Source organism: Dermochelys coriacea, chromosome 5 (genome assembly GCF_009764565.3).
Source record: "Dermochelys coriacea isolate rDerCor1 chromosome 5, rDerCor1.pri.v4, whole genome shotgun sequence".
Lineage (NCBI taxonomy): Eukaryota > Metazoa > Chordata > Testudines > Dermochelyidae > Dermochelys > Dermochelys coriacea.
In genome coordinates this window covers 102,775,575-103,063,932 of record NC_050072.1, presented here as the reverse complement: position 1 = coordinate 103,063,932, position 288,358 = coordinate 102,775,575, and the positions used below count along the sequence as shown (strand labels likewise).

The 288,358-nt window shown below is 41.8% G+C and overlaps 3 protein-coding genes and 4 long non-coding RNA genes across 13 annotated transcripts; 3 read left to right on the top strand and 4 right to left on the bottom strand.

Moving 5' to 3' along the window:
• The first annotated feature begins 1,050 nt into the window (after positions 1 to 1,050).
• On the top strand, positions 1,051 to 42,491 carry PUM3 (pumilio RNA binding family member 3). Of its 3 annotated transcripts, XM_038401808.2 has the most exons (18): positions 1,051 to 1,275; positions 2,829 to 2,920; positions 5,359 to 5,541; positions 9,795 to 9,930; positions 10,516 to 10,591; positions 11,579 to 11,672; positions 11,946 to 12,012; positions 13,559 to 13,733; positions 15,138 to 15,241; positions 15,918 to 15,996; positions 17,693 to 17,791; positions 19,381 to 19,434; positions 26,020 to 26,100; positions 30,591 to 30,733; positions 31,946 to 32,168; positions 34,070 to 34,157; positions 36,601 to 36,691; positions 42,226 to 42,491. In XM_038401808.2, exons 2-18 carry the CDS (start codon positions 2,839 to 2,841, stop codon positions 42,353 to 42,355), a joined length of 1,905 nt encoding a protein of 634 aa, XP_038257736.1. In that variant the 5' UTR covers positions 1,051 to 1,275; positions 2,829 to 2,838; the 3' UTR covers positions 42,356 to 42,491. The 3 variants fall into 3 exon arrangements, with proteins under 3 accessions (XP_038257736.1, XP_038257733.1, XP_043370230.1); XM_038401805.2 differs by lacking the exon at positions 26,020 to 26,100; XM_043514295.1 differs by lacking the exons at positions 15,138 to 15,241; positions 15,918 to 15,996 and having other exon boundaries at positions 1,120 to 1,275.
• Positions 5,811 to 7,510, top strand: LOC122460154. Its single transcript, XR_006281259.1, has 2 exons — positions 5,811 to 6,420; positions 6,623 to 7,510. It is a non-coding gene; the product is annotated as an uncharacterized LOC122460154 (long non-coding RNA).
• Positions 42,492 to 54,505: 12,014 nt separating the features above from the next.
• On the bottom strand, positions 54,506 to 94,858 carry KCNV2 (potassium voltage-gated channel modifier subfamily V member 2). The gene is made up of 4 exons (XM_038403684.2): positions 94,803 to 94,858; positions 89,603 to 89,680; positions 60,586 to 62,361; positions 54,506 to 55,863 (listed from the first exon to the last, which is right to left on the bottom strand). The coding sequence occupies exons 3-4, from the start codon at positions 62,137 to 62,139 to the stop codon at positions 55,579 to 55,581; spliced, it is 1,839 nt and encodes a 612-aa protein (XP_038259612.2). The 5' UTR covers positions 62,140 to 62,361; positions 89,603 to 89,680; positions 94,803 to 94,858; the 3' UTR covers positions 54,506 to 55,578.
• Positions 94,859 to 111,268: 16,410 nt separating this feature from the next.
• LOC119856256 lies at positions 111,269 to 122,455 on the bottom strand. Its single transcript, XR_005293225.2, has 3 exons — positions 122,376 to 122,455; positions 119,663 to 119,804; positions 111,269 to 111,789 (listed from the first exon to the last, which is right to left on the bottom strand). It is a non-coding gene; the product is annotated as an uncharacterized LOC119856256 (long non-coding RNA).
• A 15,961-nt stretch (positions 122,456 to 138,416) lies between these two features.
• On the bottom strand, positions 138,417 to 160,186 carry VLDLR (very low density lipoprotein receptor). Of its 2 annotated transcripts, XM_038401493.2 has the most exons (19): positions 159,926 to 160,186; positions 153,078 to 153,197; positions 150,711 to 150,833; positions 149,507 to 149,629; positions 147,911 to 148,282; positions 147,620 to 147,742; positions 147,397 to 147,519; positions 146,769 to 146,888; positions 146,563 to 146,688; positions 145,778 to 145,949; positions 145,085 to 145,309; positions 144,703 to 144,821; positions 143,896 to 144,035; positions 143,380 to 143,521; positions 142,858 to 143,004; positions 141,289 to 141,378; positions 140,621 to 140,698; positions 139,937 to 140,109; positions 138,417 to 139,042 (listed from the first exon to the last, which is right to left on the bottom strand). In XM_038401493.2, exons 1-19 carry the CDS (start codon positions 160,002 to 160,004, stop codon positions 139,007 to 139,009), a joined length of 2,631 nt encoding a protein of 876 aa, XP_038257421.1. In that variant the 5' UTR covers positions 160,005 to 160,186; the 3' UTR covers positions 138,417 to 139,006. The 2 variants fall into 2 exon arrangements, with proteins under 2 accessions (XP_038257421.1, XP_038257422.1); XM_038401494.2 differs by lacking the exon at positions 141,289 to 141,378.
• A 150-nt stretch (positions 160,187 to 160,336) lies between these two features.
• On the top strand, positions 160,337 to 269,716 carry LOC119855473. Of its 4 annotated transcripts, XR_006281694.1 has the most exons (9): positions 160,337 to 160,476; positions 163,553 to 164,050; positions 185,860 to 186,114; positions 187,376 to 188,050; positions 190,074 to 190,155; positions 222,547 to 222,588; positions 237,401 to 237,457; positions 265,611 to 265,757; positions 269,344 to 269,716. It is a non-coding gene; the product is annotated as an uncharacterized LOC119855473 (long non-coding RNA). The 4 variants fall into 4 exon arrangements; XR_006281695.1 differs by lacking the exon at positions 222,547 to 222,588 and having other exon boundaries at positions 269,358 to 269,716; XR_006281697.1 differs by lacking the exons at positions 222,547 to 222,588; positions 237,401 to 237,457; positions 265,611 to 265,757; positions 269,344 to 269,716 and adding an exon at positions 221,605 to 221,629.
• On the bottom strand, positions 254,181 to 260,046 carry LOC122460414. Its single transcript, XR_006281699.1, has 2 exons — positions 259,983 to 260,046; positions 254,181 to 254,364 (listed from the first exon to the last, which is right to left on the bottom strand). It is a non-coding gene; the product is annotated as an uncharacterized LOC122460414 (long non-coding RNA).
• Positions 269,717 to 288,358: the final 18,642 nt, after the last annotated feature.

Sequence of the window (288,358 nt, the reverse complement as noted above, 5' to 3'; positions counted from 1 at the left end):
AGCTTATGCTCAAATAAATTTGTTAGTCTCTAAGGTGCCACAAGTTCTCCCTTTCTTTTAGCACTATCATGGGAGGAGCTGCACCAGACCTGAGCACTTTCAAACAGTGATCTTTTACAGGGGATTTATTTTTAAAAGAGAAACCTAGACAAAAAGAACCTAAAGTCAAATGTGAGGAAATTAAACTCCTTAGATTTTGCGTGTAGGCCAGCACTGCTCATCACAGGCCCACTGCAGCATGGCACACCTTGCAACACGAAAATACTCTAAAAGAAAAGGAGGACTTGTGGCACCTTAGAGACTAACCCATTTATTAGAGCATAAGCTTTCCTGAGCTACAGCTCACTTCATCGGATGCATTTGGTGGAAAAAACAGATCCGATGAAGTGAGCTGTAGCTCACGAAAGCTTATGCTCTAATAAATGGGTTAGTCTCTCAGGTGCCACAAGTCCTCCTTTTCTTTTTGCGGGTACAGACTAACACGGCTGCGACTCTGAAACCGGAAAATACTCTGCGGTTTAATGGCAATGTTCAAAGGGTGCTTCGAACCATCCAGGGCAAAGAGACCCAGCCTCAGGTCAGCTCCCAGTCAGGCCCAAAGCGACACGTGGGATGGAAGCGAGGATGCAGGGAGTGGAACCAGACGGGCAATAACCACGGGCACAAAACCAAGCCAGAGACTAAAAAGAAAAGGAGGACTTGTGGCACCTTAGAGACTAACAAATTTATTAGAGCATAAGCTTTCGTGAGCTACAGCTCAATGCATCCGATGAAGTGAGCTGTAGCTCACGAAAGCTTATGCTCTAATAAATTTGTTAGTCTCTAAGGTGCCACAAGTACTCCTTTTCTTTTTGCGAATACAGACTAACACGGCTGCTACTCTGAAGCCAGAGACTGTGTCTTTGCGCAGGTGGGAAGCTGGGAGACAGGCTCCGCGCACGCCACGTAGCTGGGTTGTTTTACTACTTTATCCCAGGGGGTGCCGGCAGCAGCCCCGCCCCCAGCGTGTCCTCAAGAGGCGGGTTTCTGAGCGGGGAGCCAAGAGCCGTTGAGAACATGCCCCTGCCCGGCCGGGACCTCACAGCCCGCGGGGGCGGGGCCGCGCCCCGCTGACGCCCTCGCCGCTGCTTTACGGCAGCCTGCTCCGACGCTGTCGCGCTGCTTCCGCTTGGCCAGCCAATGGGGAACGCTCCGGCGACGCCCGCCCATCCCCAAGCGCGGCAGCCGGAAGGCCGGGGCGCGTGCGGAGTTGGCCGGGGCAGCGCACGTGTCTGGGTGAGTGGGGGCTGGAGGTCGAGGGGGGCTCGGCGGCAGCTGCTGGGGGGGAGCCGCCCGTTGCGGGGGTGCGGGTGGCTGGCCCCGGCCCCGGCCCCGGCGACTTCCCGGCCCGGCCCGGCCCCGCCCCACCGCGCTAGTGGGATCTTGGGGTCGCCCGTGGGGCTCCCTCGGTGCCCGCCTGGCGGGGGCGGGTGAGGGGACAGGGCCCGCTGAGAAACTCCTCCACGCGCTGCGCCCGGCCCGGGCCCGCAGAGGCGAGCTGGGGGAGGGTGAACTGGGGCGGGCAGGTACAACCCAGACCTCGCGCTCTGCCTGCGGGCTCGCAAAGCCCTGAGGCGCTGGAGTCTGTCACCCCCGCAGCGCCGTTCGTGCCTGGCTTCTTCAGGGCCGCCCCCAACGTATGGGGCACGGCCTCCTGCCCCTGTCCAGCAGGGCTCTGCCTTCTCCTTCTCCACACCCCTCCTCGGTGCTTTGTGCAGCAGCCTCCAACAGGATTAGTTCGGACAGAGTCAGTGGTTGGATTCGATGGGGGAGGGGGGCTGTATTATTTTTGAGCTTATAATAAGTATGTATTACTATTCTAAGTGTATCCTACTTCTTTTTTAGGCTCCAGTCCTGTAAACACTTGTGTGCTTAACCTTACTTGCATGCTTAAAGTTAAGTGCACACATTAATGATTGCAGGATAGAGAGGCTTTATTTATGTATCCTTGTCCTATTCTCACTTCCTTAGTTGCATTTATCCTAACTTGTTAGCCTTAACTTAATTCTGAACTCTTCAGGGCAGAGATCTTCAGGTGCCTGCTGTACTCTGGGGTACAGTACAAATAATAAACATTTAGTAAACAATGTTTCATATGTTTCAGAGTAGCAGCCGTGTTAGTCTGTATTCGCAAAAAGGAAAGGAGTACTTGTGGCACCTTAGAGACTAACACATTTATTTGAGCATAAGCTTTCGTGAACTACAGCTCACTTCATCGGATGCATTTCATATACGATTTGCTTTTACTTCTGCCCCCATCCTGCATCTAATAGCAGGTTCTGGATCTTTAGGAGTGAAAATAGATAATGTTTTCCTAAAAAATGGAAGAACAGAACTTCCCAGTGATAAAACATAGCATTCATTTAGTGTTCAGCCTGATGTTATACAAAAATATTCTAAAATTCTCATTTAGCGATAGCATTTTATTATTTCTGTTAAAAAATGGAGAATTTTTGGCAGGAGGGAGAAAGGCATTGAATATGAACATTATGGGATGCTTAGTTAAGCAGTTGTAATCTTAGTTAACCTGGTTTGGTAATCAGATGCTCAAATGATTACAAGAGAAATTGGAAACTAAATTTATAATGAGAAAAGTACAAGTTAGAGATAGAAAATTATGAATTATTGCCACAGTCTTTTAGTACTTGTTTTCTTTTGTCAGTTCTATCATATAGCTTATGACAAAGGATTTTTTTTTTTAAGTTAGAGAAGTCATAATGCTCTTGGACTAAAACAGACTCATCCATTCATGGTCTCCAACAAGTTGTGCCTCTCTTTCTATATTTCAGTGTCACTGCGATGGAAGCCAAAGGTAAAAAGAGATTTACGGGGAAAAATGGAAAAGCACCACAAAGAAAACATAAATTTAAAAAAGACAATGGTAAGACTGCAAAGACTAATATTTCATAAAACTGTTCTTACTGAAGGGTGGAGAATGCAACAGGTACAACAAATTCAAATTCATTTGAATAAGTGGGTTAATCTTATGAACAATACCTTAACTATAATATTGAAAATGAGCTGAGATGGCGCAAGTGGGTTAAATGTGAAAACCCTTCAGCTTTGAAAATCTGATCTCAAATACTATATTGGGTTAAAATTGAAAATGTTCTCATTTTAGTTCAGGTTTTTCCAACTTGCCAACCATGCTGAAGAATGTGGTCACTTTGCATTCTCTGCTTAAGAGAAAATCTCACAACCGGAATAAGAAAATTGCTATAAGATAGGATTGAGCTACTTTAGGGAACTGTAGCTCAAGCTAGTGCTTGTCTCTTCACTTTCACATTTGTGCATTGCCTATTTGTATTAAATGCGAGGGGGAAAATATTCAGTATTATCACCAGATGGCAGATTAATTATATAAAGCTGTTTTTACTGTGAAAATAACATGAATAATTTAATATTAGCAAGAACAGAGTCCTTTATTAGGTTCAGGAAGCATAAATCTGACACCCCCGCGACCGACAAAAGTTTTAGTGATGAAAAGCGCTGGAGTCGACAGCTCTTTGTTGGCTAGCGCTGTTTGTTGGGGGGTGGTTTTATTTTCCTGGCAGGAGAGCTCTCTCTTGCCAGAAAAGAGTGGCTACGCAGGAGACCTTACAGCGGCATAGGTACGCAGTGTAGGCATAGCCTCGGTGTAAAGAAAGAAAAAAGGAGCAAAACAACCTAATTGTGCAACTGAGAGGATGAGTTGTATATAAGATCGCTGTGCTTTCTTGCAGTGTTCTAAGTGCCTACTTGATGGCAATTTGTGCTGTCACTTACCTGAATACCACAGGTATTTTAAGTGTTTTCTAAAGGCTTTTAATAAACAGGAAAGAGGAGAAATTGCTCTGTTAAAATGTTTACATGTTATATTCCTGTATTTTGCTGTCCTTGATGTCAAACTGGCCCTTTAGAATAGGGGTGGGCAAAGTTTTAGGCCCAAGGGCCACATCTGGGTGCGGAAATTGCTTACAGGGCCATGAATGTAGGGCTGGGGCAGGGGGTTGGGGTGAGAGAGGGAGTGCGGTGTGCAGGAAGGGGCTCAGGGCGAGGGGTGCAGGGTGTACAAGGGGGCTCAGGGAACGGGGTTGGGGTGCAGGAGGGGGTGCACAGTGAGGGAAGGGGCTCAGGGCAGTGGTGCAGGGAGGAGGGGTGCAGATGTGGGAGTGGGCTAGGGTACAGGCAGGGAGTTGGGGTGCAGGAGGGGTGTGGGCTGGGGGCTCAGGGCAGGGAGTTGAAGTACAGGGTGCAGCAGGAGGCGCAGGGCATTGGGATGCAGCAGGGGTGCGAGATGCAGTGGGGGCTCAGAGCAGGAGGTTGGGGAGCAGGAAGGGTGTGGAGTGCAGCAGGGAGTTGGGGTGCGGCAGGAGGGGTGCAGGCTCCGGCCCAGCGCCGCTTACCTGGAGCAGCTCTGGGGTGTCAGCAGCGCGCACCGGGGCCAGGGCAGGCTCCCTGCCTGTCCTGGCCCCAGTCCCGTGCCCTCCAGGAAGCAGCCAGCACCAGCACCACGTCCCTCGGGGAGCGGGGACAGAGAGCTCTGTGTGCTGCACTTGCCTGTGGGTACCTCCCCCAAAAATCCCATTTGGCCGCAGTTCCCAGCCAATGGGAGCTTCGGAGGAGGTACCCACAGGCAAGTGCAGCGCACGGAGCTCTCTGCTCCCACTCCCCCAGGGACGTGGTGCTGGCCGCTTCCAGCAGGCAGGCCATACTTTGCCCACCCCTGGTTTAGAAGGTGTGCTGATTTACCACAATTTGCTTTGCAACCATCACACAAAACATTTAGCCATTTTATGCTATTTATGCCTGGCTGCTTTCATTGGTGGAAGTTTTCTAAGCATCCAAGAGTGAGCAATTACCATGTCTTGTATCTAGAGCCACCAGATACAAGCCAGAGAGAAACTAATGTGCATCCATTCACATTATACCAATTAGACTACTTGTGTTCTTCAAATAGCGTTTGTAGGACTGGGGCCTTAGATTTCGGTGGCAGTGAAACTCTTACTACAAATAAGGCAGCCTTTGTTCCTTTAGAATTATCCTCTGTTCACCTTTGGTATTACATTACATCTATATTGAGGATTTAGGGTAAAACTAAGAGAGGGATCATTAGGCTATGATGAAAAGACTAGATGGGAGGAATATAAAATTTTGTTATAGATTAGTAAGAATGCTTGGGGCTTTTCAGAATCTGAATCTTTTTTATTCTGTATCAGCATGCATGGATTTTGGTGTATTATGTATAATCTAATTGTTACAAAATAATTATTAAAACTTTTTTAATAATGAATGAAACTTGAAAATAATATCCGTTCTAATTCTTTTTGTTGTGCATAGATTCTGGTCCACCAAAGAAGTTTTATAGTAAAAGAGGTGAAGAAGGAAAGCCTAAATTCAGATCCAAAAAGTCTGAGAAAGGAAACAAAAAACTTGGTAAAACTAGTGTGAAACAATTCAAGAGTAAGCAGCAACCAGAAAAGTTCAGTAGGAAGAGAAAACTCCAGGAGGATAATGAGGGTGGTGAGTATATTGTGTTTTTTGTTTTGGTTTCGTTTTTTTACTTTGAAGTGATATATCGTTTGTAAAGTTTCAGAGTAGCAGCCGTGTTAGTCTGTATTCGCAAAAAGATAAGGAGTACTTGTGGCACCTTAGAGACTAACAAATTTATTTGAGCATAAGCTTTCGTGAGCTACAGCTCACTTCATCCGATGAAGTGAGCTGTAGCTCACGAAAGCTTATGCTCAAATAAATTTGTTAGTCTCTAAGGTGCCACAAGTACTCCTTATCATTTGTAAAGTATACTTACTTACTTACAATAAAATGGAAGCTTATTTTCTTTCAACAGTATATATTTTAAAATATGTTAATAGATTTAAGTGGGATCAGGGCTATGCTATAATTGCCTTGAATTGTGTGAGATTGTATAATAAACTTTTTAACTGTAAGAGTTGACTATTCTCTGTTGTAATCACCATAGACATAAGTAACTAGGTCATGCCTGTGCACCTGTTATACTGAGAATCCCATAATAGAAATTTGAGATAGCCATGATCATAAATATATGTGGAACCAAGCTGCTTGCACTGGAAAAATAGAGGGAGAAGAGGATTGTCTTACTGCTCTTTTCAATACCCTCCTATATTATCACCAACTTCCATGGTATTTCTAATACTAATAAAACTCTAACTATAAAAAAAAAATGCTTCTCTGTAGCACTCTATTGGACTTCCAGTGGAAAATGTTGTTTCAGCCAATTTAAACTGATTACTATACAAGTAACATGACCCACAGTGTGTGGCAGTGAAAATTCCAGTTTAACATAGGCAGTCCACCAGTAAACTAAACCTATTGGCTAATTTCTTGGTATGGTGGCATAAACTGATGCATAATAGTTTGTAGGTTTCAGAGTAGCAGCCGTGTTAGTCTGTATTCGCAAAAAGAAAAGGAGTACTTGTGGCACCTTAGAGACTAACAAATTTATTAGAGCATAAGCTTTCGTGAGCTACAGCATCCGATGAAGTGAGCTGTAGCTCACGAAAGCTTATGCTCTAATAAATTTGTTAGTCTCTAAGGTGCCACAAGTACTCATAATAGTTTGTAGTGATAAAGAGAACTTCAAGTATCACATGACTAAATTAAAGCTGTGACTATTTCTATTACCTGCCTTTCAACCTTACTGATCATTTTTACACAGCTCTAATAAAGGCAGTATAAATAGTGGGGCCATTTGGAGATGGTCTCCTTTTGAGGAAAGATCTCCCCCTTCCCCCAACCCCAGTACAAGAGTACCAGCTGCTGACTAACCACTGGTGTTGGTACCAAAATGTAAAAATCATGAGTTTTTGTCTTTTATCATGCTTCTAACAATGGTAGCCAAAACTGGAAGAACAAAGGTTTTTCTTCTCCGTTTATACTGTTGGTCTATAGGCCTGTAGCATTTATTCACCAGTTAAATCTGTGTTATATACTGGATGTTTCTCCATTTTTGTAAATTGATTTTTCTGTGTATGTGTATATACAGATACTTTTTAGTAAATATTTAGTTCTGTCACTATTTTAATAGTTTTATAACTCTCTGGTTCTGGTGTCTCTTAATGAGAGCTGTCATTTGATTGCTGCTTCCCAGCAGACGTACAGTTCTGCATGTAAAGGGCTGTCACAAATTAAGTGTGGCTTAATAATTGAGAGAAACTGGAAGCTCATACGATAACATTAAAGTTCTATTTTGTACGTTTTTTCACTGTTTTAACTTTGATTTAGTTTGGGGAATACTCGTATTTTTTTGAAAACTTTACAGAAATAGAGGTAGGGGACGAATGAAATCAGAGTTGTGTTGTTTTTTTTAATGGATTTTTTTCTTAAAACAACTGTAAGCCTCCAGTCTTGCTCTGGAGTCATTCAAATTTCAAGCAAAACTTCAGTTGTTACTATGTCAAGAGACTGACCGGTTTTCTATTAACTTTTCTCTTATTTGCTCACTTCATTTTTTTTTAAAAAATGAAGATTTATTCTGAGACATAAACTGATTCTAAAATACCTTCCATAAATTATAATCCTTTAAAAAAGGGAAGACTTGGTATATTGGAGAAAAATAAAGTGTGTAGTGCTAAACTGTTAAACAATTTATTCTTGAGAGAGAGCTTTTAATTCATCCATTCTGTTGGGCTTCAATTGAACAGTGCTAGTTAGCATGCCTTGCCCTCTGACTCTTCACTTTGGGGAATCTGTATTGTATATAGTGATTAATTTTGCTACGAGATGATTAAAGCTAAAAGCAAACATTAGTCATTTTTCTGTACCTTGAAGTTCATTTATGACATCTCGTATGAAGAATCCTTTTAAAGTAGTAGTAATCTTGCTGTGCAGCAGTTTTTAGCCACTGTATAGTAAAAGCTCCTAATGAATCCCACTGACTGAAAGGATTAAGCATGCAAGAAGGCTTTACATATAAAGTCACAGTGGGTAATTGTTAGAGCTGGGATACTTAAATCTATAAATGAACTCCTCTGAGAATCTTTTTTGTTCCCCTCCAGTGCTTTACGTACTTGAAAATCTCTTGAACAGATTCCAGTAAAAGACATTAGCATGTTAATAGGAACAAATTTTAAGAGACAAAAACTGTGTATAAGAACAGTTGTAATTTATTAGAGGGCAGTAGCTCAGAAACTGATTGTGGCCTTTAGTTTCACATTTTTCCTCTTTTTAGTGTTTTATTTTTTATCTACGTTTCCTCATAAAAGGAGGGTGCCAATGGTATTGATCAGAGGCAGATGTAGTGTTTGCAGTTGGGAATGTATTCTTTTCTAGCACAACACTTTTTTGAATTCTGACAGTTTTAATCTCAAGAATGTGAAAGGCAAGAACCACACCAAGTTTAATTTTTGTGGGCATATAGTCCTTATTATCTAAGATATCAAAAAAAATGGTGATTTAAGTTATATTTGTAAAAAAAAAAAAAAAATTCAACTCTCCCACTTTTTGGGGGGTGGGAGTGAGGAGAGAAGGGGGATATGTTGAGCCATATTCTGATGTAAAGTTACTCGAGGGGCTGTAGGTGTATTCTGGGTCAGAATTCATCCTATTAAGACTTTAATTTACTTCTATCCTTTGTCAAAGCTTTCAGAATAATCTGGCAGTTGTCTTGCTCTTCCAATATCTGATATCTCCCAGGCAGAACCTGCCAGTCCTAGCAAGTCACCAAGGATGCAGTTCATGAAGGGAGCTACAACTGAGCATTACAGTGCCAAACTATTAGACTACCTGCCTCTTTGCGGAATTCACAACCCAAAATTAGGTAGCCAGATTCCTTATACAATGCATGGGGAAAGTTAGGTGCGTAAAAAGAGGGATTCACAAAAGTCAGCATGCTGATGGTGGAGTCTCCTAAGCTAGCCAATAGGAAATGCAGAGGACAGGGTATGGTCTAAGCCCTGCTCCTCAAAAGGAGTTAGGCGCTTAAATCCAGGCCAGAGGATGGCACCTCCCTCCACTCATGATTCACAGCAGTGAACTCTCACCTGGAGTAGGCACTTCAGCCAGCGCTCAAGAAGATCCCAATAACCTAGCGGCTAGAACGCTTGCCCAAGATGTGGGAGACCATCTCCACTTGCCAACTGGCTGAGTTGGAGTAGGGACTTAAACCCAGGTCTCCCACCTCCCAGGTGAGTTCCCTAATAAATGAGCTTTGGGGTATTCTGTAGTGGATCTGTCTCAACCTGTCCTACTGGAGACATTCCACTTTGTATGAATGCTTTGATATTCAGGGAGCTGCGGACTATACCTGGGAAGTGGGAGACAAGGTACCAGTCCCTGCTCTAATGAATACTGACCACCATCACTACATCCTTCATTTTGTGTAGAACCCAGTCAGATAGATGTGCTTTAAAGCAGCCTGTAAGCACGTTTATTGGATCAGTACCTGTAGGTGAAGGTTGTGAATCCCCTCCCACCAGGGATTAGGCATGATTTTATCAGTGAAACCATAGGCTTCTACAGCAGCTGAGCAGGGGTTTTGTGAATGCCACTGGCACCTAAATATTGGTCTTACTTTACTGCACTCTTTAACTGTCTATCCGAATCCCCTTGAGAATCCCATCCCAAGTGTTTAGTATGTATTAACCCTTTCAGATTAGCTAGCTAGGCAGTCGGGGTGGATCCTCAGATCATTTTAGTTGTCATAGCTCTGTTGACTTCATTAGACACCAGTTGAGGATCTGCCTCCCAATCTGTCGACTATTACTTTGTTATAAACAATGTTTTGTTTTTATCATCAGGGTCCGTACCTAAGAAGCCTAAATGGAATGATTTAAAAAAGAAAAAGAAGGAATTAAAGCAGAGCAGACAACTTAATGACAAAACAAATTATGACGTAATCATAAAATCAAAACAGATATGGGAAAGTGTGAGAAGGTAATAATGGCTCTATTATGTTTTCTTTCATACAATTCTTTTTAATTAGTACTCATGCAGTGGTGAAGCATTGCTCATTCTTGTCTTGGTTCCTTCATGAATAGGTATGCTTGTATTTCTCCCACTTAAATTCCATGAATAGATTATAACTTAATTAGCTTGAATTAGAATTCTCTGGAGGTCTCAAGTTACATTTTGATGACTGACGGTAGAAATAGTCTTGAGCACCTGTGTTGATCTTGGTAAAAATGTATAATAATCATAAGTGGGCATAAATTCAAGGGGAGATCATTTAGATTAAGATAATTTGAGGCCTGATCCTGTAAAATGTTCAGGACCTTAATCTCACTGGCTGAGGCTCTTTGAAATGTTATGATCTTCCCTTATCCTTAGGGAATGAAATATACTTATGCTTCTGGCCAGAACTTTCATAAATGGGTACCTAAATGTTGACTTGTGGGAGCTCATTTAAAAAAAAAAAATTGGCCACCTTGCTTTCTAGCTCATGATTTCCAGTTATTTTTGTATTTCCAAAAAGCTGCTTTCTCATCTAAGAGTCTCCTACTTGTCTGTTTTTGTTTGTAGGAAAAACTGTGACAAAGAGAAGCGAGAGAAGCTAATAAATGAACTACATAAACTGCTTCAGGGGAAAATTAAAACTGTAAGAAAAATACAGTAACAAACGTAATTAAAAATCAAAGCGGACAAGTTGATAAACCCCTTTTTATGAATAGTGAATAAGTGTGTTGCACTAAATGACCTTGTGAATCATACAGTACAACCTTGTTTATCCAGAAGCTCCAGGGGACATTGAAAATATCCAGATAGAACAAGGTTTCAGTGATTGAAGAAATTGTGCTCCCAGTCTTTTAGGATAATAGTGCCAGGAAAACTTTGCTGATCAGCTGGCTTTAAAGGGGACTTGTTAGCCCACCAGCATTCTAATCTGTAAAATTCCCATTGGATGGAAGTGAACTTTAGTTAACTTGCAGTTTCAGTAAGAGTTGTACTTGTAGTGCATTTTTTGCGATTGATTCTTTTAAAAAACCTACACAAAGTTAATGCCCTGGTGCATATTTCTACCATTACATTTTCAATACTAACAGTCTCATTATTTTTACTTCACTCTTTGGGTATGTATGTTTGCTGTGTAGTGTAGTGAAGCATAGTCAACTGTTGGGTTTTAAAGTGAATTGAAATTGTGGCTGCTTGGTGCTGCCTGCTGTGTTAGATTGAGCATCCTGATCATATTGTCGTGTGCTAGGGTGAGATTGCATGACTGCTGTCCCTGAGGGAGTCTCAAGAAAATGGGATGTGCATCTCATGGGGCTATTTCAGTCAATGAAATATTCAATATTTTTGGTACATATTTACAAATGATCACAAAACATTCCATTGCCTGCAGTAGCCAGTATTGACTGTAATCTATGTTTGGTAAAGAAATACTGAAGCAATGAAAACCGTTAAAACTACACTTACTTTAAAACTTGTTTCTTTATCATGTATTTTATTTATATAGCATCTGTTTCCCAGAGTATCCCTATGTGCTGCATAAAACTATACTCTTAACAGAGTAAATGTGTTTAAAATAAACTTTTTCCACGTAATGTCATGCAAAAAGCTGGGATAGTAAAAATGTTTGTTACAGATGGCATTTGCACATGACTCAACTCGAGTTATCCAGTGTTTCATTCGGTATGGGAATGACAAACAAAGGCAAGAAACATTTGAAGAATTAAAAGGTATTTTTCCTTTTTTATATTGTATTTGCTTTGGAAGTTGGCACTGTTTTGTATAATCTAGCTCTCCTTAATGCACTGCTTTCCTCCCAAAACTCTATTGGTACACACGTTTGAGTTATTTTTTTCTCTTAGGTGTCACTTTCTGATAAATTAATTCCTGCTTGGGTGCGAGAGGTCACTGAGCAATGGCTTTTAGTTTACTTTTGTAGGAAAGTAAACAAACATGCAATTTCAAGGGGTGATAAATACTGCTCTTTTTCTTTTCCTCCCCAGATAGCCTACTAGAATTGAGCAAATCCAAATATTCCAGAAATATTGTAAAGAAGTTTCTTATGTATGGGTGGGTATGAAGAAGTAAACCAGTTCTTATTTTTTTTTCTTGCATATATTGTTAATTTTGGAATGTGAATGTACTTCTTTATTATTACTCTCTCTGTATTGTGAATAATGGCTTTGGCTCAGGCTGTCTCCTCCATGTGAGATTATCTTGGTAGTGTATTTGGGAATGAGGAATGCGAACTACCTGCTGTCCATAATACAGTCCCCTTGTCACAGGATAGGCTCTCTTCTCAGAAATTCTGGATAGCAAATAAAAAAAAAAAAAAAAAAGACTACAACTGAAAAAGGGTGGGGGGAAAACGCACTCAAAGCCTTCCCTTGTTTTGTGTATAATAAAGTCCTACAAAGATATGCCCTTCCCTTTGTCAAGGTTACAGTAGTGCAGAAAAATGTCTCCCCCTCCCCCTCCCGAGTTTATCCGAAATAAAATAAACGTGCACCCCTACTGTGGAACAAGGAGCTTTCTGTATGTCCTTGTCTTGTTCTGGTGGACAGATTGTCACTGATCATTTTCTTCTTCTATTCCCTTCAGCTAGGTTTATGGAGTTTAGCTGTGGTCTGGTCTAGACTTAAAGCTTAAGTTGACATAGCTACGGGGCCGATGGATGTGAAAAAATCCAGGCCCTGAGCCATGTAGCTCTGCTGACCTAACTTCTGGTGTAGATGCAGCTAGGTTGATGAAAGAATGCTTCCATTGCTTTATCTATCATCATTTGGGCAGGTTTCCTACAGTGACAGAAAACCACTTTCTGTCTCTGTAATCTGCATTTGCACACAAGGTTATGCTGACTAACTATGACACCTGTAGTGTAGGCATGGCCCATGTGCTCCACACCCTTCACTCTCTGCTTCTACACTATTGCAGAGCTGACGGAGAAACGCAAGGTTGGATGAAGAAAAGGAGTACTTGTGGCACCTTAGAGACTAACAAATTTATTAGAGCATAAGCTTTCGTGAAGCTTTCATTAATGCATCCGATGAAGTGAGCTGTAGCTCACGAAAGCTTATGCTCTAATAAATTTGTTAGTCTCTAAGGTGCCACAAGTACTCCTTTTCTTTTTGCGAATACAGACTAACACGGCTGCTACTATGAAACCTGTCATTAAGGTTGGATGAGAATCCCCTAGATGGATCCAAGACACAGCCACCTATAAGCACCAGATGAGTTGGATGATTAGCACACCCTGTCAACATATCTATTCTGTGCACACACTTCCAAGCAAAGACTTTAAGTTGCAGTTAATGGCGTTTGAAGAAGTATTAACTGATGGTGGGCTCCCTTCATGTCTGTGGATGCTAATGAGAAGCTCAGGGGACTCAATGGCAGAGCTACTGTTAGCACCACAGACATGAGCTTTTTGTTCAGTTTCTAATTGTATTTTCATAGTAGGTGTTTGGTTAAGGTCCCAGGTGTAGATGCCTGTCTTTGTTGTATTACTGTGCTACTACTTAATCACTCAGCTTTATTTTTGGAAATGTATATATTTAATAACATCCCTTTTTCCTAATCTCCTGTCTCTTGGTGTCCATCTTTACACATGGTACAGAACAAAACCACAAGTTGCAGAAATAATTAAAAGCTTTAAAGGTGAGGTAAAAAAAATGCTCCGCCATTCTGAAGCATCTGCCGTGGTAGAGTATGCATACAATGATAAAGCCATCCTGGAGCAAAGGAACATGCTAGCAGAAGAACTCTATGGGAACACGTTCCAAGTTTATAAGGTAACATTTGGTTCTTCCTCCACTTCTAGTCTATGATATTTTATTCATGGTGTTGCTGTGTCATTCCCTTATCTTCTGTCCTTAAGTTAATTTGTGTCCTGAAATATGGCCCCCCCCAACTTGTTTTTTCATGTTTCAGATTCATCTTTAACATCACATTTCCATTATTTATTAGTGGGTTTTTGCTTTCATTTAACTTAGACTGGGGTTTTTCAAAGAAGCATAAGTAAATAGGGCACCCAAATCCCTCAGGCTCCTTTGAAAATCTCATCCCTCATTGACTTAACTGTCTTCCCCATCATCCTATTCGGCACCGAATCTATTATATAAGTGACAAAAAAGTAACCTTTTAATTGTTCAATGTGAAGTCTGTAGATTAACCTGGAGTGGAAAAAGTCAACCATAAACTAGCCAAGCACTTAGAAAATAACATTTGAGAGGTTCTTAGTTTGAAATTCAGTATTTTTGCCCTTATGTTTTCAAATTGCAGTAATTACTCTCTTTATCCTAATGTGGAAACAAAAGTAACAAATGTACATGTTGGAGAAGGAGCACTGGATGAAGTGTCACGGGATAAAAAGGTTTATTGGGAATTCTAATGTTTCCAGACTTAAGGGTGTGGGAGTCAATTCTCTGTACAGATACCAGATTTAACAATTGACCTGGAAAATCATTTCACTTTCTTCTGAAGCCAAGAATCCTAATATTGCAAGACCTGAGTTCTTCAAAGCTTTGGTTTCATAATGATTTATAGCATATTCCTTAAAGACTTAGAACTCTTTTTTTTTTTTTTTCCCCCTTCCTTTTAATGAGATGCTGGTCAGTAGAATATTCTGTTTTATCAGCTGGCTCTGCTAAAAGCAGCTTCTCTTGGAATAGTTACCAGTGTGAATTGATGGGCTATCAATTCTCTCATATTTGATGGACCAGCATAGTCTTGGATAGGAAAATTCCAGGAGGTTTCCTCTTTTTGTTCTGTTGGATAGTAATTTATAATCCAACTGATGTGTTGCCATGCCTAGCACTGATGCTTTGAAATCTTACAGGGAGAGAGGCACATCAATATATGTACTTAGCATGTTGCCTTTGGCTGATACTCTTATTTCCCCATGTAATGCCTGACAATGTTATGAATATCTGGGAGTATATGTTGTTAGTGTAGATCAGTTTGTTTTGCTTTTGTTTAGTTTTTAAATTATAACTGTTTTTGACATCTTTAAAATGGTATAACTTAATTTTGTTTAAACCCACACAAAACTAAATTAAGATATGAAGGTTGTTGCATAACTGTGAGGTGTTTTTCCTTCTCAAATTGTGAATGGATGATGAAGAAAACTTTTTTTCTTTAGAACCTGAAAAGTCGCAGTAGTAATTTAAACCTGGTGTGGGGTGTTTTCGTTTCAGTCCCCAGTTCACCCTACACTTGATAAAGTATTAGAGGCTCATCCTGAAAAGCAAGAGGCCATTATGGATGAAATGAAACAGATTCTTACCCCAGTGGCACAAAAGTAAGGATACAAATGTCTTGTCTTCAGAAAATTATGTCAATCAGAGCAAATTGTGTGGGGAGGGGGGGATATTGTGGTCATGCTGCAAAAAAATACTGTTTTCTTTCCTGTTCAGCCACATTTACTACTGCTACCATATTGACTGACTGTAATTCCACCCACTAGGAATTCTAAATCAGTGTATGACATATTTCTCACGTACTAGGCTATCAAAAGACAATTCATGCAGTTCTCATTAAAAATTCTAAATTCCAGGTATATTTTATACTACAGCCTTTTTTAAAAAAGAAACAACCTACAGAATTAAGTAGCGTGGTATTTCTTTATAAAGAAGAATCAGGCAGACTGACCCAATGGTCTCTTGAAAAAACATTCCTCAAGGTGTGCAAAAGTGCAGTTCTTGATTGACTCCTCCACACTTCAAAAGAATTTTTTGTTGTTGCCTCTAAGAATACTTTGTCTATGACACTTAGCTAATGCCTCATTAGGGCTGCTGGTTGTAATTTCTCTTCCTCGCTATGACTGACTTCCTGAACTGAAAGAGCATCCTAATATTTTCTGCATCATAAGACAGATAACTGCTAGCTACAGTTAGACCAGAGGAAATGAAATTGTGCATTTTGAAAGGGTGTGTGACTTTCTTGTCTTTTTCCCCCCCGCTCCTCTTGATACACAGGGAGGCTGTGATAAAGCACTCACTGGTACATAAAGTATTTTTGGACTTTTTCATCCATGCTCTCCCAAAACAAAGATCTGTAAGTATTTCTAAAGTGACTTAAGTATAAATGTTTTAATTTCTTGCAGTAATTTTTATTACATAACTAGAGTTTTGTTAAATGCCCCAGATAGTGAACTAGGTGGGATATTCAGCACACAAATATTTTTGCTGGGTTTTTTATGTGTTGTGTTTAGGTTTCCTGAAGTAGCAATTCACTAACTCCTTCCTTCTGAAACACTGGCCTGACTCTTGAAGATTCTGTGCTTTGGCATTGAAACAAATACTAAAAAGTTATTAAACATTAAATTTATGGTGATAAGCCTCTTTATCTTGTTTTAGGTGAGAACCTTAAACAAGGATCTTATTGATAGGATATCCTTATTTTTATTTTGCTACAAGTTATCTTTAAAACAAACATTCAAATAATTTATTTGAGTAATAATTACAAAAATATACTATTTAGGAATTTTTATAACAAGAAATACTCTTGTCCTTCGTTATTATGCATATACTTAGTTAAGTTGAAGTCCCTTAATGTACATGAGCGTTGTCATCTTGATTGGAAGTTTCTCTCTACCTATGAAGATGCTAGGAGATGGAGATATATGTCAGTAATGCATAGTAATTTGATGTTTGCAGCTGGTGGTGGTCCCAGGATATTATAGAGACAAGGTAGGGGAGGTAATATCTTTTAATGGACCAACTTCTGTGGGTGAAAGAAACAAGCTTTTTCTACCTGAAGAAGAGCTCAGTGTAGCTCAAAAGCTTGTCTCTTTCACCCGCAGAAGTTGGTCCATTAAAAGATATAACCTTGGCCACTATATGTCTCTAGTAAATTCATGGTTACTATGCATTCTCACAATAAAACAATATTTTGACCCATTGTGTACAACAAATATTTTTAATGAGATTTCACAATAAATTTTGCAATAACTAAAAAAACAGTTCCCATAATAACTGAAATGAATGTCTTTTTGAAAGTGTGCAGTGATTCTTTAATAGTTGGTCCAAAGGTAACTTACTTGCAGTGGTGGTTCTCTAAAAATAACAATAGGTCTTGATTCTACATTCTGGAGTCTACGGCAAAGACTTCATTGGTGCAGGAGCTGGGCCATGCTATGTAAATGGCTGCTTGCCCACCTGCCCATCCTTCCTTTGAAATTTTTCACATCCTATGCCAAGATGTTTAGACTCTTGACTTAAGAACCTACAGAGGTTCTAACAAATTAACTCCTTTCCAGTCACTATGCTTGTGATTACAGTTTTTTGAGAGGGGAAGTCTAAGCATATGTCTACGCTGCATCGACACAGCTATGGGGCTTCAGCAATGCCACTGTCGTGCAGATGCTTCCTCTGTTGATGGACATAGTTTTTCCATTGATGTAGGTAAGCCATCTCCAAGAAATAGTAACTAGGTTGATGGAAGAATTCTTCTGTCGGCCTACTTTCATCTATGGTGGGGTTAAGTCAAATGAACTATGTTGCACAGGGCTCAAAATTTTTCACAGCCTTGAGCGATGTAGCTAGGTCGACTTTACGTTTACATGTAGACTATGTCAAAGAAATTTCTACGTCTTTAGGATCCCTTTGATGCCAAATGCATAGGCCAGCGCAACACAAGAGTGTGGCTCCAGGCACAATGATAGTCTTCACAGGGTTACAGGCAAAATATGTATCTTTTCTCTAAGACTCTTTTCAAAAAACAAATCCCCTAATTATTTTTTCTTCCTCAGGAAATGATTGAAGCAATCAGAGAAGCAGTAATCTACTTGGCACATACACATGATGGAGCCCGTGTAGCTATGCATACTTTATGGCATGGTACACCCAAGGTACAGAATGCACTTTAGCCTACACGCCCCTATGTCATAGGTTATTAATTAGCTTTGCTGTCGTTGGAAACTTTGATTTTGTTTGTGTCCTAGACTGTTGTTTGTTGCTTTTTCCAGTAATCTTTGCACTAATGCAATTACCCTGTGTAGATTACTTTGTCAGAGCATGCATGAAAATGGGCCAAACATGTCCCTGTCCTATTAGAAAATGTAATCTCTGTATTTGAGGGTGGAAATAGCCACACACAATTTTTTTACAATGGACAAACTCCTTTTTAAAAAAAAAAAAAAAAAAAAAAAAAATTATGGAGGCCACCAGATAGTGCTTCTAACTTTTTAACTGTGTTACAGTTCCCTCAGTATCTATCCCTTAGATTTCCTGTAGCTGGAGGAAATTTGGAGGTGGGGAAAGAATGGTAAAGAAGCTCATAATGTAGAACATGTTTAAATTCAGAAGGTAAAAACTTTGAAAGCTTAAAATTATAAATAAATTGAAAGGCTTCTCTGTTTGCCAAGACTGGTGTTTAGGGTTTCTCCTTCAAGAGTTGTTGATATGTCAAGCTATGTAAGGGATAGTATTTACCCACTCTGCTTTAGGTGTTAGGGGTGTCAGGAGTGCTTTCAGAAATTGCATAGAACCTTCCACATAAGGGTATATCTACACAGCAGCGGGGAGTATGCTTTTCAGCACAGGTAAATGGACATATACTAGCTCTGTTTGAGTTAGTGCACTAAAAAGGCCAATGTAGCCGCAGCAGCATCTCAGGCTAACCATCCAAGTATGTACTGTGTGGTTGAGTGGGCTTGTACTTGGACAGCTAGCCTGTACCATAGAAGCTACGCTGCTATTTTAGTGCACTATCTGTGCTGGAAAGCATGCTCCCAGCAGCTGTGTAGACATACCTTAAGTGAAAAGAAATACATATATTTTTTTTAAATGAACTTGTAATTTAAGTCTACCTACCTTGATAGGGTATGGCCCTTAAGTAGAATGGTAAAAAGGGACAGAGCAGTGGCTGAAGGGCCAAAAATGAATGCTGGAGAGGAAGTCTTTTGGAAGAGATGCTCCTAGTGAAGCCCCTTTAGAAAAGAGCCCCTGCTGATGCATAGTTTAGGAGCCTTGCTGAGCAGATGTCTGCCCTAGAGGAGGAGTTGAGGTATGTGGGATAAGAGTTCCCTCTGGTTTTCTGTAGGAGTTGTGCCACAGTGAACTGACTATCTAGGAATGGGGGGATTGACAGACTGACCGTCTCCTGTACACAGCTGGAAATCAGCAGCTAGGGGATGTCCATTAGGCAAGCAGCCTTTACCGTTATGTAATTTGATAACAGCTGCTTTTTCTTAGTTCTCTCCCCAGCCAGCCCAATCTTGCAGAAAACCCCAGGGTTTCTCTACTGTGCTGAGTCTTGCCATAGAATTTGGGTCTAACATTTCACAGTCTCAGTTGCAAAAGTAATGCTTATAATAGTAATTTTTTCTTTTTAAGAAACGAGCTGAAATTAAACTTGTATAAAGAAGCTGCAAATAGCAACTTAGTTATTAAATTGTTGACAAAGGCTTACTAATGTTTCTCCCTCTTCTTTGGATAGGACAGAAAAATCATTATGAAAACCATGAAGACATATGTTGAAAAAATAGCTACTGTGAGTGTTTATAAACCTTATGTTGAAGTAGTCACTGAAGCATTTTCATAACTGTCACATCATTCCCAATTTACAAAATATCAATTTGAATTTACTCTGAAGTTAGAACAAACTCTGAAACTGCAGTCTTGATAATAAACGTAGACTTAAAATACTGATCCTTAACTGTATCAAATGTTAATATACATTTTTGTGGAAAGAGCCTTGCAAGAATAAAAAGCACACTAGCTGGGGTTGTATTTTGTGCTAGTAAAATATCTTACTAGTACCCAGTATTCTGTAATTCCTGCATCTTGTGCAGATGCTGTACATCTATTATCTTTCTAATTTTTTTCAAAATATTTTTCTCTTACTTGTTACTGTGTGAAATACTCGGAGAAACAGAATGGGAAGCTCACATTGATACTGATTTTACACATCATACTATCACAAAGTAAAGAAATGGGTGGAAAGATCATTTTTCTCAGTCTTTTTATGTTCTAGTAATTGTAGGTGACACTCAACAGTGAAAGATTAAAAAAAACTTCAAACAGGATGCCTATTTGATTAATCGGGCACATTGATGGAATTGGACTGTAACGTCTCAGGAAACAGATCTAGGTATTGTGGATAAATCATTGAAGATTTCTGTTTCCACAGTAGCATTCTAAAGGGCAAATAAGATAAACTGTATTAAGAAGGAAGTAGGGAAAAATAACAAAGCCACAGTGGTAAAACCTCATATTGCAGGGAATCTTGGTTGCCTCTTCTTTAAGGAATAGAATAATTATGCATTTAGTCCAGTATCCTGTCTTCCGGTAGTGGCCACTGCCAGATGCTTCAGAGGGAACAAGCAAAACAGAGTAATTATCACATGATCCATCCCTTCCCTCCAGTCTCATCTCGCAGTCAGAATTTAGGGACACCCAGAGCATGGGGTTGAATCCCTTGCCATCTTGGCTCGTAGCCATAGTTGGACCTGTCATCCATGAACTTATCTGATTCTTTATTGAACCCATTTATAGTTTTGGCCTTCGCAATATCCCGTGGCAGCAAGTTCCACAGGTTGACTCTGCATTTGTGAAGTACTTCCTTTTTGTTTCTTTTAAACCAGCTGTTGCTTAATTTCGTTGGATGACCCCTAGTTCTTGTGTTATGTGAAGGGGTAATTAACACTTCCTTATTTACTTTCTCCATACCATTCATGATTTTTAGACTTTTATCATATTCCCCCATTAGTCATCACTTTTCCAAGCTGAACAATTTGTTGCCCTTCTCTGTACTTTTTCCATTTCTAATGTATCTTTTTTGAGATGAGGTGACCAGAACTACACTCAGTATTCCAGGTGTGGGTGTACCATGGATTTATATAGTGGCATTATATTTACTGTCTTAGCTATCCCTTTTCTAATGGTTGCTAACGTCAGGTTTTTTTTGACTGCTGCTGCACATTGAACAGAGATTTTTTTCAGAGAACTATCCACAATGACTCCAAGATCTTTCTTGAGTGGCAACTGCTAATTTAGACCCCACCATTTTGTATGTATAGTTGGGATTGTTTTCCAATGTGCATCACTGCATTTATCAACATTGAATTTCATCTGCCATTTTGCTGCCCAGTCATCCAGTTTTGTGAAGTTTTAGTTAAGTTCAAAGCAGAAGAGTAACAATCTTGAGTAATTTAATACCATCTGCAAATGTTATCACCTTGCTGTTTACCCCTTTTCCCAGATCATTTTTTGAACATTAAAGAGCACTAGTCCTAGTACAGATCCCTGGGTTACACAAAAAGAAAAGGAGTACTTGTGGCACCTTAGAGACTAACAAACTTATTTGAGCATAAGCTTTCATGAGCTACAGCTCACTTCATTGGATGCATCTGGGTTATACAGTTGTTTCTCTCTCCATATTGAAAATTGACCATTTATTCCTGCCTTTTGTTTCCTATCTTTTAACCAATTACTGATCCAAGAGAGGACCCTCCCTCTTTTCCCATGATGGCTTATTTTGCTTAAGAGCCTTTGGTGAGGGGACCTTGTCAAAAGTCCAAGTATACTATGTCCACTGGATCACACTTACACACACATTTGTTGACCCCCTCAAATAAATCGATTAGATTGTTGGCGCATGATTTCCCTTTACAAAAGCTGTGTTGACTCTTCCCCTATCATGTTCATCTGTGTCTAATAATTCTATTCTTCAGTATAGTTTCTACCAATTTACTTGGTACTGAGGGTAGGCTTATTGACCTATAATTGCCGGGATTGCCTCTGGATCCTTTTTTAAAAATTGGTATCACATTAGCTATCCTCCGTAATCCGGTACGGAAGCTGATTTAAGTGTTAGGTTACATACACAGTTAATAGTTCCGTAATTTCATTATGAGTTCCTTCAGAACTCTTGTGTGAATACCATCTGGTCCTGGTGGCATATTACTGTTTAATTTATCAGTTTGTTACAAAATCTCCTTTAATGATACCTCAATCTGGGACAGTTCCTCAGATTTGTCACCTAAAAAGAATGGCCACATCAGGTTTCCGAAATTGTACGGAGGGCCGGTTAGGGGAGGCTGTGCCTCCCCAAACAGCCAGCTGTGGCCTGGCCCCTGCCCCCTATTGACTCCCTACTCCCCCCCCCCACTTCTTGCCCCCGACAGCCTCCCCGGGACTCAATCCCAGTCGTCTCCAATCCACCCCTCCCTGTCCCCTGACTGCCACCGGCCCCCCATCCAACCCCTCCTCTCATTCCTGACTGCCCCCCCAGGACCCCTGACCCATCCAACCATCCCTTCTCCCTGACCGCCCCCAGAACCCATGCCCCTGACTGCCTCCTGCTGCCCCATCCAACCCCTCCCTTCTTCCTGACTGAACCCCTGCCCCCATTCAACCCCCCTGTTCCCAGCCTTCTGACCACCCCGACCCCTATCCACAGCCCTGCCCCCTGACCACCACCCTAAATTCCCCTGCCCTCTATTCCCCTCCCCTTCCCCCCAACCCTCCTCCCAAAATGCAAGGCATGCCACCACGCAGCACAGAGCACCGGGTCAGGCTGCGGCTCTGCAGCTGTGCTGCCTGGCAAGAGCTCGCAGCCCCGCTGCCTAGAGCATTGTGCACAGGCTGTGGGGGGGGGGGGGGAACAGCAGGGGAGGGGGCAGGAGCTCAGGGCCTGGGCAGGAGGGTCCCACGGGCTAGATATCGCCCGTAGTTTTCCCACCTCTGATGTAGCTTCTTCACAATGTCTTTGTCTTTAGTGCTCCTTTAGCACCTTGATTGTCCAGTGGCTCCACTGTTTGTTCGGCAGGCTTTCTACTTCTGATGTGCTTAAAACGTTTTTTGCTGTTTAGTTTTTCTGACTTTTGCTATTTGCTCTTCAGTGTCTTTTTTGGCCTGTCTAATTATACTGGACTTGCCAGAGTTTATGCTCCTTTTTATTTTCCTTAGTATTTTCCTTCCAATTTTTAAAGGATGCCTTTTTGCCTCTAACTGCTTCTTTTATTTTGTTGTTTAGCCATGGTGGTGCGGTTTTCGTCCTCTTACTGTGTTTTTTAATTTGTGGTATACATTAATTTGAACCTTTTATGATGTGTTTTAAAAAGTTCCAGGTAGCTTGCATGCATTTCTCTCTTATGACTGTTCCTTTTAATTTCCATTTAATTAGCCTCTTCCTTTTTTTGTAGTTCTCCTTGAAGTTAAATGCTATTGTAGTGGGTTTCTTTGATATTTTCCCACCTTCAAGGATATTAAATTTAATTACATTCTGGTTGCTTTTATCGAGTGGTTCGGCTGTATTCACCCCTTGGACCAGATCTTGTGCTCCTCTTAGAGCTAAATTGAGAATTGCCTCTCTTCTTGTGGGCTCCAGTACTAGCTGCTCCAAGAAGCAGTCATTAATGGTGTCTAGAAATTTTATCTTTGCATCCCATCGTGAGGTGACATGTACCCAGTCAATATGGGGATAGTTGAAATCCCCCATTATTACTGGGTTTTCTGTTTTTGTAGCCTCTCTGATCTCCCTGAGCATTTGACAATCACCGTCACCATCCTAGACAGGTGCTCAGTAGTATGTTTCTACAGCTATGCTTTTATTATTCAAGCATGGTATTTCTATCTGTAGAAATTGTGGTATAGTTTGATTCATTTAAGATTTTTTCTGTATTTGACTGTTTTCTTTCACATATAGTGCCGCTCCCTGCACCAGCATGAACTACTCTCATTCTTATATATTTTATACCTTGGTATTACTGTGTATTATCATCATTCCACTAAGTTTCTGTGATGGCTATTATAGCAATATCCTCCTTTAATACCAGGCACTCAAGTTCACTCATCTTACTATTTAGAATTCTAGCATTTGTGTAGAAGCACTTTATAAAATTTGTCAATATTTAGTTGTCTGCCTTCACATGATGCAACTGAGAAGGACTCTTTTTTTTTTTTTTTTTTTTTTCATTTGACTGTTTCTCTTTTTTTCCTACTTGTGCTTTATCAACTTCTATCCTCTCCTGTTTACTAGAATATAGTGTGTCTCCATTAATAGATCCTCCCCTAAGGGATGTCTTTGTCCAAACCATGTGCTCATCTGCACCTGTTGGCTTTCCCCCAAGCCCTTAATTTAAAAACGCCTCTACAACCTTTTTAATTTTACATGTCAGCAATCTGGTTCTATTTTGGTTTAAGTGGAGCCCATCCTTCATGTATAGCCTCCTTCTTTCCCAAAAGGTTCCCTAATAAATTTAAAACCATTCACCCTACACTGTCTCATCCATGCATTGAGACCCTGCAGTTCTGCATGTCGAACTGGAAGCATTGCAGAGACTGCTACCATGGAGATCCTGGACTTTAATCTGTTACCTAGCAGCCTAAATTTGGCCTTCAGGACCTCTCTCCTACATTTCCCTATATCATTGGTACCTACATGTACCATGGCACTCGCTCCTCCCTGGCACCACATAAGTCTGTCCAGATGTCTCAAGAGATCTGTAACTTTTGCATCCAGCAGGCAGTTCACCATGCAGGTCTCCCAGTCATCACAAACCCAACTATCTATATTTCCAACAATCGAATCCCCCAGAAGTGGGGTTTCCTGCCCAAGAGGGATATCTTTGTGAGAGGATACCATGACATCATCTGGAAAGAGGGAGGATTCCAACTATAGTACCATTTCCTTCTGCTCCAGTTTGATATTCTCCTCTGTAAAATTTCCTTTTTGATAGCACAGAGACTATCAGATTGGGGTGGGACCACTCTACTGTGTCCCGGAAAGTCTCATCTAAATGCCTGTCTGTCGCCTTCATATCCTCCAGTTCAGCCACTCTGGCATCAAGAGTCCATACTTTTGTCTCTGAGAGCCATCAGCTTGGTTTTTTGGGTTTGGGGTTTGGGGTGGGGGGGGTGTTGGCCTAAGTTTAGAGAATGTTAGGTGTATCTGGCTCTCACACTTCCTCGCAAAACTCCCAGGTTTGCTGCTCCTGTTCACTAGCTCTGCTGGTCACATAGGAACTGGCTTTTTAAACCCCTGTTCTCCCCAAGTAGCCCTGCCTGCTAGTTAACAGATCCTAAAGGATTAGGGATCAAAGTCTCATTAAAATACTCTCAGCCTTGTCTACCAGACCACTAGGCTCAGCACATGGTCCCCCAAACAGACCACAATATAAGCTTCATTCAAGCAGGCACACAGCAAGCAAACAAATAGATAGCAAACTTACCCAAAGGGTCATGTAGTCACACCTGCTTCACCTGGAGAACTCCTTCATAGAACTCCTCTGTTTGCTTCTCACTTTTCACTTCTCCTGACACATGCTTCAGAGCAAAAGCTAGCTGCCATCTGGAATCATGAAGAAATCTTTCCTTCTCCATCTGCCTTCTTCCACAGTATCATGTTCAGTTTGGAGAATTATTGGAATAATAACTTTTATTTGAAGCATCCAGCTTTGGCCACTAATGGACATGACTTGTTGGTCTGTTTCAGTATAGAAGCTCTTGTTTTGTTAGATGAAAGTCTATGGTATATACATATATGAATCACTTTGAGAGAGGCAACAGGTAGCTAATAGTTAAGAACTGTGTCAAGACCTCCTGGTTGTGCTCTTAAGGAAGCTGGTGGAAAGTATCTCATTAACATATAGGGGAGCTGGGTCTTGCTCTTATCCTGTAGATTTGGATTTCACTGAGATTTGCTCTCCAGAAATCTGTTGAGAGATGTTGACTGTAAGGTAAATCTGGAGAAATGAAATTTTACTTTTTATTTTGTAAAGCAAATCTTCGGCCTCAAATGAATGAATATTCATAGAATCCAGTTGACAATTATTGAGAGTGCAGCATGCTGCACAGCTGTCTAGACAGGGAAATTCATCAGTGTATAGAGACAGCTCTGATTTTTATCACTTTTGTTTTAAACAAGATGCTTTTATTATAAATGTTGCCTCCAGAAAATAATTTTATGTTGTAGGACTACTTCAGCCAGTCATTAGAGGAAATCATTCATGAGATCTTAGTGTAGTTTTTCACAATTTGGACAAGTTTTCATCACAGCTAACATTTAGGAAATGATATGTATGTAGGGCAGCATTGCATGTCTCTAAACCTTCTTGATGCCCTGCCCTTACAGGGTGAATTCTCTCATTTGGTCTTGCTGGCAGCATTTGATTGCATTGATGATACCAAGCTCATGAAACAACTAATCATATCTGTAAGTAGTTGAATTTTCCTAACATATTCTATTAAATGTTACCAGTGCAATTAACAAAAGATGTCATTCATACTTGGGATACTAATATATGACTTCTAGCCAGGTTTTCAAACTGTTTGTCTTCAGTTTTCTCTATCTTTATTTCAATGCATACAGCAACTATTATGATTTTTCTTAGCATGAGGAGACCTTGGTGAAGGACTACACTTTTGAATGTTTATGTAATTTATAACCCCTTTACTACAGTCTTCAAACTAGATCTAAAATCTGCTGGAATCTACTTTGTACTTCTGCTGACTTAGCTAGGGACTAGTTGTACTAGAAATTTAAAGTATATTGAACTTCATTTAATTTATTGACTTTACAAAATTCTGGACTTTCTCTTAACTGAGATTCTTCAAAATAGACTGCAAGTAATAGATGACTTTGAGAGCTCTCGCTAGTTCAACTAAGTTTCTTCATTGCTAGAAGACTTGTAGAACAGCTATTTCATTTGACCCATCTAAGGATTACACCCAGAGCACTATGTAGTTTCTTACTGCACAACATTCTATTGTAATGAAGATTTGTCTTTGGTAGAAATGTAGTGCAAATTGAAAAATAATGTTAAGTTCTGGGATTTCTCAAAGTGACAGAGATTTGTATTAAACTGCTAAGAGAAGTTAAAGAAACCTGGCCCAATACCTGGGAAAAGATGTAGTTTATTTTGAACAAGAAAATTCAAAGATTTTTGGTTCAGGTGAACAAAACATTAATCTGAGATAATGCCCGAGAGCTTGAAGTATCGACATAGTAGGTCAAACTAGCTGACAGAGTAAGAAAAGAAAGAAATAGGAACATCAGATTATCAGTTAGGACTAAAAGTCGGCTCTTCTGATTTAAAAATGAAGACCAACGGTTATTAGAGAGTAGGTAATGAGATTTGACATATAAAAGTCAAAGTTAAAATTGGCTAAAGAATATTAGTTTCAGGGCAAGTGCACCTGTATTCCTGCTCCATGGCCCACCAAGGGCAACCAACTTTATGCTTTCAGCTCCCAGTTATCACCTCTCTTGGGTGGTGATGCGTGTTGTACTCCTCCTGACCGGAGGCTGCACAGCTCCCTGCCTTACATTATGATATCCCCAGCTAGCCAGATTGTCTAAAAAGGCCAGCGCCTGTGGTTTGCTTTCTCTCTGAGGGTTCTGAACAGTGTATTGCCCACAAGTATAGGTTACCACACAGCTTCTTCTAAGCAAGTACATCTATACCTAGGGTAGAAGCATTACAGAGAAAACGTATTAAAACAATAAACGAACCTACACGCATGTGAAAAAGCTTACCAGAACTTACCCCAAACTCCAGCCTTGGCCTCTGGTAGGTTTCAGTTCTTCAAAACCCACAACTGGCTTTTTCCCGTTTTGAATACAAGTTCATCTCTCTCAGCTCCAGAACAGAGGCTGGCAGATCAGCTGTTTCTTTACTGATCTTGGCCTTCAGTAATAGATAATCAGCTGACAATGATCCTCTCGTCAGTGCATAGCTTCAAAGGCTGGGTTTTTGCATAACTCAAACTGGGAATTTTGCTTTAACTTCTCCCTAAGAATTCCACAGGAAATCAACTTAAAACTTATTGTCCCCAAAGTCCGTACTTTCTCTTGCAAATTTTCAGAATAGTCTTTTGAGCTTCCAGGTATCTCATTTGTCATATCTACCCCCTAGAGCAGGGGTTCTCAATCTTTTTCTCAGAGTCCCCCATCTTCCCTCTCCCCCCCGCCCCCCAACATGCTATGAAAACTCCATGGCCCACCTGTGTCATCATAACTGTTTTTCTACATATAAAAGCTAGAGCTGGTGTTGGGGTAGCAAGCAGGGCAATTGCTGGAGGCCCCACAAAGCTAAGTTGCTCAGACTTCAGCTTCAGCCCTGGGTGGCGGGGCTTCATCTTTCTTCCCTGGGTCCCAGTGCATCTAATGCTGGCCCTGCTTGGCAGACCTGAAACCAGGCCCCTGGTTCAGAACTGCTGCCTAGAGAAGTTGCATATGATCCTAGCCCACAATGATGCATCATACAATAAGGCCTTCCAGGAATATTTCAGGAAATTGCCTTATCTGTCACAAATGTGTCTCAGCTTTCTAGAGATGCAGATGAAGTAGATCTCATATAGAAATGAATCTAACAAGCCTCTACAGTGAAAAGAACGTAAAAAAACAAAACAAAACGCCCACTCCTTGGGATGCTAAGAAAATAACTCTTTATTACTGGGAGGTCACAATGCTATGGTGTTTGACAGAACTTGTCTCTGCTTTTGTAGTGTTACAAAATTTGAATCCCTACGTGGCTTGCTGGCTGGCTGTTAGGGAACTAAGGGAAGGTTACTTTTTCTAAAGGGCAAAAGGAAAACCTTTATTCCCATCAACTCTTTTGGCTACACCAAGCCCTAATCCTAGATCCAAAAAACATCTCTGCTTCTTTCGGCCCTCATGGTTGGAACTGTAAATTGGGCTAGCCACATGTCTGGACTTAAGCTCTCATTCATGGTGGTAATAGACGCAAAGTCTGTATCTAGTCTCTTAAAGACTGCAATATGGAAGATGTTGGCAATGAGACATTACACGACTGTGTTTCTTAAATTTTTCTCGGATTTTTCTATAGTCCTACAACTAAAAGCCATAAAATTCTCTAATGCAGAATTTATTAAAAATAACTAGGGTTACGATTTTGTTTCAGTGAACAAAGAAATAGTTATGGTCTCGAACTTATGTAATGTATGTTGATTTCTGACTCAATATGAATATATTGTCTTTATTATGTTAAGTTAATATGACCATCAAGATACCTTTGTTGTTAAATTAACCATTTCAGATGACAGCTACGTTGAGTTTTCAAGTACTCTGTTTGTCTTTGTTGGCTGGTTGATTCTGATGTACAGTGTAAGTGACATTCATGCAATAATGTTAAAGCCTCAGTCCTAACCCCTAGTGAGAAGAGATTGCACGTTTTATTGCACAGAGAATACACTCTGGCCAAGGCCTGAAGTGTGAAGACTACAGAAATGAGAAGCGCAATAACTAATCTAGAAGCCAGTGCCAGATTAATACTTTGGCTATCCTAGAGCAGTGTGTGTAAAAGTGCACATTTTTCCACTAAACAAAATTTTACCTGATTTTGTGCATTTTCTTCATATTTTTAGGTGATAACAGCCTTGCAGTCTTCTGCCCAGCCTTTCCCCCCCCCGCCCCCGCACAGAACATAATCTTTATTAGCATGTATTTTGGGAGACACAAAGGGTGAAGAGGTACTGGTTCAATTGTTCACTTCATCTTTTACCAGCTGTTAAAGGATTTCCTTGCTGGAAACCAGGGATTTTAAGGGATTTTGAAAAGCAGAAGGGTTACTTACAAACAGTATGGACGTAAAATATATTGAAATTGCCCAGAGCTCCGTAACACCATCGCTTTTGTTTCAGAAAATATAACTGAAATGTGCATTAATATTTACCATAAGTCTGCTATAACAGTTTTTGAAAACTCTTTGGCTAACTTACAGGGTATTAATTCTCCTGCAATGTCCTGCAATTGGAAGGCAAAATCATATTGCCAACTTAAAACAAAATGTGTACACGCAAAGCAGGAAGAACAGAACATGAGCACACAGAAAATGTACTGAGGGTAAAAGATACTTCTTTGTGAATATATAGGCACTCTTCAGTAAACAAAACAAAAAATCCTGGCATATCAATGAGTTTTTTCGACACACCTCTATGGACACATGTGCGTTGTGCACCAGCATTCTTGTTTACGTAATGATTTTTCCTAACCAGTCATTAATCCCTAGGAAATGCCCGCTGTATTTGTTACTAATGCTTCAGTAAACTACAAGTGATAATGGTTATTCTCCCAGCAGAAATGTGGCTTACTTTGTTACTTACAATTAATTATTGCTGCTAGATGTTCTCTGCCTAGCTGAATTCAGGATAACTTCTTTGTCTTCTTCCCCATCCTCAACTGTCCTTTGCGTGCTGGCTGCTGCACAGATGTACAATTGGTTGATGATCACACCTAATGACTCATGTGGTGTTGGCTATACCTGGGTGCTGTGATGATGTGTTCCCTTCCACCTTTTGTCTGTTGGAATTGTAACTTCTTTGGGGAGAAGTCTGTCTCTTACTACGTGTTTGTACAGCACCTTACACGATGGGGCCCTGATTTCAGGATGTCTGAACACTATGATAATGCAAATAATAATTTATACTTCTATTTTATCTTCCATCCAAGGATATCGGAGCATTTTACAAACAAAAATTGAATATCCAAACTTGATCTCATTCAGCACTATACATTGACAAACTCCACCTAGACGTTATACACTGCTTAGGGTTTTGAATTGTATCATGTAACTATGAATTATGACCTCTTTCCCCAGCTTTCAGTCTGAAAGTACTCGGCCCAGGCTTGTTGCTGAAAAGTATTCTTCCAGCAGTGTGTTTGATGTTTGTGTATATTTACAGGAGATAAGTGGTTCTTTGCCCAATATTGTAAACAACAAATATGGAAGGAAGGTCCTGTTGTACTTGCTAAGTCCAAGGGATCCTGCACATTTCTTACCAGAGATCGTCAAAATTCTGCAACAGGGAGATGGAAATGCTTACAGGTAACTAAAAAATGCATAACTGGCAGGCTGAAACAATCCACACACATTTTCCCAACTCCAGCTTTTTGAACAGGACTCTTAGTCATTGTTTTTGGTTTTTTTGGTTTAAAGACCATGACAGTTTCTTTATGAAGATCAGTTACCACAATTGGTTTCCAAATAATGTAATTAATTTTACTGAGTTAATATTTTGCAGTTTCTATAATGTTTTATTTCTTCTCACTCTACAAACCCACATACAAATCAAACCACCAAAAGCAAATAAATTTGTCGGCTATCTGACAGAAATTGTAATAGTTGTGATGTGATTTCTGCATAGATATATACCTAATATATGCGCATAGTGACTGTATTTGGGTTGCAGTACTATTTCAGCTGTACAAAGGAGAGGACAGATTTTTACCCTTTGCTAAACTAGTTGAAGTCTCAGAACAGATTTAAACTTTTTTTTTTTTTTTTTGACATCCATCATTGGTGTTCTAAGTTGTACAAGAGTAAACTTGAAATCTAGCAGTAAAAATGGAAGATTTTAGTTCTAATTCAGACCCTCCCCCCCACGGTCTAATTTAGATAATTTTTTAAAAATCTGAACTGAGTTTCTCTTAAATAATTAACGCATTGGTCACTTATCTGTATTTCTCCTTTGTGCATCAGCAGCCCTTCTTTATGTGTTGCCTTACTTGAGACCATAATAAACAAGTCTGGCAGGCCCAAAATACACTGTGGGATTTTGAAGGATATTTATTTTGCCATTCTGCTAGTTTAACTGATGCTGATATTTATTAAATACTGAAGAGATGGCAATTTCACAAGGCTCTGTGAACAGTTTTCGTTACACAGTCTCTGTCAGAGCTTTGAGATGATGACAATGGCAGGACAAATAAGAATTAAAATGAAAGGGTGGAATTGATTTGTATGGCACATTGGCAATCACCTCGAAGTTAAAGACTACTGTGTTACCTGATGGGACACTTTTCTCATTCTGGCTATTTTTAAAATCTCTGATGGTTATCCAAAGATTATATTAAACTTGATTTGCTGTGGAATACAGAAAAGGGACTGTTTTTTTTTTTTTTTTTTAATTTGACCTTCTAATGAGGACATCTGTCTAAATAGCAAAAGTGGATCGAATTTATTTTTACTTGATCTTTTATACAAAACAAGTTTTCTGCAATAATCAGTCCACCATATTGTGTATTACTATTTCACCAGTAAAAAAGATTCAGATGTCCGCCGTTGTGAACTTTTAGAAGTCATTTCCCCGGCCTTGTTAGCTTATCTGCAAGAACATGCCCAAGAAATGGTGATGGATAAAGCTACGTGCATCTTGGTGGCTGATGTTTTAGGATCTGCTCTTGGTGATGTCCAGCCTGCCATGAATGCAATTGCTAGTTTGGCAGTAGAGGAGCTGGTTCCAGGTGGCAAAGATGGGCAGGTAGGTAACTCATCTAACACAGGGCAAGCAGTAGAGCTATTGCTGTGAATTTGTTTCCATTGTATCATTTAAATAAGATTTACTAGTTACCTAACACATGCTTTACCGGGTACACTCTGAAACATTCCCTGTTAATGTGCATCTGCACTTTCTGTTGCATTTTCTGGCCATGTCTTGTGTATTTATGTATTGTAACTGCATTTGAAATAATGGTGGCTTAGCTAACCATTTCATTTTCCTCTCTGAATTGGGTACTTAGTTCTTCGTAGTCTTGAATCTGCCAGACTAGTGTGTAAAAAGTCTTTCTCTGACAGTGGATTTACATTTTTTGTGAGTGGCAGAGGAAGGTGGCAGAAATGTATATTATACAGAATCTCTCAAGAATTGTAGCAGTAGCAGTTAAATGAGACTATAAAGAATTTCTGCTCACAATGAAGATATTATCTTTGTGAGGGAGTTCAGTGGGTGTGAGTTACTAAATAAGCACACCCCTGCACACAGGGAAGGGGCACCAAGATCCAACTTCTTAACTTTCTGACAAGGAAAGAAGGTTGGATTCCTATAGCAGTTTGTTGTAATATTGCTAACTTCATCAGTAAGCTAAAGTCAGACTGTGCCTTCAGACATGCATGTGTGGCTTTGGGACTGTGGGACTGCAGGAAGAGCTGGGAATCTAGAAGTATCCCAAGATTACAAGCTTTATTGATTAAATCCCTCAGTCACAATGCACAACTCTCTCAATAGACCCTTTCATCGCAATGCAAATAGCATCCTCACCATACTGTGTGATTGGGCAAGCATTTACAGTCCTCATTCCCTCTGTCTTGTTTGAATGAACTTTCAGTCAAATTGCTATTGCCCAATTCCCCAAGTTGGCCTGGTTTTTGGGAAAGCAACTGCATTGTCCAGTTTTGAGACGTAAAGCTGCATGTTGTCCATGTATTTATGGTACCACAGCGAAAACCACCCCTCTATCTTCCCCAGTGTTTTTGTGCTCACATTGAATGGCTCAGCACAGGGAGCTGGATTAGGTGACCTCTTGATGTCTCTTCCAGCTGAATGTGTCTGATTCTGTGAATATGAGCTGTGAGATACTAGATCGCTTCCAAGATTCTGTTGGAGATGGAGACGGCAAGTTGGTTTAATGATTAGGGATGGAAGTCAAATATAGTTCTTTATAAAATAAGAGCTGTTTTAAACTTCCTGTGTGTTCCTAGCTGAACTAAAACCAACTTATAAAAGTTCAGGACCACCAGTGTTCCTTGCCCTATGATGTCCAGACTGCCATCAAAGCACCTCACTGACTTACCTCTTCTAGTTGTGATTTCTCTAACAGCCCATATCTCTGATCTCCTTCTATTTGCACGTGACCCCCACTTCCACCATTTTATGACCAATCTGTTCTAGACTTCCACGGTGGACCTCTCATCTATTCCAACAAGTTCTGGATTTCCATATAAGCCATTCTTCAGTGCATGTCAGCTGGTGAAAATTTGGAAGAGCCACAGACTTGCATAGAGGCAGCTAGACCAGGAAACTACACTTATGTGTTAATGGGAAGCTGAAGGTGTGTTTGCAGGCCAGGGGAAAGGGTTGGCTAGTGAGGAGCAAAGGATGTAGTCTGTGCACTGACAGTCTGGAATGGGGAATAGGTTGCACTTCTATAAGTTAATGTTTGAATAAGCATCCAAACACTTGCATTTTCATCTGTTTTGATATTTGCTCATCACTAATGATGATGAAATGGCACAATATGATGTGTTGGGGACGGGCGAAGAGCAAGTTGGAATGTTTTTTTTATAAAATCATCTGACAGTGTACCTTTTGTTTCAAGCATAAGTGCACCAATACATGTGTGTGAGACTCCTGAGTCTAACAGTTAATCATTGGTTTGTTTAAAGCTTCACATCGCAGAGCATCCAGCAGGCCATCTGGTTCTGAAATGGTTAATAGGGCAAGATGAAAAAATGAGAGATAATGGAAGAGAAGGTAGGCTGAGAAATTCATCTTTAATAGACCATATGTCAGCTTTCAGCATAATTAAACTCATTGTGTAGGTTCAAACAAAAGATTGTTGTGTAAATTTTTAGATGTAAGAGGCAATAAATGGTTTAAACGTACTTAAAGTATTTTGTCTCTGTGCAGTTGTGAGATGCTGTATGAGTGAAAAGAAAAGGAGTACTTGTGGCACCTTAGAGACTACAAATTTATTCAAATGCATCCGATGAAGTGAGCTGTAGCTCACGAAAGCTTATGCTCAAATAAATTTGTTAGTCTCTAAGGTGCCACAAGTACTTCTTTTCTTTTTGCGAATACAGACTAACACAGCTGCTACTCTGAAACCTGTCATTATGCAAGGAATTGTATGAGTGAAGTGATGGAAGCTAAGTTCACTTTTTCCATCAGAGAAGGTTGACCTGTTTTTTTTTTTTTTTTAGAAACAGAAGATCCCAGATGTGCTTTGCTGGTATCAAGAGTGTATTCTATTCCTTTGCCATTTTACTTAATAAATGTTGGCATGTTAAAGCTATCTGGCATTTTAAAACGTAGACAAGATTGAAGATGGCATCTTTCTAATTAGAAAATGTGATGTTTTATTCCACTTTATGAATACTGTGATCACCAGCTAAGCAGACCTGTAATTACTAGAGTGTATTTGTTACTGCTGCTGGGTTACCGCTTGCATTATAAAATTTCACCTCAAATATAGCACGTCTCTGCTATTTTATGGCACAGATGTTGTCATCCGGAACGTAATCTTTAAAAAAAAAAAAAAAAAAAAAAAAATTCAGCTTTTTGTTATGGAGCAACAAAATCTAGCACCCTGTGGATTTTTTCAATCTGGCCTAAGATGTCTTCCTACCATCCTAGTAAAATAATCTTTTTATGCAAAACTTGTACGTTTGTTTTTTTACTGAGAGCTTTTACTAAGCACCATTAGGTATCTCGTATGCAACTTTGGAAAACAGATTATGTAGTGTGTATATTTTTTTTTTTTTTTTTTATTAGAGCTGGTTGAAATATTTTTGAGATGTTACTTCATGGAACAGATGGAAATGTTTTGGTTTTGACTACATTTTCCTACGGAAGGATTGAGAGAGAGGAAAAAATGTGCACAGAAGCTCTCAGGTTTCCAATCTGGAAACCAATGCAGAACTAAAACATTTCAAAAGTTGCTGTGAAACAATTGTCCAGGAGATAGCTCTAATTTTTTTTTTTTGCAATGTTTAATTGTCTTTAATTTGCGACAGTTTCCATGCAATTGTGTTGAACCCCTGTTACACTTTTCTTTCAAAGGCAGTACATAGAAATCCCTATTAGTATGGTTTCACAGGTTTTACCAGATGCCTGCTTCTAATGCTGATATAAAAGCTGAGATAGGAGTTCAGATGATTATGCAGTGGACATTACTAGGCTTTTTTTTTTTTTTTTTTTGGTCTCGCTATAGTTCTGATATCTGCTGTTCTCTGTCAGAGTTTGGGTTGGCACAGTTTTAATTCCTTATTAGTATTGAATTAGAACTTTTGTCAGTTCCATCATTCAAATGTTAAAGGGGGGAATTTTTTCTGAATATCTTTTATCTACCAGCCTAATTTAGATGATTGGTAGTTGATCAGTCCATAATGTGCAGTTCTACGCTGTAAAGTGACTTTAAAATGGAATTCGGTGTTTAGTTTCTCAATTTCAAGATCAAATTTGATGATAATTTTACAAATTAAATATTTTTCTAAAGGCCACTCGTGCAAACTCAGCCTGGGATCTGAAAGTCACACTGTGTTCTTCCCTTCTCACACATCACCAGTAGCAATGATTCTGCAAGACCAGTTGTGCCCTCAGGGACACATGTGTAAACTCTGTTGCTCCAGTGGGATTGAACAGAGGCAACTGAAGGCCCGTAATTGGAATAAATTTAAATAATTCTGTTGGCAATGCATGAGAAGAGATAAAACCTTCTTACTCTTAGCCATGCTGACAGCAGGGATAACAGGTGCAAAACTTGATGATCTTGTTTTGGTCATGAAAGTAAGTGACGATGATTGAATGCACCCAGGAAGCAGATCTTTTCAGTAGCAAGGCATCCTTTACTAAGTTCCTTTTCAGTTTAGAAACATGCTTTTTAAACATGAATAGCTTTTGGTATTCTGTTAAACAATTAAATAGTAGAAAGAAACAAATGTGTGTCTGTCTTTATACCAGTGAGTTTTCATACAATTCAGTGTTGCTATTGTCTAATTAATTCTAAGCAATGCTTAGAATTAGTCTCACGTTTGCAAAGGTATTGACTGTATTGAATAGTGAATTATTTTGACAGTAAGCAAGAGCTTCTAAATATAGAGTGGATTAAAATGTTTGATTAAATCACTGTTACAGAGGACTTTTGAGTAGGCCATGTTGAGTAATTTCGCCTTGCTCTTTTTTTCCCATCTAATAGGATGTTTTGCAAGAACATTGGTGGAATGTGTCAGCATTAAGAATATGAAGTCCTGGGCAGAAGTAAATCGAGGTGCCATGGTTCTTTGTTGGTATGTAGGACGGGGGTTTCTAATTGGGTCCCATTGTTTTAACTCTTATACAGAGAATGCCATTCAAGTTTTCAGCCAAAATAAGTCAGTTTTCACACACTTATGTACTTGCTTTTAATTGTGGTGTTTACAAGCATGCTGTAGAGCAGTGGTGGGCAACCTGCATCCCGCGGGCTGCACGTGGCCCATCAGGGTAATCCACTGGCAGGCCACGAGACAGTGTTTTACATTGACTGTCCGCAGGCGTGGCCGCAGTTCGCTGTTCCCAACCAATGGGAGCTGCGGGAAGCAGCGGCCAGCATGTCTTTGCTGACGATCAATGTAAATGCTGTCTCGTGGCCCACCAATAACCCTGACAGACCGCCTGCAGGTTGCCCACCACTGCTGTCGAGAATAACACTTGACACATGCAAGCACAGACCAGACTTATTAGTTCCCTGAGCTCAAGCTTTGGTACTGCTATGAAATAGCTCTATGCTGGAAAAGCCTTCTAGAGATTGAAAAATTTATTTATTTCTAACACTGTGCCACCAGTGACCCTACCATGTGTATGAAAATCATAGAATCATAGAATATCAGGGTTGGAAGGGACCCCAGAAGGTCATCTAGTCCAACCCCCTGCTCAAAGCAGGACCAAGTCCCAGTTAAATCCTGAAACAATATGCCAGTATACACTAAATATGTTTTGTTCTTGGATGTGCCTGTATTCAAAGGTAGCAAACAGATATTCGGGCACCTTCTGTAAAATGTCTGTTGTACAGGCTGTCTCTCAAGGCCTTTCCTATGGTATTGGAGTTATATTTGTGGTGGTCTTCCTGGGCTGGAGGCGTGGTGGTTCTTAGAGTAAGCCATGCAAAAGTGTATTATGTGCCAACCTGTTCTCTGTAATGAAGTCATGAGCCACAAAGCCCACTGTCTTCCTCACCTCCCCAGGATTAGACCATCACACCAAGCATCCTACTTTGCTTATTAATACCTTTGTTGGCATTTAGTAAATAGGTGTCAGTTTCACTTTATAGAAATAGAAACTTTCGGTGTCACATCGGAGAAATCTGGAAATGGGTGGCTTAGTAAACCCTAAACATCTAACCTGTGAGGTTTCAAAACTCTCAGTTGAGCAGAGATAACAAAATTACTTAATTAGCTTTTCATAAGTATCTGACAGAACTGAGTCAAACACACCTAGCAACTTGTAAGTAGACAAAATATCCTTTGTAAATTTATATTAAAAAAAAAAAAAATCATTTAGTTGAATCTCTCTTTGCTTTCCAACTGTAATTCCTATTGCTGTAGGGTAAGGATAGTCTGATGCTCAGACTGCTTCTGTAAATAATTAGAAAACATTTAAGTAATGAAAATGTGATTATTGTGATCCAAGTTCAGTTTTAATTCTCAAAAAGAAAAGGAGTACTTGTGGCACCTTACTCTAAGGTGCCACAAGTACTCCTTTTCTTTTTGCGAATACAGACTAACACAGCTGCTACTCAGAATTAAAACTGGTTTCAGTTTTGCAAACTTCAGTAGGATTGCTGTTGATGGGAATTGGTCGTGAAACATACTATTTGCATAAAACTAATTTAGTAAACTCTGCGTTGTGATAGAATTGTTTGACCTTACAAAGAGTTTTCACATCATTTTTCCTTAGCTTTTATAAACAGACCCCTAATGTTTGATGAGCACATTTAATTCCTTTAAATTCTCTAATCCTGCACACAGATATTCAGTAGGATTTGTGTAGATCTGATTCGTACATTGACAGTATGTTGTTACTTAACATTTGTCCTTAACTTAAGGCTTTGAGATTTGTTTAAAAGATTAAATCATCCCTGGTGCCATTGGCAGTTTTCTTTTATATTTGTATTCTTTATTGAATTATTTTCATCCTACATATTAGAGCATTCAAGAAATTGTCTATCTTCACCCTTCACGTTTTAATGATTAAGGCTAAGATTTTCTCATGGATATTTTTAGTAAAAGTCACGGACAGGTCATGGGCAATAAAGAAAAATTCATGGAAGCCCATGACCTGTCCCTGACTTTTTTTTACTAAAAATATCCCTGATAAAATGGGAAGGGGCTAGGCGGCTGGGATCTACCAGTGGGGGCTCAGAGCTCCAGGGTGCCCCTTCCCTGCGGCAGCCAGGGAGCTGTGGGGGTGCCCTTGCCCAGCTGTGGAGCTGCAGGGCTGCCCCGGCTGCCCATGGCAGCTCGGAGGTTGGGGGCTCGCTTTCTCAAGCGACAGGGGTACCTCACAGCTCCCTGCCGCTGCGGGAGGAAGTGGGACCCTGCAGCTCCCAGCCTCCAGGGCTGAAGTCACGGAGGTCTTTGGAAGTCATGGATTCCGTGACTTCTGCAACAAAATTGTAGCCTTATTGATGATTCAGATATCACTGTATGGTGGTCACATTGACTTTTTAATTTAAAAAAATATATCTGTACGTTTTACAGGTGCTGTGTCTCAAATCATATGACTGTACCATATTTTGTGTTCCATCAGAATATACATAATTCACTTTGGTTTAATAATTTGTAGACTTCCAGATTTCCTTCTCTGAATTCTCCCAGAAAATTACCAAGCCTTGTCACTAATATTAAGAGAAACTGGATAAATCACAGGATTTGTAATGGATATGGGACCTTTTAATTGCTATGTCACAAGTTCAGGTCATTAGTGACTGAAACATTGATTGGTGCCCTAACAGTTTGTAGATTCAGTTAATTTCCTAGTAGACAAGCATCCACTCCTCAAATCTCACAACAGTTATTGCTAACTGTGACACACTTGGTAGTAATCTCAGTGGAGAGATCAAGGACAATGTGAATGGAGACCTTACCTACCCCTGGAACTGGTAATTTGGGTCATGATTGAGGGAGGTTGTTTGGAAAGCGTGGATTACTGATGCTCTGTGGCTTCAGAGAGGAATTCGTTTTCCAAGATTGTCAATCCAACATCTTTCACCAATACTAAAATCTAACCCTTCCCCAAAGGAGAGAGAGACACACATACCCACTGGTTTATAAGTATGTAGTTTCCTCTTGTACTAGAGTTTCCATGCTTTAATCACACATTCATCTTTGTAGATAGGAATTCTTTCAAGGGCTTCACATTTATTTATTTATTTGTTACTTAATAACTTTCAGGTTCTTATCAGCTTTTCATGCATTATTTTTTTTGTTATTGTAAGATGCTCAGAGCAACTTGACAAGCTGCTTTTTTCCTTCATTTTGTGTGGCACTCATTTAACTTTCGTAATGTGTAATAATTAATCTTATCCATGCTTAATTGCATGCTTTTAGTCTAAAGATGCTGCCTAAATTATTCAGCAGTGTTGAGCTCAAAAAGTACTTTAATCAGATACGGGTAATGACTACAATATTTTTTTACATAAAATATTTAAAATGTTATTGAAATACCAAAAACCAAAACAAAGATGTACATACAAAAGGTGCCCCTGATATTTCTGTCAGTTTCTTCTTTTGCCAGTAAGGAGCCCAAATGGCTGTAGGATTTTACCTGTCTTTTGCTTGTTCCTGTTTTAAAAATGTCCTTTCTGCCTGCAGAAGTTGATTTTTTTGTTCATTTTTTGTTGGTTTATAGAAACATCTATTCACGTGCCTATCTAAATCTCTGCTTTACCAATCCAATTCTCTTGAAGGTCTTGTCTTTGGTATTTATAGAAGCTTAAATTGCTGTCCTATTTTGTGTCGCAAATGTGCAGTCTGTTAATCACCATAGCATGTGCTGAACACTTCTGATATTTTTGTCACCCTTGATGAACTGGATTTTATAATGGAGAATCAAAGGTCTCCTGGTTCTGATCGCAGATTGATGTAAATGAGGCGTAGTTCTATTGACGTCTAAGTGGAGTTACACGAGTATTCAGCTAATGTAAGATCAGAATCCAGTTCACTTGTGCACATAGCACAGTGCAATTTCCTATCGGCAACTTGCTCAGAATTAAAATTATATGGAACCACTATATGGATGATGCTGTTCTCTTTAAGTTCTTATACTTCAGCCATCGCCATGGTATTTGAATGCCTGATAACCTGAACATAAGGATTACATCCGGTATTGAGAGACCATGAAAAAATGTATATCAACAAATTATGTCAAGAAATAACAGTCATAACTTTTAGAATTCCTGTATATTGTATAGACAAAATACATAAGGCTTTTTATGCAAGTAAGAGGTCTTATGAGTCAGAGGACAACATATATTTTGCCCCTTTAGAATACATAATTGCAAATATTCAGCAATTATTCTCTTTAAACAATGAGATTTGAAATTCCTGTTCAGTTTGTTAATTCAAAAAGCTTGCAAACTGCTATACAAAACTCAGCTCATGTGAACAGTCGATAAATAAAACTTTTCATCAGAAATTTATAAGAAGCAGTCCAGAGTGGATTACACTGCAATATGCTCTGTTCCAAATGGTAAACCATACCAGTTTCTCCTTGCTATTCACCTTATAGAATGTTAATTTTTTACATACTTGGCATGCTTTTTTCAGTATCCTGCTTCTTGTGCTCCTTACTCGTTTGTGTTGCTTGTGGATAGGCTATATGAATATGACCTTTATCTGTGTTGGGTTTTTTTTTTAAAGAAACAAAGTTCCCCCTTAGATTGTAAGAGAACTTCTAGATATAACTAAAAGCTTAACAGAAATTCCCAGTATGACTTATAAGTCCATAGTCAAAAAATTACATCTCAGAATAAAGTAGCTGAAAATAGAACTGCTCTTTATTGGATGTGGCATGGCTTCCTGGCTCTTGTACCATCAGCCTCGGTGGGATTTTAGGTCATAGGGAGGAGACTGATCTGTATATAAACAAGCTATATTAATGCCTCTTTTCACATTCCATGCAGCGTGGTCTATTTATCCTTGTTAAGAACCTAACAAATTAACAAGAGGTTATAGTTGGCTAATCGCAAATTCATGGTAAAAACTGTGGAAGTTGGAGATGTTAAAGATCTGTTGTCATTCAGTCCATCACCTAGCCAATGGATATTTATTCCTCATAGTGTAAAGTCCTAAGCAACAGGGCATCCTACTGCTGCTTACCTAGGTGAAAATGTTGTGTGTAGACTCATCTCACTGCTGGGAAGCTTTTTTTCCTGATGATCATCCTAATTTTTTTTCTTAATTTCATCCCATTCCTATTAGTTACACATCCTTATCACTGCTGAAGTAATACTACTTTTAAGCGAGGAAACTGGCTTTCCAGGGGAACAGAACTTTACATGGTTTATTTGTATTGTATGGTCCTGAAGTATAGAAAGCCCAGAGTGTCAAGTAGACTTCTAGATCCATTATAGAGCTATGCCGTCATTTGTAGTATACTGCCTGGTGGAATTGCTTCCATATTTTTTTGTCTCTCTCTGTGTGTGTGAGAGAGAGAGAGAAAATCAGTACCTGGCCTGAAGCAGGTCTCTTTTTAAATAGTTAATTTTATTTATACTGTCTGACATTATTTTCGTTTGACTTAAAAGTTGACCTTTTGAAATATGTTTTCTCCCCCTTTCTTGTAGCCTTCTCCGAAGCACAGATCAAGAAGTGGCAAATAAAGTCAAAGGAGGACTAAAAAGCCTCATTCCGAAATTGAAATGCAATAAAAATGTAAAAGGAATAGAGGCTCTGCTAGAGATGTTAACTTCCTAATTTAAATCGGGTTCAGAAAGAACAGTTTCCTATCATTGTAACCAAATACAAGTCAGTGGAGGTTTTGCACAGTGTTTGATTGTTTTTGTAATATCCTTTGTAAAAGTGTATTTGTAAATTAAACTTTTTAAAATGATTTGGCTGTTCTGCTCATAAATCCAGTTGTCTCTAGTTTCAGAACCTGAATGACACTGAATCCATCATCAGGGGATTTTAAGCTCTTGCAGACTAACAACTGCTTATCAAGGCATCTGAACGTCTAGCTCAAAATTTAAATCTCTGCTTGTTTTTCCCATTATCTTGTATAAAACCTATTTATACTGCTAATAATTATATATACTTCTTTTAAAAGTGATCACCTAATTACAGTATAAACTGAAACACATCTTCTGGAGATATTCTTATTTATTGAACAAATCCATCTGTTCTTAATAATGATCGTCTCCATCTGACTGGCCTTGTTTTAAAAAAAACAAACCAAAACAAAATCCCTCCCTGTCCTGTTGAACAGAGATGGATGTGACATGCACAGTTTGAGAGCTCCTGATAGTAGCTTGCAAAAATTGCTTTGGCTTTTCAAATAGATCTGAAAGGGGTCAGTAGTTATTTGTAATGGGTTATGCAGATTTCTTACAGGCAAAATGCTTTTTCTTCACTCCTCCACTAAGCATAGACTTTTTTAGCTTAACATTTGAGGTGTTCAGCAATTGGAATTTTATGTTTGTCTCCTCCTTCTAGTGGAAACAAAAGTGAATGTAATGTACTTACAGTTACTGTTGGCTGATACATTTTAACTAGCCTTGAGAAAATAGAATGGTACGGTGCTGCCAACCACAACATGCATTTAATCTCTTGGCACAGCAGAATGTAGAAATATGACATAAAACACAGCATAATGACATCTGGCACAGGATTAATTCACTTCCTTATAAGATATATCCTTGGCTAGTATTTGAGCAATTGCTCTTGTGAGCAGTCCCAGTGAAGTCATTGAGAGAAAGGCATGCGGGATCCAAGCCCTAGTATTTGAGCCCATCCCTGCTCTTAGTAACTTAATGGAATTTTACTTTCCTGAGAGCAGCACTGGGCCCATAGTTAGTGCAATACTGTTGAGGTTTTAATCTCCCCAAAATCGGGAAACTCAGGGTTAAGATTTGCATTGTGACAGTATTTTTACCTCCTGTACTTGTGCAGTATTGCAGCTTTTAATTACATGAACATATAACTCAGGAAATGTAACATAGTATCTGCAAGTATTTATATTAAAAGTATGAGTTAATAGTGCAAGTTCAGAAATTATCACTTGAAGGATGAAACCTTGAAATGGCTTTAAACTTTTGGCAATCTTAAAGGGATGTATATTAAAAATTTTCTATATTTAGAACGGCAAATATTTAACCATTGTTTTCTGGTAAAATATAACTTCCTTTGGTTTAAGATAATGAATAATATAACTTTGACTGTAAATTGCATAGCTGTTACTGAATTAAAATGCATGACAAATTAGGTTTTTCTAAAAGATTTATATCTAGACCAGGGGTGGGCAAACTACAACCGATTGTGCAGACATTTTAAGCCAGCCCTCGAGCTCCCACTGGGGAGTGGGGTCTAGGGCTTGCCCTGCTCCAGTGTTCCACCCAGGAAGCAGGGTCAGGGGCCGCTCCACGTTGCTCTCGGAAACAGCTGCATGGCCCCGCAGCGGCCCCTATCTGTAGGGGAAGCCACGGGGCTCCGTTCTGCATGCTTCCCCTGCCCCAAGCGCTGCCCCCACAGTTCCAATTGGCCAGGAACTGCAGCCAATGGGATCTGCAGGGGCAGTGCCTGCGGACAGGGCAGCATGCAGAGCTGCCTGGCCACGGTTCTGCGTAGGAGCTGGGGTGGGGACATGGCCGCTGCTTGAGATAAGCGCCACCCGGAGCTTGCACCCCTGAGCCTCTCCCCGGGTCCCAACCTCCTGCCCCAGCCCTGATCTCCCTCCCACACTCTGAACCCCTCAATCCCAGCCCAGAGCACCCTCCTGCACCCCAAACTCCTCATCCCCAGTCCCACCCTCGAGCCCGCACCCTCAACAGAGCCCTCATCCCTTCCCACACCCCAGCCCCAATTTTGTGAACATTCATGGCCCACCATACAATTTCTATTTCCAGATGTGGCCCTCGAGCCAAAATGTTTGCCCACCCCTGATCTAGACAAAGATTATTTTGCTGGTAAAAGAATTACTTGTACCTTATTAAAATGGAAAACTTCTGAACTGCCCGGCAATTGATAGTCTGCTTGGTGGCTGCCGCACACAGAATTTAGGGGAGCTGATGCGGCTGCCAGTCCACCCTGGTTCCAAGGACCCACCAGCTACCTCCAACGGGCTGCCAAACAACGTTGTAAGGGAGCAGTGCGCAACTTTAAATGAGCATGTTCTCTAATTGGTCAGCAACGTAACAACGAAATGTTAATCGGGATGACGTTAAGGGAGGAGTTACTGTATAAAGAACTCTGTTGTGAATATGTAAACAAAAAACCCAAAAGTCCTAACCAATAAATAGATTAATAGAATATTAGGTTAATTAAACCTGGAAGTGCACACTTGCATGTCATAATTAGAGCAAATAGATTCCATCATTATCTCAGTTCGTATCTACTGATGTGGCCATACTGTGCTGACTATACTTCTTTCTGATCCCACTTAATCTTATAAATAGTAGTAAACACTTAAAGGTTAATCCCAATTAGACCTAGTTGGCAGTGACATCAAATGTTCATACACGTATCCATTCCAGGATCAGCTATTGACGGACTGTTGCAACTCATCAGTTTCTCTAACTGGATTTTCTCTTGTGACAGTGAAACAATTTTAATTAGCGTCAGATAATGAATTTAAACTGTAGTGAAGTGTTTCCAAAATTACTGCCCTAAATAACGAACCTGACAGAAACATGTAGCAGCATTTGTGACTGAGTGAGTAATGATAGCAATGATGGAATAATAGATTGATCATTAGCTACTTTCCTCAACTGCCTCACAATCAAAGAAAAATGTTGCATATATGAATATTTCTCTGTCCAGAGAACTTACAGGCGTTAGAGAAAATAAGATACCACTAAAGATAACCAGTGGTAGACTGAATTGCAAAGTTGTTTATGAATATTTGCTTACATTATCCTGGTTGGTCTTTACTTTCTTCAATTCCACATATTAGTACCTCTGACTGAACTTCCCCCTCTCTTTCTCTCCTCCTGCCTCAAAATTATCCTAATGCCTCTAGAACTGATTGCTGTTATTTGATTATATACTTCTCATTTCTTGTTTCTCTGTCTAGAGACACTTTCACTCAATTCTTTCTCCTGAATTCCTATTAGGTTATTCCTCCTTTTGTATCCCATGCAAATATGACCATTTGGTTTGAAGTTCGTTTTTGTTTTCAGGTGTTTGGTTTTTATTAGAACATCTACTGGCAGCTACCAAGGGAAGTTGGAGTGCAAGCTCTTTGGAGCAAGGACTGTCTCTTACCATGTGTTTGCAGCAGCTAACATAAAGGGGCCTCTGGGTACTGCAATCAAATGTTATGGTTATGTTAAAATTTCTACTGTTTTCACATAAGAAATGGGTCAAACTTCTGTTAGTGTCACACAACATCTCTGAAAACTGATTGTCTGAGATGGGAAGGAAGATTTTTCACATCTGTTATGAAAGGGACTTTTTTTGAGGGTTAAGGAACTATTCATATGGAATATGTAAATCATAAATTACTTATAAAGAAAAAGGATTTGACACTGGGGGGCAGAGGAGGGGGGAGAATTTTTCCTGATCCCTGGTGAAACTAATTTAACAGACACCATGTCGTTCATTTCCTCGTCTGCTGTGGGACCTCCTTTGTGTGGGGAGAGGGAGATTGATAGACATGGTGATTAAAAGACCTTGATAGTATTTCCTCCTTCCCTCTCTGAAATATTGTACCTGGTAAGCCACTCGTTACATATGTTAGATAATGTAACTTGCAATAATGCCAGTATTCAGCATGTACTGTTAACTATTGTTTTTCTAATAGAGAAGAAAACGGCTTGTTACTCACAAGATTATTTCAGGTATTTAGGTTTCAGAGTAGCAGCCGTGTTAGTCTGTATTCGCAAAAAGAAAAGGAGTACTTGTGGCACCTTAGAGACTAACAAATTTATTAGAGCATAAGCTTTCGTGAGCTCGAGCTCACTTCATCGGATGCATTTGGTTGGAATTTAGAACTCTTATTTGTGTTAAAACACCTAGCCAGAGGAAAAATGGTTCTCCTTCTAGGTCAGTGATACTTACCCCTCACTGGTTCAAGAGCCGAATTACTGGTCAACGTTACCCGAAAGAGTAGTGTCAATTCATTGTTTCATTTACTATAGTGCTATACATTCCAATTTAAACAGTATGATGGGGAAAATATTTAGTTTTATATTAGGGTTGGCGATAATCGCAGTTAATTCACGCGATTAACTCACCCAAATTTTAACATGGTGTTTTTCTCAGTATAGGCAAGGTCCATGCAGCTTGAGCGGTATCTTAAAATGTAGTCCCTAATATGAAATAGGCTGAGAGTGTAAACAGATAAAACCATAAATTGTACCCAAAATGTGCAGAGGGGCCTAGCGCAGTGTTTTTCAAACTTCGGGTTGTGACCCAGTACTGGGTCGCCGCATGTCAGGTACTGGGTTGCTCCCAGTCAGCACCGCCAAGCGGGATGTTAAAAGTCTTGTCGGCGGTGCTGCCCAGCTGAGGCAGGCTAGGACCTACCTGTTTCAACACCACACTGCACCCCGGAAGCGGCCAGCAGCGGGTCCGGCTTCTAGGCAGGGGGGCCACGGGGATCCGCACGCTGCCCCTGCCCCGAGCACCTGGCCAATGAGAACTGGGAGGGGAGGGGGGTTGTGTCTGCGGGCGAGAGCCGAACTTGCTGCTGGCTCCTTCCGGGGCCGCAGCACGGTCCGTGGTGCCAGGACAGATGGGCAGCCTGTCTCTGACACCTGGCTGCACCACTGACTGGGAGCTGCTGGAGATATGTCCACACCCCTGCCCCAGCCCTGAGCCCTTCCAAACCCAGAACCCTTCCTGCACCCCAAACCTGTCATCCCCAGTCAAGAGCTCCCTCCCACATCCCGAACCCCTCATTCCTGGCCCCACCCTAGCCCTGAGCCCCTCCCATGCTCCGAGCCCCTCCCACACTCCAAACCCCTCATCCCCAGCTCCGTTGGGCATCAACGATTTTCTTCAGCTGGGTCCACAGAAAAAAAAAGTTTGAAAATCACTGGCCTAGGGGATGGTTCTAGTTTAGAGGGCCATATTTTTAGGGTGATTGTCAGCATTGTTATTGACACAGTATTGGTGGGCTTTGTGAATGAGGTGAACTTGAAGGAGGGGTTTGAATGAGGAGGGGAGTTGGCACCTGGTGCTTTGGGTCGGGGATGTCATTTCAGGCCTAGAAAGCAGCATGAAAGACAGCACAGAAGCAAGGGAGTGATGTGGTAGAATGTGTTGGTGTAGCAAAGGGGACAAGAGAGCCGAGATGTAGCCGGGGCAGAACTCTGGAGGGGAGGATGAGAAGACTGAACTTGATGCAGAAGACAAGAGGTAGCCATTGAAAGTGTTCAGAGAGGTGTAATTTGTTTGAGCAAAGCACTGTATTTTGCATCCTGGGCGCTTGGGAGACTAGATAAGAGATTTACATTAAATCAACGCTGTCATAAAGGATTTTGTATTGCTTCCAGTGCATGGAGAGTTACTAATTCACATAGCCCCCCCTTGCAGCAAAATAAGAATTTACCCAGAAAGCCAGCTCATTTTGGCCTTCTGTTTCACCATTCCATTACAGCTCCTGAGCTTGCCATTTGGCTCCAGCCATATCTTGTTTTAAAACAGAGAAACACATGTTTGTGATTTCAAGAATGTGCATTGTTCGCTGCCTGTTAATCCCATCAGCAAAAAGATGAAAATTAGTGAAGCTGGTCTAAAGCTTAGTACGTTCAACCTACCATTAAAATAACTTTAGCTTGTGCCATCAGCTTCACTGGCCAGCTGTGGTGATGGTTTTTGTTTTTCTTTCTCTTGTTAATTGGGTTTTGGCACTTTATTTTATCTACACTTCCTTTTAAACTTGGAACATGTGGGCCCTGGCCTTAAAGGAGAAAAAATGGCAGTGAAATTGTAAAAACATTCATTGTCCTTTTTGAAACATGCAGGCTGAATATTAAACAAATCCCTGAAATTCCCTGGACCAGTGCCTGGAATCAGCTCTGTTTTGTGCAGTGACTTTTTGGGAAGTTTTTAGGCTTTGACATTGTCTTATGCAAGTAAAAAGAATGGGGAAATTCATCTCTGTCCACAGGCTCAGGCCCCCAGCTGCAGGGCCTGGTGGGCTCCATCCTCTGACCCATCCACCCCATCACCCTGGCCCCCGCTGCCTACCTCCTCATTCAAGACTTAGGGCTTGTCTACACTACTGCGCAGGATCGATCTAAGATACACAACTTCAGCTATGTGAATAACATAGCTGAAGTCAATGTACTTAGATTTACTTAATGCGGTGTCTTCACTGCGGTAAGTTGACAGCAGACGCTTTCCCGTCGACTCCGCTTACGCTCCTCGTTCTGGTGTAGTACCGGAGGCAACAGGAGAGTGCTCAGCGGCCAATTTATCATGTCTATACTAGATGTGATAAATCAACCCCTGCTGGATCGATCACTGCCCGCTGATCCAGTGCGTAGTGTAGACAAGCCCTTAATTTTTCCCTCAGCTTGCCAGGGTTTAGTAAGTCTGCTGTGAAAGGTGATATCTGTATGTTTGTTAATATCATGTTTCACTGCCTCCCAGCTAGCTAACAAGTCTGCTGCTGTGAAAAGTGATATTAACAAACATAAAAATATCATTTTTTACAGAAGCAGACTTACTAGCTAGCAAGGCTAAAACAAAAATGCAACCAGAAAAGCAAAAGAAACAATAAGACAAGAACATGCAAAGCACCGTATCTACGTTTCTATTCTGTTTAGGTCTAGTAAAGAACAGAGACAACAGTACATTTTTTTTTTATTATTGAGTTTGCAAAAAAAAAAAAAAAAACCTACATAGATAAATTATGATTTGGACATGTATATGTTCATATTTATATGTTTTTTTCCTAAAGTTAATTAAATATTTTAGGAAAAATTGTCATAGTGGCCACCCGCAAGAGTTGGTAGCCACACTCTGAGGCCACCAAAAATTTTGTTGTGAGAACTCCTGTCTTAAAGCATCTCCCAACCCAGATCATAGAGTTTTCTGTATGGACAGTAGTGGGGTAGAACCCAGGTAAAATCTGGTGTTAACTGTGCAGTGCTCTTAGTTCTGGTTTTAACCTGCTTCCAGCACATGCTGTTGCCTTAAAGCAGTGGTGGGCACCTGTGGCCTGTCAGGGTAATCCAACAGTTTGTTTACATTGACTGTCCGCAGCTCCCAGTGGCCACGGGTCAATTAGCAAAAGACATATTCCAGCCAGTTTCACCTACCAAAACCAATGAAGGCAATCGGGTTACACAAGGAGGAGAAAACTTACTATGCAGAATCTTTATTACTGGTAACAATGGGTGGGAAGGACCGAACAGAACTTGACTTTCAGATCACAGCCTGGGTTTGCATAGGCAGCAGTTAAGGGAGGGAAAAATTCTTCTGCTTATAAACTGAGCAAACTAGATATGGAATTTACTGAGACAGTAAATTTGGAACCTCACGCTGCCATTCTTCCAAAATCACTTTATGGAGTGGAATTGAACATCAACTGTCAGTAGCTTTATAATGAGGTGTTTGGTAATGCCCTGTCTAAAGTCACCTGGATTATTTTTAGGTTACTCAGACTATTTTTATTAAATTACTTTAAATTATGTGCTCCAAAATGCATTAAAAAACCAACAACCTTGTGCCTTCGACCTTTCATTTACCAATCCAAGCTAAAGTCCTAAATGACTGTTGTATATTGTCCAATTTCTCTACTGTTTGAATAAGGAAGTTAATAAAAGTTATGTAAATAACATAAGCATGGCAGAAATATATTTTAGGTTACATAAAAATAGGACAAACTCAGTAACCAAAACAGCTAAAGATATTTTTAAAGCTATCTGAAATGAGCAAAAGAGGTTTCCATTATCTTGGGTTTTTATAAAGTCCCTTCATTTTTTAAAAATTTGAACTTTTTTAGATAACTCTCTTTATGATTCTTAAACCTAAAACTGCCTAGTTTAAGATAAAAAATTACTACTTGCTGTGGAGGCACGGGACTACTACCAGATCCCCATTAAATTATTCTTCAGTTGTCCCTTCAACAGCTATATTTCTACATCAGAAAAATAAACTTAGATGCTTAATTGCACTACAGAGTGATGATCTTTTCAGACAAGCATCTGTGCAAAAGCTCTTTCCAATGCAGCTTGCTTTTAATCCTTAATGTTGGGGGCTGAACCGTTGGAGGTCTGTCTTTCCTTTTAATCCTGTAGGGCTAAAATAAGGTGGGGGAAACAATAATTAATTGTTCTAATGGATGAGACCAGTCCCTCTTGAACACTCGCTGCTCCCTTAAATACTGGAGTCAAGATCTTCGCTAAGCCTGCATTGAAACACATGGAAATAATGTATTTTTAGTCTCCCTCAAGGGCTCATTAGTATCTGTAATCGCTTACAATGCAACAAACTCAAACATGGCATATTAACAGGACAGAATTTTAATTTTTTAGTGCCATGAAAAAAGCCACCATCTTAACTATCCCAAATTCTCTGTTACACAAAACAAGGACTTCTAGCTAAGGTCTTGCGCTCTGCCTCTCCTCCTATTTCCACTTATGTCTACTACATGCATGGAACATTCCTTCCATTATCCAACTACTGTTGTCCTCATGGTGTCCAAACACCCAAGGCTGCACTGGATGGTTTTAAGATCCTTGACATATAGTACGTGACGTTCATTTTAGTAAGCTTAGTGCACTAAGTACACACATGGAAGCCTTTGTGAGTGGAAGAGGAAGTAAGAATAATGAAGACTTTTGAAATGAATGCACCTAGGGCTAGAGTTACACAAGGATTTAAGTGCCTGCCTAAGTAGCTTGGGAGTGGAGCCCTGCATGGATACGCAAATGTATATCCACATCCGATCCGCAAAAATTATCTGCAGATATCTGCACATGTGGATTTCCACAGCTCTGCAGGGCTCTGTACCAGGGGGCCGCACTGAGGCTCCGACGCATCCCCCCCTTCCCTGCAGCTTGGTCGGGTAGCTGTGGGGAGCCATAGTGGCCCCTCTACCTGCCTTGGGCAGAGGCCCTAGCAGCCTCCGACCCATGTCCCTGCTCCTCCACCCCAGGCACGTGAAGGATCCATGCCCGCGGTTCGCCACAGCTGCCTGCCTGACGCTAACCGCCAGAGCCCTGGGCGGCTGCAAAATGTGAACCCGCATCTGCGGGAACAGTTCACGGAGATAAAGTGGCTGGCCGTGGGGCTGCAGGGCTCGAGCTGTGGGGCCTGAGCCAGTGCGTGAGTTCAGCGCTCACCTATTGAATTGGCCCCATGGCTGAGCTTACACAAAATGGCGAGGGGGGGGGGACATGGGGAGGAGGAGACCCTCCCTCATAGCTTTGAGCCTAGTGCCTAGTCTCCCTGTGCCTCCAACCCCCTACCAGCTCTGCGATGGGCCTTCCCTGTGCCTCCAGGTCCCCACTGCTCAGCTCCCAGGGACCCCCTCCATGTGCCCTCAGGGCCCAGGCCCCCCACAGTCCCCAGGGGATCCCTCCCTGTGCCCCCCAGTCCTGGGTTCCCCCCATCTCTAAGGGCACCTCACCCTGTGCCTCTCCATCCCAGCCCCCTCCCCCCACCGCGTCCAGTAGTCCTCTGCATGTGTCCCCAGGTCCCAGCTCCCGGGGGTCCCTCCCTGTGCCTCCAGGTCTGAGCTGCACCCAGCGCATTTGGGGGGGGAAGATCCCTCCGTGTGCCCCCAGCCCTGGTCGATGTCTATCCAGGTCCTAGGGAGCTTCTCCCTGTGCCTCCAGGTCCCTGCTCCTCCCCAGCTCCCAGTCCCTCAAGGGCCCGGGGGGGCCCTCCCTGTCACCTTAGCTCTCCATGGTCATCTAGCTCCTAGGGGGTTCTTTCCCTGTGCCCCCAGGTCCCAGTCCCTCAAGTTCCTGGGGCGCGGGGGGCTCCCTGTCTCCTTAGAACCCCTGCAATTCCACTTAGCTCCTGGGGGGGTCCCTCCCTGTGCCTTCAAGTCCCAGCCCCCCAGCTCTCAAGAGGCCACCTTCCCTCTGCCCCCGAGGCAGGGCTGCCTTGGGGGGGAGGGCAGGGGGCCAACTGGGGCAATTTGCCCCAGGCCCTGTAGACAGGGCAGGGGCAATTTCAGCAGCAATTTGGTGATGTCTTTCAGTCCCGCTCTTCCTCGTCGGTGGCACTTTGGCAGCAGCGTCAGTCTTTTGTGGCAATTCGAAGGCATGGTCCTCCTGTCCTCTTTTTTCTTCATTGGCACGAGTTGGGTTTTTCTTCTTCGCCCCTTGGGGCGGCAAAACTAACTTTTTTTTATGGAACCGGCCCCCGAAATTGCTTTGGCCCAGGACCCCTGAATCCGCTGGGTGGCACTGCCTCTAGGTCCCATTGTTCCCAGTTCTCAGGGTGTCCCCAAGGTCTTTGCTGTTCCCACAGGCTGGTCTCTGACCCCCCCCCACTCCCCAGCTCCCCATTCTCCCTAGCTCTCAGGGGCTCCGCCTTTTTCTTGCTTATCCCAAAGGGACGTGGTAGTGCCAGGGGTTGGAGATATTTTTAGGCACAAATCTTCCTTCAGCAGCATCCACCTGAGCTACCTCCAGTGCACTGGAACGTTTGCATTTGAACCGCCTCCATCCTCCAATAACCTACCGTCCTTGGGGCTGGGAAGGAGCACTTGAAGGGGGATGCTCAGTATTGGGGTGTAGGGAGAGATCTACCCTTTTGGAGCCTCTCCGCATGTCGCTCTCCCCCTCACATCTCCACACCAGTGAGCCTCTGTACTCCTCTGGTTCCCCACCCCCCACCCCACTTTTCTGGGGCTCTCAGTTCACCATGCTCCTCTGTCACTATTGCCCTCTGGTTGCTGGGCTACCCCTTGGACTGTTGTATAGAGCCCAGGCAAGCAGTAGGGGCTGGGGCAATGGGGAGGTGGGTGGTAGTGGGTGCTAGGGGGCGCCAAAATACAAGTTCACCTAGGGTGCTATTTTCCCTACCGCCAGCCCTGGTACTCTGAATACGGTTTTTGAAGTGAGAGTTGACAGGCGGGATTAATTCTCTCTGCTTAACACCACGTTTAATGTTCATGGCTATGGCAGAGTTAATACCGTTCCCTTTTCTGTCTCAGCTGTCTGAGAGACTGCCTCACATCGAGGTCTCCAGTGGGACTTCAAGACCTGAACTTGGCAATTTACAGTCAGCAGTACAATGCAAACAACAAGCAAGAGCCAAGCCATTTAAAATGCACATCCCATCATCTTATTTTGCTATGAAATGACATCAATCCTCATTACTTCCTCTAAAGAGCTGACCTCTTTCCCCATTTTAAGCCATATATGAAGGCACACAAATAACATTTCTAATGTTCAGATCATTGCCCTCGTTCCTAACCCCATGCTATGATTCGTCTTATGTGAAAAGAATTTTCCTAGTGAACTAAACTAATGAACCCGTATGTCCGCTTGATTTTGGCTGTAGCTAATTTAGAGTCAGATTCTGCTATTCTTACTGATAGGGCGTTAGACCTTGTTATGCAAATAAGCCCATTGATTTCAAATGATGTTCTCATGGAATACAATACTACTGAAGGTGACTGGGTGTGTGTGTGTGTATGAGAGAGAGAGAATTAGCTCCTCAGTATGTACATGATTCTATCAAGTGGATCAATGTATACTCATATCCTCATTTATTATGATTTTTATCAATATTGAAACAAATTCAAATGCTTCTTTTCTTATAAATATAGTTTCAAAACTACTGGAAGATCTATTGCTAAGATCCTGGGGAAGAAAATACGCTATTAGCTAACCATGTCCTTTCCCTTTTGATGGGCAGGGAGGGTGTCCTTAGCCTTTGTTTGCCAGAAGCTGGAAATGGGTGACAGGGGATGGCTCACTTGCTGATTACCTGTTCTGTTCATTCCCGCTGAAGCACCTGGCATTGGCTACTGTCAGAAGCCAGGATACTGGGCCAGATGGACCTTTGGTCTGACCCAGTATGGCCGCTCTTATGTTTTCAGAACTGTATTTTAACTTAGATCTGAACCACACCTAACCCATATAGTTCTTAACACACTAATAGACGATATTAACATTAAACACGGTTGCTCATTTAAAGTACATTTAGTTTACATCTGTATTCTTAAACAGATTTTTTTGCATTAAAATGGGCTTGGAAATCTATTACAAACATTTACCCAAACTTACTAACCAGTTCTTTGCCATTAGGGCGGATATTAATGGAAAAAACAAAAAAGAATAAAATCAACATTTTTCTCACTCCTAAAGTTACTCGCTCTGGGCCAAGAAGCAAGTACAATTCTGCAAGGCTGCATTAAAAATAATATTGTCAAATCGAACCATGAACTATGTGGTATAGGACAAATAAGGTCCAAAAACCTAAGAAAGACGTTTATATGTGAAAGCAACCGATGTAGCTATAGCGGGTACGTACTGTCTGTGTCCGCACCATGTTTAAAAACCTAATACATAACCTATTTCTGCACTGCAAAGCAATATATTTTTCCCCCTTCTACATCTGTTTAATTTTTGAGGTAAGAGTCATCCTGCCTATTGCTGAATAACAGCCACTGCATGGGAACAGACTCAGTTTCTTTTGGTTTGGCCATGGTGGGTCATTATTGTAGGATGTATATCGGGCGTGGCATTACAGCCCTGAGTCAGCTGTACAACTCAGAGTCTCTGGATGGATAATTCATCGAGCGCCATCGATACTGGCATCGCACATATAAACCAGGCGCATTGCTGCTGTAATAATGAGCACCAGCAAAAAGACGCTGAGAAGAAACTGTAGTAAAATAGATCTGTAATTTTTTAAAAAGACTAAAGTTTGAGATTTGCCTTCAGTATTTTCTTATTCCTTTTAGAGCTGTTGCTTTATCTTTATTTGACTTGGGCGATCCGTTGTAATAGTGTTTCCTCTGCTTTCCCCTTCTGCTCCTCTGTCCTTTTATCTTTCCTGAAGTATTAGTTGTATCTAGGCCTTGGTAAATAATGGGTTGCGCCTTCTCCACAACACTCAGACATTTTCTTCCTGGCTCGTCGTGTAAAGTCAATCTTGCCTCTTTCCTTCCTTACAGCTGTATACTCATAGGCCTTCAGTTTGCAGTAATAGTCTGAGAATTTATTGTAGAGGATGGAGATGGGCATCCCATTCAGAATTATTCCAAAAGCAATGCAGAGGAAAGCAAACAGGCACCCGAGGTGAGTTTCTGGACACATGTCACCATAGCCCACTGTAGAGATGCTGACCTATAGGCAAATCAATAGTAATCTGTTAGCTAAACAGAGGAGCGCACACACACCTTTCTTTAATCTAGCCAGCTGGGGAAAACAGATTTTTCAGTACAGTTAAGATATTTTGAACACTGGTATACTAAAAGCCTGAATTATTACACACTGACTCTACATTGTTCCCCCCGCCCCCCCCCCAGGCTACCATCCCAAAGTGTAAAAACTAGCCTTAAATAATTAACCCCACTGTTATAATTAGGAAGACCTCTGGATTCCGCTGTGTGCTGCAGACAGCATCCCTGAGCCAACACACACAGATCTACGTAGATGGTAGTGTGCGTTAGGCCCAGGGGCATGGACACAGATTTATGACCAGATCCATCCAGTGACCCTACCACTCTGTGCAACTAGCTGCAGTAGAGGCTGAGTTGAAGCTGCATGACAGCCTTGTGCCATTACCCTGTTTTTAAGGAATGGACTGGTCTTCATCCCCCACCCCAGCCCACATTCACTTCAGCCCAATAACTTGGGCTTTGAGGGTGAAGTATGTGTGAAGTGAATTTTACCTTTATCTGTCTGGTGCATAAAATGATGAATGTGGTGAAGGGCGGGGCACAGACTTGGTGTGTCCTCTAGCAGTGAAATACATTTTAAAACACTTGCCTCTTGGAAGAACGGTTCATCAGCTCATTTTAATATGGATTTTTTTTAAATAAGGAGACAAAGGAAGTGTGTAAATAACAAAGAGCTTTTTCAGCTGCTTAAAAGTTTGTTTTGTTTGAATGTATGTCAGTAAGTGAGTGATTATTCTTCCTGCTCAAATTCTGCCATGTTACAGACACAGAGGGGATGGTGACTGAGTGCATAGGATTGCCCTGAGTCTTTTAACTGAAGTTTGAGTATTGGGAAACCTTTTGACACCAGATCTCAGTGACAACCGTAACTGTTTCAGTGAAATCATTTTTAAAGTTCAGGAAATAATTCTTTAGGCATCACCATATTACATGAAAGTGTGAATCTTGCCATCTCTTTATCCATAGCTCTTCTGAGACTTTAATGAATGCCCTTCTTCATCCAAAATGCATCCGATGAAATGAGCTGTAGCTCACAAAAGCTTATGCTCAAATAAATTTGTTAGTCTCTAAGGTGCCACAAGTACTCCTTTTCTTTTTGCTTCTTCATCCACTAGCATCTTTTTTCCTTTTCTGCCATACACTGATGGGGAAGGTATTATACTGGCTTTTACATTGACATGAAATACTTCAACAGTTAGAACTGCCCCAATAACATTTGGTCTAGCATAGATCCCAAGAGGGAATTACCAGTCTATGTCTACTATATACATTTTGATAGGTTTCAGAGTAGCAGCCGTGTTAGTCTGTATTCGCAAAAAGAAAAGGAGTACTTGTGGCACCTTAGAGACTAACAAATGCTGAAGTGACAAATGCCAATGAAGTGAGCTGTAGCTCACGAAAGCTTATGCTCTAATAAATTTGTTAGTCTCTAAGGTGCCACAAGTACTCCTTATCTTTATACATTTTGATGTTTGTAAACGTCGTTTTCATTTAGTTCATAATCCTGTGTCTGTGTATAATAATAATAAGAAACATGCTAGCAGAAATGGCTAAAACACAGGAAGGTGTAGTCCCAGCCCAGTGCTCTTGTGATTATAGCATTGAATTAATTTTTGAACATTATGGCAGGCAGTGTGCCAGCCTCTCACCTTTTAGACAAAAAGAAAAGGAGTACTTGTGGCACCTTAGAGACTAACAAATTTATTTGAGCATAAGCTTTCATCAGAATGCATCCAATGAAGTGAGCTGTAGCTCACGGAATCATTTTTAAAGTTCAGGAAATAATTCCTTAGGCATCACCATATTACATGAAAGTGTGAATCTTGCCATCTCTTTATCCATAGCTCTTCTGAGACTTTAATGAATGCCCTTCTTCATCCAAAATGCATCCGCTGAAGTGAGCTGTAGCTCACGGAAGCTTATGCTCAAATAAATTTGTTAGTCTCTAAGGTGCCACAAGTACTCCTTTTCTTTTTGCGAATACAGACTAACACGGCTGCTACTCTGAAACCTTTTAGACAGAATGTTATTTCAGATGAATGAAACAGTAGATTACATGGGGCTGCACCTGTAGCATAAAAGGCATTAGGCATTTGGTTAAATGCACTTAAGTCACCGGCATTGAATGATCATAAAGGCTCAATATCTTCAAATACTTAGTTGAAAGCAAGATACATATCTACCATAGCCCCTACAAGATTATTATCCTGTGCTAAGGGTTTAGTCCTCTTACATTCACCCTTGTGTTACACATGAGAATTTTGAGGATATAATCATTTGTGTGTGTGAGTGACAAAGCTATCCACTATTTAACTTATCTGAATCTCTTAATTTTTTCCTATAATGCATGGGGGTAAAAGAGAGCCATGCCGCGTAATTACTATTTGCACATTAAAGACAGTCCTGCAAACCCTTGCTCTCATGTGCAAACCTTTTTTTACAGAATCCCATTAAGTTTAACAGGAATACTTGGATGAATAAAGACTATTCGCATCAATAAGCGTTTGCAGGATTGGGCTGTATGTATTTTTACTGCTTCCAGGCTCTATGAATGATTGGATGTATCCAGAAAAGTGGCACCCATTGGTCTTGGTCTACTGTCCTAATATTCCACTGGAGTGTTCAGCATGAAATTTATAACCTCTGGGTGTACTATGTCTGTTGATTAAATGGGAAGCTGCAAAGGCAAAATGTTGCATTCCAGTAACTTTTCCAATATGTGTTGGGCACCCCAGTAGTCAGGCTCAGGGGCACTCAGCACATGAAGTTAAAAAATAATGGGGCTAGATTTTTCTGCTGGTAGCTGGAGTGATGCAAAAGGACTGGAAAGGAGCTCGGTCTCCCAAGCTAGAGCTTCCACAGCTGGCAGAGAGCCAGAAAAGAAGTGCATGGCTGTAGCCCACAGTCTGGGGTGTCTGTCAGGAATGTGGCCAGCAGACTTGCGATTTGGCTATTCTCAGCTGACCCGTGGCTCCTTAGATGCCAGAGTCAGCTGCTGTAAAAAGGAGCAGCCCTAAGGATGCATCTGAAGAAGTTTACCCACAAAAGCTTATGCCCAAATAAATCAGTCTTTAAGGTGCCACTGGACTCCTTGTTGTTTTTGGGGCTAAGACTGGCCCTAGAATCAGGGAACTGCAAGCAGAGACTTTGCACCCCTTCTCCCCACAAATGCCCCTCCCAGACGATACTGGGCTGCAACTGAGATTTGAGCCCTTTGTTCTTTCAGCACTAGCCATATTACCATGCATGTCTAGTCACTCTAGTCTGACAATCTAGCATGCACCATGCTGCCCTGCCACAGCTATCACAGAATAACAATAGACCTATGGCCTTCCCGCTCTTTCATTCTGCAGACCACTTCACAAAGGAACAATCTCTTCCTCCCCAACCCCCAAACTATGAGTCCCTGCATGTTTAATGCTGTGGCTGAGAAGAAAGGTTCTGTGGGCCACTGCTAATGCATAGGCTCTCCTAGCTTGGCTTTTAAGGGTACTCAGTCAGCACCTCGGAGTAAAGTCAGTAGTGGGCCAGCCTTCAGCCCTGCCATGATAGTAGGGCAGCATGGGGAAAATCTGTACAAATGGGCCCTGGCTCAGCCTAAGAGAGTGTGTCCCACATTTTGGGAAATGCTGTGCAACAGACTGAAGTCCTCTATTTAGTCACAAGTACAGCACAGGCAATGGCTGTGAAAGGTTCTCTGTGCAGATTTGCCCCGTGCCTCAAACCTCATCCACAAGTGTAAACGCTAAAGATGAAAAGGTCCCTCAGGTTCCATGTCAGATCAGTCTCTGGTCTCTCAGCTAAGACCACCAGCAACCATGCCACTGGTGATTTTGCAATATGAACTTCTGCCCACTAGGAACTAGCCTGAGACCACCTACTCATTCCTCCTAAACAGCCATGAAATGTCATGTCACCAACTTCCTGTCACTACTGATCTATACTAGATTGAAACTAGTGACCTAGATGCAAAAGGCTCTGTATTCCATTACCAATCCCTTGAGCCATTCAGACCCCACCTGATCTATTTTTGTCTTTCACTATTGTATAAATTACAACCAAATGCCATTTTGAGTGTATTGTAGAGATGCCACCTACCGTTGGACAACTGCCCATTACAAAATATTTTACAGGGCCAGGCATCTGCAGCTACTTCAACTTCCATAAAGTTGGAGGATTTAAATGTTGAGAGATGTAATCAGAACAACCTTTTGTTACGCTGGGCCAGTGCAGCCTTTTACAAACTCCCCCCAAAAAGGGGGGAAAAAACCCTGTACAATACATTTATCACAAACTACTAGCAGTATACTTCTCTGCAATGCTGACACTAGAAAGAAATGAGAAATGCTACACTTCCCCCACCCACATACAAATCCTCCCCCTTTTCTTTAATGAGCAGCAGTGGAAGCAGATGTGTGTGGCATAGTCACAAATAGCCACTGACTTCCAGCTCTGCTTCACTGATTATAGCCTGCTGCAGTAACCAATGCAAGCTTGCAGCAGAGGTGAGCGTGTGTGTGAGAGCTCATGTCCTGTAAAAGCAAAGCTCAGAACTCGGAACAGATGTTCGCAAATCTGGGATGGCCCTGCTGTTCTCAAGCCCGGCAGCAACTCTAGCAGGGGAGGGAGCGATGGTTACCCGGCAAAGTGCAATGCATTTACTTACAGCAGCCCACCACCACGCATGGGGGATGCTGGTGAAGCTGGTGCTGGAGACGTCGTGCTCCACAGAGTAGACCATGGCGGAGAAGGCGAAGATGCCCATGGCAATGAAGAGCAAGAGGCAGCCCACCTGTTGGTAGCACTGGCGCAGGGTAAAGCCGAAGGCGCGCAGGCCTGTGGAGTGGCGGGCCAGCTTGAGGATGCGGAAGATACGCATCAGGCGCATGATGCGTAGCACTTGCCCTACTTTGCTCACCCGTCCCACCTTCTCAATGTCATGCTTGTGCTGAGAGCCCTGGCCCCGGGGCTGGTCGTCATCGGCAAAGCACTCCAGCAGCAGCTGGAAGTAAAGGGGGAGGATGGCGATGAGATCCACAGCATTGAGGGGGCTGCTCGCAAAGCGGCGCAGGTCTGGGGTGGAGACCAGCCGCAGCAGATACTCTAGGGTGAAGAAGGCGATGCACAGCGTCTCGACGTGTTCCAGCATAGGGCGACTCTCTCCGCTTTTCCTGTCCACCTGCTGCATCTCCTCCACAGTGTTGAGAGCCAGTGCCACCACCGAGATGAGCACAAAAAGGCTGGAGGCCACCCCCATAGCCTTGGCGCTGACAGAGGAGAAGGGCTTCTCCATTAGGTTCCAGAGGCGCCAACGCTGGGGGCCATAGTAGCGCATGTGGTGGAAGAGCTGCTCGTTCTCCTGGGACTCTGCCTGGGCACGCAGGTCCCGCTGCACCTTCAGCTGCTCGCTCAGCTCATCACGCCGCTCCTCGAAGCAGATGCGGCAGCAGCGCGGTGTATATTTGAGCCGCACCCCCCAGTAGCTCAGCTCCTCCAGGAAGCTGAGTGGGCACTGCTCGTCACGCACCTGCAGCACCCCAGAGGCGTAGAAGTTGTAGACCAGCTGGAAGACAGCGGGGTCCCGATCAAAGAAGTACTCATCCCCCTGAACCGCATAGTCATCGCACAGACCCAGCTGGCGATGGCGATCAGTGGACATGGCCAAGCGGCCCAGACGGGTCTTAGGGTAGATGGCCACCGCCTGATAGGTGAGGCGGTAACTTTTGCCACCTACATTTATGTTCAGCATGGAAGAAGCAGACGCTGCTGTTCTGGAGGGGAAGGCAGGGGGGCTGGGAAATGGTGACGAGAACTTGCTTCTCTCCTGAGAGGGATTTTGCAGCTGCCTTTCATCTTCCTCCTCTTCTTCCTCCTCCTCCTCCTCCTCCACATAATAGTGGTAGTTCCCCTCAGTTCCCACAGGCAGCACAGACTGAGAGGCCCATGGAGTAGTAGCAAAAACCCCACTCTTCATCTGTGAGCTCATTCTTTCTTTCTCCTCTCCTGCATTGGTTTCTGGGGGAACAATATTTGTTGCAGTTCCTTCCCTTCCTTTACAGTCTGAGAATGGGAACGGTCTCCTTTGGTTAAACTTCAACATGATGCTTCTCTCTCCTCTTCCTCTCCTTCCTTTGCCTCCACTTGACTGAGGGAGTAACACCAGTCCCCACTGCCACCACCACTGAGACAAACAATGCTTCTTTCTTTCCCTCTGGAGCATCAAACACAGCTGCAGTTTCACATTTCTCTCCCATCCAGCCACCACCTCCAGTTGTTGTTAAAGCTCAGGCTGGGACACAGACACATGGGGACTGCTGTTGACCGCTTTAATCTTGCTGACAAGGAAGATCCGAGTGCTTAGAGAAGGGGATTTAAAGGCTATTATCCTGTTTCAGCCCCGGCTCCCTCAGTCTGTGACGTGAATGATTATGGATCCATAAATCTGTGGATAATCGGGAGAAAAAGACAGAGTTTTATTGCTAATAAAAAAAGGGCATTTCCCAACCCCCAGTTTGTCTGTGCTCAGGATTCTCTGAACCTGAAAAAAGGTGGTGAGGGGGAAATAGGGAACAGTATCGATGCCTTTCACCAGACACAGCTGCAGATTGTTTGAATGTTCCATAATAGTAATAAAAATAATTCATCATTAATACGTTGACCTTCTTTAGTGATTGTCGCCCATAGCTCTTAAAGCTCTTTGCAAAAGGTGGGTGAGTATATTTATTCCCATTTTCCCTTGGCAAAATGAAAATGCGGTTGAGAATCAACATACCACCTATTCGGTGAAGGGCTGAGAAAACTCACTGTACATACAGTCCCTCTAAGGACTGCTCCAACAAAACCAGAGAAGCTCAGATTTGGCACTCCTGATATTTCTAAGAGAAATTAAAAAGCAGAAAAAAGATTCCCCTCTCCACCAATTCTGCCCCTCTTTCCCAACTTTCAAGCCTTTTTTATACAGCATAGAGAAGCAAAAGAGGTACAAGGTCATTTATGTTTCCTGTACCAGTCACGTTTAAGTGTAAAATTAGGCTGGGTACCATTCAGAACAAAACTCTCCTCTTCATTATTCTGGATCCATTGAAATAGATCATAGAACAGATCCTTGGCTCTGATCCAGCAATTTCACATAGTTCCAGCAATGCTAACCAGCCTTAATGCCACATTACTTGGCCAAGTGAGGACTGCTTTGGGGAATCCTCAGGCGGTATAGAGCTGCTGTAATGCAGGGGGTTAAGGGTGTGTCCCTATACTCTAAATCCCTGGATGCCAGAATGGCCTCTCAAGGCCTGTTAACTATAAATAGTTACAAGAGAAATAAAGATAACACGCTTCCAAATATAAAACTTAACAAACTAGCCTTGGTTCAAGGTGAAGTCCCTTACCACATGTTCCCAGTAATGCTGCTGACCAAATTCTCAGGATCTGCTCCCAAAGTCCAAAGGCTGTTTCTTTTATCTTCTTGGGTGAAGAAAGGCATGATGGATAGGGAGAGAGAACTTGCATTGTTTTTGCTGCTTGTTTTTATAGTTCAGTCCCCCTCAGAAATGCATTTTCCTGAGGGGTACCCCTAGATAAATTTCATTCCTGCTGGGAGAACAGAGACAAGATGTGGTGAGGTGAAAGAGGGTTCATGCTGTTGCTTGCTAAGATGCAGAACTGTTTGTTCCTGCAGCTTTTCTTTGCCAAAGAATGGGCACTAGACAAAGGTGAAAGTAAGCAGGTCCAGTCTGGTCCGGCATACCGGCAAGAGCCAGTACACCATGCCAGACTGGACCTGCTTCCCCAACCTAGTGCTTTAAAGCGCCAGAGCTCAGGGCCCTTTAAAGCACTACCCGAGTCCTGCTGCCAGAGCCCCTGGGATAGCGGCAGCAGGGCTCCGGCAGTGATTTAAAGGGCCAGGGGCTCCAGCCACCGCAGGGAGCCCCAGGCCCTTTAAAGCGCCCTCCGAGCCCCGCTGCCGGAGCCCCAGGTAAGCGGCGGCAGGGCTCCGGCGGTGATTTAAAGGGCTTGGAGCTCCACTGCGGTAGCGGCAGCTGGAGCCCGGGGCCCTTTAAATTGCTCCTGAGCCCCAGGCCTCCCAGCTGCCTCTGCAGCTGGTAGCTCCGGGGGTGATTTAAAGGCCTAGGAGCTCCCAGCCACAGCTGGAGCCCTGGGGCCTTTAAATCTTGATGTAAAGGGCCCAGGTATTTAAAGGCTCCGCCTCTTCCGGTCGAGGCCACGACCCACTGCTCAGGACTCTGGAGTACCGGTAAGTCCTTTAAGTTATTTTCACCCATGGCACTAGATAGGTGATGGCTCATCAGCTTTGCTGACACCTGGCTAAAGGCGTCAGCTTGTCCTTTATCTTTGAGAAACAAGTTTATCCACTCCCCAGACTTGTGTGGTAAATATACTTCAGTCGTGATTTCAGCTTATGTTTATAACTTTACTTATAATGTTGCTACATACATCTCACCACAATATTATTGACCAGCAAGGAATTAGTTTTCAAATGATAATTTACCAGCCACATTTTGTACACAGATTATTACAATAGGGTGCAGAGTGTGTGAATACAGGAGCTTTCAGTCACACCAGTGATTTCCACCAGTTCAGCGATTTCACTTTTTTTAAAATTTGGCAGCAGACATGTACTGCTTAATATTATTTTTTGTATTTAATTTAAATGATTAATATGTTATGTTAAGGCCTAAACTCATTATACATTGTCAACGTCAAAGTTCATTTTAAATAGCTTTTTTTAAATCATGTATTTAATTTAAACAACAAAATCTGGGCTTTTTTAAATTAAAAAATAATTGATTTTTATCCATGCTCCGTGGCTGGCAGGGATCTCTCTGGTAGGACCTTGGACCTTTGGAACTCATTTCACCCCAACGTTTGTCTTCAGAGGTGTCCTTTTCTTCCTGGCTGGTGAGGAGATGGATGTCAGGAAAGGGGAGCAATGACAGTGGACTTTGAGGATTGTGTGCAGGGTCAGTTAATTACAGTTATATTGAAGTTGGTGCTGTGTATTTGGTTGGTGAGGGGGACCAGACAGGTCTATTTATTTTAATATATTTTAAAGAAATTCTCAAGGAGGACCAGAACTTCGTATCTCTTTCTTTTCTCTTTATCCTCCTGTACCTGCAGGTGCATAGGCATCCAGCAGTTTCCGACATTTATTTTGGTCTTGTACTTGTCTGTTCAGGCTTCCAAGTGTCATGTTGATGGATTTAGCTTCTTTCTGTATTGACCTTCGTAATGTTTCTCTAGGTCACCCTCTTTTTTGACTTTCCAGCTGGTGTCCATGTTGTCAGTTGACATACAAGTAATGTTGGTGATATCCTTAAAGCATGTCGTAAATATGTCCATTGTCTTCTTCTTGCCATGTTTGATACTTTAATATGATGTACTTACTTAGAATTTCTAATGTTATAATAAACTCTTTCCAATGGACTCTGAAAATCTTTCACAGGCATTTACTGTGGGGATGAGTTGACCTTCTTATCAATTGCTGTTGTGGATTTCCAAGACCCTGCTCCACAGAGGACAGACTTGATGTTAGTGTTAAAAATGTATATTTTTGTGTCAGTGCTAATCATGCTACTTTTTAAAATCTTTTCAAGAGGATGGTCCCTAAAGATATTGCAGGGATTCAGAGCTTTGGATGGGTGCTCTTTTATTACACTCTGTATAAAGCTAAATATATTAATAAATACACTTATTCTGGTTTTACAGTGCTGTAAACTCCACTGACTTAAATGGGAGCATTCAGAGCTACTGAAAAATTAGGTTGGTTTTATGTAGGTGTCAACATAAAAGACACATACAGATTTCAGTACCTAATTCTAGGCATGCAAAGTTAGACAATGTTGGCATAATTAATTATTACTATTTGTTTAAAGTAGTGCTCAGTGTGCTAAAATAAAATACTGTGCAAAAAATTAAGTAAAGCGTGATCCCTGTTCTGACAGACTCACAACCTAGAAAGACAGACTGAAAAGTAAGGGAAAAGGACTTATAAAAGTTCATTATCTTAAATTAAATCTTCTCTTGTTCAAAGTTTCTAAATATTAACTTGCATCATTAGTATCTTACAGCTCTGAGATAAAATGCTCTAGAGAATTCTGGGAAGAGGCAATGGTTCCTGCTGTTTCATTAGCAATAAGGGACATAAGAGGCAGGCAGAACTGTAGGAAAGAGATCTTTACTGAGCGTGCATATAGGCTAATGTTACCTGCTGAGCGGTTGCATGGTCAGAACTTGCGTTCTTCAGCCACAGGTAATGCACTAAATCATGTGCCTCCCGAAACCTGACCGTCTTTCTCCACTTCCACTCATCGTAGCACACCTGTGATGTTATTAAGGTTGCCCTCTGTTCAGGTGTTTCCAAGATCATCCCCTTTTGGAGGTAGCTGTCATGGGAACTCTGTACAGGTGCTCAGTACACACTGCTAGCTGTCCAGTTTAATGAGATCAGGATCATCTCAGATATCCTGTTTTTTGTACCTCATAGGTGACACCCTAGATGTTATCCCATGGGAGCTTTACAGCTCTGGTGTCATTCATGGATGACCTGAGACAGTAAAAGCTAGAAGGAAGAAAACCTGAGAAGTACTGGAGAAAAATTCTGTGTGACAGGCAGATTCAGGAACAGAATTCCTCTGAACCTGTGCCACTGCTATGATGGAAGCAAAGGGAACCTACTTCTCATCTGCCACAGAGACAGCAAAGTCTTGCCCCTCACAACTCTTTCTGCTGAAAGTCATTTTGGGGAAATATGGTCACTCTGTGTAAACCGAGTGTGCCTCTAGGCCTTTTGAGTCTCCTGCAGCAGCCAATCAAGCTCAGGACAAGAAACACAATGTCCTCTTTGAAATAATTTGAAACCATTCTTACAAGAAGCAGTGATGGCAGTAGCAATGATCCTTGCCCTAGGCTTTTATAAGAGCTCCATATAAAAATAGTATGGGCCAGATCCTCAACTGGCGTTAATGAAGCTACACCGATTTACACCAGCTGAGGATCTGGCTCTATGGGTCTAGGTGTTTGTCTAAGTATGTCTATCTACAGAAGCTGCTTATCTGTCACACAAAGGAATTCGGTTGGTTAACTGGAATCAAGTTCCTTCTTTTGGTGCACACTGTATGTTTCCAAGGGTCTCATCAAGGGTCATTCACTTTTATGGTACTGCAGCTCTAGAAAGAAAGTCTGCATTGAATATCAAAGATGTTATTTTGTATTGTACATTTAAGCAATAGTTTTGAACTTTCTTTAACATTCTTTGTAGATTTTGGGACTGATAAGAAAGACTGTTTGAAGATAGATTGCAAACTTTTGGAATCTGTGTCCATATATATGATCACATCCCAGAAGTGCATGCAATTCAGGGCATGCAAAAACAATGACCAGGCATTCCTTCTCTATTCAAGCATATAGTTTTGTGTTGTTGGAGATGGTCCCCTATAGGCAAATGCTACAGGCCGACCATTTTATAATACCACTGCTTCCAATCTGCATCATGTGCATTGCACTGAATGATTACAGTTTCCTTTACATCACAATATCAGGACTGGATTGTTAGTTACTAATTTTTAGATTTGTATGAAAGCATTTTGCTGTTGGATTCTTCCTAGCTGCTAAAAGAGAGAGTAAGACATCTATTAACAGGAACTATCAACACCTTCTTTGTAGAAGTAAATCCACCTACCACTTTAAAACATGCAGTACTCCATCACTTGACACCAGCAACCTTGCAAATTAATGCCCAGTTTCCAGGTTTATTTTTTCTAAGCCAACTGAGAAACTAGCTAAAAATATTCTACAATGCCACCTTTCTGCTGCCAAAATCCTGCATCCTTCCTAATCAGGCTTCACGCCAGGGCACAATACAGAGACAGTACTTGTTGCCCTGATGAATGACCTCCTTTCATCCACAGAGAAAGAAAGCACATACATACTTACCCTTAGACCAAATGCATCCGATGAAGTGAGCTGTAGCTCACGAAAGCTTATGCTCTAATAAATTTGTTAGTCTCTAAGGTGCCACCGGTACTCCTTTTCTTTTTGCGAATACAGACTAACACGGCTGCTACTCTGAAACCTATACTTACCCTGACATTCTTCTCTGTGACACTCAGTGTGTTGATCACCAAACTCCCCTGTTCCAGCTCTAACAGTCTGTAGGGGTGAATGGAAATGAAATGGCTCAGGTCTTTCCTCTCAGACTGAACCCAAAGAGTTATTATGGGCATCTGCTCCTCCATCTCCAGGACCCTTACAAATGAGCTCCTGGAAGGCTCTGTAGTGTACTCTCCATCTTCTTATTCAATATCTCTATTAATCTGTTAAGGGAGGGGGAAAGACAAGACAGGCTGACAGGCAGATTCAAAGATGATGACACCAGCTCTATGCCTCCTTTACCATAATCATAAACAGCACCACCACACAGCTTTCTACTGGCCTAACTGTGATTAGGATCCGGGCAGACAGCAGCTGGCTGAAACTGAACCCAGACTATAGTGAGGCTGATTGGGAAAGGGAGGGGAAAACACATGCTTAAAATGTTTTCATTCTCCATCACAAGACCATTCATTAAAGATATCTGTCCTCAGATTGTTAACACAATCCATGGTTTGGGGGCTCTGGGAGCCTCTTAGACTCCATACTGCAGTTGGATACCCAAATAGATATGATAGCAAAAAATGCCCATTCCGATCTGTGATTGGCCAGAAGACTGTGCCCAATACTATCAGACACAGATCTGGCCACAGTCACAAATATTTGTAATTCGCAGGCTTGACTATTTATATCTAGGAATTAAACCCTCTGTCTTGGAAAAGCTCCAGCTTGTACAAAACACAGTAGTCTGAAGGCTAACAGAAAATCATTACCCTAGGCTGCCACTTAGCTGTAGCTCCCCATTCAAGATCTCTGTCTTGATTTGCAAAGCTGTCAGAGGGCTCAGATCTAGCTACCTGAGAGATCTATTCACCAGGTAGCTACTTTCCACTGGAACAATACATCTGTTGACTATTAGAGGGTGACTTGAGGGATATAGACTCTTTTCAGGGGCTGGACCAAGACCATGGAAATGCCTACTAGAAAGAGGAAGAATTACCACTCACCTCTCCTCTTCCAGGACTAAATGTATAACACACCTCCTTGTCTCAGCTTTTCTCATGAGCTTTACTCTTACATACACCAGTGCACACACCTTTTTATCTACAATTGGAAAAAAATACACACCCTTAAACTTGCTTCCTGTTGACTGGGGAGGTTGAGAGAGATGCTGTTGTTGTGATTCTTACACTTGAGAGTTGCTCAGGTATTAAGGTGATGAGCACCAAGCCTCTGTAGATAGGACAGACAGTGGGCTTGCCGTCTCTGAGGAAATAAACTAACAAGTAAAACAAATTTGCCTTTCTTGTTAGCCACTTTAGTCAATACTTTGTGCATGTGTCCACCATCAGCTTTTATTACAAGCCGACAGTTCCTAGTGGTAAAAAGAAAGTAAAAGGAATGGGGAAAAAAGAAAAAGATAAAAGCCTGATGTGTTATGTTCACAAATCACAAAATTGGCATCCTTTGGTCTGTGAGAGATGGTAGGAATTGCAGCCTATGATGTAGATGGTTTGCAACGTCTCATGTGACAGAATAGTCCAATCCGAGATTTTCATGATATTTGGCAGTTACTGAAAATGTATGTATCTTGGTTGGGAGCTGCTTGCTTCCCACAGACTCTTTTCTTGGTTTCCTATTTTTGCCAGGTGCAAGGTTCCCATCTGCCTTCCAACTTTTGGTCTAGCCCCATACACCTCATTAGGTGGACAGACCATGGTGGGTCAGTACCTAACTGTCTGGGGGCTGCCCATCTTTGTGGCAAGCTGTGGCTGACTAATGGAACGCAGTGATTCCTCCCACCATCGACACTTTGTGCCCTCCTCTATGCCAATCAAGTGAGAGCTTATAACCTGTAACTGCCACCTTCCGTGTTGTATCCATGTTGCCAGCAAGGATGGAGTGTCCTCACCATGTGATGTGGCTGCAATAGCCTGGGCAGTTGATAAGGAGGCACTGCTTTGCCCATGTGTCAGAATCTCCCTCTTGATTTCACTGGTTTGGACCAAAGGAAGGACGGGAGTTGATACATTTGGAACCAGCTATGCTGCAGGCGTTGCTAGTGCAGAGGAGAGCTTCCATCTGCCTGCCTTTCAGGGTTCCACTCCTAGATTGGTTATCAGCCACAGATGAAGGGCCCAATCTGTCCTCTCTGGATGTCATTGGCAAAAACACTGAGTGAGTTTTCTCAACCGCTTTTTGATGGGATTTCCTCCATCAAGGTTTCCACTACCCCCCTCAGGCACTTATCAGCCCAAAGCTGTTGGCGCTTCCTGAGGTTTCTGGATTAATTAACTGCCACCCAGCACTCGTTTTATTGCTTATTGTTTATATAAACCCAGTACAGGTTTTATTGCTTATGGTCATAGCAGTAGCAGGTTTTCAATTATGTACAGTAATTATGTGTGTGCAGATTTTTTTTTATGGGCTGGAGGAAGAAGAAAGTAGGCTTATGTAACCAGGCAGTAGCCAGCATCCCTTGAGAAAATGTTGACTGATCAATCAGATGACACATTTATAACAAAAAGAAAAGGAGTACTTGTGGCACCTTAGAGACTAACAAATTTATTAGAGCATAAGCTTTCGTGAGCTACAGCTCACTTCATCGGATGCATTTGGTGGAAAAAACAGAGGGGAGATTTATATACACACACAGAGAACATGAAACAATGGGTTTATCATACACACTGTAAGGAGAGTGATCACTTAAGATAAGCCATCACCAGCAACAGGGGGGGAAAGGAGGAAAACCTTTCATGGTGACAAGCAAGGTAGGCTAATTCCAGCAGTTAACAAGAATATCTGAGGAACAGTTGGGGGTGGGGTGGGGGGGAGAAATACCATGGGGAAATAATTTTACTTTGTGTAATGACTCATCCATTCCCAGTCTCTATTCAAGCCTAAGTTAATTGTATCCAGTTTGCAAATTAATTCCAATTCAGCGGTCTCTCGTTGGAGTCTGTTTTTGAAGCTTGTTTTGTTGAAGGATAGCCACTCTTAGGTCTCATAGTAGCATCCGTGTTAGTCTGTATTCGCAAAAAGAAAAGGAGTACTTGTGGCACCTTAGAGACTAACAAATTTATTAGAGCATAAGCTTTCGTGAAGTGAGCTGTAGCTCACGAAAGCTTATGCTCTAATAAATTTGTTAGTCTCTAAGGTGCCACAAGTACTCCTACTCTTAGGTCTGTAATCGAGTGACCAGAGAGATTGAAGTGTTCTCCAACTGGTTTTTGAATGTTATAATTCTTGATGTCTGATTTGTGTCCATTCATTCTTTTACGTAGAGACTGTCCAGTTTGGCCAATGTACATGGCAGAGGGGCATTGCTGGCACATGATGGCATATATCACATTGGTAGATGCGCAGGTGAACGAGCCTCTGATAGTGTGGTTGATGTGATTAGGCCCTATGATGGTATCCCCTGAATAGATATGTGGACAGAGTTGGCAACGGGCTTTGTTGCAAGGATAGGTTCCTGGGTTAGTGGTTCTGTTGTGTGGTTTGTGGTTGCTGGTGAGTATTTGCTTCAGATTGGGGGGCTGTCTGTAAGCAAGGACTAGCGGCACTGCGATGGGTACCCGCATGGCCCCACAGTATGCCAACATTTTTATGGCTGACTTAGAACAACGCTTCCTCAGCTCTCGTCTCCTAATGCCCCTACTCTACTTGCGCTACATTGATGACATCTTCATCATCTGGACCCATGGAAAAGAAGCTCTTGAGGAATTCCACCATGATTTCAACAATTTCCATCCTACCATCAACCTCAGTCTGGACCAGTCCACAGAAGACATCCACTTCCTGGACACTACGGTGCTAATAAGCGATCGTCACATAAACACCACCCTATATCGGAAACCTACTGACCGCCATTCCTACCTACATGCCTCTAGCTTTCATGCAGATCATACCACTCGATCCATTGTCTACAGCCAAGCTCTGCGATATAACCGCATTTGCTCCAACTCCTCAGACAGAGACAAACACCTACAAGATCTCTATCATGCATTCCTACAACTACAATACCCACCTGCTGACGTGAAGAAACAGATTGACAGAGCCAGAAGAGTACCCAGAAGTCACCTACTACAGGACAGGCCCAACAAAGAAAATAACAGAACGCCACTAGCCATCAACTTCAGCCCCCAACTAAAACCTCTCCAACGCATCATCAAGGATCTACAACCTATCCTGAAGGATGACCCATCACTCTCACAGATCTTGGGAGACAGGCCAGTCCTTGCTTACAGACAGCCCCCCAATCTGAAGCAAATACTCACCAGCAACCACAAACCACACAACAGAACCACTAACCCAGGAACCTATCCTTGCAACAAAGCCCGTTGCCAACTCTGTCCACATATCTATTCAGGGGATACCATCATAGGGCCTAATCACATCAGCCACACTATCAGAGGCTCGTTCACCTGCGCATCTACCAATGTGATCTATGCCATCATGTGCCAGTAATGCCCCTCTGCCATGTACATTGGCCAAACTGGACAGTCTCTACGTAAAAGAATGAATGGACACAAATCAGACATCAAGAATTATAACATTCAAAAACCAGTTGGAGAACGCTTCAATCTCTCTGGTCACTCGATTACAGACCTAAGAGTGGCTATTCTTCAACAAAAAAGCTTCAAAACCAGACTGCAACGAGAGACTGCTGAATTGGAATTAATTTGCGAACTGGATACAATTAACTTAGGCTTGAATAGAGACTGGGAATGGATGAGTCATTATACAAAGTAAAACTATTTCCCCATGTTATTTCTCCCCCCCACCCCACCGTTCCTCTGATATTCTTGTTAACTGCTGGAATTAGCCTACCTTGCTTGTCACCATGAAAGGTTTTCCTCCTTTCCCCCCCCACCGCCCCCCCCCGCTGCTGGTGATGGCTTATCTTATGTGATCACTCTCCTTACAGTGTGTATGATAAACCCATTGTTTCATGTTCTCTGTGTGTGTATATAAATCTCCCCTCTGTTTTTTCCACCAAATGCATCCGATGAAGTGAGCTCTAATAAATTTGTTAGTCTCTAAGGTGCCACAAGTACTCCTTTTCTTTTTGCGAATACAGACTAACACGGCTGCTACTCTGAAACCTGACATTTATAACAGACTTCCTGAAAATAGCATTAAAATGGACAAAGGCCATGGGAAGACAAAGCTGAGCAAGCAAGCCATGAAGTGCACCTATTCCTCCTTGAAAAGTGACTATATAAAAGTGGCATTTTCTTACTGAGCAGATCTGCTCTGTGTGTGTATTCAGAGCCAGATCTGCTTACTTGGTTGAATGAAACTATGATTTTACTACTTTTTACTGCCCCTGACCCTGCACAACCAGCACAGTTCTGTGAAAATGAATTGGAAGGAATTGTTCATAGATGTCAAGGCCAGGAAGGACTGCTAAGATAATCAAGTGTGATGTCCTACCCAACACTGACCATAGAATTACACCCTGGCCCTGCAATCCCTGCATTGCTGTCAATTAATTGTGATTCAACTAAAGTTAACTCAACTTCCATTAACATGAGCCTTTGTTCAACCCTACAGGCTTCAAATTATGTGCTCAGTTACACTTGCAGAGTGACACTGAAGGGCAAAAAGAAAAGGAGTACTTGTGGCACCTTAGAGACTAACAAATTTATTAGAGCATAAGGTTTCGTGAGCTACAGCTCATAGGTGTAATGGAGAGCAGCATTTGGTCTGCAGGATCTTTGTTTTCTGGTGATGCACACACCAGAAAGAACCCAGCTTGATTCTCAGATCCCAGGGTGACTCTGCTAGGTTGGCAGTTAAAAAAAAACATTTATACTTGTAAACTGAACAAGGCACAAAGCCATTTTCACAAAATCACTGTTCAGCATAGAATCACACTTTTAAGACTGAATGTGATAAGTAATTAAAATAATTAAATCTGTCAAGGATGTAAGTTCCAAGAAAAGGGTATAATTATCAGAATAGCTAGGGCCCCAAGTTTTCCCTCAGGTATGGATGCATTTCCTATTGACTTCAATTAGATTTTTACTAGTATATGTGAGGGCAAGAAATGGGCCTTTAAGCTTAATTTTCAGTCACTACATAAACAATCTCTCAGGCTTAGTGAGTGGAGAATTCTTTGAAAACTCACCCTAGGTAATGCTGATGAACATGATACAGTGAAACAAAACATACAAAGATTCGGTGTAAGTTCTTTCATTCAGTCTCAGTACGGGGTAATGGGCTTGGAGAGCTTTTGGGAAAAACATGGGAGTTTTACCATTGACTTCAATAGGTCTGGATTTCACCATTAGGCTCCAGTGAGAATTTGGACAACAGAAATTCTACATGAGCTGTAACACTCACAAGGCAGACCAGGGAGCAGGACTTAGACAGAGGGTTGTGTGTGGGGAGGGACCCTCGCAAGGAGGAGCATCATTAGCATTCTGCTCATGCTTGCTCTTTGCTTCTCCTCCTCCACACACCAATCCATTATAAGGAGTGATTGTCCAAAAAAAAAAAAAAAAAGTCCTCAACTAGTGCCATGCCAAGACTTAGATCTACTCAGTGCTGAGAACCTCCCCTGTGTCCAGCTATGTAAGGCATGAAAACAAGCCACAGTGGCAAGGGGATGTTTGAAGCTTTGGGTTGGGGAAGGATCAGTCTCCTGTAGCTCCCTGCTGTCCTCAGCTGAAGACTTTCTCTGCTCCCAGGTCTTTATGCTGCTGCTGACTGGGGTTTCCTCTGTGGCAGCTTCCTCCTCTTCCATGCATGCTCCAGCTGCTGCTGCCTCCAAATAGAGACTGTCACAAGTGCCTACTCCTGACTCCTTCACACTACACCCACCTGGAGATTTTCTCTGGGGCTTCTTGTCTCTTCCTGTCCCTGGGAACTTCCTCCTAAGTCCCACCCCTCCCCAGGTGCTTTATGTTTTCCTCACATGGGGGCTTCATTGTTGTCTGCTGCTTCCTTTTTCTGCTCCAGCACACAATCCCGTCCCGCCAACCCATCCTTGCCCTTATCCATTTCTTTCTCCCTCACTGCTCAGCCAGCTGGCTCTGAGGTGCCTCTTCCCTGCCTCCAGTCAACCTGTCCTGATTTATAGAAAAGTTTCACATATTTTAATAAAATAAAATCACACTATACAATTTTAATCAGAAGTGGACCCCAGATGCACTTAAAAGAGCCCAGTGAGGGACATACGCAGTCAGTCATTCCCTCTGTGATATCATCCGAAAACCATTTGTAGGTAAGACATTACCTTCAAAATAGAAAGTGTGAGCTGGTCATTGGAAAAGTGAGTAATGTGAAGTATATTACAAGCAGTTGGCTATTTATTCTGAATTAGGCGTGGTTCACACAAAGGATACGATGCTGCCGAGAGAGCAGAGAACTCTGACCAAAACAGGATGCTTGAAAATATTAGAAAGATATCAGAATATCATTGTGCAGAAAGCATCAAAGTTCAACAGAATAAAACAATTCTTTGGCAAACAAAGGGGTTATGAATAACTGGAGATGGGAAGAGATCAAACCTATGGGGAGTCGGAGCATAAGGATCATTGATACATATGCCGTTGAATGTTGATCCAAACAGCATCCTGTCTGAGGGCTACATTCTGGCTATGGCAAAGCCATGGTGACCCCCCCACTAAGGGTATGTCTACACAGCAGCAGGGAGCATGCTTCCCTGTGCAGGTAGACAGTCACATGTTAGCTCTGCTTCATCTAGTACAGTAACAATAGCTGTGTGGCTGGGTTACCAGGAACAGTTACTTGAGCTAACTGCCCAAGTATAAACCCGCCCGGACCCTCAGGTATGTACTTGGGTGGCTGCCTGTGTTACCCCAGCTACACCAATATTTTTAGCAAGTGAAAATCAGCAGAGCTAGCGTGTGTGTGTCTACCCATGCAGGGAAGCACACTCCCAGTGTAGACATCCCCTAAGAGGTGCAGAGGTGGCTGTGGGAAAGGCCCTCAAATTCTGACTCATTCCCCCGAAAGAACTGGGCTGCATAAACATGGAGGGTGTATAGGTACTTTTATGGAAGTCCAGAAAGGGAAAGAAACTATCAATACCATAGTGGCTACAAAAATAACCATAGTAGCTTTACATATACTTGGGTGAGGATGGCTGCTTCTGTACAGAGAGATAATCAGATAGTAACGTCATAATAGCCACTCCATAAACTGGGATTATCTACCCTAAACAGGGTCTTCTTCTGGCCATCCTTGTACAGGAGCTGCCACAATAAAGGTAATATGCATACCCTTGCTGTCCTTCCTCTAGTATCCCAGCAAGACACTCTCTGCACTACACAGGGGTCGCCATGGAATAGCTATGCAAACCAATCAGGCAGGCAGGGTTGCATCCCACTAGCAATGTAATGCACACACACAGTAGTAGGAGAGACATATCAAAGTCTGACACTGGCAAAGACCAGATAGGCTGGCTGCAATTGCTCATGAATACCAAAACAATACAGGCCAAAAAGTATTCATGTAGCCAGAAAAGAACAACATGAATTCATGTCCCTGCAAACCACACACATCTGGACCCCAGTGAGACAGCAGTAGAGAGAGTAAGACATGCATGATAATGCAAACCAGTAGAATAAGTCAAAATGGGATGAACAATACTACAGAAAGGGCCATGTCAACTCCTGGCATAGTTCCAATGATTTCAGTGGGTTTACACAGGGACAAATCTGATCCACAATGACTACTAAGATGCTCACATGCCATGTATTCATGAGTATCAGTTATGCAGACAACCAATGTGAGCAGAAAACCAACATGGAACTATATAGTACATATTGAACATATGCCAGAACAAACAGAGCACATGTATGTGATAATGCAGCAGTAAGCAGCTGTGACAGTCTGTTCTCTGATGTTCATCCCTTTTACAAGACCATGCTAAATTTTGCACAAAGTATGCCTTAAGAGGTATCATTTGAAAACTCATAACTTACTGATCACGATTTTCCTGGTAGAATATGTGAGGCAACATGGTGTGCTGGAGCCTTGGTATCTGGCCACCTCACTGCTATAAACCCAATCTGAAAGAATCTCATGAATCCATTCACCACATTTCTCATACTGCTACTCTCTGTTTGCCTGCCAACAGCCTCGCATAATCACATCTGACAGAAGGAACTGCTTTTCCTGATCATGGCCACTTGGGTAGTGGCTGTAATTCTGAGGACAGGTGCCATAAATCCCAGGCACATTGTTGAGCCATATTGTCAGGATCCAGCCCCCACCCCCACCTCTGCACAGAAAACACCACAGATGGGACAGTGCATGTGATCAGCAGGCTGTGGACTCATTGTGATGAAATAATGGTGTCATGTTGGACAAGATGGTAGAACCACAAGGTCCTCACCTACCTGATTTGGGTTGAATAGACACTCCATGGGCTCAGAATGCCTGTTCTCATTGTGTTCATCATGATTTATTCCATCCTGCCTTAGCCTGAGACTAGAGGCACCAATACTCAATATAAGAGGCAGTCATCATGGAAGTTGGATAGTAACAGGAAAAAGGTAAAGAGTGTGGTCTGCAGCAGAACCCTCTAGGAGTGGATAAAGCCTCAACCGGGTTCTAGATCTACTAACATTGGGGAACCTGCTGACAGACTTTTCCTCCAAGTCTTGCCTCCCTTGACAGACACTTCCATCCTAGTCATGCCCCTAGATAAGCCTTTCCTCTCAGCTGGTAGGGATGGACTCTTTTTCTTCCCAGTCCTGAGTCCGGCACTTCACCTAGCAATTAGTTGGCATCACTCACCCCTGTGTTCTGCCCCATGGTCTGCTGCTTTGCTGTTGAATTTTCTTGTGTCCAGAACCCTTGTAACTGCAAGACATACATCCCAGGGATCCTGCCTCGGTCCCACTGGGAGCAGAACCTAGTTTCCTTATTATGAAGGATGTCAGGGATATGTTTGCTTTCACCTCAGCCCATTTGTGGACCCCTTTGACTCCACTTCAGAGATGGAGCACTCTGGTGCTGCCGACTTATGTGGGTTTTCTAGGCTCACATGGGGGGTTTGTACAGCTGGTTCTTTTCATGCATGTGGATTATTCATTTGCACAAACACCACCACTTTGTGCCATTCTACGGGCTCACATATCAGATGCAATATAACTGCTTCTATGCCACTTGTTTCCGGAGTTTGTAATTGACTACTTATTCTGCACATAGTGCTCTTGTCTTATGCTGCCTTGAATCTCTCACTCCATGTGCTCTACCTTGCATATGCGTATGTGCAGTGGCAACCAAGGTTTGCCCCTTCAGGTATAACCAATGATCTGAGCCTATTTCAACTGTGGCTTGTCTGTATATAGAATGAAATATACTCTATATACAGCACCCTAAAGGGCTTATCGCTCAGATTCATTATGAGAATTTAATATGCTGTCAGTGTGAGGTTCACGCCGTTCAGTTTTAGCATACAAATTGAAATATTTGGCTGCAAAATTATTTGCACTTCTTTACACAAAAAAAGCTGTTTAAAAATAAACAAGCTACTCAGGGGACTTTTCAGAGAAAATGAATGGTATTAAAGAATTTGTGCTGCGGAAGACGAGATTTCACTCTTGATGAAGACACTTCAGTCAGTAATAAGCTCTGATTTTAAATTGCAGGGAGGATTTTGAGAGCAAATAGAATGGCACACCAAAGCACTTTAGGTGACAGAGCTGTGTACCAAAGCATACATCAGTCTATATGGGCAGAGAAGGGTTTTGCAACCTGGACTCCTGTCATAGTTTGTATGTGTGGTTCTCTGTCTCCCTCACATTCTCAGAATTGTTATCCATACCATAACCATGTACCATTTGTCAGTCACTTTAATAGCCTGAACTCTCATCATGCATTTCATGAGTTTATAGGTGAGTGGTTTTAAAAGGTTATTTGCATTGTCCGATAGTCTCCCACACCCTCTGAGCACTATGTACTGCTTGTTTGATTTACAGTCTCGACCATTGCTTCTTGGCTGAAAGTTCAATTTCTAATTCTGTACTCCTCTGCATTCTCAAGGTATTGTAATTATCCAAGAGTTCAACTTCTGTTCCCTCTACTGCTCTCAGAAATTGTTTCCTTACATTGTTCAGAGAGTGAGAGACAGAAAAGACCTTTTGCCTGTGCTGTCTCTGAAGGAAAGGAGAAGTATTAATATACCCTTTGTTAAACTTCCATTTTCTGTGTCATTTGGAAAAGGCTGCAGCACCCTCAGGATAGTCAGCAGGAAAGAAAGGCAGACCAAGCTGCAGCTGAGTGATCTACAGAAGGTCACTGGAATAGGAGGGAAAGTCAACTGCCTGTTTAACCTCATTACCACCATCATAAAATACCATTTAGAAAAATCATACTGAAAATGATTCTTTTTAGAAAATACAGTAGGCACCACTTTTTGGAAACAGGCCCCGAAGCCTGATTTATTAACACTGAATGCTAATTTTTGATGAAGACTTAATCACAGGTTAATTGCATGATGCTTTATATCATACCAGAGTTGCCAGGTTATCTCAAACCTCCACATGGCCAGATAGTTATACTCAGATTTACTTGGCAGACAGTATTTACCAAGTATTCTGTAGGAACATGCTGCCGGTACTTCAGAGAGCAATTATGGGCTAGATCACTGATTTTCAGGCAGAAGCTCTGAGGGGAAGGAAAACTTTTTGAATGTCCCCTACAGGAGTTTCCTCTGAGTTCTTCCACCATTGAGGTGGAGTTTGCCCCACTTCCTCTGCTCCCTAGGCAGGAAGAAAAGGAGTACCCGTGGCACCTTAGAGACTAACAAATTTATTAGAGCATAAGCTTTCGTGAGCTACAGCTCACTTCAGCTCTATTGTAGCCATACTGCCAGGACTTCCCCCACGGGGATATGCAGGGGGATTGATCCCCCCCTCAGCTGTGGTGTTTATGCTCTACAAAAGTAGGTGGGCTAGATCCTCAGAGGGTGCAAATTGTCAGACTCATTTGCTTCAAAAAAGCCAAGACAATTTATACCTGGGTAGGATCTGGCCTGGTGCCTTAAAGGCAAGTATTCCTTCTTTTCACCTGACCGAGGAACTTCATCAACTTAAACACAGTGTTAAATATCAGGAGCCAGGCAAATAGCATCAGGGAGGATAAGAATTAACATGGAGTTTTCATCCTTCATTATGCATTTCCTTGCCTTGGACTTCTTTTAAATATTTTATTCAAATATGTTGAAATCAGAATAAAATCAAGAAAGCATACTAGCTGTCTGCAAAACGAGGGTCAGGTGAGAATTCTTAGTAGAATACAAAGCTGCTAGATACAATATTGGCACATGATATGTTGCTTCCTGGACACTGGGATAAAGGATTTCAAAATCAGGGTTCCAGATACCCTAAACATGCTGGAAACCTGCCACTTCTTGTAGTTCTAGGGGGAATAAATGGTATCAGAGAAAGATGATTTAATATACATCAGTATAATCAAGAATTACTTCAGGAGCCTGGGAGAGAAGTAAAGAAAGGCAGGCCCAGATGATCTTTTCAGAGAACCCTCTGGTGCCAAGTACAGAGTGAAGAGAAGAGAAAACTGACACTAAAGAGCAACTGATAGATGTTTAGATGGTGCAAAGATGAGGGTTATGGATTCACACATCACTGGAATGCATTTTGTGATGGGACGTGATTGCTAGGACTAGACAGTCTCCACTTAAGCAGATGGGGTGCTATTCTTCAGGGTTCAAAACTGGTAGGACATATTAGGTGGTCTTAAAACTAAGTAGGAAGGGAGGAGGGGGAAATCTTTTGTTCAACTCAAATGATCTGGCATGTACTGCCCACACAGAAAATGAAAGAGAATGGAGTTGTTCTGAAACAGCAAGTGAAGAATAAGAACAGCAGTAAGGTACCAACATGTGCAAGTTATTCACAAATATAAGAGGGATCTGGGGGAAAACAAGCCAGGCATACTAACAGTGTTAATAAATGATAAGGACTACTGTATAATCAATTAGGCATAACTGAAACAGTGAAATTATTCTCCTAACTAGAATGTCACCATGCAATCTGCATCAGGAGATAGAAAGGGAAGAAAAAGTATAATTATTATTTATTTGTAGAATTCATGGTATATTCAGCACTTTACAGAACATATTTATAAACATCCCCTGCCTTGAAAACCTTACCAGTCTGTGACACATGGCCAGAAAGGGTTAAGCAGCTTGCAGGCTAATTGACTCAGATTCAACTTTTAGACATGTCAGAAAAGTATGTAAATGGTAATTAGGGCTATTCCATGTTAGATAGGCTAGAACTTTGAAATGCAAACCTGTACTGTTAGAAAATTAGAGGTGATACATAGGCCACGTCTACACTACGCACCTTTTAGTGACACAGCTGTGCCGTAACAGCCACGCTGCTAAAAGTTGTGCAGTGTAGCCATTCTTTATTGGCAGGAGAGAGCTCTCCCACTGACAAAGCACTGTTCACACTGGTGGTTTTCAATCGGTAAAACTTTTGTCATTTGGGGGTGTGGAGGGGTGTTTTTTTCACACCCCTGAACAACAAAAATTTTACTGGGTATGTCTACATTACGAAATTAGGTCGATTTTATAGAAGTAGACTTTTAGAAACCAATTTTATACAGTTGATTGCGTATGTCCACACTAAGCACATTAAGTTGGCGGAGTGCGTCTTCACTTCCTTGGCTAGCATTGACTTACGGAGCGGTGCATTGTGGGTAGCTATCCCACAGTTCCTGCAGTCTCCGCTGCCCATTGGAATACCGGGTTAAGCTCCCAATGCCTGATGAGGCAAAAACATTGTCGTGGGTGGTTTTGAATACATGTTGTCAGGCCCCCCTTCCTCTCTCCCTGAAAGCAACGGCAGACAAGCATTTCACACCCTTTTTCCTGGGTTATCCTTGCAGACGCCATACCACGGCAAGCATGGAGCCCGCTCAGCTCACCATCACCCTACATCTCCTGGGTGCTGCTGGCAGACGCGGTACTGCATTGCTACACAGCAGCAGCTCCTTGCCTTCGTGGCAGATAGTGCAGTAGGATCGATAGCCGTTGTACGTCTCCTGGGTACTTCTGGCAGATCTCTGTGAGGTTGATCAGGGGCACCTGGACAGACATGGCTATTCTCCTCTTAGAGCACCGAATGGGAACCAGAGACTCCAGGTCATTGTTTTCTTTAAGTTTCGTTTCATGGAGATTCAGTTGCAAAAGGCAACTTTATAATCCCAAAAATAGAGAGCAAAGCCACAAAAGAAATCTTCAATGATCTACTTCCTTCCTGATAGAGACCAGGTTACGAAAAATAGGGAAACTTGGAACCAGTGACTGTGAACTCCTTGTATTCAGTATAGTCAGAAATATGTTTACGAAATTCAGGAGTATTAGGTTACAGGAAAGCAGACTTTGAAGAATTAAAGAACTGTTGAATATGGAGCAATGGGAAGACATATTGAAATCCATCTGTGTCAAAGGAGGTTGCGGGATACTATAAAATAATATAATTAGGCTCCAGCCCAAAATATATTATCTATGTTTGAGACAGGTAGATATGACAAACAGATGGGCGAAGCACAAGGTGACAATGAAATAATTGTGATCACTCAGATAAGCAGCAGTCAGAGCTCACCAGCTGCCTAAACATTGAGTGTTTTGTAGATAACACAGCAGAAGTGGGTTTTAAGGAGAAGGGAACAATTCAAGAAACAAACAATGATATACTATAACAATCTGATCCCAATTTCTACTATCCCATTCCCAGAAATAGAGAATTCATCTCTGGTATCCTCTGAATGTTCTTTATGACCAAAATCTGGGAAACTTTTAAACATATATAGGCTCATTCAACCTATCCTTCTGAGTTTTATCTACTTCATTAGACCACCTTGCATTTGACAGTTGAAGACTAATGATTAAGAGTTCTTATGTTTTTAACCTTACATTTTATTAATTATTGGGACACTGATCATATACATGTGTCTGTGCACGTGAATGTGTATGTATATGCCAATGGATGTGTAACAGTTGGTTGAAAAACCAAAATACAATAAAAGGCCACTATTGAACAGCTCTCAATTAACATCTGAGCTCACATGCTTCCCAGTGCAGGGGCCAGAGTCCGTACATGATTTTCATTGTAAGACTTGTTTTCAAACTGGCAGAATTTTCCTTTCCTTACTAATGCTGGGTTGTTGTTTTTTTTTTTTTTTTTTTTTTTTTAAACTTTCTCCATTCTTTCAACTTGCACCATGAAAATAGATCAGTCATTTGACTTTTGTCCCTAGTTAGTATAATTTTCAGATTGCCCAGCTGTAGCAAAATTCTGCAATGTCTATGTTGCAAAGTGTGTTACAGGGCTAGCTGCACCTCTGTCCCCTTTCTGGTCCCTCTGAGTGCACTCCTTCAGGTGTCAGGTCCTGTGCTTTTACCTCTCCCAGCATGGAATTTCACAATGCTCTTACTCTTAGCCCTAGTCTACACTAGGAGTTGAGGTCGAATTTAGCAGCATTAAATCAATTTAACCCTGCACCCATGCACATGACGAAGCCCTTTTTTCCCCCCAACTTAAAGGGCTTTAAAAATCGATTTCCTTACTCCACCCCTGACAAGGGGATTAGCCTGAAATCAGCCTTGCCAGGTCAAATTTGGGATACTGTGGACACAATTAAATGGTATTGGCCTCCAGGAGCTATCCCAGAGTGCTCCACTGTGACTGCTCTGGACAGCACTCTCAGATGCACTGGCCAGGTAGACAGGAAAAGGCCTGCGAACTTTTGAATTTCAATTTCCTGTTTGGCCAGCATGGCAAGCTGCAGGTGAATGCAGAGCTCATCAGCAGAGGTGACCATGATGGAGTCCCAGAATCACAAAAGAGCTCCAGCATGGACCGAATGGGAGGTACGGGATCTGATCGCTGTACAGAGAGAGGAATCCGTGCTATTAGAACTCTGTTCCAGTTTTCGAAATGCCAAAACATTTGTCAAAAATCTCCCAGGGCATGAAGGACAGAGGCCCTAACAGGGACCTGAAGCAGTGCCGCGTGAAACTTAAGGAGCTGAGGCAAGTCTACCAGAAAACCAGAGAGGCAAATGGCCGCTCCGGGTCAGAGCTCCAAACATGCCACTTCTACGATGAGCTGCATGCCATTTTAGGGGGTTCAGCCACCACTATCCCAAACGTGTTGTTTGACTCCTTCAATGGAGATGGAGGCAACACGGATGCAGGTTTTGGGGATGAGGAAGATGATGATTCATAGATACTAAGGTCAGAAGGGACCATTCTGATCTAGTCCGACCTTCTGCACAACGCAGGCCACAGAATCTCACCCACCCACTCCTACGAAAAACCTCACCTATGTCTGAGCTATTGAAGTCCTCAAATCATGGTTTAAAGACTTCAAGGAGCAGAGAATCCTCCCTCAAGTGACCCGTGCCCCATGCTACAGAGGAAGGTGAAAAACCTCCAGGGTCTCTTCCAATCTGCCCTGGAGGAAAATTCCTTCCTGATCCCAAATATGGTGATCAGCTAAACCCTGAGCATATGGGCAAGATTTACCAGCCAGATACTACAAAAAATTCTTTCCTGGGTAACTTAGATCCTATCCATCTAATACCCTATCTCAGGGGATTGGGCCTATTTACCCTGAATATTTAAAGATCAATTAATTACCAAAATCACATTATCCGATCATACCATCTCCTCCATAAACTTATCAAGTTTAATCTTAAAGCCAGATAGATCTTTTGCCCCCACTGCTTCCCTTGGAAGGCTATTCCAAAACTTCACTCCTCTGATGGTTAGAAACCTTCGTCTAATTTCAAGTCTAAATTTCCTGGTGGCCAGTTTATACCCATTTGTTCTTGTGTCCACATTGGTGCTGAGCTTAAATAATTCCTCTCCCTCTCCTGTATTTATCCCTCTGATATAGTTATAGAGAGCAATCATATCTCCCCTCAACCTTCTTTTAGTTAGGCTAAACAAGCCAAGCTCCTTAAGTCTCCCTTCATAAGACAAGTTTTCCATTCCTTGGATCATCCTAGTAGCCCTTCTCTGTACCTGCTCCAGTTTGAATTCATCCTTTTTAAACACACAGTATTCTAGGTGAGGTCTCACCAGTGCCTTGTATAATGGTACTAAAACCTCCTTATCTCAACTAGAAATACCTCTCCTGATGCATCCCAAAACCGCATTAGCTTTTTTCACAGCCATATCACATTGGCAGCTCATAGTCATCCTATGATCAACCAATACTCCAAGGTCCTTCTCCTCTTCCGTTACTTCTAATTGATGCGTCCCCAACTTATAACTAAAATTCTTGTTATTAATCCCTAAATGCATAACCTTACATTTCTCACTATTAAATTTCATCCTATTACTATTACTCCAGTTTACAAGGTCATCCAGATCCTCCTGTATAATATCCCGATCCTTCTCTGAATTGGCAATACCTCCCAGCTTTGTATCATCTGCAAACTTTATTAGCACACTCCCACTTTTTGTGCCGAGGTCAGTAATAAAAACATTAAATAAGATTGGTCCCAAAACCGATCCCTGAGGAACTCCACTGGTAACCTCCCTCCAGCCTGACAGTTCGCCTTTCAGTAGGACCCGTTGTAGTCTCCCCTTTAACAATTCCTTATCCACGTTTTGATATTCATATTGATCCCCATCTTTTCCAATTTAACTAATAATTCCCCATGTGGCACGGTATCAAAGGCCTTACTGAAATCTAGGTAAATTAGATCCACTGCGTTTCCTTTATCTAAAAAAAGATGTTACTTTCTCAAAGAAGGAGATCAGGTTGGTTTGGCATGATATACCTTTTGTAAAACCATGTTGTATTTTGTCCCATTTACCATTGACTTCAATGTCCTTAACTAATTTCTCCTTCACATTTTTTTCCAGGACCTTGCATACTACAGATGTCAAACTAACTGGCCTGTAGTTACCCGGATCACTTTTTTTCCCTCCTTTCTTAAAAATAGGAACTATTTTAGCAATTCTCCAATCATTCGGTACAACTCCTGAGTTTACAGATTCATTAAAAATTCTTGCTAATGGGCTTGCAATTTCATGTGCCAATTCCTTTAATATTCTTGGATGAAGATTATGATGATGAGGTTGTAGATAGCTCACAGCAAGCAAGCGGAGAAACCGGTTTTCCTGACAGCCAGGAACTGTTTCTCACCCTGGACCTGGAGCCAGTAGCCCCCCAAATCCACCCAAGGCTGCCTCCTGGACCTGCCAGGCAGAGAAGGGACCTCTGGAGAGAGAGTGTACCTTTTAAAATTGTATACATGGTTTAAAAGCAAGCATGTTTAATTATTAATTTGCCCTGGCATTCGTGGCTCTCCTGGATATATTCCCAAAGCCTTAGCAAAAGGTTTCTGGGGAAGGCAGCCTTATTCCGTCCATCATGGTAGGACACTTTACCACTCCAGGCCAGTAGCACGTACTCGGGAATCATTGTAGAACAAAGCATTGCAGTGTATGTTTGCTGGCATTCAAACAACATCCATTCTTTATCTCTGTGTTATCCTCAGGAGAGTGATGTCATTCATGGGCACCTGGTTGAAATAGGGTGCTTTTCTTAAGGGGACATTCAGAGGTGCCCATTCCTGCTGGGCTGTTTGCCTGTGGCTGAACAGAAACGTTCCACGCTGTTAGCCATGGAGCAGGGCTAGCCATGCGGTGTGGGGAGGCAAAATGCGACTTTGGAACAAAAGCACATGTGCTATGTATGTAATGTTAACTGCAAGGTTTACTGTGAAAGAGTGTACCCATTGTTCTATAAAATGTGTCTTTTTAAATACCACTGTCCCTTTTTTTTTCCTCCACGAGCTGCATGTGTTTCAAGGATCACAGCATCTTCTCCTTCCCAGAGGCTAGTGAAGATTAGAAGGTGAAAAAAACAAAACAAAAACGCACTTGCGATGAAATGTTCTGAGCTCATGCTGTCCTCCCGCACTGACAGAGCACAGACGAATGTGTGGAGGCAGGCAATGTTAGAGTGCAGGAAAGCACAAAATGACTGGGAGGAGAGGTGGTGGGCTGAAGAGAGGTCTGAAGCTGAAAGGCAGCAGCGTGATGAGAGGAGGCAGGATTCAATGCTGAGGCTGCTGGGGGGGTTTCATCAAGGAGAAACCAAACAGAACTTTCACACTGTAGCCTGGCCAGTCATGAAACTGGTTTTCAAAGCTTCTCTGATGTGCACCGCGCCCTCCTGTGCTCTAACCGCCCTGGTGTCTGGCTGTGCATAACCAGCAGCCAGGCGATTTGCCTCAACCTCCCACACCACCATAAACATCTCCCTCTTACTCTCACAGATATTGTGGAGCGCACAGCAAGCAGTAATAACTGGGAATATTGGTTTCGCTGAGGTCTAACTGAGTCAGTAAATTGTGCCAGCGTGCTTTTAAATGTCCAAATGCACATTCTATCACCATTCTGCACTTGCTCAGCTTATAGTTGAACAGCTTCTGACTACTGTCCAGGCTACCTGTGCATGGCTTCATGAGCCATGGCATTAAGGGGTAGGCTTGGTCCCGAAGGATAACTATAGGCATTTCAACATCCTCAATGGTTATTTTCTGGTCTGGGAATAAAGTCTCTTCCTGCAGCTTTTGAAAAAGACCAGAGTTCCTGAAGATATACCTTTCCCAGCCATCCCACGTTGATGTTGGTGAAACTTCCTTTGTGATCCACCAGTGCTTGCAGCACTATTGAAAAGTACCCCTTGCGGTTTATGTACCCGTCGGCTTGGTGCTCCGCTGCCAAGATAGGGATATGGGTTCCGTCTATGGCCCCACCACAGTTAGGGAATCCCATTGCAGCAAAGCCATCCACTATGACCTGCACATTTCCCAGGGTCACTACCCTTGATATCAGCAGATCTTTGATTGCATTGGCTACGTGCATCACAGCAGCCCCCACAGTAGATTTGCCCACTCCAAATTGATTCCCGACTGACCGGTAGCTGTCTGGCGTTGCAAGCTTCCACAGGACTATTGCTACTCGCTTCTCAACTGTGAGGGCTGCTCTCATCTTGTATTCATGCGCTTCAGGGCAGGGGAAAGCAAATCACAAAGTTCCATGAAAGTGCCCTTACGCATGCGAAAGTTTCGCAGCCACTGGGAATCGTTCCAGACATGCAACACTATGTGGTCCCACCAGTCTCTGCTTGTTTCCTGGGCCCAAAAATCGGTGTTCCACCGCATGAACCTGCCCCATTAGCACCATGATGCCCACATTGCCAGGGCCATGCTTTGAGAGATGTCTGTGTCCATGTCCTCACTCTCGTCAGCGCGCTGACGTCGCCTACTCGCCTGGTTTTGCTTTGCCAGATTCTGGTGCTGCATATACTGCTGGATAATGCGCGTGGTGTTTAATGTGCTCCTAATTGCCAAAGTGTTCCGAGCGGGCTTCATGCTTGCCGTGGTATGGCATCTGCACAGAAAAAAGGTGTGGAATGATTGTCTGCTGTTGCTCTGACGGAGGGAGGGCGACTGATGACATGGCTTACAGGGTTGACTTACAGGGAATTAAAAAACAAAGGAGGTGGCTTTACATCAAGAAGAAACAAAAAAATTGTCACACAGAATGGCCCCCTCAAGGATTGAACTCAAAACTCTGGGATTAGCAAGCCAATGCTCAACCCACTAAGCTATCCCTCTGGTATTACTGGCAGGGCTGAATCTCCATTAAAGTTTTCAAGGTGCCCCTGACAGACCTCACCAAAACGATTGTCGCCCATTGATTTCATGGAGGGAGAGGGGAGCAAATGAATACAAAACAAATCTGGTCTATTTCTTGTTTTGATCCACTTCATCTATCTTTTACATCTTTGGCTGGCAGCAGATGGTGCAGTAGGACTGCTAGCCATCCTCATCTGCTGCCTGCTCACCATAAGATGGTACAATAGGACTGCCTGCAGGACAAAAGAGACTGACCTGGTTGAGTCACTCCTAATTTAGTACCTGCGCCCATGTCTGCCCAGGCGCTCCTGACTGACCTTACCGAGGAGTCCAGGAGCATCTCGGACATGATGACGATGGTTTTCAGGCCTATTGCACCGTCTGCTGTCACAAGGCAATAGGTTGGTGCTGCTGTGTAGCAATGCAGTACTGCATCTGCCAGCACCCAGGAGACAAACGGTGACAGTGAGCTGAGCGGACTCTATGCTTGCCATGGTATGGTTCTGCACAGGTAATTCAGGAAAAAAGGTGTGAAATGATTGTCTGCCGTTGCTTTCACGGAGGGAGGGCCTGACGACATGTACCCAGAACCACTCGTGATGATGTTTTTTGCCCCATCAGGCATTGGGATCTCAACCCAGAATTCCAATGGGCGGCAGAGACTGCAGGAACTGTGGGATAGCTACCCACAGTGCAACACTCCAGAAGTCGACGCTAGCCTCGGTACTGTGCAAGCACTCCGCTGAGTTTATGCACTTAATGCACACACAATCGACTATATAAAAACGATTTCTAAAAAACTGACTTCTATAAATTCAACCTAATTTCATAGTGTAGACATACCTTTAGACTGTGCCCTGGGCTACAGTACCCTGTGCATCAGTTGTACTTACCCTGCAGGTCTGAGTGCAGGCTTCTGTGGCTTTTCCCTTAGGGAGCCTGCGGCCAGTGGTATCCTATGATCAGACAGCCTACTTAAAAAAAAATAAAAACCAGCTTTATATTTTATCAGCAGGAACAAAGTAATCCGAAAAAAAAAAATCTTTAAAGAACAAACCATCCACACACATCCGTCTTGCCTAAAGCCTTACCATCCTTTGATGGTGCCCTGGGCAGGACTTGCTTCTCCAGACATCCCTAACAGTTTCCTGAATCTCCTTCTGGTTCTCCCTGAAAGGCTCTCTTGAGGATGTTCCAATTTAAATGTGGCTATCGTTCTTTGTTCTTCTGAGGTTTTTGGCCTTTTCTGTTCCTGGTCTAAACCAGTTTTGTAGATTGATATTTTTTTCTGTCTCCAGCCAAAGCTAATAGTTCTGGCATTGTCTCTTAATAACCCTTACGTGTTTGCTGAGAGGTGACTTATCTTGAACCATTTTTTTTCCTGCCTGTTTTTCTAGACAAAAAGAAAAGGAGTACTTGTGGCACCTTAGAGACTAACAAATTTATTAGAGCATAAGCTTTCGTGAGCTACAGCTCACTTCATCAGATGCATTTGGTGGAAAAAGCAGAGGAGAGATTTATATATACACACACACACACACACACACACACACACACACAGAGAACATGAAACAATGGGTTTATCATACACACTGTAAGGAGAGGTTTCAGAGTAGCAGCCGTGTTAGTCTGTATTCGCAAAAAGAAAAGGAGTACTTGTGGCACCTGAGAGACTAACAAATTTATTAGAGCATAAGCTTTCGTGAGCTACAGCTCACTTCATCGGATGCAAAAACTGGATACAATTAACTTAGGCTTGAATAGAGACTGGGAATGGATGAGTCATTACACAAAGTAAAACTATTTCCCCATGGTATTTCTCCCTCCCACCCCACCCCCCACCGTTCCTCTGATATTCTTGTTAACTGCTGGAATTAGCCTACCTTGCTTGTCACCATGAAAGGTTTTCCTCCTTTCCCCCCCCTGCTGCTGGTGATGGCTTATCTTAAGTGATCACTCTCCTTACAGTGTGTATGATAAACCCATTGTTTCATGTTCTCTCTGTGTGTGTGTATATAAATCTCTCCTCTGCTTTTTCCACCAAATGCATCCGATGAAGTGAGCTGTAGCTCACGAAAGCTTATGCTCTAATAAATTTGTTAGTCTCTAAGGTGCCACAAGTACTCCTTTTCTTTTTGCAAATACAGACTAACATGGCTGCTACTCTGAAATTTTTCTAGACAGGCTCATATTGCACTAAACCAATATGTTCATATAGTAAACACATCAATAACAGGCCAACAAAAATATTCAGAAATTGTCACAGAACAGCTCCAATTCCATCACACCAACACTACAGACAAATATTTATTTCAAATAAATCATAATTATTGGAATTTAATTAAAAGAAATGATTCTATTGACCTTAGATTTTTTTTTAAAAACTATGCTTTTGTAAAAGCTAAGTTTTGATCTTAAATTGCTCTGACAATGTCAGTTTAACTTAGGAAATTTATTTACTTCCATTTCCTTTTTTCACAGCTATCTTTTCAGAAAGTGCAGTAAGAGCAAATAAATATCCATCCCATGAAGGCATGAATACTTACAGACTAATCTCGAGAGATGTGATAGTCTATTGGTAACTGCAGAAGCTTAAAATGTATACTGTTTACTTGACTGCAGTTTAATTTATAAAGGCATAATTGAAGATACATATTCTTTTCCAACACGTCTCCCTCATTGCAACAACAGTACTTAATACTTTCCAGGCTTGATTCTCCTCCCATTTAAACTAGTGTAAATCATTATGCTATTATATGTTATAAAAATAGCATGGACTTCAGTGGAAGTACAACAGTTTACATCAGTTGAGACTGTGGACCAATATATTTACATTCCTTATTTAAATCAGAATTGAGGCATGATATGTCCATATTATATATGTATAATAGTTTGCATAACAGATAAGAAATAATTACAAACCAGATTCCTTTTATTTTTTCCTCAGGCAAAATCCCATGGGAGTTTTGCCCAAGTGAAAATAGAGTAAAGACCCTCAGGATTTGATTCTTCGTGTATCATTATTATGGGCCAAATCCGGCTCATTTAAGTCAGAGGTAGCCCAGTTGAAGCCATTGGGACTACTGTATTTGGATGGGCAATGCAAGCATGATCTGGTCCTGGAGGTGAAAGATGGCCCTATATATGTAGACAATACATAAAGAGAGGTTTTTGTTGGGACAAGATACCAGGGTGACTGGGTACAGAAAAAGACAGATGGGTTAACTTGATAGTGGCTTTCTATGGCATTAAGTGTCAGTTCAGCTAAGGGTTCCCCTTTCTCCCTACACTCTAGTGAGCTCCAGCACAGCATGTCCATCTAGCTGGCAAGACACTGGAATTTTTATTTTTAATCAATTGTACCTGGCCTGCTACCAACAAGCCATGCCTGAGGGCTTTCTGAGGATTCTCAATGGAGAGTCTGTAATGTCATAGCCCATATATGTTTTATGGGGAAAAGGGCTCCTAATGAGATCCACAGAAAGGGGAATCTTCCTCTAAGCAATTTGGAAGCATGTAAGGGTTTGGGATTTGCTGACGGAAACTCAGCACTGTGCAGGATGGAAATGTTACACTTGTCAGTTTTCATAAGTAACACCCTGAAGGGAAGTTCCAGCTATCAGGCCTGCTCGCAGGATAGTTTACGCCCTATCTAATGAACTGAAAAAAATGGATTTGTTTCTGTATTTTAATTTGCAGTGTTGGCTGTAAAGTTAAATTATATTAATGGATTACTATGTTTCTAAGAGCTGAAGTACTTTAGGTAATTAATCACTCTGGAGTTATACGCTGTGCATAGTGTGATGAGTGTAATATTTAATATGTTGATGAGACCAGACAGTCTCACTTCTTGCCTGAATGAATATTGTGAGATGTTTAAGGAGAGAGACCTTACAATTTCCCTGTCTGTGAGCAATGTGTTAAGTAGTGAGTATAAGTAAGGCTACATTTGAGTTAGCTGTGTATTAGAATTACTAGTGAAATACTGGAAATTTCATAGCTCAAAAAGTACAAGGCATAATATTGTCTCAAATGCACAACCAATTGACTACACCTGCACTTCATTCTTCAAAATGTTCAAGAGCTCAAATAACCAAAATTTATCATCTAAAGATAAAAGCAGTACTATATGAAAAGGAGACTGGTATGGCCCCCACTTTGTCTTACACAGTCGGTGTGCTTCGAAGATACACATTTCAGCCATTAGCATTCATGGTATGATTTTACAAATTAAAAAGCCTCTTTACACTTCACTAAAATCCAACCCACCAGTTTGTACCAGTTCCTTAACTTGTTGTTTTGTTCTGTACCTTGTCCTATGTGCACAATTTACCACAGTTATGGCACCTCTCACCAACTGCATCAATTGCTCCCAAGATGCACAAAAACATGTATATGGTTAAATATAACATCTGCATATATGTAGAACTTAAGCCACTCAACAGTCCAGAAAATGAATCACAGTGTCTTGCAAAGTCAGAGTGCCATGTCAATTACTACAGGTACTATAGAATCAACATCCAAGATGAAATATTCTCAAAGGAGCATTCTGTCATGAGACACTATATGGTTCTGTCTCCCTCTTGCAGTACGTAACCTAACTACATAACAACTCATTCACCAAAGTACTGAAGAGATGTTGCTGGAATGGCAAGAGAAGAACTGCTGGAGAAACTGGAAAACAAAAGACAGTCCTGGACCCTTTGCAAAATGGTCCCTGTCACACTATCTAGAGTGGCTCACGACTGAGTACCTGCTCCAGGGCAGACTGTCAGAAAACAGGGCAGACACACTTTCCTTGTTTTCTCTTTCACTAAGGTCTGTCTTCCCCTTTTCTATCTTGCCTTCTCCTAAGGGGGCAATGCCTTTTTATATGGCCCTCCCCAAGGCACCAAAAGCTAACTCTTTGCCTTTTCTTGGCCATGGGCCTCCCATTGTCCTTCTCTTGCTCAGCCCCTTCCTCTGGACTAGCCTTGACACCATAACTCATGCATTGGCATTCTCTCTGCAGATACCCCTGTTGCCTATGGGCCCAACATACTCATCCTTTCCCGTTCTCTTCACAGGTTGGACTCTTGGGCTCTCTTCTTCCCATTCTCTGGGAGAGGCTTCTGTCCCCCATTGTGGTTGGGGCAATCTCACAAGTGTAACACAGTCCTACTCCGGCCGACAGCCACCTGGCCCTGGTACCTTGCAGGCCCTCTTGTTCTCTGCTGCTTCTAGTGGCCTCTTCCTGTGGGAGCTTGAATATATACAGCTGCTGCTCAGTTAGCTGTGCCAAATAGGTCTGTAGATACTCCTGTGACTCCCCCTGTCTGTGATGGAGTTTGAGTGCCTGCAGCAGCAGGGCCTGGAGCCACCCTTGCTGCTTGTCAGCCTCTTTCCACAGGGGCACCAATTCTGGAGTCCAGCCTGGGAAGGTTTATGAGCCCTCAGCAAAACATGCTTCCCCATATTGCAGCTCCATTGTCGCTTTCCCTGCCTTTTGCAGTTTTTTCCACAGTCCCTCTAAGTCTTGCTACCTCCTGTTGTATTGGGGCACTCATCTCCACAGTCTTTCACTGTCCCCTTGTGTCAGGGGTGATCGTATGCCTGCGTTCTCCACCACAATGTCACGGGGTGTGTCACTCACTGCTGGTCCGGCGTCTCCTTCTGGTTATGCTGGGGATTAGCTTGAGGCCAACACCCTTCCATCCATGGTTTCCACACCATTGCCCTGTCCCTGTTGTCTGCCTGCAGCCCCTCTCTCAGCCTCAGGAACTGCAGCATCCTCTTCATGACTCAACCCTCTGGCTGCATCACCATCTGTGTTCCCCCCTTCCAGGGGTTAGTGTCTCAGTCCAATAATCATGCCACTTTCCCAGTGGCGAGTGGGGGAGGACCTGGGCCCACACACTACTCTGGGGCCAGGCCCAGCCCAGGAACCCTGTGGATAGCAGCCTCCTGCTGTGCATCTAGTTCCTCTTACTGCTGCTATGATCTCCTGGGCCACTTCCCTATGTCCCCAGCACCTTCTTTGCCGTTGCCTCAGGGCACAATCGCTGCAGCCCAATAGGAGCTCTCTCTTGCTCCCCCTCCCTGCCAGCAACTGACCTGTCCATGGTGCTAGCTTTCTTTCAGCCTGCCAAGGACACAGTCCTCAGCCCTTGGGCTCCTAGCAGCAACTGGCCTTAGCTCTTCCCTGCAGGTCCTTTTATGTAAGCCTTCTGGGCCCTGACTGGATGGTTGTTGCAGCCTCTCTCCTATTGACTGCACCTCATGCAATCTCTCTGGGCTGCTCAGAGGACTCACCTTCACTGCCCCCTGCTGAGGTTAATCCTTTCTGCACTTGTGTGGGACAAACACCACATCACAGGGCAATTAACCAGCCTTTGTATTGCAATGATTCTTGATGGCTCATCTGATTTTGATAGTCCTTCTGGATGAGTGGTGGGAAAGTGGGAAGGAGAGAGGAAGGAATGATTCTCGTGCCTGAGTTCACAAGTTCAGGGCAAATATTTTCAAAGTTAAAAGCAAAACTTACATATTTCCTTATAGCATGGAATACAGACATTACACATGTGATTAATGCATTCAGCAACTTACAAACATTTCAAAGCGTCTAAACACTAAATACATTCTTATAAGACTAATACCTGTTTTGAACAAAACTAACATATAGGGGACCTGGTCTGGTCTCCAGCTATGAGGGTGTCAGTTCTTAGCTAATGCCTGCAGCCTGGGCAAGAGCTGGCATCTGGCCTGCCAGCATCACAGTACCCCCTGTATTTCAGGTTTTAAAAATACTATTTTATTTAACTAAGACATGTACCATAAAGTTAATCACTGAAGGTACAGTAAGCATTCATCTGTAGATACTTCAAAAATAACAGCGCATGCTTTTCACTGAGATTATTCATAGAGATTATTCATCATCCATTCATAGAAATTCAGTCTTCCTTAGAGAGCACCACAAGGCCTATGAACCACGTAAAGTTCCACTTAAAGCCTCAGAGTAGGGTTTAAATGGAGTTTGACTGGTTCCTAGGACTTGTGCTGGCTCTCTGCTCAGGGGATGAATTCCACACAGAAAGTAAGGGGGTTCGTAATCCAAATTAATGAGTGAATTTGTATAGAGAAAATTGTTTGCTAGGAAGAGATCAGATTTTCAAAAGTGTTTAGGCACTTAAAGCCGCAGATAGGCATCTAGTAGGATTTTGAAAAGCACCTAAGGAGGTTAGGCATCTAAGAGCCATTGATTTCAATGGGTGTTAGGCACCTAACTTGCTAATGCACTTTTGAAAGTTCCTTAGGTGCCTCCTTAGGCATCTTTGGGTGTCTAGATACCTTTGAAAATCTGGCTTACAGTGCTTAATAGAGAAGTGTGACAACAAGCTCCCTGGCCTGAAAAGTACCTAGAGCTCTGGATAGGCACTGAGAAAAGAAAAGGAAAGAAAAGCTTGCAACATCAAGTGACAATGAACAGACAAAGGATAGTGGATGGGGCACAAGAGGGACCAAAGTGAGAGAATGGTAGAGTTAGCACAAGACTTGTTAGCTGTGCTGTGATAGTTGCTCAGATTTGTTCAGTGTTGTGCTAACACTTCTCTGGCCTAAGGACAAGAGTTGGCTGGCTTTTAGGAAGAAGTGTGTTTTAAGAAGGGATTGGAAAGTGGAAAGGAGGGAGCGTGTTATACCACGTGAAGGAAAGAGTTCTAAGCATGCTGGAGCTCATGAGATGAAATGAAGTGTGGAGATGTGTTCCAAAGAAGTACATGAAGTGTGCGTGTGGGCTAATCCAAATAAAAACTAGTTTTAAGTTCAATTTTAGTTTGTTCATAGGAGGAAAATATCCAAGGAAAGAACTAGCAATTAACATACTGTAGTGATCAGGCTTGCATTTTTACAAGCCATTTATATTACTGTTCTTACTACTTAATTACTTCCCACATTCAAACAAATGTGAAGGAAAGAAAGTAGGTAAAAGTACGTGATCTGTGGGTTTGAGTATTTAATTTTTGTCATTTACTCATCAAACATTTGCCATTCTTGCCATTATTTAATTTTTTTAAAAGGCATCAGCCTCAGCTGCAAGATACGGATCTCAATCTGGATTTTAACCTCCTCAATGTTAAGGGACATTCAGATTCATGGCTTTGTTTCAGCTAATTATAAAAGTGGGATATGAGTGTGACCTTTGGATCCACACATCAAAACTGTGGTTTGGCTGTAAAGAGGGCATCATGGGCTCCATATTTGTTGTCACTCAGTGATTACCAGAGCAAAATTGCTCAGTAAAAAGGTGTTTTCTAAACTGCCAGCCTTGCAAACTCATCCTCGAATCTGAAAGCCAAGCTGCTTTTCATAGAATCATAGAACTGGAAGGAAGGTCATCTAGTCCAGTCCCCTGCAATACTAGTTTCCCCCATCTTGCATATCATCACCAGTTTCTCCCCCTCTTGCACATCATCACCTGTAATAAAGGTTCTGCAGGTGAAATTATGCCCTCAGTAACACCCAAGATACCTTTTTGGTTTAGGATTATGCCTAAAGGGGCAAATCCAGCCTCAGAATTAGGCTTAAACAATCATGGGTAATGCATGGGAGGGCAGGAGTGGGGGAGTTCGATTCTTTAAACATTCTCACCTGGAAAAATATTGAAGTTTTGAGTATGTTATCCTATTACAAGTACAGAGACGCAAGATGTGTATTATATCACAGGAAGACATGATCAGAATTGCACTGGATTTGCTGTATCTGATATGATTGGGAGTCAGTGGTGCCAACAGTATCACTCTGTGCAAAGGTTCAGATTGCTAATGTGAACATCAGTCTAATTTTGGTTATTTTCATGCAGAGAGGCTTCAGAAAATAAGAAGGAAAACAATATTTTCTCAGCAGTCATCCCATTGTCTAACTGCAGTTATCTGGATGACACCCTGCAAAGTTAGTAATTCTTCAGAAAAATGTTTCCAAATCATTTGCAGAACTGAGAAGGGAGGTGGGTCTGTTCTGGGCACTGTCAAGACAAATAATGAAGGTAATAAAAAAGATGGGAAAGCATGATTATTCCAACAGATTGTAACAGGTCAGCCTGGATAACCCCGCTGACCTCTTTGCCTCAAGTACCTTAGGCTCTATGAAACAAAATCATACTTATATTTAATTAGTGCTATAGAAGGCTTTCAGATATGCAGGTATCTCAGTTCTCCTGGGGATGCAGTGAAGGTTCAAAAAGTGAGATTGCTAAACTCAGTTCAGTTCCTGTATCAAACTTTAAACCTAGAGCTTCAGAGATGAAAGACCACTGCACACCTGGACACCTTTTTCTTTACAAAATGGCTAAACTACTGCAGACAGTGCAAACCTGTTATCTGTAAGTCCTGTGGTGTGGTAAGCATACAATGTACAATGGAATTAGAATCACTGATCTAATTAATGTTATTCAAACTCCACTATACCCACCTAGCCAGATTCCCCAGCTGGAGTAGATCAGCATAGCTGATTAACTCTAATGGAGTTGCACTGGTTTACACCAACTGAGGTTATGATCCAGTCAGTTTAGACCCCCACACAGCTACAGAAACTCATACAAACTATGTAAATCGATTGCTTCACCCTCAGTGAATCACGACTGCTTCCAGGTGGCTGAGATCATGTAATCAGCTATTTAAGAGTGGACAGTAACTCTATACAAATGTGGAGGGTAGGACATGAAAAAGAACACAATATCCCTTTGGCACTGCACAAAGCCTTTTTTTCTTTCCTTAACTTGCAGATATTCTGCAAGAAAGAACCTGCAATGGGAGAAAAACAGCATGTTGCCAACACCACTGCTAGCTCTTCCTCTGTCTGTACCCATGGGCCGCCCCGCCAGCCAGACCAGCATCCTGATCCTGGAGGCTTCTATTCAGGCCCTGGTCTTGAATGAGAAATGGCCTACATGCTCCCATTGACGAAAGTCAGGTGGAGGAAACCACCCTGCGTGAGAAGTGTCTGTTGTTGGAGTGCTTCAGGAAGCAGGTGAGAGAGCTGAAAGAGGAGATGGCTCATCTGCGTAGCATCTGGCAGCACAAGGACTTCATAACAGAATGAATATCAAAACATCTGGGATGCACAGGATGCTAGCCAACTTCAGATAACAACCGTGGCATCAGAGGAGGAACCAACTGCTTTATGGGGAAGAAACTGGCTGTTGGCCACCTAGGTGCTCCACCTCTCACCCAGACCCCCTGTTCTTTGCAGTCAAGAACTGATATGCTGTACTGGCAATTGGAGGTGAAGAGCAGATCCCAATGGCTCAGAAGGAGGAGCCACCTGTCCCCAAGGCTGGGAGGATCACAACCACCACAGCCAAGAGGAGAAGGCGTAGGGTGCTGGTGGTTGGGGTCTCCCTTGTTAGGGGGATGGAGGAACTCATCTGCTGACCTGACATAGTGTCCCAGAGGTACAGTGCCTGACTGCAGCCTCCATCTGAGATGTTACAGAAAGGTTGACAAGGCTCATCCATCCTCTGACCACTACACCCTGTTGCTCATCCATGTGGGCACTAATGATGGGTGGGCACAAATTGTGGGCACATATGACCCTCAGCAGATCATCAGTGACTACAGGGCTCTGGGAGAAAGGCTGAAGGAGTTGGGGGTTGCAGGATGTGTTCTCGTACATCCTCCTACTTGAAGGTATCAGTCAGTGACATGTACATCTTGGCGATGATGGGTGATGCACAGATGGTGATGATGGGAGGACTTCAGCTTCTCTGACCATGGGATGCTGTTCCAGGAAGGAGGACTCCTGTGAAGAGATGGGGTCTACTTGACCAAGAAGGAGAAGAGCACCTTTGTGTACCGACTTACTAGCCTAGTGAGCAGGGCTTTTACTACCTACAAAGGGGGCACGTGACAAATGTCCACAGGTAAGCATAAAAAAGGTGACTTTAACAGACAACTAAATGTTGGGTGGGGACATGGAAAATTGTAATAGGGTCATAGGAGCAATAAGAGGGAAATTAGTGGGGGGAATTGGCTCAGCATCTTAGATGTCTACACACAAATGCAAGGAGTATGGGTCATAAACAACAAGCACTGGTAGTATTAGCATCAAAGGTAAATTATGACTTAATGGGTATTAAAGAGACTTGGTGGTATAAATATTATGACTGAAATATTGGTATAGAGGGGTATAGCTTGTTCAGGAAGGACATGCAAGGAAAAAAAGGGAGGAGGTGTTGCATTATACGTCAAGAATATATACACTTGTCTGGAGGTCCAGAAGGAGGTGAGAGGCAGACCATAGAAAGTCTCTGGGTAAAGATAAAAGAGGGGAGGAGGGAAATAGCAGTAATGTCATAGTGAGGGTCTACTACAGACAGACAAACCAGGGAGAGGAGGTGGATGAGGCATTTCTAGAACAAATAACAGAAATATCTAAAACACAAAACTTGGTAGTAATGTGGGACTTTAACTATCCAGTCATCTGTTGGATGTTCTTGGAATGTGTTGGATACAACACTTTGTTTCAGAAAACAGAGGAGGTAACCAGGGGGACAGCCATTTTAGATTTGATTCTGATGAACAGGGAGGAGTTGGTTGCAAAATCTGAAGGTGGAAGGCAATTTGAGTGAAAGTGATCATGAAATGATAGATTTCCTGATTCTAAGGAAAGGAAGCAGAATATGGAAAATGGCCTTTAAAAAAGCAGCCTTTAACAAACTAAGAGAACTGATAGGCAGTTGCATGCTGGCTATGTATGCAAAGAATGCACTGCATATCCTGTGTGCCATACCAGCTATGCACACCATATTTGAACGGTCATGCCACATAGAGGATGCCATTTTGGACCACTTAAGGCATGCCTTACTAAAACTGTCACGGCACTCTACTGCTGATAGGTAAGGTCCCATGGGAAGAAAATCTGAAGGATAAAGGAGTTCAGGAAAGCTGGCATTTTCTCAAGGAGACAATATGGAAGGCACAACTGAAAACTATCCCACTGAGAAGGAAAGTTAGGACAAATAGTTAGAGGCCAATATGGCTCCATCAGGAGCTCTTTAATGATCTGAAAATTAAAAAGGAATCCTACAAAAAGTGGAAACATGGATGAATTGTTAAGGAGGAGTACAAATGAATAGCACATGCATGCAGGAACAAAATCAGAAAGGTTAAGGCACAAAATGAATTAACTTAGCAAGGGACATAAAATGCAATAAGAAGACATTCTTCAAATACATTAGAAGCAAGCAAAAGATGAAGGAAAATATAGGTCCTTTACTTTGCAGGAAAGGAGAGCAAATAACTCATGACATGAAGAAGGCTCAGGTGTTTAATGCCTATTTTGCTTCAGTCTTCCTTAAAAGAGTTAATTGTGACTGAATGCTTAACATAATTAATATTAACAAGGAGGAAGGAACACAAGCCAAAATAGGGAAAGAACAGGTTAAAGAATAGTTAGATAAGTTAGATGTATTCAAGTCAGCAGGGCCTGATGGAAATTCAGGATACTTAAGGAACTAGCTGAAGCAATCTTGGAAACATTATTGATTATCTTCAAGAACTCACGGAGGACGGGTGAGGTCCCAGAGAACTGGAGAAGAGCAAACATAGTACTTGTCTTTAAAAAGGGGGAAAAGAGGACCTGGGGAGTTATAAATTAGTCAACATAACTTCATTACTTGGAAAGATACTGGAATAAATTATTAAATAATAAATCTGCAAGTACCGAGAGGACAATAGGATGATAAGGAATAGCCTAGCATGGATTTGTCAAGAACAAATCATGCCAGACCAACCTAATTTCCTTCTTTGACAGGGTTATTGGTCTAGTAGATAGGGCGGAAGTAGTAGACATGATATATCTTGATTTCAGTAAGGCTTTTGACACAATCCCAGACAACAGTCTCATAAGCAAATGAGAAATATGGCCTAGATCAGGGGTCGGCAACCTATGGCATGTGTGCCAAACACGGCACGCAAGCCAATTTTTAATGGCACGCTGCTGTCTGTTGGACCTGGGCAGACAGCAGTGTGCCACTAAAAATCCTGCCCGGCCCAGCCCCCTCTTTTCTGCACCCCGCCCACCGCTCTCTCCTTGCAGGGCAGGCAAGCTTCCCCCTTCCCCCAGCATGCTGGGTTCCTGCCCCTCCTTCTCTCCCTCCCTGCAGCCGATCAGCTGACGGCCCTTGCTATGAGCGGGAGAGGTAAAAACGGAGCTGCAGGGTGCTCTCTGCTCCGGGGACCTTGGGGAAGGGGGTGGAATCAGGGTATATCCCCTCCAGCCCCCTGCTGTTTGCCGCTCAGGGCAGGGGTCTGGGAGCACCCCCACAACCCCAGCTCACACCCCCAGCCCTCTGCCCTGACCTCTGCACCCCCTCCCACACACCCAGCCCTCTGCCCTGACCCCTGCATCCCCCACACACCCCCAGCCCTCTGCCCTGACCCCTGAACCCTCCTCACACCACCCAGCCGCCTGCCCTGACTCCTGCACCCCACACACATACCCAGCCCCCCCACACCCCATACCCTGACTCTTGCCTCCCCCCACATCCCCACTCCCACCCTCAGCACCAAATGGGAGCTCCTGCACACACACACACACATTCCCACCTGCACCCCTCACACCAAATGGGAGCTGTCCAGGTAAGTGCTCCACACCCAAACCTCCTGCCCCAACCCTGAGCCTCCTCCCTCATTCTAGCTCCTGGACAGACCCTGCACCCCAACCCCCAGCCTGCTCCTTCACCCCCAGCCCTGTTCTCAGCACACTCCCACCCTCATCTCAGTGCAGAAAGAGGAAGATAATGGCTAGAACCAGGGAGAGGTAGGTACCTACTCTGTGTGGACAGGGCCGAGACCCCAGACCGGTAGCGGGCTGAGCGGGTCCGGCAGCCAGGACCCTGGCTCGCAGGAGCCGGCAGACAGAACCCCAGGCCGGCAGCAGGCTGAGCCGCTCAGCCCACTGCCAGTCTGGGGTCCCGACCACCGGCCCCGCTCAGCCCACTGCTGGTCTGGAGTTCTGGCTGCTCGCCCCTTGCCAGCCACAGGCCCCACTCAGCCCGCTGCCAGCCTAGGTGAATGGAACCCCAGGCCGGCAGTGGGCTGAGCGGGCCGGCGGCATAAGATCAGCATTTTAATTTAATTTTAAATGAAGCTTCTTAAACATTTTGAAAACCTTGTTTACATATGACAATAGTTTAGTTATAAAGTATATAGACTTATAGAGAGAGACCTTCTAAAAAACGTTAAAATGTATTATTGGCATGCAAAACCTTAAATTAAAGTGAATAAATGAAGACTCGGCACACCACTTCTAAAAGGTTGCCGACCCTTGGTCTAGATTAAATTATTATAAGATGGGTGCACAATTGATTGAAAAAACATACTCAAAGGGTAGTTATCAATGTTTTGCTGTCAAACTGCGAGGACATATCTAGTGGGGTTCCACAGGGTCAATTCTGGGGCTGGTAGTATTCAATATTTTCATTAATGACTTGGATAATGGAGTGAAGAGTATGCTTATAAAATGTGTTGATGACACTAAAATGAGAGGGGTTGCAAGAAGGACAGTATTAGAATTCAAAATGACCTTGACAGATCGGAGAACTGGTCTGAAATCAACAAGCTGAAATTCAGTATTGACAAGTGCAAAGTGTTACACATAAAAAGGAAAAATCAAATGCACAACTTCAAAATGGGGAATAAATGGCTAGGTGGTAGTAGTGTTGAAAAGAACTGGAGGTTAGAGTGGATCACAAATTTAATATGAATCAACAATGTGATGCAGTTGCAAAAAAGACTAGTATTATTCTGTGGTTTATTAACCAGAAAGTCGTATAACATGTGGGAGATAATTGTCCCGCTCTACTCGGCACTGGTGAAGCCTCAGCTGGAGTACTGTGTCTGATTCTGGGTGTCACACTTTAGGAAAGATATGGATAAATTGGAGAAAGACCAGAGAAGAGGAACAAAAATGATAAAAGATTTAGAAAATCTGACCTATGAGGAAAGGTTTAAAAAACAGGGCATGTTTAATCTTGAGAAAAGGAGACTGAGGGGGGGACTTAATAACAGTCTTCAAATACATTGAGGACTGCAATAAAGAGAACTGTACTTGAATGTTCTCCATGTCCACTGAAGGTAAAACAAAAAGTAATGGGCTTAATCTACAGCAAGGGACATTTAGATTAGATATTAGGAAAAACTTTCTAACCATAAGGATAGTTAAATTGTGGAATAGGCTTCCAAGGGAAGTTGTAGAATCCCCATCACTGGAGGTTTTTAAGAACAGGTTGGATAAACACCAGGCAGGGATAGTCTATGTTTACTTGATCCTGCCTCAATGCAGAAGGCTGGACTGGATTACCTCTTGAGGTCTCTTCCAGCCCTGCATTTCTATGATTTTATGTACATATTGTGATTCAACCCCTATTTTGGAAAAAAATACACAGAATACTTTAATAGCTCTCTCTCTCTCACACACACACACACACACATATATATATCCACAGATTATCTGAAAACTGGCATTTCCAAAGCATTGCATCTCATGTCACCATGCTGAAGCATTGATCCAGTACTGACTGTCACCTACTGAATCAATAATAGAACTTCCATAGTATCTAGCTATTCCTTTCAAGTCTCCAATATAAGTATTAACCCTGCCCATTGCTGCACAGCTTGTGAAATTTCATGGCATCTCAGCTCAAGGTACCATGGCTCTATTAAATGAATAACAGTAAAAAATTTACCCTTTACAAAAGATATTGCACTAATGAAAAACAGAATATTTAAAACTTACACTGAATGAGTCATGCATGGTTTAATGGCACTTTAGTTCTGCAGAACTAAACACTGTTTTCTTACCTAGATTCATAATACAGTGATACTTATTCTCTGCAGAAGGGGAACAAGGTGGTTAAGCAAATGTGATCTAAATGGCAACACAAATCACCTATTCATAGGGTTAGAATCCAGCTGAACAAGTCAGCAATGCCATGCCATGTATGAGAGAGGTTTAAGATAGGAAATAATATTTGACTTTGGGACAGGCCACTTTTGGATAGCATTAACTTTGGCCTGTAGGGGGTTGATAGTTCCTTGACCCACCCGGTGTCCAAGGTAAGTCACTCTGTTTAGATCTATTTGACACTTTTTAGCCTTAACAGTTAGTCCAGCCTCCCTTATCCGCTTGAAGACTTTTAGCCCAGCTTCTCCTCCACGAGCCAGAATCCAAAGGAAACAGATTCCTCTCTCCTCCTGATACCTCATAGTGGGATGTATGTTTGGGGAGTATATTAGGGAGCACAAGCTTTATTCCCTATATAGTTCCAGACTCTACACTTGCATGTCCATGCACAAATGTATCCCCCCACCCCACAACGCAAGCACACACCCTTGTTTGGCTGGCTACTGACCTGCTTGAAAACATGAACTCCTTTCAGATACAATTATTTTCTTAAGCACATTCTTCTACCTGTACTGCATCCCATCACACAAGATAATGCAATGTCACTGAACCACATGACATCCATACCCAAGATGTCACAAAACCACCAGAATGGTACTCCCATTCCTAATTTTAAAGGGACAGCATCATATACTGTATATGGACTTTGCAACATGTGTCTCTGAACTTTCTGGGAATGAACAGACTTTTCATGGTGTACAGCTTTGTATTCATTGTTATAAGTTTATAAAATATACAATAACACAGTTTTGAATATATAACTCTACATGAAAATCAAGTAGATTTTTTGACCACTACAGTGATTAGCTATTGACATTAATAGTTATACAAGTATATTGTATCCAGCAGAGCATCTTATAAAATAAAGAAATACCAGGGCAGTATAAATATTTGTTTATTTTCCTTGGCAGCCACAGACTATGGCCTTTAAACAGATTGATGGTTAACTGTAGAACTGTAAGACTAGGTTGCAGGATTATCTGAGGATAAACAATGTTCACACCTGTCATTGTATTTGTCTCATGCTGAATTACAGGTACTATTATAATCTTCTGGAGGTTGGTCATGTGGGCTACCTCTGGGAAAGTATGGTTGTGGTGTTCAGTGATCACTCAGTGGCTAAGGCGCTTGCAAGAGATCTCTTTATTTTATGTCCGGTTCCAACTGGCTCAGCATAACAATGACTTCACAGTGCCTTGTTCAGACTCTCTGTCGTTCCATTAAAGGCACAGCCCATCACACCGTAATATGCATGTCTGTGAATTTTGCAAGCCTATTTAGCATTTTAGCTCATTTCCATCTATATTTTCACGCTTTCTGGAGTAAAGTTATGAATATTAAAATCTTAAAAGACTTTGCAGCTGATGCTCACATAAAACAATATTTGAAGGACTGCAAAAGCATTATAATTATTACTCATTCTGGATCAGGGCCCACAGGGATAGGTACTGTACAGAGTTTTCTTAAAATTAATATTTCTCGAACCAGAGATGAATCAATAAATTTGGGGGCAACTTCCACTTGTGGATCTCTGTAGGATTATAACCTATAGGAAATGGAATAGTTAAGAGGATTTCAGTAGCTTCTGCCAGGTGATGACCAAAAGTCATTACTATTTGCTGGCTGTTTGATGATCTATGTGAAATTAGTTGGTGCCTCAGTCTGTTTTCTAGAGAACTGGTCTCTATATTTAAAAAGGCACTAGTTGGCACTGTCAGTAGAGTTGACAAAGGCTGAGTGGTCATGGAGACCAAACAACCATATTGCTAACGGGATGAAGCGTAAGGGCGTGTGGGTATATAAAGGACTTCTGTTTTTAGGGTTACCAGGTCAACAACTTTCACCTGAACTAAATCCACTTAAAAAAAAAAGTTGAATACAATCTCCCTAAATTATAAGTATAGCCTATAGACAGTGTCTGATAATGTGTTGCTTAATTAAAGGTTGGATTCCCTGAAAGCAACTCTTATATCAGTCAAGCTAAAAATGAGAGAATATGAAGAAGGGGTTGCCTGAGAGAGAAAAGTGTTTCCCGACAGGAGATGACAATGGAGGGACATTATGTGCTCATTACAGAGATCATTAATAACAATAAAAGTCTGCAAAATAACTTGGAACTTATAGACAAAACTGAATTTAAAAATCAGAGGGTAAATCAGAGGTTCAGTATTCCTAATAATTTCACCAGGCACAATCATTTTCATAAAGAAATAAATATTTTAAAAATTTCCCGGGGCCCAGCCCCCAGTAATTTATCACATTTGCTACATTTTTTCTCCAATAGATTACCTGCAAGGCAGGACAATGGATGGCCACATGGCCACCAGCATATCACTTGCATATGCATTGCTTGCAATATCCCTTTGTTCTAATCAAAAGACAAAGCAGAGATGTTAAATCATGCACTCTGCACTCTCACAGTCACTCCAGGGGGCCAAATCCTGCCTGATTTGCCTTAGCAGTGGTGTGTGAAACAGTCTTAAAACTGGCTTAGCCGGCTCCAGGAGGATTTCCTCTGAAAGGGTGTCTCTGGGTGCTGTGGAGACACCATAGTCGCTCTTAAACCTTCCCATCCCCCTCAGCTGTTGGCATGGGGAATGGCTAAGAGGATGGTGATGGTCGCAGGGGCATCCCGGTGAACCCCAGGCTAGTCCTAACACGCTAGCAGCATGTGCAAAGTCTGCTCTAATTCATGCCCAGTGTAGAGTTGCCCTACAGCTGCAAAATGCAAAAGGCACCTTTGTATCATCCACCCCCTCAGCTGTGCTGAGATCTGCTCATTTGTAGCTGAGGATATAGCCCAGTGTTTCATCTCAGACTTTGGAGTAGATTAATAGTATTTATTTTGGCCCTCATCACCCTGTAATATCTGGGCATTGCTCATATACTAATCCTTCAAGGGAGCTGAGGCCATTCAGTATGCAGAGACATTTGCTCTTGGAACAGTCCAGAATTCTGGGGCTCCTTCCCTGCTGGCACCCAAAGTTATGTTTTTTTGCCTCCATTACTTTCCTGGCCACCTTAAAAAAAAGCTTTGGTGGATGTTACAAGTTCATCTGAAATTCCTCCAGCTGTGTTAAGTTAGTCATGGGGATGCGTGTTTTGCTCCTTATTAAAAAGTCACACTGCCAAAGCTAACTCTAATACAGCCAGCATCTCCATTCCCCCTTGTTTGCATGTCTTTATAAGAATGTTTGTGTGATGATTTGTTAATTGCTTCTCTGATCATTTTACACAGCCAGCAGTATTGATAATTTGGAAATAATTACACTGGAAGAATGAATTTATTTGAGCATAAGCTTTCGTGAGCTACAGCTCACTTCATCGGATGCATTTGGTGGAAAATACAGAGGGGAGATTTATATACACACACAGAGAACATGAAACAATGGGTTTTATCATACACACTGTAAGGAGAGTGCATTGCCTCACTTCATCGGATGCATTTGGTGGAAAATACAGAGGGGAGATTTATATACACACACAGAGAACATGAAACAATGGGTTTTATCATACACACTGTAAGGAGAGTGTGCATTGCCTGCAATGCACTCTCCTTACAGTGTGTATGATAAAACCCATTGTTTTATGTTCTCTGTGTATGTATATAAATCTCCCCTCTGTATTTTCCACCAAATGTATCCGATGAAGTGAGCTGTAGCTCAGGAAAGCTTATGTTCAAATAAATTTGTTAGTCTCTAAGGTGCCACAAGTACTCCTTTTCTTTTTGCGAATACAGACTAACATGGCTGCTACTCTGAAAACTGGAAGAATGGATCGCTTGTGGGACCAGTAATGTGTATGAGACTTTCACTTCAACATTACCAATGAAAATCTGTCCCAGCCTGAGATGAAAAGAAAGGGTTACTATTGGTGGAGGAAGAATCCTGGACCTGGAGAAGTTGGGCTGCAGTCATGTGAGGAAGTTCTCATACAAGTCTAAGCGTTCCCTCTAATCCTTTCCTGTTGCTGGCTCTGTCTATTCTGCCTATGTGCCTGTTAGTGTAGTGCAGGAAATGGACATGCAGTGAGGAAATGGGGTGGAGGTGGGGGAATTCTGGTAAATAGCTATCTACATTCTATACTGGGAGAAATGAAAGCTGTTCCATTACAGATAGGATGAGGGGACCTGCAGGAGGCCCTTGCAGAGCTGAGAGAAGTATGTGGTGTTGTGTTGGGAAGCTGGCATGTGGCGGGGAACAAGGAGCACTTGGCCGGCAGGAAGCTCCCAAGGAAGGTCAGAATTCAAAGAATAAATAAAATTTTCCTTCAAAATTGAATCTCATCACTGAAGGTGTAACAGGTGCAGGGAGTTTATCAAACCCTTGGAGGAACAGAGTGAAGTACATGTCTGAGAGTAAAGCAGAGCCTGGCGAAGGGCTTGTCCATGTGCAGAATTGTGTTGGTTTAAGTAAAGGTGTGCTTAGCCATTACTACTATGCTCTTTTCAGAGTAGCAGCCGTGTTAGTCTGTATTCGCAAAAAGAAAAGGAGTACTTGTGGCACCTTAGAGACTAACAAATTTATTTGCGCATAAGCTTTCGTGAGCTTTTCGAGCTCACTTCATCGGATGCATTTGGTGGAAAAACTTTACTATGCTCTTCTCACTCATTTTGATGTATTAGGGCAGGATTTTGCCTGGAGTTGCTAGTCTTACAATTAGCTTAATGGAATACAACATAATCTTAGTTATCAATCGTAACAAGACTAGAAATGAATCTTTAAAGCAAGTAAAACCAGAGACAAGTTACGTAACCCTGTCTCAGTGAGTATGATCAAAACACAATTGCAAGATAATTGTGCCATTGCAGAACTAGCAAGTACATAAAATCTACAAATGTGGGAGACAATATTCATACTCTGGGTAGATAAAACAATCACTTACCACCTTGAAAGCATAGTCTATAATTAAAATACAATAGAAAATATAGATTCTAAAGCCAGAAGGGACCATTGTGATCATCTAGTCTGACTTCCTGTATAACACAGGTCCTAAAACTTCCTGAAATAATTCCTAGGGCAGATCTTTTAGAAAAACGTCCAATCTTGATTTAAAAATTGTCACTGATGAAGAATCCACCATGACCCTCGGTAAATTGTTCCATTGGTTAATTTATCTCACAGTTAAAAATGTACACCTTATTTCTAGTTGGAATTTATCTAGCTTCAGCTTCCAGCCATTGGATCATGTTATACATTTGACTGCTTGAAGAGCCCATTATTAAATATGTGTTCCCCATGTAGATACTTATAAACTAGTCAAATCACCAGTTAACCTTCTCTTTCTTAAGCTAAACAGATTGAGCTTCTTGAGTCTATCACCATAAGGTGTGTTTTCTAATCCTTTCATCATTCTCATAGCTCCTCTCTGAACCCTCTCCAATTTATCAATAGCCTTCTTAAATTGTGAACACCAGAAGTGGACCCAGCATTCCAGCAGTTGTTGCACCAGTGCCAAATACAGAGGTAAAATAACCTCCCTATTGCTTCTCAACATTCTCCTTTGTATGCATCCCCTAGAACCGAATTAGCCCTTTTGGCCACAGCATCACATTGGGATCTCATGTTCAGCTGATTATCCACCATAACCCCGAAATCTTTTTCAGAGTCACTGCTTCCCAGGACAGATTCCCTCATCATGTAAGTATGGCTTACATTTTTTGTTCCTAGATGCATACATTTACATTTAGCCATATTAAAGCACATATTGTTTGTTTGCATCTAGCTTACCAAGTGAACTAGATTGCTCTGTATCAGTGACCTGGTATTATTTACCACTCCCCCAATTATTGTATCATCTGCAAACTTTATCAGTGATGATTTTAGGTTTACTTCCAGGTCAATAATAAAAATTTTAAATAGTGTACTGATCTCTGTGGGACCGACTAGAAACACACCCATTTGATGATGATTCCCGGATTACAATTACATTTCAAGACCTATCAGTTAACCAGCTTTTAATCCATTTAATGTGTGCCATGTTCATTTTATGTCTTTCTATTTTTTAATCGAAATGTAATGCAGTACCAAGTCAAATGCCTTACAGAAGTCTAAGTATATTACATCAACACTTTTTCCTTTGTCAACCAAACGTAAAATCTCATCAAAAAAGTTAGTTTGATGGGATCTATTTTACAAAAACCCATATTGATTTGCATTAATTATATTACCCTCCTTTAAATGTTTATTAATTGAGTCCACTATCAGCTGCTTCATTATGTTGCCTGGGATTGATGTCAGACTGACAGGCCTGTAATTATCCTGGGCCATCCAATTTACCCTTTTAAACAATGGCAGAACATTAGCTTTCATCTAGTCTTCTAGAATTCCCCAGTGTTCCAAAATTTATTGAAAACCAATTTTAATGGTCCAGCAAGCTTATCAGCCAGGTCTTTTAAAACTCTTGGATGCAAGTTATCTGGGCCTGCTGGTTTAAAAATGACTAACTTTACTAGCTGCTGTTTAACATCCTCCTGAGATATTAGTGAGATCCTTTTGGTATTGAAACCAGATGTGAGGGATTCATACTGAAGCATAAAAACCAAAAGAAATGTTTATTTCAGTCAGAGAGATAACACACTATTTATTTGAGTACATCCAAATTATATTAATAGGGCAAAATATTCCTTAGAAGGTACAGAGTCCATGGGGTAAAAAATGCTTGTTGAAACACAGTCTGGCAAGAACACCCCTCCAAAGAAAGTTTAAGCCAAAAACCTAATAGTCTGGCATGATAGCTAGTTGCTCAGTGCAGTCAGCATATCTAATTATTATGGATGAGTTTGAGCATTTAAAAATTAGACACAACCTTGAGCTTGTGGTTGTGGCACCAAGAGGCACTGTGACTCAGAAATACACCTCTAAGTCACAATTTCTACACTTACAGTATTTCTCCTTGCTCCTGGCATGGTAGAAACTTGTTGCAGGGTACACTGCTGGTGGCCAGTGAATAGAAGATTGAGCCAAGGCTCTACCTATTCCCTGCCTCCTCCCTTCTCCCCTGTTCCATATAGGGAGTAAACAGGCACGTGACACCTGCCTTCTTCTGCCTTCCCAGAGCCAAGATCTTGGTAACCCACACAATGGCATAAGGCAAATACTTAGCTTCTTGTGCAGGCATGTAGTTCAAGTCACAATATAGTCTGAAAAGCAAACAGAATACCATCATTAGGGAAAAATAAGTATCCCTGTGGTGGTTTCAGTGCTATTTGCAAGATTATAATCACAAAGACATTCAGTTGCACAATACAATCATGATATGAAATCTTAAATTGAAAGTTCAAGATAAGTTTTATGGTTTAATTCCATGTGAAGATAAACCAAAATAAAATTAGCATCCTCCATTCCAACAATCTCTTCCTCTTCTGGAATCTCCCTATACTTAAAAATGACAACTCAGCCCAATTAAACCCAAGCCTCATTGCTTACAAGAGAGAAAAGCATTCAAATTAAGAGTACAAATTTTCTGAAAATATCGTTCTGTACCTAACCAAGACTTCATTGAGACCAAGAAAATGTGATGAAGTCTGGTATCTGTAACCTGGCTTATCCCTGATAGGTGACAATTTTTTATTTCTAGTAGACCATAGGTGCCGGGGCTGGAGCACCCAACAGGGAAAAAATGGTGGGTGCTGAGCATCCACCAGCAGCCCCCCTATTAGCTTTCCCCCACCTCCCCAGTGCCTCCCGCCTGCCAGCATGCCCTGCAGATCAGCGCCTCTCCCTTCCACCCAGCGCCTCGTTTCATGGCATGCAGGAGGCTGGGAGGGAGGAGTGAGGACACAGTGTTCTCGGGGGGAAGGGGTGGAACTGGGCAGGAAGAAGTGGGGTGGGAAGAGGCAGGGCATGGGTGGGGCCTTGGAGAAGGGGTGGAGTGGGGGCAGGGCCTGGGGCAGAGCCGGGGGTCGAGCACCCCCTGGCACTTTGGAAAGTCGGAGCCTGTGTAGTAGACAGTAATTCACAGATCACGAGACTGTCAGTGGCATTGGTGTTGTAAAAGTTTTCAGATTTGGCAGGCTCCACATAAAAAACAATGTGGTGCCAGTCATTATCACAGGATCTAATCCAAGCAGCCAGTGAAGCAAATAATATCTTCCTGTATCACTCATTCAAAAATATTAATCGGTCTCAGATGTTTCGTAGACTGTATACCAATATTTTCCAGCTCATCAATTCTTGAGATACTTTTCAATTTCTCATTCATTACAAGAATCCCTATGTGTTCCAGGGTTGGACTAGAGTTCTCCAAACCTGCTATACATCTGTTCCATCAAAACAATTGAAATATTGCTGTCTGTCTTTCAAAACCATAAAAGGACAACATAGGAACAGCCATGGATTATACCCATGGTCCATCTAGTCCAGTATTTTACCTCTGTCGGTGGCCAGCAACAGATGATGATGAGGAAGGTGCATGAAACCCAACAGAAGGATAAGAGATAATCTGTCCCCCATGAAAGTCTCATCCAAACTCCTAATAGTTAGCACTTGTTGGGTGAGATTTTATATCCTTTCCAAAACTTTATTTAGCATCAACTATTATAACTTTGGGGAACCTTGTTGTTCATATAAATGTCCAATCCTTTCTTGAATCCTGCTAAGTTTTTGGCCTCAGTGACATTCCACGGTAATGAGTTCCACAGTTTAACTAAAATTATATGAAAATATATTATTGTTGTGTTTCTTTCCATCTAGTAAATAGAAGCGCTTGGTAGCACGTGTTAGACTCTAACTAAGGTTGCAAAATAGCTTCCATTACAGCCCCTCCCCTTACATTATTCTGAAAATATTTCAAAATGTTCCCTTTTTTGAGTTGAGATTTTCCGGTTTTGGTGGCTGTCAGAAGGTGACTATTTCTAAACAATTTGAGCAAAACCTCTTCTGCCATATCTGAGTTTAGCAAGGGTGAAATAAATACTGTAAGTAAATTCTATTTTAAAAGGACTAATAAGCTGACATTTGAAACTTGCCTGGGTCATTGGGTAATATCTGAAAAATGAACCATGTGCAGTAGAATATTTCCACCAAGTGTGCACCAGAGCCAGAGTTTGTCAACTTGGCTCCCACAGTTAACTTCTAAATAAAAGTGACTTTCAGAAATGTAGTGCACCCACAAATTCAGTTGAAGTCAATGGACGTGGCATGTGGTTACCACTTTTGAAAATCAGGCCACCTGAACTTCAGTGTCTAAATATGGAGCTTAACTGTAGGCAGCCAAATTTGAAACTGTTGGCCGTAAGCACAGATATACTGAGCATTTGTGCATAGTTGGTCAGGTGCACACTTGTTTCAGAGAATTTACCAGCTCTGTGGGCCAAACCAGTGAACTTGAAAATGTGCAAGGTGGACATTTGTGGAGAAAGGAACTTAGAAGCACTGCATGTAAGTCTGTAAGGTGCACAAGTGGAATAGGCAAAGATCAAAGAATTTAGGAGTTTGGTAGCAAAGGTCATGGAGCTTGTAAACTGTGCAAGGCGATTACTTCTAGATTGTCTTTTCTCTGCCTTTCTGTTTCTTCTAAGGGACAACAAGGACGTTAATGCTGTGTAAAGGTGCAATATAAAGTTTCCAAGATCAAGAAAAACACAAGTATGGTTATTCTAGTAACATTAACTCTAGTAACATTAACATCAGTCACATTGCATTTATTTTTGATTCCCCGTTTCCTTGTTAAATGTAAATATTTGTTATTACTATATATTATGACATATACAGGATGTACAAAGGAGAGGCATTAACATTTTGGAAGTAGCATTAACGTTTGTGATGAGGAGAGATTAATAAGACTGGGACTTTTCAGTTCGGAAAAGAGATGACCAAGAGGGGATATGATAGAGGTCAATAAAATTGTGGTGTGGAGAAAGGGACTAAGGAAGAGTTGTTTACTCCTTCACATAATACAAGAACCAGGGATCACCCAATGAAATTAATAGGCAGCAGGTTTAAAACAAACAAAAGGAAGTGCTTCTTCACAGAACTGACAGTCAACCTGTGGAACTCCTTGCCAGGGGATGTTGTGAAGGCCAAAACTACATCAGGGTTCAAAAAATAACTAGATAATTTAATGGAAGATAGATCCATCAATGGCTATTAGCCAAGATGATCAGGGATGTAACCCCATGCTCTGGGTATCCCTAGCTGCTGATTGCTAGAAACAGAGTGGACAAGAGAGGGTGCCTGTTCTGTTCATTCCTTCTGACGCACCTGGCATTGGCCATTGTCAGAAGACAGAATTCTGGGCTAGACGGACCACTGGTCTGAATCAGTATGACTGATTCATCATGGAAGTAGTTTTTGGACTTTCCTTTTTCTGTGAATAGCACTGTCCTCTTTTGGATGAATGCCAAGGGTTACTTTATTGTGTGTTATTTTGTTGCCCTCTAGTGGCTGAAAACAAGGAACAGTATTTTGTTCTTCAAAGTGTATGTGTGTCATCATTTCAAACTCTAGTGGCTGCAGCCTGCAGAAGATAAAAGCCTTAATACTACTTTGCAAGTGTGACAGCTTCTAGGTTACTGCTAGTAGTTTGTTATTATTTTTCTCCACTAGTTGTTTATAATACCATTTAGCCAGATAAAAAATAAGGTGGTTTTTTACCATTATGCTTTTTTATTTCACAAAATTTGAGGGTCTGTGTGTGTGTGTGTGTGTATTTGTGTATGTGTATGCGTATTCTGTGGAGCTGAAATGAAGATGGCAGGTTTGGTTTGTTTCCTACTTTTTTCAGCCAACATCCTCCACGTCAGCTATTCCAGAAGGAGCATATGAACACAAAAAGTTTCTTTTAGTGGGGCCAGTTTATTTTTAAAAAAATGTGATAAAGGTGGATAATTTTAGGCAGATATTTAAAAACTTGAAGATATACCCTGTCATACTAATAATTCAAAGTAAGGTTCAATTTTGCAATGGCACCATTTGACTGTTCTGAATCCTTAATAATAGGCTTTTATTATCAGAAACTCAAGCATGGGATTCCCTATGCAGCAGAATGTCAATGAAACACAGTATGCTAATAATAGATTGCAAAACCCATTAAACCAGACTGCCCCTTTTTTTCTTAAAGGGAGATGGAAATTTCCCTCCTATCTGAGACATATTCAGTCTCACAGAGCATGACTTTAAAGCTTCAATAGTCTCCTATACTCATTCAATTGTTACAAAACCTATCAAATCAAGCAGATTAAATTGTTACACAGTAAGTACATACTCCAGACCTCTACTGTATCATAAAAAGTTCCCTGTTGTACAAAGTTGTATTGTATCCCACAAAGAACATTCAACCCAATACCTCATAATTAAACAAAATGGCAAACTTTTTTTTGAGAATTTAACTGACACATTTTAATAATTATATGGTGGTGTTGCAGTGGTGTTGGTCCCAGGATGTTTTAGAGAAAAGATGGATGAGGTAATATCTTTTATTGGACCAACTTCTGTTGATGAGAGAGACAAGCTTTCAAGCTTACACAAAGATATTACCTCACCTACCTTGTCTCTCACATTTTTAATAATTCACTTAATTAGCAAGGGCATGACTCAAACAATTCTGTGTGTCCTGGAGATTCAATGTATGTAAAATGTGTCCTGTTGGACTTAATTTATTATTATACAGTGATTGTTACTGTTGTTGTTAAGCGGTCATATTGAGATAGCCCCTAGAAGCTTCAACAAAGTTGTGTCCCCATTGTTCCAGGCACCATACAAACATAGAAGAAATGACAGTCCCTGCCCCAAAGAGATATATGTTTGACTTAGTCTCATATATGTTGTAACAAACACATATGCCCCATTGTGATGGAATGCACCTCTGTATTTACACCCTACATACTACTGTAATAATCTTTCTACAGAATATGCCTTGTGAGGCATCATTTGAAAATGAATAACTCATAGGTCAATAGAATCATGGTGAAATGCATGTAATAAAATTTGTTAGTCTCTAAGGTGCCACAAGTACTCCTTTTCTTTTTGTAATAACACTGTATGTAAATTTATGAAATCTCCCATAAAGGAGCATGATGTTAAAGGAACATGCTCAAACTCACGTAGCCCCACTTAGGTAGAACTGGTCAAGCAAGCTGTCTTAAACAAAGGAAAGTGTGTTTACCTCATTTTGCATATAAGCTGTAAAAGAGTCCTCAGACAGTGAGAGGGAGGGAAGAAAGAAGACAAAGACAATCTGCATTTCAGCAAACACAGGTGAAAAGCAACAGCATACCACCTTGTTCCTCTCAGATTACATGTATCCTTGCTCTCAGCTGGGAAGAACTTTATCTAGGAGTCACTCTCAGGAAAACACATTTCAAAGGGTGACTGAACTATAAAAATAAGGGGCAAAAACACCCCAAGTTATCGCTCCCTGACCATCTCTTTTTTTCCATCTAAGATGACAAAAGAAACAGCCTATGGACTTTGGGTGCAGATCCTGGCCTGAAATTTGGTCAGCAATGATATTGGGAACCTGTGATAAGAACTTCACTTTAAACCAAGTCTAGTTTGTTACGTTTAGAACTAGGAAGCATTTTATCTTAATTTTTCTTGTAACCATTTCTGATTTTAATACCTTAATACTTGTACTCGCTTAAAATCTCTCTCTTTGTAGTTAAATACACTTTTGTTGTTCTTTAATCAAAATTAATCCAGTGTTGTGAACTATGTAGGAACTACATTTAAGGTGGCAAGCTGTTATATATTGTTCCCTTACAAGGACAATGGATCTAAAAATATCCGACCTGTCCAGAAAAGGGCTGGACAGTACAGAACACACATTTGGGGGTGGGGAGATTCAGGACTGGGGGCATGTTGGAGTCACCCTGAAAGTAATAATCAAGGCTGGTGGGAGCCAGGGTGTAGGCATCAGAGTTGCTGAACCAGAACTGTGGCCATACATGGATACTCAGGGTGTGACCTGGATGCTGGCAGGATGTGGGAGCTACAACAGCAAAGCACTGTAAGGCACCCAGTGTTCCAGGGCAAGGGTGACACAGCCCCTCACTGTCTGGATTGCAACCTGGAATGTCATACCCATAGGTACAGTTTCTGACTATTTTTCTCTCATAATCAAGTAAAATGTGTGACCGTCTACCCACTTATTTGTGCAAGGCAAGTATTTTTTTGAGGATGAGTGAGGGAAGTAGTTTTTTTGTTATCTTGGCCATATGTGGTGAGTAGGTTTTGTCTCTGGGCTGAGACATTTTCCTAACAATTTTGCAAGACTTTTGTCAAAAATACATCTGTCTATCCATGAATTTTGAAGCTGATCTTTCTCTGCGGTGGTGGCAGTGCTGGAAATATGGATTCTGATCTTTAAACATCACAATTAAGTACCTAGCTCAGTCATGAAGCCATGGGGAATGGGAATTTCCCTATATTCCATTACTTTAAAAAATGATACCATGTGGCTAGCTGTTTTTGTTTTTTGTCTCTCTACATTGACTCCAGTCAGGAGTGAGTTCAGGTTAGTTCTCTTCTCAAAAGTGGGACAGGAGCTTGAAATGGGGACAGATTAGGTTGCTACTAGGTGTTGGGAGAGATAAGACATGAGACTCCTGCCTTTTTATCATGGCAAACGTGTGCATTTTAGGGTTTTGAATTGTGACCTTACTTATACTTAGGGCCCTACCAAATTCTCGGTCCATTTTGGCCAATTTCACGGTCATAGGATTTTAAAAATTGTAATTTTCATGATTTCAGCTATTTAAATAAAATTTCACAGTGTTGTAAGTGAAGGGAGCCTGATCCAAAAAGGAGTTGGGCTGGGGTCAAGGTTATTGTGGGGGGGTGGGATGCAGTATTGCTACCCTTACTTCTGCATTGCTGCTGGTGTTGCTTTCAGAGCTGGGCAGCTGGAGAGCAGTGGCTGCTGGCTAGGAGTCCCACTCTGAAGGCAGAACTGCCATCAGTAGCAGTGTAGAAGTAAGGAGGGCATGGTATGGTTTGCCACCCTTACTTCTGTGTTGCTGCTGGCAGGGTGCTGCCTTCAGAGCTGGGCACCTGGCCAACAGTCGCTGCTCTCTGTCTGCCCAGCTCTGAAGGCAGCGCAGAAGTGAGGGTGACAATACCACAACCCTCCTAAAATAACCTTGCAACCCCCTGCAACTCTCTCGGGTCAGGACCTCCCGTTGGAGAAATGCTGATCTCCCCTGTGAAATCTGTATAGTATAGAGTAAAAGCACACAAAAGACCAGATTTCACGGTGGGAGACCAGATTTCACAGTCTGTAACACGTTTTTCATGGCCGTGAATTTGGTAGGCTACATAAAAATCAAAGCAACACACACATACTTGTGTAATTTGGTATCTACATTTTAAAATGTGCCTTCTAAGATTACTGAAACTTGAATATTTTGAAATTAATAATTAAATGTTTTTCAGGCAGACCATGTGCTGTAACCTCCCCACCCCCTTTAGATGTTTCCTAGGTAGGTCTGATAAAAAATTATCCATTGAAACTTTTTTCAACAAAAAACTCTTTTTTTTATCATATGAAATTTTTCATAGGAAAATTTTGCTTACTTCAAAATTTTCCAGGTTTTCCAAGAAAAACTCAAACCTAACATTTTTCATTTAAAAAACCCTAAAATTTTTCAATGTTTCAAAAACCAAAAATGTATGTTTTCAGTAATTTTTTGTTTGTTCAAAACAAAGACACAAAATTTGTACTAAAAATCAAAAAATATTTCAGTTTTTGAACAGCAACAAATATTCAGATTGCTCCTTTTTAAAAAATGAAAAATGCATGTTTTTTCAAGAAAATGTGCAGGAAATTTTTTTATATTGCTTCCCTCTCCCCCCCCCCCGCCCCCAAATATACCTTGAAAATACCATTTTTGACCACCCCTACAGGAGTGCTCCCTCACTCTGTTCTGTCTAGGCACAATTCTGCAAAGACTGTATACACGAGAAAACTAGAAATGTGCCTCTTTATTTCTCTCAATTATTGGAGGCTATGTATGCAGTAATTTTCAATATTAGTTTTTCAAAAAATATTTCCCCTTGAAATAATTATTTACTTACTAGATTGGAATATGGATGGCTTTGGAGCAATTGTGACGTATATCAGGCGCACTCAGGCCTTTATACACCATGCTAGGATACACTTCCCCCTTTTTGGACCTGATTCCATCTTGCCTTGTGCACCATTTATTGTCACTTACTCCTGTACAAAGCAAATGCAAAAGGTGAATTCTGGTTTGGTAGTGTTTTACCCACATTTTCCACTCTCTTTATTAAATGACTGCTCAAAATGAAAAACAGTGGAGAATCAGGCCCCCAAGTCTGTATTTTGGCTGCATAAGTAAGTCTCCAAATTTAAAGGTTTCAGAGTAGCAGCCGTGTTAGTCTGTATTCGCAAAAAGAAAAGGAGTACTTGTGGCACCTTAGAGATTAACAAATTTATTAGAGCATAAGCTTTCGTGAGCTACGCATCTGATGAAGTGAGCTGTAGCTCACGAAAGCTTATGCTCTAATAAATTTGTTAGTCTCTAAGGTGCCACAAGTACTCCTTTTCTTTTTTCCAAATTTAAAACCAACCAAACAAAACCCACTGAGTTATCTGGATTCCTGGGGAATGAGAATGCGCAGCCCCAGTACAGAGAGAAAGAACACAGTGGCTTTGATCCTTGGGTCTAGCCAGGCTGTGCTTGGCATGTGACCCAACTGTGGGAAAAGGGTCAAAGCAAACATGACCTTTGTGCTCCACTGATTCCTGGGGGCCAGTTAATCCTCCAGCATAAATCAGAGCAGCTCTATCTAAACTGGTGATGCCCCAAAGGGCCATTATGTTGTCCAGGGATTGCCAAAGTGCAGCCGTGCTTTGGCCAAATGCTATCCCTAGCCACATAATCCTCTACACATGCCTCCAATTCTGTGGGACTTCTCAGCTGCCCTGTGAGAGCAGATTTATATCTCTTTTGCACAACTGGAGCGGAGCAAAGGGGATAGATATAAGCCATGACCTGGTTCATTGTCTGCAAGGGGGCAGCTAATTGTAAACCTTCCATTTCCAGAATATGATTTAACCAGAAATATTATCAAAACAACTAGAAAGTCCATGGTTGTTTACTAGTTTCAGCAATTTTTGGCTATTTTAAGCAATTCATGCTTGACCTAACCTCTGATAGGAGGTTGCCTTCTGTTTCATAAATCATTAATTATCCCAGAATGTTCACTGTTGTTAATGATCGAAGAGGCTTGTTGAGAAGTGAAGTGGCATTCGGGAAATTAAATATGAAAGAATCATGAAGACAATGCAAACACAAGAGCAAACAAATTTAAAAGGAAACCATTCCATTGTGCTTGTCTTAAAGATTAACAAATTAGTGCCCAAACCCTGCTTCACCTTAGTGGAACTCTAATTGTCTGAGTAACTTAATGCTAGATTTGGCCTGTGATTGGCAAAGTGACAGTTACAGCTTTCTTGAATCAGGAAGCCAGGCATGTACAGTATTCAATAGTGCAGCATTAGCCAGGGTCTAGCAAATTGCAGCTGGTTTTTAAATACTGTACCATCAAACAGTTTTCTGACAGCAGATTTTACTCCACTTGCCACTTTTAATATAGCAACAAATGGTCAGGTGGGTACAGTACATCCAGCTTCAGTGCCAATGCCCTTTGTTAATAAGAAAAATGGTTCAGTAATGCAAACCATAATCATTTGATTTCACTAGCTGGTGAATGAGCTGATTAGCCCATCACACATTTCCTTTTTCCATCATCCCCTACACTTTTGCAAAATTCCTCCTCTCTGTTGCCAGACTTGGAATCTCCATCTCTATTCCTTAAGGACAAGAGGTTTTTGCAAGGTGATCAGTTAGAGTCATGACCCCAGGAATACTATGTGCATCTTTATATTTTGGAAGGATTGTTAATGTTTTCCAAGGGCTGTATAGTTTTGCTGTTTTAAATTTTCCTCTCTCAGATAGCCCCGCAGAATAGAATATGAATACCCAGAGCAGCTTTACTGTTTTATGCCATTCTTGGCTGGCTGCTTTGGGAACTGCTCTGAAGCTGTAAGAGGTCAATGTATAATAAATCAAGTGGGTATGTATGAGTGACTTTCAGACAACACAAGGAAAGTCTGTGTTATTTTTGAGCCTCCTACTTATCCTGAACAAATTTAACAACTCATTCCTTGGAACTATTGACAATGGCTCTGATTCAGCAAAGCACCCAAGTCAATGAGACTTAAGCGTGTGCTAAAGTAGTTTACTGAATAGCAGTGGACTTAAACACATACTTAAGAACTTTGGTCCTGAAGTTTTATTTGCAAGGTTAGAAGCCTAAAGTCAGCAGCCAGAATCAAGAGACTTCCCCATTTTAATTAATGACTGGCCACTCTACACAGGTGCTACACGTTGAAAATGATGATTAAAAACTAATTTAAAAAGCATAATCCTATGCTTTTTATGGCACTTTAAATATACAGAGAATACTAATATTCACTCATTGGGAAAAGATTTCGTTTGAGTTTAAAAGTAGAAGGCAGATTAAAAATTACATACTCAAAAATATTTCTTTCAGACACACACCCAGTAACGTATTCCATACAAGAAGATTTTGTTTTTCTGTAATCAAAAGTTTCTCTTAAAAATAAGCTGCTATAGTATGAGGTAATAAAGCAGTAGACTGTAGCTATTTGTAAGCTATAAAGTATTGAGGTAGAACCACAGAAGTATAATTATGTTTAAGGAAATATATGCAACTTTTTGTACAGATGTTTTTAGTTTACCAGAGAGCATTGTGCACCAGAAGTCCTCATTCACCAGAATTCTTGTAAATTTCGTCTCAAAGTGATGAAATGCCATTTCTGAGGAGCCAAGAGGAAAAAAAAGTAATTTTAGAAGTTATAATGTAACTACAAAGTACAGAGTTTTGGTTTTTGCCATACAGCTTTCCAGAAAGCACATATTTTAAACATGTATGATTAATAGAGAAGAAAACATCCAGATGGTGCACATCAAATACACTACTGCTGGGGAGGAGCAGAGCTAAATGCTAAAAGAACTCATTTAACCCTTTCCTGTGAGACCATTCAATGAGAGCCACAAGTCATTTGTTAATATTATATATATAGTACTGCACAGTGTGTACACAAGCACATGCATATGCACACTCACTATACTATACTGTACTATATAAGGAGAACATATCCTTATATATCCACATATATCTATACAGTTATCTATATATCTAAGGATCATATATTCCAGCTGAAGATCTCAAAGTGCTTTACAAACTCTAATTAATGCTTACAATGCTCAATTATCTTCAATTTACAGATGTGGAAACTGAGGCATGGCAAAGTTAAGTGATTTGCCTAAGATTACAAGATAAGATGGGAGTTCTGTGGCAGAATCAGGAGTAGAACACAAATCACAGGACTCACCCTCCTTTAACCATCAGAGCATCTATTGCTCCTTCCCATTTTTGAGTCTAGAAACCCAAAATAATCTTAAATGACAGGTTTAAACTGAGAAAATCCAGACTGCCACTCCATCCTTAATATTTTTTCCTCCAAAAGTATTGCAGCTCATAAAATAACACTCAGTACTCTATGTTACAATGCAAAAGCTTGGTGAGAAATGAGTTAACAATTCTGTGGCAGCCTCTCCTCAGATTTTAATAGATTTTATGGAAACCAGATTTATTCTGCATTACAAGTTTCACTGTTCACATTTTAAAGCTGTAAATAATGTACAGGACCTCCCCTTCCCCTCTAGCTCCAGGTCACTTTGTGTCAACTGAGATGGAAGGATGCGGAACGGCTGGCACTGTACTGCACACATGAAGAGGGTGGGAGCCCAGGCCTTGTTCTCAAGGGCCTGCCTCTCTGGAATTCTCTCTCTCTCAGTACACACCAAAGCACATCACTGGCAGGCAGCATGGAAATCTTCCAGAAGCTGATTTCCTTTTCTTAGTTATCATGTTGTTTTCATAGTCTGTGTTGCATACTTTTGTGTGGCTACTTCAGCAGTTGAATGTCAGGGTTTTCCATGCCTTACTCGTGCTCTAGCTTTTCCAGACAGTGGCTTTGGGTCACTGCTGATGAAGGTTGAATTTGTATGTGAGATCTATGGTGGACATGAAAAGCATATCTACCTTACTTAAAAGTGTCACAAGTCTAAAGACCCCTGTGGTATTGAATCAATTGACTCAGGCTCGTGCTACAGGAGTAAACATAGATAGCAGTGTATTTGTTCCTGCTCGGGCTGGAGCCCACGCTTTGAAACCTGTCGAGCAGAATTGTTCTCAAAGCCCAGGCTCCAGCCTGAGCCCAAACATCTATCCTGATATTTTTAGCCCCATAGCATGAGCCCCATGAACCCAGGTCAGCTGACTTGGGCTCTGAGACTCACCACACATTTTATTTTTGCAGTGTGGACGTACCCTCAGAATTCATGGAGGGAGTTAGAGGTAAAAAGCAAGTCACTGGGAAGTCCTGGATACCGAGTCCCAGCACGGGGGTATAATAACCCAGACCTTCTCAACGAGTGAATTTCTCTCCTCTTCCAAAAAAAAAAAAAAAAAAGCATTGAATAGTCTCTATCTGCTCCCCTCTTCTGAACCCCACATCACCATCTCATCCCAGAAGCAGACAGAACTAGCCCCCTCAAAACTTCAGACCTGCCTAGGACCTGTCCTTTCTCCCCAAGAAGCAAATGGAACTGACCACCAGCCATCATCTTCTGAATTTGCCAACAACAGAGACAGCCAGGTCCTTCTCTAAATCAAGCTTTGGAATGGCTAAAAAAATCAATGTAAGACCCAATAGCTGCAAAAATTGGAGGGAATGATGGTATCTGTGTCTCCCAGAGACAATGACAGAGTCAATTTGTATCCTTATATAATTACCAATCTTTTAAATCATCCAGGTGCCACAAAATACTTTGGGCCTCATTCTCATTTTCATAAAGGTCAGTTTACACCACACTGGCAGTATAAAGGGCCTTAAAGTGGGTAAGGCCCCATACAATGTTGAAGTGGTATAAAACAGACTTAGTGTAAATAAGAATTAGGACATCTATTTTTGATTGAATATGACTGTGATTTGTAAAAAAGATACAAAAGAAGAGAAAAAAGATCTATTGCTTTAAGTCCAAACTGATTTATACAAACTATGATGAATTCAACTCTTTATAGACCAGTTAACGTGATTATAAAATTCTCAGTGACCTGGACTGTCTGCCTGACTTCCTTCCATTCTGGAATAATGATTTAAATGCACATTCCTTTTCTAAGCTGTCCCTACTGTACCCGCATAATGAAAAATGCAGCATATTGCAATAGCAAACAGTAGAAACATTCTATGTGGAAATCACAAAATGTTAAATGAAAAAACTATATTAATGTAACATCAGTGTTACACAGTTGAAACAAAGAGAAAGACTAGACATGCCATAGCTAAAGGGCTAGAGGCACAAAGAAACGTAGATGTGGTGAGGCCGAGCATCATTGCATCTACCTTTTCAGTGCCTAGAAAATCTCTGGGATTCACAAAGTCTGAACTGGGTGCCGAGGCTCCCTATGCAATGAGTGGGGAGAGAGAGGGGCCTTAGAATGGGATTCACAAAAGCCAGTATGCAAGGAGGATCCTCATCAATACTGGCTGAATGGGAGGTGCCCAGGCAAGGGACGGGTGCTAAGTTCTGTCGCTCTGTCAGAGACAGGTGCCTAAGTCCGGGTTGCACGGAGGTGCTCCGCTCCTTTTAGGTTTCTTAACGGCAAAGCTTCTCATGGCATTAGGCACTCACACTGTTTTTTTGGGGTGGAAAAACACCAGAGGATGGGGTATTTAGCTGGGATGTGGGAGACCCCCTGATTTGAATCCCCCTATGCCAGAGGAGGAGAAGAGATTTGAACAGAGCTCTGCCACTTCTCAGGTGAGTTCCCTAGTCATTGGGCTACAGGATAGTCTGATGTGGGGCTCCCTCAGTCTGTTCAAGCTGATGTGCTGTGGATGTATAACCAAAAAATGCACTGGAACAGGGTCCTGGGTCTCCCAGCTCCGAGGAGAGTGCTCTAACCATCAGGCTATAGAATCATTCTCATGCTTGCTTTCTCTCTCTCTCTCTCTCGGTCCCAATGTAGAAGCTGTTCCACTGTGGATAAACAATGAAAGAATCATTGAGCCAGAAAGAGAGCAAGAGCATGAGAATGATGTTGTCTGGTAGTTAGCACACTCAGCTGAGGGATGGTAGATGACTGTTCAAATCCCTTCTCCCCCTCACGCAAAGGGGGGATTTGACATAGGTGTCTCCCACATCCCAGATGAGGGCTGTAATCACTGGGCTAAAAGTTATGAAAGTTCTCATCCTACTTCTCCCCTCTGAGCCCCGCTTCAGCCATTTTGTGTAAGCTCATATATAGAGGCTTGATCCAGGAGGTGAGCTCTGAGCACTCTTATCAGATCAGGCCCTGCAGGCGAGCAAGAGGGAGGAATGCCTAACTTTCTCCCCCCGCCCTGGTTCGGTTCATGCACTAAGGCACCCAGACACCTAGTGTAGGGCTGTAGTGTGCATGCCTAAAGGTAGAAATTTAGGAGCCTAAGGAATTTCTACTGCAAAAATGTAGGTGTGAAGTGAGATTAGGAGACAACAAGATTTAGCAACAGCTGAATGGGAGCTTTGTGAATAAGTCCTTTTGTCAATCTAGCCCAAAGTTCCTATTGATTGATGTTGTGTGTATGAAGTATTTTTCTCTTCTTGTTAAATTTGGAATTTATGTATGCTAATTTCTGGTTTAAAATCTTTAGTACAAAGTGCCCAGGATAGGCTCAATATGTCCAAGCTCATGATGAGGAGTTAGTAGCCTCAACTTTAAAATATACTGATCAATAAAATGAAAATAATTGTGTTATCTTAAAATTGTGTATTAAAGATTTTGCTGTTGATGCTGCTGCTGCTGTCTGTCTGCAAACAGTTTTTTTTTTTTTTGCTAAGCTGTATTGCTCACATTTTGACAATGGAAAAAAATGGAAACTAGCCAGTCCAACACCACAAAACAGAGCATTCTCTCAGCTTGGGGGAACATCAGATTGAGAAGAAGGAGGCATTGCACTGTGGCAATCCCTAGCTGTTGGAAAGGCCCCTTGGGGACTATGGCAGCTGGTACAAATTAACTGTAGTCCTGAAACTGCTCCCAAGTATCAAGATCTGGGAGCTGCCCAGAGTGGCTTTGAGACACCTTTTGTCCCAATCCACTGAGCATTTCCACTGATCCCAATGTTTTTTACACAAAGGCTCAAAGTCTGTATAACATTGAATAGGACAGCAAAAATTGCAAAAGTGACTCTAAAGTCTAAAGAGTCTGCCGTTTCTTTTTCTGGTTGTGTGCAAACATGGTGGGTGGATAAACAGAAATCTGAGACTGGCAGTGTTTGTTAGGTTAGCTAACTGCAGCTGAAGAATCAGACAATGAAGAGCAGAATAAATTAAACATGGTTTATGCTCATATTCTAGCTACAGTAGCTCCCAGAAGCCCCTATCTGGACTAAGGTCTCACAGTACTGGGTGCTGTACAAACATACTGGTATAGGTTCTTAAATAAAATAATATTAAGATAAGCTCCGTTTGAACCTAAAGTGCTTAACAATTTCCTTTTAAAGATTCTGGCAAGTCAATAAGAGGCCTCCATTTGGTATCATACAACTGTACATGCCTATAGCTTGCAGATTAGCCAGTGATAGTCAAAACTGGTACATAAATGTTAGTCTTTGTCAGTAGGTGGCTATTTTCACTTGGCATCTGAGGCAGTGAGAGCCGTGTATTTTGGGTACTGTTCTTTCTCTTTGAAGTGGAAGCAGTATATCAAATATTTTAAAAAGCAGTTCTCATGACACCATTATGGGCTATGTATAAATAAACAGCTAAAAAGCTGTTCCTTCTCAATGCTCATTTAACATAAATTACACAAGCGCTGGAGGCTGGTGAAAAGAAAAAGGGGTTAGGAATTACTAACTATACCCCTATGGCTGATTATTCCATAAATGTCAACTATGCACTTCCTTTGAAGCATCCAGTACTAGCGGCCCATTATCCTATTGTCAGACAAGATATTGGCTATCTTATGTTCATAGTTTTGCCAGTGTCACGTGGTGACAGGAATGTCGCATTAAGAATGCACCACATCCTATGCCTTGGGGGTCAGTTTGTCAGAACATGTCTTATTTACTCCATCTGTTCTTTAGCATAAGAAAATTGTGGTTTCTTTGACACTTGTTTAATTAAGAACAATCAGCCTCTTAGGAGAACATTCTGGGAACAAAGGTGCTCCAGGATCACAGTAAATCAGCATAATCTTAATGCCTAGACAGAAAGATTACCCAGTCTCCAGTTTTGAGAAAGAGGCCTGGTGAATCTCCATCTCTTCGTTAAAGGAGAGGAGGAAAAGTCAGACTTTTTTTTACCTTTTCTAGGAATAGGAAAACTCCTAGAGAGAATGTCTGATTCCTCTGAGGTCTGAGCTACAGTGAACCTTCTTTAGGCTACAAGCTTCAGTTTAACCTGGAGACTGCAGCAGCCTTAGGGCTTGCTACACTTGCGAGTTACAGCGCAATAATGGAGACCTGGGTGCACTAGCTCACTACCCGTCCACACTGGCAAGGCATATAGAGCGCTCTGTAGGCATGTAGAGCTCCGTGGCTACAGCGCTAATGGTACTCCACCTTGGCGAGTGGAATAATGTTTGGTGCATCCCCACTGGAGCGCCGCGGCGCCAGTGTGGACAAGGTGTTGCACTACTGCTCTCTGATTGACCTCTGCAAACGTCCCATAATCCCCTTAAGTCAAGTGGCCACTCTTGTCATTGTTTTGAACTCACTGTAGGAATGCAGATATGCCCTTTCTAAGCTCCATTTCTGACAGCTGGCTGCTTATCTGCTCCGGGACAAAGGAACCATTACTGAGGAATGCTGCTTGCTTTGAGTGAGTGAGAGAGAGGCCGGGGGGGCGGGGGAAAGAGGGAGGTCTGCTACTGAACTTACAAGACAGCATGCTGACATGCTCTCAGCCCCCCAAAAACCCACTCTCTCTCCCTCCACATACACACAACACCCTCCCTGTCACACTCCACTTCATCCCCCGCATTTGAAAAGCAGGTTGCAACCACTTGTGTGCTGGGATAGCTATCACAATGCACTGCTCTTTGTGGCGTTGCAAGAGCTGCTAATGTGGCCACGCCAGTGCACTTCCAGCTGAGAGTGTAAACACTCGGCAGCATTTTCCCCTGCTGCGGTCTCCGAAGGCTGGTTTATCTCCCAGTGCTCTACAATTGCAAGTGTAGCTATGCCCTTAGACAAGAATATACATCTAAATATAAAGGTTCTAACCATTTCAGCTGAGCTAAGATCTTCTATTATCCACCTGACCCGCATATTCCTCTGCAGGGAGTGAGGTCTCCAGTGAATATACTCCTGTCGGTTGTGCATGTGCTGCAAAGATTTGAACAAGTTACTGCCTATGGTGCAACACCAGGCCATGTTACAGAACTGGGTTTATTTCCCTAAGGGCCCGACAACAGTGACTCTGCGAAGCACACTGGTGAGCAATTCTCTGAAGTGAGTAGCAGTTGTAACTGCTCACCAATGTGAGTAAAGAGGGCAAGAGTGGAGACGACACCAGGAGGCAGTATTGGAGACTTCTAAAGTGCTGCTGCAAACAGTGCACCTACAGCACCTTTCTAAACAAAGAGAGCTCTTTACCAGCTAAGCAATGTGCTTTCTGGATTAATGAGAGAGGCATGAAAAACTGGAATGTCATCTGTAGACTTGAACTGCAAGAAATAAGTACAACACTAATTGTCACTCACGGGAATGCGAGGGAGCTGCCACAGGCTAAACTGAACCAGTGACAGCCAGGAAAACAACTGAGAAGTGGGGAATAAAACAACAACGTGGGAAAGCATGCTTTGGGCTTGGCTTCCCCGCCCCGGATTGAGTGCCAGAACGGAGGCTAAACCAGTCCTGAAAAATTGCCATGAAAATTTGCCAGCCCAGTAAGAGAGTCAGGTCATCCATTCCAATAATATTTTACACACCCATGAAAAAAGGCAGTCGTTGCATTCAGTGAGTAGAGCAGACTTTTGCAAAGCTGGATCAAACCCTTGTGGACCCAATTTTGAAGCTCAGGTGACTGAATATGATGATCAAATCTCACCTTGAATGCTTAAATCAGCCCTTTGGAACTTGCGGGGGGAACTTAAGTTGCTACGTGCCAGTGAGTGTGCATAGATATGGGCCTTTTACTTAGGCTGAGGTTTTCAATCCTGCTGGAGGGATATGGATGCCGTTCCCATTAAAATTAATGGGAATCAGCTGTCCAAATCCCCTAAATGGCTTTGAAAATCTCATCCACAGCATGTAAATGATGGCTACTAAATCACAAGATAACTTTCTGTATTAGAAAAGAAACTTATTGAGGACATACAAGAACTCACCTGTCTTAATAACATATAAGCATGAAAACAGAGTAATGAGCAACAAATTTACACTGTCTGTTCATGTTCATACAATTTGCAGTGATAGTTCGTGTATTCAAGGGATTGGAACCTGGCCTGCCTGCACTCTGCCTTTGATTGTTACAATGTTCTCAACATAACCGTACATTTTATAGGGCAGTTTCAACAATAAATACTGTACACTGGAAAAAATGCTGTTCTGAATTTTAAACGAATCCTTTCTCAAGATCCCTTTCAACTGTGGAAGTGTTAAAACTCATAAGATTAAACCTACCCACTGACAGTACAGTAAAACATTTCCATTCCCACACCCCTGAAGGGTAAGCCCAACAAACCATGCCCAGGGTAAAAAAACCCTAAGGTAGATACATTTTATTAAACCTTGTGAGCAATTTTCCATGAAGACTCTTCTACTGAGGCCTTGATTTTGACAACCATTTGCCTTGCGCTATTGCTATACTTCCATAACATACATGCGACATTGATAAATACCATTGAGCTTAATTCAGACTTTTGGATTTAGGGTAACCTGGGTTCTGTGGGCCTTACTCCCCACCCCTTATAACCATACATTTTACACCCACTATGCACTGATATAAATGACAACAAAAGATACAAGGCAATGAAGAATCAGGCCTACTAGAAAATATGCTTTCTTAGCTACATCTGGGGTAAGTCTAAAGAAAACTATTAACCTCCATTGTTTGTCTTCATTGTGATAAAATTATCTTTAAACAATGATCCTTATTCCTAACTGTGATAAACAGATGTTTTGGGGTTTGGGATGGGACCTCATGATTCACAGCACATCAGATGGAATGGTGTAACTGTCTGGTGCTATCATACTGCAAACACATTTCTGTCTGTCCCTCTGGGGATCGGGCCGGGGGAGGGGTAGAAGGCCAGATTGGTACTATCACACTGCAAACACATTTCTGACAGCTACCCCAACTCCCATCGCCCATCCCCAACCCCAGGTTCAGAAATAGCTGAAGTCCTCAGGATACATGGGAGGAATGGGGGAAAAGGCAATAAGTGTTATGTGCTTAAAGCATGATTTGTTTTCAATGCAGCAGAGCTGTACAACACAAAAAATGAGTAGACAAATGTCTTTATGACTTAGCGCACATGCAGAAAATCAAAACATGATTCCAGTAACAATACAGGCAAAGACAGCACCTGCCACTACCCTGTGATTAAATGGGCCGTCCGTCACCCCTTGCTCTCCCACAACCCGAAACCTTGACCAGTTTCAACCTGAGGGATTGGCACTCCATAAACAGCCTTCCAGTGCAGTTAGCACCCCTGACAATGACTGGTGAAAGAAAAGAATGGCTGCATCCTCTCCCCATCCTCAAAAGCAAATGCTGATATGGTCTTTCAGAGATTGATAGCTCCCAATAGCAGAGGTTTGTAAACAAGCGTGAATAGTGAAGACAAAAGCATTGCACAATGACCACATTACAACTCGGCTGCCATCCTCCACAGCACAAACCCAACTCTTAGGTGATAACCCAGTGAAGGCACAATATGTGCAATGTCTCACGAATAAATGGCTAATGACCTTCAGCTGCCGGGAAGCAAAACCCTCACACAGCTATATAGCCCCAGAAGTATGTGCCAATGTTCCCTCATGTGCTTTTCATGTGCCCATTTGCCCACTGAGAACCAGGACAGTGTGCACTTGGATGGAATCCAGCTGCCTATACAGAGTTTGTAAGACAGACTTTCGTGTTCCCACATGGGACAGAAACATTCCCCTTTACCCTCACAAACATTATGGAGTGTGCAGCAAGTGCTGATTATACAATCGCATTTGCCACATTGGGTGCATAAGCAGCACAGATGACATTTCAACCTACCAAATGCACATCCCACGACCAATCTGCAGTACTGAAATTGTAACTGAATTCCCTTTTTCCAGGGCCATTGATGTCAGGGTATGGTTTCATGAGTCAAGTTATTAACAGGTAAGCAAGGTACCCCAAAATAACAGTTGGCCCAAACATACCATAAAGCACAATATCATTTCTGGGAAATAAAGTCCCTTCTTCCCCCTTCAAGTACAATTTAGATCTTCTCAACATCCCGAACCTTTCTATTGTTTATATTCATGTATCTGTCTCTGTGGTCCACCAAGCCTTGAACAATGAACAAATAAGTAGCCTTTTTGGATCACACACTCGCTTGTCCCTTGTGATAAGCAAAGTATTGGGATATGGGTGCCACAGATGGCCTCTGCACAGTTCAGAAACCTCATCCTCTCAAATCCAGCTGTTATTTCTGGACCTTTTCTTATATCAACCACTGATGGGCAGTGTTAATTGCCATACAAACCTGCACAACCACAAGCCTGGTGGTGCACTTTCCGATCCAAAAGTGGTTTGCAGTGGATGTATAGTAGTTTGGTGAGGCCAGCTTCCACAGAGCAATAGCCAACGCTTCAATAGTTCCCTGGCCTCCCTAAATTGAGTGTTCTGGTGCTGGAGGTTTGGTGAAAGCTCCTCACCCAGCTCCATGAATGTCTGTTTCTTCATTTGGAGGTTGTGAAGCCACTGTTAGTAATTCCAGATTTTCAAAATGATGTGATTCCACCACACCGTGCTAGTTCTCTTGCATCAGAAGCAATGATCCACCCAAGGTCATACAGTGGCAATACTGTCATACCTGTGCCATGTGAGCAGAATGAATTTTCAGTGACCCTCAAGATCATCCATTTTTGACATGTCAGAAAATTCTGCTGAAATTCCATCCAGAATCTTGCCAATCCACTACTCCCATACATAACCATTTGTCCCGCAATAAGGAGAAGGAGAAAAACCAGATCATCATTCCATTGCTCCATGTCTTCCATCCAGTTTGGCAGGCGAGAAAGGTGATCAGGAACGGCCATTAGCAATGTGCGATGGTGCGGGACGGTACCAACATCACACAGCAAAGCAGTTCCCAGAATCTCTCTTTGTGATGCCCGGAACCCTGGGATACTGCCCCTGAAATGGTAGCGCTAATGTTGTATAACAACAGGGCAGTGTGAACGCAGGTAAACACGCATACACAGCACTATACCCACATTCCAGGACAACATAATGTGGATGCAGGGCACAGTTATGGGGAGCATGCAAGAGGCCCAATAACCATGTGTACATGTCTGTGTGGACACAGCTTCAGGCAAACACCTGATACAGAAAATTTGAGCATAAACTCAGTTTAGTAAAGTTATAAGCAACTGAAAACATCCTTATAACGGGAAGTGCCAGTGAACCTAAATTTTAGGTAGAACTGCCCCACGTCCAATAATTTAGTCTTCTCTCCCTTCCCCACTAATTTCCCTTGTTTTGCTCTTTCCCAGCTCCACTCCTACTGGAGTAACTAATGATTTAGGCTGCATTGTGTTTCAAAGGGGCATTAGATGGAAGAGAATGGAGTTCTATTATAAACACAAATAAATGTGAGTTATTCTACAAATGTACGGAGGGATCTGAGAAAAAGAAAGGAAATTAGTTAAAAAAATCCTTTTACACGTTTTACACTTTTTTTTTATTTATTTTCTATTTCAGGTCATTTTGGCAGGTTTTTTTGCTTTGGCTTAATCAAGAGAAAAGTAGGAAGCAGCATGTTTGTTGCTGGCAAGCAGCTTGAATACTCTTAGACTGGGGAATTGGAGCAGAGGGATAGAAACCAGGATGGAGAGATTTGCATATTTATAGTATGCTGATAAAATAACCAATGGTTATGCAAATATCTGCATTCTCATTGGCTTACAGTTGTTAGCCAGCATGCAGGGATTTACATACAGTACAGTCAGGAGCAGTGATTATGCAAATAATCATTCAGAACCAGAAAGCTCAGAATGTAAAGGGGGGGAAAAAAATTGTTACATATCACTAATTCTACAGTATCCATGCCCTGAGTGGCTGAAACCAATCCACTTCAGTATAACAAGCCAAAATGAAATCAAAAGGAAGGGAAAGCAAATATTATTCAAGGAGGTGGTTACTAGATGGGGAGTAACTTCCTGTTGCTCAGGAAGCATATGCTGGTAGTAGGGAAAAGAGAAGTCATGAGTTCTGACAACCAGAATGATGCTAAATTCCAGTATTGCAAAATAATTCTTGTGAAAGGGAATTCTCAACAAAGCTGTCTCAACAAAGGGACAACATACTTTGTGTTTTCTGCAATCCTTTCATGATCGTTCTATCACTGCTGCTAGCAATAGCATGGAATCGACTTGCTGCCAGTATTTTTAATCAGTGTATCTAAGGCTGCACAGATGAGGTCAGGATGAGACCGTTGACATTGACATTCTTGCTGTTAGTAGTAGCAGAGCTTCTCTGTGGTAGATTTTCAGGAGGTGGCTTGATGCAGACACAGCTTTGAAGCATAGGATTCCAGATGAATGACTAATTTTTCAACCTAGTTATTTACTTCCCAGCCCTCTGAGTACCTAATTTTCATAATGACTACTGTTTTATCAGCTGTATAGAAGGTAGATTTGTCTGTTTTGACTAACTGGCATGGGATTGCAAGGGGTTTATATGAGCATGTTGTTTCTGCAAACAATCCTGGCCAACGGGCTCCCTGCATGTATCATTTAAGCTGTTTACCAACTAAAAACCTGTTCAAGTGCAAGGTGAAATACTGCCAAATTGACACGAAAACAGAAATACCAAAAAAGCAAAGACTAGAAGGCTGTTGGCCTGCACAAAGGAAGCTGTTCAAAAGGAAGCAATACTTGGTTTTGTGTGAAAAATAACGTCATGCTGGTTTTTATAGTAGAGGAAGCCTGGCTATATTCAGGTCTTTTCCAAAACAATGTAAAGAGGAGACATTGCAGCTGGATGGAAAGTGCAGCAAGAACCAAAATGGAGTTAAATAGTCCTTTACAGAGCCACTTAGTCTAGTTTCTTGCCATCTGAATAGAGATGTTTAGTAAGACAAGAGTTTCCTATTGATTAAGGCCAAGCTCATGTTTCTGCTTATGTGGATCTACAACTTCAATGTTAAATATCCATAATCTGGGCTAATCCATAAATCCATTTGTTAGCACTAGGGAGTTCTGTAGCTGCTGCTATGACATTTAGAGGTAACTTAGGCTTATCCAGACTGGAGTAATTTTTCCATTCTAATATTGTCCATGCCATTTTTCCCCTGAGATCAGAACTTTCTATTTAAGCAGGTTAGTCAAGGGATTAGATATTTAACTCATTCTCATGATGGGCCCAGGCTTCCCGTGAAATAGGTTTTGGGCTTTCTTTAAACATTCCCCCCCACCCACAAACCCAAGTGGACAAGGAACCGTGCTCATTTACAAGTTTTATTTTTCCTTTGTTACTTCATCCTTGTGTAGTAGAGGACTGTATTTGTTTGCTATTATCCAGTGGGGTAGTCTTACTTGGAGTCTGTAAATGACAAGAACTGCCTCGTCCCAGCTCTTTCCTGTTGAGGTCTGCATTCTTTAAGTATTTAAACTGAATTAGCTGATATAGTATTCTTATTCTGAATCAAGAGCTAGGGTTGAGTGTCTTAAGATGAAGTAGTTGTCTGGAAAGGTTAGTGAGGAGGAAAGTAGGCCTTTCACTTGGCATAGTGAGATTTGAAGCAATGTGGTTGATTTGCAGTAAACTTGGGTGAATTATTTGTGACTAAGGTCAAGTCTACACTACATACTTGGGGTGTGAAAAATCTACCCCCAAGCAATACAATCTAGCAACCTTAACCCCTATGCAGCACTAGGTCAGTGGGAGAGCTTCTTCCACTGACATAACCCCACCTCCATGAGAGAGGGTAGCTAAGCTGATGGGCAAGTGCTCTTGTGGTAGCTTAGAGCCTATATAGCAGCTGGGCTACTGCAAGTTTGTAGTATAGAGCTGCCCTCAGAACAGTCATTCACCTTTGTTAACCTAACACTAGGCCAGTTTCTGGCATTCCAAAGTGAAGAAAGACATCCCTGCATGGGACTAGTGTTGAGCTGTGCAGGGTGACTGGCCTGCTGCTATAATGGCAGAGGTGGGTAGTGTGGGATAAGATGGCAGCAGGACTAAAGTAGTTTTGTGCTTTAAAAGAAAAGCCTTCAGATTCAATTACCATGCAGATTTGTGCACAGCAAGTTAATAGAACATAATGCTCCATTTCAGAGCTAGTTACGAATTCTATTTTAAATTTTGCTATGAGCATTAAGTGAAACTAGAGTTTTGTAGACCAAGAAAAAAGGTTTTTGCATAAAGACCCTCTGGAAAAAAAGTTGTATGGTCTCATTGGATGGAGCCATTTTAGTTTAAGACTGTTACAGGAAGTCTTTATTCAGCTCTATACCACATCTGAGTTAGATCAGACACAACAAGGTATGGCAGTAAGGTGCAAATCAGCTAGATGCCTCCTTTCTCGGTAGTCTGCTCTTCTAGAGATTTTAAGGTTGCTGGCCCTAGTTCCATGCTGCAGTTATATATGCACGCTGGTGCTAGACTCCCCTTATCAGCAAGGTTTCCAAGCTTTGTTGTCCAGCTATCTTTGCATGGAAGCCAGTTTTAAGGGATGCTATTCAGTGCCTTTTGGAGGAGTTCAGGCTACTTAAGCAGAATTTCAGGTTGACTTTCAACAATTGCACATTACAGATTTGCCCATATTTCCAGCTGCTCTTATGAGAAATAAGCATGATCTACCCACAAACAGCTAAAAATGATCTAACTGCCACCTGTCACTTTAGACTAAGTTTGTACCACAATCTCTTTTGCTACAGAAAAAAAAAAAAAAAAAAGGGAAGTACTGCATTTGAATGGCTTTGTCCTGAATCAGAAGTTGTAACAGGGCAAATTATGCAGAATTAATGGCTTTGCCTACAAAAAAAAAAAAAATTGTTCAGCAGTTTGAGCTTTTGTATCTATATGCAGTAAAGCTTCCACCTATCCTTACCCAAGCAAATGTGACTTGGCACAAGTCCCACAGGGTCTTGAGTTGTAGGGAAAAAGCCATGGAGTGCAATATGAAACACATGAATGCAGGGGTGAGCAACATGTGGCCTGCCAGGCTCCTTGGCTGCCCCCTTATAAATTGCTGGGACACTAGAAGTCCTGGGGCAAAGCGGGATGCTCAGTCAGGCTGCCTGCCATGGCTCTATCCTGCTCCTGGCATATATAGAGTGAGTGGAAGACGAGAAGGAAAGCAGGTCTCAGTATGCTACCCCCAGCACCATCCTTGCAGCTCCCATTGACTGGAAACTGGCCAATAGGAGCTGTGGGGATGGTGCCTGCAGACATTGGCAGTGCACAGAGACCCACTGCCCCCCCTCCCACCAAGGGGGGGTGCAGATATATGCCAATGCCAGCAGCTGGCTCCTTCTGGGAGTGGCATGAGGCCACAGCAGGCAGCCTCCCTGAGCAGCCCACTGTGCTACCATCTGCCTGTGGTAAATGCCTCCTGGCCAGAGCCTACACCCCATACTTCCTCCTGCACCCCAACCCCCTGCTCCAGGTCAGAACCCCTCCTGCACCTAAACTCCCTCCCAGAGCCTCTACCCCCTCCATTAATATATGGCAAGGATGGACAGCCTGTGATGACTTACCAAATTCATGGAGTAGCCCCCTGTGAAAATTGCCTACCCCTGCACTAACTGCTATAAGCCAAGTTTGCTGCATGCCAAGAACTTAGATAGCATAGAGTTATGGTGCCATCAGCAATGCTAAAAAAAAGAAATGAAAGCCCTCAATGTGATGGATTTAAGGTAACTAGATTTGACTTCCCCAGAAGTCAGTTCTACAGTTAGCAACTCCATCTTAACTGTACCCTTTTGATCTATTGCTTACATTGCAGCATTAGTAGAGTGCATAAATTGCAGAGATCTGGCAGGTGCCTTAGCTGTTTGGGATACTGCCAAAACAGATAATTTTCCAGTATATTTTTAGACTAACTTTTCCAATTTGAGTTTTAGGGTAGAAAGATTTCTTCTTGCTTTAGGCCAGAAGTGGGCAAACTATGGCCTGCAGGACTGTCCTGCCTAGCCCTTGAGCCCCCTGCTGTCCACCTGCCCCCACAGCCACACCAGCTCTGGCAGGGCTGTGAGCTCCTGCTGCTCTGAGCTGCATGATAAGGGGGCAGGAGGTCCTAAGTAGGAGGGCTGTTAGAGGTTATGGGGGGCAGTGGCCAGGCTGGTTGGGGAGGCACAGCCTTCCCTACAGTTCTGCACTCTGATATGGCCCTTGGGCCCAAAAAAGGCCCCACACACTAAGCTCACAAGAAAGGGGCCAAGATCTAAGTGACTTACCTAGCTGAGACCAAAGATACTGCTTTAAATTCCAGTGTGTATAATAAGGTTCACTGAATATGATGAGTCACTGTGTTTTAATTTTAGCGTTTAAACTTTACAGTAGTTTTTGATAAACAGCATTCATCCTCTGTACAGCCCTAAGGTGGCACAGGCAGGAAAGATTCACAATTCACATACAAAATTGCTTATGTTTACAAATTTTTGGCAATTTATCTGCATAACCCGTTTTCTCCTATTGCCATTGACCCAACCATTGAAAAAAGTTTACAATAGTTTACATCTGAAATATTTCAAAGTGCTTAATAGTGATTGTTCAGGAATATTTACAAGTGGCCTATACAAATATGTACAGGTGGTACACTACAGCACAAGTTGTTCCTGGAATATGGCTTTCTATGGAAAGTGCTTTAAATAGTTGGTCAGTGGTAGTACTGACAAATTCAAGAGTTACAGATAAACAGTAACCATCAAAAGCAGATTTGTGGACAGATATTTACAGAGTTCTGGTAATTTGTATAAGATATTTACACAAGCTTGCTCCACACATTCAGAAGGTTTCTTCATTCTTCCATCTTGGAAGACACTTCAGCTACTTGCCTGTTACCGTCCAAGAGTGTAGAACACAAGTAGATTGCCAACTAGGCTATTCAAGCTAGATCGTCATCTGTGCTTACAACAGAGATCTGTATGGAAGGAGCAAATGTGTGTTAAAAGCAAATCTTGGGTTGCAAGAAAAGTCTTGTCAGTCATACTGTGCAAAACAGTCTGCTCACATTTGTGAGATCTGTCCTGTCTAGAGACTTGCCTTTTTCCAAAGACAAACCTAAAATTAAATCTTACACAATTTGTATCTTTGCAAGCTAGAGCTACAATACATTAACATAAAACATTGCTTTAAGTCTGACATCTAAAGCATGTTGCACTTTAGTTATAGATAGCTTTAAGTCTAGTGTTGAGTGTATTTTTGGTAGCTGAAGCGATGAATCCAGGCTTGCAGCTCTGCTTGTTGCTAGAACCACTAGACATGCTAGAATCACCTACCCTCCCAAAATATGGAGGGCACTGGCCTCACTTCACCTGCCAATTAATACTGATAAGAGGGACATTGTAGAGGGACCCCTGCTTATAGTAACTAACTTGTTGGTAAGCCATTCAAATGTATGGCAAACATCCCTGCTGCAGTCTTGGATTTTTCAAGGCTCATTTGATAGCAAGCCCAATGCCTTACAGCTCTATGTACCAAGTATCTCCCAGGAATTCTACATGCTGCCTGGCCATGCTGGCAATCCTGGTCTCAACTGCCTAAAAAGTGGCATATCATAACTGCTGTGGCATTAGCCAAATCATTGGCCTGAAAAGGCAAAAAAACTATGGGGTCTTCCTTTGGTCTCCTACTGAAGTATAGGAAGAAGACTGTCAGGTCTCAAGTAGAGATCATGCCTTCCAACTGTGTTATAGAAGGTTGGTCAAGTTTGTCAGGAGTGAACCAAGTCAATCTTTTGGCAACTTGAGACTACAAAGAGCATGATCTCCAGCTGCTATTCTGACACATTTAGAAACCACATATCTGTACTTACTGCAGGGTAAGTGTGTCCTACTGAACTGCTGTGTCTCCCAATATCAATAGTGAGGTCTTCTTCAGTGGTTTTCAAGTAGACAGGATTGTCAAAATTCATGCTTTTCATATTCTTGTGTTGCCAGTTACGCCACATGAAGTAGCCACCTGCTGCTGCTGCCAGTGCCAGTAATACTGCAATAAAGGAGACAAATTAGTTGTCTGACATTCAGCTAGAATGATTTCTAGTGAGCTAAGCCAAACAAGTCCTGTGGTAGTAAAGTTTTAGTTCTGTCTATGGGTGCAAGCCACTGCCAGCCAGAAGCTAGTTTTCCTCAACTGAATTTTTAGAACAGGCTTGTGTTGCTATATTTGTTCTAGTTGCATCCCCACCCTACAATAAGACACGTGACCATGCAATGATGACTGTTTTAGGACTGGTGGAATAGGATAGCAGCAGATTAAGTGATAATGCTCAAGACTTTAATGACTAGAGCTTTACAAGTGCATGTTTCCCTTTTGTATGGGATGTCAGGAACAGCGAGTAATTTTAGATGGGCTTAGTGCCTAGTTTTGAAACTCCTAAAACTGACAGTGCCCCTAGCATTGACAGAATGTTATGTCCCCCCGGTCAATCCCTTGGAATGACCTTGAGTTGTCCTGAGCTACTCAAAGTCTCAAAAGGACTGCACCCAAGTATACTTACCCAGAGGAAGAATAGCCCAGGCAGCTGAAGTTCCTTTGGAAGAACTGACTTCTGATACTGCACTGCTGAAATTATGTCCTAGAAAAGGAATAAATACAATCTCATGTATTATTTACTTACTGTTAGGTTGGCAGACTTTAGTCCAAGGCTAGCAGCTTCCTCAGACCATAGCTAACAGTCACCTCTTCTATACTCCTTATTTTAAGTGAGTGAGAAGTAAAGAATGCATTCTAGAGCAATACTACTCAAAGTGGTGGTCTGTGGACTGGTGCTGGTCTGTGAGCCATCAGCTGCCAGTCTGTGCCCACATTGGAAAAAGATTGTTAGTCCCCCACATCAGATAGCTTGAGAAGCACTGTTCTAGAGCATGTAGCCCACTAAGTACTCTTCCACTTTCTGCAGCTGCATAGTTTACATTTCCTAGGAAAAATGTCTCACTGGTAACTTGCATGTCCAACATGAGATGCTGGGCTATCACAAGAGGACACATGCTAGAACTAGCTTTCACAGTCTCACTTGCCATTTCTGAGGGTGAAGGCTGAACAACATGTTTCCTGATTGCATGCACAGGTTTAGCATGTTTGTGCTAGTTGTCCGAGACCAGTTTGTGTACCTGCTCGGTCATTATTTGTAATGCATGATTGAAAGTGAGTTATTGGGACCAATACCTCCAGGAACTGGTCCAACAGTTGGTGGTTTTTCTGTTGTGCTGGTATCTTTTGTCTCAATGTAAGCCACAGTAGTTCCAGTACCTGAAACTGGTTATAAATCAAGAACCCAGTTAATCCTGAAGTTCTGAAATAGCTTGCTATTAAGTAGTGGTTGTGAGTGCTTAGCAGATGGTAGAATGGTCATGCAGTTTTTAGATTTTACTAGACAAGATCTTTACTGAGGATTTGATAGGTTTACTCTGCTAGGAAGTTGGTCTCAGCTGCTAGGTTTTTTTGGCACTCCAATCTGATGCTTTGCAAAGTATGATTGGACAATTTTAGAAGCCAATAGCTTGCAGCAGAAGTTTAATACTCCTAGATTTTTAGGATCCATCAATTTTTACAGATAAGAAAGCTTTGAAACAAGTCAACCAGATTTCTGGTGTTGCACTAAGTAGTGCAACAAGTTAAAGTTTTGTTGGGGCCTGCTGGTAGTTATCCAAAGCTGTAAAATGTAAGCTAGGTAGCCACTGTGTATGACAGGCCATTTAGAGGTTTTGCTCACTCCTCAGGTGATTACTGCTGAAAATCAAGAGTCACATACAGGGATGAGTTTTTGGAGTGCTGAACATCATGAACTCTAGTAGACTGTCACACTAAGTAGCCATGTATACAGTGTGCTTGAAATAGTTCAAGTTCCTCTGGCCATTTAAGGAGTGCCTACAGGAATTGTATTACTGTACAAGAGCTTTGCCTGCCATGTAACTGCAGTCTGAGGGCCACTCAATGAGTTACACTAACTGGGCAGGAGATTGTTAACTCCTAACAGAGTAGGAACCTATTCAACTTTATCACTTACCTGCTGTTGTCTGAAGCATAAATGAATCCTCCAGTTAAAAATGCTTGGACCTCCCCCCAAAGTCTATATCCATTAACATTTGATTAGAGGAGTTAGGCTAGTAGTTCTCAACCAGAAATACATGTACTCCCTGGAAGGCCTCTGCATACCCCCAGGGGTATATCAACTCATCTGGATAGTTGCCTAGTTTTATAGCCTACATAAAGCGTGCTAGTGAAGTCAATACAAACTACAATTTTATACAGACAAGAAAAAAAGCAAGCAATTTAGTAATAGTGTGCAGTGATGTGTGTTTTTAGTTCTGATTTTGTAAGCAAGTAGTTTAAGTGAGGTGAGATATGCAGTAAGAAGACTCTTGAAGGGGGAATCTTCCAGTAGACTGGAAGTGTGGAGAATCAGAGTTAGCTGGAACTTTTTAGAGCCTTCCACACCTTGCCTATCTAGTAGCTCAGTCAGCTCCCCCCACTCTGATGGAATGCACAAGGTCTTATAGTATATGGTGATGAATATGCAAAAGCCAGGCACAAAGTTGCTATCAATACAATCATTGCAACAGCTTGCATTTTGTTAGAATGCCACAGTTTAAGTCTCCACAAATGCTAATCATGTAGCAACAGTGGAGCCTTAAGTCCACTGTCAGGGGAGAGCATTACTGTATGAGTCTTGATTGCACAAGAGTCCCTTATTAGGTCCCCCTCTACAGTAACTTTTCAGTGTTGTCACTATACCTTTACACCTTAGGCCATCGTCTTGTAGGTTGTATCCAGTAGGACATGTGCAGGCATACTTTGGAGAGTGTTCATTTATCTGGGGAGCAGGCAGGCACAGATACTCACAGCCACCGTTCTTCATGGTCTCATCACACCAGTTCTTGCCTGTTGACACAAGTCAATTTTAAAGCAGACCAGTGCTTTTGTCTTGCAGACAACTGTTTAGTTTTGTTATATGGTAGAGGATATACTGACTGTCCATACGTGACAGGACAGTTTCTAGGCCATGGAAATCAAACCATGCAGCAGCACACAATCTACAGCTTTACTCTTTACAGGGGACTTTGGTACAGAAGTAGCAGCCCTGGACAGCCCACCTGCACTATCACCTCTACTGTAGTGCTAGTTCTGTTTAGTGTGCTTTTTGGCCAAATCAGATTGGAGCTCTTCCACCTCACTCCCCTAGAGGGAGATTTAATAGCAGCAAGGCAGAGGTTCATAGTATGAACCTCTAACATTGCCACAGTTTACATCTGTTACCTGATGGTTGAACAAGCTCGTGATACACAATGATATCCTGAGCATCGTTGAGGTTGTTCACTAGTGTAGCCAATTCAGATCCTGTAAATTTATTGGCACCATAGACTGCTTCATTCTCTCCATCAATCCAGTAGACACGGTCCTAGGAGATAAAGTTATTGCATCCTATTATGATTGGGACCAGTTTGGTTTGTCCATTACCAGGGATGGTTTAGTTGTCCCTGGTAAATCTGATTTAGTGAGTGCAAGTACTCTGATCCTAATCTAGCAGAACTGCATTGGTACTTCACTCACATAAGTGCTGAGGCAACATGAAATTGTAAGGCTAGTTAAGTTTAAGTGTGGAATATATTCAGTTTTGAATTTGCAGCTCTCTGCCTCAGTAGAGAAGCTACAGTAATCCCATTGCAGCTGCTTTTCTGCAGTCTTCCATTTATTAGACTCTTGCTGTACCCTGCCACTCCAAAGGGAGCCTACAGTCAGTTCCCTACTGGATGCTTGGAGACTTATTCTCACCTCAAATATTGTTAGAGCAAGAGGATGAGCAAGAAATTCGTGAGATTTTAACACAATCCTACGATCCTGGCCATTTAGATCCACACTGGACAGCATATGTAGCTTTGAATCAAGCCAGTAAAGGCGGCTTTTTATAAGATCTAGAAGGAAAGAAGTTGCATTTTAGTACATTGAATCTGATCACAAGCATGTGTTACCTGGAAAACCTCACCATTCATATTGCCGGGGGGTGGATACCTAACTTCAGTTTAGTAAGTGCTGACAAAATGCCATCTAGAGTGCATGTGCACTAGGCTTCCACTAGTAGGTTTCCTTGCATGAAGAAAAAAAAAAAGGTACTATTTACATATTAGAAGGCAGCTGCATCACCACAGTACCACCTGGATTGATGTTCCCTGGGTGGAGATTGTAGCCCTATGATTAGAACAAGTGTTTAAATCAATGGTACTCCATGTATTGGGGCTACCTCGTGAATGGGTAGCATTTTATTGACAGCATCTGCTATGGATCAAGCTACAAGCAAGCTGTCATTAATAGGGAGGACATTTGAAAAGACTGCCAATGCTCTGACCAAAGCTGGTCATTTTAGACCTGGAAGTGTGAATGGATAGTGCCTAGAAGCCATGGCTGTGTCCTAGTGTGTTCAATGCCTTCTCATTGTTACCATGTTAATGTGAACTTCCACAAGTTTTCCAGGGAATTTTGACTTGCAAACTGAGATTCCTTCTTAAAGAGCTAGTGACTTCAGTATTTCTGAAAGGCATTTTGGGCTCACAGTGAAGTTAATTTTGTAAGAACATGAAATACCTAGTGCAATTCCATTAGGCCACTGGATCTCTGTTGTCACCAGCTGCTGTCTACTAAGTCCATTCATTCCTGCCTTTTCTATTTTGGCTGGTTCACCCCAGTCAGACCAATACATATAGCTGTAAAGAGACAAGTCATGAGGCATCTGCAGTTTAGCTATACTATTTAACTTATGTATTATAGCTACAGGAAGGCCTGGAATTAATCTATATACTATGGCTTGATAGAAGACTGAGCACACTGGAGTATGCATGGCTCAGCTAGTCACCTTCAAATGGTGACCAGCTTTCAGCTTACTGTTTTGTAGTTTGCTTACCAATCTAGGTTAGTATATAGTACCAAGAGGACTTGGCATTAGTTGGTAGTACAATGTAATGCTCACCCAGAGAGAGGATCCACAGCTATGGAGGCTGGCTCTCTTAGGTCTGTATTAAACAGGATCTTTCTTTTGGCACCATCAAGGCTAGCCACTGAGATACTCTTTAAAGCTGAATCAGTCCAGTAGATGTTCTTATAGACCCAGTCAACAGCAATTGCTGCAGGACTGTGTACATTGCTTATGATTTTTAAGTGTTTGCCCACCTTGTCACGACTATCAATTGAGGCACTGGAAGAGAAAAAGGATAAAATTTAGTGTTTCAACCACTGCACACTAGACGATATGCATCAGTTAAGCTAATAGCTGTTGAGGTATATTTACAGATCTTGTGTTCAAGATTTGAAGTAGCTAGCCTCAAAATTGAAAGATGTTTTTAAAGTAGACCCAAGTTGTTTGCTGCCCTTTGTTCAACAAAAAAGGTCAGAACAGTTGGCCTCAGACTGTGCTCATACTTTGGTTGCAACTCCAACTTCCATAGAAGTACATGCAGAGCTTTGAGTAAGAGTATCCCACTGCATAGATGTTTGACTTCAAGGCTATGGTTACTGAAATTAGGAATTCTAGAGAGAGTCAAGCTGAAGACAAGGCAGACAAGCATTCTCCTAAGTCAGAAAGTGACTGGCTAAAGACTTCTCCTGAAGTTGTTGCTCTTAAAGTTTTTAGGACAAACACTTAGGATGAAGCAGGTAGGTTTACCTGAAAATTGCTTTTTGGCTGAAGTCAGCCCAAAAGAGTTTATGCTCAGCAATGTCAGCATCTAAAGCAATAGTGTTTCTTAGCTGCTCTACTAGTTGGAGGTATTCTTTCCTTTCCAGGCCAATCTTCCTGATGTCCCGACGATTAGTGAAAATCAGACATGGTTCTTTTCCTGAAAGGATTTAGAAGTTACTTGCAGTTCTAGTTGACACAAAGAAGTCACTTAGTATACTAGTGTCATCCCAGAAGTTTAGAAGCTTTGAGTACAGTGTTAGAACAAGAGTTTAACAGCCACCACATGCAGAGATATTAGTAGCTCTTACAAGCTTCAGCCTCCATTGGCTCCCCTATGCTTTTACACTAGCAGCACCAAGTCCTTAGAGGGACCTCTCTCCTGTAAATTTATAGCTCAACATGAAAGACTGCCAACTGTTTTTTCTTTGCCCCCAGTGTCCTCAATATTCAAGATTGCTTTTTAATCCTTCAGTACTGTGCTCAATTAAATGTCTGAAAGACAGAGAATGATGGTACAAGTGACTTGTTGCAGTGAGGTCTTCAGCCTCTGTGCTCTTAATAGTAGAGGTGGATTTAGCAAATCCCTGAACACAATTTGTTAGGCAAGAGTTTAATTGGCTCCCCATAGCAAATACACTAAAGGGCCATGTACTGTAGACCACCAGCCAGGTGCAGTAACTCTGGTGTACCTCTGTCAGCCTCTTCAGAGGAAACTTATATTTCTAATGCTTTTGGGCTCTTGATAAATTGAGTATGCTAGTTGTACTTACCTACTGCCTTGCACACTCCAGTAGCTAGATCCATTTGATAGCCACGGCTACACTCACATTTGTAGCCTCCTTTTAAGTTAATACAGATTTGACTGCAGATCCCAGGATTCTGGCATTCATCAATATCTAAGACAGACTGTAAAGTTAGTCTTGAAACACCACCACAACTACCTCATTTAGGGGTCAAGATGGTAGCAGATACTTGCCTCCACATGTTTTCCTGTTTATCAGTTCAAACCCAGCTGGGCAGTCACATTCATACCCAATAACTAGGTCTCTGCAGATATGAGAGCATCCACCATTGTTCACCAGGCATTCATTCAAGTCTGGAATAGAGTTAGAGGAGACCCAAAAACAGTTGTGGCAACTTAATTGAAATCTCAGGCCATCCATGCCTGTCTAAAGTTAGATTATACCAGATATTCAAGTATGGCCAAGTCCCTTTGCAGACACTTGTTAAGAGTCTTGTGGGCATGTTGGTGCTCATGCAGAACTAGCTACACGTCAACAAGTACATCAAGTGAGCCAACTGCAGATTTCAGCTCAGAGAAGCTCAGTGCTATTTGGAGCTACAGTTTCTGTACTATGTTTTACAGTTATCTGCAGTCTGGTTCATGACTAAGCATAAAGCAGCACACTAGTCAATTCAGTTATGTTAGAAGATGCAGGCAAGTCACTGTTCAGTTCTAAATAGAAGTAAGATCTTTTAGTCTAACTAGAGTCTCCCAACCATGGAGAGTTACTTACTAAAGGCACTTGCACTCAGATTCTTGCAGACAAGACTCAGTTAATCTCAAGCCTGTGAGTGACATTCCAAGTAGATGGCTCACTTACTGCATTCCTTGAGGGGTTCGTCACTCCAGTCCTGGCAGTCCCGCTGCTGATTACACACTTTGCTGATGTCTATGCATTCCCCACTTCGGCACTTGAATTTGCCAGATCCAGAGCACTGATCGACTGTCAAGATAATGGGAGGGAAAGGGCCATTAGATTTAAAAAAAAACCTAGAAAGCCCTGTTATAACAAGAGTTTCGTCATCATTTAGTTCTGTATTTACCATTTTTACAGTTGACTTCATCAGTTCCATCTAGACAGTCTCTTACACCATTGCATTGCCTGCTACCGTGGATACAATTCCCATCTTCACATTTGAACTGGTCTGGTCTACAAGTCCGGGAAGCTGAAGAAAGAAGTGCTGCAGAGTTAGAATCCTGAAGGTCTTGGAGACTAAGTTATAGAAGTAATCAAAGCCTTAACATTTTTTGGGAGAGCCAGTGACTGAACTAGTGAAGAGGTAATGAGTTGGAATTGGAATCCTTTTAACAGGGACCGTACAACAGTTACTTACGGCAGTTTGTTTCATCACTTCCATCCTTGCAGTCTGAGTCTCCATCACACCGCCACTTCTTGTGAATACATTCTCCTGAGCCACATTGTACTTCACTAGGAGAACACTTCACAGGATGTGTAGGCTGGCGGCCACATTGCTCTAGAGATTCATCTGACTGGTCTGAACAATCTGCATCATCATCACATACCCAGCTAATGGGGATACAGCTAGAACTTTTACATTGAAATTCATGTGCTCCACAAGTAGGTGGTGTGCAGTCCAGTTCATCACTACCATCACTGCAGTCATCTTGGCCATTACAGACAAAGTTTTTGGAGATGCATTGCCTGCTGGAGCAAGTGAACTCTGCTGGGCTACAAGTTACATTGCCTGGTAATAGAGAGGGAGTTCAATTAGTGTCAGGATTTTAGAACTATGTCTGCACCATCTACAGCAGGGTCTTAACTTCATTGACCGAACTCAAATTATTCTACAAAGGGGTAGTGGTGAAGGTCACTTAAGTATACACTTCAGAAATTCTAGTCAGCCACTGCAGTCATTAAGACTATTAGTCTTCTGTTAGGTTTGTGTCCCATATTTAGGTATTCTATTAATCTACCTGTATAAGCCTTTAAGATTTAGACACTATGCCCAGCTTCAGAGTAGACACTTACAGTATCAAGTCAGAACTTTCGTTTTTAGAATGTGAGCCTCTGGCACTTGCAGATCCTCTGTGCATTTTGTTGGGTTGAAGAGGCATTCAGTGATGCCAGCATGACATGTGACTGGAGGGCAGTGGGGAAGAGAGCAGGAGGAAGTTCTGCTCAGCACACTTCCTTTGAAAGTGCAGTCTAAGGGAAAGCTAGATTTTAGTATTATCTTTGGTAACATCTATGTTAAGAAAATAAGCTGCTGTCTAAATCTAGGAATAGAGCCCTTTTAGTACATGTTTAGGTGGGGAATTTGTTAGTGTAGCCACTAAAGCCATCTGCTAAGAGGCTTTATAGAACAGCAGCTTTATGAAGTCCAAATGACAGGGGACTGCCACATGAGTATTACAGTACTGAGTGGCTCACCACTAAGCAAATGACATTTAGTTTTGCTCTCCAACTAACTGTATAATAGTTAGGATAGCCCAAGAAGTTTTTTGCTTTGAGTCTTGAGAACTCTTGAAGCAATCATTGCTAATTCATTCCATTGCTTGGAGTGTATGCATTTGGAGAGAGAATAGGTTATGACTTAGCCACTGCAGAGAGCGCCTGGTAGTTACTCAAACTATAATTCAGATTTGACGTTAGGAGGTGGTGTTATTTAGAGGCACTTATTTTAAGCCTTTTAAATTAGTCTGATATTAGACCCATAGTAGCACTTACAAGTGTAGTACTGACCATATAAACAGAACAAGTTTTAAAAATCACTTATAGCTAGTTCAACTGAACAGGACTGAGAAGAGAAGAGTTTGATTGTATGATGTGATTATTATCAGAAACTTTCCAGAAGTTCTAGTTCTAAGAGCACCAGTTGGCTATTCTACACAGCTAGTTCATCTTCAGGCCAAGTACATTTGGGAAAAAAAAAAAAGCTACACAGGCTACCATTTGTTTCTTCCCTTACCACAATTCTCTTCATCTTCACCACTGTCACAGTCATTTTCACCATCACATTTCCAGGACAGAGGGATACACTGAGTTGATCGAGGACCACAGCTGATTTCATTTACCCGGCATGTTCTCATGTCTATTGAGAAGTGGATTGGGGAGAGAGGTCAGTTTCAAGAGCTCCTTAGGAGGTCTAGAGTTTAGGTTTTAAAGATTCTACTGAAAGCAGTTTAGGATTCAGACAAGTATTTAAATCCAGATATTGCTTTTCTGTGAAAGTGTAAAGCTGCAGTAAGTGGACTACATTTTACTTGTCATGGACAATGACGACAGTAGTCTGTTCCAATACTTTGACCATTAGAAATGGTAATTCTGAAAAGGGCTTCAGGTCTTTCTAGGAGAGGAAGAACTGTTTTATCTAGGCTATGGAATTAGAGGTTCAGTATAATTCATAAGGTATTTCTGATGTCTATCTGCATGGTACATGTAGTTATTTTAGAGTTACTGTTTCATTCTCAGGGGAGGAGTGATAGAGGGTAGGGTTAAGTTAGTTAAGAAGGCAGTTAAGTGTGAAATTTTTCCCCTCAGACTTTCCCATCATTAATACTGTAGCAATGGGAGCATGAACTGTCTTTCAGGTGCAGCCAGGACCACATGGTACCCTTTAGAGTGCTGTATTCACAATCAAGAGGGCTAGAAACTGAGTCAAGGTTCTCTACTCTGGTTCCCATAATGAAATTAGAGTCTACAGACTGCATCAAGGGCAGGAGGACAAGGCAATTCCAGGACATGCTCAAACATCTTTCAGACATTCCATTACAGGTATCCCCGTTATATTTCCACATAAAAGGGAATCTTGAGCAGCCTTAATAGCCCATAGGTCTGGCTAGGATTACAGAGAGGTAATGGGGGCTTTATGCAGATATATTGATCAGACACTGAAGTTTTTCCCCTGTTCCTGATGAGATATCTAACACTGAAGACTAATTCTTTGAAGGGGCTTGCAGAGAGACTGACAATACTGTAGTAGCCTGAAGTCAAGGGTAACTTGGAGGAAGAGCTCAAGTAGCAGGTCTATGCAACCGATTAGATTATAAGCAGTTTTAAACCTAGGAGTTATGACAACATGCTACAAGATTGACAGTTTTTGGTTGAGAGATTTCAGTTTCCTGCTCAGATTATTTTAATTTGATTGTCAGCACAATGATAGGCTCACTTACGACACAGTTCAGGGCTTTCATCAGATCCATCTTCACAGTCTGGGTCCCCATCACACTGCCACCTGTTAGGGACACACTGACCACTGTTGCACACAAAGTCAGATTCAGTGCAGGTCTTCTTCACTGCAAAGAAAGGTTTCAGAGTAGCAGCTGTGTTAGTCTGTATTTGCAAAAAGAAAGTATTTGTGGCACCTTGGAGACTAACAAATTTGAGCATAAGCTTTCGTGAGCTTGCATCCGATGAAGTGAGCTGTAGCTCACGAAAGCTTATGCTCAAATAAATGTTAGTCTCCAAGGTGCCACAAATACTCCTTTTCTTACTGCAAAGAAAGAGTCCCAGTATGTTTAACTGGGAACTAGATCTTGCAAGAAGTACAATTATATTTTAACAGCTAATCTCCTAGGATCATTGAGAACCTTAGTCTTTACATGCAAAAAATGTTTTTTACTGCAAGCCTAATGGATGTTTAGGATACTTATCTCCTGTGTCATGGAGTGGACTTTCAGCTATAAGCAGTGAGATATTATGGCTTTTACATCTTTCAAAAAAGTTGCCACTGAGCATTATCTTCACTCCTCCCTGCAAAGCTGCTTTATAAAGCACTAGTAGTTGGAGTATGTTGGATGCAAAGCAAGTGGTCTTTTCAAAGAGTCCAAGCTATTAAAGTAAGCTTGGGTACAAGCAGATGCCTTGCATTTGTAAGATAATTCACATATACAATCTTGCCAATATTTGTGGCCAACAATTCATAAGTGTTGAGTTGATCAGTGGACATCTTAGATTTAAGTCCAAATTTTAGAGTCTAGATTAGGTTGAGATATTAACAGGCAAGAATTCTAAATGGCACACAAGAGGGACTTCAATGAAGTCTAACTGGAGTAGTTTTCACCTCTGAATTACAGTTTAAAGTGGTATACAAATGTCACTTGCCAGCCAAGCAAGCACTTGCAAAGGAAAAGCTCTTTTGGTCTTTTTTGCACTTCAACTTTTTGCTTTTTAAGAGGACAGCCTCAGCTCTGCAAGAGAAGTCTAGTTTGTTAGTGAAGATGTTTCCTTTGAATATCAGGTCTCATTTCAAGTTATGGGGAAGGTGAAGGGAGTTGCAATCTGTCATTCATATTTGTTTCAAGTGAGAGATATGGTACTATTGACATTAAGAATAATCTGACCAAGATGTTTGCTGAAAAATAGTAGATGTAGCAACAGCTACTGTAGGTTACATGTTTGCTGGTAGATGAAATTTCACCTAATGTGGTGCTCTGACTGAAACTTAAGCTGTCAACTCTTGCATTTGAAGAGTAAATCTGCAATAGATTAGCGTGTGCCTCTTTTGCACAGGAAATTCAATTCAGCCCTGTAACAAATGCAAGTATTGTATTTAGTAATTAGCCAACATATGATTAGATATGGTGGAAATTGGATACCAGGGGAATTTAATACTACCTGATTTGCTAGGGGAAGGAAATGGAGGCTGTAATCCATAATGATTATTTCATTGAATAATATTAATCTGCTATTTATTATTTTAGAAGATAACTCAGAGTTGGGTTTAACAGGTTCTTGAAGGCAGAGTTGCACTGCAGTGGTAAACTGGTTTTAAGTAGAACTATGTAGCTAGTTCAGAGGGACACTGCAGGAGAAAGCAAGGAACACAGCATTCTAGCTAGTTTTCCCCCTTTTCAGCTCCATGGGTGAGCTAATGGTCTAGGATTGCACAGGCAGCAACTGTAAGGAGCTCAGGACAGAAGGAAGCTGAGTAGTTCTTGTCAGTTTCCTTTTACAACCCTTTTCTCCAGTTGCTTTGTCCTGGACAAAGCAAGAGCTATGCAACACTACTGCAGACAGAGCATATTTGGAAAGAGGGGCACCCCTAAACATACTTCATTGGGTACCTCATGAGGCTACTTTGGGTGTTGATATTTTAGCTGTCCAGCCATCTAGGCAGGTAGTTCAATTTTAGTCATCTCAGAGACAGCTTTAGTGTCAAATTTGACCACATCTTAAGTATGTCTTTATAGCCATGGGAGGGGTCAATTAACTTTGACTAGACAGAACAGGTTGCTTTGAAGTTCAGCTAGAAGGGCACTATAGCTGCCTGGACTCAGTCCTGCAGAAGCCTGAATGCAAGCTTAAAGCTACACCTGTGTGAGAATACACAATTCTTGAACAAGACTGAGATAGGATATCAAAATCTAATGCTATAAAACCTTGGTTTGAACCTGTTGACTCTACTGCCTCCCTCTGCCTGGCTCACTCACCACTAGCCAGATATATTAGTGGAACTCCTCCGAAGCTATGCTTTGTTGTTATGTCCCACCAATGGGGTGCTTACTTAAGGAACACTTTGCACTTGCACAAGGGCTTACCACAGGAGCTCTCATCACTGCCATCAGAACAGTCTTCATCTCCATCACACTTCCATAACAGAGTTATACAGCGTCCATTACTGCACTGGAATTGAGATTCTTCACATTTTGCTCTTGCACCTGGGATTGAGAAAGTCAGTTTAGTCAAGCTACTATTGCTACATTTAGTGATGGGTTAGCACTGGAAGCTTTTGATCAGGACAGTGGGACAAGAACAGAATCCCTTGTTTCACAGAGGCTGCAGATGTCAATAAGAATGCTTAGATCAGTGGTTCTCAACCAAGGGTATATATACCCCCAGAAGACCTGAGTACCCCCAGGGGCACATCAACTCATTTAGATATTCATATTCCAGTTGATTTTATAACTAAATAGTAAAAAGCAATTTGTCAGTAATAGTGTGCTGTGACACTTTTGTATCAAGTCTGATTTTGTAAGCAAGTAGCTTAAGGGAGGTAAACTTTGTCTTGCATACACTAGACTGAAAAGTTTGAGAGCCACTGACTTTGATCACTAATAGTGCATCAACATTTGTGTCCGTTGCTGCAGTCATTTCAGGCCAGTGAAGTGTTACAAGGCAAGGTTATTGACACCACATTTGAATCAGGAATTTAGTGGCAAAGTTTGCTGATAGTATCAACTGAGTTGCCAAAAAGCCAGAGACTTAGAATGGTGCAGATGCTAGAAGACTGCAGTCATTGTCTTGCAGTTTGCAAGACAATACTTGTTTCAGGGATGTTTTAGATACAAGATCCTGTGTAGAGATAGTAGAGCCTGTGTGTTTTACTCAGATGAAAGAGTTTTCAGGTGCCTTTTTTACTCATAAGAAAAATTAGTTAGCGTGTGGGAAAGATTGCCTGCTCTCTGCCTCAGATGCAAGAGAGTCTCACTGAACTATACAAGAGTTTATTTATTAAGCAGACTGTTTGGTATAGTCTAATTCAGTGGGTTGAAATCCACTAAGCCTAGGAAGCTTCAAGAAGGACTGGTCACATGCAGTTATGTTCTCCATGCCAGTATCTCATGTTACTTCTCTATGGCAGAAATAGACACTGTTTCCAGCACAACACATTTGCCCTTGCAATGAGACTGACAGCTGTGGCAATTCATAGACAACCCCATGATGCTTTAGTGAAAGGGATAACGTTACCAGTTTGAGAGGCGAGCTTCTTTACTAGATCCCTGCAAGTTACTAGAAGTTTACATGACCACATCCTTACTATGTGGACAGCACCCTAGCATCAAGGACTATAATCCTCCAACCAAAGTTCAGTTTTAGCATGTGTTGATGCTTAAGGAATAGGTGCAAGTCTTTCTCCCCCAAGAATACTCAATGCTTAGGGTGGGGAGGGGACATATGGTCTTAGTATTAAGTTACAGCACTCTTAAGTTTTGATCATTAAGAGTTCAAGGATAAGTGTTGTGCTTCATGCAGACCTTGTCTGTACACGGGCAGCTCAGTTTTAGATTTCTTTTGTTTCCCTAATTTTTGGGTTGGTTTTAGTTAGAAGCTTGTAGTATGTCAATCCATTTGAAGGCAGTACTTCAGAAGTCAGTAAGATATCAGTTTTATTTTCTGCACTAGAATTGTTTGCCAAGTGTTTGATTTAGAGAGTTATGGTATTTGTTATGATGGATATCTGACAGACATGTATTCCATTTGCAAGCTGGAATCAGCTACAGCTTTCTGTACACATTTCATAATTATGTTTTCCCAGTACAACTTGTTCTAGTGAAGCTGAATGACCCTATTCCTCAGAGGTTCACATCATGCCATACAGACATGGCTATCAAATCAGTATCAACTTCAGTACAGCAGCTGTCTCTTGAGCAGTTGTACAAGCACAAGGTTTATCTTGTGTGCTTAGATGCATAACATTTATGTCTTAAGGTCTAGAGGAGTGACTATAGCATGATGCAAGACTCCTGCTTCTCCCTTGTTTGTTGCATCATTTGATGAGTTGCCTTGATACCAAGAAAAAAAGTTAAGGCATCTATTTTTAGCTATTTCAAAAAAAAAAAAACACACCATTTGTTCTTTGCAATCTACTTTAGTAAGTAGAAAATGCAAGCCAGCATACCAAGTCTCTTCAATTATACCATAAGAGTACAGTCAACTTGCTGACTTAGAGTCTGCAGTAAGTCCACTGCAGAACACTAGATGCCATCAACTTGCCACCAGGTGGTCCCAGAACTACTGGCAGAACAAACTGGGTGAAGGCAAGTGCAATCTCACCTGCAGAAATTCTAATGTTGGGCAGCACAGCATGTATTGACAATGCCAGCCTACATTAAGAAGCCATTGTATTTTAAGTTTTATATAAAAGTTGTCTTTCAGTTTCAATATCTGACAAGCAGATTAAACTAGATTAGTGTTTGACTAGGAGTGTTACAGTAGTAAAATGCCAATTAAATTGAACTAATTTAATAGGCAGATCTTTTGCTATGATTATCTACTCCAGCCTTGCATGTTGTACAGAAGTTCAGCCATGCAGTCTGTTCTTCACCATGAGAATGGTGGGTGATGAAGGATCTTTTATTCCTTTAGATTGCCCTGCCTGGAATTATGAGTTTTGGCACAGTTGACTTATTCCATCATAAATCTAGAAGTCAACACTATCACTTTGGTCAGTCAAATGTGATCTTTAAAGCAAGTTTTCAGATGCATAGGTGGAGTCCACTGCCAGTCTTGTTTTGTTAGGGATTGTAAGTACTTAACTATTGCACATCATTCTTTACCGAGATTCCATATTTTGAAAACTTGAAGTTTAAGCCTGGATCAGGCCATTCTTAGTTTGAGGAACATCTTGTTTCTTCACTGTTGCTTGTTTACATAGGATGTTTTGAGTCTCCCTGATGTACAGTTTCCTTGCACTTATGCCTTATTCACACTTGGGTATGGTAGTGTAGCAATACTGGCAAGCCTTTAACAGAGAGGGGGAAAAAAAAAAAAAAAAAAGAGGTACTTTTGTTGACAGCTTGTTTTGCTAGGGAGCACTGGTATCAGCTATACTGGCCAAAGGCTCTTATGCGGTTATTACCACACCTAAGCTGTGCAGGCAAAAGCCCTAGTGATGTCAGACTTTCTTCCTGCAGTGTGAAATACCTGTGCTGGCAAGACTTAGGCTTGGCCTAAGATCACATGAGACAGCGATTCCAAGATTAAGGATGCTCACTCCCAAAGAGTTTTAGAAAGATTGCAAGACAGTTTTAGAAGTGAAGAATGACTAGTTATATCTGGATAATATGACATTCGTTTCCTGCCAGAAGTATACGAACTATGAAGCTGCTTTCTAGCTACTGCAGTGTTAATCTTTAATTTTAGTTTGAGATTTCATATTTGATATTTCAGTCTTGAGTCTCAATATCATCTTAAGCCTTAATCACTTTGAGTGGAGAGGGAAGGTAGTCAGAAGCAAACATGCTATTGTTTGGGGCAGATGAAGATCGTGACAGGTCTCTAATCTATCATGAGAGAGTTCCATAGTGTTTTGGGACCAGTCATTCCCATGCCAAAATGGGATCATTCAAGAAAAAAAAGCAAGTTTTAAATACCACATTCAGAAAGCATGCCTAGTTGTGGATGCAATAACTCATGGCATCTGCATTATTCTACATAATGTCTGCGTTTCAGCATATAACTCCAGAGGAAATGTAATCACTTGATGTCAGTTTAATCACTGCAGCAGTAGTGATTAAGTTCAGAGTTGTAAGTTCATCATTTAAGCAATAGTACTACCAATCTGTAGTACTAAGTTAGAGTAGTTAACCTTTATTATTTTTAGGAAATGGTTTTGTTCCAAGAGACTTCTAGTATTAGGGCTCTGAACCAGCTACACTTCAATCTAGTCATTTTGGTGTAGAATTGGAATGGCCTACATCCCCCGAGGAGCCTTCAAGTGAAGCACCAGTGTCTGCATTTCTGTCTTTAGACAGACCTACTTGTCCTTAGCTCTGTCACTGCCCCAGTATGACAATCCTTTTATCTTGGATTTCTTCCTCCATCCCAGATTTGTTACATACTAGATATTGCTATCTAATGCTTAGAGTTTGCCTAGTTCTTTGAGAATGGGTTCTGCAAAGTGCTACAAGTAGTTGGCTAGCAACTGTAACCTAGAAGTAGCTGATTATATTGGGACATAGGTATGAAAGGGCAAGATCGCATCTTTAGTGTTTTAAGTACTTAGATATTACAGATCATCAGACTGAATCTGGATGCATGAGCCTCTTTACCTTAAGGTTTCAGAGTAGCAGCCATGTTAGTCTATCTGCAAAAAGAAAAAAAAGTACTTGTGGCACCTTAGAGACTAAAAATTTGTGCCCAAGCTTTCGTTAGCTACACAAGTATTTTTTTTTAACCACACCCCCTTAAGGGTTATTCATACAGTATGTCTATATCGACCACATTCCCACAAGCCTGTATCCTTGTAGCAGGAAGCTCAATGAGAGGTTACTGTTGATTTGTCTGTTCCTTACAGAACAGGGAAGTGAGACTTACTTGCACCATGTTCATATTAGAAATCAGTCAAGTTAGACTGTTGGCAATGTCTAGTCCTATACCTCCTCTCAGAGCGCATGTCTGACTAGTTTCACAAACAGTAAAGCAGTAGCATAAGCTGTTCTGGGCAAATTGCTGCCTCTGTTCCTATTTAAGGGGCTGTATGACCAAGATGTTAAATTTTTCAGAGAGTTTGGAAAAGCAAAGCTAATTTCATCTGAGACCGAGATATTGTAGTGGTCATATATAAAAGAATGTGCCGACACCACTTTGCAGTACATATCACAAAATGCTGTGGAGGAAGCACAAGCAGGAATCTAGTTTGTCTTCCCTGAGGACTGTCAAGTACCACTCTGGAAGAAGAGTGTTTTTAGATGTGACAGTTATGAGGTCCAAATAACCTGATTACAGTAAGAACCAGAATTGGGTACCTATCAAAGTAGGCTTTAAAAAGTAATGGGTAATCCCCTTTAGGGCAGTTCTTATCAAATTGCTTTAGTTGGTTTCAGCCTAAAGCACTTCAGTTGTAGTTTTACATAGCTAAGCCCCTTTATTGTCTGCACAGTGCGCAAGCAAGATAGATTCTAGAATCTGCTTCCCACCCAGGGTCTGTTGCTGCAGCATTTAGGAGGCCCACATGGAGCAGAAGTCTTCCTCAGTTATGATATTGAGTATCCCCCTATGATGGTCAGGCACTCCTCTTTCTGTAGGGGAAAGAGACCTCCAAGTCCCCTCCACACCCAACTGGGAGCTTGCTGTGAGCAGAGGGGCTCAGTGCTTGTGTTAAGGTCATATTTTGTAACAGTGATATCACTGTTACACCACTCAAGATCAGTAATGAGCATCCATTTCTTTCTACTTTGTATATGGTAGAGGGAATATTATGTGCTCTTCCCTTTATCCCTGGGAACAGTTCTAGCTACTTCATGTTCTCTTTGGCAAAGAGCTTGAGTGTTGTCCCAAGTGCTGATACCAACTAAGGAGATCAGCTTGGAGGTGTTGACTATGCCTCTTTTCTGAAAGAAGGGATAGTTACTGCCAGTGTCAGCAAGGCCTCTGATAAGAGTGAGAAATGCCTTCTCCCCCAACTAACCCACTGTTTCCCGATCCTAAAAAAAATCCCTCAAGTTAGCTAGTATATTTCCAAACAAATGCAAATCAGGAGAACCCTAAATTGATGGTTGTTAGCATCTTGATTGGATATCTAGCTGGCTGACCAATAGCTCAGGTGTCATTGCAAATGTTTGCTTTAGACAACTAGCATATGAGGTTTAGCAGCTATAGGCAGAAGAGTGGGTTTTTTTGGGGTTGTTTGAGAGGAGAGGCTCACCTACCTAGCCTGACTTTGTGACTGTAAAGTCAAAGTTCACCCCCACAATGCCAACCAAAAAAGCATTTACACAAATTTAGAAACTGCAGCTGGCCTGAGCTGGGGCCAGTGTCACTAGCTACTAGAGTAGTACAGGAACCACCAGACAACACCTGGGAGATAGCCACATACTGAATGGGTATATTAGTTAGTTCATAAGTGCACACACCACTCTTCCCCAGCCTCCCATTACACAAGCTCTTTCCCCACACCCAATCATCATCCTATAGCTGGAGTAAGGAGGAATCCAAGTATAATTGGCCCCAATTATCGGGTGATGAGTACTATGAACCTTGCCATGCTTCTTGCAGGGATTGTAAATAGAGTGAAATCCTGTAATGGGCTCTTACAGGACTCAAGTCATTTCCTCAACGCCTATTGTTCAGCTAGCAAGCTAATAAAGCCATAGGGATAGGGGCCAACTGATCCACCACAAGTGGGGCAGTCCCAGGTTTGACAGGGGATCATTCCCCTCCCACGTAGGGGGAGAAGGAGGGGTAATCCCCTCCCTAAACTCGTCCTCTGCCTAGGTCTTTAGACCACAGGGCTCCGACTTTCCCCAGGCTCCTGCACGCTCAGGAGCGACGAGACCCGTGTGCTTGTTACTCAGCTACCGAGTTATGGAGGAAGAGCAGCTCCTCCACCACTCCTCTTCCCCTGCGTGGGCCCCCCACAGCGAGTCACGAGCCTGCCGGGGAGCGCTCGCGCGCCGGGCTCTCCGCCGCTGGGACCCCCTGGAGCCGGCAGCTCCGTCACCTACGTGCGGGTTGACTGAAGGCGTGATTCCCCGGCACGCGCCGGGGGGGGGGGGGGGGGGACTAAAGCCCCATCGTCCCCGCAGAGCGGCCTCACGTGAAAACGGGCTCGGTGTCAATGCAACAGCATGTTCCCTCCCCCCACGGCTGCAGGGCCGAGGCACCCAAGGGAGGCGGGGAAGGGAAAAGGGACGCCGGATAAAAGCGCCCCGCGCTCGCTACTCACCGCGCACAGCGCCGCGCTCGCCCAGCAGCCAGCAAAGCGCCGCCAGGAGCCAGAGCCCCCGGAGCGAGGACGTGCCCATCGTGTGCACCAGCTGCTGCGCGCACAAGTTAGCAGCCTCCGCGGAGGTGGGGCGAGGGGAAGCTTCCCCGGTTTTCGGCACCTTGCCCGGCCGCCTGCAGGGAAGGCGGCGCCGACAGGGGGAGAGGGGGAAGCGCGCGCACTAGCCCGGGCTGGTGGGGAGCAGCGAGCCGGAGACATGCACAAGGGGGAGGATGTCCCCACGACGCTCTTATACGAACCGCCCAGCTCCTGTGTGCGGCGGCGGCGGCCGCCGCTGACTCACGGGGGCCCCCGCCGGCCGCTGGTTGGCTCTCGAGCGCCTCCAATCCCCGCCGCCTGCCCTAATTTCCTGATCCACGCAGCCTGCCCAACGCAGCTGTGCGCGCTCCTCCATCCCGCCGGGCGCTGCTGCTGGGCCAGGCGGGGGCTCGGCCGCCCAGGTGAAGCTGGTGCGAGCTGCTGGCATCACCTGTGCGCGAGCGGCGGCCGCAGTAAGTAGCGACTTCCCGCCAAGCGGCCTCCCTGGGGGGAGGGGGAAAGCGTGGAGGGCGGGGGGGGGGGGCACCTGTGCTTCTGCACCTTAACATAGACTTGATGGGAAGTGATTGACAGGGAACATATGTACGCCCCTTGGGTTATTTGGATATGCCTGTGCCTTGCCCTCTGTGACAGGGAACGATGTAGAGTTGTGATGGTTAATGTCTGTTTTGTTTTTACTTCTAATAAGCATCAGTGGAGATCGCTCATCCAGGTTTCTAGAGGGTATATTTAAACGCTTGCATATAAACATGTACTGACTCTAGGGGAAACTGAGCATTTTCTGAAAATACAATTCCCTTTGATTTTTTTGTTGCATGCATGTAGTTTATCCTCTGTTACAGAAAGGCACCCAAAATAACATATTTCAGAGGAAAATTGCTTCTTCTTCGTTCTCTCATCCACCATTCTAGTTTGCCTATTAATAGTGCGTGTTGAAATTTACTTTCCAAACCGATTTTTCTCAAAATAACTCTCTTTTAGACTTCTATGCATGCATGCATGTATGCATACGTACATGTGGTTTTCCTTCTATAATAGAATATGACTTGAAATAACACATCCCTACTATTGAGGAAGAAAATTAGTACTTCTGCATTCTCTCATCAAGGATTATAGTTAATTGCTAATTATATAAAATTATATGTTGAGGTCCTAGAATTAAAATCTTAACCTTTTATTTAAGGGGAAGAATTGGTAGTTTTATTCTTCTTTTGTAGACTTTCTAACATTGAATTATAAGTTTTTGTGAAAGAAAAGAGATCTGTATAAAACACATTTGTTTTTTATGGTACTTTTAGGATTTATAATTAAGTGTTGGTGCTTCTCTGTTTTCTCATCCACATATTTTAGTAGAGCTGTTATTTTATGTTAATATTATATACCAGGCTATTCATTCCTTGGTGTAGGCAGAAAGCTTCTCAAGCTGCTGAATCCTAAAAACAATGGAAAGAGGTGGTTGCCATTTCAGTCTTTTGACATTAAATGCCATGCTAAATCTTTCTTAGCCTACATTTAAAAAATACATGTTTTTAGAGCTGTGCCTATGAGTCCATTGATGGAACAGTATCTCTTAGTTTCTAGACTTCTTGGATATGGTAACATTTCCCTGTATGCTGTTTTCAGAGTGATGCTCTTCTTGGATCTTATCAAGTTATGCCATCTTATATGATCCCATGAAAGTACTACCACATTGGAATGGACCCTGTTCTTTCAACTGATGTAGTGAATATACCTCCAGGCCCCAAATGGGCAGTAGTCACTGGGCTTGGTACTTGCTATAAGAGACCATGTTTAATTTCATATATCTGGAATGAATCTAGGGATCACATCTCTAATACCAATGTCTGTATGAGGAATGAGCATATATTTTCTACTACCCAACACCCATGCTACTGTAACACCGATGACCACGGTTGGCAGGCAGGATCTAACCTAGGACCTCTGGAGCTTAGTGCATAAGCCTCTACCGCATGAGCTAAAAGCCAGCTGGCTATTAGCTAAGGCTGTAGAGCAGACTCATTTTATCTCTCGCTTTCTCTCTTAAATGGTTTTGGTGCCGCTAAATGGAACAGACCACCAGACCCAGAAGGTGTGTGGGTTACACTACCTCATGCCTTTTAGGGTTCTGTGCTCCCAATACAGCTCATGTGCTGCATCAACAGATGCTACTGAACAGTCTAATCTCTTAGATACATATACATTTTATCTGGGGTTTTCTTAAGACTGTATTGGCAAATCCATACCATTTCAAATAAGAAAAAGGGTGTATGTGTGGAAGGCGGGGATTAGGGTTTTCAGGAGGGCTGATTAGTCACTGACAATGTAAGTGGCTATAGTAAAAACATTGCTGCTTCTTGTAGATTTTCAGTATGCAATATTTCCTTGGGTTATATGCATGGTCTGCTTTATTAAAATTGAACAACCATGTCAATATTTTATTCTCTTTATAGACACATCTTATATATTATACACTCAATGCAGCAACACAATGTTAGACCCTGATCCTGCAAAGACTCAAGAATGTGCATAATTTTATTTATGTGAGTAATCCCTTTGAAGCCAATAGGCCTGCTCACGCGTATGAATTTAAACAGCCTTAGAGTCCAAAATGTATCTTTAATTTAAGCACACAAACAGACAAACAAAACAACAGTAGTTCACCTAGACTAAAACACAGAAAATATTTACAATAATATTAGTCTAGATCATCCCCTTCTGTGCAGATACCCACAGGAAGGAGCCTTGGAGAGAGAAAATCTTCATGAGGACATCCTAATGGACACCACTCCATCACCTGAACATCATCCTGTTGGGATTTGTGCTTTATGAAAAAGGTGGTGTGGCCTGCCCCCAAAATTGGGTTCCTTGGAGATCCATGGGAGTCCAGGGCCATCTGCATGGAGTTCTCGTGCCTTTGCACCAACTCTGGTCTCTGTTGGTCTCATTTCATGTGGAAGTGGGGAGACCGACAAGCAAAGGGTCCCCTGTGCATGCAGAACTAGGAGTTATGATCTGAGCCATCTGTCTTCTGCATTAAAATATTAATGTTATATGTAAACCATAAAATATACAGAATGTGTGGAGTGCTGAACTGCTATTTCTTTTAGCATCTGGACATTAATCTTGTGTGGTTTCTGAGATCCATAATATTAGATACCTAGGGAAATGAATTCTAATCCTGGTTCTACCATAGATGCCTTCTGTTTTATTGGATAGGTCACAACTTGAGTGTAGTTACACCCAGGTATTAATTTGACTCTCTGTGTTGTAGATTCCTCATTTTTTAAATTGGTTCTGAAGATACTTACCTTGCTCATATGGCTGTTGTGATGATTAATTAATTAATGTGTGCAAAGTCCTTTAAAATTTGAAATAGTATATAGTGTAAAATATGAAATAATAATTAGTACTATAATTTATGTATTACTTATTTTTATTAGTAGTGAACTCTCCAGGGGAAATCCTGTTTTACATATGTTTTCAGCCTTATAACTGATGGATATTTGGGTTTTTGTCTTGAATGTTTAGTGAAATTCTATTGGAAAAGTTGTAAGAGATGGAAGTTCCAAGAAGCAAGATGAACCTGTCATCCACAGTCCTTGTCTTGGAAAGTGACTCGGGAAAGACAAATGGCATTAACAGGGTCGTAGCCTTACCATTAACTTTGCCATCTGGATTTCTGGTGGACCCTGGGCTGAAGAGGCTTTCAGATAACCTCAGACCTGACAATGAGTTTTTTAACAATTTACCTGAACAAAAGTTTGACTGTTACTCTTAGAATGTCTGTTTTGGAGAATAAAGTCTCAGCATTAGAGGCTTGATTTCGTATTTACTAAAGTTACAAAAGAAAATAAAGAAGTAAAGAACAGGATGGACCTTTTGGAGTACAAGCAATGCACAAGAAATCTTAGTAGGGTTGGTGTTCCTGAGTTCTTTTGGCTTGAAAGATCCTATAACATCCTTTTCCAAAAAAGGGGTACTGGCAGCACTGGGATTGACTCCCCCGAGATCTTTCTTCTAGAATCAGTGAGATTTTTGCTTCTCTTGTACCACTGACAGCTTGTTATGAGGATAATTCTCATTACACAGTCTGCGCTTAGCACAAGAAGTAGGATTTTGAAAGCCTCCAGGACCTTTGGTGAAGCAAGATGTCAAGGAAAAAAAGCAAGGTTATATCCATAGCATACCACTAATCTAGTAAAGAAAACAAATGCCTTTGTGGCTGTGAAGAAAATCTGCACAGCATGGGATAGCACTTTGCCTTATTGTCACTTGCAAAACTGAGGGGTCCCCATGGTTGCAACAAATGTTTATTTGGACCTGTAGCTGATGTTAATCATTTCATAGATCAGTGCATGGCTGAATTAACAGAGTAGGTGAAAGAGGCAGATTCAGATGCTGTCCATTGAAGATTTAGGGCCATATTCTACTTGGACTTACCAAATGAAATACCACTGACTTCAGTGGAGTTTCACAGCGCATGAGTCAGAACAGAATTTGTCCCTTTAGAATAATTACATATGTGTGCAACAACTGCTGAAGTCAGTGGAATGTACATGTGTATCTGAGGGATAAATTTGCCCCTTAGACCTTTTGCTCTGAAAAATATCTGACTTGCTTTTAAAGCTTCCCCCTTCAGATTGTTTGGAATTTTGTATATTTGTTGAAGCATGCAGCACGATTCACACACTCATACTGCCCTAATTTGCTTTCTAGAATCTTTTAATATACAAATAATCATGCCCGGTACACATTCAGCACCTTTCATGTAAGGTTCTCAAAATACTTTACAAACAGTAAATTAAGCCTCACAAAACCTCTATGGGCCACATGTTATCTTCATTTTACAGATGGAGAAGCTGAGGCAGAGAGAATTGAAAAGGGACATTTTGGCCCCACGGAATTCAATGGGAATTTTGTCATTGACTTCAGTGGAGCCAGGATTTCACCCTTCTGTGCATAAATCAGATTGTCATTGTTTCCTCTGTCTAGTCAAAAGAACAAGGAGTACTTGTGGCACTTTGGAGACTAACAAATTTATTTGCCCAAATAAATTTGTTAGTCTCTAAGGTGCTACAAGTACTCCTCATTTTTTTTGCTGATACAGACTAACACGTCTACCACTCTGAAATCTGTCTAGTCAGTTACTTAGGTAGTTTCCACTGTTTGGCTCTCTCTGGTCACTGCTTGAGAGAACCACACAAACTTTTTTTTTTTTTTTTTTTTTTAAACAGGAAAATGTGAAGAAACCACAATAATTGGAAGGGGGACTCTGGGGAAAGTATAGAACCTGAAAATATTTTTAATTAATATTTTTTTAGCTTACTAAATTTCAAGTGGATGCGGTGTGTGTCTATCTCTCATCTCTCGTCCTTCCCCCCCCCCACACACCTCTCGAACCAATGGAAAAGAAGGGACTTTATGTCTCAAATTTTTAAAAGTTCATGGCTGTCTGTGTGCAGATTAGGTCTATGCAAAAGTGCATGGACACACTTTGGAAAATCTGAGACCAGGTACCCAAATTGTGTGTATTATAATGTGGTTTATTCCCCTGCAAGAATGTAAGACTTATTTTGTTGTTGAAAAATTATTAATTTAAAATGTTAAAAGGTCAAAGACTAGGCTACTGTGATAATAGAATACAGGGAGCATGTTGGAGAATAGAGAGAAATGTGGCTGAGAAGTTAGGAAGAGTCCGTAAAGTTCCTTATAGATCAGGAGAGAGATGTGATATTTCATGCTGAAATGGATAGAGAGCCACTGAAGATTTATGTGAAGAGAGTGGTTTGTTCCAGTTAATATGAATGGGTGAGCAGATGAGTTGCAACAGTTACATTAGTTAAGATGCAGAAAATTCTGAATAGCCTGCTGCATCCATGTAAGGTCACAAATGCAGTGGAAAATCATGTTTCTGCTGTGCAGGAGGGCTAAGCAGCAGAGAACTAAAACAGGTGGACTGTGCCCCGTTCTGTATGTTCTAGAGCACAGAGGTTTTTGGTGGGTCCATGCATGGTACCAGAGAGTGGTAGAATGTGATCAAATGGGGTTGTTGCCAGTGGAATTGTGCACAGTCTAGATGTACTGGGCCAACCTGCCATATGAAGAAACAGTGAACTGTGCTTGCTGCGTCCCTCTCCCCCTGCAATAGTGACTGGGGCTTGGTCATCTGCATATTTGAGACAGGTATTCCAATCTCTGAGTCCCAGGACATTTCTGCCATGTTCATAAGGTCACATCCAGTTTACCTGGGCTACACATTCTTTTCCAGTGTATTGCTCAATGAAAGTAAATGAAGGTCTACTCTAAAAGAATTTGGCAGAGGAATCGTCAAGCTATTGTTTGATGTAGGTGAGGATTTGAAAGACACAGTAGGAAGATTTACATACCCGGGTAATAAAGTTGAACTGCATTTCTTTTAACTTTTAAATTAATCAGTGCTGATATTCTTTTTTTTATGGGTGTTATACTGAAATGCTGTTATGCTTTGCTTACAAAGGAATTCGTCTGGGTATGATGAAATAACCTCATAAAATTCAATTCCTTTATCTGTTTTCATATACATAATAAAAAACACCCAGCTATTTATTTAAACTAACCACATAGCTCCCAAATTTCATTTTTATGATGTATAAAATAAGCTTGTATAAGGTTTGGGATGTTTTGAACTGTGCATATATGCAGTAGATATAAATATAATTTCTTAGAATGCTGCAATATTTTTCTCTCTGAGTTTTCATGGAGAAGGGTATCTTGTGGCACTTGTTAATATTACTTGTTTAACTGCATATACAGCACCTTGAGGCAAGTGGATAAATCTAATGTGTACATTATGAGTAATGCTTTAAGTTCTACAAATATACATGCAGTTACAATAGTTTGTGTTCTAAACAGACAAGTACTATGTCTTCATGTGAAAGGATGGTCTTTTAGTGGGGAAGGATGGTCTTACATTTAAGATACTTGACAGGGGTTCAGGAGATCTAGATTCACTTCATGGCTCTGCCAAAGACTTTCTGTGTATTCTTGGGCAAGTCACTTAATTTTTCTATGCTTCAGTTCCCGTCCAGGCAGGGTAATAATATTTCCCTACTTTATATTAATGAATATTAAATGTTCAAATACTTCAGTGATGGGTGTTGTATAAATAGCTATATAGGCAGTATATAGCCCATAATTAGATTTGGTCTAATTAAAAACAAATTATTTGACACATTTCAAACTTTATATTATTCATAAATAATTCACAAACCAATCCTAACATTACACAAACAAATTTCAGCTAAAATGAGGTTTCTTTTCTTTTTATTTTCCTAAAATGAGGTTGCCTTCCTTAAACCTGTTGAAGTGCAAGTTTCTAGTGCCCCCAGACTTTGGAACAAAGACTTGAAATCTACCTGCGGATTGCTTTGGTGTTGGAATTTGCCTTTTGCTGTTTCCATAAAAATCAACCCAAATTTAGCCAAGTTATAATCGGGGTGCTCTGATGGATTTAAATCACTGGTTTTAATCATGATTTATATCAGCAAACAGGAATGTTTTATTTAAATAATCAATTTTAATCTTGTTTTGCATTTGTACTTAGCTATTTTTGTAAAGAAAGGTTGATTCTTATTGGTTGGTAACCATTAAAACGTTGATTTGCAACTAAATACAGGCTTTACACTAAATTTTGGTACTATATCTGTATGCATTTCTTTAAGCTATTATGTGGCTTAACTTACGTTTATTCAGATTCTTAATATTTAGGTTTTTGTTATGATAGAAAATGGTGAATGATGCATTTGTGATCTACTAGATTAATTTTTTACTCATGATTTGTGTCAAGCTCTGTTTGGATGGAAATCGGAATTAAATTAAAAATGCAAAAAAAACGCATTTATATTTTTTCATTAAATAAAACTACCTTAAATGTTTATAAGTTTATAAAAACATGTTTTACATGTAAAACTGATTACTTAAAAAAAAAAGTATTATATACTGGCCATGAACCAAGCTCTTGAGGTGCTACGATAAGACAAATAATAATAATCTGTGGTTGTAGAATTAACGTAATAGTTTCTGGTCACCACATTATTCAAGATTTAGAACTAGTAGATCTCCTCCTTTCTCACTTCGTTTTTATTCAGAGATTGGAACAGGAAAACCAGGTTCTCTCTTTTTTTCCCCCAACTCCCAATCATTTTCTTAACTTTGAGTTAACTAGTCATTGAACTGATCTAGCTGAATACATTGAAAGAAAGAAAGAAAATATTCTCTCTGTACCTTTTGAAAAAGCAACTGTAGTCAAAAGTTGGTTTAGCACTTCAACAGCTCTGGTTCTAGGTGCTTAGCCAGTGGCTTCCACCAGTTGAATGGTTTGAATTTCGTTAAAACTTTTGCAGCAAACATGTATTGGTTAATGTTATTTTTAAATTTAATTTAAAGTATTTTAATAGATTATAGTAAGTGTAGGCCTTAAAATTTGTCCTAATTTTAAATAGGTTTATTTTAAAAAAGAAAAGTGTATTTAAATAAAAAAAATCCAATTTAAGAAACTCTGATTTTTTAAAAAAAATAATTGATTTTTATTCACCTGGTTAATAATACAAAACTAGGGAGGTAGTAATTCTCTTGTGTCACCCTGATGGAGCCACACATGAAATACTGGGTGCGGTTCTGGGCTTCACAATTTAGGGATGGTATAAAAAGACCAGAGATGATACAAAACTGGTAACAGGTAATGAATGAAGACGAAGAGATATGGCATGAAGAGAAACAGAAGTAACCATGTTAAAGAGAAGACCCAGAGGATTTATGATCACAGAGTATACATACTTTCAAGGGAATGGTATAATGAAGAAAGGGAATTATTCACACTCTTGGAAGATGGAAGGACAAGGTGCAATGGCGTGAAGCTAGAGAAGGAAAATGATAGTCGTTAGGAAAGGGTTCTTAACTATCAGAGCAATTGGGCAGTGAAATAGACAGTTGAGTAACCATCACTGCAGATATGATGTTAATGAGAATAATATAGTTGAGTATTCTTGCAAATTGCAAATCTAGTTGGTCAGGCTAGATGGCCTGTGTGGCCTTTTCCATCTGTCTATGATTTTGTGAACTTACAAATGTCACTCCCCAGCCCAGGCTCAGTACATCATCCTCATCACCTCTCATAATCTCCCTCAACTACCATTCATCTTTTTGTAACAGAAAATCATCTTGGAATGACTCCTGCTCTCAGGAGCAGAATTCCCAGTGACTTCAGTAGGAGGATCAAGCCCTTTGCATTTTCCATTTACATACATTTTTCTTTGTTTTAGATAGATAATTTGCCCAATAGTAATCAGAAATGACTTCATAATAACAGGTTTCAGAGTAGCAGCCATGTTAGTCTGTATTCGCAAAAAGAACAGGAGTACTTGTGGCACTTTAGAGACTAAAAAATTTATTTGAGCATAAGCTTTCATGGGCTATTGGATGAAGTGGGCGGTAGCCCACGAAACCTTATGCTCAAATAAATGTTAGTCTCTAAGGTGCCATAAGTACTCCTGTTCTTTTTTCATAATAACAGTTATTCTGTCCTCTGGATTTTCCAGTATGTCCTCTCTCTCTCTCTCTCTCTCTCTCTCTCTGTCTTTTGGTAAGATCTTTGGGGGCAATGACCATCTTTATCACTCTGTCTTGTACAGCACCAGGTGCATTGTTAGTGCTTATCTAATAACTCTAATAGAAGTCGGGGGTGAGGGTTGCCAAAGAATGCTCAATATCCTTTCACTAGGAGATACATAAAAATTGGAACTTGTTATATTATTCCACTGATAGGTGTCTGAAATGCAGCTTTATATAATAAAATAGATTATATATAGAGAAGGTATTAAAGATGTAGCAAACTAATATTTAATTTGTGCGCTACATTTGTTACTATATCAGAGGATTTCTGTGTGATTTTTAATTTTATATAGTTTAAAGATTCCAAAGTAACGTTAATGAGAAGGCCAAACTGCTCAGCACATCTTGGGACAGAAATAAGAAGAGATAAGACTTTGCAAAAATGACTGTTCCTCGGAACAGCATACAGAGACTCCCACCCTTCTCACGTTCTTTATCTTCCTTGTTATGTATGTTATATGGCAAAGGGGTTAAGCAGTTTCGTTACACCCTATAAGAGTTGTTAAAGTCAGAAGAGATATATGTTGAAATAAAGCTCGAGAATGCATGTGAATGGATGTTGTGTGTAAATAGAAGATGAATGGTTAGGAGTGCCAGCCTAAGAGTTACCACTTCAGTATAGACTGGCCGAAGAATGCGCTAAGTGGAGATAACTGGATGACCCCCGGAGGGCAGACTGGAATCCACCCAACAGCCTCAAGGATGGGAGAACCGAAGAACAATATAACACCTTGCAGCATGGAGCCATCAGGGAGGTGCCATCTGCTGATTGATTCAGCAACAGCATGATAAAGCTGGCATAGGAATAAAACTCCTATAAAAACAGACCCTAAAGACTAAGGGTTTGAATCTGGTTCTGCAACCACCCTCCAGGAGCATCAGATGCGCATCTGACAAAGACTCGGCTCCACCCTCATGTCCAGGTTACCTGGCCAGTAATTTGGCATGAGCAACCTCTAGGCGGGTAACTATAACAACTTTGCAGAACTTGTTTGTGTATGTGTGTGGGAGTGAATGGGATGTAGTATCGGCCACCGACAGTACTAGGAGGTGTGAGTCGGTACGACATCGTGCATCAACTATGGGAAAGGGACTGAGACTTTTTCCATTGGACCATATGAACTGGAACCATAAACTCACTGAACATTAAATCTCACCAAATGAGGGTAAATCCGTCCTCATCATCGTATCCACTCGTTATACTCCAAACCCGAACATAGCCATTATATGAACAACATACCCCCCATATCTCAATGTCTGTACTTTGACCCGTTAATCTTTTACCCCCCAATCGGGGAGATAAGGTGTATTCCTTACACCACCCGTTCCTAAACCGAATTTTGCACCCCTTGATAATCTGTACCTTATTCCCTGATAACCAGAAACTTCTATGCTTAAACTCTGTACCATTTTCTTTTTACTTCAACATCATCTTAATAAAATATGACTCTTTACTTGCTTTGCCTCTTTTGGTATTTTGTGTGAGTACATGGGATAGAATGTTTATGATTACATGTTTACTGTGCCTCTTTTTGTATTCATAATAAACACGGCATTTTGTCTTATCCCCTTTTAAAAGATCCTGTTGGGTTTTATTTTATTGGTATAATGCATACAAAGACCACTTGTGGCATAATAATATCCCAAGGAAGAGTATCAGTTATTTCAGAGAAAATACCAATATATGTTGTTCCATAACTGCTATAAAGTATAACATTTATGTAAGTTTCTCTACTTATTTTTCATTACAACAAGAAATGCAGCTGTAATTTGTGTTCTTACTTTTATTAATGACATTTTTGTTATGTAGGCATTACTGTAATTTACTAATGGGAAATAGCCAGTAAATGCTGCAAACAGAGAATGTGCAGTACAATAAATAACATTTTATATTTCTGAAATGCCAGAATGTTTTTCAAAATATTACCTGAATTACTGAGATTGCTCTTCTTTTAATTGCCAGACAGCCTCAGCAAACTGTCATTGTTAATTGAAGCTATTCTTTGAAATAAATCTTTACAACTGAATTTTGATAGTCTGCAAGATGCATTAGAATTATGCTTACACAACTCTGGAATATTTCAAAAGTTTCAGTTTTTAGAGTGCTGTTTGCCTAATGTCCATAACTTATTACAAAATAATTGCTTTCCTATTTCTCATTAGGCCGAGTCCATTCTCACAGTCCGGTAAATAGTGGTCTCCAAGCTGTCATGCAAGAGGGGCATTGCACATGCACACAACAGCCCCCATATTATCACTGGGCAACGCAGGGAAAGTGTGATATTAGTTACCTTTGTCTTGTTGTGGATGGTAGTGATTCTCGTGTGTGTGATTTACTTAATTGAATAACAGGTCATGATGTTTTCATAATATTTTTCCTCATCTGACTTATTTGTTTTTTAATTTTAACGTGAATTGATTGATGGTAAAAGGTGGCAGATTGACCGCCCTGATGGAAGCTGTCTACGTAACAACAGATTAGGTACATCACAAGTAGTGACACTGCATATTTCCCCCACAATGTACTACTACATGATCTGTAAGGACCACTTCCAGGGGTAAAGGGTAGTGCAATACTACTCAGTCCTCAGGCTCCCTGCTGAGAAGGATGGAAGTTAGTGTCCGTTGGATACTGGTGTTTGTTATTAATCTTATGTGGAGACATTTTGGTGGTGCTCGTGACCATATTGTACCTCACCACTGTTAGTTAATTAAGCCTCACAAGCCTCCTGTGGACCAGAGTAGCATGTCTAGATAGGGAACTGAGGAGCAGACACATCAGTGCAGGTGTGTTGGTTCTGAGGGAACAGGTTATTAGTGCTAGCCTGGGGTGAAGGGTGGCCACTTTCTGCTGCGTCACTGCCTCTCAAACTGCCCAACATTATCTTATGTGTTCCCCTCTCCCCTCACATTCTGGAAACCATTTTAGGGTGAAGTTGGGGCAGCTGCTGGCAGGGGCTCCTTAGGGAGCAGGCCTGGGAAGCAGAGTGAAGAAATGGGCCTTTCTACAAGTGCCCCAGGTTGCTATGGACACCCTGAAATTTGTGATGCTTCCCTGCCAATCTCAGGGTATCTTTGGGTTTTGAGGACCAAGCCTCATGCCTACTTTGTGATGGGATGAGGTGGCAAGCTCCACCCTTGATGGGACAATATGAAGGAAACAGAGTTAATCCCTTATGTAAATTTTTTCTGGCCCTAATTTACAGCCTTGTTAAGAAACCATGCTATAGACAGCCAACAGCATGATTTTTGCTGCTGGTACGTTTGTTAACAACAAACATAAAAACAAAAAACACGCAACCCCCAAACTGGTCAACATTTTCAAACCTAGGTGCTTGAAGTTAAGCTTCAAACTTCATATTTAGAATTCTAAATAAAAGTGTCCTGCGGCTCACAATGAAGGCTAAATAGGTTTAGGAGCCTAACTCCGGTTTGACAAATGTGTCCATATTCTCTATCCACCATGACAGTAACTCTGCTAGCGACAACTCTGGCATAGTCTTCCTTGATGCATCCCTGCAAGAATCTAGCACTATTATTTGTTCCCACATGAAGGACAATCAGTGGATTCTTTCCTGCTCCTATTAAGATCCTCTGCAGCCTCAGTCTACATTCTGTATCTTAGCTCCTGGCAGACAACACACCCTTCTGTTCTCTGGATCAGCTCTGGTGACAGGCCTATCCATTCTTCTTAGTAGGTAGTCCCCAGTCTTGTAGACCTGTCTCTTGCAGCTCTTCGTGCTATTCTCTGACTTTCCACTGTCTTCTTATCTTCTGTTCTCACTTGCAAACTTCTGAGAGTCATTCTCTATCCTCCTGAGGCTCCGAACTCTGTCAATTTCCATGGTCTCTTGCCTGTCTCTTCCCTTCTTCCTTGCTCTCCCATCTTTTGGTATTGCCTGCCTCTCCCCTTCACATTCCAACTCAGTGAACCTGTTCCTCAGCTGTGTTTCTTCTTCTTCATGGGCCCATCTTTTCCTCTGTCTTGTTCTCATAGTCACATGCTTCCATGAGCACTTTCTACATCCAGCCATTTCTTGTCCAGTATAGATCTGCAAGTCTTGAGTTTTTTCTTCAATGTCTTCTCTCCTTCCCTCCATCATCCATAAAATCCCCTTTGAAACTCAACCGTAGTTTCTAGCTGCATCTTCAAACCCTGGATCTTCTCTTTCATCAGATCCGTCAGGCAGCACTTCATATAAATGAAGCTCCTTTCAGGTACTGTGTCCAGAATCCGATGAAGTGAACTGTAGCTCATGAAAGCTTATGCTCAAATAAATTTGTTAGTCTCTAAGGTGCCACAAGTACTCCTTTTCTTTTTGCGAATACAGACTAACACGGCTGCTACTCTGAAACATCTCCAGAATAATGTACATCCCACAGCTTCCACCTCCAGTCATTTTCATTGTCTCTTGAATTCTTCAGGAATCCATAGCTGTCATAGCCTTCCTTCTTAAACTCCTATCAAGAAGAAAACAAAAAACAAACACACTACACAACCTGTCCCCTAAACTCCCACTCAAACTCCCCTTTTTCAGCTGTTTGATGGCTTGTGCTCCTGTGCCACTGGCTGGACAGCTACTGTCTTTATAGGTGTGCTGCCTAGGGAAGCTCCACTCCCTAATTAAGGTTCAACTGTGATCAAAGGCTCTACTTCTCTTACAACAGGCTGCCCCACCAGACTTTACAAATGAAAGCAAACCAGCAAGCAAACAAACACACTCAAGAACTCACTCACTGTCTCTAAGAAACAGATCTGGTTAGGAGAGGGATCTTTGTGGAATGGAAGAGCACACAAAAAGGAGAATTGGAGAAGGAACTAAAAAGACTGGTTAGTCATGCAGCGTGGGCAGAGTGGAGAGAGCAAAAGGAAGGTGAAGTGATGGAGCAGATAGATAGATATGCAGGAGCTAAAGTGGAGGGCTTTGGCGTTAAGGATAAGGCACAGAAAATAAAGGGAGCCAGTGAAGGGTGCTAAAGAGGGACTGGACATTGACAGAGAGGTGAGCAAGGTAGATTATTTTCACAGCAGCATTTTGACAGGGGTAAGGCAAAGGTGTGAGCAAGATGAGAGGCAGTGAGGTCAGAGATGAGGAGTTTGCAGTAGTCAAAGCCCAAGATGATCAGGGCCTGAGCAAGGATTTTGGGGCAGACTTTGGAGATATTGGAGGGGAAAAATAGGTAGGATTTAGCAACAGTATCACTGGAGATGGGCAAATGTCTAAACTTCTTTAGTCATGAAAACAGACTAGAAATTTTGCAAGTACAGATTTTCTCCTGAAAGTTTCTGAGTTTGAAAGGTTCCAAGAATAGCTTGGTCCACAACAATAACTTTTCTCATTGTGATTCAGAATTTCTGCTTCCTTTTTATGCCTGAAATCAGGAAGCACAGAAACACACAAAATATTTAAAAAAGCTACTGAAACTTTTTGACATCTTCCCCCCAAATTCATTTGAGGGGGTATTGTTACAAATTAGGGTGAAGATTCACATTTTAGTAGCACCAATTTGCCCCTTTTGTATGAATCATTCTCAAATGTAGATTATAGGACAGATTCTAAGGTCTTCACTCCATTTTTAGTCAACTCCTGTGGCAGTTTTACCAGAGTGAGGAATGAGTAGAAACTGATGTTGACTCCAGAACTTGTCCTTACATTTAGACTCTTGACTCATTGCAGCCTGAATTGAGCTCTTTGAGACACAGACTTTATTCTCCCATGTGTGGACACATTGTGGGCTCTGCTGGAACTAACAGTATATGATAGATTCAATTTTGTTGTATTAGTTGTATAAGCACAAGGTACAACCTTGACAGGATGCACTGGATGTAGTTGGTAAATTTAAATTGCAGTTCTATTCATGGTTAAACAAGCCTGCTCCTGCTTAAAGCTCTTATCTTTGTGTATGGAATATTTTCAAGGACACTTAACAGAGTTCAGATCTTCAGTCTCAGCTGTTGTGTGAGGCAGAAGAAATACAAGGATTATACACAGATTCCTCTTATGCATTAAAATGCATTTCTTCTCTGAAAAGTGACTATGCAAAAAAGTGTCACATTTTAACTCAACAGATCTCTACTCCCTCTGGGTGAAATACACTGTATCATGCAGATAAAATGCACATGGGGCAGAGGGGCGTGAAATCTACTACCCACACTCAACCTGGGGCCAGGGTGCAGTGCTTCTGTGATCGCAATGTTTTATGGGCTGGAATAGCAGCATCTGTCCGTCCATACTGTGTGTGTGCACATGGTATTAGTCCCCTCTCCAGACTTACTCCACAGCTGGAAGAGAGAGTTAGCTGAATTCTATTAATTGTTAACAGGTTTCAATTACAGGGCAAAATTCTCCACTCCATTACACCTGTGCAATTCTAGCAGCAGCCAGTGAAGTCATATGATAGTTGTTGTTGTAGACAACTCATCAGCTGTTACATCACCATTTTGGGGGAGTTGGGTGGGACCTACATAGTCATAGATATACTGCCCACATCCTACCTCACCACAAATCTCCTGCAGCACAGGACACCCCCAGGTGAGGGGCAGAACTCTTCAGAAGTTCCCCAGATCCTTCCCTCCACAAGCTGTGGAACTGCCCCAGTTCCAAGGGGTTCAAGGTCCTTGTGAAGACAGGATTTTCTGTTCGAGTTTTTGAGCTTGCTCAAATGAGAGTGTCCAAAACTGCATGTGCACCTACTTGGCTGCACAGGTTTAAAGGCTAGATTTGGAGATCTCTAAAATGTAGTCCAATATGTTCTCTTTTTTTTTTTCCAGAAGGAATTCCGAGTCTTTACTTTGGATGGCTAGTTGTGGTAGGGGTGGTGGGTTAGGTCCTGGATATACACATGCCTGCCCAAAGTTTTGCTAACCAAATTCATCCCCAAGACAGAAGATTCCACAGTTACTGTGAATATTTTTATACTAAGAAGGAAATATTTCTGTCAGCACTTGACATTTTAAAAACGTGTGTTGTATTTACATTTCCTTTGTTAGATAATTGGATGTAACAGTGTAGCATTCTCTTTCAACCTGAATTCCACAGACTGCTGTTGTTATCAGTAATAGAATTGCACTGGAATGTATGTGATAGGAGAACAATAGCTCCATTATGACCTACTAACATGCTAATCTAGTTTGAATTTAAAAAAACCTCCCAAACTTGTATAGTAAATGAAGCATAGAGAAATAGCTGAATTAGAGTTGAATTAGTTTCTGTAATACCAGAAACTGTGATCTGTGACCTCTTTCTTTTAAAAAGTAATTTAATTCCAATAGTATTTATATTGCCATTTCTAATTAGCATAGAGTTTCAGTATTTTACTCTTTTTTTTTTTACTTGCATTGCTTAGCTTTCACTTTTTAAACTAGCCAGTTAAAGAATATTCCACGCCCCCAACATTGAGGACAAATCTTATGACATATTAGTAACACCCTATTTTTGTTAAGGAAATTTGGTGTAACTGCAATGGTCAGTGCCCTCCCATCACTGGGGCATCAGAAAACATCACAGTCCTTAATGTATTTTTCCTCCCCTCTGAAGTAGGGAAATGCTATTATCCACATATGGGGAAGTGAAGCACCAAGAGGCTGACTTGGCCAAGGGCATACAGGAAGTCTGTCGCAGAGCAAGGCATTGAACCTAAGCCTCCTAAGTCCTAGGCTAGTGCCCTAACCACTTGACTATCCTTTCTCTGTCAATGATGAAGCCAAAATGGCACCCGGAAGAGTTGCAATGCAGTTTATTCTGGTATGTTACCAGATCAACTACACTTCCATAAATCCTGCTTTGTGCAAATGCAGCGCATTTACATTAGGAATTTGCACAGGTGTAACTATATTGATGTACTTGCATTGATGTCAATTTCCTTAACATAGACAAGGCCTAAGAGTGCCTCTTAGTAAAAAATGCAATGGTACTGTGTGAACCTTGCAAGCAATATAAAGGATATGACGTAACATACATACACCTTCAGGACCTGATCAGGAGTCCATTGACTTCAGCAGGTCTTGGATTAGGTCCACACTGTCTTAAGGCTTGATTCTTCTCTCATTGAAGTCATTGCCCCTTTACAGCCAAATTTTCAAAGGTATTTAGGTGCCTAAAGATGCAGATAGGTGTGTAGTAGGATTTTCAAAAGTGTCTTAGCTCCCATTGAAATCAGTGTAGGCTCGTAAATCACTTAGGCACTTTAAAAAATGTACCCCTTATCTGTTTTAGTGAAAACTTAATACCTTTTCTTGCTAATTTAATGTATCAGCTGCTGCTAGCTCATATGTTATTTCCACTGTCATAGGGAAAAAGATATTGATTGTTTCCTTTCCTCTACTGGATCCTGGGTAACTGAGCTGTCTCCTTCACTGCAGGGAAACCAGATTTACTCATTAATTTCAGATGCTTAATTAAATCAGTTGAAGGTTTCTAATTTCATTGTGTCCACTCAAATGCTTAAATACATTTATTGTGCCAATAGAATTGTTCCAGCTGTTTAAGGATACATTAGTACTGGCATCTCTTAAAATAAAGAGGTTTTGGTTAGTGTATCTGGCTTATGAGTCACACTTTCTAACTCAATTTAAAATAATTGGCATCACGTTAAAAAAGTAAGCATCTCTTAATATTGTATAGATTCTGTATACTATATGTATAGTGTAGGTTCATAAATCAAGTGGAAAAGTTGTTGAACTTCATAAGGGTATATTGGATATGTGTCTGTTAAATATACTTTGCACTCAAGAACAAAGATATCATGCATGGGAGTTGCCAGATAGACACGACTTAACAAGAACACCTGTTTAGTTGTAAGATATTGTATTCATAGACAGATGCTACATTGGTGTATCCATTTTCAGGTTTGTACCCAACCTATAAAAACAATGGGCCTATTTTGTCACTGCCTTGCATCTTCTGTAGTCATTTAATACCTGTGTACAGTAGGTGTAAAATGTTTTGCACCCATGTTGCTCTCAGCTTGCACAAGTACAAATGACTGCACAGGCAGTGAAGAATAAGGCCTTATCAATAGTGCTGGTAGGTAGAGAGACAGGGAAATTAAATTCCAATCATACTTAAAGAAATACAAGTAATAAAAATACCATTAGAGTCTTGAAGGCCAAGAAACTCTAAGTTGAGAATTAAGTTTTAAAAATATATACTAGAAAGTATGGTAATACATGTTTAAGGTTTTTCTAATCTTCCATGCGCTCCATAAGGGAGTCACAGATTGTCAAAGATTCAAATAAATCCTGTCAAATAACTCCAGAATTACCCATCTCTACTTTCCCAAAATTTGCTCAGAGGAGAATATGAGTTATCACTCAGAACATCTAAAGCAACTAAACATGGAGTCGACCAATCCATTTTTGACATATGAGAGTCTAAAAAACGGTTAGAAGCATTTCACATTCTCTACATTTCCTAACTCCCATATCTCATGAATGCCTTTTCTGATAACCCTCAAACTTTCCCCCCAAAATTCCTTTGGCAGAAGACCAAGTATGAGAAATATCAGTCAGCTGGATTTTGTTCTGAAGAAAAGGGAGTGTGTGTCAATTTCAATTACAGCTTTAACTGTGAGCTACTTCTGTGGCATCAAAAATACCTACAGGCTTCTGTTTAAGTCTGTTCCCTAGTTCATGGGTATGCTAAGTGATATGCAAATCAGACACCATATACTGTTACAATTACTATTACAATTGACAGAACGGGATTTAGTTCAATAAAAATATCCCTTGAGAAGTAGGAGATGAAGCAAAACTAGAATTTTTGTAGATTTTAGCTATAATTTATCTGTAAATAGGCTACCGATTAAAATGGAAATAAAAAGTACTTATTAAAGCTTATGTTGATGTCAGTGAGAACAGAAATGGATCATAGTTCTGTATAAACTCAAGAAGAATGAAATTTGCAACACATAGTAGCATCAGAGTAGTGTCCCAGATTCCATATCAGCTTCAGTGCCCCAGATTCCACATCGGGTTCTTTTTCTAACTAGGTTTGAGTTTCTACTGTGATTCTCAATCCAATTTCATGTATATTTATAATATATGGAAGCAAAAAGGCATGATTAGTCATGGGTATATGGATATTGATTTGTCTCAAGTGGCAAATTGGATTGACTCTGACAACCCACGACATGACCACATACATAAAAATACATGGGGCCTGATTTTCATTTACATTAAGGGTAGGTCTACACTGGAAAGAAAAGTCCATGGCGCCATGTCTCAGAGCCTGGGTCAATTGACTTGGGCTGATGTGGCTCAGGCTGCGGGGCTAAAAATAGCAATGTAGATGTTCCTGCTCAGGCTGGAGTGCAAGCTTTGAGACTCCGTGTGCGGATTTTTCTTAGTGGTGTAGACATATGTTTAGGCCCCTTTACATCACTGTGGCAGTGTAAAGTGTGTGTACATTACATTTAAAGTAGGGCTGTCAGGTGATTTAATCGCGATTAATTGCGCTGTTAATAATAGAATATCATGTATTTAAATATTTTGGATGTTTTCTACATTTTCCAAGTATATTGATTTCAATTACAACACAAAATACAAAGTGTGCAGTACTCACTTTAAATTTATTTTTATTACAAATATTTCCACTGTAAAAAACAAAAGAAATAGTATTTTTCAATTTATCTAATACAAGTATTGTAGTGCAATCTCTTTATCATGAAAGTTGAACTTACAAATGTAGTCTTATGTACAAAAAATCCCCTGCATTCAAAAATAAAACGTCAAACTTTAGAGCCTACAAGTTCACTCAGTCCTACCTCTTGTTCAGCCAATTGCTCAGACAAACAAGTTTGGTCACAATTTGCAGGAAATAATGCTGCCCACTTCTTGTTTACAATGTCACCTGAAAGTGAGAGCAGCACTGTTGTAGCCAGTGTTGCAAGATATTTATGTGCCAAATGTGCTAAAGATTCATATGTCCCTTCATGCTTCAACATCCATTCCAGGGGACATACGTCCATGCTGATGACGGGTTCTGCTCGATAACGATCCAAAGCAGAGCAGCCGATGCATATTCATTTTCATCATCTGATTCAGATGCCAGCCGCAGAAGGTTGATTTTCTTTTTTGGTGGTTCAGGTCCTGTAGTTTCCGTACCTGAGTGTTGCTCTTTTAAGACTTCTGAAAGCAAGCTCTGCACCTCATCCCTCTCAGATTTTGGATAGAACTTCAGATTCTTAAATCTCGGTTGAGTGCTGTAGCTATTTTTAGAAATCTCACATTGGTATCTTTTTTGCTTTTTGTCAAATCTTCTGTGAAAGTGTTCTTAAAATGAACATGTCCTGGGTCATCATCCGAGATTGTTATAACATGAAATATATGGCAGAATGTGGGTAAAACAGAGCTGGGGACATACAATTCTCCCCCAAGGAGTTAAGTCACAAATTTAATTAACACATTATTTTTTTAATGAGCATCATCAGCATGGAAGCATGTCCTCTGGAATGGTGGCCGAAGCATGAAAGGGCATATGAATGTTTAGCATATCTGGCATGAACATACCTTGCAACGCTGGCTACAAAAGTGTCATGCGAATGCCTGTTCTCACTTTCAGGTGACATTGTAAATAAGAAGCAGGCAGCATTATCTCTGGTAAATGTAAACAAACTTGTTTGTCTTAGCAATTGGGTGAACATGAAGTAGGACTAAGTGGATTTGTAAAATTTTAGAGCCTACATTGTTTTGTTTTTGAGTGCAATTATGTAACAAAAAAAAATCTATATTTGTAAGTTACGCTTTCACGATAAAGAAATTGCACTACAGTGCTTGTATGAGGTGAATTGAAAAATACTATTTCTTTTGTTTATCATTTTTACAGTGCAAATATTTGTAATAAAAAATAATAATATAAAATTAGCAGTGTACACTTTGTATTTGAAAATGTAGAAAAATATCCAAAATATTTAATAAATTTCTATTGGTATTCTATTGTTTAACAATGTGATTAATCGTGATTAATTTTTTAAATCACGATTCATTTTTTTTAGTTAATCGCATGAGTTAACGGCAATTCACAGCCCTAATTTAAAGTTAATTAAATTACATTTACACCCATTTTAAGGCACATTTATGTTGCCAGAGCAGTGTAAAGAGGTCTTGGTGTGAAGAAGAAGAAGAAGGCTCACTGTGAAGAAATAAAATGCTCCAAAGGAAGGGGTGAAGAATGGGAGGGATATTAGTAATTGCCCACAGCAACTAAAACACTGAGTAATTTAGCAATTAGACATTTGGTCAGCACTTGGAACATGGACTGCATTAAGGTGCATACTGATCAATAGTGAGCTCAAATCAAATTGAACTAAAAACAGTATCACAAACAGTAAACCTTAATTCTAGTATCAAACACTATTGAAAAATCAGAGAGGGGAGAATGTAGAAGACATTTTTTAAAAAAAACTAAAGGTCCGATTCTAGTGTTAAGCTTTGTTGTTAGTTTAAGTGCAATGTTCTTTTATTGTCAGAACACTTTGTTCCAGTATGGATTAATCAGAAAATATTTTGTGCCTACCTAAAGTGCAGGCTATGCTTCCTACACAAACAGTTTTGGAAATACATCTAAGTCTACACATCTGATTAGGAAAAAAAAAATGATTAAAGGCCAAAATGCTGATATTCTCTACTGGCTGAACATACACAATTTCTATTAAGATTAATGGGAGTTATGAAAGACCATCATGAATGATGATGAGGAACTAGACCCTGTAAAATGATTTTGTAAATACAGATGCTTCCCGAGTTATGCAAGGCATTCCGGAACAGAATGATTGCGTAAGTCAGGGAGCATCTGTATATATAATTCCAAAGACCACATTCTGATGTGATGACTGGTAGGCAGGAAAAGGCATCGGTGACTAAACTCAGAGATCAGATTGACAGAGCCAGAAGAGTACCCAGAAGTCACTTACTACAGGACAGGCCCAACAAAGAAAATAACAGAGTGCCACTAGCCATCACCTTCAGCCCCCAACTAAAACCTCTCCAACACATCATCAAGGATTTACAACCTATCCTGAAGGATGACCCATCACTCTCACAGATCTTGGGAGAAAGGCCAGTCCTTGCTTACAGACAGCCCCCCAACCCGAAGCAAATACTCACCAGCAACCACACACCACACAACAGAACCACTAACCCAGGAACCTATCCTTGCAACAAAGCCTGTTGCCAATTGTGTCTACATATCTATTCAGGGGACACCATTATAGGGCCTAATCACATCAGCCACACTATCAGAGGCTTGTTCACCTGCACATCTACCAATGTGATCTATGCCATCATGTGCCAGTAATGCCCCTCTGCCATGTACATTGGTCAAACTGGACAGTCTCTACGTAAAAGAATAAATGGACACAAATCAGACGTCAAGAATTATAACATTCAAAAACCAGTTGGAGAACACTTCAATCTCTCTGGTCACTCGATTACAGACCTAAAAGTGGCAATACTTCAACAAAAAAACTTCAAAATAGACTCCAGCGAGAGACTGCTGAATTGGAATTAATTTGCAAACTGGATACAATTAACTTAGGCTTGAATAGAGACTGGGAATGGATGGGTCATTACACAAAGTAAAACTATTTCCCCATGTTTATCCCCCCATCCCACCCCCCACTGTTCCTCAGACGTTCTTGTCAACTGCTGGAAATGGCCCACCTTGATTATCACTACAAAAGGTTCCCCCCCACCACTCTCCTGCTGGTAATAGCTCATCTTAAGTGATCACTCTGGTTACAGTGTGTATGGTAACACCCATTGTTTCATGTTCTCTGTGTATATAAATCACCCCACTGTATTTTCCACTGAATGCATCTGATGAAGTGAGCTGTAGGTCACGAAAGCTTATGCTCAAATAAATTTGTTAGTCTCTAAGGTGCCACAAGTACTCCTTTTCTTTAAACTCAGAGAATGCGCAAAAAAAATTTAGCTTACCAGAAGCTTTGAAAAATAACTATTTAGAATATGCACACGAGATATAATCCTACTAGCATATGTGTAGGCATGTCATTCATAGTGTGGTTTTCAAAATCCAATGTAAAGTGTGAAATATAAGAACAGATGGTTTGATGTTCCACATTAGAATACTGGTTCAAATCTCGTGTCCAGCATTCAGCAATACTCAATGTCTGATGCTTTTGAGAAAGGTAACCACACTGGTTTGCCACAATGCATCTGGTTAATTGTGCAATATGTGTATATAGGTGGAAAAATTCCTTCCTCAGCCACATGATCAGTTTATTCCGTGAAGCAAAAATTTTTATCACACTTATCATTTTAGCTTGCATGAACAATTTAGAGATTGTAATTTGGTCTTATCTCTCTGTAGAGCTTAATTCCCTGGAAGAAGAAGAGTAAGCTAAATAAAAACTATAACTAGCTTTATCACTATTCTTTAGTATCCATGTAGAAATAGAAAAAAACAAACACTAAATAAGGGGCCTAATTCAAGTTGAGTTAAAGTCAATGGGAGTCTTTCCATTGAAACACCGGTTTCAGAGTAGCAGCCGTGTTAGTCTGTATTTGCAAAAAGAAAAGGAGTACTTGTGGCACCTTAGAGACTAACAAATTCATTTGAGCATAAGCTTTCGTGGGCTAAAACCCACTTCATCAGATGCATGCAGTGGAAAATACAGTGGGGAGATTTATATACATAGAGAACATGAAACAATGGGTGTTACCATACACACTGTAAGGAGAGTGATCACGTAAGATGAGCTATTACCAGCAGGAGAGCGGGGGTGGGGGGAGAGGGAGGGGAAGGGAGAAAACCTTTTGTAGTGATAATCAAGGTGGGCCATTTCCATTGAAACACCGTATTTAAATGTTCCACCAGAAGGCATTAAATGGTCCACCATCTCTGGAACAATTAGATTGAGCTAGATAACTAAAATAATTAATAATATTTTAATAGACAAATGTAAAATACATTATTTTTATATTTAAGAACTCCACATGGTCTCCTCCCACCACCACCTTCACTACCACTCTCAAACAGGAAAAATACAGAGAATTTTCTCCTGTCTGTTTTTTTTAATTCATGATCCCTTTTTTCTTCTTTGTTACAAGCCAATTCCATATTAGTTTTTAACTGTTAAACAGGGCTAGGAATATTTAATAAAGAGAATTTATTGAATAGACCATTTTTTCCCCAGTTGTGGATGGTTTGAGTAATAAAAATATACCAGGGCTAGCAAACACTACAAAAATGTATAATGATTATTAAATCTAGGAAACAAAAGAGTGAAAACAAATTCTGGCGTCCTTACGTTGGCTTTGTACCTGCACTGTGGGGACCATCTTGCTAGATGGAGCCCACAGTTAGTCGGGTGGTTGGCTTAGTGGCCTAAGTATCAAGTATGAAATACTTGCATTTAAAGAAACCCCAGATTTGAATGTTCCATAATCTTTCATTTTCCCAAGGTGATAAATTGAGTATCACAAAAAAGTTTACTTAGGTGAGTCTTTTGGACAAGACTTTATGAAACGGGTTTTTGCCTGCTGTCTTTGGACATTAAAGACTCCAGGGTATTTTAGTAAAAACAGTAGCTTATTCTGATGTCCTTCCTTGAGAATTTCCCTTTCAATTTATTGTCTGTTCATCTTAGTGGCTGCTGCCTGTCCATCCAACTACCTTTCTCCATCCCAAAGGTGACTCCATTTTAGTGATACGGTGTTTCCTCCTTGTATACAAAGGTCCAAATTCTGGCAGGATGACTGCCTAAAAATCCACATACTTTGCGGAAGGATTAGGGTAAAGATTTCCATCCCATTTATGACTCCCATCAAAAACCTACAGAGAGGCTGCTCTAAAGATCATCTGTGACAAGAACTAAGGAAGGGCATATCTGGCAGGGTTCTAGGATTTAGAGAGTGTTGTCCACATGTTGGGGTATGTGCTTCCCCTGGCCTGGCAATAGAACCAATGCATAGTGCCACACAAGTGGGATGATTCCTTCTCAGGGCAGGAATAATCTGCATGTGAGGATCTATCTGCCCAGAATACATTCACACCTTATGGCTACTTTTGCAGTATATGGTGGCATTGATGCATTAGGCTGAAACTTGGTTCATGGTTTGTAAAATGCTTGTTATTTTTAGGGTAAATGATACTATGTACATTTAAGATACTATCAGTACTGTTTATTACCTGTAACTTGAATTCTCTGAATTTTTTCGTACACAGATCCACTATCTTCACCATGTCTCAAAGATCCAGAAGCTGTTAAAGCAGTTGACACTAAAAGAGGATTGCAAACTTTTACATATTTGCCACGGTTATGCTGCGGTTCCATCAGTATGTTGGAGGGCTACTAATGGACTCAGCTTCAGAATCTATCCCCTGCACCTGTCTAGTAGTAGGGAGTTGTGAAAGCCCCTGAAGAGAAGGGAGAGGGACAGTGTAACCATCCAGGAGAGAAATTCAGAGCTCTCATTGCAAGTGAGTAATAATAGTTTCTGTCACAAGCTACACTGAACACAATGCATGACAAAGCAAGATAAAATATCAGTGCATGTTATGAATGCATGTGACTCTCTAGGCAACCCTTTCCTGAAGGATACCATCCCTGGTTCATTCAAGGATATAAAATTATAATTACTCACGTCCCAGGCTCACTGAATAGCCAGTGTATATAGCATCCACCTAGCAGACTTCGGTGCCATTATGGCCTATGAAGTGAAAGCTAGTAACAAAATCAAAGTTTTTACAGCATGGCTAAAATCTTGGCGCTATATCCAGCCCAGGCCTATGCAAGTTGAAAGCAAATGTATATTACTTAAATGTAATTCTCCAGTAGCAGTGTACATGGTGTTTGGGTGAATATAGGTTTGTTCACTCTGCAGAAACATTTATGCATGGACTTAAAGACATAAGGTGAAATCCTGACCCCCATGGAAGTCAATGGGAGCTTTGCCATCACTTCAATAGGGCCATAATTTCACTTCTGGTCACATGGAAAAGGGGAATAATTACCCTAAAAATGACCAGCAGCCACACCAACCACATGCAAGTTGCCATGAAAGAAACTGCAGGAACTAGCATAGTACTGAGTAATGCAATGACTCTGAGCCAGCCCAACTCATGTGATCTTGGCCTATGGCAACAGGATTTCTGCACTGAACACAGCTAATAGAAAAGCAAAGTATATGTTGCTGCCTGCACCAAACAGGCTTTGTGGGATGTTGCCAGGATTTAGTGAGTAGCTGAGACTATTGCATATTCAGTAAGTGACTTCATATTTAGAGGGGTACTTGGTGCTCTCATCTCCCTCATTTAGGCCCAATTCAGCAAAGCGCTTAAGCACAGACTTAACTTTTACCTTTGTTGAATAGGGATGAGATTACTCAAGTGCTTGAAGTCATGCATATGTCTTAATTTACTTAGATTATAAGGTCTTTGGGGCAGTGGCTGTATTTTTGTACTGTGTTTGTACAGCACCTAGCACAGTGGGGTCCTGCTCCGTGACTAGGGCTCCTAGGCACAAGGGTAATAAAATAATAAATAATAATAAAAATAATAATTAATAGGTGCTGAATCAAGGCCCTGTGCAGCGCTAGCTGAAGTGTTCCACAGGGATAGAATCCTCAGGCAACCGGTCCCCACAGCAAGGGATAGGACAGTCATCAGGATTGCCATAATTGAAATTAACTGTGTGTTGTTTCAATTAATTGTTCCAATTAGTCTCTCTTTTTCTTTTCAGTTATGCCTTCCTACAACAATGTCACCTGGGATGCTGCTGGAAATAGAAAATGCTCTAACAACCAGGCGCTCTTCAATTAAAACTCTTACTATTTCTAATTAGCTCCCTGCCATGTTTTCATTGTAACACTGAGAAGTTTTATAAGTGGAATGGATGGGGAGTTGTCATCATTACAAGAATGGCATTGCATTTAGAAATTCCATTATTACAGTGGCAAAAATGAAAAATGAATAGAAAAAAGAACTAAACTGGTATATTTTTAGCTGGTGAAACTTTCTGGTTCTCTTATATTACCTCAGCACCATGGTATGATATTTGGGTTGCAAATGATGCAGGAGAACTTTAGACCCTTGGTCCCTCCACCCACCCGGCAAACAACCAGCCAAACCAACCAAGACCAAAAACTCTTTTCAGTAGGCCAGATCCTTATATAAATGCAACTGAATAACAGTATTACAACATGTGCATCCTGGGGATGAGTGCGTGGCTGTGCAGACAGTGTAGACGGGTGAGCTTCCTCAACCATGGGATGCTCTTCTGGGAAGGAGGACAGCTCAGAAGAGATGGTATCCACCTCAACACAAAAGAGAAGAGCATCTTTACATACCGACTCACCAACCTAGTGAGGAGTGTTTCAAACCAGGATCAAAAGGGGCAAGTGACAAAAGTCCACAGGTAAGCATAAAAAAGATGACTTTAACAGAGTGCTAAATATTGGGGAGGACATGGAAAATTACAGCAGGGTCACAGGAGCAACAAGAGAGAAATCGGTGGAGGAATCGCCTCACCATTTTAGATGTCTATGCATCTTTGGAGGACACTTTGCTTACACTTTGGAAGACAACATGAGAATTCAAAATGACCTTGAAACATCAGCTAATTGGTCTGAAATCAATATGATGAAATTAAATAAAGACAAGTGCAAAGTACTGAGGAAAGAAAAATCAAATGCCCAGCTACCACATGGGGAATAACTGGCTAGGTGTTAGTATTGCTGAAAAGGATCTGGTGGTTATAGTGGATCATAAACTGAATATGAGCCAATAATGTGATGCAGTTCTCTAAGAGGTTAATATCATTCTGTGGTGTATTAACAGGAGTGTCATATGTAAGATCTGGGAGGTAATTGTCCAGCACTGGTTGGCATTGGTGAGGCCTCAGCTGACGTACTGTCACCGATTCTGGGTGCCACACTTCAGGAAAGATGTGAATACTGGAGTCCGGAGGAGAGGAACAAAAATGATAACAGTTTAGAAAACCTGATCTCTGAGTAAAGGTTAAATAAACTGAGCATGTTTAGTCTTGAGAAAAGAAGACAGAGGGGAAATTAAAATAATTGTCAAATATGTTAAAGGCTGTTACATAGAGGACTGTGATCAATGGTTCTCCATGTCCACTGTATGTAAGACAAGAAACAATGGACTTCATCTGCACCAAGCGAGATTTAGGTTAGATATTAGGAAAAACTTTCTAACGATAAAGGTAGTTAAACTCTGGAATAAGTTGACAAGGGAGTCGTGGAATCCCCATCATTGAAGGTTTATAAGAACAAGTTGAATAAACATCTCTTAGGGATGGTCTAAGTTTATTTGGTCCTGCCTCAGTTCAGTGATTGGACCAGATGACCTCTTGCGGTCCCTCCCAGCCCTACATTTGTATGATTCTATTATTATCCCTTTATGGATTAAACTAAAATTTGTACTGACACTGTTCATTCACCACATGAGCTATTAAAAATGTATAAAGAAAAGGAGGACTTGTAGCACCTTAGAGACTAACAAATTTATTTGAGCATAAGCTTTCGTGAGCGTAACAAATAAATTTGTTAGTCTCTAAGGTGCCACAAGTCCTCCTTTTCTTTTTGTGAATATAGACTAACACGGCTGCTACTCTGAAACCTAAAAATGTATACACATGCACGAAAGTTAGGGGCTGATCCTGAGAGGGACTGAACATCTGCAGCTCCCCCTGATTTCAAAGAGGGGTCACATGGCTTTGAATTCAGGGCATGGTCATGTGGATTACATACCCTTAGAATGAAGTGTACAGCTCCAGGCAGCAGAATTCTGTAGGACCAGCCAGCTAACTTCTTTTTGAGCAAGGACAGAGTGTCACCTCCATTTAGCTCAAGGCCAGAAGGCTGCCTGCAAGTTGTGGCGAGGGGTAGGGATTGTGATCTCAGTCTGCTCAGTAGCTGCTTTTATGACTCACTGGCAGGGCGGGATGCTCAGTAATGCTATCATGCAGATCTTCGGGAATGATAGGAGAGGGAGCCTTTGTTACCCCTTCTTCTCATTCTCTGACTGGTCATTGATGGCAACAGCAACCACAACATATTGAAGCCCTAACCGAAGAACAACATTGGCTAAATATCCATATTATTTAATTAAAATAGAGAAAGTTTCCCTCACATCCATTGCTTATGCTGTTGTATCATAGCAACACTGCTTATGGTATTTATATAAACCCCAGTTAATCAACCTTCAGTTAGCCAAAATTCCTGGTGAACGAATGATCAGACATGCTTCTCTATCCTAAACCTTATTTTCCTAAAGGTTTCTCATGCCTCTGAAACCCTTAGGAAAAACAGGGTTATACTGTGTTTGAAATAAACAGTTTTTGCAGTTGATCAAACATCTGATCTTTGCTTTGATGTTTAATGAGCCTCAAGCACTGTTTATTGCTCTATCTGTTTCAGTGCTGTTCATGTGATCCATGGAATAGTGTCAATAACTGATGAAACAGGAGCATCGAAATGACCATCTTCGTGTGTTATCACAGTAAATAAGACTTTTTTGATCTTATTCATATTTCCAACACACTACCAAAATATTGACAGACAGCTGCAGCGGCACAGGAGCTAGCAAACAGAGCTCTAAACAGGGGAGTTTGAGTGGGAGTTTGCAAGGGGAGTTTGTATTGTGGTGCTTGTTTGCGGTTTGCTTTTGCTGCAGGGGGGTGGTCTTTTTGGTGTGGCTTGTGTTTCCCAGATTAACAGGATTTAGGTGGGAAGGCGATGACAGATACAGAGGCAGCTGTGGGAGTGAATCCTGTAGTGGAAGACACATGGAGGATGACTGGATGTGGAAGCTGTGGTATGTACATGATCCTGAAGGGGGGAACCGGTAAGAGTTTTTTTCTGCATGAAATGCCGTCTGATAGAGCTGATGGAGGAAAAGATCCGAGGTTTGGAGATGCAGGTGGAAAGTCTCGTTGAGTTTAGGAAGGGGTTTGAGCAGATGATGGAGCAAAGATATGAGGTATCTGAAGGGAAAAGCTCAGACTCACGGATGGAAGCAGGGCTGGGGAATTTTGAGGGGAGACTGGGTGAGGAAAGTGGTCAGTGGAAGCATGTGACTAAAAGAACCAGGCAGAGGAAAAGACGGGCTAGTGAAGGAGAAATAGAGCTTAGGAATAGGTTTGCAGAGTTGGAACATGAAGAAGGGGCTCAGCAGGTACTTGTTGAAGGTGGAAGGGTAAGGAAGAAGAGAAGAGAGGCTAATCCTATAGGAAAAGCGGAAGAGTCAAGGAAGACTACACCAAATATGAGCCCCAGGAGGATACAGGATGGGTTGAAGAGGATTATAAGGGAAAATAGGAATGGAAAGAACTTGCAGCCAGAGGGAACAGGGGAGAGACTGGAGAATAGCACCGTCACCAGGAAAAGGCAGGTCTATGTGATCGGGGACTCTTTTTTGAGAAGAATAGACAGGCCTGTAACTAGAGCTGATCCAGAGAATAGAAGGGTGTGCTGTCTTCCGGGTGCTAAGATACGGGATGTAGACCTGAGGTTGAAAAGGATCCTAAAGGGAGCGGGAAAGAATCCCCTAATTATCCTTCATGTGGGAACAAATGATACGGCTAGATTCTTGCTGGAAAGTATTAAGGGAGACTATGCTAGGCTGGGGAAGACGCTTAAGGAAATTGAGGCTCAGGTAATCTTTAGCGGGATCCTTCCTGTTCCTAGAGAAGGGCAACAAAGGTCTGACAAGATTATGACTGTCAACAGATGGCTTAGGCAGTGGTGCTATAAGGAGGGCTTTGGGATGTATGGCCACTGGGAGGCATTCACGGACAGAGGACAGTTCTCTCGGGATGGACTTCATCTGAGTAGGGAAGGAAATAGACTTCTAGGATCGAGGTTGGCACAACTGGTAAAGAGAGCTTTAAACTAGGAATTAGGGGGAGATGGTTGGGAGATGTCCAGGAAATCTCCACGCCAGATTTTATCATTGAGAGGGAAGAAGACGAAGTAAGAAAGGATACAGCCATGGGTAGGAGAATGTATATAAGGAGCGAGGGCGGTGTGGATACTAGTCTAATAGGTTATACTAGCTGTAGAATGATTGTGCCTAATAGGGTACAAAATGTAAGCGAGGCCAAACAGCAAAAATTAAGATGTTTATACACCAATGCGAGGAGCCTAGGTAACAAAATGGAGGAACTAGAGCTACTGGTGCAGGAAGTGAAACCAGATATTATAGGGATAACAGAAACGTGGTGGAATAGAAGTCATGACTGGACTACAGGTATTGAAGGGTATGTGCTGTTTAGGAAAGACGGAAACAAAGGTAAAGGTGGTGGAGTAGCATTGTATATCAATGATGAGGTAGAATGTAAAGAAATAAGAAGCGATGCAATGGATAAGACAGAGTCCGTCTGGGCAAAAATTACATTGGGGAAGAAAACTAGTAAAGCCTCTCCTATGATAGTGCTTGGGGTGTGCTATAGACCTCCGGGATCTAATTTGGATATGGATAGAACCCTTTTTAATGTCTTCAATAAAGTAAATACTAATGGAAACTGCGTGATCATGGGAGACTTTAACTTCCCAGATATAGACTGGAGGACCAGTGCTAGTAATAATAATAGGGCTCAGATTTTCCTAGATGCGATAGCTGATGGATTCCTTCATCAAGTAGTTGCTGAACCGACTAGAGGGGATGCCATTTTAGATTTAATTTTGGTGAGTAGCGAGGACCTCATAGAAGAAATGGTTGTAGGGGACAATCTTGGCTCAAGTGATCATGAGCTAATTCAGTTCAAACTAAATGGAAGGATTAACAAAAATAAATCTGCAACTAGGGTTTTTGATTTCAAAAGGGCTGACTTTCAAAAATTAAGGAAATTAGTTAGGGAAGTGGATTGGACTGAAGAATTTATGGATCTAAAGGTAGAGGAGGCCAGGGATTACTTTAAATCAAAGCTGCAGAAGATATCGGAAGCCTGTATCCCAAGAAAGGGGAAAAAATTCATAGGAAGGAGTTGTAGACCAAGCTGGATGAGCAAGCATCTTAGAGAGGTGATTAAGAAGAAGCAGAAAGCATACAGGGAGTGGAAGATGGGAGGGATCAGCAAGGAAAGCTACCTAATTGAGGTCAGAACATGTAGGGATAAAGTCAGACAGGCTAAAAGTCGAGTGGAGTTGGACCTTGCAAAGGGAATTAAAACCAATAGTAAAAGTTCTATAGCCATATAAATAAGAAGAAAACTAAGAAAGAAGAAGTGGGGCCGCTTAACACTGAGGACGGAGTGGAGGTTAAAGACAATCTAGGTATGGCCCAATATCTAAACAAATACTTTGCCTCGGTCTTTAATAAGGCTAAAGAGGATTTTAGGGATAATGGTAGCATGACAAATGGGAATGAGGATATGGAGGTAGATATTACCATATCTGAGGTAGAAGCGAAACTGAAACAGCTCAATGGGACTAAATCGGGGGGCCCAGATAATCTTCATCCAAGAATATTAAAGGAATTGGCACCTGAAATTGCAAGCCCATTAGCAAGAATTTTTAATGAATCTGTAAACTCAGGAGTAGTATCGAATGATTGGAGAATTGCTAATATAGTTCCTATTTTTAAGAAAGGAAAAAAAAAGTGATCCGGGTAACTACAGGCCAGTTAGTTTGACATCTGTAGTATGCAAGGTCCTGGAAAAAATTTTGAAGGAGAAATTAGTTAAGGACATTGAAGTCAATGGTAAATGGGACAAAATACAACATGGTTTTACAAAAGGTAGATCGTGCCAAACCAACCTAATCTCCTTTTTTGAAAACATAACAGATTTTTTAGATAAAGGAAATGCAGTGGATCTAATTTACCTAGATTTCAGTAAGGCCTTTGATACCGTGCCACATGGGGAATTATTAGTTAAATTGGAGAAGATGGGGATCAATATGAACATCAAAAGGTGGATAAGGAATTGGTTAAAGGGGAGACTGCAACGGGTCCTACTGAAAGACGAACTGTCAGGTTGGAGGGAGGTTACCAGTGGAGTTCCTCAGGGATCGGTTTTGGGACCAATCTTATTTAATCTTTTTATTACTGACCTTGGCACAAAAAGTAGAAGTGTGCTAATAAAGTTTGCAGATGATACAAAGCTGGGAGGTATTGCCAATTCAGAGAAGGATCGGGATATTATACAGGAGAATCTGGATGACCTTGTAAACTGGAGTAATAGTAATAGGATGAAATTAAATAGTGAGAAATGTAAGGTTATGCATTTAGGGATTAATAACAAGAATTTCAGTTATAAGTTGGGGACGCATCAATTAGAAGTAACGGAAGAGGAGAAGGACCTTGGAGTATTGGTTGATCATAGGATGACTATGAGCTGCCAATGTGATATGGCTGTGAAAAAAGCTAATGCGGTTTTGGGATGCATCAGGAGAGGCATTTCCAGTAGGGATAAGGAGGTTTTAGTACCATTATACAAGGCACTGGTGAGACCTCACCTAGAATACTGTGTGCAGTTCTGGTCTCCCATGTTTAAAAAGGATGAATTCAAACTGGAGCAGGTACAGAGAAGGGCTACTAGGATGATCCGAGGAACGGAAAACTTGTCTTATGAAAGGAGACTTAAGGAGCTTGGCTTGTTTAGCCTAACTAAAAGAAGGTTGAGGGGAGATATGATTGCTCTCTATAAATATATCAGAGGAATAAATACAGGAGAGGGAGAGGAATTATTTAAGCTCAGCACCAGTGTGGACACAAGAACAAATGGATATAAACTGGCCACCAGGAAGTTTAGACTTGAAATCAGACGAAGGTTTTTAACCATCAGAGGAGTGAACTTTTGAAATAGCCTTCGAAGGGAAGCAGTGGGGGCAAAAGATCTATCTGGTTTTAAGATTCTACTTGATAAGTTTATGGAGGAGATGGTATGATGGGATAATGGGATTTTGGTAAGTAATTGATCTTTAAATATTCAGGGTAAATAGGACTAATCCCCTGAGATGGGATATTAGATGGATGGGATCTGAGTTACCCAGGAAAGAATTTTCTGCAGTATGTGGCTGGTGAATCTTGCCCATATGCTTAGGGTTTAGCTGATCGCCATATTTGGGGTCGGGAAGGAATTTTCCTCCAGGGCAGATTGGAGAGGCCCTGGAGGTTTTTCGCCTTCCTCTGTAGCATGGGGCATGGTTGACTTGAGGGAGGCTTCTCTGCTCCTTGAAGTCTTTAAACCATGATTTAAGGACTTCAATAGCTCAGACATAGGTGAGGTTTTTCATACGAGTGGGTGGGTGAGATTCTGTGGCCTGCGCTGTGCAGGAAGTCAGACTAGATGATCAGAATGGTCCTTCTGACCTTAGTATCTATGAATCTATGATACAAAACACTATAGACTAAAGCGTAGATCCTTAAAGGTATTTAGATATCTAACTCCCATGTAAATCACTGGGAGTTAGGGGCCTAAATACCTTTCATAAGCTGGGCCTAAAATGTGAAAGGACTCTCCTAAACTCCACCTGCCATAACCACACCTATAGAACAGTTCACTGCATGCATAATGCTTATTTGTATGGGCCAAGCTGATCTTTTGTACATGCAGATGTAATACTATACATACCTTTCTCACAGCTCTTTGTCCCAGCTTGCTGGTGAACTTGGTGTGCTGGAACACACTCATTATTTTTAAAATTCAAGGTTATATGGTCTCCCTTGGAGGCTCAGCATTGAGTAAGATCTTTCCGGGGATGCGATCAGTCATGAGGTGCCAATATCTTAACAATGGGTTCCCTCCTCACCCCACGAGGGGATCGTTGCCCACCCCCGCCCCCCCGGGATTCCTGCCCCATCCAACACCCCACGTTCCTTGATGCCCACCCCCAGCCCCATCTACCCCCCTCCCGTATCCCCTGACTGCCCCCAGAACCGGGCAGGAGGGTCTGTGGGCCACTGTAGTGGGTGCCCACCCCACTCCTAAGAGCCAGAGGGACCTGCTGGGGGGTGAGGTGGGGAGTCCCGGAGGTGCTTACCTGGGGCAGCTCCCAGGAAGCATCCGGCAGGTCCCTCTGGCTCCTAGGGGTGGGGGGAGCGTAGCTGGGGGGGAGCAGGGGGAGCGGCCGCTCCCCCCACTGATCACAGCAAAAGTGGCGCCTTAGGTGCCAATTCCCTGGGTGCTCTGGGGCTGGAGCACCCATGGGGAGAATTTGGTGGATGCAGAGCACCCACCGGCAGCTCCCCGCCCCGCGCCCGGCCCCAGCCCCAGCTCGCCTCCGCCTCCTTCCCTGAACGCGCCGCCCCACTCTGCTTCTCCGTGCCCCCCCCCCAGCTTCCCGCGAATCAGCTGTTCGGTGGGAAGCCAGGGCGGGCTGAGAAGCAGGCAGCAGCTTCACACTCAGGCCGAGGGTGGCGGAGGTGAGCTGGGGCGGGGAGCGGTTCCTGTGCCCCCCCCGGGTTACCTGCTGCGGCGCGGGCGGCCCTCCTCGCGCCCCCCCTGCCCCAGCTCACCTCCACCTCCCTGGGCCTGAGCGCGAAGCCGCCGCCTGCTTCTCAGCCTGCCCCAGCTTCCCGCGCAAGCAGCTGATTCGTGGGAAGCCTGAGGGGGCGGAGAAGCAGAGCGGGGCGGCGCGTTCAGGGAAGGAGGAGGAGGCAGAGTGGAGGTGAGCTGGGGCGGAGTGGGGAGCTGCTTGTGGGGGCTGTGCACCCACCAAATTTTCCCCGGGGGTGCTCCAGCCCTGGAGCACCCATGGAGTTGGCGCCTAAGGCGCCACTTTTGGCCAGTTGTTAAATTTAGAAGCCCTTTTAGAACCAGTTGTCCCTTGCGGAACAACCGGTTCTAAAAGGGCTTCTAAATTTAACAACCGGTTCCAGCGAACCTGTGCGAACCGGCTCCAGCTCCCCACTGGATCCACAGAACTCCTGGGGCAGAGAATGGTTGTGCAGGCTGAACCACTTTCATTTTGAATGGGACCATGGCTCTACCTCCTAATCCTCTTTGGGATGATTTAGGGCACAGGTAAGGAACAGTCCCTGTGCTCCCTGGGTCGGACACTGCAATTGTGACTAGCCTGGGTGCAGAATATACAAAAATGGGAGGTTCCAAGCATGCTCCTATCCACATGACACATGCTACCCTCCCAGCAGTCATGAGCTGGATGATAATAAGAATCTAATATATTTTTAAATTAAACTGAAATAAATTTGTAATAAACGTTAATGAATGCGGCATAGTATGGAATAAAACCCCAACTCGCAGCTTAGCAACATACACTAATAATTGCATTCAATAAGGGTTAAAAAATAAGTTGACTCTTACAGTCACTCCATGTGCTGTGAAAGGGCCAGAGCTTGGTGCCACCCAAAAGCTTTTGCTGAGCAACAGCACCATATGGTGGAAACTGGCTTCCTATTCCAAAGCACATGGGTCCAAATTCTGTTCTCAGTTACACTGGTACCACTGAGATCAGTTTGACTTACAGAAAAGCCATTCTGCAGAAGTTCTGCAACAGGAGTCTTGGTTCTAATTCAAAATTCTAATTCAATTTTAATACTTGGCCCTGCCATGAGTGCAGGGGACTGGACTAGAAGAGCTCTCAAGGTCCCTTCCAGTTGTACAATTCTATGTGTCTATGATTCTTTGGGGCATTGAGTGAGGTTCTTAAGGGAATGTCTTTGGACTAAGCACCCATCTCTGAGAATGCCTTCAGGCATAGATTATTCCTGTGTATTGCTGGGAAAGGGATGGGCTATGTGTGGGGCTGCTGTTGGCCACATATGGGACACATACTAATGCTGTTTTCACTATATACTGTTTGTGTGCCCATTTTGAGCACCTCTTCATGGAGTTCTAGAAACTGCCCCTTGATTTAAAATATAAAAGTTGGCAAGTGATTATAATGTACTCTAATGGCTTTGCATATTTCCTTGGGAAGCAATGGCCAAATTGTTTTAAATTATTTTACCCGTAATCTCAAGAACAGTAGATCATTACAGTGAGTGCCTGCTAATGCCTGTCTCAGCTAATCCAGGTGTTTCATTACAGCCTTCTCTTTTCACATCATAACTTTTTGAAAAACTCTCCTTCCTGGCTGGAAGTTTGCATGCTTGCTGTCAGCCTAACGGAGAACTCTTTCCTTTCCTTTTTTTAATTTATAGTAAATAAACTTCAATATGTGAAGTTGATACTTTTGGAATAAGGTTCTTAGGCTTTCAACTTAGTCAGAGGCCTTGGTATGGAGGCACACACTGGTATTCATGCTAGACTTCAACTAGCTCAAAGTTACAAGTTCAACAAATCTTTGTTCAAGAAGTAGCTAAATAAGGATTTGAATGCAAATAGTGTAGTAGAAAGCAAAGAGTCTAATTAAATTTTACAGAAGAGGTATTTAAAGAACTGGTATTGCGGCCACAACATGCCCGAGAAGGGTTACAATATACCTACCTCAAACCAGAGCAAAGGAACGTGCACCAATGCCATTTTACCCTGCATTTCAGACTACAAACATAGGATGCCTGCATATCCAGTTTGGTCATATTGGCTACAGACTAAATGTTTCTTCTGAACTTGTTGATGTTTTTAGGAGTGCCTTAAAACTGCATTATTGCTCCTCAGCCCAAGACACTGAAATCACCCCTCTTTTAAAAACTGGATTGTCCATGCACATCTCCCATTAAGGAGGAAGGGATGCCACAACTGCAGAAGCTAGTATTGCCTTGGTTGAATTAGCAGGTGCAGAACAGTTCTGCTGAACTGTGCCCCAACTTCCTTGATCAAAATTTTCCCATCTTCTGCTGTCTGAAATGCACATAGTGCATTTATTCATCTTGTGTGCAAAGACTAGGATTTGGCCCTGACTGAAGACTCAGGATCTTTCTAAAATGACAGAAGGCAGAAGAGGTTGGACCTTTGTAGAAGTTGTGGTGAAACCAGAGTTGGTTGGAGAAATTATTGTGGCGTGTGATCCTAGAGGTGGGGAGGGACGACTCTAAAGTCATTGTACACGCTGGGTTATCTCTGTGACGGTGGGACCCATAAGGTTTCATGGAAATATGCTTATGAATGTATATATCTATGACATAACTAGAATATGTTTATGCTACATATGCCATGTAACATATCTCTGTAGAGGTTATGATCTACTGAATCTGTGAATCCTATTTGTATGCATGTATCATTTTTGTATTTGAAGTTATGAATATTGGCTCTATACTTGTCTGATTCTAAGTAGGTTTTGGTGAAGCAGTTGGTCAGCTTCCTGAGAAAAGACTATTCTCAGTAGGTGCCCAATTAAGAAGCCCTTAAGCCAATAATGAACTTGGAGATGCCAATCCACATCTGAGCTTTCCCAGGAATGTGGCTTGGCTAGTAAGGAACTCAGTCATGCATGGATATGTGACTTGCCCAGGTGACTCCAAAACACCATTTTGTAGCTGGGCTTTGCATAGGAGAGAGAAGGGGGTCTCCATCCACAAAAGAAAGTCTATTTAAACCCCTTGGAGACCCCTCCATTTGGTCTTAAGCTGGCTAAAGAGAGAGCCTCTCCACCCCCAAAGATACCTGAAAGAAACTGGAACAAAGGACAGTAACTACAGGGTGTGTAAGTGATTGCTGGACCCAGACTAGAAGGAGACTAGTCTGTACAAGAAATTTTACTGGAACTGTTGCGGTTTTTATCTGAATTCAATTTTATTGCTGTACTAGACATAGACTTGCGTGTTTTATTTTAGTTTGCTTGGTAATTCACTTTGTTCTGTCTGTTACTACTTGGAACCACTTAAATCCTACTTTACATATTTAATAAAATCACTTTTTACTTATTAATTAACCCAGACTTTGTATTAATACTTGGGAGAGAGGGGCAAACAGCTGTGCATCTCTCTCTATCAGTGTTATAGAGGACGAACAATTTATGAGTTTACCCTGTATAAGCTTTATACAGGGTAAAACAGATTTATTTAGGGTTTGGACCCCATTGGGAGTTGGGCATCTGAGTGTTAAAGGCACGAACACTTCTTAACTTGCTTTCAGTTAAGTCTGCAGCTTTGGGGTATGTGGTTCAGACCCTGGGTCTATGTTGGAGCAGACTGACATGTCTGGCTCAGCAAGACAAGGTGTTCGAGTCCCAAACTGTCAGGGAAAGCAGGGGCAGAAGTAATCTTGGCACATCAGGTGGCAACTCCCAGGGGGTTTCTGTGACCCCCAGTCACAATCTCAGCCATTGATTTTTTCTGTTTTAATATTGGTTACAACTGTAGCAGGCTGCTTAGAGCAAACTGGCCATTTTTTTCCAAATTATTAACTGAAGAAGAAAACGCACCCCTCCTAATCTGTTGTCTTAAATATTCTTATCTCCATCAGACAACCCTCTGCAAGCGCTCAGCACTAAGCCTGATAAATCATTAACTTGTTAAAAAACTGGAAGAGAGCCATCTAAAATGGTCGGTCAAGAGTGAAAATATACACAGCACTCACCTAGGCCATTAGCTAGAGATCATTCGTTCTTTGCAGATTCACATTTTTAATGTACCTGCTGTATATCTGAACATTTTGGGCCAGTTCCTCAGCCCCAACTCCATTCCCTTTGTACTGCTCCCATGATGCAAGACGTATAGAGAGATGACCAAATAGAAGTAGGGACTCTCCTTGCATGGGAGAATCTCTGGATGGGGAATGGCTGATGTAACGGACTCTACACCGCATACTTTTAGCCTCTCTGAACTATAGGGTGTTCTTGGTTTACCACGGGTAGTAGGGGGCATGTCCAGAACATGTTGCACTCTAGCTATCCTGGACCTGCAGAAGAGCACAAGTTAGGGAAGCCCTCAGGTTGCTTTAACTTGCATTGGGGTGGGGGTAAAAAGTGGGCCCTAGCTGTCCTCAGGATAGGGAGCAGGAGAAGAGTTTGGAGAAAACCAGCTATACTCTCTCCTTAGGTGCTCCCAGTGGAGCCCGGGTGCATCTGAGGGTCTGGTCCATAGGACCTGATTCTCCTACATCTACTGTGCTAAATCCAGAGTTAAGTTCATTTATATCAACTGAGTTACAGTGGCATAAAATTACTTTGTCTGAAAACAGAATCAGGCCTAGACTCTTCACACTGTATTAAATATATTACTCTGCATGTCTGTGAATATACAATAGTGGTGCTATTGCATCCATCCATTATAAACTGCTTTCAGGGGGTTATATACCAGACAAAGGTATATAGTTCAGCTTGGAAGTTATTGGTCCTGCAAGTTTTAGCTCCAGAATTTTGGTTTTAATTTTCTTTAAGTCAGTTTGGTATGGTGGTTTTTGTTTTATTTTGCTTTTAGTTAGAAATAATCTTTAAAATGAAAATATTAAAAGTATTTAAAAGAACTTTGCTAGCAATCTGTGAAAATTAGAAACTGCAGGCATTGTGACTTTTTCATGACATTACTTATTCTACGTGTATTAACATCTTGCTGGCTGTGCAATGTGTTATGCATTGATTTAATACACTGTCTGGGCTACAGCACTTGTTAGAATAGGAGATGGGCAAGATGGGAGAGTTTATAAAACACAATACTGGAAACTTAAAGGCTTAACACAAGGGAAAAGACAGCACAAATCAAAATATAAGGAAATATTTAAAAAATTTGTGCTGAAGGCAAGGCAACTTGAAAGAACTGAAACAAAGAAAAATTAAACTGGAAATAGAACAGAGGGGAGATTGGAAGGACTAGATATGGGCCAACCACCAAGGAATGCGGACATACAAAAAGGGAGTTAAAAAAGCAAAAGGAAATTGTGTTAGCTAAGGAGTGAAAGGCAGAAAGAAAAGTAAAACATTCAGCTCCTGAGCACTCTGCTTCTAGAAGTGCCATCTTTCACACGAGACGTAAAACCAAGGTCCTGGCCACTCATGGCCAGCAAAGCTGCTACAGTTTGTAAGATCAGGAGTCTGATGCAATATTAAATGCTTTTGTGACTTTTTTCTTTTTAATTGTATCTAGAATCAGAAATTAAATTTTACATCTAATTTGGTTTCTGATCTCAGACAAAGAGATAAAAGACTGGGTGTAGGCTTTGGCAGGGGAGGTTTGGCTCCACTATTGGGAAGGGGTTTCAGGTACCACTCCACATACCTCTGACCAAGAAGATAGTGCTCAAGAAGTCTGACATTATCTCAGCCTCAATCTGTTGTGGAGCACTGAGTTTGTAACCTGCAGACAGAAGGGCAAGAACTCTGTTAATGATGGGGCCCTCTCTGGGGCATGAGATGAAAATTCTTTGTAGAGTTCCTAGATGGTGGGAGGAGATTGGATTATGATGCAATTTTCCTCAAGCCCATGGATAAGGCATCTACAGACTCCCTCATAAAGCTGTATATGTAGCTGAGGAATTTAAAGTCTGCCAGGACAGGCAGTCAAGGGTTTGGACAATCTTACTGGACAATCTTACCCTCAAGAGAGCATAGGGAATAGCTTTGTAGAGTTAGGAATCTGAGTGTGGCAGGCCTCGAGCATACCCTTTCGTGGCCCTGAAAGTACACAGGCCTCAGCTCCCACTGGATAATTAAAATTGTTTACACAGACCCATATACTGAGAGCAAGATAATCTTGGTGGGGTCCCATTTATGAATTCTTTTTTACATAGTACAAAAAATCCTCCTAATTAGGCTGACAAGTATCCTCTCCCAAGTTCAGCAGTCCCCAGCAGTCCCCGCTATAATACAAACAATCTCATTCTCCTTAGATCAGGAGTCCACAAACTTCCTCCTGGAGCTGTGTTATAGTTCAAAAGACTCAATTCCTGACATCTGGATCCTGCACCCTGGAGCTGGGCTATAATTCAGGCCAGCTTCACGCCAGCTTGTCCCTTTTAACTCAGTCCTTTCACCTACCAGTTTAGCCAGACCCCAGCTTCCGCCTGTTGCTAGTGTGTCTCTGTTATAAAGGAGGAAGCAGCATATATGCTGTCTTCCACTTCAAGATTTGTCCCAGCTGTCTGGGAGAGAGAGGAGTACTGCACCCACTCTGCACTAAAAAGCTCCTGGTCCTAGACCCTTAAAGGGACAGTATCATGGGTTTTCCCCCAAGCACTAATTATTCCCCTGGGACGACTTCCTCTCTCCCAGTATCTGCCTCTGCCCCTTCCTACAATTCATTTATATCCAAACCCTCAAAACCTTAAAGGGCCATGCCATGGAACAGGGGTTGGCTGACCCTTAGTCCCCACTGGCCTTAAAGGGGATGGACCACCTCTGTCACAGTGAGATAAAAGGGTAAGAGTCAGTCACTTTGAGTTACTCACACAGATTCCTGCATGTCTGCAAGCTCCTCAGGCTAGGATCTCTAAGGATCCTAGTTCTTTTTGTGAAGAATAGCCCATGTGTTGCAAACTCATCCATCATAAGGGAGTATCCACTCAGAGCATCTCCTAGCCTAGAGGCACATTAGCCAAGAAACAACCTGCATTTTCTGGACAAACTGTTTCAACCCCATTAGCTGTGCAGATAGTAACATATTTGAATCATAGATCCTGGCACATAGCTAAACCCTTGGTCTCAAGAAACTGTAGCACAGGGGTGCTGTTGTGGATGTCTCAAAGTTTTAGACTGCATCATAAGGTTGATCCTGCATGATATTGAGTGCCTTCAAGACATAATACCTCATAGGCTTGGCCCATATATTGGCTAGCCCTGGATGGTCATACCACTGAGTTATCAGGGCAAGGAGACTGTAACAATGACCTGGATGTAACCCAGTGTAGATAATTATATTCTACCCATCTAAAATTGATTCAGCCCTTCTAAAATTGTCCATGAAGTTTCAACTAGTCACGGGTTTCAACTTTGTGACTTTGTTGTCACCCCTGGGATGCAGTCTGGGAGCCGCTGGAACAGCTGTGCCCCCTAAACATTCAGCTTCGCTGGCCTCTCTCACATTGCTCTGCTGGTGACACAGCCAGCCTCGCCAGACCCTGTTATCACTCAACATGACAACAGATGGTGCCACATACTTAACTGAGCTACCTGAGTGCTTTACCTAAGCCACTCAAGGACAAACAGGAAACAACAGCCAATTCCCCAGCTTCCCAGCCTTGCACTCTTGCTGGAATATAAACCCAGAATTATACCGTCTTGCACTGCACAGGGATCTGTACAATGCAAGCTCATTAATATTGTTAGTTTTCCCCTCAATGTGGGAAAGATATGCACACAAGCCTGTGTTAACCAAACTTAGATGTCCCAGACCCTTCATTTAAACACACACTGGTTAAGATAAAACATAAAACAAGTTTATGAACTACAGACAGATATATTTTAAGTGATTATAAGTAAGGCTACATTTATGTCACAGAGGTCATGGAAGTCATGGAATCCATGAGTTCCAGAGACTGCAATGCCATTCTCTGCTTCAGCCCCAGGGGCTTGCAGGACTCAGGAGCTGACAACCAGTGGGGCCCTGGCAGGGTTCCAGCGACAGGTGACAGCAGTGACAATCAACAGGGGGCCCCCTGCAAAGTTCCAGCGACAGGATTCCAGTGATAGGTGACAGACTCCTGAGGGGGCCCTCCTCACTAAGGGTTCCAGCGATGGGCGACAGCCTTGTGGGGGGAGGAGGGGAAAGGGGACGCCTCGGGTGAGCGGCTGGGGTGTACCGTTTTCTCTTTGGGAAATATGGTCACCCTGCAGCTCCCAGCCACTGTGGGCAGAGGAGATACCCCACAGCTTCTAGCCACCATGGTGATAGGGGAAACAATAGAGTCATAGCAGCAAAAGTCACAGACAGGTCACGGCTGCCATGAATTTTTGTTTATTGCCCGTGACCTGTTTGTGACTTTTATTAAAAATAACCATGACAAAATCTTAGCCTTAATTATAAGTGATAGCAAACAGATCAAAGCAAATTACCTAGCAAATAAAAAAAAATGCAAACTAAGGTTAATATACTGGGTAAATAAGATTTGAATTAGTAATCTCTCACCCTGACTGATGATATAAGCAGTCCACTTTCATACACAGACTAGAAATCCCTTTAGCCTGGGACCAGCACTTCCCCCAGTTCAGTCTTTGTTCCTCAGGTGTTTCCAGGCACTCTCCTGTGTGGGGAGTGTGGTCAAGAGATGATGTTACTCCCCACCGTATATAGTGTTTTCATATGGCGGGAACCCTTTGTTCCAAGCTAAGTTCCCAGTCCAGTTAATGGGAAAATGCAGGTACCAAAATGGAGTTCAGAGTCATTTGGTCTGGTCACATGCCCTTGCCTGCCTTGTTGAGTCATAGCAGCCATTATCTATAGACTGTCTGGAGCAATCTCGGGAAGGCTTACCAGGTGGGGGAAGCTTCCCCATTACCTTGAATAGGCCCTTCACAACCAGCTGTATAGACTGGAAGCATCTTCCCTAGTGGGTGTCATCCAGGTGTAACCACATTTGAAATACAGATACATAGTCAATATTATAACCAGATACAAAAATGATACATGCACACAAATAGGATAAGCATATTCAGCAAATCATAACTTTCATAGATACCTCACATGACGCATTTTGCACAAGATGCATCATAACTATGTTATAATTATATTATAATGATACCGCTATGATGAATATGGGATGCAGGGTCACACATCTGTTATGCTCCTGTTTGGGATACCCCAATTTTAGGCACACCGGGGGGAGCAGATACTGGATGATAGCGACTCCTCACAAAGCCCTGGTTCTGGCTCCTCCCAAACTGTTGGCCACCAGAGCAGAATAAGTGCAGACGGGGTAATAATTTGCTAGTAACCAGGACCAGCAGCAAAATACTATCTTCTGGAGTGAATAGGGAGAGCCTTGCAGAGACATGATTCCTTCCCTGTGGTGCTCCAAGGGCAGAGTAGCTCCTTGGCACCCCTTATATTGGCCAGGTGGCAAAGCCACCATCTAGCACATTGACATTATTGTTTATATAAATATATTTTAAAATAAATCATACTACACCATCATGTTCTCTCTCTCCCATCTCTTACACATTATCTATATGTATATCTCACACATGCAGTTTTAAGCGTGAAAGGGGGTCAATTTATCAATTTGCCACAGTGCCAGTTAGATTTTAAAGCTAAAATCTAACAAACTAGGTTAGCCAATACATAAGAGAATCCAATAGGATAAACCCTTTTTATTGAGTGCCTGGAGTTAGGCTTACTAGTTTTAGCTTACTAGTTTTAACACTGGATTCTCCTCAGGGCATCTTTTAACTTGAACAGTATTTCTCAAATCAGAACATTTGCTTATTCTTAACCACCCAACAATTTATTAATTCACTCAGAACCGCATGAATATATAAACACTAATTCACCACTCAAATGTAGATACTGTCAATGTTCTAAATGTATATTTTACACACACACACACACACACACACACACACACACACACACACACACACACACACACACACACACACCAGTCTCATCACAGATTAGAGTTGAGACTCAGCCGTTATATCAAGGTACAATGCAAATTACCAGGATTTCTTATTACATTTACTTATGATCATCACTTCTCCATTCTTTAATACCGATCACACTGATCAGACTTCCAAGGATGTACTTGTCTTCAAGGCACTTTGAAGAGTGTGGTTAGTACAGTTTGAATGGATTGGTCCAAAAAGGACAAATTTAAAAGCAATTGGTTAAAACAATTCTTTTCAATCTCTTAGATCAATTTTCTCGGAGTTATAAAGGAGTTAAAATCTAAAATATGTAACTTGAGGTCTCCATAAAGAGCATCACTAAGATAGCCTACTGTTATTTATATTAAAGAACAGAAGGGGCAATACAAGCTTTGAAATTAAATCTCACCACTTCTTATTCTCTTAACCCTTGGATGAGGGAAAGTCCTTTCCACATAGCTGGTCCAGGCATCAGTTGCACTTAGGATTCTTCATCTTCTTGTTGGGTTCAGTCAATCAACTCTATTGCACACATGGTGACTTCAGTGTATATACCCTAGTTTCAGGACTTGTAGGAGGGGGCCACTCTATTATTTTAATTGGATACGTGCCTAGTGGATGCTTAGGTTTTAGCTCTTTCAGTTTCACTGCTGCTTCCACTGGTACCCAGTAAATGATATTGGTGTATAACAAATTTCTTCAATCCTTTTATCAGAGGCTTTTTAAACTTGATTTGTTTCAAAGACTGTATTTCATTATTTGCCCCTACTATCAAGTGGGATCCCTCATTTTAAACCATTTCTCTTGATATCCCAAAATTATACCCTGGTTTACATCTTTTAATGTTTGTTCTTCCTTGTGCCAGATAATTCCTGTTACTTCTGGAGCGCAACAATTATTTAAAATGAAAACCAACAAAATCCTTAGAATCTTCTAAATTTGGAGGATATACTCCATACCTTCTTTGTGTACATAAGCATTTCACCTTATTTAGGACTTACAATAGAACAAGAAAAGGAGTACTTGTGGCACCTTAGAGACTAACAAATTTATTTGAGCATAAGCATAAGCTTTCGTAAGCTACAGCTCACTTCATCGGATGCATCCGATGAAGTGAGCTGTAGCTCACGAAAGTTTATGCTCAAATAAATTCGTTAGTCTCTAAGGTGCCGCAAGTACTCCTTTTCTTTTTGCGAATACAGACTAACATGGCTGATACTCTGAAACCTGTCAAAATAGAACAAGAGACATTTTTTCACATATAGAAGTATGTAGATCTGACTCCCAAGGCAAACAAATGTGTAGCTTCTCATTTAGGGTGAAAGATTATTCACCGTGTATTTGATTAACAGGAACATAATATACAGTTTATACTTTGGGGGTGAAAACACTTTGCATAAGAAAGCAGCGTGTGACCCTTGCTTGGGAACTTGGGGTTCTTTTTTAGCTAGGTTGGGAGGGAGAAAAAGGTTTTATCCATATGCAAATTATGAGAGATTCTTGCCTAGGTGATTAACGATACCCTCATTTAGCCATTTTAGTTTCTGTAGTTTCTATTATTGGGGAGAGGAACTCCCAAATTTGGCAGATCTGTAGTTCCTAAAAGTGATTCATGCGAACCATTTTCTTATTGTCTTTACTTCTTAGGTGGATCCTATTTTGGGATAAACAGAGGTGAATAGCTTTTTTAATTTTACCTTGGCCAGTAGGAATCAGTAGCTATTAATCATTCAAAACATATCTGTTTCATTTAACCCTTACACAGGGGTATCATCAGCATTTTAATATTCACCACCCCATGTACCTACAGTTACCAGGGTGCCATCCTGTACTTAGGAAAGGCGCTAGTGCAGGATTATTGCAAATCTTGTCTTTTTAAGAAAGTCCACTTTACAGTTCAGATCACTGGCGTTCTGCAGTTGTTGCAGCATGTGTTGCACCTTCTGCTGCTGGCTTGTATTGCAATACATTGTCTTTCTGCATATTTTTAGTAGTGATCTTCATAACACTGTTTTCTATTTTGGAAGTGGAGAGCTAAAAATGAAAATACCAGATGTCCCCAAAGAAAGTGGCAGATCTCCTCATTTTCAGGTAATATCATTTTTATTGTCATAGGACCTGCATGGCTGCTGGACAAAGAGAACTGATTCTAGCATGCAGAAAACAAAGAATATGAATGAAATATTAAATATGGGAATGAAAGAATTATTCACCTAATAAAATCCGATTGTTAAAAAAGGTCTTCATTAAATCCTGTCTTAAAAAGTTCATTTAGAAAACATATTCTGTAGCAAGTGGATGCCCTTTAATTAAATACATACAATTCTTTCTGAAGCATTTAATAAACCCCTAAAACATACAATCAATATGTCTTAGAGAAATGCTGTCTTTCCTTTTTACCGAGAAGGTGGCATTTACTCATGTCTTTCAATTGTAACCAATGAATCAAATACATGAAACAAATTTGCTGGTTTCAGCAAAATGTATTGATTCCTGTCCTTGGAAAAAGTGCATTGTTTTATTTTCCATACAGATGCTTCCTACTGCATATTACTGTAAGTCAGCATGAACATCTTATGTATATGGTATGACTGCACTGCAGAAAATGTCTCAGGGGTTTAAAAAGGAGGAGAGGATTTTTGTTTTTCCCAATTATGGAAAAAAACCTATGTCTCAAAATGTTCACATTATACAACAAATGGAGTCAAAAAGAAAATTGGACAAAAGTATCTTTTCTATTTTGTAAAAGAATTATTACAATAAGGTGCCATATAAGTAATATTCTGTATGGTATATCTGTCTCTCTAGCAATGTCACATATAAAACATACAATCTATGATCCCCCCACTTTATATAACATCGCATGTTCGGTAAGAATTGGACCTCATACAAAGGGGTCCAAAGATAATGAAAAATAACACAAATGAAAGAGTAGATACATTTCTAAAATATTTCAATACTGGACTTTCTCCCTTCAGTTATTGTGACTTATTTCATGGAGGAGACCGAGAGTGTTCATTACTGCTCCACAACTATTCTCAGTGCATTCCCCGTCTACCCAATGGGAGGGAATCACCACAGGGGAATCCTCACAGAGATTTCCTCACAGAAAGTCCCTCTTGCAGCTTTTAACACAGGAGGAGACATTGTAGCCTGTTAAAATAATTGTCCTCCTGTTATGTTTTTTCAACTGAAACTCCTAATTAAGAGGAAAAATAGGTCTCAGGGGAATTGAATTTGGGGAATTCTTTATACAGCATGGGCTACATGCTGGATTAAAATAAAGCTCCACCAAATATGTAAGAAGATACCAATATTAACATAATTACAATTACACCAACATTTATTGGAGGCTAAATCATATATATTCTCAATGGAGTCAAAATCATAGGTGCCGACCTCCTCTGTTCCTGGGGGTGCTCAACCCCTCTTTGCCCCAGGCCCCACCTCTTCCCACCCCCATTCCGCCCCTCCCCCCACCTCTTCCCGCCTCCACTCCTCCTCCTCCTCCGCAATGCTTCCTGCATGCTGCCAAACAGCTGATCGTGGTGGATGGGAGGTGCTGGGAGGGAGGAGGAGGTGCTGATCCGCAGGGGTGCCAGTGGTTGCTGAGCACCCACTATTTTTTCCCAATGGGTGCTCCAGCCCTGGAGTACCCACGGAGTTGGTGCCTATGAGTCAAATGCATAGATACATAAATGTATAGTCGCTTTCTTGGATTCAAGAAGAGATTGCTTTTCTCCATACAACTCTCCATTGTATATTTATGAATGGGGTTTCTAACTGTGTATCCCATATATTAATATTTTTCTCTTTGTATATTAGAAACCCTATAGTGGATATGACAATAGCATATTGTATCTTTGGGAAATTATTTTTTGCCAACTGGATTGAGAACCAACAGAGTTTCAAAATCAAAAAGACTTCTCCTGGCCTGAGAACAAATTTTAGAGTCATCTGATTATGATGAAAGATTTTGGCTTAATTTTTGCAAGTGATTGTGGACGCCCAATTTGGGACACCTTAAATTGGGATTTTCAGATGGCAGGTACTCAGCATTTTCTGAAAACCAGGCCTCCTGAAGTTGTCTCAGGGTCGGCACTAAAAATCACTAGTCACTGTTGTTGAACATTTATTTAGGTCTTTAAATCCAGAGAGGGAAATGTAATTTTAATAAATTCCTGAGGTGCAGAAAATCATGAATTTCCTATAAAAGTTTCCACTTATTTAGTTATACCCTTTCCCGGTGTTTTTTATTTTAATATTCAATTCCTTGATTAAAATAAGAAGCAAGAGAGAGGTGGAACCTGGCTCCATCCCATAATACTCTTGGTAACCCAGTTAACTCTATTATGACTACTTTACTACAAGGAATGTATTGCGAAAACTCTTAGGCCTAGTCTAGCCACACCTTTTGTACCAGTATAACTATCTAAGTCCGCAGTGCGATTTAAAAAAAAAATCAAAATATTTATACCATACAATCTGTAGTGTGGCTGCAGTTATATTGGTATAAAGGTGCCTTATACCAGTATATTTTATTCCCATTCCCATACAGAATACCTATACTGATATAAAGTTTCTTTATACCAATATATCTGCATCCACACTTGATGGGTTGTATCAGTTTAACTAATCTGGTATAATTAAAGCAGTGCACCTTTTGTGTGGTGACAAACCCAACCTTAATTTGATGAATGTGAGAGAAAAAGGAAATGTAGTGATGAGTCCTTTGATTATATTATCCCACTGAAAGCCTGACTCCAATCAATGATTGTGTATATGATGAAGAGACTTATGGCTTTTTAGGAGCCCAAATCAAAGAATTTAAAAAAAAAATCCCCTAAGGCATTATGTTCCATTTAAACCCAGGGAGTGTGAGAGTTTCACCTCCTGACACAGAAAATCTGTAGGATTGGGTCCTGGGAGAAGGAAATTCTGAAAGTTCCATTTGGTGGATGTGTTCTCTGTGTAAAAGTGCCTATTATATGTGTATATGTGCACTGGGATGCAGGGACATAGGTTGCCTCTCCATGTCTAGTTTGCTTCTGCGGCCTAGCCAGCAGATTTGTCTCTGACTTCTTGATCACCTACATGAGCCAGGCTGTCTCTAAGGACCCCACATCTGAAGCTGAATGAATTTATGGAATAAAGTAAGAACTGGCTTGAACTTTTGCCTGAAATTGATCTGAGCCTCAATTGTTTGAGCATTGAAAAACTGAGTGTAGCTTTTAATTCTTTCTGTTTGCATGGGTTGACAACACATTGCACTTAAATGAAAGTCTCAAAGTAAGGTGGGATTTGCAGCTGCTGTTTAAAGTCATTCTTATAAGAAAATAAAGACAGGGTAGTTAATAAGCCACAGTATAGCTTGACATTTCAAGAGACTAGTCCTTTATCCCTACTAGGGAAGGTGATTCAGAAACTGAGAAAAAACCTGAAAGAAACTAAGAAACCTGAGAAAAAACAGACAAACAAACAAAAAAACTTAGATTCATTAAAGGGTGAATAGGTCAGCTGGTGATTATGTAAATATACTCACTGAAGTAAAACATATTTAAGACAGTATATAAGCATGAAATTGTGTACTGAAGGGAGTGGAGATGGTGGTGGGGAATGTCAGGTCTGTGAAATAAATGATTAATTATGCAACCTCTTGCAGTCTGGTGATATGACCCAGGATATGAACCAAATGATTAAATCAAGAAGGGAAATTGAAAATAAAAAATATTGGCTCAGAGCAACCTCTCGTATGGAAAGAAATTAAGAAGGAAAACTGCCACAATCATCCCATTCCCAGAGTTCCTCACATAGCTTCCTGTCAGAGGCTGCAGAGCTTCCTCTCAAAGAATTGGCCTCAGGGCCCATCCACTAAACTGGCAGTCCCCCTAAGATCTGTGGAACCCCACAGGCCATCCATGTGGATGCTCTGCAGCAGCTCTGCCATTCAGTAGGCCTCCAATCCTAGGCACCACTGCTCCTGTGGCTACCTCTTGGGCACCTGGGGGCTCTTTAGAGAATATAGCAAAGGCTGTGGAGCTGGGGGTGGCTACCCAGGCGTTGGCTGGCCGCTTTTTGGCTGGGCCATACCTGAGCTGTGCTGCGATTCCTTGTGCCAGGTTGCATCACTATGCATACAGTTTTTAAGGAGGTGGATGTAGGGGCTCATTGACCAGGGGGACAGGTTGCAGCTGAGACAGGGGGTTCACCTCACAGGGGAACAGGAGGGTCAGGTGGTAGTGGAGCAAATCTGTGCTGCTCATCCCACTTTGAATGGCACTTCACAGCCCTTGGTCAGTATTGTCCCTGGCTGTGTTATCTTTTGGGAGGATTCTCCATAGGGGCAGGGTGAAGACAATGTGCACCAGCCTCTCCCATTCCTGCCCTATATCTGCCCCTTCCCCATACATGGGCAGGACTCAGCTTATCTCACAAGGCAGGGTATTATATTTACTAGTTAATTCTCTCAGTGCCATAGTGAAATCTGGTTGAGCACAGATTAGGAGTGGAGTGGAAATGTTGTACCTATAACAAGAGAGTTGTAGGACTGGTCTTCATTCAGATTTTGTACCAGTGTAGTTATTTCAGATAGCGGTGTGATTTTTTTTTAACTGAAATACCAAGCACCCATACTCTGAATGCAATTACAGTACCTCCTCACTTAAAAAGAAAAGGAGTACTTGTGGCACCTTAGAGACTAACAAATTTATGCTCAAATAAATTTGTTAGTATCTAAGGTGCCACAAGTACTCCTTTTCTTTTTGCGAATACAGACTAACATGGCTGCTACTCTAAATCCTCACTTAAAGTCATCCCAGTTAACGTTGTTTTGTTGTTACGTTGCTGATCAATTAGAAAACATGCTTGTTTAAAGTTGCACAATGCTCCCTTATAACATTGTTTGGCAGCCGCCTGCTTTGTCCACTGTTTGCAGAAAGAGCAGCCCTTTGCAACTAGCTGGTGGAGGCTTGGAACCAGGGTGGACCAGCAGCCCCCCTTATCAGCTCCCCTAAATTCCCTGTGCGGCAGCGCCCAGCAGGCTATCAATTGCCGGGCAGTTCAACTGTCCCTCCCCCCCACTGCCATTTGCTGCTCCTGCCCTCTGCCTTGGAGCTGCTCCTGGAGCCCGCTGCTTTCTGTGCAGGGGGTGGGAGGGAAGAGGGGTGCTAATGTCAGGGTGTCCCCGTCCCCCCACTCCTTTACCTTATCTCTACAGAGCAGGGGGGACAGGACAGGGCTCAGGATGGAGGGAGCTTATTGGCTGCTGTCTCAACTTGCTGATCTACTTAAAAAGGCAGTGTACTTAGAGTAGAGTCAGCATACTTGAAGGGGCAATGCTCGTCTCTCTCTCCCACACACAGGCTGTGTGTCTCTGTCTCTCTTTGCCATGCTGTCTCCCTTCCCTCCACTCATGCTACCTTGTAGAGTATGAAGCTACATTAACAACGTGTTAATCTTTGAGGGCTCAGCCGACTGCTAGTTCATCATCTAGCAGTAAGGCATTCCCTGGGAAATATCCCCCCTCTTCCACCCTCTGACTTCACCGCCTCAACCAAGTCTCACAATCATCATTGCTGTGTACAGTTTTAAATTGTTTGTTTAAAACTTATACTGTGTATATGTATATATGAGAAATATAATCTTTTGTCTGGCAAAAATGTTTTCCCTGGAACTTAACCCCCACATTTTCATTAATTCTTATGGAGAAATTGGATTTGCTTAACATCGTTTCACTTAAAGTAGCATTTTTCAGGAACATAACTACAACATTAAGCAAGGAATTACTGTATAAAGATACCTTATTCCGCTATAGATTATTCCCTTTCCCATTTGGGAATAGCTATACCAATGTAAAGCACTTTTATACAGCATAGCTGCATCCACATGAGGGAGCATTGTGTCACTTTAATTATAGTAATATAGTTAAAGTGGTACAATTTTTAATTGAAGACAGGCCCGTTGACAGCAATTCCGGGCCCCAGGGCAGAACAGTCAATGGGCCCCCTACCACAAGCACAGATGTGGTCTGCCTGACATTTGGGCAGTGCTGCGTCTGCACTGGTTGGTGCCCAGCAAGCTGCTGCCAGCTGCACTGCCCCCAGCACCTCTAGTTCCAGCATTCCTGAGTCAGGGCCCAGGATATGTGGTATCAAAAAGATGATCCCATGTACTTGAACCATGAGGCAGGTTCCTGAGTCATGAAGATGGTCTGATCTATCAGCCACTTACTACTTTGAAGGCAAATGTTAAAATTTAGAACTGTTATTTTATGATTTTCAAATGAGGACTCATCTTGTATCATTGACTTCAATGGTAATTTTACCAGTTAATTCGATGGAAGCAGTAACAGCACTCTTCTGCTGCTCACCTTTAGTGATCACACATTACAGTGAACCTAGAACAATCAGGCAACTCGTATTTTGAAGACGGCATACTGGGTTCTATCTTTGTCAACAGGTCTGGCTCTCCTGATGTGAAAAGCTACTGCCAAAGAATTAATTATACAGCGGAAAAAACCATACTGGATATCACTTCTTTACTGCTGACTATTTAAGATTCATAGAATGGGGTCCTGGCCATACCTAGAGCTCCTAGACATGACAGTAACACCAATAAAATAATAATAATTGTTACCTCTTACCACTATAACCTTTAGTAAAAAGAAAAGGAGTACCCGTGGCACCTTAGAGACTAACAAATTTATTAGAGCATAAGCTTTCGTGAGCTACAGCTCACTTCATCGGATGCATTTTCCGATGAAGTGAGCTGTAGCTCACGAAAGCTTATGCTCTAATAAATTTGTTAGTCTCTAAGGTGCCACGGGTACTCCTTTTCTTTTTGCGAATACAGACTAACACGGCTGCTACTCTATAACCTTTAGTATTACCCTTGCACCTAAACATTCTGCAGGAACTGTAAAACTCATTCTGTGTTTCAAAACCATTTTATTTGAGCTGCACAATCACATCAAAGGGAGTCAACTCCCCCCCAATCCCTGCCCTCGTTACATCAACACCAAACTTGTACAAACTTGCTTCTTGGAACCAGAGTGTCTCTTGATTTCAAGATTGTGCAATTAGCTGTTCTAAAAGGCTTGTTTCTCCTTTTCAAGGATGGTTTTATTGTCCAGACTCACAAAATGCAAACTCACTTATGCTCAGCTCTTCTAACAGACTTTCTAAAACTATCAGGTCTTTTCTCAAGCGATTTTTTTTAAACAAAAATCTGCATGGTGTTGTAGTTGGAGGTTTGCCAAGATAAAGATGATTTTGCCTGGAACTGAAGTTAGCTGTCTGCCCTTGAAACTTACAAAAGAAAAAAAAAGAGTTTGACCACCCAGAAGCTGTTATTCTCCCAACATTGAAACTGGTTCCTTAATGTATTAAAATCTTGCAACAAACTAGTCTGCACAGTTCTCAATATGCCTAGGTCAATACAGGGGATAGGAAGAGAAACAGGAAGTGCAGCTGACAGTAAGAGACATGCAGTTTATTCATAAAATTTGTCAATTTGTTTAGACTGGGCACCACACATATAAGTGCCTCCCATCTTTAAGAAGAGTTGGGGGAATGGACACATAGTGAGCTTTTTCCTTAGTGTGTTTCTGCTGAACAGATAAACAGTGGAAACGATCAGGAGCAGGTAAGAATGACAATGAAGAGACCAACATCACTGCAGTTGTTATAAAACTTAGGCTTGCATGGAATACAAGTTATTTGGCTCAGGCAGGCATGTGAATCATCTGTGGCTTCCCCCCCCCCATCTTGCATTAGTTACAGGAAGATGGTAATAAGCCTTGGGCAGTAACCCCTTAGTAGGGCAACCTAAGCTCTTGTGAAACTGACAGAGCAGCCTGTCACTGCCTCTCCCCTCGTGGCTTATTACCCCCACCAATGCTTCCAAAAGGCCCTAAAACACTTCCAAGAACATTGACAAGATGTGCATGCAGACACGCTGGGAGGAATTACTTTACCATAGGAAAAGTTTAAAGCTTCCCCACCCTCCAGCTGTGGAGGCAACGGGGCTCCTTCCCCCTCCCCCATGAGCCACCCCACTAGGGTGCGCCCCCTCTCCCCACAGCGTGGCCAGCTCAGTGGGGCATGATCGGTACCTTTCTTATCCTCCACCACAGTGCTGAGGCAGAAGCGGGTCCAAGATGCCCACTGGCTGCTGCCCGGGGCTGGTGGCTCCAGTCCCTCATCTTGGGCTGGGAAATAATCAAGGCCATCCCTAGCTATTCTGGGGCCCTACACAGCCCCCCCGAGGGGGGCCCAGCCTCCATGGGGGGGATGGGGCTGGCTTGGGGTGCAGGGGGGAACCCCCCAGCACCCACCGGTGGCACGGCTGGGGCCGGGCCACTGCACTCCTCAGGGGTGGGAAGGGGCGGTGCGGGGCTGGGAAGAGGCGGGGCTTTGGGGAAGGCGTGTAGTGGGTGCGGGGCTGGGGCGGAGCAGGGGCGGGAAGAGGCGGAGGCCATGGGGAAGAGACAAAGCAGGGGCTGGAGCAGCACGTAGCTGCGCAGGACACCAGGAAATCTGTTGCCCCAAATTTCCTGGTGCCCTACGCTGCTGCGTACTTTGTGTATGGGTAAGAACAGCCCTGGAAATAATCCCCGGGGCTCAGCGCAGGTCTCTCTTCATCCCCCTGGCAGCACTCAGCTTGTCTCCCTGGGTTCGCGTCCCGCAGCTCTGCTGACCATACTGAGCAGCTGCCTGGCCACCGTGTGGAGGCGGTGGCACTGGGGCTAAGGGGTACAGGCACCGTGCTCCCTGGTGGCTAGCAGCGGCTCCCACCCCACGTGCGGGATGGAGAAAGTGCCCGGGTCTGGCTAGGGCTGGGAGCTGGCAGGCCGTGCGTGCCTAGGAGCCCTGCAGCCCGCCCGGGTGATTTAAAAGGGCCCAGGGCTCCTGGCTGTCACTGCTGCTACAGCAACGGCCAGGGCTCCAGGCCCTTTTAAATTGCCCCCTTTGCCCCGCCCACCCATTGACAGGCCTGGGTGTAGACAAAACCTGAGGGAGCACATCTATACTTCCTGGTTTTGGCCAGGTTTTGGTGTGGAAAGTGAATAGATCACATTAGCACAAGCAAAGAGCAAGTAAAGATCCACAAAAGAATAATAAGTGCAAGATGTGGGGGGAAAAGAACAAACAAAATACCACTGCACTTTCAGAGTGTGACTATATATCTAGAGTCAGAGGAGCAGTCATGTCTGTGAACCAAGAAGTTTCTGGAAGCTGTGGAAGAGAATAAAGTGGATTGGTTTTTACAGGGGTGAGTTAGAACTGCTTGCAACAGTCTAAAGTGAGTGCAGGAGAAACAGCGTGGAAGCTGTTTTCTGCTAACTGCTGTTAATTATAGTGAAGCAGGGAGAACAAAGGTACAGATTGTAAGTACTGTATCAAGTGAATGAAAGTGGGGTAGGGACTACCAAAGTCATGGTCCCCAAACCTTAGGGAACAAGAAATGTTTAGGAATATGGGCAATAAACAGGAAGAACTGGAAATCTTAGTACACAAGCAAAATGATGATGCCATTGCCATCACAGCGATTTGGTGGGATCTATCTCATGACTGAAATGTTAGTATACAGCAATATAGCTTGTTCATGAAGAATAAGTAGGGGGAAAAGGGAGGAAGTGTTGCATTGTACATCAAGAAAGTATACACTTCTTGTGAGATTCAGAAGGTTTGAGGCAGACCATTGAAAGTCTCTGGGTAAAGATAAAAGCAGGAAAAAAACAGATTACATCATGATAGGGGTCTTCTATAAACCACCAAACCATGAGGAGGAGGTGGTAGAGGCATTTCTGGGACAAATAACAGAAAAATCCAAAATACAAGACTAGCAACAGGGGACTTTGAGAACCCAGACATCCGTTAGAAAAGTAACAGGGCAAAACACAAAATGTCCAGTAAGTTCTTGGAATGTGTTGGGGGCAACTTCACTATTCAGATGGTGGTGGAAGCACCACCAGATGGTGTTTTAGACTTTATTTAGACTAGCAGGAAAGAATTGGTTGCAAATTTGAAGGTTGAATGCAATTTGGTGAAAGTGATCAGGAAATGATAGATTTCACGATTTCTAAGGAAAGGAAGGAGTGAGAGCAGTAGAATTAGGAAAATGGACTTAAAAAAAGCAGACTTTAACAAACTCAGAGAACTGATAGGTAAGATCTCATGGGAAGAAAACTGAAGGGGAAAAGAAGTTCTGGAGAGCTGGCACTTTCTCCAAGAGACAATATTAAAGGCATAAAAAAGCTATCCCAGTATGAAGAAGTGTAAGAGGCTGATATGGCTTCCTCAGAAGCCCTTTAATTACCTGAAAACCAAAAAGAAATCCTAAAATCATGGAAACATGGATAAATTGCTAAGAATGAGAACAAATGAATAGCACAAGCATGAAGGGACAAAATCAGAAAGGCTAAAGAGTCAACTAAGGGGAGATATGATAGAGCTCTATAAAATCATGACTGGTGTGGAAAAAGTGAAGTGTTATTTACCCCTTCACAGAGCACAAAAACTAGGGGTCACCCAGTTAAATGAATAGGCAACAGTGTTAAAATTAAAACAAAAGGAAGTACTTCTTCACACAACACACAGTCAGCCTATGGAAACTGTTGCCATGAGATGTTGTAAAGGCCAAAAGTATAACTGGATTAAAAAAAAAAAAAAGAGAAGTCCACCGAGGTTAGATCCATGAGTTAGCCAAAAAGGTTAGGAAAGCAACCCCATGACCCAGGTGTCCCTAAGCCTCAATCGGCCAGAAGCCATGATTGGACAACCGGGGATGGATCACTTGAAATTGCTCTATTCTGTTCATTTCTTCTGAAGCATCTGGCACTGGCCAATATCAGAAGACTGAATGCTGGGTTAGATGGATCATTGGTCTGACACAGTATGGCTTTTCTTATGTTCTTACACCTAGGAAGGGACATAAAGGGCAATAAGATGATGTTCTTTAAATACAGTAGGAGCAAGAGAAAGACAAAGGAAAGCATAAATCCACTACCTAGAGGGGAAGGATATCTAATAACAGACAACACCAAGAAGGCCGAGGTGTTTAATACCTATTTTTCTTCACTGTTTGCTATTAAAATTAATTGTGACTGAATGCTTAACAGCAAGGGGAAAGGAACACAAGTAGAATAAGGAAAGAACTGGTTAAATAATATGTAGTGTATCCATGTCAATCCCAGGATATTAGAGAGAGGAGGTGGGTGAGGTACTATCTTTTATCTTTAATCAATAAAAGATATTACCTCACCTACCTTGTCTCTCAGGATAAATAACATGTAGATAAGTTAGACGTATTCTAGTTGGCAGGGCCTGATGAACTTCAGCCTAAGATACTTGAAGAACAAGCTGAAGTAATCTCAAAACCATTAGCAATTATCTCTGAAAACTCATGGAAGATGGGCGAGGTCCCAGAGGACTGGAGAAGGGTAAATATTGTATCTATCTTTTAAAAGGCAGACAAAGAGGGCCTGGAGAATTATAGACCAATCAGCCTAGCTTTGCTTCCTGGAAAGATACTGGAACAAATTATAAAACTATCAATATCAACTATCAAACTATCAACTAGCAGGGTGATAAGTAGGGCTGCAGATTTATCACAGAATTTTAAAATAAAAAATCATGGAACAGTCTCAGTAAATTTAATAAAAGTCTCAGGTTTCATGGTTTTTGATAAAAATTCTATGACAAATGAAATTCAACTATACATCATTAAAATCATAGGCCAGTGTCATTATCATCCTCTGCTGCTGACTTGTCCTTGCCCTGCCAAGGAGGCATGGACCACATGGCCTGGCACCCAACCCTAATTCCACCCTGATGACGAGGAGAGGCTGTGGGTGTGGGGTGCAAGCCCACCCCACACTCACATCCTAGCAGAAGCTCCTGTGTCCCAGGTGTTGCCCCAGCTCTCCCACTCCAGGCATTGCAACCTGGCACATCAAATTGCAGTGCTGCTCAGGGCGACTGGGCCACAAATGAGTGAGTGTACTGTGACCCCATGCACAAGTCACAACACCAATCATTCAGATTTGTCCTGGCTGCTCCCTTAGAGCCTTGCAGCAGGAAGTCATGGACAAACAAAGAATTCACAGTATCCTTTCTTCCTTTAACAGTCTTTACAATTACCTTTGTACATGTAAAACCCAAATGTGTTTAAGCTAAATGGGGAGCTAGATTTGCACTGATGAGCTTTGCATTCACAGAAAAGAGACAAGCTGAAAAATGGTCCCCAGAGTTGTATGTATTGTGTTTGTATACGGAGGATTATATCATCCTGTTAAAAACTAAAATTTCATCAGCTTTGTAAAATAAAAACATAGTGGACCAGAGTTGAAACAAATGCATTATCTTCTTTTCACTCTGTTGTCTTCTGGACTTGCATACATACCACTATCATGTACTGAGCCCAACTTTCAGACATGACTGTCTAATTTGATTACATTTTCACATGCAGCCTGGCACTTCAGGAAGGTAAAATCAATAATTACTTGCCTGAGTGCCCAGTTGTATATATAAATCCCAGATTTGCATAATTTAGGCATCTGCTTTGGAGAATCGGGCCAATTTTGTGTATCCCAAATTATATATATATATATATGTAAAAATATATATGTAAAAATCTAAGTGGGTGGGTATTCATTTGGGGGCTTCACATGGTACAGATTGGAGGATGGCACAAGGAGCCTCCATGCACCCTATGCAAGGGCAGCGTAACTGGGGGAGTGCAGAGACGGCTCCTTTCATTCACTCCTAGGTGTGCACATCAGCCCATTGGGGGTAGGGTGGAGATGAGGGCCCATTCCTCCTCTCTCTGTTTTGGGTACACTGAGCACTGGAGATGGGGAGGAATAGATTGCATCATAAAGGTTCGCAAAAAGAAAAGGAGTACTTGTGGCACCTTAGTGACTAACAAATTTATTAGAGCATAAGCTTTCGTGAGCTACAGCTCACTTCAAAATGGATCCGATGAAGTGAGCTGTAGCTCACGAAAGCTTATGCTCTAATAAATTTGTTAGTCTCTAAGGTGCCACAAGTCCTCCTTTTCTTTTTGCGAATACAGACTAACATGGCTGCTACTCTGAAACCCATCATAAAGGTTGTACCTCTCCAAACTCCTTATGGCAGAAGCAGTTGAGTTTAACTTCTAGGAATCTTTCTGTGAGACTCAGACATATGGAAGGGGTATCTCCACACAAAAAAGGGCACTCGATGCTTGAAAGCTTTTTGGATATTTCTTATCACTCAATCCTGCCATCATTGCATGTGCAGAACTGGGACCAAATCCTATAGAGTCCTGCGCACCCTCAGTTCCCATTGCTTTTAATGGGAGTTGCAGTTGGTGTGCAGTATTTTACAGGATTATGTCCCTAATGTGTTCAGGTTTCAGAGTAGCAGCTGTGTTAGTCTGTATCTGCAAAAAGAAAAGGAGGACTTGTGGCACCTTAGAGACTAACAAATTTATTTGAGCATAAGCTTTCGTGAGCTATAGCTCACTTCATTGGATCCTAATGTGTTCAGTAGGGATTGTGGCTGAGGATTGATGGTAGAATCAGGATCAAATATTTGTGTAAAAGGGAACCACCAAGGATTTCCCTCTTGCATCAGATTCAGCTCTGGTGCTAGCAGCTCTGATTCAAATCACTAAACCCAAAGGCTTACACACAATTACAGACCTAAGAGTGTCTATTCTTCAACAAAAAAACTTCAAAAACAGACTCCAACGAGAAACTGCTGAATTGGAATTAATTTGCAAACTGGATACAATTAATTTAGGCTTGAATAGAGACTGGGAGTGGATGAGTCATTACATAAAGTAAAACTATTTCCCCATGTTATCTCTCCCCCCACCCCACCCCCTACTGTTCCTCAGACATTCTTGTTAACTGCCGGAAATGGCCCACCTTGATTATCACCACAAAAAGTTTTCCTCCTTTCCCCCCCCTCCTTCCTGCTGGTAATAGCTCATCTTAAGTGATCACTCTCCTTACAGTAAAAAGAAAAGGAGTACTTGTGGCACCTTAGAGACTAACAAATTTATTAGAGCATAAGCTTTCGTGAGCTACAGCTCACTTCATCGGATGCATCGGATGAAATGAGCTGTAGCTCACGAAAGCTTATGCTCTAATAAATTTGTTAGTCTCTAAGGTGCCACAAGTACTCCTTTTCTTTTTGCGAATACAGACTAACACGGCTGCTACTCTGAAACCTCTCCTTACAGTGTGTATGATAAAACCCATTGTTTCATGTTCTCTGTGTGTGTATATAAATCTCCCCACTGTATTTTCCACCGAATGCATCCAATGAAGTGAGCTTTAGCTCACGAAAGCTTATGCTCAAATAAATTTGTTAGTCTCTAAGGTGCCACAAGTACTCCTTTTCTTTTTTGCGAATACAGACTAACACGGCTGCTACTCTAAACCCAAAGGCAGAGTGATCTCGTCCTCCAGTTCCTACTTCATTTGATAAGAGGTTTGTTTACTCAGTTTAATATCTTTAATTAGACTCCATTGTTACAGAACTGTTGCAGTGTATTGCATTACAATAATTCTCCAAGATTGGTAAATGAATACATTTTCTTCAAGTGTTTACTGCTCTCTGTGCTTTGTATTATATTCACATCTCCTGGGGCTCTGCACAAAAATAGCTATCACAAATGAAGCTGAAGAGTATTGGCTTTTAATTGGGCTAGGCACTTTGTTTCCATGACCAGTTTTGACCAGCTGCCTTCTCCCCCCGCTCCCCCCCCGTCTGCACCATCACAGTTCAGATATAGCTCACAGAAACAACTGCTTTCAGCAGTTTTGTATTAATAATAAATTGAAAGGTACATCCTCATCTGATATGCCCTTCTATTCTTAAGGAATAGGATTATTATAACGTTTGAGCATCCCTTTGATTCCACCAGTTTTTGTAGTGAGCATGGGCACTTGAGATGTACAACCAAGACTTATAGGAATGTAGTAGCATTTTTCTGAGACAAAAAAAAGTGCTTCTAGTTCTTCTATGAACCCCAAAGGAGTCTAGAAATATTTCTTCTGTCCACCAAGCAAGCTCTACTTAAAAATAAAGTTTCCAGAATAACATGCTAGTCAGTGTATTAAAGAGAGAAATGTCTTTTTAGGTCAAGTAATTTAGACCAATGCAGTATTGTTACCAGCAATATATTTTTCAACTTTTTTCCCTAGTCCAAACGTAAATAATTCAGGGGATGGTGCTTCTACATTTCTTTTGGGAAACTATTCCACAATCTAGGAGATCTCATCTTTGCTTATATCAACCCCTATAGAAAGACTCCTAACCATTTTTGTTGTTCTTTGAATTCCATCCCAGCTAATGAACATCTTTTTAGCATTGGGCTGTCCAGAACAAAACACAGTACTCTAGATTTGTGCTTCCTACAGCTGTATACAAAGAGGGACGCTGATGTGTTTGAGAAGATGCTCAGCGTATGCGTTCCCAAATTGCACAGGCTTTTGTTGTTGTTGTTGTTGTCATATCCCATTGCAAATTTGTACCTAATTCACTGTATCCACCTTTAGATCTCTTTCAGCATTACTGCTTTCCAGCTGCTTCCCATTTAACACAGTACCTGCATTCCAGATTATTTTTATCTGGATAAGTATTATTAGCTTTCATATTTCCAAACTGGATCTCATTTTACTTCCTACCTGTATTTCTAATCTCTCTTGGTCCCTTTGCATTATTTTCTCTATCCTCACTGGTGCTCACAACATCTGCCAATTTGGCATCAGCTGTGAACTCTCCTCCCTTTTCCAGTCCATTAATGCAAATGTTAAATGAGACTACTGGGTCTCCCGTTATCTCTGTTATATTTGACTGTAAACCTACCCACAAGATGATACATTGACATTTTTCATTATCCTGCGTTTACAGTCTTTCAGCCCGTTTGCAATCCGTTTGACAGCACTCATTTCCAAGCCAATTTGAATTAATTAATGTGTGTCTATGTGGAGATGCTTTGTAATATTTAACACAAAATTATCAAAATCAAAAGGAGAGCTCCTAGGGTTGTTGAAAGTTCATCTTACAAGGGAAAAAAACAGGATGGGGTAGTTAATTATTTATAAAAGCTCTTGAGATCTCAAGAGACTAGCTCTTCACACCTGGTGAGGGAGGCTGAAATGAAAAGCTGGGGAACCTGGTAAACAATTTAGGTCCACATCAAAGGAGTGAATAGGCCACATTTGCTGGTAATATCAATCTGATGTCTGCACTCAGAAAAGGTTGAGATTGCATTCTGAGAAAGCATCTACCTGTAGACTCCACTACATGCTGAAGAAATTATGGTAATCAAAGAGGTCAGGAATCTCTTCTCAAGTTCAAAGAGATTTAACATTCAATACAATTGTCATGCAATGATGCGCTATGTGTTTGACTAGGGCAGGGGTTCTCAACTTTTTTCTTTCTGATCCCCCCCCCACCATGCTATAAAAACTCCACTGCCCACCTGTGCCACAACAACTGTTTTTCTGCATATAAAAGCCAGAGTTGGTGTTAGGGGGTAGCAAACAGGGCAATTGCCACGGGGGGAGGGCACAAAGTTAGGTTGCTTAGGGTTTGGCTTCAGCCCTGGATGGTGGGGTTCAGGGCTCCGGGCATCAGCCCCATGTAGCGGGGCTTTGGCTTTCTGCTCTGGACCCCAGCAAGTCTAATGCCGGCCCTGCTTGGTGGACCCCCTGTAACGTGCTCATGGCCTCCCAGGGGAGCCCAGAACCCTAGTTGAGAACAACTTGACTTGAGGAAATGGTCTAATATGTTTCATATTGGCAACTTAAGTAGTGAACTATTATGGAAATTTAAAAACAATGGGTGGAATCTACAAAAGGATTCAGGTGTTGCAATGCTGAATGTCATAGGCGTCTAGAAAATCACAGGAACAACATTATGATCCACAAAGCAGGGCTAGGCAGGAGGAATGAAGGAGGGGCCAAACAGATTAGGGGAAGCAGAGATTAGGAACAACATAGAGGAACTGTTGGAGAGATTTAGGGGAGATGATGGAGGGAGCAGCATGAGCAGGTTTTGGGATAAGGGGAAAAGAGTGTAGTGTGAAGGGATTGGGGGAGGGAGAGTTGACAGTCAGAAGGTTTGGGGCAGGTAGAAAAGAGTGAGAGGAAAGAGGGGTTGGGACAGGGAAAAGAGATTAAGGGTGATTATCAGGGGAGAGGTAGGAGATCCTGGGCTACAGGTGGACAGCAAAGAGAGTGAGGTAGTTTGGGGAGAAAAAAGACACCATAGGACTTGGTGCGGGGAGAAAAGAATGATGGGATTTGGAGGAGACATGGGAAGGAAGGCAGTGAAAGGAAGACAGTGCAAGGAAAAATTAAAGGATGTATTTATAAGGACTGAGAAAAGAAGTTCTTAGAGACTACAAACACCAGACAAATTCTGCCGCTGGGGAAGCCTGGGGGAACACAGAAGGGGATCTGTCCAGAGATGCCTGGGGAGCCTGAAAGGAGACAAAGCCAAATTAAGTTCACCTACCCCTCAATTCAGATCAAATCGACTCCCTTGGTCTCCCCAAAAGTTTCTTGGTGACTGTGCCAATGAAGCTTTTCTCCTACCATGTTTGGCAGAAAGATACTGAGTTGGCTAGATTAATAATAAACTATCAAAGGTACCCATCAGAGAAATGGGTATATTACTAATGTTCAAACCATCAGACTTGGGGGTCATAAGTCAAATCAAAAACCTTACTTCAATGCTAGGAAAAATTACATTTCAAATGACACACCAGGGCTTTGACTTGCTGTAATCTTGGAAAAATTCATGTCTGACTGTTCACAAATTAAGAGCCCCCTGTCAATACTGTAAATACTCTGAACAATCTGACAATTTTTGGATTTCTATTATTAGGACTATATAAAGTCTGTTATCATATCAATGGAATGTAATATACTAATGAAACTTGATTTCTACAAACAATTGTTTACCTGTAGATGCTGCCTGCTGTGAAAATGCAATTGTTAATGATGTCAAAATAGTTTTTCAGGGAGATAGGGGCTAAAGGAAAATACAATAGATTTTCCTAAGAAAAACAACATAAGAAATTGTTCTGAAAGGAACTTTACTTCAGTTTGTCTCAATCAAAGCTCTTCATCTGGGGTGAAACTCCCCCTTGTGCAGAGAACCAGCATAAGCCAACATACCACTTAAATTCCACTTATGTCCTACTTCGAAGATTTAAGTTGTGTTATACCTCTGCACAGAACTTTACCCTAAGGGCTTAACTGCACTTGAGTGATGTATAGGGATTGAAGCTGGTCTTCTGCACAGGGGTGAATTTCACCTACTGATTTCTAGGGATTTTCTATGGAAAAATTGCAGAATTGAGGCCTAGGTTTGGTTCATGGACATTGAATTAATTGGATTGGTTTGAGAAAGAGGGAAGTTCCTTTTGCTGTGGTGGTGGTGTTTTTTGTAGATATGAACGAAAAGGACTTAATCAAGAACCTGACTTGTGCATTTCAACCCAGGATACAAGAGAGCAGACTGGAAGAGACGGGTAGCATTACCTCATGTCTTTCCCTCTATTTTCAGTGTTCTGATCTCATCAATGGTATTTTAAGAGACAGATGCAGTTCTTAAATTGTTTGGAAGGTTACACTGTAGTTATCAAAACCCACCCTGTATCACATGCATGAGTGTCTGTGTAAAGACTTATTATTGCCAATATTCCACCTACTTATTTCAAAAGAGAAGGAGAAAAATGGTTAATGTTTCTACATCAGAATGAACAAGTATTGAAAAATACAGCACAGGGAACTCCCACTGTGCATGCAGCATGTCAGAATCTATAGATGATTGTGACAAAATAAAATGAAGCTAGTTCCCCATTGTCAAGGTTCCTTCCCCACTCTGAACTCTAGGGTACAGATGTGGGGACCTGCATGAAAACCTCCTAAGCTTACTTTTACCAGCTTAGGTTAAAACTTTCTCAAGGTACAAACTATTTTACCTTTTACCTGTGGATTTTCGCTGCCACCACCAAACGTTTAACCGGGTTTATTATTGGGAAAGAGTCATTTGGAAACGTCTTTCCCCCCAAAATCCTCACCAAAACCTTGGGGTTTCTGGGGAAGGTTTGATAAAAATCCTCACCAATTTGCATAGGTGACCACAGACCCAAACCCTTGGATCTTAAGAACAATGAAAAAAGCATTCAGTTTCTTACAAGAAGAATTTTAATAGAAGAAAAAGTAAAAAGAATCACCTCTGTAAAATCAGGATGGTAAATACCTTACAGGGTAATTAGATTCAAAACATAGAGAATCCCTCTAGGCAAAACCTTAAGTTACAAAAAGACACAAAGACAGGAATATCCATTCCATTCAGCACAGCTTATTTTCTCAGCCATTTACAGAAATCATAATCTAATGCATATATAGCTAGATTACTTACTAAATTCTAAGACTCCATTCCTGTTCTGTCCCCGGCAAAAGCATCACCCAGACAGACCCAGATCCTTTGTTTCTCCCCCCCTCCAGTATCTTTGAAAGTATCTTGTCTCCTTATTGGTCATTTTGGTCAGGTGCCAGCAAGGTTATCCTAGCTTCTTAACCCTTTAGAGGTGAAAGGGCTTTTCCTCTGGCCAGGAGGGATTTTAAAGGGGTTTACCCTTCCCTTTATATTTATGACACCCATGGTTACAGGTGTCCTAAAATATTGGCAGAGAGATGTCAGTGACAGCAGATCTCTCTCAAAACCAACTTACTCTTTTCCTTTCCTTTCCATCTCCTCATTAATCTGCAGCAAAGTCAGGGAAGAGCCCAGTGAGATTCAGCTGCCACTGCTGTGGTATTTCATCAATAAAATACAGGCCAAAATATATTCAGTGCAAAATCTATTTTAATACAATGCTATGATTGAGGACAGAAACACACAAGGCCTGATTCTCACTTACCCAATGTCCCTTTACACTAACCAGACTGATACAAAAGAACCTTAGTGTAAATGAGAATCAGGTCCACAAAAGTCAGGGAACTGAAAATTATGATTCCCATTGCAATTCTATCACATTGTGTTTATAAGAAACTAAGAATGGATCAGATCAGTGGGTCATCTAGCCTAGTATCCTGTCTTCTGGCAGCGGCCAGTGCCAGATGCTTCAGAGGGAATGTCAGAACAGCACAATTATCAAGTGATCCATCCTGTCATCCAGTTCCAGCTTTTGGCAGTCGGATTTAGGGACACCCAGAGCATAGGTTTATGTCCCTGACCATCTTGGGTAATAGCCATTGATGGACCTGTCCTCCATTAACTTATATCCTTCTTTTTTGAACCCAGTTACACTTTTGGCCTTCACAACATCCTCTGGTAACAAGTTTCACAGGTTGACTGTGAGTTGTATGAAGAAATAGTTCTTGTGTTTGTTTTAAAAACTTGCTGTCTATTAATTTTATTGGGTGACTCCTGGTTCTCGTGTTATGTGACGGGGTAAATAGCACTTCTTTATTCACTCTCCATACCATTCATGATTTTATCGATCTCTACCATATCTCACCATAGTCACCTCTTTTCTAAGCTGAACAGCAACAAATCTTTTTTAACCTCTCCTCATATGGAAGTGATTCCATGCCCCTAATCATTTTTGTTCCCCTTCTCTGTATCTTTTCCAATTCTAATAATTTTTTTTGAGATAGGGTGACTAGAACTGCATGCAGTATTCAAGATGTGGGCATACCAGGGATTTATACAGTGGCATTATGATATTTTCTGTCTTATTATCTATCCTTTTCCTAATAGTTCCTAATTTGTTAGCTTTTTTGACTGCCACTGCACATTGAGCAGATGTTTCCATAGAAGTATCCACAATGATTCCAAATTCACTCTCTTGAGTGGCAACAGCTAATTTAGACCCCATCATTTTGTATGTATAGTTGGGATTATGTTGTCTAATGTGCACACTTCGCATTTATCAACCCTGATTTTCATATGCCATGTTTTGATGAGTCATCAATTTTGTGAGATCTCTTTGTAAATCTTCTCAGTCAGCTTTCAATTTAAATATCTTAAATAATTGAATATTGTCAGTAAACTTTGCCACCTTACTGTTTACCCCTTTTTCTAGATCATTTATGAATATGTTGAACAGCATAGGTCCCAGTACAGGTCCTTGGGGAACCCCTCTATTTACCTGTTTCTGTTGTGAAAACTGACCATTTGTTCCTACCCTTTGTTTCCTATCTTTTAACCAGTTACTGAGCCATGAGAGGACCTTTCCTCTTATCCCATGACTGCTTATTTTGTTTAAGAGCCTGTGGTGCAGAACCTTGTCAAAGGCTTTCTGAAAGTCCAGGTACTCTATATCCACTATATCACCCTTGTCCACATGCTTGTTGACAACCTCAGTGAATTCTAATAGACTGGCGAGGCATGATTTCCCTTTACAAAAGCTGTGTTGACCCTTCCCCATATTGTATTCATCTACGTATCTGATAATTCTATTCTTCACTATAGTTTGTCTGATGTTGTAGTTAGGTTTACTGACCTATAGTTGCAAGGACCACCTCTGGACCCTTTTTAAAAAATTGGCTACCTTCTGGTCATCTGGTATTGAGGCTGTTTTAAGAGACAGGTTAGGAGTTCTACAATTTCATATTAGAGTTCCCTCAGAACTCTTGGTTCCTGGTGACTTATTACTGTTTAATTGACCAATTGTTCCAAAACCTCCTCTATTGACACCTCAGTCTGGGACAGATTCCTAAAAAGAGTGGCTCAGGTGTGGGAATCTCCCTCACATCCTCTGCAGTGAAGAGTAAGGCAAAGAACTCATTTAGCTCCTCCACAACTGCCTTATCTTCCTTGAGTGCTCTTTTAGCACCTCGATTGTCCAGGAGCCCCACTGAGTGTTTGGCAGGATTCCTGTTTCTGATGTACATAAAACATTTTTTTGCTGTTAGTTTTTGTGTCTTTTGCTAGTTGCTCTTCAAATTATTTTTTGGCCTGCCTAATTATATCTTTACTCTTGACTTGCCAAAGTTTATGGTCCTTTTTATTTTCCTCAGTAGCATTGACTAATATATGCTGGTTATATATATATAATGTGTATTATCCTCACCATATAATTAGTATGCATTAAGCACCAATAACATTATGCACAAGTTCTGTAACAATGATATAGTCTAAAATAGCTTATACCATTATCCTGTTCACTTATGCTAAGTACCCTATGACACCTTGCATTTGCTGAAGTAAACATTTGGCATAAGCAGATAGGAAACTTGTCAAAATCAAGATACATTCATTCTATATCTTAGAACAAGCTACGGAACTACCACCACAGACCAGTACCTGAAATGCTAGTAACCAAAACAAAGATAAAGAAGGAACAGACTTAATGAGCTAGGGGACTGGGACAAAGGGGTTGAATATCAGTGACATGTAAAGAGATGTGTAACTTGTAAAATCATCATACAAAAATACCAGCTGAAACGTGTATCTTTGGGAGCGCACCTTCTGCATAAGGTGAATTTGACATTGCTGCATGAGATGGCTTCCCGATCATATGGAACCTTTTTCCTGTACTCTATTATTATTGGCTTCCAGCAATAAACCTGACTGAGATTAGTTATTTGGCCTCTTGACTACATTTCATAACAAACCTAAAGTGTGGCCAAGCAATTGACTATATAATTTATCAACAGTAGGATTTGACTTCCAATTTTTAAAGGATGTCTTTTTGCCTCTAACTGCCTCTTTTACTCTGCTGTTTAGCCATGATGGGATTTTTCTGGTCCTTTTGCTATTTTATTTATTTGTAGTATACTCCTTGGGAATAGAGTTTGTCTGTAACTCTGAAATGGTCCATAACTCTGAACAAGATGTTATGGACTTCAGCCATGGGAGAGTTGGGGCTGCAGCCACAGGGTGAGGGGCACGTTAGGACTCCGGGCATGGGGGATTCAGGGCTTCTGCCCTCTGGGAGTACCAGGGCTAGGGTGACCAGCTGTCCTTATTTTACAGGGATAGTTCCAATATTCAGGGCTTTGTCTTATATAGGTGCCTATTACACTCCACCCCTTGTCCTGATTTTTTACATTTGCTATCTGATCACTCTAACCAGGGTTCAGGGCTTTAGTCCTGGGGGCAGTGCTGGGGCTTCGGGCTTTAGCCCCATGGCTCTGTTCCCGGTTTAGCCTCATGGTGGGTGCCGGGGCTTCAGCCCCACGGCTCCGCTCCCAGTTTCAGCTGGGGGCAGGGGCACTGGGGCTCGTGGCTTTAGCTATGGGGAGAGCACTGGGGCTGAAACTTACACTCCCTTCGTAGCTAAAGCACTAAACTCCAGCCCCCTCGGTGTGGCTGAATCTGCAAACAGAGCCGGAGGGCTGAAGTCCTGAGCCCTGGCACCCTCTGTGTGGCTGAAGTCAGGAATGCCAAGCCCCAGCACTCCCCCCGGTCTAAAGCCCTGAGCCCCAGTGATGCCTAGGATCAGAAGCCCTTAGGCCCCCCCACCCCACACCCATGCCTGGAGCCCTGACCTGCCCCCCTGTGTCTGCATCCCCAATCCCGCAGTGACTGAAACCTGGAGCCTCAGGGCTAAAACCCAGAGACAGTACAATATTTGCTTTTTTTTCCCCCCATCTGTGCTGCTGCCTGATTGAGGACTTCCAGTTTCACAGGGTGTCTGGTTGAGTGGTAAGTCCGTAACTCTGGTGTTTGTAAATTTGAGGTTCTACTGTACATTTTGTTTGAGCCCCTGTTGTGGTGTTTTTAAATAGCTTTCATGCAACTTTCAGACATTTCACTCCTGTTTAACTAGCTTCCTCATGTTAAATGCTACTGCAGTGGGTTTCTTTGGTATTTTCTTCCCTACACGGAAGTTTAAATTTAATTACATTATGGTCATTATTACCAAGCAGTTTAGCTGTATTCTGTGCTCCACTTAGGACTAAATCAAGAATTGCCTCTCCCTTTGTGGGTTCCAGGTCTAGCTGCTCCAAGAAGCGGTCATTAATGGTGTCTAGAAATTTTAGCTCTGCATCCCATCTTGAGGTGACATGAATCCAGTCAAAATAGGGATAGTTGAATTGCCCCATTGTTACTGGGTTTTCTGTTTTTGTAGCCTCTCTAATATCCCTGAGCATTTCACAATCACCATCTCATCATGGTTAGGTGGTCAGTAGTATATTCCTATTGCTAAACTCTTATTTGTCAAGCATGGGACTTCTATCCATAGAGTTTTTATGGTACAGTTTGATTCATTTAAGATTTTTACTATATTTGACTCTGTGCTTTCTTTCACATATAGTGCCACTCCCCCCCAGCATGACCTATTCTGTCATTCCTATATATTTTGTAGCCCGGTATTACTGTATTCCATTGATTATCATAATTTCAACAAATTTCTGTGATGCCTATCATATTAACATCCTCATTTAATACCAGGCACTCAAGTTCAGTCATCTTACTATTTAGATTTCTAGCACTTGAATACAAGCACTTATAAAATTTGTCAATATTTAGATGTCTGCCTTCATGTGATGTAATTGAGTGGGGGACTCTTTTTCATTTGACTGTTTCTCTGCAGTTTCTAACTTTGCTTTATCAACTTCCATCCTCTTCTATTTACTAAGATATAGAGCATCCCCATTAATCAATAATCCCCTAAGGAATGTCTTTGTCCAAACCATGTGCTTCTCTGTATCTGTTGGCTTTCCCCCAAACCCTTAGTATAAAAACTTCTCTATAACCTTTTAAATTTTACATGCCAGGAATCTGGTTCTGTTTTGGTTTAGGTGGAGCCCATCCTTCAGCTATAGGCTCCTTCTTTCCCCAAAAGATCCCCAATTTCTAATAAACCTAAATCCTCCTCCCAATGAGGACTATCGTCTCATCCATGCACGGAGACCTTGCAGTTCTCTATTGGCCCTGCACACAGAACTGGAAGAATTTCAGAAAATGCTACGATGGATGTCCTGGATTTTAATCTCTTACTTAGTGGCCCGAATTTGGCCTCCAGGACCATTCTCCTACATTTCCATATGTCATTGGTACCTAATGTACCACAACCACCAGCTGCTTCCAGCACTGTACGTAAGTCTATAAAGATGTCTCAAGAGGTTTGCAACCTTCACATCCAGCAGGCAATTTACCATATGATTCTTCCAGTCATCACAAACTATATTTTCTGATAATTGAATCCCCTATTTCTATTATCTGTCTCTTCCCAATAACTGCTACCCCCCTAATCCCCAGAGGGGTATTCTGAGTGCGAGAGGATACCATGACATCATCTGGAAGGAAAGTCCCAACTATGGGGTTCCCTCTGCTTCAGTTTGATGTTCTCTTTCTCTGAGACCTTCATCTTCCTCAACAGCACAGAGGCTGTCAGACTGGGGGTGGGACTGCTCTATTGTGTCTCTGAAGTCTCCTCTATATAATTTAATATCTTCTCTATCTCCTCCAGTTCAGCTGCCCTGGTCTAAAGAGCCTGTACTTGGTCTCTGAGGGCCATGAGTTGCTTGCACCAAATGCACACATATGCCACCCGCCCACAAGATAGGTAATCATACATCAGGTAGCCCCCACTCTGTTGCTAGACTTCTTCCTGCATTAGTTTTTCTCTTGCCGGGTTTATTTTTTGTTTTTTTGGGAACGGGGGGTTATTGGCCTAAGTTTAGAGTATGTTTGCTAGGTGTAGCTGCCTCTCACACTCCCTCTCTAAACTCCCTTGCAAAACTAGATAAGTTCATGGAGGATAGGTCCATCAATGGCTATTAGCCAAGATGGACAGGGATGGTGTCCCTAGCCTCTGTTTGCCAGAAACTGGGAATGGGCAACAGGGGATGGATCACTTGATGATTACCTGTTCTGTTCATTCCTTCTGGGGCACCTGGCACTGGCCACTGTCAGAAGACAGGATACTGGGCTAGATGGACCTTTGGTCTGACTCAGTATGGCCTTTCTTATGTACTCCCTGTTTGCTAGCTCCTCCTTCTTAGGAGCTGGTGTTTTAAACCCCTGTTCTCCTTCAGTTGGCCCTGTCTCCTTATCAAGGGATCTGAAAGGGATTAGGGATCAAAAGATAGCAGGCTAGAACCTTGTTATTAAAGTGTCAGCCTAGCCTAGCAGGCCGCTTGCTTTGCACACAGCCCCCAGAACAGACCACACTATAAACCTCAAGCAAGCAATCACACAACAAACAAACCAACAACAAATTCACCCCCAGGTTTGCTGCCCCTGTTCACTATACATAGCTTACGTATACAGAGAGATCACCTCATCCATCATGGAAATGCCCTGAAGGAAGAAGTTGGTGGCAGCCTTACAGAGCAACACTCCACACCAGTCCAGGTTAAAAAGTACACAATAACCATACATCTGATGAAGTGGGTTTTAGCCTATGAAAGCTTATGCCCAAATAAATTTGTAAGGTGCCACAAGGATTCCTTGTTGTTTTTAGGGGGAAAAGATTTCTTTGAATGCTATGTAAATTACTGATACAGGAAGGCCCTGAATTTTTTCCTGCCTTGACTGCATCTTGGTTTAACTCCTGTTCAAATATCTTGGCACTCCTATAGTTATCGTTGTTTATTGCTTATTTCTCTTGGTGCCCAATTATGCTACTGGTAGGGCACTGTCCTTACACTATGAATCTAAAGGTTTGTACGTATGGCTCCATCAGCACTGAGTATAAAACCAAGGTTTGGAAGAGGCTCTGACCCCCCCACAGAATTTCCTGGTCCACAGGTGATAATGCTACCAAATAAATAATAATACTTTTTAAAAAGTGAACCTTTTTCTGTGCTCTCCCACTCCAAGCTGGAGACAGACAGGCATGTCAGTCCAAGATTCCATACAGAAACCTACTATTTCCCAGTACTTCTTTCAGGCTGAGTGCTGTTCCTTTATCTCTCTCTTTCACTGACTTTTTCTGAGCCTGACCAGGAGCAGACTGGAATGCTTAGTGATGATGAACATAGAAGTCTTCCCCCTCTACCCCACCACATACAAGAGGGGAGTAATCAAAAGAACTCTAGCAAATCAAAAGTCTTATTGCTGGCTGAAGTTGTCAATAGCTTGTATTTAAGGGGACTGGAAGACTGCAGGGATTAAAGTTGGCATACAGACCCTTTGACCTCCAGTGACTCAACTCTAGCCTCTATCAATAATTGATGTCAGATGGCTGCTCAGTGGCTTGTGTGAAAAATGTGGTAGTTTTAGTCCAGTTCCGAGTGGACATGGGTCTACGTTACAAAAGCTGCCATCACTATTAACATCTGTGTTAAGAGGCCAAGGAGTGAATGGGAATGGAAAGTGAACTACCCTGTCACTCTAGAGGTGATTCATTTGGGTCAGGATTGACAGTTATTTGGCAGAACAATGTAGGGAATCTTGTACTGCTTGTGTTTTACCTCTTCCTTGGCTGAATAAAGGAATTTAGGTTCCAAGTCTGTAAATCTAGCACTCTTCAGACACACAAAATTCACCTAAAACAATAATAAAATCTCTAATTTCCAACCCATGTCTTAGCTTACATGTAACTCATAGAACCCAGGAAGGATCACATGTATGGGAAAGCATAACATCAGAAAACAGACAGCAGCCTAAGCTGCTAATTGCTGTTTCTGTATAAGTAAAAATAGGCAAGGAAGACAGTGAGCCACATTTGCACAAAATGACAGCCATGGTGCAACAATAATCACATAATAAGGAACACTTAAAAGACAAACTGAGTTCTTACTTGAAGTAGGACTTCCTTGTTTGCCCTGTACCCCTGGTGATATCCTTACCATTCGCAAGTTTTAGTACAATTTTTTTTTATTTCAGTAGTGCCAGGCAAGATCAATGCCCTGTTGTGCAAGGCGCTCTATGTGCACAAAGTAAGATTGTAAACTCTTTGGGAAGGGGCTATTTAAATAGACAAGATAGACAAAGGTTGTGAGAAAAGTATTATCCCCATTTTACAGATGGGGATTTGAGGCAGAGAGTGACTAAGGCCAAGATTTTTTAAAAATTGGTACCTAAAGTTTGGTTATAAATCTTTTTTTAGACAACTAAATAAATGGCCTAATTTTCAAAAGTGCGGAGCTCCCAAGTGCTCTCATTAAAGTCAATAGTACTTTTGAAAGGCGGGCCTTTTATTTAGGTGCCTCAATAAGAATTAGCTTAGTAGCCTGATTTTAGGTACCCAGTTTTTAATATCAAAGCCCAAACTGACACAGAAAGTCCATGCTGGAACTAAGAATTGAGCTCCAATCTCCTGTGCTGCAGACCAGCACCTTAATCACAAAACCATCCGGTCAATTATACGAGCTATATAAGCTTGACTGTGAACAATATGATGTTTGCAAGAGTGATATACTCAAGCTGTCAATCATAAATGCAGAGGAAGCACTGTTGGGAATGAATTAAGAGATATCCCTGGTGTCTTCAGGTACCAGGCTGGGTAATCCCCCAAACAAATTGCATTTAAAAACCTGGACTTTACATAAAATAAAATAATAAGTAATAATAATAATTAAAAAAAAATCTCTCCATCCCTTACCAAAAAGAAGTCGCTGTCCTTGAATCTGGTGGGAAAGCTGCACAGAAGACAGAACTTGTGTGCATCAGCAGAAGATCTGACAGTAAAACATTATGCTTTTTTATTTTTTATTTCCTGCTCTCAAGATGGTTGTAGTCAAGATGGCTTATTTTCACTCTAGTATGTGTGAATTTTATGTTCTGGGACTCAGACAGTGCCCCCAAATAAGGACAGGGGCTTTCCAGGAAATGGAAGTGAAAATGCTTTTCTCCTCTACCCTGTTGAAAATGTAATCATTTCATTCTTTGCAGCAGCAAGAATCTTTTCTTCCTGCTGTTAGGCTAGCAGCAGTCTGAGTAGTAATAAGCTTTGCTAAGGTAATAATAATATATAGGCTGTTATGTCTTGGGAATCTATTCTGCAGCTAAACTCGGCGGGGGGGTGGGAACTCAATCTATCCATTACATAAACTTACGTCTCATCTCTAAACTACACAGATATTGGCTACTAGTTCCTCCTTTTTTATACACAATCCTATGTTATTTCAGCACTGGCAACTTAGAGAGATAAATGCCAGCCAGGAGCAAGTCGTCTGGGGTGGAAGTAGGTGTCCTTTTTATCTCTCTAAGTTGCCAGTGACTTTAGCAGGGCCAGATCTCTGGCTGGCTCTACTGAAGTCAATAGAGTTAAGCTGACTACATCAAATGAGGATGTGGCCTGAGAAATGTGTCTAATTTTTACTACCAAAGAAGCACCAACATGTATAAGATTAATGCTTGTGAATATGAACTTTATGTTTGATTTTTTGTATGCTGCATTGGACTGTAGGTCACAAGAAATGTTCAACAGCTTTATTTGCATATTTGCTTAATTTTTTATAGAGCCTGCAAGAACCCATGTCTTCTCCCAATGAAGTGTTCTGACTCAGTTTCCAGCTGGTAAGTGTGAATGAAACTTCTCACTAGAATTAGAAGAATTATTCATGGCATTTATCTTCATAAGCAATAAGCAGGTTGTCTTGTAACATACAGAAAGCAATTACAGTATGTCTCTCTTCTGGGACAGGGACTGAAAATAAACCATGTCACTTGTAATGCACTTGGAATTTTCTCTAATGGTTTACGGAAAAATACTTATTAAAACCAAAGTTTCAATATTAGAGGCTGCATACAGATTATTGCCTGTTTAAGAAACAGGCATCTCCTCCTAGAAGGCTAAGACAAGTCAGTACAATGTGGCTTTCAATCTAGGTTGCATTCAGATGCCCTAACTTCCACTCTTGGCTGATCTCGATCATAAAAATCTTCTCCTTTAACCTTCAGGTTTTGTCCCCAACTAATCGTAGTGTAATTCCAACATCAGTAATTACAAATATGTTAAAAGCAAATCTAGGCCACCCACTCCAGTTTCGTGAAAATCTTGGTTAAAAGATCATGAAACCTTCCTGGTTTTGAATATGTTCTTCCATTTTTTATCAGCTCTGATTTATCATTAAAAACTGAATTGTTTTGGTGTTAAATCTCTCAGCACCTACATCTCAGATGTTTGCTCTGTATATCAGCAGCCCTATGCCTTGGATAGGTTTCACTTTTAGGTGACATGCTTAGCAATCTAGTACTTATCTTAGGTTCATCACTTCAGATCCAGGTCAAAAAAGCATTCAAGCATGTGGTTCCATCGCCAGAGAGTTTTGCCATTGACTGCAATAGGACCAGGCCTGGGCCTTAAGCATTCAGTCCTCCAAACACTATGTACTTGAGTAGTTACTCACATAAGCTGTTGAATGGGACAGTTCACGTGAATAAGGTTATGAGCATAAAGGTTTTACAGTGTCAGGGCTTCATATACCTTTACTCTGCTCTCTACATCACAGAGGCCCCCCATTCCATTCATTTGCCAGCCTGAATAGCAGCAATCTCTATAAAAGCTTGTTTTTGAGCTAACAAATTCAGGATGTGTCAAGACTCAGGCTTTTGCTGAATGACTAGTTCTTATAAATGCCATTCTAACTTCTTTGACCTCTCACTGAGACATAGGCCAGGTTAGTTCCAGAGTACTCAATGGTACTACATTACCAGTCAGTACCACTGTAAGGCCAGGAAGAGGGTGTTCCCTTTTATCACCCCACCTCATTCCCCATATGGTAACTGGGTTCTTAAATTGATTGGTTTACTTCTCTAGATCTGCAACTATCCTTCCATATATGTATATGCCTATAGAAGAGGTTGAGCAAACACTCAGTCCAACTAGATTTCCAATATAGTATTTGATTAATTATACTCTATGAACTACAGAAAGGCCTCCCCAGCAGGAGCTCCTGGATAATATCCCTCAGCCAAATTCATTGCCATCAGTATATAATATTTGGATGGGGTGAGTGTGACAAAGGGACTAATAGAGCATTAAAATGAAAAAAATGAACAAAATGGGAAATCCAAATTGAGAAGCCAATATGTTTGCTTGTAGTCTCTTAGGCCACATCTACTCGTAACTATGCCTCTGAACCCTGTAACACAGACACAGACCATAGTGACAGAAGGGATTTTTTCATTGCTATAGGAACTCCACTTCTCTAAATGATTCATTCTTCCAGCAGCCTACCTGTGTCTACACCAGAGGTTAGGTCAGCATAGCTAGAGCATTCTGGGGTGTGGAATTCTTACACCCTTGAGCACTGTAACTATGTTGACATAAGTTTCAAGTATAGACCAGGCCTTATACCTTATTTAATTACACTCCACCTTGCTTCAATGAGCCATGCAAGAATGCTCCAGTTAAATGAACAGGAGTGCTCTACAAGCACGCATAGTCATCCAAACAATGTGTTTGGATCTTTCTAATCTTTGGGTTGGAGGAAGAAGGATGTTTTTGTGGCTAAGGCAGTGGGCTTGGGCGATTGAGATTCAGTTCCAGACTCTGTTAGACTTTTTGTGAGCGCTTGGGCAAATCTCTTAATCAGCCTGTGCCTCAGTTTCCTACCTGTAAAATGGAGATAAGACTTTCACTCTCCCATCACTTTAAAGGTGCCCCTTTTAAAGGATATTCCTCTAATAAATTAGTATTTTAATGGAAGAAGAGATGAGGGGAATTTTTCTGCCTCCAATGGATTGTAGTTCACTCTCTGGATACTACCAAAGCATCCCTGCCGGAACTTACTCTTACCCCTGGCTCACAAAGATTCTGGACTTCTAAAGAGCAACTTTTTTGTACTTAAAGTTCACAGATTGCTTTTTTAAAATAAGCCATTTGCCCAAACATTTCCAGTGGGAGCCCTTTTTCCTGAGTAATGACTACAAAATGTGTAAAGGGGATTAGGATTCTTCAAGGGGGTAGGCATTAAAAATTCTGCATTTACCAACAGCAAGACAAACACCAAGACATTTTTCATAAATATTCAGTCAAAACTAGAACTGCACTCCCTGCATTCTCCCTTTTTATGTTTTCCAAAGCATATCCTAATTTCACAGACAGAAATTCATTGCAACAGCAAATTTTAACTGACTCTATCAAAATTGGTTTTTGAACTTATAAATGTATTTGTTCCAGAAACACCATCCCACAAGTTAACAGGAATAATACCACACAATCCATATGACCAATTAAAACTCAAACCTTTAATTTTGGATTTCTGATAGAGTAATTGCAATCATCTGCTGCAGAACAATTTACACATAAACAAATATTTGAAGTAACTATTCAATAGATAATTTCAAATTCACCTAAGATATAAATATCTACAGATAACTTGTAAGTAGAATGAGAGGTTAATTCTTTCATCTATATGATTTATTTGCTCAGCTCTGGGTACCACACAGTAATATCTGGGATCCCAATGAGAGTTTTGCATGAATAAGGACTGCAGAATTTGGCCTTTAATATGTATGAATCAGTCATTCACACTAAAATGCAGCCATTCCTGGAATGAAGTACAGCACCTGTTTAACAGCACCCAGAAAAACTACCCAACATATTAGGATGGAAAGTAAAGAACACTGGGCTTGATTCTGATTTGACTCACTCTGGTGTAAATCAACTGTAACTCAACTGAAGTTATACCAGTGTAAAAGTAGAAGTGAGATGAGAATAAGTCATAGGGTGTCCAGTACAAACTACATATGGAATTGTGGCCGTAAGGTTCCAGCCTGCTTCTGTTATTGGAGCTAACACCCCAATAACTCCCTTGCAAAAAGCATCAGATCTTTAATCACCAAAGTAGTTTAGACGTTGGTTTTATATCTCACTTTGATGATGAAGGAACCATCGCTTTGGCATCTCCTAACAGGAGATTGAAGCACATGTAAAGTACTAATTTAGAGAAAAGAGTGCCACCTACTGAGTCAACAATACCACAAATAGATACAACATGTACACGTAATTATATACTGAAACAGGATAATATTGTGATATGAACTGTGGCCTTAGAAATGCATCTGCAGTTCCTATGGCAGTAAAAGCTATGCTTGCATATCTGCGGGATGGATTTAGCCCACACATCATGTCATTTACTAAAGTAATCATTCCATCTTCTCTCAGTTGTGTGCCTCCTTTCAGTTTCATACTTATAAGGTGCAATAATTGCATGGGTACATTTGCACCAGCGAATTAATAGATGTGAATCATGCAAACTCATTGGTTAAGTGCATGTGCAAATGAGTACTTGGGCACCTACCTATTGCTTTGTACACACAGTTAACGCATTTCCACATATAATTGTGGTAAATTTGTGTGGAGTTGCAGGGACACTTATGTATGTGGACTCCAGCTTCCCTTTTTTGGAACTGTGGTCTCTTGGTTCTGTGGTCTATCAGCAAAAGACTATTTCAAACAGGTGCTACTTTACATTCTGCTTCCATCGGGTAAAAATGTAATAGGCACTTATGCTGGTACCCTTACTCTCGTGAGTAGTCTACCTGTGTCAGTAAAGACTACTGATTACTCACATGAGTAAGGAATTTCATGGAATTGAAAGCTTAATACAAAACTAGGCAGAGTCTTCCATCCTTCTTTACTTCTTGTGGGGGAGGGTGATGGGGAGGCAAGAAATCTAATGGTTTTTAAAAATCTTTTTACACTATTCACTCCCATTTCTTTACACCTAGAATATCCAGGTGACTTGGGTGTCATTTTAAAGCTCAGAATCTAAACTTTAAAACTGTGCCTACCTGTTACAAGTGGCTGAAAGGAAATTGGGTGCTGGGGCAAGCCCAGTATAATAGGTCTGAGGGTGCAATCTGCTTTCTCAGCATGTCTGTGTTGTACACGGTGCACTAGACATTACTAGAAGAATGCACAGGTTACAATTCAAGCATAGTGAGGAACTCCAGCACAGCTTTCTTGTGCCTCTCAAGACACTATCCCTCCAGTGCTTGTCCCAGGGTCATGCTGTTCCATACTACCTTCTAGTTAGAGCTGTGTGTAAATTGCACAATCTGCCCCATCATGAGCGAATGGGTCACTCTATGAAACATGCTTTTACAAAGGTTAATTGTTATTTTATGTAAACATACGTAATATCTTTGACTATTAGGGTAAATATGCCTAATGGCCTGTGATGGGATGTTAGATGGGGTGGGATCTGAGTTACTACAGAGAATTCTTTCCTGGGTGTCTGGCTGGTGGGTCTTGCCCGCATACTCAGGGTTTAGCTGATCGTCATATTTGGGATCGGAAAGGAATTTTCTTCCAGGGCAGATTGGAAGAGGCCCTGGGGTTTTTCGCCTTCCTCTGCAGCATGGGGCATGGGTCACTTGCTGGAGGATTCTCTGCACCTTGAAGTCTTTAAGAACTTAAGATTGAAGAACTTATGGATCTAAAGGTAGAGGAGGCCTGGGATTACTTTAAATCAAAGCTGCAGAAGATATCGGAAGCCTGTATCCCAAGAAAGGGGAAAAAATTCATAGGAAGGAGTTGTAGACCAAGCTGGATGAGCAAGCATCTTAGAGAGGTGATTAAGAAGAAGCAGAAAGCATACAGGGAGTGGAAGATGGGAGGGATCAGCAAGGAAAGCTACCTAATTGAGGTCAGAACATGTAGGGATAAAGTGAGACAGGCTAAAAGTCGAGTAGAGTTGGACCTTGCAAAAGGAATTAAAACCAATAGTAAAAGGTTCTATAGCCATATAAATAAGAAGAAAACTAAGAAAGAAGAAGTGGGGCCGCTAAACACTGAGGATGGAGTGGAGGTTAAAGATAATCTAGGCATGGCCCAATATCTAAACAAATACTTTGCCTCAGTCTTTAATAAGGCTAAAGAAGATCTTAGGGATAATGGTAGCATGACAAATGGGAATGAGGATATGGAGGTAGACATTACCATATCTGATGTAGAAGCGAAACTGAAACAGCTCAATGGGACTAAATCGGGGGGCCCAGATAATCTTCATCCAAGAATATTAAAGGAATTGGCACCTGAAATTGCAAGCCCATTAGCAAGAATTTTTAATGAATCTGTAAACTCAGGAGGAGTACCGAATGATTGGAGAATTGCTAATATAGTTCCTATTTTTAAGAAAGGAAAAAAAAGTGATCCGGGTAACTACAGGCCAGTTAGTTTGACATCTGTAATATGCAAGGTCCTGGAAAAAATTTTGAAGGAGAAATTAGTTAAAGACATTGAAGTCAATGGTAAATGGGACAAAATACAACATCGTTTTACAAAAGGTAGATCGTGCCAAACCAACCTAATCTCCTTTTTTGAAAAAGTAATAGATTTTTTAGATAAAGGAAATGCAGTGGATCTAATTTACCTAGATTTCAGTAAGGCCTTTGATACCGTGCCACATGGGGAATTATTAGTTAAATTGGAGAAGATGGGGATCAATATGAACATCAAAAGGTGGATAAGGAATTGGTTAAAGGGGAGACTGCAACGGGTCCTAATGAAAGGCGAACTGGAGGGAGGATACCAGTGGAGTTTCTCAGGGATAGGTTTTCTGACCAATCTTATTTAATCTTTTTATTACTGACCTTGGCACAAAAAGTGGGAGTGTGCTAATAAAGTTTGCAGATGATACAAAGCTGGGAGGTATTGCCAATTCGGAGAAGGATCAGGATATTATACAGGAGGATCTGGATGACTTGTAAACTGGAGTAATAGTAATAGGATGAAATTTAATAGTGAGAAATGTAAGGTTATGCATTTAGGGATTAATAACAAGAATTTTAGTTATAAGTTGGGGACGCATCAATTAGAAGTAACGGAAGAGGAGAAGGACCTTGGAGTATTGGTTGATCATAGGATGACTGTGAGCTGCCAATGTGATATGGCTGTGAAAAAAGCTAATGCGGTTTTGGGATGCATCAGGAGAGGCATTTCCAGTAGGGATAAGGAGGTTTTAGTACCATTATACAAGGCACTGGTGAGACCTCAGCTAGAATACTGTGTGCAGTTCTGGTCTCCCATGTTTAAAAAGGATGAATTCAAACTGGAGCAGGTACAGAGAAGGGCTACTAGGATGATCCGAGGAATGGAAAACTTGTCTTATGAAAGGAAACTTAAGGAGTTTGGCTTGTTTAGCCTAACTAAAAGAAGGTTGAGGGGAGATATGATTGCTCTCTATAAATATATCAGAGGGATAAATACAGGAGAGGGAGAGGAATTATTTAAGCTCAGCACCAATGTGGACACAAGAACAAATGGGTATAAACTAGCCACCAGGAAGTTTAGACTTGAAATTAGACGAAGGTTTTTAACCATCAGAGGAGTGAAGTTTTGGAATAGCCTCCCAAGGGAAGCAGTGGGGGCAAAAGATCTATCTGGTTTTAAGATTCTACTCGATAAGTTTATCGAGGAGATGGTATGATGGGATAATGGGATTTTGGTAAGTAGTTGATCTTTAAATATTCAGGGTAAATAGGACTAATCCCCTGAGATGGGATATTAGATGGATGGGATCTGAGTTACTATAGAAAATTCTTTCCTGGGTATCTGGCTGGTGAATCTTGCCCATATGCTCAGGGTTTAGCTGATCGCCATATTTGGGGTCGGGAAGGAATTTTCCTCCAGGGCAGATTGGAAGAGGCCCTGGAGGTTTTTCGCCTTCCTCTGTAGCATGGGGCATGGGTGACTTGAGGGAGGCTTCTCTGCTCCTTGAAGTCTTTAAACCATGATTTGAGGACTTCAATAGCTCAGACATGGGTGAGGTTTTTCGTAGGAGTGGGTGGGTGAGATTCTGTGGCCTGCGCTGTGCAGGAGGTCGGACTAGATGATCAGAATGGTCCCTTCTGACCTTAGTATCTATGAATCTATGAATCTTTAAACCACAATTTGAGGACTTCTATAACAAACTCCTAACCTATGTCTGAGGTATTGAAGTGGGTGAGTGAGATTCTGTGGCCTGCATTGTGCAGGAGGTCAAACTAGACAATCACAATGGTCCCTTCTGACCTTAAAGTCTATGATTCTATGATATAAAAATAAGCAGTAGGATTCAATGATGAAACATTTCTTATTAATATTTCTAGTCATTCAGAAAGTTCCTAGCTAGTTAATCTATCTAGTCTATCTTCTGCATTTTCATACAGCCTATTCCCATGGTACATAGGCCAAAATTAATGTGTGCAAAAGCCCAGAACAGAGATGCATCTTTCTCTTTCGATTCTTCTACAACACAAGTGTACACTGGTGTGTGTTCAGTGTCTCTTTAAGATCATCATTTCTGATAATGGCTTTATTGAAAAGGTGAATTGGACACACTGAACCGAGCACTATAAGACTCGAAGAATTAATGATCAATAATTGCATGTTTTGTTTCAGGCCTGTGGAGTCTATTTTCTGTTAATACATGATGAGGAATACTTTTAGACTATATCAGAAAAATATGTAAGTGCCAGGCAACGCAAGTGATTCAGGGTACTATGCTATGCTATGCATCACCCCCAACTACACAATTTGAAATTCGTTGTTGTTCAGTGAACAAACACAGCAAGGAGGGCCTGAGAAACAAATGAAGGAAGAGATGGAGAAACCAAGAATGAGTTTACAAGAAGGTAAATGCATGAAGGAGGGGAAAGAGAGGAAATGGGAAGAAAGAGAGAAGACTGGGATAAAGGAGCCTAAGAAATCTTAATTTCTTCTGTGCTTAGAAGTGTTCACAACAGTCCTGCTCATGTTTAAGTCACGTTTGCTCATCGGGGTGTTTATATTGAGGCTTACAATATGCCTAATCCCTTTATTCTATGAGAGTAAAGGACTAGCTCTTCAGATCTAGCAAAGATTGATCCCTTCTGACAGACACATCACAATCCCTCCAGTAGACGTAAACTCCTCTCCCCTACACACAGACTTCATCTTGCAGTGACATCCTCTGGTAGCCTGGCCTCAGAGCAGGTGAATCTCTCCCAGCCTGTATGAATAAAGATAGATCTAAGGTAGTGACTTGGCGGGCACTGAATGGAGCAAAAGGAAGCTGGCTGTGTTGCTTTTAAATCTTGGTCTGGCACCAAGATGTTTAACCTTCTCATTCAGGGAGAATTTGAAGGTCACAGCACAAGACAGCCTAGTGACATTGCATTTTGGCAAAATTAAACAACAAGAAAACAACATAACATATTTGAAGAGAAATTTTGAGAGAGTAAAATCGCTGAAAAATTTGCACTTTCGATCCACCTCTCCCTAAACTGGAGTTGGGAAGAATGTACCATACAACCTGGACCAGAAGGAAGTAAAAAAACATGTACATTGGCTAGAAGTTCTACAACCCACCCTCTATGGTCCTACCCTCCTCATTTTACAGGTCTTCACTTCATAGCAGTGGGTGAACTGACATCCTCCTAGCTGGAAATCTGTTCTGGATGTAGTTGTCCAATGCACTACAACATCCAAAATTTGCATTAAAGATCTGCATGCTTTGGTGATTGGATTAAACTTGTAAATGGCAAAGTTTTGAAAATATAGTTTTAACAGAAAATGTGAACTGAAGAAGAGTTTGGTGGAAACTCGAAACCTTGTCTCTTTCACCAGAAGAAGTTGGTCCAGTAAAAGACATTACCTCACCCACCTTGTTTTTCTATCTCACAAGATCACAGCCTAAATACATTAAAAACGCAAACTGCAAGATAAACATTATAAACAAGCTACTTCTGGATAATGATTAGAATTTTAATGCAATACAGGTCATTTCTAAGAAATCAAACTACATTTACTAATCCTCTTGTGAACTGTTGAGCATGTTCTTTCTGAAAGATGTTTTCAAAATATTTAGTCTTAAAACTTTATGATCTTTATGTGTATGCGTGTACACACACACACACACACACACACACACACAGTATAAAGAATAATGGGCAGGTTTGTTATGAAGATAATACAAACTTGTTGGATTAGTTCCTGCCAAGGCTGGCACCAAAAGGGGAGGCCATCAAAATAACAGAGAACTGAAACATTGAAAACGAACTGTTTAGAACATATGTTTGTGTCAACTTAATCAGGTCAAGTTGGCATCATGGCAGTTGTGAAGAAACAAAAATACTAAAATGTAGCAACATCAGCATCAGGGTTTGTCTACTCTACAGAGCACTATACCAGCATAGCTATATCACCATAGCTTTGCTGGCATAAGCCCACAGTGTAGACATAGACTACATTCCCGGAAGGGGTTTTTCCAATTAGTGCAGAAACACCACCTCCGCAATCAACAGAAGCTGTGTTAATAAAAAAATTCTTCTGTTGACATAGCTGCATCTACACTGGGAATTCGGTCAGCATAGCTATGCTGATCAGAGGTGTGATTTTTTTCACACCCCAGACCAATGTAGCTATGTCAAACTAATTTTTAAGTCTAGACCAAGACTCAGGCAATGCAGTGCTCTACATGCATTGAGCTTTTATCTTATCTATTTATTTTAGTGCCTAGTCCTAAATATACAATTTGGCATGGTGCTTACTGTCATGAGGACTGCCAGTGAGTTCAACAATAGTAGTCCTGCTAGTAAGAATTATGCCTAGTAATGTTTACTGGATTGGAGCCATTGATATTTATAAAGTGCCTATAAATACGGTATCTAAGCACTAGACACACTGAAGTCAATGAGATTTTGCAATTGACTTGAGCGAGTCCAGGATTTGGCTCATTACATGTATCTAAGAGCTTGGCTAAACTTGCGAGTTACAGCACAATAAAGGAGCCCCGGGCGCACTAGCTCACTACCCGTCCACACTGGCAAGGCCCGTAGAGGGCTCTGTCTCCATAACTACAGCGCTGCTGGTACTCCACCTCGGTGAGGGGAATAACATTTTGTGCATCCCCGCTGGAGCACCGCGGCGCCAGTGTGGACGCCATGGTCTGTTATTGCACTGTGATCAGCCTCCAGAAGTGTCCCACACTGCCTTTTCTAGCCACTCTGGTTATCACTTTGAACTCTACTGCCCTGCCCTCAGGTGACCAACTGTCAGACCCGCCCTTTAAATTCTCTGGGAATTTTGAAAATCCCCTTCCTGTTTGCTCAGCCAGGCATGGAGTGCTCTCAGTGAATCTTTCCAGGTGACCATGCCTCCATGTGCCATGTGATCCCCAGTATGGAGCAATGACGAGGTGCTGGACTTCATCAGTGTTCGGGGGGAGGAAGCTGTCCAGTCCCAGCTGCACTCCAGCCACAGGAATTACGATACTTTCGGGCAGATATCAAGGGTCATGCTGGAAAGGGGCCATGACCAGGATGCATTGCAGTGCCGTGAAGGAGCTGCGGAATGCTTACTGCAAAGCCAGTGAGGCAAACAGATGCTCCAATGCTTCCCCTGAGACCTGCCGTTTCTACAAAGAGCTGGACATGATACTTGGGGGTGACCCCACCTCCACTCCGAGTACCACCATGGACACCTCAAAGGTCAGTGCAACAAGGCAGGAAGAGGAGGAGGAGAAGGAGCAGCAAAGAAGGAGCGAGGGTGCTCCGGCGGAGGAAGACACCCCGGAATCCCTAGATGCATGCAGCCAGGAGCTGTTCTCAAGCCAGGAGGAAGGTAGCCAGTCGCGGTGGCTGGTGCTTCGGGAAGGACAAACACCAGAGTAGGTTCCCAGTAAGCGGCTTTTATTTTGGGAAGGAAGTTATTCGGTGAGGGCTTTTGGGCTAAGGAGGGCTAGAGCTGAATGCATGCCTAGATGCGGAATAAGGCATTGATGTGCTCTCTCACATCACGGTAATCAGCCTCAGTGATCTCTTCAAAGGTCTCATCCAGAACTTGGGCAATGCACTTGCGCAGGTTTCTCGGGAGAACCACTGTGGTTCTTGTCCCAGTAAGGCTAACTTGTCCGTGCCACTGTGCCGTGTGGGGCAGGGGGACCATTACTGCACACAGGCAAGCTGAATATGGGCCAGGGCGGAAGCTGCATTGTGGTAGAAGACCCTCCCTTGCTTCCCTGGTCATCCTCAGCAGCGAGATATCTTCCAGGACCAACTCCTGTGGAAAATGTGAGGACAGTGTTCAGTATAGAGGTCCTCACTGCTGTTGGCTCTCCCTAAGGCACAGAAACCCAGAGAACAGTACAGCCATGAAACAATCAGTCCCCCTTGACCCTGTGCTTACTCACCATTTTGGGGCTGTGCTTGCCCTTGAGTACGGGGGAATCATTGCTGTGTCTGGTGTGAACAACGCTGCCTCTTTTACGTGTTGCATTTTGCCTTTCCAGATGCAACCTTGAGATCTCAGCTCTCCGTGTTATCAACGGCCAAGAGGCTGCAAAGAATCAGGAAGAGGCCACTTAGAAGCAAAGAGGACATGCTGCATGAAGTCATGCAGCATTCAACTAATGAAAATAAAAAAGTACAGGAGTGGCAGGAGAATGAAAGGAGGGCCCACCAGCAGAATGTGGATTGCCAGCACCAAAGCACAGAGCAGCTGATAAGCATCATGAAGCACCAAGCGGACTCAATCCAGGCACTCGTAGCCATGCAGGCGGAGTACTACCGTCCTCCCCCACAGCCCTTGTCCCAAAACTCTTTCTCTTGTGCCACCATGTCACCTCCAAACCACTTTCCCCAACATCTGGGTTCTTACCGCCACCCGCTGTCTCCAACACCTGTAGCTTCACCACCAAGCCCTGAAAACTATGACCCTTACCCACTGCACTCAACCCCCATCACCATTCAGTATAGCCATCCTGAAGTGCAGCGCGCATTGCACAGCACTCCAGACAGGACATATGCAAATCTGTGATTGTACCGTTCTCCACCTCACCCCACCCCCTTGCCCTTTGTGTTTCCCAAGCAGTCCCATGAAAGTGGCTTTTCTCATCTGAAAGTTCTGCAGCCACTGCTCGTCATCCCAGACTTGCATGACGATATGATCCCACCACTCAGTGCTTGTTTCCCAAGCCCAAAAGCAGCGTTCCAAAGTGGTGAGCATGTCCGTGAATGCCACAAGCAAACTTTGTCGTTTGTGTCGTTTGTGTTACTCGAGTTGATATCATCATTGGAGTCCTCACTGTCACTATGGATCTTAAGGAATAACTCGACTGCCAAACATGACGTGCTGTCAAGATTCGTCAGCATATTCCTCAGCAGTTTGGGCTCCATTCCCGCAGACCAAAAGGGAAGACAGAGCGCACAGTATGAAAAATGTTGAAAGATGGTGCCAAATGTGGACAGAAGCAAAGGGAATGCTGGGATGTGAACCGATGCATCATGGGGCATTGGGACAGGACCCAGAATGCCCCGCACTCCCCGCCCCCTTCCCACAAGCCACAGCGCCAGAATGCGAAGAGGTGCTCTGTGGGATAGCTGCCCATAATGCATCACTCCCAATGCCACTGCAAGTGCTGCAAATGTGGCCACGCCAGTGCGCTTGCAGCTGTCAGTGTGGACAGACTGCAGCACTTTCCCTACTGCACTCTCTGAAGGTGGGTTTAACTCACAGCGCTCTACATCTGCAAGTGTAGCCATGCCCTAAATGTTAGACATATACAGTTATGCTGACTTGTATAAGTAGTAACTTTCCAGAGATATAAATTATTTTTAATATTCCCAGTCAAAACATACTTTCTGCATTTATAGCCTTGTTAGAATTATTCAGCTGGGATGAGTAGCATTTAAGCATCTGCTTAAGTTTAAGTATGTGTTTAAGTTCCTCTGAAGTTAATAGTACTTAAGCACATATTTAAAGTTCAGCATGTGCTTAAGTGCTTTCCTGAGTTACAGTCTTCATGTCCTTTAGCCTGATCATTCTGTTACCAAGTTATTGACAACTCTGAATTTTAACTAAAACAAATTTTAACCATGCCATTAATACTTTTTAAATTCAGCAACTTTAGCTCAGTGTTTTGAGTGGGTATGTGACAAAAAAACCCAACCTATTTGATATTAAATTTGGACTTCAAAATAATCTTTCAGCATTAGAATGGTATTTTGGAAATTGTATAGAACAGTGGATTGATTTCATCTTAATTTGTGAAGACTGGAGACAATATGGTCCCATGCATAATAAAATAGAATTGTTCTTCAACATCTGGAATCCCATAGTATAGGTAGGCCCCTTGTTTAGGGCCTCATCCTCCTTCCACTGTTTTCAGTGGAAGTTTTTCCATTGACTTAGATGGGAGAGGAATGGGTCCTTTAGAAGCATCTGTAAGACAGAGCCTCTTTCTTATGTTCCACTGGGACACTGTACATTATGAAGTAGTTGCTGGTCATTACAAGTGGCAGAAGCTGGCCCATGATCACACTAAGTAATACCTTACTCCAGGAATAATGCCATTTCCCTCAATAGGACAGTGAGGTACTACTCAACATGAGTGAAGTTGGAAGAATCATCTGGCTTGTCATATCATGGTGCTAAATCGTGTTTTGGACATCAGGCCCACAGAGGGAAGCAAACCCCCATTTTATATCCCTGTGGAGTGTAATATTAATTTCAATTGGCCCAAAAAGCAAAAGATGTTAATGTGACCCTGTCACTGTCTAACATTAAACAGTATTAGACAAAGTTCAGGGTTTGGTATTCAGAGAGCTCAGCCTGGCAAAGACACCATGAAATATTCTTTTAGCCTTTTATTAAAAGGATACAGTACAAGAATGAAAAACATATTTCAAATGCTTTAAGTAAGGCTTTTATTTTAACAGCATTCCTTGTTCCCTTACCTGGAAAGAGTCTTTAGAATGATCCCCTCCCCACTTTGACAGTCTCTTAGATGGTGAGAACTGCCCTTTTTGGAGAAGAAGTTGGTTGAAAGAGGCTGGAGCAATTGTTGTTAAAGTCCACTCCCATTTCCTAGAAAACATACACACACACACTTAAAATGTAGCTTCTGTCTTTGCTGTTGACTTTTACTTGCCACCTCACTGCTGGAGAAACACAGGCATGGCACTTGGTCTTATTAGCCACTCTGAGACATGGTAAACTTGTACCAGCATTGGGCTGTGTAGGGCATTGATTCTAGTTGTCCTTCTGGTCACAGGATTACAATAATGTTGCAAAAGTTATATTATTGCCCAGCTAAGCCAGATTCTTATTAGACAGAAGGCAAAAGGAGAGGGATAGGAAAGGGAAAAAATAAAGCGGGGGAGGAATTAGAAAAGGACACATAATTGGGGTGTGGACAAAAATCTCGCATCCCAGATGCATTCGGTATTTAGCCAGAGCCTGTGGAGATGGAGGAATCATCTGGGTCCCTCTCTCTTGCCTGGTCTGGTCTGGTCATCTCTCAGGATCAGGACAGTGAAGGCACAATGCTGGATTCTGGGGTCCCAGGAGAGGTTGGGGTGGCAGCTATGAGAAGCTTGCTTCTTCCCCTTCTTTAAGTCAGCCAGTATCATGGTAGCCAGCTTTCTGCCACCCAAAATCTCTTTTTGAGAACTCCAGAAAGGGAGTAATGGACAGAATAGCTGGTCCCCTCATTATTTTGTCCACATTAGGCATAATATCCGACATGCCATTTTGGTTCACTGATTTCCAGCCCCACACTTCTCTTCTTTATCCAACATGACCTTAACACAGTCCTTGAATTATATCAGTAAGCCTTTTCATTTGGACTAATTTAGTCTGTCTCCCTTTCGCATTTCTCCCCGCCTTCCCCCCGCAATCAGCATTTATCATTATATGTGATAGGAGCATTTTGTAAACTTTTATTCACTTTCTCCCAGTTGAGCTCATGATTTGGGTAAATTTGTAGGCCCAATGATTACAACAGGGGGATACCCTGACTTTGGATCGTCCAGGCACACAGCAGTAAGTTGGAGTTTGTGCACATGCTTACTCTCACTTTTGGCATAGACCAATGGCTCCCAGATACATTAGCCAGAACAGCTAAACTGACACGCAAGGTATGATAATTTGCTGCTGGCATAAGCCTCAGAAAAATGCTAACTCCTCCCCACCTCTTAATGTGCTCCTGAAGCAAGGGGGAAGCAGAGAAGGAATTATGCTTCAGATGTGGGCCTCTAAGGATACAGCTACATTTAATCTGGGAGGTGTGATTCCCAGCTTGCGTAGATGTATCCTCGTTAGCTCTGCTCAAGCTAGCACCTAAAAATAGCAGCGTGTCCATGGTAATATGGCTGGCATCTCGGGTTAGCCACTCGAGGATGTACCCAGGGATTGCACTCTGACAGTTAGCTCGAGTGGACAACCTGTGCCACTGCGGACTCACTTCGTTTTTAGGCCCTCGCCCAAGCAGAGCTACAGCAGGTACATCTGTGAATGGGAACCATATCTCCCAGCTCAAATGTTGACGTATCATAGTCACAGTTCCTTCCTGAGTTATTCCGAGGTTGGTGGAACTCATTCACCATCCTGTGCTCAGGACTGGCCCAGAGGCACAAGCTAGTCCTTGTCACCTCCTTCTGTGTGTTTAATTTTGCATATTTGCATTAGGCAAATCATTTTAAACATAAAAAGTAGGAATTATTCAGAAGAATCTATATTAAAGTTAAATAATATTTCCAATTGAACTTTTGTTATTGGAAGGCAGAGCAGCTTTCTGGAAGCATTCACTGCTTTAAATAATGGTGATTTCACCTTTGACTTATTCCTTTGCAAACTCAGGTTTTTTTTTAAAGATACTGGATGGTTGGTACTAGAAAATAACAGGCATACTGTGTCTTGTATTGCAGTCATCGTTTGTTCAATATCATTCATGTACAATATGTTGTCTTAAAAAAAAGGAAACAAACCACTTGGGAACTAAACCAACCTAAAACAACTGTGTAGTGAATGAAATAGGAAAAACAAGTTCATTTACAAGGACAGTCATAGGCTAGGCAACACAGAGAAACAAACCACCCCTCACTGCTCAAATCCCATTATTCCTATTCTTTCACATTACCTCATTAGTTTAGCAGACACCTCAACACCTTTTTGGTTCATCTGTTAACAGGACAAAGTGCTGGGATTTGACTTACTCTGTTACACTCTCAACCAGCTCTATCAATTTGTTAATGAGTTTTGGTGTGAAAAAGAAAAGTAGAGAAACAAGTGTAATTTTACAACACCACATTTGCAATTGGTAATTTACACACCAATAAGTGGCACATGCTGAGAGCAGCTGATAAACTTTTTGACAATTATTTGAAACAGATAATTTTCTGTATTTGAGACAAGTGGATAGAAATTAAGTAACAAAGAGGGAAAGGTACAGCCATGGACTGGCAGAAGGAGATAGCCATTCATGGGAATCCACACATTGTACAGTATTGCCTTGATGTCACTCTGGCCTTTTGCCTCCAGATTTTTTTGTAAAGTGTGGCTTAGCACAAAGCTACCATAGATCATCCTTGTTCGTTATAGCCGGAAGTGAAACGAGGTCACATGTGCTGAAGAGCAGATACCCCCCAGTACTTTAAGCGATCAGGAGTTGGGCTGTCAGATCTTCGAACAAGAAATGCTTCTATCATGTTTATACAGCTCAGCCCCAAGGCTTCTGTAAAGGAAAAAGCCATCACTTCATTCCCCTCCCACAACTCTCACTCTTGGCATGTGAACAATACTTTTAAGGCTAAATTAATGCAAACAATGTGTGCAGTGGCTTGCTATGAAATGTTGAAAACAACAAGAACTTACTGTACTTTTATGTGTAACAGACTTGAGATGTAATGAAAGCACTGAGAGAATATTGCTGTCTCCCATAATCAGGGAAATTATTTCCTTAATCAAAGCACTACTGCCAGTGTCAAGAATACTATAGATTGCAGTAAGCTTAGTTTTGTTTTTTACTGTTACTATAGACTATAGTATGTAGCATAAATGTCTAGTAGATAGGGCTCTGCACTGGGACTCAGGAGATGTGGCTTCTGTTCCTGCCTCTGGCACTGAGCTGCTATGTGACCTAGGTTAGTCACTTCACCTCTTTGTACCTGTGCTTCCCCTCTCACTCTGACAATCTGAATAGACAAGGCAGACTACACTCATGAGCTGAGATTGCCTCACTGTGCTCAGTGTGTACTCTGATCTCAGTTGGGGCCTCTAGGAGCTCTTGACATACAAATAATTACTAACTGTGAAGAACAGTTATTCTCATGAGGTTCACAGGAATGGCTGGAGTCAAGCCCAAGGAAGCTTCCAGACCCTCCATAAAAAGTGATAGCCGTATTTGTCCCCTGGCTTTAGAAATGCTTTCAGTACAGAGAGCTGAAAGTCACTGCACTTAAGACCTTTCTTTGGGTGCAAAATCTGTCTGTCATGCCACAAGTGAGGAGGGTTCCCTGGCAGCCTAATCCATACTACTGTTCTGCATAAAGGGGCAAGATTTGAAGGGGAGACAGACACCTCCAACGCAGCATGCGATATGCCCCTTTCCCACTCTGCCCATGTACATCCACTCATTGATGGCATGGATAATCTGTCTTTTATCACATGGCATGCCACTGAAATCAGTTCAAGACATGGGCATAATGAACCAGAACTAAGGGGAAACATAGGATTGCTTTGCCCTTGTGAAAGTTAAGGTGTCCACTGTTTTTGGGTGTCTCTCATACAGAGCACCCCAAACTGAGCCACCAGTAATTAATGAAATTTGGGCTTACGTCTTTTCTGTATTAATATGACATTTCTACATCCCATCTGTCAACCTCCACTCTTCAGTAGGAGAGCCCTGTGGCCAGTTTCACACCAGTAAAGCCCTATAGTCAGAGTGTGATGTCTCCCTGATATTTCAAAGGCAGTGAGTTTGAATTCTGTATTTATCCAAAGGAAGTGGTAGTAGGCAACTCTCTTGCATTTGCAGGATAAAGGACAAGATGGCCTAAAGCTGTAGATCTTTCCTATCTCTGATTACCACAGGAAAAACACAATTATTTTTGTTTACTGCCAATAACCGTAGCATGACAGTGCTTTATTTTAATTTCTTAAATGATAACTTGCTTCCTTTACCTAAGAGGCAAGCATTTTCTGGAGGAACAGGATGGGAGGGAGTGGAATGGGACTCTCTTTATATCTCATATTATTCTGGTTAGTAATCAGAGGCAGTCTGATCGAGAACAGCTGCTAACCTGCATTGCATCCTAGTCGTTCTGTATCAAATACATAGAAAAGCCCATGGAAATTAAAGGTCCTTTTGTCAAGTACAATACCTTGGTGAAATCTAGGGGGAATGATAATACTGTAAAAGTTAACTTGTAATAAGTTCCTTGACTTATTAACTTGTAATAAGTTCTGTGAAATGGAACAATGATCACAGTCTTGTTCCTAGTGGACAGCTGGTGCAGGTTGGCCCTAACTGCCGTCCTTAGCTGGCATGTGTCAGTAGAGAGACCAATGAATGAATAGTCACGGAGACTGAAATACCCTCTTAGCCCCAGAGGTGATCCCTCCAGGCGAGGATCAAGACATTTTGTCAGGGGAAGCTTACATTGCCAGTGCCCAGGTTGTCCCCTGTTTAGTCCTCAATGTGCTCTGTCTTTCTCAAGCACTAACTTTAATTTTAAAACTAAATAAAATAAAGGGACATTTTCAGATTTTTTTTTACATGCCCCATGGCATGTAAAGGTGTCTTTTTCAGTTTCTAAGTTCAAGTTAAGGCTGGATCCTGCAAACGGAACCATGTGTGTGGCCCCGTGTGACAATGTGGGTACTCACTGCCTTCAGCTGATATCCACGCAGGTGGATGCTTGTTCCGACATGGATCTGATGGCAAGACTAGGGCCCAATGGCTCATTTGTCCCTTAGAGCCCCAGCTTTGCACTGAGGGAAGTACAGAGCTGCACTGGCAGGATCTCTAGGAGAGCGTCTCTTGGAACCTCTCTGCATGCAGAGGGAGCAAATCTACTGCTACCTCTTTTAAGGGGCTATGGGATGCTCCCTCCATATGGCCTGCCAGCTCTGGGGGCTCCGCAGCACCTTGCAGAATTGGGCCATTGGTAAATTACATATTCAGGTGCAATTCAACTCAGTACACCTGTTTATATCCAACTAGTGTGAAGAGAAACTGACGCACAATTGCCCATTTTGTTATTTTAGAAGATGTCCCTTTTCAGATATGAATATAAATGTTAGTGCTTGTAAATTGGCCTATGTGTATTTTGTGATGTGTTTATAAATAATGGATGAAGGAATTCTCGTAAGGGAAAACCACACAATTTACCTACAAGAATTCTGTCAAAATGTGAGTTATCTTTAAGCTCTCTCCCTACCTTCCCCTCCTTTCTTACAGGGCTTAAAGTCCTCATTTCCCCATTGTTGCTTGTCTGCAAACAGACCCTTCAAGGAGCTAAAGATTTAAAATTAAGTAGGTAAACAAACATATTTGTGACTCACTTTAGATTTTAACATGCACCCGAACCATATGCATGGATGGTTTGCAAACTACTATGCAAAAAATCTATTCTTGTGGTACTTCTGGGTTGACTAGAAACATTAAAAAATAAAAATCATAGAGAGCCTCTTATGATGAAATGGTTAGAACACAAGATTTGGATTCTGTTCCCAGCTCTGTCACAGATTTCCTGTGTGACTTTAGGAAAGGTATTGAGCCTTTTGGTACTTCTGTTTCCACATATGTAAAATGAAAATAACACTTCCCTTCTTTACAGGGATGTAGCGTAGGTTAAGCAATATTAGATGAGGTAGTGTGGTCTAGCAAAAAGGCATTGATCTCGCACTTGGGAGACTTCACTTCTATTCCTGGCTCTGCTCTGTGATATAGGCACAGAACTTTGGCTAAAGTCTCTCTGCCTGTGTTCCCTCCAACATTTTTTCTATAAGCTTTTCAGGGCCGGGGCTGTCTATTACTATGTGTCTATACAGTGTCTTTCACAACAGGAGCCCAACTTGTTTGATGTAACCAGGCTGTATAAATATTGTTTATTATTTGCATATCCGTGGCATGGCCTGAGATCAAATGTAAGGTAGTGTAGCAATCCAGAGTATTGTATTATGTTTATTTTAATTGAAATATACAGAGGTTTACACATTTAATTGTAAAGCTGAGTTGGAATTATAACCTATAAGGAACTGTGTGCTAGAAAAGACATCACAGCTGTTCATTCAGAAATGTAGATGCTAGAGCTAATTACAACCTGGCATCAGGTCTAGCAAGTTTTAAAATACTGTACAGATATTTTGTAAAGCGTCTCTGAAAGCACTCCGACAAATAGAGTCAATGTTATACTATAAAACATTCAAGAAAAACTGAAACAAATCAAAATTCAAAGGAAAAGATACAGTTGCAATGTTCTCTGGAAAGACCGCAGAAAAGAAGAGGGCGAACAAGATCTATAACTCTATATAATTATCCTTATTTGCCTTCATCATTCAAAATGGGCAGATTGAAAATATTTAACAATAGAAGACAATCAAGCATTGTTTCAAAAAAATGAACAGCACATGGGATTTATCATCAGCTACAGGGAATATAGACACTGGACACAGTGGCATGTGCCTGTAATCCCAGCTACTTGGGAGGCTGAGGCTGGCAGCTTGCTCAGGGGTTCTGCGCTGCAATGCACTCTACTGATCGGGTGTCTGGTACCTCTGACAGCCTGGCCAGTGGGTGGCCGAAGGACTGGCTAGAATGTCGTGTTGTGAACGGCGCTCTCTCTGTGAGGGCTGATGAACTGATTGATCAAGGTGACAGGGAATATATTTTAATGATCTAATAAATGTGGAGGGCCTAGCCAATGATTGGAAAACCATTGTAAAAGTGTAAAAACCAGCAAAAGAATTTGTAATAATGTCTTCCACAGAGGATGTACCAGGGGCTATTCAGCAAGGTCTGCGGTAGGAAGGAGGTGGCTGGTCAGAAACTAGAAATACGTTAGGGCCTTTTGCAATGCTAATTGATATATGTGATCTCACTGGAATGTGGATCATTGTAGGAAAAGACATAGCAGCTTGTCTCCAGTTCAAGTACATTCATATTTAATCATTTGGGTCCTGATCCAAGGCCCACTGAAGTTCATGGAAAGTCTCCCATTGATTTCAATGAACTCTGGATCAGAGCTTAAAAGTTTGTGCCATCTCATTATGGTTTGCCTATGCAGCTTGTGAAACATATGTACACGTTTCTCATAATAAGACATGCATCTTAAAATTCCCCTCTTATCCCCGCAGATATAAAGGAGGCCACGCCTGACTGGCAAAGCTTTTCAGAGAGTTTGTCCCACAAATTAATTTGATGATCCTCTTGCATAGGTGAATACCATAGAAAAGCATTCTTAAATACTAATTTTAATTTTTGAACGGATGTCAGTCGGTCACCCATGTTCACATCCCTTTTGCCTACCCTTCCCATAATTATCCTAGTGAAGAAGTTTGCTGGCGGGAAGTATTTGCTGATACAGCAAATTCTAAACAAACACTGCAGAATTGCACTTATAAAGTGAATTTTGTATTCGCCTTAGAAACTTGATACATTCATACCAGACAACATCAGACAACACGGTGCGGGGAATGGCTCTGGGCACTGTACACCAGAGCTCCCATGGCTGATAGCACTGGGGAGATACATCAGTGCAAGCGCAATGGTGAGCAGTTTATCCAAAATTGCCAAGATAGAAAGAGAGCAACAGCCAGATTTTCAAAGGTATTTCGGAAGTGCCTAAAGAGGCAGCACCTAGTGGGTTTTTCAGAAGAACCCACCTGTATCTTTAGGTGCCTAAATTCTTTTCAAATCTGGCCCCTTGCCACTAAATCCCAGTGTCACTCTGCAGAGCAAGGCCTTTCAAAAGGAAACATTAACAAGGCTACTTGATACACAAGCACATATATACTTTAGGAACACGCTTTGAAAAGACCCCTTCCTCTAGACTGCTTTAAGTACCTGGAAGTATTGAAGCATAAACCTGTAGCTTAATCATTTTCTCATGCAGTGGGCAATTAATGAAGCTATTGTAATCCCAAAATATATAGAGCTTCAAAGGCCCATACTGGAAGTAAACTGAGCATAGAGGAAGGATAGTCTTGTGGTTGAGGCACCCAATGGGGACTCCAGAGATCTGTTCCTAGCTCTGTCACAGACTCCCTGGGTAACTTTGAGCATGTTGGTTGAATCTCTTTGTGCCTCAGTTCCTTATATGTAGAATGGTGATGACAATACTTCCCTACCTTACATGGGGGAAGTGACGATAAATTTGTTACTACTGCTCAGGTCTTCAGTGTAGGTGACTCTGTAAGTACATAGTTAAGAGTGGTCATCTAAAATTGATTTTCTAAAAACCAAGTTACTGCTGCATAAAGAATGCAATCCATAATATCAGTCAACTCACTGTTAAGCATAACTATGGTTACATGCTTGCCGTGTTCAGAGACTCATTTTCAGAAACTTAAAGAGTTTGTATTTCAGTTCCCTTCCCACTGGCTGGTCAATAAATAGCCATCATCCCCTAGGCAATTTTTGAATTACCAGTGGTGCTGCAATAACACATCCTTTTGTCGTCAGAACTCAAGCAATCCTTGAACATCAGTCTTCTTCACAGTCCTCCCAAAACAAAGAAAAGAGGAGAAAATAATTCATTCCGACCAATATAGACTTTAAACCTTTTACTTCTGAAAGCCCAGCTACAATTTGGGCCAGACTGTGACTGACCAGCATGGCTAGTATGGGCTGGCATAGGGCACAAGGGCCAGTCACAGACACAGTCCCTGTGCTTCTGTGCACATGCAAGCAAAATACATGATTCATGTATACAATCATGGAATATGTATGCAAGTATTAGGTACACACAACTCAAAGTCTGACCCAATAATTATTTTATATTTATTAAGAGCAGACCTTTGCATTCTGTAAGATTGCAGAATGTTTACTAACTTTACATCACTTCACTCATTGCTCCATTTTATGTTCCCCTTGGATGGAACTTGGTGCAATTTTTGCAGCACCCTGCAATGCTATCCTACAGTTTAAGACAGGAAGTGAAATAGAATATTGCATGCAACTGAAATTGCAGATAATATTCATAGTAAGTCAAAAGTTTTATGGTTCTTTTGTTGGGGGGAAAAAATCACATTTCCCGTCAAGCTGAACACAAGGGCCCAGTTGTGAAATCACTGGGAGTTGTGCACATAGTGAAACGTCTAATAATATGATAACCTGTTAGAGGGAAGAAAAGCTGGTAGAAAATTGTGCAAATTGGGGACATTGCAGAAAAATTAAGCCACTATATGCTATTTGTTCAACCATCTATAAATCACTGAATGTCATTCCCCACATAGTTCTTCTGTTCTATGTCTGACATTGATCCCATACTATGAGACAGCCCTTAGGTTTTTAAAAGCAAACAGAGGGTCCAGAATCAAACACTCCATTCATATTTAATTTGTTTATCTAGCAAAGTTGAATGAATTCATATTATATTGATGCGTAATGATTACACACTGCCTTGTTACTTCATCTGTAATGTTCAACATAGTAATTATGAACGTTCTCAGCCTTATTAACAAAACTCAGCTAATAACAGAAGTGAAAAACTGAGTAGCATTTATTATTTATTTATCATAAATACTTGCAAGATAAGTTATAATGATTTGCTTCTATCTGTTCCACCTATCTTGCATCACCAGTCTGTGTGATGGAAGTGGGCTGGAGCAGTAGTAAAAATATTACTGAGAGAAACCAAAAGGATAAATGAACAGTCTGAAGTCTGTGCTTTCAGTACAAAATCATTGTCTACGTAATGCACGAATATCAGGAGATGCTCTGTTTTCAGCATTAGCAAGCTGCATGTAGTCTTGTATCTTTACAAAATAATTATGCTGGATTTATTCAACCCTGAACACAGTGATTTTTTCATGATGGGATACCAAGGCAGTTCAGTGAAAGGATCATTTCATCTCACCCTGAAGCTGTGAAGCCCTAAGAAACTCCCGTGTCAGTCGATCTCAGCACGTTCACAAGAACTGCCTATTGCAAGGCGTGTCTCTTACACAATAAGACCAATGTCCGTGTTTTGCTAAATGTTACATAAGTGGGACAGAAAAATCTCTCGCGTGATTTCCTCCATGACTGTTTTCTGTATCTTTAGTAGACACTCAGTGATCTCCAGATTCATCATTCTGACTGTTCACCTCTCCCACTCCTATGCTTGTGCCTTCTTCCACGCCATCCCCTGTTCCTAATAGAACCTGCCCATCCCAGTGTGCCAGGCTCCCTCCCTCCTTGCGCTGAAATCTTTCTCAAAAGGCCACTTCTGAAAATGCTAGCCTGTTTCGCCACTATCCCAATTAAAAATAAAAGTGTGTCCTGCAAGGTGAAATCCTGGCCTTACTGAAGTCAGTGGGAGCTTTGTCGTTCACCTCAGCAGGGCCAGGATTTCATCCTATGTCTTTAGTTGTATCTTGTACAGCACCAAGCTCAACATCAGTGTATACACAGTGCACAGTTTTGCTTTCTCTACTCTCCACCCAAGCTACTTTCCTGTGTTTTCATTCAGTTTCCCACTGAGTTGCTCATTTCTGACTTTATGCCTCTTCCATACCATGATGTATATGGCCAGGTAGGCACCCAAGTGACCCTTTGGAGTATGAAAATTACTGAATTCACACACCCATTGGAAACTGTAACCCAACAGCAATAACTTACATTGATAAAGTATAGTGCCTTTCATCCAACAGGATCCCAAAGCACATCACCAACTTAACATATACAGGACTCAATTCATCCATTGTGAAAAATGAGGTGTCCCTGGGATGGAAAGTGGCAACTCTTACCGGGCTCTGTTAAACCGTACACAACAGTTCAGAACAGGAGGCACATATTGCATTCAAATTAAAATGCAGACAAATCTTGCAAGGTGGGCAGTGCCTTACACCAGCCAATGACAGTTGAAGGGGCTGTGCTTTGCTTCATGCAGGACTGGGCCTCATAGATTTTATGGAGAACTAGGTGCCTAATTACCTTTGAGGATCTGTCTGTAAAGCCGGGTGAGTCTCAAACCCAGGCCTGCAGAATTGACAGGCACCTAACACCTCCACACTGCTACCCAGCAGCAATTGTAACCAACTCATGCTCCCCTACCCACAATCTGCTGGGGGCACAGACCACAGGAAGTCCCATCTCAAGGGGTTCAACAAACTGCAGCCTTATGGTGCCTGGTTAATTCCCTGCCCTATATAAACCCAAGGGGTATTTCAGGAAGTGTCCATGCAACAACACGGATCACTAGCTAGCTGCCACGACCACCCTGCATTCTCTGTTCCTGAACTCCTGGTATTGACCTCAGCTCTAACTTGAACCTTGACTCCCACTTGAACCCCGGAATATCCACATGGACCCTGATACCTAGTATTGACTTGTAGCCTGATCCCCTACCTGTCCAGCTCTGCCCTTTAGCCTGATCATTGACCTTTATACTGACTCCAAACCTTGGTGTTTGTTCCTGCCACTAGTCCCGCTTACATTCGCCCAGGATCCTGATACTGGGCCCTAACACACACTGAAGTCAATGGAAAACTCACAGGCTTCATTCTTTACAGAACTAGGCTCTACATGAGGGGAAAAAAACTGTCACACTGATATGCAAAGCAAATCCTCAGGAGAGTTATTTTACCTTAACATTAGGAATAGGAAATAAGCATGCATGGGTAAAAATTAAGGATCATGAGACAGGGACTCTCAACTATTTCTGCTGTATTCTAAATAGTCTATAAATTCTAAAGTTTCATTTTAAAATAAAATTTGGCAAAAATTTCCAGAAGCGGACACTGTTTCGGGGATGAAACTCTTTGGCCCTAAATCTCTACCCTTCATTGTAATGATGCAGCCATCGTAACATAAGTCAATCTAAAGCTGTCTCCAGCCAGATACTAGTAATAAAGATGAGAATTCACCTCTCCATACCCCATTCATCTCAAGGAAGTCTGAATTTTGGTGAGCAAAAACCATCTGAGATTTAACACTGCATCTGCCCTGACTCTCACCCGTGAATCTTCTACCACAGAAGCAGTTCAGTTATTCAGGGCTGAACAACTTTTATCCCAAATTGGAAAATATTTAAAACAAGAAACACTCGCTTCTATTTCTGAGGTGAGGCAGGCTGGATTTACTAGGCAATCTCCTACCTGGAACGGTTCTGCTGATTGATACTGCTATGACAGAAAAGAAAATTATCTTTACCTCCATCACAGCCCTGGCATGTTAAACCAACCCTGCCTGGAATTAATTTGATCCCTGGCTCTGGCTGTCTTTTATATTAATGTCCCCATTAGACCATGGAAACTTTCATTAAAAAAAGAATCAGACTAGCAGTTTTGGTTGCTTTCATGGGAATAACTTTCACTAAGAATCAGAATGACTTGGTCAGCTGCAAAACATGCCAGGAGGCAGCAGTACTGTGCTAGTCACTTGTAAGCCATTGGAGAATCCACCTCTGTTCCTCTGAGTAGTCAGTGGACTAGAACAACCAGATTTTTTTTTTTTTTTTTTTGGTGACAGTGCCCCTGCAGTACAGTGCAGGGACTGGCTTTAGGACAAGAGGAGTCAAGGTGTCCTTTAGCCTTTCCTGGCTCCCTTCATAAGCATATTTCTCCCATTTTAAGTCTATGTGGCTATTTTCTTTAGTACAAAGGGACTGAAGAGATTTTTTCCTCCAGTTTTGTGTCTAGATTTTGGCAATAGTACATACAGAGATTAACACTGTTTACTGTAGGTGTAATAAATAGCAACATTTTACTTTTCAAAATCTACCAGATTGAACCAAATGGCATATTATCAAAAAATCCTCTTAAGACATGGATATCCCTGTACACTACCTCCACAATAAAGTGTTACATCCCACTTAGATCCAAACACCTACCTGCCTCTCTTAGTATAGACTAGGGTTCACATTCAAGATTGACTCAGGGCTAGGGTTTGGATTCAGATTCAACATCATCAGCCTCTTTCTATGAGCTACCCATTTCGTGAGACTTTTGGCTGCATCAAAACCCAATCCAGGAAAAAGGCCCTTTTTGGATCCATTCAGAAAGTAAAGCTGCCGGTGCCGGTTGAATCTGGGGATTTGGATTTGAATTCTCCCCCCCCCCACCTACCCCCCACCGCACACACACACACACACACACAAATCAAAGGGGTTTGGATTAGAGATTTCAGTATTGGCCTATCTCTAATTCCATATTATACAAAATCTTTAATCCAAAACTTTATTCCCCTTCAGGCAAAATTACTCAATGCACTCACTGACCAGAGAAACCACACACTAAACAAGCTGTTTGCCAACTAAGCAGGAGTTTACTCTGCACAGAAATCAATGGGACTACTTGCAGAATAAGATGTTATCAAAGTGGGTAGCATCTTAATATGAATCTCAATATGATTAATTCCAGTGAAATACATGGGACTCTTTGTGGAGTCATAAGGAAACAATAAGCAGCCAGTTAGCTGATGACACATATTAAGAAGACTGAGCTCCAGCCAGACAGAGGAAGCTGGAGAGAAAAGGTGGGTGAAGTAATATCTTTTATTGAACCAACTTCTGTTAGTGAAAGAGACAAGCTTTTGAGCTACACAGAGCTCTTCTTCACCTGAAGAGCTCTGTGTAGCTCAAAAATGTGTCCTTTTCACAAAAAGAAGTCAGTCCAATGAAAGATATTAATAACCTCACCCTCCTTGTCTTTTTAATAGGAAGCTGGAGATGGAGCATCAGGAAAAGTCCATAACTCTTTTTATTTATGTTCTGCATTTTTTCTATTTAATTATTTTATTTGATTTCATTTCATTTCATTTGTAAATTCATGTAGCACCTTATTTGCCAGATCCAGCTCTCTACAGGTATCCAAAACATTCCCTCCATTTTTGGCTGCAGCTTCCTGTGTCTTTGGATGAAACTCTGATCACCCTGTAGCAACCTGCAGGGAACTTAGAGGCAAGAGCACAGGATGCAGAAGGTAAGAGTTTGGAAGAGGCACCAAGAAGTTAGTCATTATGTATATGGCTGGAATGCTAGCCCTCGCTGCAGCATCTTTGTAAATATTCTCTTAATAAAAGAGCTAGTTTAGTTTTACCAGCATGCAGTTCTCTTGTATTATTACCCAGCACACGATACATGAATCCTTCATATACTACAATTGAGACATTTTGATATGTGTCATAATTCTAAAAGGAAATTTGCCTAATCATTAAAATGAGAATCCTCGGGGATCTCACAGCTGCATAATTAATAACAAAGAATTTTTTAAAAATTCAGGTATTTTTAAAATATTGCTTTTCCTTTCCTTAAGTTGCACAGATTTTTCTGAAACCATCAAAGGCAATTGTAAAAAATCACTGCAGTTTTCCTTTAAATAACTGCAAATATGCCTCAGAAGTAAAATTTACAGCAAGGCTTCATTTAAAATTTGAGTATTAAATATGAAATTGTTGCTGTCCACAAAGATCATATAGCTAAATAAATATGGATACCTCTGCGACCAAACTAAAATTACACAGAGCATGTTATGTGCATATGTAAGTGTGAAAGTTATTTGATAGATTTTAAAACTTTTTTTTAGCATTTTGTAGCCCTATCACTTTCCCCCCATTTTTTTCTTTTTAGCTATTTCATGCCATTTTCATATGCTTGCTTTATGCTCAGGACATTGGATTTTTATACAGATCATATTCATGTATTATATTTTTTCTGTTATATAATCAGTTTAAAGGCCACTACAATATGAATCAAAAATGAGATTCCTACAGATATATGTGTTTTGTAGAACTGGATACAATTTCTCCAAGTTATAACTAAAATCAATGTATTTTGCTAGGACATGGAACAGCCCCCCCAGGGCTTTCTTGTAGGTAATATATTCAGAATGATTCCAAACACTGAAGTCTATTAGTTATCCTGCTGGATATCATAATACCAGAAAGAGAGAGTGTATCTATAAAATAGATAAACAAGCTTTCAATATACATCAAAGTAAAACTGAGGTAGAAGATACAGTAAATAACAATCTCACCAGTCAGACCTGGTGGTAAACAAGAGACCTCTAGTACTAGACATAATTTGTGCCAAGATGTGTGTATCCCTGAGGCCAAGTCTCTTTGCATCAGAATTCCATAGTCCGGCTGCTTCGATCCATGAGTTAAAGCCATGAAAGAAGGGACAAGCCAATTTAGATCACTGAACAAACCTTAAATATTCATTCTGCCAAATTCTGGAGCAATTTATGGGGGCAGAAGGACAGGAGAAAGGAGAGGCAGCATTGTCTATTATTTAAAGTTGGGAGATAGTGGTCAAGATGCCTGGTTGGAGTCTATACCCAGCTCATCTGGACTATGTCTCAGTTTACCCATCAGTAAAATGGCTATTTTATCTACCTTACAGGGATGTGTTAAGGCTTCATTTATTAATGTTTACAAAGTGCCTGAATCCTGAACACGCTGGATGAAGATATGGATACCGTACCTTTTGTCAATGTGTTACTACATAAAAAATAATTGCAATATGTAAGGAGAAACCACGTCTCATGGTTCTTACCAGAGGAAATATTGATATTTTACCTCATACTTGTTCTTGGTGAGACTGAGAGTCTTTGTTGTTATTTCACTGCAGCTCAAAGTCTGGCCCAAGAAGACAGCTTGAGAAACTGGCCTGTGCTCTGGGGAGATCTCTGGGGGAAGGAGCTAAGGAATCATTTCCCAAAGCCATGACTATAGCCTGTAATAGCCCCTGTGGCTGGAATGTCCCCTCTGCAGGCAGAGATGGCCAGTAACGCCATGCAGTCGCATACCAATCATGCTTACATGCTTCAGCCTATCCCACAAACTTTCCTCTGTGCTGCATGCAGGAAGTTCCTGAAGAATTATATTAGATAGACTCATCTGCCGAGTGATGAATGTCAAACAAATATTTATTAAGAAAAAGCACCTATAAGTAGAGGTCAGTTACTTACAAGTGGAAAGCGCATCAGGATGAACTCACCTGTCACCTTCAGCAGTGGACAATCCACAGTTTCAGCTTCCCTTTGTTAGGCTGATATATATATCTTTTTTGTTATCTTTTCTTATAAATATGTATTAGTCTTTCATTTCCCTATTAATTTTTCACTCCTGTCAATACAAGGTGTGTGCTAACTCTAACTGTTCTGTTTTAGCTTTGTAGTTTAGGATTGCAACCCTCTAGGATTGTCCTGGAGCCTCCAGGTATTAAAGATTCACCTTTAATTAAAGATTATGTCATGTGATGAAATCTCCAGGAATACGTCCAACCAAACTTGGCAACCCTACTGTAGTTGCTGGCATCTTCTGTTTTCCTCACAAACATAATTGCTCTGCATCTTTCTTACACATGTGCAACACTACTTATGCTTAAGCTGTAAAAGGGTTAAACCACAGCAGGCTTCTGTGAGGCCTAACTATGCCTTTGCTCCCAACATGTTTGCTCCCAAGTACATAAAAGGTTGTTACAAGGAGGCGGGAGAAAAAAAATGTTCTTCTTAACCTCTGAGGACAGACAAGAAGCAATAGGCTTAAATTGCGGCAAGGAAAGTTTAAGTTGGACATTAGGAAAAAATTCCTAACTGTCAGGGTGGTTAAGCACTGGAATAAATTGCCTAGGGATGTTGTGGAATCTCCCTCATTGGAGATTTTTAAGAGAGGGTTAGACAAACACCTGTCTGGCATGGTCTAGATAATACTCAGTTCTGCCATGAGTGCAGGGGACTGGACTAGATGACGTCTCGAGGTCCCTTCCACTCCTATGATTCTAGGATATTGGATCCCAAGCACTCTGAAGAGTGCAAGTGCCATGGGCAGGCATCTCACTAACAGTCCCACACCATTTCTGCTGTATGCAGTACCCAGCACACCTTGGAATGGGGAGGAGCAGAATTTGCTCCACATGAATAATTTACTCTTTACAGTTCAAACCTAACTCTCGGTAGTCAGCGTTGGTAGTGTTAATAATCCAGAATGAAAGGGGATATTTCCAAGAGCCCAATATACAATTGTAGTTTGCATCTATCTGCTAGTGTTTTCTCAGAGGAATGAATACAAGGCAGATCGGGCAGAAATACCAGTCACATCTGCAGCATTTCCACTCATCCCATCTGCTTTTTATTTCATCAGCTGGGAAAGCACAGCTCTAGTCATCTCAAAAGACCATTTTATAGGGATTAGTGTGGATAATTTAGAATTGATAGGAGGAAAAATGTATCCTGCTTGGCCAGATATTTTTAAAATGTATTTCTACTGGGTTTGATTACAGTGTAAAGACTTGTTTATTGTTGTTGCCAAGACACTGTAATAGATACAAGCTGCATTTTAAGCATCCTCATATCTATTTTGCCTAAACCATTTTTTTAGACCATAATATTAAACAACATTAACCAAAATCTGGATCTCTGTAATGTGACATGGGTCTAATTTCTTGCACTTCCACTTAAGGCCAATGTCAGTATCACTAGCAGATTGAGGAGGGAACCCAGGAGGGAGGGTCTATTAAGAGATAGGCAGAGTTCAGAGACATGTCTGTTATTTTTCTGTTTTCAGGGTGATGGATCAAGCATATAAGGTACAGAAGTTCAACAACCCAGAGACTCTCTGCTCCCACCATGCAACTGGAAAGAAAAACACTGCTGAGCTACTGGGAGGAAAGAAGGCCTAGAATCCAGGCTGATGCCCCTTGTCCATGGACCTGGAGGCCACCTTCACCACCTTAGAGCAGGAGGAATACTAATGAGTTTCTCAGAGCAGGAGGGACACTGATCAGCACCATGAAAATACTAGAAGGGAGTGGAGAAGTATGTGGAAATTATTGCTTCACATTTGTGAAAGATGATTTATTATATGTTTTGTGAAATCATAAATAAAAATGTTAACTTCTAACTTACTAGTTTTATTAAATCTAAAGGGTCATATCTCATTTCCTCCTTTGGTTATTATGACTGTGCAATGTGAGATGACAATTGTTACAAAATGTTATGGCAGAGCAGGGAGGGATACTCCTACATTGGATTAATCTAATGGTACTCTCTAAATTGTCACTATATGGATTTAATTGCTCCCTTGCTTAATTTTTACCCGCATCCACAAGATGAGGACTTTGATAGTTGGCCAATAGGTAATCTGTGTTTTTTAGATGGTTTAATTCTATTTTTCTGCAAGATAAAAATTGAGGGATTCTAAATATTGCACCTGTATCCGTCAATCTAAGCTTAGGGGCCATGTATAACTTGGAACCGTAACTAAAATAGAGAGAGACAAATTGTCCCCTCCTCCTCTGTATGTGGAAGGGGAAAAAAAACCTCGTGGTTGCCTTGTGATATGGAACAGTGCTGCCTTTTCAGCACTATTCCCGGTTCTTCTGACCTTACTGAAGGTTCTGCAGGGATCTGGATCCAGGTGTGAGGAGGGAATGGGCAATTGGGGGAGGGAGTGCAGCTGAAGAAATGGATATTCTCCATGGCATTGTATCACACAAGCCTGTGGGAATTCTACATCAAAATTAATGCTAGAGTTCACTTAGGTGTTGTGTCCCTATATGCTGTGGAATAAATAAGTGTGTGGGATTTCAGGGACAACTGGCTGGAGGGGAAGTCTTAAAGCACGGCTTCATTGGAGATATGCAGCTAAAGGGCTGGCAGAGGGCTATAAGGGTCTGGAAGGCTGCAAAGATGCACAGGGCCTTTGTGTGGATGCCTTTTGCAGATCATCCTCAAGATCTCAAGATCTCAGGCAATCTACAGATAGGGGATGCAGTCTCTGCCCTTTCCAGATGGTGTCAAACATTATGGAGTTTCTTGTCTCATACAGCTTATTCTCATTGAGGGGATGATTTGGCTATAGTTATTTTTCAAAATTATGTAATACTTTTAAAAGTTTGTTTGTATACAGTGTACATACATACACCAAGATCTGAACCCATTTGCTTACCGCTAAATAAATGAGTCGGTTAAAAACCCATAGATAATCAGTAAGATTTGTAGTCATCTTCTGGCAGTATCATTACTGGAGTTCAAGCATGGACTGAGGGGAAATGTACCAAGGCATCCATTAGGTCTATACAAGCTGTATATAGAAGTAAAACAAAATGGTACAGTATCCTGCAAAGACTCCAAGCTGAGGGGATGACTGGGTTCATCTGTATTGACATTAGTTAGCAGTTGCAATGAGAGCCCGTGGATTGTTAATTGTAGGAAATACTTCGCAATTAGGGTACACACTGACAAAACAAAACAAGTCTTAACAAGTACATAATTCAATAAACAAATGCTGAAATGAATCTGTTCTTCCTCTCAATTTGTTGCACTTTCAGCTGCCTTTCCAGAATTAAAGCATATCATTTGTACGGAAATGGGGGAACTTGTGGAAGTCAAAGCATGGAGTCACAGTTTAAATCTATGCCTCACTCCTACCTTCTGAAACATTAAAATTAACTACAGCTTATTGCACGTGCTGACAGTCACTGCTATTTCATGGTGCTGGCTGCATAACAAGATAAAACCTATATTAATTTTATCTCTAATGCTGAAGTCCTCCATATAATACAATTAACAGAATCCAATAGGATTTGGTTTTATATAGTTGCCAGAGAGAAATCGTGGAATCAGGACTGGGGGAAAGGTAATCTATGAAAGAATCTTCCTTAAGAAGTGATTCACAAAATGAAAGTGTTTAGAAACTACTGTCGATAATGCTATACTCTACATAGCATCTTTCATAAAAGGACCTTAAAGCCCTTTCCATTATAAACAGTATACTAAGCCTTACATATCCCCTTTGAGGTACATATTTTATTCTACAAACGAGTAAACTGAGGCACAAAAATATTAAATGGCTAGCTGAAGGTCACTGCAGTGAGTCAGTATCAGAGTCTGGGATAGAACCCAGAAGTCTTGTTTTCCATTTGCTAGCTGTCACCACTAAATGACACTTCCTACATAATGATATTAATCACTGTAGTGGTCTGCAAGCGTGCACCATATTTTTACTGTAAGACCAAACTGGATTGTCTCATCTGTTTATCTGACAATTAGGTAAAATATTACTTTTTTCTCATCCTAAAACTTGCTTCGTGTAAGTGATGTTGCACATGTGAGAAATTGCAGAGTAATCATGTTTATTGTTGCACATATGTAAGAAAATGAAAAGGAATCATGTTTGTGGGGAAAACAGAAGATAAAGTAACGAGAAAGCTAAAAAAGCAACAACACAGCATGCAGTTTGAGTTAGTTACAGGGGTGGAGAATTGGTATGAAAATGAGACAAGATAACAAAAGTTATAAACGAGCAGCCTAATAAAAGGAAACTGAAACTGTGTATTGTCCAATGCTGGAGGCAACTGTGAGAGACCATCCCAATGAGCTTCCCACTTGTAAGTAACTGATAATTACTTGCAAAAAGAAAAGGAGTACTTGTGGCACCTTAGAGACTAACAAATTTATTAGAGCATAAGCTTTCGTGAGCTACAGCTCACTTCATCGGATGCATTTAATTACTTAAATTACTTGCTGAGTGTTTTGCCTTAATAAAGATTTGTTAGACCCATCTTCTAAGTACTGAATTGGAGGGTGGGGCTAAGTATGGAAAAATGTAATAATTCCTATAAAATATGTTATGGATCTTTAGTGACCAGTTTTACACAACATCTGATGATACCTCAAAAACAACTTTTTGTCACGAGTGGGATATCTGTGCTTTTATTAGGGACAACTGACACAAAAAGTAGTTTGATTTTATACAAATGAATTTGCTGATCATCCTGACTGAGATTTTCAAAGCCACCTAAAGGTCTTTGATGCTCAATTCTCACTAGAAATTAATGGGAATTGGACCCTCTAGGTAGCTTTGAAAATCCAGCTCCACACCCTTTAACTAAAGCACTTAACAGAAAAGTGGACTTAAGTTAAGAGATTGTTTAAATTGTAAATCAACTAATATGCAGAATAGGGCTGGGAGAATTATATGGATGAGGTGAGAACCTGACACTTCCTGAAGCACCAGCATTCTGGTAACTGAATCTAAACTGAGCATTACAGGTTTGGTTTAGTAAAGGTGTATATGGCTACATGTGTGTGGCAGGATAGAGCCAGCTGCATATATCTGCCTGCATCCGATGAAGTGAGCTGTAGCTCACGAAAGCTTATGCTCTAATAAATTTGTTAGTCTCTAAGGTGCCACAAGTACTCCTTTTCTTTTTGCGAATACAGACTAACAGGGCTGCTACTCTGAAATCCCTCCCAATAGTTCCTCCCATCCCTGGAGTGTAGCTAGCAGGAGACAATTGATGGGAGGGTGGGGGGGAACGGAGGATGGAGAGGAAGATCCTGTGAATAAGGTATGGAACTGGCATTTAGGATATTTGGGTTGCATTCCTAACTCTGCCATGGACTTTTTGGGTTAAATTCATCAGTTCTGAATGTACATCTACACTGCATGCTTTTTTCAGGGGTGCAGAGCATTCATACCTGTGTAGCCTCCTTTGTACAGGTATAAAAAATAGCACTGTAGAACATGAGACTCAGTTTAGGAGCGTAAAGCCATGCCTGAAGGGTGTGGGTATGTAATTGAGTGTATACTCTACATGTATCTCTACACAGCCAAGCCATGCCTCCCCATCTACACTGTTATGTTTAGCAGGATAGGGTCCTCCTGCCTCCTCACTGATGCAGCCTTTCCCTGCTGCATGGGAAGACTCCGGCACCAGGGAGGCAGTGAAGGAAAGCGTCTACAGCTCCCTGCTGTTGGAGCCCGGGGAAAGCAGAGCCTTTTCCCCCTGCTGGAGCCTTTCACTGACACATGTAGCTACACACCATGGCGTGGTCACAGCTGGCTTTTCACTGCTGTGTGTAGCTAAATGTACACTACATGCCACCGACACTGGTGTGTAGCGTTGCTGTAGCCAGACTGTGATCCACAAAGTCAGCACACCATGTGGGGAGCCACCTAGGTGGCCAATGGGACATCCCAATCAGAGAGGTGTGTGCTAAGCCCTCCCCCCCGTGTGTCTATTTGTCACTTCCAACAGGGGTGTGGCAGGCCAGCCAGCAAGCTAGCTCAGGACACTAGCAGGATTCAACCAGAGTTTTCTCACATAAAGAGAAGCTGAGCTCTGCTCTTCTTTCTGAGCAGCTCTGAACTCCACCTTTTAATTCCCCTCTCCATGCCTGCTATTTGCTGTAGGTTTAGCAGGGTGAGGCAAACTGGGTCTGTAAGCTTTCATTAACCCTCTCATTGCCAGTGTGGGACTTATCACAAGGTTTTTCTGAATTGTCCTATAGAGCAGGGGTGGGCAAACTTTTTGGCCCAAGGCCCACATCTGGGTAGGAAATTGCATGCAGGGCCATGAATGTAGGGCTGGGGCAGGGGCTTGGGATGCAGGAGGGAGTGCAGGACAAGGGGTTGGGGCAGAGGAGGGGTGCAGGGTGTATTAGGGGGTGCAAAGTGCAGAAAGGGGATCAGGGCAGGGATTGGGGTGCAGGAGGGGTGCAGGGTGCGACAGGGTTGGGGTGCAGGCAGGGTGCGGCAGGAGCTCAGGGCAGAAAGTTGGGGTGTGGGCTCTGGTCCAGCGCCACTTACCTGGAGCGGCTCCAGGGTGGCAGTGGCATGCACCAGGGCCAGGGCAGGCTCCCTGCCTGCCCTGGCCCTGCACTGCTCCCAGAAATGGCCTGACCCACGGCCCTGCGGCCCCTGGGGGAGAGGGGGCAGAGGGCTCCACATGCTGCCCTTGCCTATGGATACCTCCCCCGAATCTCCCATTGGCCATGGTTCCCCATTCCTGGCCAATGGGAGCTGTGGGGGGGAGGTACCCACAAGTGAGGGCAGTGTGCGGCGCCCTCTGCACTCCCTCCCCCAGGGGCCACGGGGACATGGTGCCAGCCTCTTCTGGGAGCGGTGCAGGACCCACAGCGCCATGGGGGTGGCAATCCCACAGTCTGGATCCAAAGCTCTGATGGGCCGCATCCGGCCCATGGACCATAGTTTGCCCACCCCTGCTATAGAGTTTATCAGAGAACTATATCCCAGCAATAGGAGGATTCGAAAACTATACATCATTCTCTATAAGTTCTTTTAGTCTTTATTATATATATTACAAATTCTTATTAAATGTCTATAGAACATTATGGGTTTCAGCCCTTTGGTACAGGATTTTTCCATAAAGAGCAGTTTCCAAACCTGCATAGTCAGCTCTAAGCCATTTGCTTCGGGATATGGAATGGCGTTATGGATGCAGGATGCTACTCCCCTCTGATGGAGGGTTTGTGGATTCATACTGGGTGCTAATGCACTCATCATACATCACTTACTCCCACCCCTGTGACACTGCAAAGAGCCTCTCTGGAGATTTCCTCCAAGGCACAGAGGGTAGGACTCCCTCTCACTGGGTCTCTGACCCAATGATTGAAAGCATTTATCCACAATGGAACAGACACTGGGCTGGAGAGAGACTCTACAGTCCAGTAGTTAGGGCACCAACCTGGGAGATGGGGGACCCTGGGTCCAGTCCCTCTTTTGTTATTTATCCACAGTGGAATAGTTTCAACATGCCAAACTGAGGGAGCTCTGCATCAGAATACCCCATAGCCCAGTTGTTAGAGCACTCTCCTGAGAGATGGGAAACGCTTGTTCAAATTCTCCCTTGGGGGAAGAGAGAGTGTGGGGGAATTGAACTTGAGTCTCTCCCATTCCAGGCATGTGCTCTAACCACTGGGATACAAGTTAGAAGGTGGAAACTGCCTTCTCCTGATGGATTTCAAATGAGACCCTATCCTGTATATGGCTTCTGGATACTTACTGGATCAGGCCCTGCACGCAACTTAGGTAGCCTGAATAGTTATCTTCCCTGGTTCGTGGATTGCTCTGGGCTTTAGAGGGGAAATAAGCATCTAGATGGAGGCAGGACATGCCCAGAGGCAGAAACAATAGCATCTAGGGCATGTTTACTTTGAAAAGTTAGGCACTGAGTAGGTGTAGGAGCCTGCAGGAGTTATGTGGATCACAGTGGAGCCAAAACAGGGACTTAGACAGCTAAGTACCGTTGTGGATCTGGGCCAGAGTCTGCTTGCAGGGGTTCTCTACTGCCTGGCTGACTATAGCAGCATGAATACAGCATTTCTACCATGTCTGGGCTTTATGCAGATGCACCCTTCAGGCTTTTGTCCATTGGGAGCAAACAGACACAGTAATTTCATCTTCTAAAAAATGGAGACAAGCAAAAAGCAAAGAAGTTTCAATCAATTGGAGAGTCAAAGGGAAACTCCTTAAAAAATGAGGCCATATTGTAAGTAATCTCAGTAGGAAAAGGTTCTTGAACCTGTCATCCTGTTTGCATTTCCATTCATTCATATTCATATTTCCTGCAAGGTTTGAGATCCTATAATCCTATATGAGAGCTCTGTTCGTTTTCAGATTAACCAGCAACCAACTATCTGAGATCCTTTCAAAACAAAACCAAACTACACAAGGTGCCATTTCTACTGTGTCACTTGTCTGATCATAACATCTAACTCAGAGTTTGCTTCAGGTAACCAACCTACCTGATCCAAATTTATGGGAATTTTTTTTGGTCAAGAAATCACACTGACAATTTTGCATCTAGTACTGCCTGGTACAGAAATAGCATAAGAACAGCTTTGCTTGGGGTACTTTGACATTTACACTTCACATCGTGGCCAAAACTAAGGAGTGCAAAGGTTGGAAAGGAGTGAGCTAAACTTAACCAAAACACAAAGAATAAAAACGGTTTTGTTAATGGTTTGGGTGAAGATTTTTATGGAGCTTATGTTACTCTCTTTAACATAGGTCATTGAGACACTTGATATTAAAAAACAATGTTTTGAAATGGCAACAGTGTATACTAACCTGCATTTACACACTGCCTTTCATCCTGAAGGATTTCCAAATGCTACACTTTATTTATATGATAACTTACCCACCACTGATATGCTACCACCTCTTGGTATAATGCAGCATCAGTTTTGTACCAGTCACACTACACAGCAATTTTCATGGGGAAGGAGACTAGCTTCTCTAATTGAAAATACAATGGGAATTTGAGATAGTGAGTATTAATTACCCAATTTGCAAGATGGCTAGGTGCTAACCATTATTACTCTTGTTAAAAAGGTCACAGGATATTATAGCCACAGGAAATTATGGCTTGAGTTTATATTTCTTCTGAAAGGTGGTAAGGCAAATTCTGCTGTCAGTCCCACCAGAGTAATTCCATTGTAGTTACTCTGGATTTACACCAATGTAACTGACAATAGAATTTAGGCCTGAACCTTCTTCTTCAGAGTGCTCTGTAGAACAATGCTGGGACATTGATTAAGTACCTACTCAGAAAACAGTGGCAACAACCGTCAAAACTACATATAGTTCCTATTTATATTCAGTTTCACATCCAAGTGACTTACCTAGAGCACAAAAAAAGATCACAACCCAGACTAGAATAGCTGCAGGCCATGTTTTTATTGTTACTAATTAATACCAGATTGCTATGCAATCATATGTGATAAAAATGTCTGTTTTATGAAATATTTAAAGTCGGATTTAAATTAGTAGAATACTTGAGTGCATGAAAAGGAAGTTTGTTTCTCTTTATAACACCTGCTACATTCTGCTCCTTTATCCCCTCTGAAATGCACATGGACAGATCCCTGTTCCTTATGCTAGTTTTAATCTAAAACAGCAATTATAGTTTCTCCCTAGAGGCCTTTCAGTTTTTTGAGCTACACCCACTCAGTTTACAGCTTGTCAACAGTTGTATTTGGTAGATGATCATGATATTCAAGAAGTGAATTACCTGTATGCTTTTCAGCTGGTTCTCTACAATAATCACCATCCTTACAGCTAAGAGACTGGATGGGATGCTACTGAGAGTCCATGAACACTACTTTCAACCAACTGAAGGTCACTGTTAAATAACTGAAAGCCCTTCCTTATACTAAAGGCTAAATGTGCTGCTGCTTCAGTTCTCCCAAAAATAATTATTTTAAAAACACCATGAAACATCAGTAGGAGATCAAATTAGGGCTGTATTGATTAACTGATTTATTGGCATATTTTGTGACAAACGTTATATCAATTAGAAAATATCTAGCAGTGGAACATTCAGGAAAGAATCCAAGATGAGCAACTCAGCAGGAAATATTACTAAAAAGGACACAAAGATATCAAGCAAAAGATTTTTTTTTAAAAATGAAGGGTAAAAGTGGAAGCCAATAGTTTTATACATGACAGGCCAATGATCCGCCAATTAATTGCTCTATTGCATAATAGTCTAATGGAGTACTGAAAGACAAATTTTGCTGACCTTCCCTATCTTTGAAAAAAAACACATAATGAATGCCAGCAATGTTCGTTGTCAGTTTATGGTTGTCTCTTCTGCTGTCCTTTCCCTCCCTGCTACCCTCCTTTAATGCCTGAAGAAATTGAAGCAAACACAAATAATGTCAATGCTAATGTTTGGAAAAGATCATACAAAAAGTTGCCCTAGTTAACAGGGTGTTTTGACTTGCAAACTCTGATGGCTAGGCTCACAGAGAATATAGAAACCAGCATCCTTGTAGTCCTTTTGGCAGTTGCTACTGAGGAAAAAGAGAGAGCTTGCCCTTGGCTGAGCCAGTAGGTACTGTGTTCAACCATGCCTCTCTCACTAAGAAGCTGCTCTTTACATTTTTTTGTGCATAATGTGTCATCCTTTCCCACTTCATCATGCTAGAAGAGGCACTGGACGGGAGTCTTCTATGTGGCAGCAGCAGCAGAAACAATCTTGCTTTACTAGTGCATGTTTATGAACTATTTTCAGAACTGTGGAGGTAGCCATATTTTTAAACAACAAGCCTTAGTTTGGAAAATCCTGAAGATCAAAACCAATTTACAAAACTAGTCCCATTAACTCTGTTCACAGGTTTCCATACCAAGACACCAGGAAACAAGAGAAGAAAGTTATAGAATCCCACTCCATCCTAATTAGAAAGGAAAGGTGGTTGCAACCCTTGGAAGCCTGTTTATCACAGGTGGGGGTCATGCCCCCAGAATGAAAAGCAATGGATAAGTAAGGTAAGCAGGCATCAGGGCCCACGATTCTCTCACAGAACCCAACAGCGGTTCTGTCATTCACTTCAATGGGAGTAATATCAGGACATCAATCTTCAGACAGTCAGCTGTTAGGAGTAGAAGAAGGTAATGTCCCATACAAACCTTTGCTTAGGGTGGCCACCTTTAATCTCTGCCAGAGACTCCACAGGAGCAGCAGCAACAAAGGAAACAGTGAATATACATTGAAACAGCATGTTCCCAGCTGTCCTAATTACACTTGTGGCACTCTGTGCCTCAAAATAGCACCCTGGAACCCCCATATTCACCACAGCCATATAACTATGATATGTTTTGTTCAAAATATGCCTTGTGAGGTATCATTTTTAAGGTCTTGATCCGTGGAACAATAATATCCTGTTAGATTGTATGTGCTATCATTATATGTGAAGTTATGAAGTTTGGCTATATATGTGTTACTGAAATATGTTGTGAGGTTGGGAACACCCACAACCAGACTTTCAGGTACATCAGTGGAGGAGCCAGATGCACTGATGTCCCATTAAAGGAATCTACACTCCAAAGGACTATCCCAGGAACTGTATACAATAGACACTTCTCAGAGATAGCAAAGGAGACTGCTTGATCCAGATCATAGCAAAGGATCTTTCCAGCAAGCTGGAAGTGGCATCATTACTTGGCCTCACTCTCCCCACAACTCAACACCTGGAAACACATCTGGAGGACAAAGACTTTGAACTGGGGAGGTGGTCCCAGGCTGGAGGAGACTTCCAGCCTGTGTATTGAAGATTTGTGACCTGTTTTAACTGTCCTGGTGAGACATGGCTTGATTCAAATCCTGTTTAGTTACTGAACTTAGACTGCAAATTTATTTTATTTCTTAGGTAACCAACATTGATCTCTACGCTCACTGCTTATAATCACTTAAAATCAATCTTTCTGTAGTTAATAAATCTGTTTTATATTTTACCTAAAACAGTGTGTTTTAGTTGAAGTGCTTGGGTAATCTGCTCAGGTTACAAAGGCTGGTGAACTTTCCTTTGTAGAGGTGGTGAACTTAATGAACTTACTCTGGTCAGGCTTCTGACTAGTGCAAGATAGTACAGCTCTGGGGTACAAGGTTGAGGAGCTGGGGAGAACTGGCTGGAGCCTCTCTATTGTTAGTTCATGAGTGGCTGGGAGAAGCATTCATGTAACTCAGTTGGGTGTGTCCCTACCTGTGGATGTCTGTGTAAATACAATTCCTGACAGAGGTTTGTGGCTTAGCAACAGCATCACAGTGTGAAAGAGAGCCCTGGTTGGTGGGACAGAGAACTCAGTGGTCCCACAGTTCAGGTTGCACCCTGGGAAAACCCACCACAATACCCTGTCCTCAATCAACACAGCCCACTTGTGGGGCACTGCTGTGCATCTGCAAATAGGTACACTAAGGGTGCCTTGTACTGATAAACCTATTTCCCTGAGCAGCCTTTCTGCTGCTGGGGCCCTTTGCTAGTGTCTACACTGGCATCAGCTCTAGACTGCATTTGGCTGGTTGTCTAAGGGATGCTGGAATAATTTTCCTTTTCATAAATGCAGGCACATTTCTAGAGAGTTAATAAACCTCATATTTAGGAACCCTGCAACCTCCCAAAATGACATTCAGTAATACAAAGTTAGTCACTGAAAACATTCATAGTCAAAGGAAGAGTTTATTCTGCAAATAATTTGCAGCATTGCTCAGTAGCTGATAGTCATTAAGTACCGATCATTTCATTTAGGGCCATTCTGCCATTGTTCTGTGCACAGAATTCCCATTTAAATCAATGAACATTCTCATAGATCAATGGCATTATATAGCCTTCAGAGCTTGACCCTGCACCCACTGAAGTTAATGGAAAAACTCCTCATGACTTCAGTGGTGCAGAAGCAGGCCCTAGGTCAGCAATATAGTCTATTTGTGTGGGGCATTTATTGCCATCTTCTCTTGTTAAAAATTCTAATGATTTTTCAATACAAAAAGGCGTGTACAAAGACTAAGGATTCTAAATGGCCGGAGGCAATAGAAAAAACAAACTCACAGAGCAAACTAACTTTAAAAAAGAGTCTAATTTATCATTTTTAAATCAAGAGATTTACATAATAAGCTGTAATCAGCTCATTGGAAGACAAGACTTCAACCATTGAAGAAAAAAATATAGAAACATATTTCAGTGTATTAGACCAAATACCCAGTCATGGACACTAAGAAAAAAAATGGACTCATCCCATAACCAGCATATCGATACAAAAAAACATTTAAAATACGATCAATTCTAAATCAAGCTGTGACTTGTTCAGAAAAGAGGAAGACATGAATATTTAGCGTCTGTTTTCATACCGTCTCTTTTCAAAGATTTAAAAGGCATGATGTCCTTGATATAAATTGAATGTTTTTTGCAATCACCAAGAAAATGAATGCAAATTAGAAGAGTCCTACAGATTTCCTACTCTTGATACTTCCCTGTCTCAAAAGACTAAAAAGACACACAATTGAAAACCTCTTTGTATGGATAATTCAGGGTCCAATGTTTCCACCTAACAAGTGGAATAATTTTGGCAATAAATAAAGAGGATTATCTCCTCCAGGAACCTCTTTTAAGCCTATTACACAGAAGTTGGAGGCACTGGACTTATTTTCCAGAATCTCCAAACAGCATTGCAATACGGCTTTATCTTGTAATGTTTTTCAATAATATTCAGTGCTATTTAAATCCAGCTTATGTTGATCTTGACCGATAATTATCTTTTTTGATTCTTTTCTTTCTGTTCTACTGAAATGTCCAGCTTTTGATGTTTAGCAGAAATAGTATTCACCTTTTCAAGGATAGGTAACCTAAAACATTTTTGTGAAGAGCTGATATAAAGTATTGAAAATGTTCTCTCCTGCTAACATAGAGAGATCAAACTTACAGATGCACTAGATCTACATGGAAAAAATCTGTCTCACAGGGAATATTGGCCTCTGAGGAGTCTCTGCTTTCCTTGCTAATGTTAGACATATATATATATATGTGTGTGTGTGTCTACGGTCCAATTTGCAAGGTCCAGCTTTGCAAGGCCTAAGTGATATAGACAGCTAAGTCAGTTTCAGAAGTTACTTAGAATCCTATGACCCACTGACTTTCAATGAGACTTAGGTTCCTGGGGGTCAGATTTTCAAAGGTATTTAGGCACCTAAAGATGCAGATAGGCACTTAGTGCCATTTTCAAAAGCACCTAAGCATGTTGGGCACCTAAGACCCATTAGTTTCAATAGTAGTTAGAAACCTAAGTACTTCTGAAAATCCCACTAGGCACCTATCTGCACCTTTAGGTGCATAAATACTTTGGAAATCTGGCTCAAGTCACTTTTGAAAATGGAACTTAGGCCCAGATCCTCAAAAGTCATTGAAAGTGGGCATTAGGCACCTACATACCTTTGAGGACCAGGGCCTTGCAAGGTTGAGTGGAGCAATGCCTAAATACCTTTAAAAACTTGGGCCTAAATAATTTCTGATGTCTTAAGCAATCTACATTTCTTTGGTTCCATGATGTCACAGAATCCAATACTGAGAAGCATCACCCAAGAAGCTGCAAAACAATGCCTGGCTAGAACACTAATAAATATAATGGAATAGACATATATTAAATATATCATTTCCTAACAGTAGTGCTATGGAGATTTTAAAAAGAATTATAAACCAGAAAAGTTATTACGTTACATTTTCAATTTATCAAAAAAAAGTTCATCTTTATAGTTTCCCTTCCTGCTGCCTTCACCAAGATCATCATCATCAAGGACAAGGCTCCAACCACAACATCAGATTCCAGCTCTAAAGCTACTTTTGCAAAAAAAAAATTGCCCCCACAGGTGATGTCTGCAAGGCTGGGGGTCTCAAGAGCAGGGTTCCCAAGAGCAGCCCAAATAAGAAGTTTGATAGGAGACAATAAGCAATGTTTATTCACAGGCATTGGCAATTTCAGCAGTTTTATATAAGGATACAAAAAGAAGAGAATGGGAAAGAGGAAGAACACTAAATAAGAAAATTTGAATTAACCTTCATATCTGAAACATGCATACCAAGTACTCTCAATTTTGTAATCTATATACGATTTTTTCATAGCTAGCTGTCTGTGTTAAGGGTATGTGTGACGCTCTGTACCTCGGGGGGAACACCCTACACCCCCATGTTCATCCTTATAATATGTTGTGTGGTATCCAATGCAAAGTTTGTCATGTCACGTGTCTTCGGAAGGCTCATGATGCACTGTGCATTGTTGTTATAGTAACATTATAGGTTGTAATTTCATGTATATACTTATGAGGCTGAAAATGTGTCCTCATGGCTTAAAACGAGCCCAGGCAAAAACTCTCCAAGAGCAGAGGGGGAGTTTGCACCTCATCAGGGCATGTATGGGACAAACCAAGCTCAGCCTCACAGGAACAAAGGACACTGGCCTAAGCAGCAGCAAAGGATCTGTTGGACTCTTGAGTGAGTCACCCCTTCCCCTCCACCCCCCGCTCCTTCCTTTGGTTAGTTTGGGACTACGATGAGGTAATGCTCACCTGACTTTGAAGGTGGGGGGGGCAAAGCCAAGAGGGAAGAAAGAACATGATAAAAGGGAGAGATGTTTGCCATGCTCTTTCTCTCTTCCACCTATATCTACAGACACCACACCAAGCGACTGAAACACTGATCAAAGGGGAGAGCCTGGCTGAAGAGCAACTAGCCAGCTTGTGGTGACAAGCATCTAAGTTTGTAAGGGCACTGAAAGTGTTAAGATCAGCTTAGAATGCGTTTTGCTTTTATTTCATTTGACCAAATCTGACTTCTTGTGTTTTGACTTATAATAACTTAAAATCTAGCTTTGTAGTTAATAAATTTGTTTTTTTATTCTACTTGAAGCAGTGTGTTTGGTTTGAAGTGTGTCAGAGACACTCCCTTGTGATAACAAGCCTGGTACATATCAATTTCTTTGTTAAATTGACAAACTCGTATAAGATTGGAGTGTCCAGCGGACATAACTGGACGCTGCAAGATGGGTTGTGTCTGGGACCGGAAATATTGGCTAGTGTCATTTGGTTGCACAATCCAAGGAGCAGCTTACATGCCAGAGGCTGTGAGTGAATAGCCCAGGAGTGGGGGTTCTCACAGCAGAGCAGGGTAAGGCTGGCTGCCAGAGTCAAGGATTGGAGTGACCTAGCAGATAACCGGTCCAGAGAACACCTGGGGAATGTCACAGTATGACCCATTCTCTTTATTCTGTCATTATTTCAAAATTCTGAAGTTTATCCCTGATGTAACTATTAAAGACAGCGGAGTTACTATAGGGGTGAATTTAGCCCTCAATAGCACAATAGCACTGCTTTATCAGCCATTAGACTTATTAATATTTATCCCCATATAATACAATACATGACTTTCAAGCTGTGGCCGAGTTTTCCCATCTGATATCCAGTGATATCTGGCTATATGGAGAAGTATCTCCTCTTCTTAGAAGTATCTGCCACTGAAGTATCCTCCTCTGATTTTCTGCAAGAGACATAGAAAGCACCTGCTTTTGGAGACTATTCTACATTTGACCCTAAGTCCATTTCAGTCTCAAATTGAGTCAATGATGTCCCATCAAAAGAAGACATCAGGGACGCCACTGAAAAATCAGTGAGTAGCTGAAGGGACAAACAGGAAGTTGACAGAGACCTGGAGAAACTATTGAAGAGTGGAGCTCAAAGGGGTTTTGCTTCTTTATGATGCAACAAGAAAACCTGGATCTCTCTTTTAATTCTGCTTGTTTTTCGCCTAATATCACCCTGAATCTCTGCCGAGGCTAAACGGGGAGAGAGGACTGCAAAGATAACTTTTAAGTCCATTTTGCGTTTCCCTGAGCTCATGTTGGCCGTGTGCCAGTCCAGTCACCCAGAGCAAGTTAGAACTGCTCTAAATTATACCATCTGCCATTATTCCCTTCAAATATGGGAGATCCACAGGTTTTAAAACCAAAAGGTAACATGTTTTATTACTTTTGTCAAGTAACTAAAAACAGTAATTTCCAGAAATATTTATTCCTTTTTAAGAAATTGTTATTGAACAAATAACAGTTTAACAATAATTACTAAAACAAAAATGAGCCATGTCATAGCTGAAGGCAAATTCTGACTAATCTTTGAGGTGGGAGATCGATGTGTCCATTCCAACAGAGTGATCCTGGAAACATGCACCCACATCAGGGGGTGTCATTGTTCAGTCACAGTTTTGGCATTCAGGTTTATTTCTCAGGGTGAGCAGGGTAATTAAACTATCAGAACATGTACTAGAATTACAATTTGGAAACAGGGCAAAAAGGGGTTCTTTTTCCCACTGATATTGAGGGATATTGTTATTGATAAAGGCAGTAAAGGAGAGGTAATGAACTTCTAAAGTAGATTATGTATTCTTATTTTGAGTAGGGGTTGGAAAATATAGCTATGGGCCTCAGTCGGGGGGGATCACTCCAAGATGCTCAGGGTTGGTGAAGGCATCCTGGCCTGCCTGGTAAATGGCTTGTTTGTGTGCCAGGAAGGGAACAATTATATTAATAATCTAGTGCCCCTGCTTTTTCTGCTCACTGATAGGCCCAACCTGCCCCTGCTGTCTACCTCCTCGTTGCACTGCCAGCATCCAGCATGCTACTGACCTGTGGTGGGTGAGTGACTCCTTACACTAAGCTGGGCTGGTGGAAATATCCCACCCCCATCTGAGGAGGTGAGTGGATGGGAGTCTCTAAAGGGAGAAGGATCTACATGAAAGAGGAAAAATCTACACAGAGGAGAAGGAAGATTGGCTGATCAAGCGAGGGGTGTGGGGGGTCTGCATTGCAGACAAGAATAGAAGTCTGCACTAGGGAAGAGGCACACCTGCTATGGCCTGTGCTTGTCACATCAGATTCTAGTCTATGACCCACCCAGTCTGTTCCAGCAAAGGCATTTCATTATGGCTTTGGTTCCAGCTCTTGAATGCAAACTCACCTTGCTGTGTTCTGCTATTCACTGAAACGTTAGATTCTGCCTTTTTTTTTTTGGCAGGGTCATTTCACAAGTTTATACAAGGTCATATACATTTTGCTGATTTTTTATAACAGCCACCAGCGCTAACACTGCGCTTTTCATTATAGCACTGTATAAAGGAGGTCACAATCATTATCCCCATTTTACAAATGGGGAAACCGAGGCACAGAGAGGAAAAGTGACTTGCCTGAGATCATCCAGCAATGAATGAACTGCGACCAGGAATCCAGGTCTCCTGAGTCCCAGCCCAGTGCTCTATCCAGGAGGCAAAACTGTCTCCCCATTAAAAGTGTCCTCTTTCCATTTCAGGTGGACTGTTGTAATCTCTTAACCAAATAATGAAGGGCCATATTTTTTCACTCTTGTGTTCAGTAGTACTTTATTCTGTACCCAGTCCCTCTGAGTTCAATAGAGCTGCTTATGGCATAAGGTACCACTTGGTGGTAGAATGTGGCCCAAAGTTACTAACCCTCAGGTACCAACAGAAAAACACAAAGGGCTAGATTGAAAGTTTGCTCTTAGCCCTGTGTAATGGGCAGAATGTAGCTGCAGCTGTCTAGAAGGAGCTCCAGAAAGGAATGGTAAATCAGAGACACCCCTGAGTAAAAACTCCTCTGGAGTGCATGTTTTACACAGGGTGGGGGAGTATGTTGCACTGGCCCATTACCAGACATAGCTACTCCCTGTTCATGTCCAGACAACTCTGCTGGATGGAACCATGGCTCTGCCAACTCGTTGCCTGTCTCAGACATCTCCCCAATCCCTTGCTTGCAGGAGTGGGGTATCTTCCCCATCCCTTATGCCCAAACACATGGGCCATGTGCACATGGGCCACAACTGATCCATAAAGCAGCATTTATTAGATTGGCTAACAACAGACAAAATGGAGTGGCAAAGAGGACATGCAGATATTAAGGGCATGTCTACACTATAATCTTAAATCAATCTAGGTTAGGTCGATTTACAGCCACCATGGTAATTACTGAAGTGGCTGATGTCCACACTACTCTCCTTCTATCGGTGGTGCGTGTGCTCACCTGGAGCACTTCCACCGACAGAAGAGGGGCAGTGTGGGGGGCTGAAAGTCAGGGCTCTCAACTCTGCACAGCTTCCTGGTGGGATCCAGCTGCCCCCCAGGCTTCTCGCCTTCCTGCTCCTAGCTGGGAGCAGGGGGAAAGCCACCTGGGGCTTCTCGCCTCTGACAGGGAGATCTGTGCCCAGAGTCCAGTCAGCTGCCGTGCTCCTGGCGGGGGGGAGGGGGAGGAACCAAGAGTCCAGGGGGGAGGGGTGTGGCAGCTGGGCTCCAAGCTAGGAGCCTCGGTGCAGCCAGACTCCTTGCTGGGAGCCGGAATCCCAGAGGGCTGCAAGACTCCCAGCGGGGAGCCCAGGTGGCAGCCCAATCTGGGATCCTGTGTGCCAGCCCGTCTTGGCATGGAGACCTTGCAGAAGCCCCGCTGGGGAGCTGGGCTTTCTTGTTAACTTCATCATACCTAAAAAGAAAAGGAGTACTTGTGGCACCTTAGAGACTAACAAATTTATTAGAGCATAAGCTTTCGTGAGCTACAGCTCACTTCATCGGATGCATTTGGTGGAAAAAACAGAGGAGAGATTTATATACACACACACAGAGAACATGAAACAATGGGTTTATCATACACACTGTAAGGAGAGTGATCACTTAAGATAAGCCATCACCAACAGCAGGGGGGGAAAGGAGGAAAACCTTTCATGGTGACAAGCAGGTAGGCTAATTCCAGCAGTTAACAAGAATATCAGAGGAACAGTGGGGGGTGGGGTGGGAGGGAGAAATACCATGGGGAAATAGTTTTACTTTGTGTAATGACTCATCCATTCCCAGTCTCTATTCAAGCCTAAGTTAATTGTATCCAGTTTGCAAATTAATTCCAATTCAGCAGTCTCTCGTTGGAGTCTGTTTTTGAAGCTTTTTTGTTGAAGTATAGCCACTCTTAGGTCTGTGATCGAGTGACCAGAGAGATTGAAGTGTTCTCCAACTGGTTTTTGAATGTTATAATTCTTGACGTCTGATTTGTGTCCATTCATTCTTTTACGTAGAGACTGTCCAGTTTGGCCAATGTACATGGCAGAGGGGCATTGCTGGCACATGATGGCATATATCACATTGGTAGATGCGCAGGTGAACGAGCCTCTGATAGTGTGGCTGATGTGATTAGGCCCTATGATGGTATCCCCTGAATAGATATGTGGACAGAGTTGGCAACGGGCTTTGTTGCAAGGATAGGTTCCTGGGTTAGTGGTTCTGTTGTGTGGTGTGTGCTTGCTGGTGAGTATTTGCTTCAGATTGGGGGGCTGTCTGTAAGCAAGGACTGGTCTGTCTCCGAAGATCTGAGAGAGCGATGGCTCGTCCTTCAGGATAGGTTGTAGATCCTTGATGATGCGTTGGAGAGGTTTTAGTTGGGGGCTGAAGCCAAGCGCTACGAT

Excerpts from the sequence above, each read along its gene's own strand:
- PUM3 (XM_038401808.2), top strand. The coding sequence starts at position 2,839 with ATGGAAGCCAAAGGTAAAAAGAGATTTACGGGGAAAAATGGAAAAGCA. Across the intron at positions 5,542-9,794 it reads CCAGGAGGATAATGAGGGTG|GGTCCGTACCTAAGAAGCCT; the intron begins GTGAGTATATTG and ends TTTTATCATCAG. Across the intron at positions 34,158-36,600 it reads GAGAGATAATGGAAGAGAAG|GATGTTTTGCAAGAACATTG; the intron begins GTAGGCTGAGAA and ends CCCATCTAATAG.
- KCNV2 (XM_038403684.2), bottom strand. The coding sequence starts at position 62,139 with ATGCTCCAGAGGGAAAGAAAGAAGCATTGTTTGTCTCAGTGGTGGTGG. Across the intron at positions 55,864-60,585 it reads ATGCGTGGTGGTGGGCTGCT|GTCAGCATCTCTACAGTGGG; the intron begins GTAAGTAAATGC and ends ATTTGCCTATAG.
- VLDLR (XM_038401493.2), bottom strand. The coding sequence starts at position 160,004 with ATGGGCACGTCCTCGCTCCGGGGGCTCTGGCTCCTGGCGGCGCTTTGC. Across the intron at positions 144,036-144,702 it reads GCCTAATGGAATTGCACTAG|ATCTTATAAAAAGCCGCCTT; the intron begins GTATTTCATGTT and ends CTTTCCTTCTAG. Across the intron at positions 143,522-143,895 it reads TTGCTCTAACAATATTTGAG|GACCGTGTCTACTGGATTGA; the intron begins GTGAGAATAAGT and ends TTTATCTCCTAG.